At 45.0% G+C, this 288,358-nt stretch overlaps 2 protein-coding genes across 2 annotated transcripts; both read left to right on the top strand.

Annotated features, from left to right (window-relative positions):
* The first annotated feature begins 95,016 nt into the window (after positions 1-95,016).
* Positions 95,017-95,592, top strand: LOC115077690 (olfactory receptor 2T27-like). Its single transcript, XM_029579980.1, has one exon. The coding sequence runs from the start codon at positions 95,017-95,019 to the stop codon at positions 95,590-95,592; it is 576 nt and encodes a 191-aa protein (XP_029435840.1).
* A 3,716-nt stretch (positions 95,593-99,308) lies between these two features.
* Positions 99,309-219,135, top strand: LOC115077688 (vomeronasal type-2 receptor 26-like). Its single transcript, XM_029579979.1, has 6 exons — positions 99,309-99,328; positions 116,245-116,536; positions 151,058-151,876; positions 206,260-206,487; positions 217,335-217,458; positions 218,083-219,135. The coding sequence occupies exons 1-6, from the start codon at positions 99,309-99,311 to the stop codon at positions 218,997-218,999; spliced, it is 2,400 nt and encodes a 799-aa protein (XP_029435839.1). The 3' UTR covers positions 219,000-219,135.
* The last annotated feature ends 69,223 nt before the right edge of the window (positions 219,136-288,358 follow it).

Raw genomic sequence — 288,358 nt, 5'->3', positions numbered from 1 at the left:
GGAACCAGTTTATTCTCAGAATGAAGGAATGCGAATGTAATCAGAATACTCTGCACCTGGATTTTCACAAAGACACATAAAGATGACCAGTAAACAGATAACGAAGTTCCTTAGTGAAACCCTATCCAAAAGGTACAAGCGTCATCTTCCCCCCAAATTATTTTGATGAGATACTTCACGGATGTCCTGGAACTGGCTCATATCCCAGAAAAGAGGGGAATACCAAGTTCTATGTTAGCCTTTAATTGGCATATTTTGTTCTTTTTAAAGGTAATCGGTGATTTCTTCTGCATTAGATTGAAGGCCAATACTTAGTGCAGGGTGAAATAAAATACACCTCATTTAATGGCAATATAGCCAAACAAGTTGACAGATGTTATAGGTCATCAGACATAATTAAATGATAATAGGTAGGTTTTGTGTGTTCTTATCTATACTTTATTTTAAATTCCTCAGAAGAAGACATTATGGGTTCTTCATCTCTATTTTCTTTAATATTCTTAGACATCATGTGCTATTGTTTTTAAAATTTCTGAATTTATTTTATAATTACTTTTTTGTAAACAAATAAAAAGGTTTATATATGTTGTCAATTGTAAGCCTGGCACTGCTCATCTAACCTGCATCAGCAGATGGCAGTCTGGAGCCACAACACTTAGCACATAGATTAAGATAATCATCTTTGTTTTCTTCTGTATCTTTCTGTTTTAAGACTTGAGCATTTACACATATATAATAAATCATATTCTTTTACCAAATATTCTCTTTGATTGATTAGGATTTGCTCTGTCTTTATAAATAATTATTGTTCTCTGTAATACATTATCTATAAGGAGCAATGATGTGTTACACTCATATGATATGGGGTCCTAGGGAGAGAGCATGAACTATAAGGGAACTCCTTTTTAAAGATTTTCTCACTCAGAACTGCCTGACAGAGTATGAACCTGAGACACCTTGAAAACTCAAAATTGAGAAACCATCTTGTTAGTCAGATCCTCTATGTCACCAAACCTTCTATCATGGCCCACCAACTTCATAACAGTGGCTTTAGTACAGGGACATAATTGAGAAGCAGAATGTACCAATATTTTCTTTTATCCTTTCTTACATGTCAGTGTAGGAAACTACTCAGTTGTGTGTGTAATTCAATCAAAGGTTACAAGAAAACCAGGACTGGATCAGAAGTGATTGCTGCTAAAATGTTACAAGTTCTACATCACAAACTATAGAAAAAAGTCATAAAGCACTCTAAAGGGTGAATTTGAAAAGAGATGCACATGCCAAAAATGTGCAGATGTGCACATATCTCTATCAGGTGCGTGTATCTGACCTATTTTATAAACCAATACACAAGTAATGGTGCGTGATCAAATCAGCACTAAAAAGGCGTAGAGCAGAGGCATTTCAGGGTGGGGACAGACGTTATGTGCATAACTTCTGATTTTTCTAATCAACACAAGCAGTGCATTCACATACGGGTCTTATCTGCATACATTTACTTCTGCTATTTATCAGTTTTAAGTCATAATAACATGCTTTATAGCCAATTACTGAGTGGATGAAGGGTCTGGTTAAACTGGGATGAGTGCAGGCTGAATAAATGGGGGGGGGGGGGGGGGGGGAGGTTGATCATATAGGGATTGACTGAGCAAACTGGTGGATTAATTTGTAAAACTAGTTATTTTACCTCCGCGTGTAAAAAACATTTCCTAAATAAAATGCACAATTAGCAGATGCTCATACTAGAGATGTGCTTCGTTCTTCACCTGAATTAGGAAATTGCACGAAATTTCCTAATTCGTTGCGGTTTCGGAAGCCCCGAAACCCGAAATGAAATTTCCCCAAATTTCAGGGAAATTTCGTTTTTCGGGTTTGATACACCACCCCCCCCCCCCCCCCCGGATCCCAATTCCTCCCCAAGACTTACCAACATCCCTGGTGGTCCAGCGGGGTCCCGGGTCCAATTTGCCCTCCGTGCCCGGTGTGCTACTGCAAGCCATGCGCCTCAAAATGGTGCCGAATAGCCTGAACTACCATGTCACAGGGGCTTTCGGCGCCATTGGTCAGCCCCTGTCACATGGCCATCGGCGCCATCTTGTGCTCCTGTCATGTGACAGGAGCTGACCAATGGCGCCGAAAGCCTCTGTGACATAGTATGGGCAAAGGCTATCGGCGCCATTTTGGTTACTGGCAGCCGACAACGAAATCGCTCCCGGACCCCTGCTGCAGCCCCAGGGATTATTGGCAAGCCTTGGGGGGGGGGTCAGGAGGGGGCTCCTTATTCAGTTGGTGCTTCCATATTCACAACAGGGAGATACATTATTTTAGTTCCCTCTTTTCATATATAATGGATGTGCTTATCCAACATAGTCCCACAAGATTAGGATCCAAAATGGATGTTTTTACCAGATTGCAGAATGGCTGTGCTTATGGTGGGAGAGAAAAATAAAACTCAAAATTGCTATATACATAAGTTATTTTCAATTAAAAAAAAAAAAAGCACCACACAATAATCAAGAACAAATCTCTGTGGGTGATTTCTGCTCATGCCAAGTAGCTCATACCTTTGCTTTGAAAATTCTTGCAATAGGGAATGGGAGACTGGTTTCTGGGGCTCATTGACCCTGGGGGATCCTTCCTTCAGTTTCACAGAGCTTTTGCAGTTGAATCTTACAGACACACAAGCAGTTTATTTATTTATTTATTTATTTATTTATTTATTTAAAAACTTTTCTATACCATCGCTAAGTTACCTACCATCACAACGGTTTACAAACAGGCACAAAATAAGGTATGTATAGGTAGGTTATCGTACATTCTAACAGGTGCCAATTAAGTACGGTTACAAACTCATTAATAAAATCGTTGTTTGAGTAGTGATGGTCAAGTCCAGGTGTATTATTGAGTTACTCTTCATAGTTATATTAACATGCATTTTTAAAAACTGTTAAGTTGTTCATTCTCAACTGTGCTTCTCTGACTTGTTTTCTCTCTACCTCTCTACCTCCCGTTTCTTTAGGAAAGGCTTGTTTAAAGAGCCATGTCTTTAAGGTTTTCTTAAAAAATTTGATATCCCTCTGCGATCTGATTTCAGTGGGCATAGTGTTCCATAGGTTGGGCCCTGCCAGTGATAGGGCCCTTTCTCTTACTTGGGTTAGTTTTGCTGATTTTACTGAAGGGATTGTTAGTAGTGCTTTGTTAGCTGAGCGAAGGTTTCTTTGTGGGACATGTACTCGTAAGGCTGTGTTTAGCCAGTCTGCTTCTTTATCATATATTAGTTTGTGTATGGTGCATAAGGCCTTGTATTTTATCCTGTATTCGATTGGCAACCAATGTAAGTCTGCTAAAGTTTCAGTTATATGGTCCCTCCTTTTTTTTCCCGTCAGTATTCTGGCTGCAGTATTTTGAAGTATCTGGAGTGGTCTTATTGATGTGCTGGGGAGTCCTAGTAAGAGTGCATTACAGTAATCAGTGCTGGAAAAAACAAGTGTTTGTAAAACTGTTCTGAAGTGGGCAGATGTGAGTAATGGTTTCAATCTTTTTAGGATCATGTTTTGCATATCCTTCCCTTACTTTTAAGGATATGTGTTGCTTTAGATTAATTTCTGAATCCATTATTACTCCCAGATTTCTTACTTTTTTGGCAAGTTCTATTTTCTGGTTATTTCTTAGAGTTATTGGGGTTTTAATAATTTCAGTATGTTTTCTTTCAAGGTGTAGGAATTCAGTTTTGTCAATGTTAATAACCAGTTCCATTTGGGTTAGTAGTTGTTTTATTATGTCTAGGTACATGTTTGCTAGTCCTAGTGTTTTTTCAATTGTGTCGTCTATTGGCAGAATTAACTGAATGTCGTCTGCGTAGATGTAGTGTATTATCCCTAGGCCTGCCAGCAGATGGCATAGGGGCAGCATGTATATGTTAAAGAGGGTGGCAGACAAAGCTGAACCCTGAGGTACTCCAGTTTCAAGTTGGGCAAATAGATTAGTGGAATGATTTTCCAGGAGCCAAAAAAACAACAAATCTTGTAAATAATTCCCAGTGAATTTAAACTACATGAACTCATAAAATATCATCTAAAACAATGGTTCTCAGCCCAGTCCTCAGGCCACACCCAGCAGGTCTGGTGTTCAGAAATAGCCTCAATGAATATGCATGAGGCAGATTTGCAGGCACTGCCTCCTTTGTATGAGAATATATCTCATGCACATGCATTCTGGATCTCCTAAAAGCCAGACTGGCCAGGAGATCCCTAAGGACTGGGTTCAAAACTGCTGAGCTTAAACTTTATTCTTCTCTTTCCCCTTGATTGTGCTACATCACTTTGCACATTTATAGATTTATTCAGCAGAACAATATTCATTCTGTTTTTACAAATTCCTTCCAAAGATAACAATTCAGAGTTCCTTACTTCATTTCTGCTTTACTGGAACTGTTGCAATTCCTGCATTGGACTCTGGTAACAATCTGCTTTTCAGCTCTCAGTGTTGCATTTGGGCTTTCTGTGTATCGATGTAACTTCTGCTTGGGGCTCTGATAAGATCCCCTCTTCAGCTGTTCTGTATTTATACTTCACGGCACGGCTGAAGAGTGGGTATTCATCAGAGTCATATTCAAGTATTGCATCGATACATTTCAAGCATGAATACAGCACAGACAGCTGAGGAGAGGGATCTTCATTAGAGTCCCCAAGCAGGAGTCGCACTGATTGATGGAAAACATGAACAGAGCACCAACAACAGATCTTCCTCAGAGCATCATGCAAGCATCACAATAATTCATGTATTTTTCAATCATTCCTCATAACGTATGCTGCAAATATATACACAAGTTACACAAAAATTCAAAGCAAAATTATATGTATCAGTCTTATGAAAATTATTTCATCAAATCTACTCCAAACAAGGGATGCCAGAGGACATGATCAAGACAACTATCATAACGGGATTTATAAGAGATTTAAAAAGTTCCTTGAGAAATAATCCATAACTCATTATTAACCAGATAGACTAAAAAACTAATTTCTATTCATGGGTGTGAGATAACGGGAAATAGATCTACTTTATGGGATCTTCTGGGTAATTGTGACTCAAGATTGGCCATTTTTAGAGACAGGATACTGAGCTCGATGGACCTTGGTGTGATCCAGTCTGGCATTTCTTATGTTCTGTCACCTTTACTCAGTCCAGGCAAACGTATATGTAAACATAACAGAATCACATATCAGGCAGGAAATTTTGTAAAAGGCCACTTCTGTTCCTAAAACAGTATTCCACATGCAGAAGACCCTTGGAAAATTACCCCTGGAATGTGCAACTGTCTCACTGTGACCCCAAGATTTGGTTGCTTTATAACTCTGTGACTGTCACTTTCCAAATACCCATCAGACTGCTGGAATTTGTAAACATGTAAGTGAGACTATGCAATGTTATTAGTGAGGAAATGTATAGACATCTTAATATGAAACCATCTCAGATTCAACTGTGTAAGTGAATGGTATTGTGAGTATGCATAAATACTGTATATACACAATTCAAGATTCCACATTTGGAGTACATTCTCTGGAAAGGATCCAGGCATCATTGTGGATAATTTGTGAGTGGCGGTGGCCAACAAAACATATAGAATGCTGGGACTTATTAGGAAAGGAATGGAGAATAAAACAGAGGGTGTCATAATGTCTCTGAATTTCTCCATAATGAGACCTCACCTTGAGTATTGTGTGCAGTTCTGGTCACCGCAACTCAAAAAAGATCCAGAAATATAAGAAAAGGTACAGAGAAGGGTGACCAATATAATAAGGGGATGGAAAGATTCCCCTATGAGGAAAGGGTAAAGAGATTAGGACTCTTCAGCGTGGAGAAGAGATGCCTGAGGGGAGAAAAGGAAGAGGTCTATAAAATAATGAGTGAAATATAAAGGGTAAACTCAAATCTGGTGTTTACTCTTTCAAAAACTAAGGAACACACAGCAAAGATAATAAGTAATAAATTTAAGATATGAGAAAATATTTTTTTACTCAACACATAATTAAACTCAGGAATTCAATGTCAGAGTATGTGGTAAAAGTTGTGAATGTAGCCTGGTTTAATTTTATTATTTTTTTTTAATAATAATGGCTAATGGTATTTTATTGTTTGCTGTAGGTGGTGACCATTTTGAAGTACAGCGATGTGATATTTGTAATTTGTATGGGAACTGAATTGTTTCCTAATAAATTAATTATAGTATGTTGGGGCACCTTTTCTTTATTATTGGACAAGTTCCTGGAAGAAAAGTCCAAAAGCCATTATTAAGGTGGACTTGGAGAAGTCTGGGATTAGCAACATGGAATCTATCAATCTTCTGAGGTTCTGCCCAGTACTTGTATCTTGGATTGGCCACTGCTGGAAACAGGATACTGGGCTTGATGGATCTTTGTCTGCCCAATATGACAAATTTTGTGTTCTTACAATTGTCAAACTCTATGACAGTGGGATCTCAGTTACACAATACACAGGAAGTTTATGTTGAATGGGTAATAATGATCGCAGAAGAAGCCAGAATCTGTTGACTAGTTAATGGACATAATCTTCCACATATTTTGAAGTAATAATGTAGAACCCAAGGAACAAAATAGAAATAAAATACATCTTTCATCATATCAAATGGAGAGGAAACAGAGAGAACAAAAATGTATTGGTCACTATGTCATAATAGCAGGCAATATTATCTGTTACGGCTGTGGCTGCTGTGCAACCGCCTCACCACCAGGGGTCCCTCTAGAGCTGGCTTTCCTGACAGGCCCAGTCCATCTCCTCTGTCCACTCTATGCTCTGGGTGTGCCCTTATAACCCTGCCTGACAGTTGCCTCGGTGCTTCGGCATCGAGCTCGCCTGGGCTCCCTGCTCTAGCCTTCCTTCCTTCCTTGCTTGCTGTGCGTGTGGTCCTTTGACCTTGCCTTGCCTTCGGGCCTTCTGTCTTGCCCTGCCTTGCGTGGCCTTCGGGCCTTCTACCTTGTCTTGCCTTGCCCTGCCTTGCGTGGCCTTCGGGCCTTCTACCTTGTCTTGCCTTGCCCTGCCTTGCGTGGCCTTCGGGCCTTCTACCTTGTCTTGTCTTGCCCTGCCTTGCGTGGCCTTCGGGCCTTCTGTCTTGCCTTGCCTTGCCTTGCGTGGCCTTCGGGCCTTCTGTCTTGCCTTGCCTTGCGTGGCCTTCGGGCCTTCTGTCTTGCCTTGCCTTGTGTGGCCTTCGGGCCTTCTGTCTTGCCTTGCCTTGCCTTGCGTGGCCTTCGGGCCTTCTGTCTTGCCTTGCCTTGCCTTGCCTTGCGTGGCCTTCGGGCCTTCTGTCTTGTCTTGCCTTGCCTTGCGTGGCCTTCGGGCCTTCTGTCTTGTCTTGCCTTGCCTTGCGTGGCCTTCGGGCCTTCTACCTTGTCTTGTCTTGTCTTGCCTTGCGCGGCCTTCGGGCCTTCTGTCTTGTCTTGCCTTGCGCGGCCTTCGACCTTGTGCTGTGTATGGTCTTCGGACCTTCTGCCCTGCCCTGCCTTGCTTACTGTGCGTGCGGTCCTACGGGCCCTCTGCTCTACTGTCTGTGTGTGTTTGGCCTACGGGCTCTCTGCCCTGCTTACTGTGTGTGTGGCCTATGGGCCTTCTGTGTGGGTGTGGCCTACGGGCCTTCTGACCTACCTTGCCCCACTTACGGTGTGTGGCCTACGGGCCTTCTGACCTGCCTTGCCCCGCTTACTGTGTGTGGCCTACTGGCCTTCTGTGTGGGTGTGGCCTACGGGCCTTCTGACCTGCCTTGCCCCGCTTACGGTGTGTGGCCTACGGCCCTTCTGTGTGTGTGTGGCCTACGGGCCTTCTGACCTGCCTTGCCCCGCTTACGGTGTGTGGCCTACGGGCCTTCTGTGTGTGTGTGGCCTACGGGCCTTCTGACCTGCCTTGCCCCGCTTACGGTGTGTGGCCTACGGGCCTTCTGTGTGTGTGTGGCCTACGGGCCTTCTGACCTGCCTTGCTCTGCCGCCTGCCCTGACCCAGCCTGAACCTAGACCCTGCTATCTGCCTCCTGCCCTGACCCAGCCTGGACCCAGACCCTGCTACATGCCGCCTGCCCTGACCCAGCCTAGACCCAGACACTGCTTCTTGCTGTCTGCCCTGACCCAGCCACGGTTTCCAGCCATCCCTGTCTCTTTCCACCTGGAGCCACCCCTTTGGGTGGTGTTCACTACCCCTGAACTCAGCCCAAGCGTAACATTATCCTGGCATTTCTGATTTATTTGTAGATTATTTCTGGGAATATATTATGTTAAATGTTTTTTGTCACAGTGTTACCTAGATTATGTTTGTTTTGCTTTCATTCTATCTCACTCTTATCCTTTTAGCACTCAAGGATCATGAATACAGGAAAATGGGAAATCACACTGGCACAACAGAATTCCTGATTTTGGGATTTTCAGAATTCCCAGAGCTGCAGCTCCCTCTCTTCATTCTCTTCTCACTCCTCTACCTGATGGCCATGGTGGGGAACCTCCTCGTTATCTGCATAGTATGTGCCGATCGACACCTGCACACCCCCATGTATTTCTTCTTGGCCAACTTGTCTGCCATAGATATCTTCTCTTTGACCTTGTTTGTTCCAAAATTGCTGGTAATTCTCCTAACAAACAGCAGTAACACATCTTTTGGGGATTGCATTCTGCAGATGTATTGCTATATGATCTGTGTATGTACAGAATTTATACTTCTTTCTGCCATGGCCTATGATCGTTATGTCGCAATATGCAACCCCCTGCGTTATACCACCATCATGAGTAGGAGAATCTGTGCTCTTTTGGCAGCTGTCTCATGGGTAGCAGGTTTAATAGAGGCATTGATACCAACTATTGTTATATCCCAGTTTTCTTTCTGTGACTCCAATGTAATCAGTCACTTTTTTTGTGAATTCACAGCTTTGCTGGAGCTTTCCTGCACAAAGACTTCTTTCTTTGAACCTATGACTTATGTAGAATCTGTGTTTTCAACCTTCACCCCATTTCTCCTAACCCTGACATCCTATGTGTTTATCATCTCCACCATCCTTAGGATCCGTTCTAGAGAGGGGAAAAGCAAGGCCTTCTCCACCTGCTCCTCCCACCTCTCAGTCATCATTCTTTTGTATGGGACTATAATAGGAGTCTACATGCAGCCCAAGACAGGGGACTCTGTGAATTCAAACAAGCTGCCTATGGCAATCTACATAGTCTCTCTGCCACTGCTGAACCCCCTGATTTATAGCTTGAGAAGCAAGGAGTTAAAAGTGGCTCTGAAAAAAGTGATAGGGAGAAAGCCAACTTTCTGAGGCTCTAAACATTTCGGTAAGATGTCTGCTCTAGCAAAAGGCTTAAGGGTAGATTTAAAAAAATTGCGCAATCGCGTACTTTTGTTCGCGCACCAGGCGCAAACAAAAGTACGCTGGATTTTATAAGATACGTGCGTAGCCATGCGTATCTTATAAAATCAGGGGTCGGCGCCCGCAAGGGGGTGCACATTTGTGCAACCTGCGTGCGCCGAGCCCAGTGCGCGCTGCCTGTTCCCTCCAAGGCCGCTCCGATTTCGGAGCGGCCGGAGCAGCCTCAGAGGGAACTTTCCTTCACCCTCCCCCCACCTTCCCCTCCCTTCCCCTCCCTAACCCACCCCCCCGGCCCTATCTAAACCCCCCCTTACCTTTATTCCACGATTTACGCCTGCGGGGGTGGATTTTAAAAGCCCTGCGTGCGTAAATCCTTCTGGACTTACGCACACAGGGCCCTCGCGCGCCTATTTTGCATAGGCCGCCGGTGCGCGCAGAACCCCGGGACGCGCGTAAGTCCCGAACTTTTTTAAAAGGGGTGGGAGGGGCGTGTCGGGGGCGTGGCAGAATGATGCGGCGTTTCGGGGGCGTGATGCGGCGTTTTGGGGGTGGCGACGCGGGCGTGGTTTCAGCCTGGGGGTGTTCCGGGGGCATGGCCGCGGCCTCCGGACCAGCCCCCGGGACTGGAACAAGGAGCGGGCCAGCCGGCCGGCGCGCGCAGATTTACGTCTGCTTTTCGCCGGCGTAAATCGTGAAATAAAGGTAAGGGGGGGTTTAGATAGGGCCGGGGGGGTGGGTTAGGTAGGGGAAGGGAGGGGAGTGGAAGGTGGGGGGAGGGTGAATGAAAGTTCCCTCCGAGGCCGCTCCGAAATCGGAGCGGCCTCGGAGGGAACAGGCAGCGCGCACTGGGCTCGGCGCTCGCAGGTTGCACAAATGTGCACCCCCTTGCACGTGCCGACCCCGGATTTTATAAGATACGCGTGGCTACGTGCATATATTATAAAATCCAGCGTACTTTTGTTTGCGCCTGGTGCAACCGGCGCAAACAAAACACGGGGCAGCTCCGTGTTCCGGTCCCGGAGGCTGGTCCGGAGGCCGCGGCCACGCCCCCCGGAATGCCCCGGGCCGAAACCACGCCCGCGTCGCCACCCCCAAAACGCCGTGTCACGCCCCCAAAATGCAGCGTCATTCTGCCACGCCCCTGACACGCCCCCTCCTGCCCCTTTTAAAAAACCTCGGGACTTACGCGCGTCCCGGGGCTCTGCGTGCACCGGCAGCCTATGCAAAATAGGCGCGCCCACGTGCGAGGGCCCTGCGCGCGTAAATCCGGAAGGATTTACGCGCGCAGGGCTTTTAAAATCCGCCCCTTAGTGAATCTCTTAGATCAGACAGGAACATTTTCCAAGACGTTTGCCCAGGTAAATTGTGCGCATCAATATTTCCCATCCTTCGAGGAAGGCCTTCCTGTTTAGAGGTGTTTAGATTGCATTGTAAAAGAGTCACAAACTTGATATCAATGAAAACTACTCCTGCTTTTCCTGCCTCCCCACTCACACTGAAAGCTGGTACAAAGCTCACTGGCTCTCTTTATCTGCCTCTCTGAAAATCAGCACATGGTGCACATTCTCAAAGCGGCTGAGTACCTTGAAAGCAGTGAGGTTTGTTTGATCATTGCCCTAAATGTGCCTCTGTTTTCTAAAGCTGGCACTGCACGCCTTTCCTATAGGAAACTCATAACCCGGGACATGCTTGAAATATTTTATTTCTGTACTTTTTGAAAAATGAAGTTTTCTGTTCTGCCTTCCCTCCTCTCCACCCCAACACTTGTAATCTCTTGTTTTTCCTCAGTGCTTTTATCAGCCTAGGAAAATTGTGTGCCATAGCAAATAGGGGGCTAACCTTAAATTATTTCACTGCTCTACAGTGCTAATGAGCTATTGAATGCATAAAAATGCCCCCATCTGAGAGCCGCAGGAAATCCAAGCCTACGGGACTGTGAGGATTATTGTCAAACTCAGTAATAAAACATAGAAGAAGGCCGGGATTTTGGTTCATGCATTGGACTTGGGACAGATAGGGAAGGCAGTGGTCAGAAAAGGATTGAGAGGTCAGGGGGACTGGGAGAAGTTGGGGGTCAGTTTCATAATGGGATTTCAGTGGTGGATTTGGATCTTAGATTTAACTTCTCACCTTTCCAAACTTGGGCTCAGGGTTAGTTACAGTCAGGCACAGAAGGTATTTCCCTCCCTCAGAGAGCTTATAATCTAAATTTGTACCTGAGGAAACAGAGGGTAAACAGATTTACCCAAGGTAACAAGCAGTATCAGCTGAAGAGATGGATTTGAACTCTAGCCCAGTGTTTCCCCACTAGGGAGCCTTCAGACCTGATCAGCTGAGCCATGGAGAAGGATCAGATCCAGGCCAGCACCTGGGATTGCTTTCAGCACCTTCCAGCATCAATAGATACAAGCAGTGGCTTTTAAACGTATAGGAGCTCCTTTCTAAGATCCTGCCACGTCTTCCTAGCTACAACAGGAGCCATGGAGTGTGATGACTAACAGACGGATGCAGCCACATTGCACCCAGTGCCTCCTCCTTTCACCCTCTGTATTATCCCCAGGTGGAGTGAGCCAGAGAGCGCAGTGAGCTTTAGATGTGATTCACTGTCAGGCCGATGCAGTATCAGCTCACGTAAATGATTGAGCACCTGCTCTCCTAACGCATGCCCACCATGCAATGCATTATTTAATTGAGGGGTCATGCTAAAAGGAGGCACTAAGGGAAATTTTGCATCCCTAGTGTCTCCTTGGCATTGGGCGCACAGGAGAGGTGGCTGTCAGTGTGGGCTGGGAAAATGGATGCTCAGTATGAGTTTCCCATTTCCCCCACACCAACGGCACAAGATACAAGGCCTGGACCCTCTATTTTTTGAGTCTATATTGGGCGCCCAGAATTTCTTTTTCAAGACTTTTCTTTTTTACTTCAGTCTGCTTTCTTTGGTTCCTCCTACTTAGTATCAGGTCGATACAATGAGGAGGAATCACAGAAAGCAGGGATTTTTCCAGTGAGCCCTTGAGCGCTCCATACCTTTACGTCAGTCCCGGGCTGGCATAAAACTTGCCACCTTGCAATGGGTGCATTGGCCGCATGGGACATTTTTTGACTTGTGGGGATTAGATAATATCCTCATCTACATGGAATTTACATGTGATGCGTGCAATTAGGTATGTTCTCAACCGCACACACTTTGTGAATGAGCTAATCCCAGTATTGCATCGGGGTTTATGGATGCGTGTCTAAAACTGTGCGCTGGCCGCAGCACACGGTATTACATTGGCCTGGGTTAGTGTTGGGATTAGCAGTGGTGAGGGAGCCCTGGCAGCCATATGTAGCAGCGAAGGTACTAACAGAATCAGCTGCCTCTAGCACAACACATCAACTTCCCCCTTATCCTGCACATGGATGTGGAGACAGCTTCATGTGTGTGTGTGTGAGAGAGAGATTCTGCCCCATCTCTCCCTTGTTTTAAAATTTAGGGGAGAGACTGGAGGAGCTTTCAATATTTCCCTGGCTCTTCTTTTCACCATGAGTCCTCTCCGTGTCTGCACTGCCTATTCCATGCTGTGCCACATGACAATTTTACAGTAGATGTGCCTTGAGCTTGTAAAACTTGAGAAACCCTGCTCTAGCCCATTGCTCTAACCACTAAGCTGGTCCTTCTCCCTTCCAGTAATTCCTTTCTGAGTGAGCACTTTGATTTATGCTCTCTGCCCACAGGGAACTCAAAGTGCTTTACATGTGAAAGTAAGAATGCATCTTTTATGAGGCTGCTTTTAAATACTAAACACTTCTATACAATAAAGTGTAGATAAATATTTACAGTTTTGATTAATAAAAGGACCAGGGGGCATTCCATGAAGTTAGCCAGTAGCACATTTAAAACTAATCGAAGGAAATTCTTTTTAACTCAAAGCACAATAAAGCTCTGGAATTTGTTGCCAAAGGATGTGGTTAGTGCAGTTAGTGTAGCTGGGCTCAAAAAAGGTTTGGATAAGTTCTTGGAGAAGTCCATTAATGGCTATTAATCAAGTTTACTTAGGGAATAGCCACTGCTATTAATTGCATCAGTGGCATGGGATCTTCTTAGTGTTTGGGTAATTGCCAGGGTCTTGTGGCCTGGTTTGGCCTCTGTTGAAAATAGGATGCTGGGCTTGATGGACTCTTGGTCTGACCTAGCATGGCAATTTCTTATGTTCTTATGTTCCCACAGATTCTTGTTTTTCCTGACCATATTGTAAGCTCCATGGAGCAAGGACCATCATTTATTTGTATTTGTTAAATGCTGTGTGCATCTAGTAGCACTTTAACAATGATAAGTAGTAGTGGTTGGGAGAGTCTATCTCTTATTGATCTATATTGAGCCTTGGTTCACAGAAGGGAATGATCTATGGATGATGAGGTAAAATAATTTTTTTTGATTGGACAGAATGAATTGACATCAAATATAAGTATTTATTTGTTTTATATACCGTCACTCCATGTGAGAATTATTAGTTCACTATGGTGTACAGGATAGACACTCACAAACTTCTGTATAAATAATGTCCTTTGTATCTATCAGATATGATAGCTCATTATCCACCCAAGTTGTACCTTACATCTTCAAGATGATGTCATTGTCCTATTATCTGTACCATCCCTGAATGAAAACTAGATCATAATAACAAGATCATGTGCCTTCTCTTTTATTATTCCCATAATCTGGAACTCATTGCCTCTTTTATTGCGATCTACTCTTGATATAAAACTGTTTTGCAAGCAACTAAAGGCTCATCTATTTACGGATGCATTTGGTGATTTGATGTCTTAGATAATTTTCCCTATTTGTTGAATTTTTTCTTTTATTTATCTTTGTTGCTTCTATATTTTGTTTTATAATGTCTATATTAGTTAAATTTATTGTTTAATGTTTTACTGTAAACTGCCTAGGAAAAAAATGTTTGATTAGTTGTATAGAAACATTTAATAAATAAATAAATAAGTAATCTGAAGAACTGTCAAGGAGTGAGGCAGGCACAGGATAAGAGCACTTTCAGCAACAGGGAATGAGGAGGTAAAATGAAATGTAAGAGAAGGGTTTATTCAACCAATAACATTGAATGGAACGTATACAAAGGGGGCAATGATCAAGTAAGTCTGTGTGTATTTTATGTTTTGTACTTATATGAATGATTTATTGTAATCTATAGGGATTATTTTACAATTGATGAATACCTGCGTAAAACTATAACTATATATAACTATACTGTTATAACTATATATAACTATACTGTTTCTTGAAAACTCCGCAGAGACCATTCCTCATGGATTATGCACCAGGTTTTAAAGATAAAGTAGGTGCTAGGGGTGTACAGGGGAAAAAATCTTTTGGATTTTTGGTTCATTTTCTGAAGGTTTTTTTCCCATTAATTTTTTCTCGTAGGATGTTTGATTAGTTTCATTCATGGGAAAAAAACGAGTCAAACATAAAAAAAACCCAAACTTCAAAACATTCAAAATAACAAAAATAGGCTCTCCCAAGGCCTCCCACCCACTGCTGAAAACCAGGAGGAGAAATGCCAGGGCAAGGATTCCCCCCGGCCCCCACTTACCCAGTCCAGTGGGAATCCGCTGGCGAGGCCTCTTCCTCCTCATTTCTTGGAAATGCACTTCTTCAGGTTTGGCCCTGGTCTGTGAGGTAGGGCTCCAGGTTGGCAGGGGGATGGATGAGATTTTACTGAAATTTGGGTATAAATGGGGGATTCCAGCATAGGATTTACAGCTTTCCTTTGCAGCTTTCTTTTTTCAACATTTGAAGAGGATGGGGTGGGGTTGGGGTCATTGGGGGCACCCTAACTATATTTAACTGAAGGGGTTCAAGAGGTGGGGAGGGATCCTGGGCAGATAACCAAATCATGAGATCATCACTCTCTCTCTCTCTCACTCTTTTTCTCTCTCTCTCTCTCAAATTCTTTTGAACCAAATGTTATCTGTACTGCACACACTGCAATGGTGCAGTTGCTTCACTGATTTGGTCACTTTTGTCTCAGAGTTCCCTAAGTCATGCATTATGATTCTTTGCATCCTGAACTACTGAATGTATCCCTTACTATGTTTGGACCTCATCATGAGGTAAACAATTGATTAGAATTTAATATTTACATGGCTTTCATTAGTTTAATTAATGGTTAGAACCAGCTATGAACTCCATCTAACAATTGTTAATTATTCAATGACCACAGATGAAAGCATGTGTTCTCATTTGTAATGATACTGACTGCTAGGTGGCCCTCCTACCAGCAGGGGCCCTCACCGGCCCACATGCGAATCTACTCTAGCTTCTGCCTTGAAGGCTACATGATGCAGCAAGGCCAGACATATAAAGGCCTGCCTCACTCTCAGCTCAGTGCCTCATCATCAAGTAACTCTGACTCCTTGCTCTGGCCATTCTTGCATATATCTTGCCTTGTTTTTCCTCTGTTTAGGCCTCTCAGTGGCCTGTGTGTTCCTCACCATGTTCTTGTTCTGCATTAGACTTCCCAGTGGACTTTCTCACCAGTGTGTTCCCATCTTGCTCTTATCCTCCTGTGGGCCTTCCAGTGGTTCTCCTGTCTGTCTTGTTTGTCTGGTTCTATCTTGCTTTTCCTATCCCTGCCTTGCCTTCCCTTGTACCCTGTACTAGATTAGCTTTTCCTTGCACTCTGTCCCTGCCTTGTTCCAGTTCCCATCTTCCTGTCTGCCCTGATTCCTGCCTTGTCTTGCCTCTGATCACAGCCTGCCTTCTTCTCGGCTGGAGCCCTTGTTCCTGGAACACCACCAGTAAAGTCCTACCGACCACCAGAACCTGTGGGCTCAACCAAAGGAGGAGGTGACCAGTCAGGCAGAAGGCTCTGCCCTGCTTTTGCTCCCTGTCCTACTCTGCTCTTGACTGCTGTGCTGCTCCTGTCTGGAGAATTACCTTTAACCAGCCTGCCTGACTGTGGCATTGATCCCATTTCCACTGGATAAGTTGTATTGTTTTCCTAGGATATGTAAACATTCCCATTGGGATAAATAAAACTGTGCAAGCTCTGAAGGAGTTTGGTAACAAAATTAATTTTATGAATCAGGAAAATATAAAATAACATGGTCTTGTCTGTTCAGGGATCATTTCCCAAATGGATTTGCCATCCTATAAATAACAGTCTTACCTCATCAGACTCTTCCTACTAGAGATGCAGGTTCCATTGGCCAAGAAGGTGAGTGCTGGGATCAGATCCTTCTTTACTTTACTCCAGGACCTGCACTAATGCTCTTCACTGTGATGCACGCTTAGTTACAATTCCCAAAAGCTGAATCACAAACGGGCTTCTATTTTATTCTTTGGTAAAATTGTAACCCTGAAGTAAAGATGATCTGTTCAAGCTAAATAATTGTCTTGTGTACTTCATCATCAGGTACAGATAAAAATGTATCTTGTGTCTTCTTCTGAGCTAAAGCAGTGTGAAATTAGTAAAATATTTTCTTCTGTATCATTGGGTAGCTCAGAAGTTAATCTTGCTAAGTAAACATTTAAATCAGATCAGAGAAGGGTTTTTGTACAATGTAAGAATCTGAATGTTTAAAAATCATCCTAGGGTGGCCAATGTTTCTGGTGTGCACACACCCATTTAGGAGCTGCCTTAGGGAAGCTCGGGGCTCTGGGTTTTTCTGATCCAGCTATGCCACCATTATTGAAGGTCTAATAATTACTTTATGAGAATAAGAACACTAATAATGACATTAATTTCTTCCATCAAACAGTTAGGAATCTTCCAAGGGAAATTGAGTTTCAGAGACAAAATTTCCTATTCTTGGGAAGGAAGTTTTGGCTACCGGTGCATTCTTTTTCTAAAATTATCATTGCAAGTACAAACTTGTGTGTATCCAAAATGATATTTTATTTCTGATTTTTTCTGAGAAGTTATCAGCATTGGCTTCAAGAGATTCTTTGCCATTATTAAAGGAACATTTTCTATTGCTTCCCTGGGTTTTGAGGGGTAATTGGCGTTTCTTTTTTCTTAATTCTTTTATTGAGATTGGATCTAACCCAATTTGCTATTAAGTTTAGGATTTTGGCATGTTATGTTTCTGTTTTAATATTTTCAGAGGCTTTGTTAGTTTTGGTTTTCATTTTTGATTATGCAAATGTAACATTTTTTTCTAGGTTGGATTTTGATATAAATTCAGTATTCTATTTTTCCTATTTTATAGATATAAATTGCTTTTACTGATTTGTAACACTGAAATTCTATAAAAAATAAAGTTACAAAATATTATTAGGTAAGATGAGAGGGGCAGGATCTGAAGTGTGATTCGAGATGGCTCATGTATAGGTGTGATGATTGCATTGAGCTCTTATGGAGATCCGCTCTTCTGCTCTCCATGTTGTATTCATTCTTTAGGATATCAGTGTAAGGTTCAGATGAAAGATCCACTCTTCTGCTCTCCATGTTGTATTCATTCTTTAGGATATCAGTGTAAGGTTCAGATGAAAGATCCGCTCTTCTGCTCTCCATGTTGTAGTCATTCTTTAGGATATCAGTGTAAGGTTCAGATGTAAGATCCGCTCTTCTGCTCTCCATGTTGTATTCATTCTTTAGGATATCAGTGTGTAAGGTTCAGATGAAAGATCCGCTCTTCTGCTCTCCATGTTGTAGTCATTCTTTAGGATATCAGTGTAAGGTTCAGATGAAAGATCCGCTCTTCTGCTCTCCATGTTGTATTCATTCTCTAGGATATCAGTGTAAGGTTCAGATGAAAGATCCGCTCTTCTGCTCTCCATGTTGTATTCATTCTTTAGGGTATCAGTGTAAGGTTCAGATGAAAGATCCGCTCTTCTGCTCTCCATGTTGTAGTCATTCTTTAGGATATCAGTGTAAGGTTCAGATGAAAGATCCGCTCTTCTGCTCTCCATGTTGTATTCATTCTCTAGGATATCAGTGTAAGGTTCAGATGAAAGATCCGCTCTTCTGCTCTCCATGTTGTATTCATTCTTTAGGGTATCAGTGCAAGGTTCAGATGAAAGATCTGCTTCTCTGCTGACCCTGCTCCATTCATCCTTTAAATGGAGTAATGCAGTGCATGCTTAAGAGCTCTAATGGGATCTGCACAGGGCTCCCTCCAATTCACTTAGAAGGACAATGGTGGGAGAAGGTTGGTACAAGGTTGTTTCAAAAACATTCAGAAGACAATGTTAAAGCCATTTCCCAAGAAATGGGATTTAAAAAAAAAAAAAAAATGTCCACCCTATGAATGGTAAAAGCTATCCTCATAGTGCCTGTGCATTCATAGCTTTACCTTCATTTTGAAGAGGCGCTCCTGAGGATGGGATTTTGTATCATGCATGCACATAGATTTGTGGGATAATTTTCAAATGACCTTGTGTAAGTTTGCTTTAGATACTGATGTAAAGTCAGAGTTAAAAATTACCCCCATATTTTACAGCAATGGGGCAATTTTGAAATTAACGCCTCACTTTAAATATTGCCTCAGGAATGAAACAAATTAAAACACAAAAGGAAGGATCCTAGCGACTTAATATAATTGCCAGCAGAATTAATCTATTTGCTTATTTTGTTTTAATTTGATTGCATATTTAAAATAGGAAAGTAGTTTAAGCTACAACTTTAGATTTTGCTTTAAAAGTTCACTTCATAAAAAAATGAAAAAACAAGATTTATACATGTGAAGACAACACAATTATATATGTGTGAGTGTGTAACACAGAGATTGTGTCACCATAGTGTACATTTTCAAAGGGGTGTTGTGTGTAAGTAGCTTGTACCCATGTGTAAGCTATTTGAAAAGCATTGAGAGTAGATGTGCATTTTACATTTTGCATATACATTTTAGGGGTGTTCCAGGGCTGGGTTCCGAAGAATGCATGGATGTTTCTATTTTATATACATTATTCCCGTGGTTCCCACCTTTTTGCTTTCACGGCTTCCCTGGCCCAAGGATCACTTTGTTGAAGCAGCCCAAGCATTTCCCCTCTCTACCTCTTCTATACAATTGGCATCAGCATCAACTTCCCTCTCTCCCTACCCTTGGCACCATCACCTTCTCTTCCCTTCTGTCTTCCTCCTACCCCCTGGCATCACTTTCTCTAGCCCTCCTCCTTTCCCCTCCACCCTCTGCTATTATCATCACTACCACCTTCCCTCTCCCATATTATCATCTCCTTCCCTTTCCTTCTACCTCTCTCACCCACGTCCTGGCATCATCATCTCCTTTTTCTCTCGCCCTCCATCTCTTCTACTTATCACCAGCATCATCAGCCTGAAGTCCCCCATTTCCCTCTCACCCCCACCCAGTCATTTTTTCACTTTTAAGATGATGACCAGGTGTAAATATATGCAAGTGAAAGACTTCTGCATGTCCGTCTGGCATGATGCAAAATAGTTACTTACCTGTATAAATGTTGGCCACTTCCACAAGCCGCCCTTGGCCTACCTCTTCTTTGCATTTTCAAATTTACTTGCAGACTCTGATTTGCATGTGTATGCTTTTTTCTAAATAGCATATACTCCATAAATGCTATGTTATTAGTGGACGTGCTATTTTTTATGAGTGTGCAACTTTTGAAAAGTCACCTTATAATGTTTATGCCCTTTCAGGTGTATTTTAGCACTGAAAATATATTTAATGGTGTCGGCGCACATGTCTACTAAAATCACCCACTTACACGGTAGAAGGACATTTGCTTGCATAGGCTCACATCTGCTTAAAATTGCACGCACATATGTACAAGCTCAGGTTATTTTATAACATGCACTCATATACACGTTTGTTATAAAATGGCTGCATCCCTGGGTGCGAGCTGATAAAACTGCAGAAACTCTACAGGAGTTACATGAACAATATTAATCTTAAGATTCAGAAAACAAAAAACATGCTCTCTGTGTCCAGGGATCATATCCCAAATGTGCCTTAAACACTCCTGGCTCATCAGGTTATTTAGTTATTATTTGTTTTCTTAAAAGGCTTTTATTCTGCATCTTTCTAATCTGTGTTCAGTGGAGATTACAATGCACATTGATAAAAGAACATGATACATAAAACTATACTACAATGTAAAATTACAATATCATGTCAGAGATGAAGAAATCATTCTCAAGACGTTATGTGGTAGAATCAGATCTTTCATTATCATAAACTAGAATCTCTCTTTAGTTGAATGCATCTTCATTTACCAGTTATTCTTTGATGTTACTGTAAGCCTGAAGAAAGGATCATCTATTCTAACGATATAATTTCTTGATTAATTCAGCACTGGAACCAGATATCAAAGTGGCCCCCTTATGATTCACCCAGGACAAAATAAATAAAACATTTCCTGCTTTTCTGTCATCTGCTAATTTGATCATCTCACTCATCAGTCCCCTTTCAAGATCATTTATATGTTACAGGACCGGGTCATGTCCCGGTCCCTTCCTCTACCTTGGGGCCAGCCTGGCCCGCGTGAGTCTGCCCCCGGCCTCCCAGGCCCGTTTCGCAGGAGACGCCGCCGACTTCCTGTTGCTGGCCCTGCCCCCTAGGCGCACGCACGCAGGGGCTCTCGTCTTAAAGGGGCCAGTGTGGGAAATCTGGGACAGCTCCTAGATCAGCGGTTCTCAACCTATGGGTCGCGACCCCGGCGGGGGGTCGAACGCCCAAAACGCAGGGGTCGCGCGCTCCCGGTCTCTCCCGCTGCCGTTGCCGCCGGGCTGTCAGCACGTTCAAGCCCAGCGGGAACGGCAGCGGCGCTAGAAGAAGCTCTGCACCCGCGGCTGGGCCTTTTCTTCTTCCCGCGCACCCCCCCCCCCCGTGACCCGGAACAGGAAGTGAGATGCGGTGCGCGGGAAGGAGAAAGAGCCGGCCCGTGCCGCGTGATAAAGCAGCAGCGACAGCAGCTGCTTTATCGGGCCCCGGGCAATCGAAGCAGCCGGAAATCAAGAAAGGAGAGAGAGAGCAGCAGGAGCCTCCCGCGGCCGATGGGATCTACTTTCTTGGCCTGCGGGGGCTGGAGGAGGAGGAGGCTGCAGTTTCCATTTGTGCTCCGGGGGGGGGAGGGGGAAGGAAGTGAGTGAGAAAAAGAAGCAGCCAGCGAGCCTGTGTGTGAGTGAGAGAAACTGGTCAGAGAGCTGATGTGTGTGTGTATGTGAGAGACAATGAAAGTGACATGTGTATGTGAGAGTGTGAGACATTAGTCAGGGAGGTGACTGATGTGTGTGTGTGAGAGAGAAAAAGCATGGAAGGGAGAAGTCTGGGTATGTGAGAAAGCATGGGCGTAAGAAGCCTGGTGTTGTGGGGGTGAAAGAAAGCATGGGAGTGAGAAACCAGGGTGAGTGTGCATGCATGAGAGAGAGAGACTGCTTGGTAAGGTGATGGTGTGTGTGAGAGAAAAAGACTGGTGTATGTGTGTGTGAATGTGAGAGAATGTGATTCAGGGAATGAGAAGCCTGTGCACGTGGAGAGTGAGCATGGAAATGAGAGAGACTGGTGTGTGTGTAACAGAGAGAAAGTGATTATGGGAATGAGAAGCCTGTGCATGTGGAGAGAACAAGCATGGGAGTGAGAGACTGGTGAGTGAGTGAGTGTGTGTGTGTGAGAGAGAGAGAGAGACAGAGAAAGTGATTATGAGAGTGAGAAGCCCATATATGTAAGTAGAACACGGGAGTGGGAAGCCTGTGTGTGTGTGTGTGTGTGTGTGTGTATGGCATGAGAGAAACTGTTCAGGAAGGTGACTGGTGTGTGTGTGTGTGTGAGAAAGTGATTATGAGAGTGAGAAGCCCGTATATGTAAGTAGAACACGGGAGTGGGAAGCCTGTGTGTGTGTGTGTGTGTGTGTGTATGGCATGAGAGAAACTGTTCAGGAAGGTGACTGGTGTGTGTGTGTGTGAGAAAGTGATTATGAGAGTGAGAAGCCCGTATATGTAAGTAGAACACGGGAGTGGGAAGCCTGTGTGTGTGTGTGTGTGTGTGTGTATGGCATGAGAGAAACTGTTCAGGAAGGTGACTGGTGTGTGTGTGCCAAAGACTGTTTGGGAGATGATTGGTGTGTGAGAGACAGAAACTGGCCATGGGGGCATGACTGGTATGGTGTGTGTGAGTCATGGGCACTAAGGAAGAGGACCATAAGTATAGAGCTTAGCTTCTACTGCTGCTTCTGGTGAGTGCCACGGCCTGCAGGGAAGGGGAGTAGGAGAGCTGCTGGAGAGGGTAAGTAAAGGTGGCTTTTTAAGTTTATTTTTCTTGACTGCCATTTTAATTGTGTGATGTCTGCTTTTTTGAAATATTTTATTGGTGTTTGGAGAATGTTTAATAGTTTTTATGCGTTTTTAATTGTTGGATGTTCATAGCTGTTTTGAAACATTTATTCTGCTTATTAGTATAGTTTTACAATTATTTCTGTGTGGGGATCTATAGCTGCTTGCTAGTTCTGTTTTCCTAATAAGAGGTGTATTGGTTTTTAGGACCTGATTTAATATTTGTAGTGTTGCCTTTTCATAGATAGGGTTGCTCCTGTTTGAGTGTATTCCATAATACAGGTGTAACTGTGTGCGGATTAGTTTATGTGCATTACTACAGATCCTGGGAGTATGTTAGGTCGGTTCTGTGTCTGTTACCGAGATGAGATATTTTGCTAGCATGTAAGCGTTTGTATCGGTCTTATTTGTTGTGTTTTCTCAGAGGACATGCATTGGTGGTAAACTGCTGTTTTTTCATAAGTAGGGCTATTGAGCCTGGAAATAGAAGGAGTTTGAGTTGCTGTTACTGAGATGTCACTAGAACCAGAATATATTTTTTGTAGGGTGAGTTGTATGGGGAATGTCATAATTCTGCTTTACATCCATTATTGTGGGTCAGGGGGGTTCCTGTGGATACAAACTGTACTTTTACATCTAGCCCCGTGACGATCATGGGTCAGTGTGCCATGCATGTGAGAACCTATGGTGAATTGAGTCACATTCACATTATAAATGTCATAATTAAATGATAAGTGTGCACTAAAATCCAACCCCATCCATAACCCCACCCCCATATGACCAAAGCCCCGCCCTCACCCCACCCTCACGGGGCGAGGGCGGGGCGAGGGGTCACCGCAACATGAGGAACTGTATTGCGGGGTCACGGCATTAGAAAGGTTGAGAACCACTGTCCTAGATGATGTCAGATGCTGCAGGGTATATTGCCCTGCAGCTGGGACTGGATCCTCGCCTTGCAACGAGGTTCCTCAGGTATCCTGGTTTGCTGCTGTCTTCGACCCGGCTTGCTTCCTGACCTGTCTCCTGCCTCCGTCCCTTGGTTTTGGTATCATCATCTGACTTCTGGCTTCCGACCCGAACCGGCTCCGTCCCATGACTTCTCCTTCGGCTTCTGTTCCTGGCTTGGCATTTGTCTTCTGATCTTCTGGCTTCCGACCCGGCTCCATCCCCGACTCTGTCTTCTGCATCGTCCCTGGCTCTGGTGTGGATCTCGGTCTCCTGGCTCCTGACCTGGCTTCGCTCCTGGACTCTGACTTTGGCCTCTTCCTCATCTCAGGCATCTGGTACTTACTAGCCCAGAGGCTTCTCCTAAGTCCCAGCGGTTCGGGCTCTCACGGGCTCCTCCCGGGGGAGCCTTAGGCTTCCGAGGGTGAAGACTTCATCTGCCTGGGTCCAGTCCTCATCCACCTCTTCAGCCACGGCCTGGGTCCTTGGTTGCATAGGACTCCACCTAAGTCCAAGAGGTCCGGATCCCTACGGGCTCCTCCTGGGGGGTCCTCGGACTTCCAGTGGTGAAGCCTCTTCTGAGTCTCCTCCGAGCCACTGGGAAGCTTGCTGTGGTCTTCCATAGCATACCACCCATTGTCCCAACTGGCCCAAGGGTCCACGAAAGTAACAGCTTGCAAGGCCATGGACCCGGCGGATCTTGCCGGCCTGAAAGCCATTCCAGGTATAGCCCAGAGGTTGCAACAACAACAGACCTGCCTCGACATCCTTACAGCGACTGTACAGGGGTTAGCCGAGCGTGTCGGTGGAGCCACCGCTGCCAGCTCCACGGTACCATGGGGCCACTTCTGCAGCTACAGCACCCATCCAGATGCTGGTGCCTTTGTGGTATTCAGGGGATGCGAAACTATGCCGAGGATTCCTGAACCAGTGCTATATTCGCTTAAACCTGCTTCCACTTCAGTTTCCTACTGACCGGGTCAAGACAAGTTTCATTATTTCTCTGCTGGACGGGAGACGGGAGGCATGGGCTTCCAACCTTTGGGAGCGTCAGGATCCTTGTCTGGATAACCTGGTGCACCTCATCTAGGCCTTTAGGCGGGTCTTCGACGAGGCCTCCCGCAAACCTACTGCTGCCTCAGAGTTGCTCCAGCTGCGTCAGGGGGTAATCGGTCTCTGGCGGATCACGCCGTGGATTTCCAGACTCTCGGTTTACCCGTTGTCCCTTCTGGAGACGCAAGCCATGTCGGCATACATTCGGGAGAACCTGGACCGAGGGTTCATTCGACCATCCCAGTCCCAGGCTGGAGCGGGCTTCTTCTTCGTAGCGAAGAAAGATGGGTCCCTCCAACCCTGTATAGATTACCGTGGCCTGAACAGCATTACCCGATGGGATTGGTATCCTTCGCCTTTGATTCCGGAGCTCCTGGACCGACTACAAGGGGCCAAGGTATTCACCAAGCTAGACCTCCATGGGGCGTATAACCTGGTATGGATTTGTCCCAGCGACGAGTGGAAAACCACGTTTAACACATGGGATGGCCATTATGAATACTTAGTCATGCCCTTCGGCCTTTGCAATGCCCCGGCGGTTTTTCAAAACCTCATGAATGAGGTTCTCAGGGACATGCTCCACTCTTCGGTCATTGTTTACCTCGATGATGTACTCATTTACTCCAAAGACTTGGAGACGCACCGCCAGGATGTCCGGCGAGTCCTACAGAAGCTGAGGGACCACCAATCATTTGCCAGGTTCTTATGGCCTGGATTGGCCACTGTTAGAAACAGGATGCTGGGCTTGATGGACCCTTGGTCTGACCCAGTATGGCATATTCTTATGTTCTTAAGTATGAAAAATGCATCTTCGAGCAGGATTCGTTACCCTTCCTAGGGTATATTGTATCCTTCGCAGGCTTCCTTATGGACCCTGAAAAGGTCACTGCAATCAGGGACTGGCCACAACTGCAGGGGGTGAAGGCGCGCCAACGATTCCTGGGATTCGCTAACTTTTACCGGCAGTTTATCCCCCACTATTCCCAGAAGGTAGCTCCGCTGATGGCCCTTACCAAAAAGGGGGCCGACGTCAAGCACTGGCCGCAGACTGCTGTACGAGCCTTCCAGGATTTAAAGGAGGCGTTCCTCCAAGATACCTGCCTGTGGAACCCCAACCCTCAACTCCCGTTCATTATGGAGGTCGACGCCTCCGATGTAGTGGTTGGGGCCATTTTAATCCAGTTGTCCAAAGGAGGGAAACTCTTGCCATGTTCCTTTTACTCCCGCAAGTTCTCTCCCACCGAGAAGAATTACAGCATAGGGGATAAAGATTTACTGGCCATTAAACTTGCCTTTGAAGAATGGCGCCAGTGGCAGGAGGGGGCCCAACACTCGATAACTGTCTACACAGATCACAAAAATCTGGAGTATCTGTGTCGCACCCAGCGCCTTAATCCATGGCAGGCGCCACGGTCACTTTTCTTCAGCTGCTTCAACTTTACCCTCCGTTACTGACCCGCCTCCAAGAATGTTATAGCGGATGCGCTCTCTCGCACAACCGAGACTGAGGACATACCCAATCCGCCTCAGTACATCTTGGACCCTGCCAAGGTCCTGTTGGCAGCATCTGAGGTGGCTCCTGCAGGTAAGATGGTGGTGCCCTCTCATTCCTGCAAGAAGGTCTTAGCCTGGGCCTATGATTCCCTGACTGCCGGGCACCCAGGAGTCGCCAGGACGCTAGAACTTCTGACCGAGTTCTATTGGTGGCCACAGGTCAAGAAGGATGTTCAACTTTATGTCTAGTCGTGTCCTACCTGCGCCCAACAGAAACCTCTGCATGGATGTCCCTGGGGGCTCCTACAGCCTACTACCCATTCCCACGGAGCCCTGGACTCACTTGTCCACAGACTTTATTGTGGATTTGCCAGTTTCTGATGGGAAGACCGTGATCTGGGTCACGGTCGACTGTTTTTCGAAAATGGCCCATTTCGTGCCTCTCGCCAAGCTACCTTCAGCGCCAGAACTGGCTAATCTCTTCATACAGCATATCTTCCGATTACATGGTCTCCCTTCGCATATTACCTCTGACCGTGGCCCCCAGTTTACAGCGAAGTATTGGAGGTCCCTCTGTATGAAGTTAGGGGTGCGGTTACCTCACAACAGCCTTCCACCCTTAGACCAATGGTCAGGTCGAACGGACTAACCGAACTCTGAAGACCTTCCTCCGAGCTTTCGTTGGGGATCTACAAGATGACTGGGTCACCCTGTTTCCATGGGCTGAGTTCTCATAAATCCACCACAAACACTCTGCAACTGACCGGTCCCCGTTTCAGCTCGTTTATGGAAAGAACCCTAGACCTCCATTGCCTTTGCCTCTGGCAGTATCCTTGCCGGCGGTTCAACTTACTGCACAGCAGTTGCACACCTTGTGGACTTCTACTCAAGAGAAGCTCCAAACAGCCTCCGCCAAGGCAAAGAAGTACGCCGATAGATTACGGCGGCCAGCTCCGGTCCTCCTTCCAGGGAGCAAGGTCTGGTTGAGCACCAGGAATATCCATCTACAGGGCCCTTCTATGCACCTGGCTCCCAAGTATAGTGGTCCATTTACTGCGGCAGAGCGAGTTGGGGCGGTGTCTTACCACCTGCGATTACCATCCACCCTACGGATCCACAACGTATTCCACGTGTCCTTGCTTAAGCCTGTGGTGCTCTCTTCCTTTCATGACAAACCTCTGGAATCCACTACTGCTGTAGCTGAGACCGAGGGCACCTATATGGTGAAGGAGGTTCTGGACATTCGTTTCCATCATTTCCATCGTCGCCGGTGGGAGTACCTCTTCTTGTGGAAAGGATACGGTCCAGAGGAGAACTCCTGGGAACCATCCTCCAATATCCTGGATAAAAGCCTCCTTCGTCAGTTCCATCTCGATCACCCAGGTAAACCCAGGGCTCCAGAGAGGGGAAATAGGAGGGGGGGTACTGTTACGGGATCGGGTCGTGTCCCGGTCCCTTCCCCTACCTTGGGGCCGGCCTGGCCCGCGCGAGTCTGCCCCTGATCTCCCAGGCCCATTTTGCAGCCTGCTGCTGCGTCTCCACTGCGAGGGAGACGCCGCCGACTTCTCGTCACTGGCCCCACCCCCTAGGCACGCGCAGGGGCTCTCGTCTTAAAGGGGCCAGTGCGGGAAACCTGGGACATCTCCTAGATGATGTCAGACACTGCAGGGTATATTACCCTGCAGCTGGGACTGGATCCTCGCCTTGCAACGAGGTTCCTCAAGTATCCTGACTTGCTAGTTGCTGCGTTCACATTGGTTTGCTGCTGTCTTCGACCCGGCTTGCTTCCAGACCTGTCTCCTGCCTCCGACCCTTGGTTTTGGTATCATCATCTGACTTCTGGCTTCCGACGGCTCCGTTCCACGACTTCTCCTTCGGCTTCTGTTCCTGGCTTGGCAGTTGTCTTCTGACCTTCTGGCTTACGACCCGGCTCCATCCCCGACTCTGTCTTCTGCGTCGTCCCTGGCTCTGGTGTGGATCTCAGACTCCTGGCTCCTGACTCGGCTTCGCTCCTGGACTCTGACTTCGGCCTCTTCTTTGTCTCAGGCATCCAGTACTTACTGGCTCAGAGGCTTCTCCTAAGTCCCAGCGGTTCGGGCTCTCACGGGCTCCTCCCAGGGAAGCCTCGGGCTTCCGAAGGTGAAGACTCTTCATCTACCCGGGTTCAGTCCTCGTCCACCTCTTCAGCCGTGGCCTGGGTCCATGGTCGCATAGGACTCCATCTAAGTCCAAGAGGTACGGGTGCCTACGGGCTCCTCCTGGGGGGTCCTTGGACTTCCAGTGGTGAAGCCTCTTCTGAGTCTCCTTCGAGCCGCCTCCCGGCTGGGACACTTGCTATGGTCTTCCATAGCATACCACGTCCCAACCGGCCCAACGGTCCACGAACGTAACATTCTAAATATATTAAAAAGCTCCGGTCCCAGTAAAGATCCCTGAGGCATGCCACTGTTTAGATATCTTCACTGACCAAATAATCCTACTCTCTGTTAACTAATTTTTAAACAGTTTGTGAGCCACAAAATAACATTTTCTCCTATACCATGACTTTAATTTTCATAGGAGTCTCTCACATGGGACTTTGTCAAATGCCTTCTGAAAACCTAAAGACACTATGTGGTAGATTTTTAAAGACTTGAACGCAGACATGGATGCACCAATTTCATAACATGCGTGCGCCATTAAACCTTGTTTATCAATATGTTCTGTGATTTTGTTCTTTAGAATAGTTTCCTTGATTTTTCCTGACACTAAATTCATGTTCAGTGGTCTATAGTTCCCAGATCACCCCTGGAACACTTTTTAAATATCATGGTTACATTGGCCTGCTCCAATCTTCAGGTACAATGAACAATTTTAAAGATAGATTACAAATTACTAGTAATAGATCTGAAATTTCATTTTTTAGTTCTTTCAGAACCCTGGGGTATATACCATCTGATCCAGGTGATTTGTTACTCTTCAGTTTGTCAATCTGCCCTACTACATTTTCCAGGTTTACAGTTCTGAAAATTGTCCCCGCTGAGAGTAATTTTATAAAAGTGTACGTAGAATCAAAGTCTGTGGATAAAAATTGCTCACAGACTATAGTCAAAGGGTAGTTACAAATGCAAGTCTGCTTTGAAAATTAGGACTATATACAGAAACCCTGCCAGATCTGGGTGCACATATTTTTCAGTTCCTCTGGAGCAGGTGCAATGTGTGTGCATACATTTAAGTGGGTGCTTCTGAAAATCCACTGTAAACCCATAATTAAATGATTTTTCTACCCCCATCCTTCGGAAAGCATTCATTTGGGATTGTAAAAGTAAGCACTTAAATGACTTAGAGGGTAATTTTCAAAATGGATCGCACGAGAAAGCTAAAGTGGGGTGGGTTCTGTGCGGCGTCCGCACCGGAAAGGGAGGAGTCGGGGTGGCACCGGGGCAGATGCCGTGAAGACACTGCTGACGGTGAAAAGGTAAGGACCCTTTTCGCCACCAGTTTCACGCCCAGTAGCACCATCTTCGCCACCCGGCCCCCCATTACCACTGGATTTTCTATGGTCTGCGACCTTAGAAAATACAGGCCTTAAGCTCCTACTTTTATTCACCGCCCCCGCCTGGCAATTTTTTAAAGCATGCATTCATAGATAAAACTGGGAATTACACTTCTTAATCCTTTTGAAAATCAGACCCAATTTGTTTCAATTAGAAGTTATGATTTTTTGTAGAAACAGATCTGTAATTTATATGCTCATTATTGTGATATGTGAACTTCAATATATTACAAACACTGGGAATGACTAGGCTATCCCTTCTTAAATGTTCCTGATTGTTAATAGAGCAGAACATTTTCAAAATACACCAGGGTAAATTTAAATTTTGCCAGATAGATAGGCTGCCTGAAAGCTGCCCACTGCTAACCCTGCTAAACTATGTTTGGGTTTCCACCCAACTCCCGTTAGTGCACGCTAACTCCCTGATAATGTGCACTAACTCTGCCATGTTAGTGCGAATTATCAGGAGTTAGAGCGCACTGGCTCCCCGGAAAAAAAAACCCGAACCACGGAAAAAATTAAATTCCCAAGGGGGGCCCCCAAAATGAAGCCTGACAGTAAATTTAAACCCAAAACACATCTCTAATACCTGTCTCTTGACCCAATAGCTCAGATTTTTCAATTTATCTTAAAACATATTTTTACCAAGATATATTCATTTATAAATGCCCTTTCTTTTTAATTTAATCACCTCATTTAATAAAACCATGAAACTCCCTTTATATATTTAAATAATGGGTGACTATTCAGTTGACCCAGTTGAAGTACTGTTTGCTACAATGTGGTGATAACCCCTGGGATAACCCCTGCAAGCTCATTGGGTGTCACAATACGTGGTAGGGGGGTCACATGACTAGGAGGGACCCAGGAACCAAATTACAGTGGCAGAGAGATGGAAGACCTGCCAGGATAGGACAGAAGGGGCATTGCACAACTGTAACAATACAACATAAGAACATAAGAAATTGCCATGCTGGGTCAGACCAAGGGTCCATCAAGCCCAGCATCCTGTTTCCAACAGAGGCCAATCCAGGCCACAAGAACCTGGCAATTATCCAAATGCTCCACTTGTCAGAGATAACATCAATACAACTTAAAACTGAAACTTCTCAACCTCTACTTTCTCCTCAACTCTTTTGGGGATAGTGGACATTCTCCCTGCAGGTGTGCATGAAAGGTTCCTATGGTCACTTAATATATTTATATATTAATCCCTGCTCTAATCCAAAGAAGGCATTGCCTTAGTTTTATGCACCCCTGCTTGTGTGTGGATTATTTTAATATGTGCCGGCCTAAAGGAATGAGGATCTCATGAGGGATGTTGGTTTGACTGATTAGAGTGAGGAATAAGTCTATGATTGGAGGCTTCCTAGAAACATCTGCCAGAGTGAAGAGTGGCACCTACTGATCTAGTGATGACAACTTTCTATTTGCTTCCAGTTCCCAGCTGTGGTGTCTTACCTGTAAGATAGCAGAAAAAGTCCCTATCATGTGTGAAAGATCATCAGGATATGGAAAGTTTGGGTGCTCGAGCAGTGGTACACATCTGGGATCATGGAACTAATCCATGTGTGTTGCATAGATATCTAGATAAGCCTCCTATTGAGCTAATATTTTGTGTTAGAGAAAAGCCTTGAGAACACCCAGTGAAAGCAGAAAATTCCAGTAGATTTACCCTGAGTCTGCATAGACCTCCAGGGCTGTGACAGGGAACAATGCTAGAATAATGACAAAGTTTCTAGACATATCCAAATAGTACTTCTTATGGAGTATGTGGGATAGCACAAGTGCTCTGTAACTTCCCAGAGGACAGAGACACTCTGGACTTTGGTCTTCTTACATGAAACTTTATTCTTCATAAGACAGTAGATCAATATAAACAGTTTATTTTCATCAACATCCACATTCAGCATTTGCATTCTGGACAGAGATGTGTCAGAAGCTGCCTTCTCATGGAGATGTGGGGAATGTCTGTTCCCTTCTAGGCTCAGACTCTTATTCCTGCTAGCAGGGATCTCACCCACAGTGCTACCTAAAGGCCTAAGATTTAAGGCGGACCAGGCCAGATGCCTTGACCAGTAAGGAGAGATTTTAAGGACACTCCTTCTCATACCCTCCTTCTCAGCTTGGACCTGTCAGGTCGAGAATCTTTACCCAGCATGAATTCCTTCCAGAGATGTGACTTATCTCTCTCATTGTGAGACCAAAACACAGTCAGCCCTTCGGTGTCTGACATTACCTTCAGTTTTATATGGAATTCTCCAAATCTTTTGCCCAATAAACTCAAGGTAAAGGTTACCAGCTCTCTGCATTCCCTTCCCTCTAGGGGTACCCTTAAATGTGCCTCATTATTCACCACTATCCACTGTGCCCTTCCCCCAGTGTTCCCAATCTTTATTTTTTATGAGTTCAACAGAAGTTCCAAGTTCCAGTTCTCCTTCTTGAGGCAGATTATATCTGGGACTCCTTCTAAGGTGACTTCCTTACACTCCTTGGGGAATTATGCAAGGCCAGGGAGTCTCAGTCCTTCCTCATGACTCCTAGTTGTATTTTGTCTCGTTCTTGCTCCCTTACATGTATCTCTTCATTTTTTACTGTTATGGCTTTGACTTTTCTTCTGATCTTTAAGAACATAAGAACATGCCATACTGGGTCAGACCAAGGGTCCATCAAGCCCAGCATCCTGTTTTCAACATTTGCCAATCCAGGCCAAAAGAACCTGGCAAGTACCCAAAAACTAAGTCTATTCCATGTTACCATTGCTAATGGCAGTGGCTATTCTCTAAGTCAACTTAATTAATAGCAGGTAATGGACTTCTCCTCCAAGAACTTATCCAATCCTTTTTTAAACATAGCTATACTAACTGCACTAACCACATCCTCTGGCAAAAAATTCCAAAATTAATTGTGCATTGAGTGAAAAAGAACTTTCTCCGATTAGTTTTAAATGTGCCTAATGCTAACTTCATGGAGTGCCCCCTAGTCTTTCTATTATCTGAAAGAGTAAATAACTGATTCACATCTACCCGTTCTAGACCTCTCATGATTTTAAACACCTCTATCATATCCCCCCTCAGCCGTCTCTTCTCCAAGCTGAAAAGTCTTAACCCCTTTAATATTTCCTCATAGGGGAGCTGTTCCATTCCCCGTATCATTTTGGTAGCCCTTCTCTGTACCCTCTCCATCGCAATTATAACTTTTTTGAGATGCGGCGACCAGAATTGTACACAGTATTCAAAGTGCGGTCTCACCATGGAGTGATATAGGGGCATTATGACATATTCCATTTAATTCACCATTCTCTTTCTAATAATTCCCAACATTTTGTTTGCTTTTTTGACTGCCGCAGCACACTGAACTGACAATTTCAATGTGTTATCCACTAGGGATGTGAATTGTGTGCCCAATCGTTTTAACGATCAGGTTCGGCTGGGAGGGGGGGCTGGGAATCTGATCGTTAGAGATGTGAATTGGGATCGGTTCCGATTCCAATTCACATCACTAATTTTTTTTTAGTGAGGCCCCGCACCGATAAAAAAAAAAAACCAACCCAACCCTTTAAAATTACCCCCTTAGCCTCCCCCATTCTCCCGACCCCCCCAAAAAAAACGTTTCACACATACCTGGTGGTCCAGTGGGGCCGCGGGCAGCGAGCTCCCATTCCCAGGCCATCAACTGTGCTAAAAAAAATGGCACCGATGGCCCTTTGCCCTTACCACGGGACAGGGTAAGGGCAAAGGGCAAAGGTAGCGCAGGCGCCATTTTGAAAATTGGCAATATGGCCTGAGTGCAGGAGTTCGCTCCCGGACCCCCGCTGGACTTTTGGCAAGTCTTGTGGGGGTCAGGAGGCCCCCACAAGCTGGCCAAAAGTCCCTGGGGGTCCAGTGGGGGTCCGGGAATGATCTCCTGCACTTGGGCCGTATTGCCAATATTCAAAATGGCGCTGGCGCTACCTTTGCCCTGTCACATGGTAAGGGCAAAGGGCCATTGGAGCCATTTTTTTTAGCGCAGCTGATGACCTGGGAACGGGAGATCACTGCCTGCGGCCCCCCTGGACCACCAGGTATGTGTAAAACGTTTTTTTGGGGGTGTCCGGGAGAGTGGAGGAGGCTAAGGGGGTAATTTTAAAGGGTCGGGTGGGGGTTTTTTTTATCGGGCCATCGGCGCCATTTATGTTAGTGGCAGCCAAAATTGCGCCTATGGCTCAAGAGCAGAAGATCACGCCGGGACCCCCACTGGACCACCAGGTAATTTAAAACATTTTGGGGGGGATCGGGAGGGTGGGGGATTTGTTTTAAAGGGTCGGGGTGGGTTTAGGGCTTGTTTTGGTGTGCCGGTTTTCCCGCCCTCCCCCGATTTACGATTTTTCACGATAAATCTGGGGAATTTCTATTGTATCGCGACTCTAACGATGTTTGACGATTTAAAAAATATCGGACGGTTTTTTTAAATCGTCAAAAAATGATTCACATCCCTATTATCCACTATGATTCCTAGATCTCTTTCTTGGGTGGTAGCACCTAATATGGAACCCAACATTGTGTAATTATAGCATGGGTTATATTTCCCTATATGCATCACCTTGCACTTATCCACATTAAATTTCATCTGCCATTTGGATGCCCAATTTTCCAGTCTCACAAGGTCTTCCTGCAATTTATCACAATCTGCATGTGATTTAACTATTCTGAACAATTTTGTGTCATCTGCAAATTTGATTATCTCACTCGTCATATTTCTTTCCAGATCATTTATAAATATATTAAAAATTAAGGGTCCCAATACAGATCCCTGAGGCACTCCACTGCCCACTCCCTTCTACTGAGAAAATTGTCCATTTAATCCTATTCTCTGTTTCCCGTCTTTTAGCCAGTTTGCAATCCATGAAAGGACATTGCCACCTATCTCATGACTTCTTACTTTTCCTAGAAGCCTCTCATGAGGAACTTTGTCAAACGCCTTCTGAAAATCCAAGTATACTACATCTACCGGTTCACCTTTATCCACATGTTTATTAACTCCTTCAAAAAAGTTAAGCAGATTTGTGAGGCATAACTTGCCTTTGTTAAAGCCATGCTGACTTTGTTCCATTAAACCATGTCTTTCTATATGTTCTGTGATTTTGATGTTAAGAACATGTTCCATTATTTTTCCTGGCACTGAAGTCAGGCTAACCGGTCTGTAGTTTCCCAGATCGCCCCTGGAGCCCTTTTTAAATATTAGGGTTACATTTGCTATCTTCCAGTCTTCAGGTACAATGGATGATTTTAATGATAGGTTACAAATTTTTACTAATAGGTCTGAAATTTCATTTTTTATTTCCTTCAGAACTCTGGGGTGTATACTATCTGGTTCAGGTGATTTACTACTCTTCAGTTTGTCAATCAGATCTACCACATCTTCTAGGTTCATCGTGATTTGATTCAGTCTATCTGAATCATTACCCATGAAAACCTTCTCCATTGCGGGTACCTCCCCAACATCCTCTTCAGTAAACACCGAAGCAAAGAAATCATTTAATCTTTCCTTGATAGCCTTATCTTCTCTAAGTGCCCCTTTAACCCCTCGATCATCTAACGGTCCAACAGACTCCCTCACAGTCTTTCTGCTTCGGATATATTTAAAAATGTTTTTACTGTGAGTTTTTGCCTCTACGGCCAACTTCTTTGCAAATTCTCTCTTAGCCTGTCTTATCAATGTCTTACATTTAACTTGCCAACGTTTATGCTTTATCCTATTTTCTTCTGTTGGATCTTTCTTCCAATTTTTGAATGAAGATCTTTTGGCTAAAATAGCTTCTTTCACATCCCCCTTTAACTATGCCGGTAATCGTTTTGCCTTCGTTCCACCTTTCTTAATGTGTGGAATACATCTGGACTGTGCTTCTAGAATGGTATTTTTTAACAATGACCATGCGTCTTGGACATTTTTTTTTCAATTCTTTATTCATTTTAATATCTAAACAAACATCAAATTTGCTTATAAAGAAATGCTCTGGATACATTAATTTTCACAAGCACTTTTTCTTCCTTTACATTTGCCCCCAGTTCCACCTGCTAATTTAAACAACAGGGAAACAATCCACTTAAAATATATAAACCTGGCGGGCAAATTTTAATCACTTTTTTAACATTAATCAATTATTAAGACCCACTCCCAGCAGAATACTTGATGGGGGGAGATTAAGAAATATTTTAACGAAGAGAAAGAAGGAGAATCATTCATAAACTTTTCATAGTGCACGTAACAACAGTCCTATATTTAATTTTACTGGGTTAGTATGTTAACTTTCCTGGCTTCTATAAACTCTTTTAGTTGATCAGCAGTAAAAAATACAAAACGTTCATTTCCTTTTATAAGGAAACGTTTACAAGGAAACATAATTTTTACAACATAACCCAGCCTAACAACCTCTTGTCTGAGGTTTAAAAAACCCCGACGCCTGGCCTGTGTGGCTGGAGCTAAATTAGGAAAAATGTTTACTGCAGCATCGTGAAAATTAACTGGATATTTCTTAAAGTATGATTTTATCACTAAGCCGATATCTTTAACTGTAATAAATGATACCAAAAGTGTTCCTCTACTTATTACATCCAGGGTAAAATCTAAGAAATCTGTCAGGTTCCCTGCAAAAGGAGCATTTACAGGATTTCCTGAACGTCTCCACATAGGAAGAAAAAAGCAAGAGTTAATGGATGGAAGGTTTGATTCAATTATTTCAAGCTTTCAAAGGATAAATTTCTTCAAGGTAGTATAGGGAATTTCCCCTACTACCTTGGGAAAGTTAGTAAAATGTAGATTTAAATGCCTAGATTTATTTTCAATGAATTCCATACATCGAGATAGTACTTGACTATCTTTAATTGCTGGAATCTTGTACTGTTGAAACTGTTTCCTAGGGATGTGCATCCGTTTTCCACGGATTTGTAATCCGCAACTTATTTTTTGCTATCTGTTAAATATGTGGGGAGGCGAAACGCATCGCGACACCCCACGTATTAAACAGATTTCTGTTTTATTCGGCCTAAATAAAAATGTAAACCCCCCACCCTCCTGACCCCCCCAAGACTTACCAAAACTCCCTGATGGTCCAGCGGTGGGGTCCGGGAACTCACTCACACCCTCGGTGCTAGTTTCATTATGGCGCCGATAGCCTTTGTCACAGGGGCTACCGGTGCCATTGGTCAGCCCCTGTCACATGGCCATTGGCGCCATATTGTGCTCCTACCATGTGACAGGGGCTGAAAAATGGCACTGGTAGCCCCTGTGACATAGTATGGACAAAGGCTATCAGCGCCATTTTGAGTCCTGGCATCGGACTGCAGGTCGCTCCGGGACCCCCGTTGGACCAACAGGGCCTTTTGGCCAGCTTGGGGGGGCCTCCTGACCCCCACAAGACTTGCCAAAATTCCAGCGGGGGTCCGGGAGCGACCTCCTTGCATGCCGGCCGTCTGATACCAATACTCAAAATGGCGCCGATCGCCTTTGCCCTCACTATGACACACCTAGTGAGGGCAAAGGCGATCGGCGCCATTTTGAGTATTGGCATCGGACGGCGATTTTGAGTCTCAAAATGGCGCCGATCGACGTCATAGTGAAGTCAAAGGCGATCGGTGCCATTTTGAGTATTGGCATCGGACGGCGATTTTGAGTCTCAAAATGGCGCCGATCATCTTTGCCCTCACTATGTCTGTCATAGTGAGGGCAAAGGCGATCGGCACCATTTTGAGTATTGGCATCGGACGGCCGGCATTCAAGGAGGTCGCTCCCGGACCCCCGCTGGACTTTTGGCAAGTCTTGTGGGGGTCAGGAGGCCCCCCCAAGCTGGCCAAAAGTCCCTGTGGGTCCAACGGGGGTCCCGGAGCGACCTGCCGTCCGATGCCAGGACTCAAAATGGCGCCGATAGCCTTTGCCCATACTATGTCACAGGGGCTACCGGTGCCATTGGTCAGCCCCTGTCACATGGTAGGAGCACAAGATGGCGCCGATGACCATGTGACAGGGGCTGACCAATGGCACCGGTAGCCCCTGTGACAAAGGCTATCGGCACCATGATGAAACTAGCACCGAGGGTGTGAGTGAGTTCCCAGACCCCACCGCTGGACCACCAGGGAGTTTTGGTAAGTCTTGGGGGGTCAGGAGGGTGGGGGGTAGTAGTTAATTTTAATTTTAGCTGGGACACTAATTTAACTCGCCGTAGTAATGTATTTACAGATCGACAACTTATGGAATTCTCCATACTTCCGCATGAAACGGAATTGACCCCCCCCCCCCCCCCCCCACGAATACGTATCACGTACACAACAAAAACTTTTTGGCTGCACATCCCTACAGTTTACCCTCCTCTTCCAAACCCTTTACTTTCTCTTTTAATCCATCGACTTGAATTTGTATGGCAGCAGATTTTTGAACGCTTTGTAAATTAGAAATTTTCATTTTCTCATTCATAGAGTTTATAGCCGAAGCCATCCCAGCCATAAAACCCCAGAGGGAGTCTAAAGTCACCTGTGTAGGCCGCGGTGGAATGGCAATTAGCTCCTTCCTGGTGGTATTCTCTGGGAACATACCTCCTTCCAGTATTATACCAGTTTCGGTTAGCCCCACAGCTCTCTGTTCTTCCACTGGACTCGATGTAGGGGGTCCCGATGCTATACCATCAGGGGTCAATGAGGAGTCCTCTGGAATCGGGCCGGTTTGAAACACTGCCGAACCACCGCTCCTCGTCTCCTCAGCTGATCTCTGTGCAGGCGACTCCCTCTGCTCCACACTTAGAGACACCTCCGCTGCCGGCGAAGGTGGCTCTTCCACGCCGTCCCGCACATCAGTTTCTTCGGTTCTCCAGTGTGGAACTGTTGGATACATAAAGCCTGTAATCTCTGTCTGATTACGTGTGGATGGGATTGGCTCGGATGGGTGAGTCCGAATTTTTCCCTTCCTCTTAGCAGGCATTTTTCAGCGATATTGCAAAAAAAGACAGAGAGCTCCTGTTTAGATCTCAATATGTGCAACCATCTTGACTGCTCCCCGACCAGCCCAGTCTTAGACATTTTTTACTTTTGTAGCTGCTCCTTTCAGTTTTTTTCTAACAATTTTTCTCATTTTATCAAAGTTTCCCTTTTGAAAGTTTAGCACGAGAGCCTTGGATTTGCACACTGTTCCTCTTCCAGTCATTAAATCAAATGTGATCATATTATGATCACTATTGCCAAGCAGCCCCACCACCGTTACCTCTCTCACCAAGTCCTGTGCTCCACTGAGAATTAGATCTAAAATTGTTCCCTCTCTTGTCGATTCCTGAACCAATTGCTCCATAAAGCTATCATTTATTCCATCCAGGAACGTTATCTCTCTAGCGTGACCCGATGATACATTTACCCAGTCAATATTGGGGTAATTGAAGTCTCCCATTATTACTGCACTACCAATTTGGTTAGCTTCCCTAATTTCTCTTAGCGTTTCACTGTCCTTCTCACCATCTTGACCAGGTGGACGGTAGTATACTCCTATCACTATAGTCTTCCCCAACACACAAGGGATTTCTACCCATAGAAATTCAATTTTGTATTTAGTCTCATACAGGATGTTATCCTGTTGGACTCTATGCCATCCCGGACATAAAGCGCCACACCTCCTCCCGAGTGCTCCTCTCTGTCATTGTGATATAATTTGTACCCCGGTATAGCACTGTCCCATTGGTTGTCCTCCTTCCACCATGTCTCTGAGATGCCAATTAAGTCTATGTCATCATTCACTGCTATACATTCTAATTCTCCCATCTTACTTCTTAGACTTCTGGCATTAGCATACAAACATTTCAAAGTTTGTTTTTTGTTTGTATTTACATTCTGCTTTTTAATTGATAGGGATAAGTTAGAATATTTTAGCTCAGGTGAGTTTTTAGTTACAGACACTTGGATTACTTTTCTTATTATTGGAATCTCACTGTCAGGATGCCTTAATTCTAATGCATCATTAGTATCCTTTGAAGATACCTCTCTCCGAACCATGCGCTGCTGAGCGACTGTCGGCTTTCCCCTTTGTTCTAGTTTAAAAGCTGCTCTATCTCCTTTTTAAAGGTTAGCGCCAGCAGTCTGGTTCCACCCTGGTTAAGGTGGAGCCCATCCCTTCAGAAGAGACTCCCCCTTCCCCAAAAGGTTCCCCAGTTCCTAACAAAACTGAATCCATCTTCCTTGCACCATCGTCTCATCCACCCATTGAGACTCCGGAGCTCTGCCTGCCTCCGGTAACCTATCCTATTCAGGCCTCTTTGTTCTGGCTCTGTTAGGCCTCCCTGCAGCCATGATTTCAGCCTCTTCGCTTTGCGGTTGCCCTTCTTCAGAGCTGGTTTGCCCCCCCATTTCTAATGAGGCCCATTCCCCATTTCAGGTTTCCTTCCACCTGAGCCACAGTCTCTACAGGTTTAATCATCTGCCTTCCTCATGCTTTTCATGAGGAAGGCTGTGCCTGTTCTTGCAGCTCTGGCTTTACTTCTGCCACTGTCAGTTCCTATTACCAAAATGGGCCCTTTTCAAAAGCAAAGGATCCAGGTACCAGTTCCTCCAGGAGAACAGATAATGGTTATGGACTACGTCCAAATTAAAGTAATTTAAAAGAAAAATTCCACATCAGAACACAACTTCCCTTTTCTTGTTTTTTTGTGACAGATAGAAGAGAACCACTAAAGCTGTTCTGAATCTCCAAATACTTACAATAAGTTATATAAATCAGACATTTCATTGAATACATATCAAAGTAAATTAACATGTTGCAATGTCCTTGTGTATTTTCTTGATCATATTCTAATGTTCATTTGCTAAACCCACTAACCAGTGTTGGGTCCAGTCTATCTTTCCCAACCCAATCACTTAATTCCCCATTTACCTACAGATTAATACTAAGACAACACCCATATTCCTCCATTTTAGATCTTGTCAGCCATCTTATGTTTTAAGGCAATGTGTAGGTAGGCTCTCTATTTTGAAAGCCATCTCATGCTGGGTATCTGCAGCAATACTAATGTAATACCTAGTGATGTTTTTCATTATAGGAAACAGTAAACACTGCAATATTCACTGTGACTAAGGGTTCAATGAAAAATCAAAATAACTGTATTTTTTTAATTTCAATACAATTTCACTATAATATGATAAGACTTTATCAGTTTATAGTAAACAGCCTACTTGCTAAGCTTTGAAAAATACATTTTCCAAAGTATCATTCTCTATATAGCTGATCTCCAAATGTAGACCTCAAGATCTACAATATAAGGATCTTAGGGTCTTTTTACATTAATTCAACACCACCTGTTCTGCTGGTGTGGTCACTTGATCCACTGGCTCCTCACCAGATCTTTCTGTAGCACTGTCCATAGGCCTCTCCCTGGCCCCAGCACCTTTGCTATCATTATCTTCTTCTTGTATCTCTGAACTTTAATCTCTCTGGAGGGTAAAGCACTAGTCAGGTAGTTCATAAGACTGTTACACTTCCTCTGCTTCCAGGTGCTCTGAGCCTTTCACTGGCCTTACTAATGACAGGCTGGCGTATGAAATACAAACCTTTCTTCTCACTGTCCTTCAATCTCTTTTTACTTCTGGCAGGCTGGCAGTATGAAATACAAACCTTTCTTCCCATAGTCCTTCCATCTCTTCTTTTTTTTAACCTCATCTATTGAAATTCCCTTTTCACTGGTCTCTCTACATATACAGTTCATCCATTACAAATTATACAAAACTCTGCAGCCTGTCTGTTAACAGGTATATCCATATGTGAACATATCTCTCCTGTCCTACAAATACTCAGTTGCCAGTGTTATACCATGTACAATATAAACTTGTCAGTACCATCCATACCCTTCAAACAATATCCCATCACTATGGATTGCAGCCACTTTAAAAATCTGTCCTCCTATCAGACGTTTACAATCATTTAACCATGGATTGCTGGACATCCCTCCCCACCCCCCGGTGTACTCGAAGGAAACCAGAGAGCATGGTTTATGAACTGCTGGATCTATTGTATGGAACTCTCTTCCACAGAGATAAGAACGATCTCCGAGCCAAAATTGTTTAGAAAAGTTCTTAAAAGATATTTGTTTATTTCCTCTTAATAGTATCTGATAGATAATGATATCTGAGTCCTCCAGGACCTCTGATGCAGCTTTTGTCAATTTGATTTGATTCTGTTTAATTTGAATACATTTTCCATTTTAACTTTATTATGTAGGTTGTTTTGCACCCCTCACTAAACTTAGGAAGGGTGGATAACAACTATTTGAAAATAAATAAATACATAAACAGATACATTCTTTCCAGGCACACACCCAGGAAATCTGGCTCCTTCTGGCAGACCATAGAAGTTACCTCTGTCCTTCCAAGAGGATTTGAAGAACAGCTTGCATTTTGGCTTAATTGTTCTCTAGTACAAGGCTGGCTTCTAGAGGGCCATGCCCTGCTCAAATGTCCCTTCTTTTATTTGAACAGGAGGAAGGGAAAGAAAGAAAGAAATAGCCCTGCTACTTAATTGCTAACTCACGGTACAAATCCTTTCTAACCAAGTGGGGCTCCCCCTTGCCTGCATTAATAATTTTAAACAGCTTTTTTTTTTTTTGTTGACAGGCCCAAACACGCTTCTCTGGATTAAAAAAAAAATCCAGCTGCATTTCTTCTGTGATCTCCCTGAGCCACACATTTTTACTCTTCTCAGTGCTCTGTATAAACATTTAGCAGCAAACTGCCTCTTTGAGCAGGAGTCACGCAACAAACTTTTATTCTCTTCTCTAGTTTCTTTTCCTCTTTGGATTCTTGGGTTTCTGCCTGTGCAGTCACTCAGTGCAGAAATCACCAAACTGACACCATATGTGGGATAGCACAAGTGAACTTTAGCTTCCAAGAGGAGAGAGACACACAGGACTCTTGGTCTTCTTACATGAAATGTTATACTTCAAACATCAATAGTTTATCATAAACAGCTTACTTTCTGGAACATTCACATTCACTAATTATCTTCCGGACAGAGATGTGTCAGGAGCTGACTTCTCCTGAGCATGGGGACTGTCAGTTCACCTTTGGACCCTGATTCTTATTCCTACTTTCAGGAGATCCACCCACAGTGCTCCCTGCGTACCTAACTATTACGGTGAACCAGGGCTAGTTCAATACTGTTGAAGAAGGGATTTTAGGGACACTGCTTCACAGAGCTGTACTTTTGAAGCTGTTTACTTACGTAAAAAGCTATTTAACTGGGTAAAAATACTGTCTGGAAATTCTTGAGTAAAAAGCATGTATGAAAATCCATGGCAAACATGCATTTAGTCGGGATATGGGTAGATGGTCCCTATTTCAAAAACAAAAAATTCACTTTTTTTTTAATATTGAAAAGAAGGTGGTAGAGGGGAAGCTCAGTAGGATGCATAAGTGATGCTTGCACAACTCATTTCTTTTGTCTTTATTTATTCTCCAGCATCCCTCAGAAGACCAGATATGAGAGCTCTCCACTCTGCTTGATGTACATTTACCTGTTAATTAGCTTTTCTGTGACTGCCTAACCTCTCACACATCCTTCCCAAGATGGTAATTTTCAGAGGTGTGACTACATCTACACCATATTTTCAACCCTCTGATCTTGCTATAGATGACTTGGTGAGAGGGAGGTGGTGAAAAATGGATGATAAATGATGTATAACCAGTATCAGCTGCTTCTCATGAGTTTGAGAAGAATTGAATGACTGAGTGTTTTTCAACATTGATATCCATAGGCATGATTGGGGCTACCTTTATATTATTGTTTTCAATATTCATTGAACTGCAATGTTTTAATCTCTTTCTTTCTGTCTTAACAGATCATGGGCACTGAAGCAATGGAGATGGAAAATAAGACAGGGACAACAGGATTTATTATTCTGGGCTTTAATAAATATTCTCATGAGGAAACCTTAATTTATGTAATAGTTTTACCAGCCTTCTTTATCTCTGTGCTGGGAAACCTTGGGTTTCTAACATTAATGTGCTCTGACCATCATCTCCACAAACCAATGTACTTCTTCCTCAGTAACCTGTCCTTCATCGATATCTGTAACACCACAGTCACTCTCTCAACATTGCTGCAAAGTCTCTTTAAAGGAAAAATATTAATTTCCTTCTCTCTATGTATGACACAGCTTTACTGTTTCCTAAGTTTAACAAGTACTGAAATCCTCCTTCTCACTGCCATGGCCTATGACCGCTATGTGGCAATCTGCAACCCCTTAAGATATCCACTCATGATGAGTAAAAGGATCTGTATTTTATTAGTGGCTGCTTCATGGATAGCTGGCTCTCTGGATGAAGTTCCTATTGAAATTTTCATATCCCAGTTCTCCTATTGTGGCTCCAATGAGATTAACCACTTCTTCTGTGATCCCAATGCACTGTTAAAGTTATCCTGTAGTGATATTCACAACTTTGAAATACTTGCACTTTCTGAAGGAGCATTTGTGGCTTTCATTCCATTTCTTCTAACTCTATCTTCCTACATCCTTATCATAGAAGCTATCCTGAAAATCCATCATTCTGATGGGCGAAGCAAGGCATTTTCCACTTGTTCCTCCCACCTAACAGTTGTTTTTCTATTTTATGGGACAGTTTTGTTTGTATACATGAGGCCAAGCTCAATGCAATCACCAGAGCAAGATAAAATGTTTGCCCTCCTGTACACAGTATTCACCCCCATGCTAAACCCCATGATTTATAGTCTGAGAAATCAAGAAGTGAAAAATGCCCTCAGAAAAATGATCATTAGAAAATAATATGAAAGGAAAAAAATTCTCTCTGCATTCCATGTGAAATGCCATCAGGAATAAACACTCATCTGACCCATGTTTGTACTGCCACTTATGGAGTGAATGTGAAACCGTGAAAAACTGTTGAATTTATTTCTTTTGTTGTTTTTTTTTAAATAATGGATCATGAAGAAGGCGGCCATTACTCCATCTGACTTGGTAATAGTGATCACAACATGATCAATGTATTTTATTTACTGGAGGGAGGACACTAAAGAAATCTACTGTAAATGCATTTAACTTTCAGAAGGGTGATTGAGATAAAAATGAGGAAAATGGTTAGGAAAACATAAAAGAGCAACTGCAAAATTTAACAGGCAAACTTTAAAAGCTCCGTTCATGCCAAAACCAGGTGATACACACACAAGCTGGGCTGGCTGTCACCGAGGATTTTAAAACCTGCCTGAGGATGTGCATATCTCCCTCAGTGTGCACAAGTAAGAAGTTTAGAGAAATGGGGTAGAGCATGGGCATAGTCTGGGTGGGGCATGGGTGATTTGGGGCCTGGCCAAGAAACATTTTCATAAATACTTATACATTCTTGTGTGTGCTGGGGTTTCCTGCCATGTAAATTTGCTTCTGATATGGATGGTGTGTAAGTAGTAAACAAAAAAATATAGGTAAGTCAGTGTGATTTTAAGGGTGGGGGATAACAGGGGGTAAACCTTATTGGTTGCTGTTTGAGTCCAATTCCCGTTACCTCTTGCCATTGAAGCAGAGAGCTATATTGGAGTTGCATCAAAATTATCAGGCTTATTAGTTAAGGGTAGTAACAGCCGCATCAGCAAGTTATCCTCATGCTTATTTGTTTTCCCAGATCGTAAAATTCAATGTCATTGTTGGTTGCTGTCTGAATCTAATTCCCCTTTTCCTCTTTCGCCCCTGCCACTGAAGCAGAGAACATTGATGTAGTTGTATCAACAGTATGAAGGCTTATTGGGTAAGGGTAGTAACCACCACACCAGCAAGTTACCCCCATGCGCTCTTTACTTCATTCCCATCCCGTGGCCTGTAGGGAACCACAGTATTTATCCCAAGCCCCTTAAAAAAACAGTAAAAGATTCAAAGGGGCATGGGATAAACACTGTGGATCCCTGAAGACTAGTGGATGGAAATAAATAAAGTGTATCGGGGTAACTTGCTGGTGTGGTGGTTATTACCTTAACCAATAAGCCTTCATACTGTTGATGCAGCTGTATATATACATAGATACATAGCTATAAAAATATAAATTAAATTCTTCAGAGAACTGGACCAAAAATATGTGTTTGTCAAATTGGTCACTCAATCATAAGTCACCAGATAAAGTTCTTCTTGTTGGATCAGACCATTAATTAAACTCAAGTAGACAATGTGGATATTGACATTGAATTAGAATGAGGTCTTTAAATATTAAGGAATTAATTCAGAAGATCTTGATGCGGAGAATCTGGATGTTAAAGGCCAGATTTTGAAAGACAAGTTCACATAAAATCCGGGGTTTATGCAAGTGGCCGGGCCTTGTACTCGACGCGTGAATTTTTAAAAGGGCCTGGCCACGTGTGTAAACCCCGGTACGTGCACAAGTGCTGGGCCTCTTCAAAGTGGTGGGTTAGGGAGCGGGGAGGGTGGGGAGGGGCAGGGCAGGGCAGGACAGAGGCCTTTCTGGGGAAGCATGCGCTGGCATCCGGCTGGTGCGCATAAAAAAACAGGTGAGGTAGGTTAGCTTTAGGGGGTGAGGGGGAGAGGGGTAGAGAAAGAAAGGTTAGGTAAGGGGTTAGGGTAGTTCCCTCCCAGTCTGCTCTAATTGGAGTGGACTGGGAGGGAACTGGGGAGGCCCGATTGCATCGCTGCATGGATTTTTCATAAATTCACCCCCTTTGCATGTGCCACTCGCACATGCACATGCAGATTTTAAAATCCGGCGTGCATGTGCACATGGCCACCTGAATTTATGACATGCATGCGCCGGCACGCATGTTAAAAAATTGGCCCATCCATGTGTGTGCGCTGGGAACCACGCACACAAGGACACGTGCACGCATGTTATAAATTCCACTCCTTAGGGATCTCAGAAGGAGTTTATGAATGACTGAATCCTAGGACCATCTCTCTCGTTCCCTCTGTCTCTTATTCTCTGTCATTATTACTATTAAGACTGAAATGGTATCTTAGCTTCTTTCCAGAAGGCTTCTCAGGGAATGATTCCTACTTATTAGACACCACACAATAATCATTACATGGTGTCACCTATAAACTACACAGAAAATATATCCAATTATTATAAAAAAGAATTATCTTAGATTTTCTTAAAACTGTAGAAACTCTATAGGAGTTACAGGATGTGTACAATAATAATCAAACGATTTAGAAATAAGAAAAACACTGTAAGTTTCCAGGGATCATGTCCCAAATGCCCCTACCAGCTAATTTATATAGTCCTAGCTTACCACGCTAGCTATACAAGAGATGAAGAAATCATTGATGAAAAGGTAAATGATGAAGTCAAACCTTTATTAAATTTAGATTAGAACCTTTTTTTATTCCTCCAATGTGCGGCATCCTCAGATATAATTTTAGAAATCTCTTAAGGTGAGTGTGCTTGTCATGTTATTCTTAAGTACAATTGAAAGCCTGAAATAAGGATGACTGTTTTTAATTAGGTAATTTCTGGACTGATTAGTAATTGGTTTCTGATATAAATGTATCCTCATCTGGAGTGTCCCTAATAGCCTTTGTGTTAGGTATCAGGAAGGCATGAGGAGTCTGATAGGTGAAGGTTTTTCTCCCCAGATTAATGCGTATGCACACACCAGGAACATGTGCTCATGTGCCTAAAAGTAGGGTCCATGAGTTCTGGGTGAGCTTCTTGTTAATAACGTCTATGGGACAGATATTGACTCCACAATCCCAATTAGCACTAGAATTAGGTCAGCGTTAGAATATCAGGATCTGAACTGTGATTCAAGAGGACTCAAAACCAACTTGATGAACCCTCAACTGAACTTTAAGACACATCAGCAGCTTACGGATAAAGAGGGAAATATGGCTGAATCGGTGATATCTCAGCATGAATTAACTATTTTATTGTAAACCTAAAGCAATGGTACTGACCAACTCTATATTGTCTGATTTAAAGAAGATCATGAGATAGGATTGTCCATTCCCTCCCTTCCTTCCCTTTACTCTCCCAATCATAATCCTTTGACTGTTCAACTGCTGTGAAGGTATCATTGTCAATAAGAAAATTCTTAAGATAATGCAATTTGCTGATGAACTATTATTGTCCAATAAAAATAAATATAATACCACACTACATTAAGATTAATTAATTTGTATTTTGGATAATATTGGGGCTTAATTCATTTCAATAAATCAATGCCATATCCTCACATCCTGAAGTTATGAAAAAAAGGAAGGAGTTGTGTGCCGATATTCAGTGCAATCTAGATAAAGTTATGTAGGTAAGACTGGCCATGTCAGAGGATTGTCCAAAGGTTATCTGAATAACTTTAGTCAAGTATCTTCCTCTTTAGCTTGTTATATTTGACAAAAAAAATAATTGGTTATATTTTGCTAAATATGTGAGTAAAGTTATATAGAAGTATTTATCTGGAAATGTTCCTGCAATGGCATTTACTGACTATGGACCTCTAATTGTTTAGCTATCAAAGTACTAAATAATGTGTTTGTTTTATGACTTACTTAATCGATTAGTACTTGACAAAATAACTTCAAAGATGTGACAGATACAGTTAATATTTTTATCCTTTTTGTGAAGAAATTCCTGTGTAGGTAACAGAGAGTGAAATTAAAGGAGTGAAAAGGACTATTATGGAATTCCTGTGGAAAGCAAAGGAAAATAGATTTAGTCTTTCTGCACAGTGGATATCTATTCTGTTTATAAAATCTGTATCCCCATATATCCAAGGTTTCTGGTTGGGAACCAATATAACATACATATAAAACCTATTAACATATCAAATCAAAACCATTAACATGGGTAACGTACATAAAAAAAAGAGGGTGGTATTAAACTTCCCAGATACGGGAGCCAATGCAATATAACTTGTGCAAAACCAATATTAGTTTCTGGATCACCTAAAACCTATTAATGGGCATTTTAAAAAAGGCACATAAAGTGCAATGCAAAAGATTTTAGTGTGCTTACGATAAATAATGTCAGAATTTCCATGCTCATACTGTTCCCATGCATGGAAACCTGAAAATGCATTGTCTAAATAGTGTGAAATATGCTACTTACCGAGAGTGAGCATACATAACATACATATTAGCATGCTGGGTTCATTTCTGTTCTTGACTTTTCCTGCTGGCTTCCAAGGGGTTTACAACTAGGAGACTGATGTTCTATGCAATGGTGAACCTTGCTAAATTGAGTTATGCTTTAAAATCAATTTTAGTGTGATGATTCATGCTATGTACCATTTCAACATTCCTCATTTTACTTTTGTTCCACAAAAAAGAAGTTTTAATGTTTACTTTCTCTTTTACTAGTTTTCATACAAAATTGATATTAATGAGTGATGCCAATTTTAGGGGGCATTCCTGGCATGTTTTTAGGACAATGTTGGAAACCTATGCATGTTGCCTTCCAGTAAAAATCTGCTGCCTTCAGAAAATGCAGGTGCAAAGACTGTACCTAATTTTTATCTTGGTGCCCAGTAGATGTTTTTCATTCGGGGGCCTTATCCCAGGGAAAAATTAGCTACAAGGCCCCAGGGGTAAAAAAAAAATAAAAAAATACTGATAGACTGTGCAGCTGGGTGAAATGTGTCCTTGGAACATTAGGGAAGATTTGGACAGGAACAAACCCCTATCATTGTATCTGTGTGATATCTGCATACGGTTCTGATGAAGAGCCTCGCTTCAGTTTGTGTTTTTATTACATTTATGTTATTTTTTCTAAAATATATTTATTTGGATGTAGCTCAAAGTGAGTTAATGTTGGACGAGTTCTTTCTTATGCTATATTTCAGTTCAATGTTCTGTACCCTCCTGAAGCCTCTAAATGGATAGACAGTTTATAAATTGAAGCAATAACTAAAGGGGTTTAAGAATGTAAGAATAGAAAGATCTCCATGCTGTGTCAGACCAAAGGTCCATCAAGCCCATCATCCTATCTCCAACAGTGATCTCGATATGGATGCTCCATAAAACAATTCAGAAGCAATATTTCATTTACAGTTTTGATCTCCATCCCATTCAGAATAATTCCTAGCAGTCTAATGCTTTTCTAACCTCTGCCCCACACTGAGCTGAGGATTTCTATCAGTTTTGTCCACAATAGACCTTACGATGTTCCTCATTAGGTCCTGCTTTCAATCTTTAAGGATGACTCTTTGGTTTTAATTGCCTCTTTCACAGCATCATTTAGTCAATATGGGAGGTGCTTGTTCTTCTTATGACATTTCTTGATTTATGGAATGCATTTTATGTGAGCTTCCAGGATAGTAATTGTAAGCAGTCCATATGCCCCATGCAGATTTTTAATAGAGATGAGCAATGTTTTTATTTTTTCATTTCGGGCTTTGTTTTCAGGCTCCCATGGAAAACATAATTTTTCCCGCGGTTCGGGGTTTTTTTTTTTGTGGGCCCCCAATTTTTGGGTTAGCACACGCTAATGTTTTAAAGTGCAGACTAACCCGAAATACAATTTTTTCCAAAATTTTGGAAAAATTATTTTCAGTTTTCATTGCCCCCGAACCATGCTGATTTAGACAATTTCATTGAAATTGTGTAATTTGGGGAAAACTAATGCACATCTCTAGTGTATACTGTTATTTTCCTTCATTTCTATTTTATTACCTGCACTTCTGTTTCTGTTTCAGGTGGCTTTGGACTTTAACAATAGAGAAGGGAATGTGCATTTGTTCAAAAAAGTAGTGAGTGAGGCCAATTTCAGTTTCTTCCAAATGTTCCTGCTCTGAAAATACCCCACAGATTGAGCATATTTTCATATTTGTGGCCATGATTTGAAACCTGGGGTTGGGGGCAGGGCCAGAATCAGGTCCAGGATCAGGGCTGGGGCCAGGCTTGTTCAGAGCAGGCCCCAGTGCTGGGTCAGCCTTGGCTCTAGGCTGATTCTGGGCAGCCCTGACACCAGTTTTACTGGTTTTTAGATGGAGAGTGAGGCTCAAAGGAGCCTGGTGAGGCCAATTTTTATTGTATTCAGTTCAGGATTTGTTTGACTTTATGGATTTATTTTTTGTGTTTGTTTTATTTGCCAAATCCCCCCACCACCACCACCACCACATCCCCCAAAAAACAATTAACCAATGAAAAATTGAAAAATATCTGAATCCACTTAGCATGACAGAGTGCTCATAAGCAGAATCTAAAAGTTTTAAATAAATAAATAAATAAATAAATAAATAAATGAATGAATGAATGAATGAATGAATGAATGAATGAATAGATAAAACAAAAAAATGAGGGCTGCCCATCCCTAATTTGGATTAGTTAAATAAAAATTAAAAGAAAATAGAAAGGAGCCACATCCTTTTCCCCAATCTCTGAGGTAATAGACTAGAAATGGAGAATGTTCTAGAAGTAAAATGTAGTATCTGTAAGTCAGGCAGATAAAGGATCAATTACCCTGATGTCATTCACTAGGCACTATGGTAGAATAATAGATAATTTATACAGGGAAGGAACATTTCAAAGCAGCTCGCAGGTGCACATTTGCACCTATATGTCAGCTTGCGCCTAGGGATGTGGCCATTTTATAACTTACGCATGCTTATACACGCAGGATATAAAATAATCTGACCACACACATATTTGCACCAAAGGTTAAGTGGGCATGTGCATGTGCATGCAAATCCAAATTCTACTGCATAAGTTGGGGGATTTTAAAAGTGGTGTGTGCTGACACCATTGCCAGATAAATCAGTTTGTCCCCAGTTCACCCAGTTAAGAGACAGGTCTTCCAAACCCTCCTGGTTTAATAGCCTTCATTCTCCCCAATTAGCTCCAATCCTTAAAACCTCACAGATTTGCCTATTTTTTAATTGTATAATTACATCTCTTCCATAGTGGAAGTAAATTTACACAGCAGGGGATCCAGACACATAAGTATTTGAACACACATTTCTGGTTAATGCCCTGAAATACCCATGGGAGATACCTGCTTATCCAGGCAGCATTTAAAATATTCTCAGCGTACTCAAACCTGACTTATTCGTGAATCCCCTAATTAATGTGCACGCCGGGCTTTTATAATTCACCTTTAACTTTGCCCTGGCTATTCTGTTTGTGGGAATGCTTTGTGATACATTTTTTGGTATCAGAGTTGCTATTTTCTATTTGCTATTCTTAATTATGTCTCTACTTCTTCCTTTCACAGGAAAATGGGAAATCTCATCAGTGTGACATAATTTCTGCTTCTAGGGTTCTCAGAAACCTCAGAGCTCTCTCTCTCTCTTCACCCTCTTCTCATTCCTCTTAGCTGATGACTGTGCTGGGGAACCTCCTCATTATGGGGCAGGTTTTAAAAGCCATGCGCGTGTAAATCCAGCCATATTTACACACGCAGGGGACTTGTGCGCCTATGTTGCATAGGCCGCCGGCACGCGCAAAGCCCTGGGACGCGTGTAAGTCCTGGGGCTTTGCTTGGGAGGGCGTGTCAGTGGCATGTCAGGGGCATGTCAAGGGCATGTCAGGGGCGTGTCAGGGGCATGTCAGGGGCATGTCAGGGGCATGTCAGGGGCGTGTCAGGGGCGTGTCAGGGGCATGTCAGGGGCGGCGCTGCATTTGGGGTCATTCCGGGGATGGGGCTGTGGGCATGGTGCTGGCCCAGGGGAGTTCTGGGGGCATGGCTGAGGCCTCCGAACCAGCCCCTGGGCCGAGGAATGGTGCACAAAGTTAGGGGGGGATTTAGTTAGGGCTGGGGGGTGGGTTAGATAGGGGAAGGGAGGGGAAGTTGTGGGGGGCCAGAAAAAAAGTTCCCTCCGAGGCTGCTTCAATTTCTGAGCGGCCTCGGAGGGAACGGAGGCAGCTACTTAGCTCGGCACCCGCAAGTTGCACAATTGTGCAACCCCCTGCACTTGCTGACCCTGGATTTTATAACATGCGCATGGCAGCGCGCGCATGTTATAAAATCGTGCATAGATTTGTTCACACAGGGTTGCACGAACAAATCTACGCCCGTGCATAATTTTAAAAATCTACCCCTATCTGTACAATATGAGATGATCAACATCTTCACATCCCCATTGATTTATTCTTGACCAACTTGTCCATCATAGATATTTGCTCTTTCACCATTTTTATACCACAAATTAATGCATTCCTTCTAACAAAAATGATTAAAATATATTTTGTGCAATGTATTCTGCAGATATACTACTTTGTGGCTTGTGCAGATTCAGAATGTGCACTTCTTAGTGCGATATGTGATCATTACATTGCAATTTGCAATCTCTTACATTGCCCATCATCATGAATAAGAAGGTCTGTGCTCGTCTGGCAGGATTCTCATGGATAGCAGGTTTTCTTGAGGCACTGCCACACTCTATCATTATAGTCCAGATTTCTTTTTATCTTTTTATTACTCCAATATATTCAATCTCACAACACTGATGAATCTTTCCTACATAGACATCTCAATATTTTTGGAGCTATGACTTTTTTTAAAATTCTTTATTTATAACTTATTACTGATTATAATACAAAATGTATCATACTGAAATATTTATCATCATATTATCTAGTATTACATTTACTCCAGAATTACTTTTTCAATCAGTATATAGAAAAACGTCATAAGAAATTACAAGACATTGAATCCCATTATTAAGCGAGTGTTACAGGAAAAAAGATAAAGAAATACATGCAACAGTTTATACTAATTAATCTCCCACATTAACTGCCTTTTACAGGGTGTGATTTTAGAAATGCCTGCAACGCTGTGACTTCATAGAAAAGGAATTCTTTGTCTTCATGCCATATTTCGCACTTACACGGATATCGAAGATAATACTTTATCCCCCTTAACAAGCACTCACTTTTTAAAGCAAGAAATTCTTTCCGCCTTAACTGTGTTGCTCTTGATAAATCGGGGTATACCCAAATTTGCTGACCATGAAATTTCTGATCTCTATTGCGTAAAAATAACCTGAGTATTATATCCCTTTCTGGAGGAAATATGAAGGAGACAAATAAAGTTTCTCTCTCTAATATCTCTGTCTCAGATGACATTTCTATAATACCTGACAGATTAATGGATTGTTCTGGCTTACTATCCCTCTTTGATTTTTTACTGGGAATATAGTAAATTTTACCAATGGCAGGCATAGCCTGTTCTGGTATCTTTAGTATTTGCTATAGATATTCGTTGAACATTTCTTTAGGGGCTATAACTCTTTGAAAGGGAAAATTTAATATTCTCAGGTTTGAATACCTTAAATTATTTTCCATATATTCATACCGTTTTTCATTCAAACTCTCTGATTTAATTAAATTTTTTTGAATTTCTTCAATCTTAGATATTCTTCCTTCTTGTTTTTCCATTTTTTCTTTATTAATATTCACTAATTTTCCCATCTCTATAGCGTTTTGCTGACTATCCTCATATGTTGCTGTTAATTTAATTATCGCTTTCTCTAAAGATTTAATAGCAGCCCAGATAACATCCATTGTTACTTCAGAGACAGAGGAAGATATAATCACATCTGTTTTGGGCTTAACCTCCTCACTCCCTTTTGCAGTTATGTCCTTTATCTCCACTCCCAGGTTTATAATATCAATTGGCTCAAGGGCCAAAGAGGCATCCTTCCCTTTCGATGAAACAGGTGGAGTGGGTATACTCGGAGCCCCGGGGCTCAACGAGATGGCTTCGGCCGGAGAGACTGATTCTCACTCCAGATCTGTCTCTCCAATGGCCCTGTCCTCCAGGTTAAATCCTGTTGCTGACATAAAAAACATATATATTTGTGGCTGGGACTGACCCTGCATAGGAGACGAGGCTACCGCCTCCCTTATGCGGGCCTTCCGCTTGGTATGAGGCATACTTGTGAAATACTTGCCAACTTTTATGTCACAGTTGCCTGATTCAATGTCTTAAATGGAGGTTTGAAGGGAAAAATATTAAATTGTACTTACAATTGTACTTACAATCTTACAATTGTACTTACAATAGGAATATTTCATAATACCATGTATTCTAGACATTGTTTTTTGGTCATTTATTTCTTCTTTTAAATGCTATTTAAAAAGCTCTATTTAAAACATCAAGATTTTTAGACATATAAGGCTTTGTTTTTTGTCATGTATATTTTTTTCTCATATGTTTAACTGTTATTCAAAAAGTTCTTCAAAATGTTATTCAAAAAGTTCTTTGTTATATGTAATTGCCCCCAAGCAAGTTTATTCAACTGTTCTCTGTAAACCGATTTGATTTGCATATAATGTAAGAAGATTGGTATATAAAAACCATAAATAAATAAATAAATAAATAAATAAATAAATAAATAAATAAATCATATTTGCTGAGGTTCGAAGAAGAAAAGACAAAGCTCAAAAACTTCATTCCTGACAAAGCCGCGTGCCCCTTTGGCACGCACGGCTTCAGCAGCGTGCCGATGTCGACAGCGCGCAGTGGGGGGTTCCAGTTTTGACCCTTACCAGCCCCTCCTCCAATGACGTTAGCGGCAGATGGTAAGAATCGCTGGTAAAGTTTTCAAAATGAAGCTCCCAAAGGTAAATTGTTAGAGGAAATCTTCACAGGGCAAATAATTCTCACCCATGTCTCTTTCGCTTGCAAACCTCCAAAGCTATGACTTTTTTAGTATCAGTATTTTCAGTATTTAATCCATTTCTCTAAATATTCACATCCTACATGTTTATCATCCTCCACCATAGTCAGGATCCATTCCAAAGATGGGGAAAAACAAGGCCTTCTCTAGCTGCTCCTCCCACCTTACAGTCATCATTCTGTTATATGGGACCATAATAGGAATTCATATGCTGCTCAGCACAGAGGACTCTATGAATTCAAAGAAAACTGATAACTACAATGTATAAGGTCCTTCTGCCAATGTAAATCCCCTTATTTATAGCTTGAGAAGCAAAGAGTTGAAAGAGGACCTAAAAAAAATCCTTAAGCAAGGAAGTCAACATTGCCACTCAATAAACACTGCAGGAAGTCTGGCTCAAGGAAGTCCCTTAGGAATCCCCTTAACATGCCACTGTCCAAAAGAACACTCCTGGGGATGAAAGCAAACAAATATTTTAACAGAGCAGTTGATTGTAGGAGAGGTAGAGAAATTAGTAAGACAAGAAACAGAACCATGTCTTCTTTTCTACAATGCACAGCATTCCCCACAGGGCCATGGGGGAAGCCTTAGAAATATATTTTATATTTCTGAGTCAGAGGGGAAAGCTAGAAGGAAGAGCGAGAGGAGCACAAAGAAACAGAAGTCTTTTGCCAAGTCTTAGCAAAAGAGGAAAGAGTAGAGCAGCAGCCTAGCTGGTGATCTCTAGGCACAGTAAGAGCAGGCTTATATCTAATTAGTAAGGCATAGCTGGCTAGATTTATACTGGTTTTCATCTGAAACTTACCCTGTTCAGCATCAGTGTTAAAATTGATCCCATGAAAAATAACAAACTGGTTTTATATATATTTTATTCTCTCTGTTCTGATTTTTATTTGTTTGTGGAAAGAGTGTGTGATGTATATATTTTTTGGTCTCAGTATTTATTTTTCTTCCTAGTTCCTTATTGTCCCTTATTTAGTCTCCCCTTCCTCCTTTCAGTACTCCAAAAAGCATGATGACAATGAAAACAGGAAATCACAGCGGAGTGACAGAATTCCTGCTTCTGGGGTTCTCAGAATTCCCAGAGATGCAGCTCCCTCTCTTCACTCTCTTCACTGTCCTCTACCTGATGGCCATGCTGGGGAACCTCCTCATTTTCTGCATAGTATGCGCCGATCGACAACTGCACACTCCCATGTATTTCTTCTTGGTCAACTTGTCTGCCTTAGATATTTGCTCTTTGACTTCCATTGTTCCAAAACTGCTTTCAATGCTCCTAACAAACATCTATAACATATCTTTTGGAGAATGTATTCTGCAGATGTATCTCTATATGATGAGTGTACTTACAGAATTTCTGCTTCTCACTGCCATGGCATATGATCGTTATATTGCAATATGCAATCCCCTACGTTATAGCATGATCATGAATAAGAGGGTCTGTGCTCTTCTGGCAGCTGTCTCATGGGTAACAGGATCATTGGAGTCATTGCCACACATTGTTGTTATATCCCAGTTTTCTTTCTGTGACTCCAATGTAATTAATCACTTCTTCTGTGAAGTCTCAGCACTGCTGGAACCTGCCTGCTCAGACACCTCTATCGTTGAAATGATGAATTATGCAGAAGCAGTTTTTACAGCTTTCACCCCATTTCTCCTAACCCTGACATCCTACATCTTCATCATCTCCAGCATCTGTAAAATCCGTTCTACAGAGGGGAAACGCAAAGCCTTCTCCACCTGTTCCTCCCACCTTACAGTCCTCATTCTGTCATATGGGACTATAATAGGAATTTATATGCAGCCCAAGTCCGAGGATTCTCTTAAATCAAACAAGCTCCCTACTGCACTGTACATAGTCACTCTCCCACTGCTGAACCCCCTGATTTATAGCTTGAGAAGCAAAGAGATAAAAGTGGCTCTCAAAAAAGCCATAAGCAGGAAGTCAGCATTCCTGACCCACTAAACACTCAAAGGTGAATTTTCAAAACCTAATACACACCAAAATTATGAGATGTGCAAATATGTTGGGCTGATGCATGCTGGGCAGATTTTAAAAGCTGCCAGATATGAGTGTACTTGATGTTTGGAACCAAGGACATAGGCATGGACATTCCTGGTTCAAACTTGAAATTTGCACATAAATGCTTACATGCCCTGGTATGCACTGAGGTCCCTTGCTGTGTACATTGGATGATGAAAAAGATATAAAACAAAAAAATTCTAGTCAGAAAAATGGGGCTAACAGGGAAGGAGGGAAGCTATTAAACTAAGAGGAGTTAGAAGTCCTATACCTTACCTTGATGAACTAAGAATGATCTGGGAAAGTGTCCTACTTTGCTTTCCTTGTGTATATTTTCCTAAATTATCTAATGTCAAGTATGTTTTATTTAAGCCCTCCCAACTGAGGTTTCCCAACTGAGGTTTTTCATTGATTTAAGGAAATCTATTATGTTGTTATTTATTTTGTCTGTTTAGTTTATTTCATTTCATTAAAATGTATTAATCGCTTAACATAGGGGCTTAAGTGATATACAGTAGAAACACTCATATAAAATAAAAAATATAAAACAAAGACAAACTTGTCAAAAAATATTGCCAAACATACAATCAATTACATAAATGCAAAAATGCAAACAAAATATTATCTCTGACATTCACTAAAATCAATTCAGCCATTTACTTTATAAAGTTTGCTGGTACAGAGTCAGCTGTAGGCTTGCTACAAGAGAATTTTTTTTAAAGAAAACCTAAAATATTTAATGCAATGGCTTAATCTTAGTTCAAATGAAGAGAAAGCCGATTCCCTTGTATATGAAAGATGAGTATGTCGAACAGAGGGCACACCTAACAAGCCACATTGCGAGGAGCACAGTTGGTGTGAGGCTTTATAAAGTTTTTAATGTGCATTAGCCCATGGACATGTATTGGTGTTTATTAGTTAAAGATTGTCCTGCCTATTTTATAGGCAATTTGTTATTCTTTTGGAAGCCATTGTAACTCAGTAAGTACTGCAGTAATGTAAGAACATAAGAACATGCCATACTGGGTCAGACCAAGAGTCCATCAAGCCCAGCATCCTGTTTCCAACAGGGGCCAATCCAGGCCATAAGAACCTGGCAAGTACCCAAACACTAAGTCTATTCCATGTAACCATTGCTAGTAATAGCAGTGGCTATTTTCTCAGTCAACTTAATTAATAGCAGGTAATGGACTTCTCCTCCAAGAACTTATCCAATCCATTTTTAAACACAGCTATACTAACTGCACTAACAACATTCTCTGGCAACAAATTCCAGAGTTTAATTGTGCATTGAGTAAAAAAGAATTTTCTCCGATTAGATTTAAATGTGCCACATGCTAACTTCATGGAGTGCCCCCTAGTCTTTCTATTATCCGAAAGAGTAAATAACAGATTCACATCTACCCGTTCTAGACCTCTCATGATTTCAAACACCTCTATCATATCCCCCCTCAGCCGTCTCTTCTCCAAGCTGAAAAGTCGTAACCCCTTTAATATTTCCTCATAGGGGAGCTGTTCCATTCCCCTTATCATTTTGGTAGCCCTTCTCTGTACCTTCTCCATTGCAATTATATCTTTTTTGAGATGCGGCGACCAGAATTGTACAGAGTATTCAAGGTGCGGTTTCACCATGGAGCGATACAGAGGCATTATGACATTTTCCGTTTTATTCACCATTCCCTTTCTAATAATTCCCTACATTCTGTTTGCTTTTTTGACTGCTGCAGCACACTGAACCGACAATTTCAATGTGTTATCCATTATGACGCCTAGATCTCTTTCTTGGGTTGTAACACCTAATATGGAACCTAACATTGTGTAACTATAGCATGGATTATTTTCCCTATATGCATCACCTTGCACTTATCCACATTAAATTTAATCTGCCATTTTGATGCCCAATTTTCCAGTCTTACAAGGTCTTCCTGCAATTTATCACAATCTGCTTGTGATTTAACTACTCTGAACAATTTTGTATCATCTGCAAATTTGATTATCTCACTCTTCATATTTCTTTCCAGATCATTTATAAATATATTGAAAAGTAAGGGTCCCAATACAGATCCCTGAGGTATTCCACTGCCCACTCCCTTCCACTGAGAAAATTGTCCATTTAATCCTACTCTCTGTTTCCTGTCTTTTAGCCAGTTTCCAATCCATGAAAGGACATCACCACCTATCCCTTGACTTTTTACTTTTCCTAGAAACCTTTCATGAGAAACTTTGTCAAACACCTTCTGAAAATCCAAGTATACTACATCTACTGATTCGCTTTTATCCACATGTTTATTAACTCCTTCAAAAAAGTGAAGCAGATTTGTGAGGCAAGACTTGCCTTGGGTAAAGCCATGCTGACTTTGCTCCATTAAACCATGTCTTTCTATATGTTCTGTGATTTTGATGTTTAGAACACTTTCCACTATTTTTCCTGGCTCTGAAGTCAAACTAACCGGTCTGCAGCTTTTCTGGATCACCCCTGTAGCCCCTTTTTAAATATTGAGATTAGTTTAGCTATCCTCCAGTCTTCAGGTACAATGGATGATTTTAATGATAGGTTACAAATTTTTACTTATAGGTCTGACATTTCATTTTTTAGCTCCTTCAGAGCTCTGGGGTGTATACCGGTCCAGATGATTTACTACATTTACCCAGTCAATATTATTACCACACTACCAATTTGGTTAGCTTCCCTAATTTCTCTTAGCCTTTCACTGTCCATCTCACCATCTTGACCAGGTGGATGATAGTATACCCCTATCACTATAGTCTTCCCCAACACACAAGGGATTTCTACCCATAAAGATTCAACTTTGCATTTAGTCTCATGCAGGATGTTTATCCTGTTGGATTCTATGCCATCCCAGACATAAAGCACACACCGCCTCCCGGGTGCTCCTCTCTGTCATTGCGATATAATTTGTACCCTGGTATAGCACTGTCCCATTGGTTATCCTCCTTCCAGCATGTCTCTGAGGTGCCAATTAAGTCTATGTCATCATTCACTGCTATACATTCTAATTCTCCCATCATACTTCTTAGACTTCTGGGATTAGCATACAAATATTTCAAAGTTTGTTTTTTGTTTGTATTTTCATTCTGCTTTTTAATTGATAGGGATAAGTTAGAATTTTTTAGCTAAGGTGAGTTTTTAATTACAGGCACTTGGACTACTTTTCTTATTATTGGAACCTCACTGTCGGGATGCCCTAATTCTAATGCATCATTAGTATCCTTTGAAGATACCTCTCTCCGAACCATGTGCTGCTGAGTGTCAGCTTTCCCCTTTGTTCTAGTTTAAAAGCTGCTCTATCTCCTTTTTAAAGGTTAGCACCCTCCCAGCCCTACTCTAACAGCCCCAAAATCTTTTTTTACCTTTTGCACCTGCCTGGAGACAGGCACAGGTTATGCGTGCAGGCACCCTGCCGGCATGCGATCCTCTGACAAAGCAGCAAATGGCTGCTGTGTCAGAGGCCTCTAGCCCCGCCCCCACCATGCCCCTAGATGGCCCCAGACTTCCCATGCCCTGCTCCCCTCCCCACCACTTTTTGCAAGCCCCGGGACTTACACATATCCCGTGGCTTTATGCGCGTCACTGCGCCTTTTTCAATCAGGCCCAGTGCGCGTAACCATTTTAAAATCCAACCCTTAATCTTTTATGCTTTTTTATAGGTATATGTGAACTGATAATGAAAGATTAGAATGGTAGGAAATGCCTATCAGAACAAAATTTGAAGTGAGGTAAATCTTGGGTATGTGTGGTAGTTTCTGAGATATTTGTCTTATATGAAAAGAATATATATGACAGTATTAGATGGTAAGTATTTGATCATATTTTCAGGGAACAATATGGAAGCCAATCCAAAGTTGTATAGTAGCAACCAGCTTTCATCAAACTATCACATGCAATAAGAAGAGAGAGAGAGAAGAGAAGAGAAGAGAGAGAGGGAGACTAGCTATAAGACTCTCATAGTAGTTAGGTATTTATACCTCTATAGGAATCCCACCTAGTTACTCAAGATGAGGTATAGGTATTAGTGTAGTGGTGAGGGGCCACTTTGACATTCAGAGTGAGACATACAAACAAAACAGTACACTCTTGTGAAGATTTGATGTCCTTCAGAGTGAGGAAACTCATACAAAGATTAGATTTGTACAATGATCTTTCAACCTAGCTTGATGTTACCCAGGTAGAGAGTCCATCTTAACTTAACCAAATCACTGTGAACCTGAGAGATGTAGTAGGCCAGATAGACAAACTAAAGAGCAGCAAATCACCTGGACTGGATGGTATGCATCCTAGGGTTCTGAAGAAAACAAAAAATGAAAATTCAGGTCTATTAGTTACAATCTGTAACCTATCTTTAAAATCATCCATTGTACCTGAGGTCTGGAGGGAGGCCAATGTAACCCCGATATATAGAAAGGGCTCAGGAGCGATCCGGGAAAATATAGACCAGTAAGCCTGACTTCAGTGCAGGAAAAATTATGAAAACTATTCTAAAGATCAAAATCACAGATCATATAGAAAGACATGATTTAATGGAACACAGTTCCCATGGATTTACCCAAGGAAAGTCTTGCCTCACAAAGCTGCTTCATTCTTTTGAAGGGGTTAATAAACATGTGGATAAAGGTGAACCGGTAGATGTAGTGTATTTGGATTTTCAGAAGGTGACTGACAAAGTCCCTCAAGAGAAGCTTCTAAGAAAACTATAAAGACATGGGATAGGAGGCGATGTCCTTTCGTAGATTACAAACTGGTTAAAAGACAGGAAAAAAAGAGTAAGATTAAACGGTCAATTTTCTCAGTGAAAAAGGGTATACAGTAGAGTACCTCAGGGATCTGTACTTGGACTGGTGCTTTTCAATACATTTATAAATGATCTGGAAAGTTATACCATGAGTGATGTTATCAAATTTGCAGATGATACAAAATTATTCAGAGTAGTTATTCAGACTGTGATACATTGCAGGAGGACCTTACGAGACTGGAAGATTGGGCATCCAAATGAAAGATGAAACTTAATGCGGACAAGTGCAAGGTGCTGAATAAAGGGAAAAATAACCCTTGTTGTAGTTACACGATGTTAGGTTCATATTAGGAGCTACCTCCCAGGAAAAAGATCTAGGCATCATAGTGGATAATACTTTGAAATTGTTGGCTCGGTATACTGCAGCAGTCAATAAAGTAAACAAAAGATTAGGAATTATTAAGAAGGAAATGGTTAACAAAATGGAAAATGTCATAATGCCTCTATATCGCTCCATTCTGAGACTGCATCATGAATACTGTATACAATTCTGGTCGCCACATCTCAAAAAAGATATAGTTGTGATGGAGAAGGTACAGAGGGGTGACCAAAATAATAAAATGGGATAGAGCAGCAACCCTATGAGGAAAGGCTGAAGAGGCTAGGGCTGTAGGAGCACAAGATTTTGCCGGCCATTTTACACGGGCTGACCAATGGCACCGGTAGCCCCTGTGACATAGTAGGCCAAAGGCTATCGGCGCCATTTTGATCGAGGCAGGCAGGACAGCCCGACAGCATGGAGGGAGAAATCCCTCACGGGACCCTGCTGGACCACCAGGGATGTTAGTAAATCTTGGGGAGGGATTGGGATGATGGGTGGGGGTTGTATTTAATGTATTATAGTAAATTTTAATGCTTGGGGTAGGTTTTTTTGAGCTTCGTTTTCTCGCATCATTTTTTGGGCCAGTTTCGTTTTTCCCCGTTTCGTTTTTATTCGTTTTTCCAAAAAACTAACCGAGGAAAAACAAACTTTACCCCGAAGCGTCTGACTCAAAAAATGACCCGGTAGAAAAAAATAAAGCTCATCTCTACAGAGGATACGCTTGAAATATTTTATTTCTGTAATTTTTGAAAAATGAAACTTTCTGTTCTGCCTTCCCTCCTCTTCACCCCAATACTTGTAATCTCTTGTTTTTCCTCAGTGCTTTTATCAGCCTAGGAAAATTGTGTGCCATAGCAAACAGGGGGCTAACCTTAAATTATTTCACTGCTCTACAGTGCTAATGAGCTATTGAATGCATAAAGATGCCCCCATCTGAGAGTAGCAGGAACTCCAAGACTACAGGACTGTGAGGATTATTGTCAAACTCAGTAATAAAACATAGAAGAAGGATCAGAACCAGGCCAGCACCTGGGATTGCTTTCAGCACCTTGCAGCATCAAGAGATACAAGCAGTGGCTTTAAACATGTAGGAGCTCCTTTCTAAGAACCTGTCACGTCTTCCTAGCTACAACATGAGCCATGGAGTGTGATGACTAACAAAAGGATGCAGCCACATTGTACCCAGTGCCTCCTCCTTTCACCCTCTGTATTATCTCCAGGTGGAGTGAGACGGAGAGTGCAGTGAGCTTTAGATGTGATTCACTGTCAGGCCGATGCAGTATCATCTTGTATAAAACGGGCGCTCATGATTGAGCACCTGCTTTCCTAACGCTTGCCCAGCCACTTCTCCTGGGCACACGATGCATTATCTTGATAAAAAACTGTTTTGCAATCAACTATAGGCCCATCTGTTTGCAGACGTATTTGGAGATTTGATGTTTTAAGTAATTTTCCCTAATGTAATTGTTTAATTTTTTTCTTTTATATGTTGTTTTATAATGTCTACATTTGTTAAATTTATTGTTTAATGTTTTACTATAAACTATCTAGGAAAAAATGTTTGATTAAGCAGTAAAGAAAATTTTTAAAAATAAATAAGTGAATCAAAAAATCTGTAATCTGAAGAACTGTCAAGGAGTGAGGCAGGCACAGGATAGAGCACTTTCAGCAACAGGGAATGAGGAGGAGTAATAAAATGTAAGAGAAGGGGTTTATTCAACCAATAACATTGAATGGAACGTATACAAAGGGGGCAATGATCAAGTAAGTCTGTGTGTATTTTATGTTATGTACTTATATGAATGATTTATTGTAATCTATAGGGGTTATTCTAGAATTGATGAATAGGTTTGAAAAATAAACAAATACATAGATAAATACATTGATATAACTATACTGTTTCTTGAAAATTACGCAGAGACCATTCCTCATGGATTATGCACCAGTTTTTAAAGATAAAGTAGGAGCTATGGGTGTACAGGGGAAAAACATCTTTTGGCTTTTCGGTTCATTTTCAGAAGGTTTTTTTCCCATGAAAAAAAACGAGTCAAACTTAAAAAAAAAAATAAAACAAAACTTCAAAACATTCAAAATAACAAGAATGGGCTCTCAGGACCTCCCACCCACTGCTGAAAACCAGGAGGAGAAATGCCAGGGCAAGGATTCCCCCCGGCCCTCACTTACCCAGTCCAGTGGGAATCCGCTGGCGAGGCCTCTTCCTCTTCCTCTTCATTTCTTGGAAATGCACTTCTTCAGGTTTGGCACTGGTCTGTGATGTAGGACTCCAGGTTGGCAGGGAGATGGATGAGATTTTACTGAAATTTGGGTATAAATGGGGGATTCCAGCATAGGATTTACAGCTTTCCTTTGCAGCTTTCTTTTTTCAACATTTGAAGAGGATGGGTGGATTTGGGGTCATTGAGGGCACCCTAAATATATTTAACTGAAGGGGTTCAAGAGATGGGGAGGGATCCTGGGCAGATAACCAAATCATGGGGTCATCACTATCTCTCTCTCTCTCTCTTTCTCTCTCTGCTTCACTCAAATTATTTTGAACGAAATATTATCTATACTGCACACACTGCAATGGTGCAGTTGCTTTACTGATTTGGTCACTTTTGTCTCAAAGGGTTCCCTAAGTAATGTATTATGATTCTTTGCATCCTGAACTACTGAATGTACCCCTTACTATCTTTGGACCTCATAATGAGGTAAACAATTGACTAGAATTTAATATATGTATGGCTTTCATGAGTTTAATTAATGGTTGGAACCATCTAGCAATTGTTAATTATTCAATGACCAAAGTTGAAAGCATGTGTTCTCATTTGTAATGATACTGGCTGCTAGGTGGCCCTCCTACCAGCAGGGGCCCTCACCGGCCCACATGCGAATCTACTCTAGCTTCTGCCTTGAAGGCTACATGATGCAGCAAGGCCAGACATATAAAGGCCTGCCTCACTCTCAGCTCAGTGCCTCATCATCAAGTAACTCTGACTCCTTGCTCTGGCCATTCTTGCATATATCTTGCCTTGTTTTTCCTCTGTTTAGGCCTCTCAGTGGCCTGTGTGTTCCTCACCATGTTCTTGTTCTGCATTAGACTTCCCAGTGGACTTTCTCACCAGTGTGTTCCCATCTTGCTCTTATCTTCCTGTGGGTCTTCCAGGGTCTTCCTGTCTGCTATCTGTCCTTGTTTGTCTGGTTCTATCTTGCCTGTCCTATCCCTTCCTTGCCTTGCAACCTGTTCCAGATTTTCCTTCCCTTGCACCCTGTTCTAGATTAGCTTTTCCTTGCACTGTATCTCTGCCTTGTTCCAGTTCCCATCTCCCTGTCTGCCCTGATTCCTGCCTTGCCCTGCCTCTGATCATAGCCTGCCTTCTTCTTGGCTAGAGCCCTTGTTCCTGAAACACCACCAGAAAAGTCCTGCCAGTCACCAGTACCTGTGGGCTCAACCCAAGGAGGAGGTGGCCAGTCAGGCAGAAGGCTCTGCCCTGCTCTGCTCCCTGTCCTACTCTGCTCTTGACCGCTGTGCTGCTTCTGTCTGGGGAATTACCTTTAACCAGCCTGCCTGACGGTGGCATTGTTCCGATTTCCATTGGATAAGTTGTATTGTTTTCCCAGGATATGTAAACATAATCCAAGGGCTAGGAAACTGAGCACAGAAAACTGAACAATAAATTATTGTCCTTGAAAAGCTGATATTGGCCTAAGAAATGCACATTTAGGGGTCAATATTTGAAGGAATTTGTTTGGCTAATTTAGGGGGTTATTTTCTAAAGGTTTATCGCGTGTGTTAGGGCCTTTTCATGTGTGATAGGATGTAAATGACAGGGAGGGGAGGAGTCAGGGCAGGGAGAGGGAGGAGTCGCTGGCAGTAGTGCGGCGAATAGCATCACCTTTTACAGTGGCGCTATTCGCATGAAAGGCTGCAGGCGGCAGCACACCAGCGAAATCGCATCACCGAGGTGCAAATGGCTGCAGACTTTCTCAGGCCCGCCCCCAACCCTTTTTTCATGGGATTTATCATTCTGTGAGGAATGATGAATCCTGCCCTTAGAGACTTACGGGGTCATTTTCTAAGCCGGGGTCGGAGTCGGGGCAGGGAGGGGTGGAGTAGGGTTGGTGAGGAGGCGGACGTGTCAGTATCTTTGCTGGCGGCGATAAGGTAAGCACCGTTAGCGTCGCCAGTAGCGCGCCCAATAGCATAACCTTTCACCTTCGCCCCCCCCCCCCCCACCACCCCGTTACCGTTAATTATTTATATTATGAAACAATGTATTTACTCCCTTTCTATCTACTGTAAACCGATTTGATAATCACAGGCCCGCCCCCCGTTAGCGCTGGATTCACCATTCTGTGTGAGAATGGAGAATCCGGGCCTTAGCCATATAAACTCCATGTTTAAAATTGCATTATCCCTAAAGGGCATCGCAGAAAATGATAGTCCTCTAAAATAGCAGTCAATTAATATTATATGGAGCTTTGTGAAAAGAATGGAAACATTGTATCAAAGTATTTCATGAGTGGATACCATTGATAAACATAAAACTGTGCAAGCTCTGAAGGAGTTTGGTTAATTAATTAATTTTAAGAATAAGATAAATATAAAATAACATGGTCTTGTCTGTTCAGGGATCATTTCCCAAATGGATTTGCTATCCCATAAATAAGTCTTAGCTCATCAGACTCTTCCTACTAGAGATGCAGGTTCCATTGGCCAAGAAGGTTGTTACCAGCTTACCTACCGGCAGGCTTCTTCCCCGCGGCCAGCGCGATTCCGCCTCTGCTGCCCCCGCGCCCGCGACGCCAGCGGCGTCCCTGCCTCGCTCACGGGCTCGGTGCTCCCCCTGGACGTCGGCAAGCAACTCTGACGCTGCAGACAACTCTCGCGCAAAATCGCGCCGAGGCCACGCCCCCTGACGTCAGACGCCGATCAGCTGCGATTTGCGCGGGAGGTGAGGGGGATTTAAGGGCAGCTTCCTTCCAGCTCCTCGCTTCGGCCACAGTGCGTTTAGTGAGTGTATTGTTGCTCTTCCTGCCTGTTGCTCTGCTCCTGACCTGGACTGCCACCGGATTACCCTGCCTGCTACCTGCCTACCGGATCTGTTTGCCTTGGTTCGTTGTTCGCTGCCTGCCCTGACCTGGACTGCCTTACCGGATTACTCTGCCTGCTCCCTGCCTACCGGATCTGTTTGCCTTGGTTCGTTGTTCGCTGCCTGCCCTGACCTGGACTGCCTTACCGGATTACTCTGCCTGCTACCTGCCTACCGGATCTGTTTGCCTTGGGGCGGTGTTTGCTGCCAGTCCTGACCAGGACTGTCCTCTGGACATCCTACTGATCCCGTTACCACGTCAACTGCCGCAGAGGGTCCGTTCCTGAGCGTCCCGGCGTCAAGGTAAGCGGTCTCGACCCTGGTTCCACTTTCCCCAGTAACAGTTGGCCGAAGCCATGGAACCAGTCGATTTGGCCGCACTGCAGGCAATTCCCGGAATGGCCAATCGCATTCAACAGCAGCAGGGGGTCCTGGATCAAGTCACCGGAGTGTTGGATCGCCTAGTTGCCCGAATGGATGCGTTAGCCCAAACCCCAGCAATCCCCATAACCACTACTACAGCGAGTCCTGCTCCTATCAGGATCCCTCCTCCGCCTCGATTTAATGGAACTGCCACACTTTGTAGAGGATTCATCAATCAGTGTCGTATGCACTTCTCCCTACAACCGGCTTCCTTTCCCAATGATAAAACCAAGACAACTTTTATCCTTTCTCTATTGGAAGGACCTGCCCTGGCTTGGGCTTCTCCCCTTTGGGAGAGAGAGGATTCGCTTCTCTCTAATCTGGAGCGATTTTTAAAGGAATTTCGCTTAATTTTTGACGAACCTGGACGTTCGAATTCTGCAGCAAACGCTTTACTTAACATCAAACAAGGATCTCGATCCGTGGGGGAGTACGTCGTCCAGTTCCGGACCTTAGCCTCTGAACTCGCTTGGGGAGAGGATACGTTGGTGGCAATTTTTCGGCAAGGCCTTGCCGAGAACATTAAGGATGAGCTCGCTGGCAGGGACCCCCCAGAGACCTTGGAGGGTTTAATCCGTCTATCTGTTAGGCTGGATTTACGGTTCCAGGAGAGAGCACGAGAGCGCGCTGCTTCCCGAAGGACTTTTCGTCTAGCTCCCACCTTTCAGCAGCCCCTTTCTCTTCCATCCACGGCAGAACCTTCAGGTGCTACTGACGAACCCATGCAGATTGACAGGCTTCGCTTAACGCCAGAGGAACGTCACAGAAGGAGAACCAAAAATCTCTGTTTATATTGTGCTGGTGCAGGGCATTTCGTCAATAAATGCCCCAACAAAGCGGGAAACTCTCGGACCTAGGACGGGTAGGAGAGGCCTCCCTGGGTCCTACGATCCCCTCTCCACAAATGCTACTTCCAGTTACCCTTTGGATTCGAGAGCAAGCACATTCTTTCGAGGCCTTCCTTGATTCCGGAGCAGCCGGCAATTTCATTCAGGAAAGGCTGGTTAACTTATATCAAATTCCGGTCCAGCCCTTAGACGTTTCTCTTTCAGTCACTTCCGTCTCCGGACATCCTGTAGGAATGCGGATCTGTTACGTCACCGAACCCATCCTTCTATCCACAGGGATACTGCACCAAGAACGCATTCAACTGTACGTACTACCCTCCTCTGTCAATCATATCATTTTAGGCCTACCCTGGTTACGGATTCATCAACCCCGGTTGGACTGGGGATCCTTGCAACTCACCTCTTGGAGTCCTTTCTGCTTTCAGAACTGTTTAGCCTCTCTTCACAAAACCGCCATCCAGACCATACAACTCTCATCTGATATTCCTGCTCCCTACCAGGACTTTAAAGATGTTTTCAGTAAACAGCAAGCTGAGACTTTACCGCCTCACAGACCATATGATTGCGCTATTGATCTTCTTCCGGAGACGATTCCACCCAGAGGGAGGATCTATGCGCTGTCCGAGCCGGAGTCCGACGCCTTACGGCAATACATCAAGGACAACTTAGCGAATGGCTTTATTCGACCATCTACATCTCCTGCAGGTGCAGGGTTCTTTTTTGTCAAAAAAAAGGACGGGTCGTTGAGACCTTGCATCGACTACCGAGGTCTCAACAGCATCACTCGGAAGAATAAGTACCCCATTCCGCTTATTTCTGAATTATTTGATCGCATTAAAGGAGCCCAAATTTTTTCCAAACTGGACTTACGTGGGGCTTACAACCTGATTAGAATTCGCAAAGGGGATGAATGGAAGACGGCGTTTAACACCCATGATGGCCACTACGAATACAGAGTCATGCCGTTTGGTTTATGCAACGCTCCTGCTGTTTTTCAGGATATGATCAATGACATTTTCCGTGATATATTGTACTCTCATGTCATTGTCTACTTAGATGACATTCTCATTTTTTCTGATACCTTGCAGCAACACATACTCCATGTTCGCCAGGTGCTTCAGCGTCTTCGGGAGAACAACTTATTTGCCAAATTGGAGAAATGTGTTTTTCATGTGTCCCAGATATCCTTTCTCGGATATATTATCTCCCATCACGGTCTCTCTATGGATCCGGACAAACTGAAGGCCATCCTGGCTTGGCCCCAACCGGTGGGGTTGAAAGCTTTACAACGTTTTTTGGGTTTTTCTAATTACTACCGGCAATTTATCCCTAACTTCTCTTCCGTAGTGGCTCCCCTCACGCTGCTCACCAGGAAGGGTGCTCCAACACACGCTTGGCCCGAGGAGGCGGTTCAGGCCTTTCTTCACCTGAAGCGGGAATTCACCAAGGATTTATGTCTTCAGCGTCCTGACTCTACCAGACCGTTCGTGTTGGAGGTCGATGCTTTCCGCCGTAGGGGTTGGGGCGGTTCTTCTTCAGGAAACCCACGATGGTCGCCTGGTGACCTGTGCGTTCTTTTCCAAGAAATTTTCCCCTCCTGAGAAGAACTACACCATCGGAGATCGCGAGCTTCTAGCCATTAAATTAGCCCTGGAGGAATGGCGGCATCTCCTGGAAGGCGCCCGACACACGGTTACGATCTACACAGATCATAAAAATTTGGAATATCTGGCTACTGCCCAACGCCTGAATCCTCGTCAGGCCCGATGGGCTCTGTTTTTTAGCCGATTCGACTTTGTCCTCCATTTTCGACCGGCCCACAAGAACGTTCGGGCCGACGCTCTCTCCCGCAGTTTTGATCTGGACGACACTCCGGACTCTCCTCGTTACATCATAGATCCAGCTCGTATTCAGCTAGCAGCCACTTTTACGGTTCCCTTGGGACGGACCGTTGTTCCCCAACGATTACGTTTACGAGTCCTCCGCTGGGCCCATGATGCGCGCTTAGCCGGGCATCCCGGTGTTTCCCGGACCCAGGATCTCCTCTCCAGACACTATTGGTGGCCACGTTGGATGAGTGACGTCAAACGTTATGTGGATTCCTGTCCCGTTTGTGCTGCTCAGAAGACTCCTCGACGAAAACCCTTTGGGTTGTTACAGCCGCTGCCCATTCCCGATGCCCCGTGGACTCATCTTGCCACGGATTTCATTACAGACCTACCAGTCTCTGACGGCAATACTGTTATTTGGGTAGTAGTTGACCGCTTCTCCCGCATGGCACATTTTGTTCCTCTACCGGGGTTGCCCTCTGCCTCCCGGTTAGCCCACCTCTTTCTGCAGCACATCTTCCGTTTTCACGGGTTACCTGTCAGTATTGTTTCCGACAAGGGAGTTCAGTTTACTGCCTCATTCTGGACTAACTTATGCAAACTCCTTCAGATCAAACTTGCCTTTTCCTCAGCTTATCATCCCCAGTCCAATGGACTCACTGAACGGACGAATCAATCTTTGAAAACCTTCTTGCGAGCCTACGTCAACCAACGACAGGATGATTGGGCATCTCTTCTGGTGTGGGCAGAGATGTGTCATAACAACCTTCAGACTCAAGCCACCGGGAAGTCTCCTTTTTTTGTGGTGTTTGGTAGACATCCTCGTCTTCCTTTACCTATTACTGAGTCTTCCAGCTGTCCCGCAGCCACCGCCACTGTGACGTCCATGTCCAGTCTTTGGTCAGAGACTCGGGCTCTATTGCTCAAGAACGCAGACAAGATGAGGACTCAAGCGGATAAAGGCCGCTGCCTTGCTCCCCAACTTCGCTGTGGCGATCCAGTCTGGTTAAGTACCCGCAATCTGCGACTTCGTTTACCATCTGCAAAGTTTGCTCCTCGTTTCATTGGACCGTTCTCCATTTTGAGGCGGATAAACCCCGTCACTTACAGACTGTGTTTGCCGCCCTCCTTGCGAATCCACAATGCCTTCCATGTCTCCTTATTGAAACCTGCCATCATGACTTGGCCGCATAGGAAGCGCAAATCTAATTCTCACTTGGTTCGGAATGATGATCAGTTTGAGGTACAGGAGATTCTGGATTCTAGAAAAATTAGGGGGCGGCTGCAATATTTAATCTCTTGGAAACACTTTGGTCCTGATGAAAACACGTGGGAACCTGCGGACCATGTGCTTGCCCCCCGTTTGCTTCAGCGGTTTCACCTTCGCTTTCCCCTCAAGCCCGGACCCCAGAAGCGGGGAGGGGGTCCTTGCAGGGGGGGTACTGTTACCAGCTTACCTACCGGCAGGCTTCTTCCCCGCGGCCAGCGCGATTCCGCCTCTGCTGCCCCCGCGCCCGCGACGCCAGCGGCGTCCCTGCCTCGCTCACGGGCTCGGTGCTCCCCCTGGACGTCGGCAAGCAACTCTGACGCTGCAGACAACTCTCGCGCAAAATCGCGCCGAGGCCACGCCCCCTGACGTCAGACGCCGATCAGCTGCGATTTGCACGGGAGGTGAGGGGGATTTAAGGGCAGCTTCCTTCCAGCTCCTCGCTTCGGCCACAGTGCGTTTAGTGAGTGTATTGTTGCTCTTCCTGCCTGTTGCTCTGCTCCTGACCTGGACTGCCACCGGATTACCCTGCCTGCTACCTGCCTACCGGATCTGTTTGCCTTGGTTCGTTGTTCGCTGCCTGCCCTGACCTGGACTGCCTTACCGTATTACTCTGCCTGCTCCCTGCCTACCGGATCTGTTTGCCTTGGTTCGTTGTTCGCTGCCTGCCCTGACCTGGACTGCCTTACCGGATTACTCTGCCTGCTACCTGCCTACCGGATCTGTTTGCCTTGGTTCGTTGTTCGCTGCCTGCCCTGACCTGGACTGCCTTACTGGAATACTCTGTCTGCTACCTGCCTACTGGATCTGTTTGCCTTGGGGCGGTGTTTGCTGCCAGTCCTGACCAGGACTGTCCTCTGGACATCCTACTGATCCCGTTACCACGTCAACTGCCGCAGAGGGTCCGTTCCTGAGCGTCCCGGCGTCAAGGTAAGCGGTCTCGACCCTGGTTCCACTTTCCCCAGTAACAAAGGTGAGTGCTGGGATCAGATCCTTCTTTACTTTACACCAGGACCTGCACTAATGCTCTTCACTGTGATGCACGCTCAGTTACAATTCCCAAAAGCTGAATCACAAACGGGCTTCTATTTTATTCTTTGGTAAAATTGTAATCCTGAAGTAAGGATGATCTGTTCAAGCTAAATAATTGTCTTGTGTACTTCATCATCCGATACAGATAAAAATGTATCCTGTGTCTTCTTCTGATCTTAAGCAGTGTGAAATTAGTAAAATATTTTCTTCTGTATCATTGGGGATAGCTCAGAAGTTAATCTCATTGCTAAGTAAACATTTGAATCAGATCAAAGAAGGTTTTTACATTGACAATCTGTTACAGTGTAAGAATCTGGAGTTATTAAAATCATCCTAGGGTGGCCAATGTTTCTGGTGCACACACACCCTTTTAGGAGCTGCCTTAGGGAAGCTCGGGGCTCCGGGTTTTTTTTATCTAGCTATTTATTTATTTATTTATTTAACGTTTCTTTTATACCGATGACCGTTCGCACATCGCAGGTCTAAGAATTACTTTATGAGAATAAGAACACTAATAATGACATTAATTTTTTCAATTAGTTAGAAATCTTCCAAGGGAAATTCAGCTTCAGAGACAAAATGTCCTATTCTTTGGAAGGAAGTTTTGGCTACAGGTGCATCATTGCAAGTACAAACTTGTGTGCATCCAGAATATTTACTTCTTTTACATAGCAGATATTTTATTTCTGATTTTTTCTGAGAAGCTATCAGCATTGGCTTCAAGAGATTCTTTGCTATTATTAAAGGAACATTTTCTATTGCTTCCCTAGGTTTTGAGGGGTAATTGGTGTTTCTTTTTTCTTAATTCTGTTATTGAGATTGGACCTAACCCAATTTGCTATTAAGTTTAGGATTTTGGCAGGTTATGTTTCTGTTTATATATTATCAGAGTCTTTGTTAGTTTTGCTTTTCATTTTTTATTATGCAAATGTAACATTTTTTCCAGGTTGGATTTTAATATAAATTCAGTATTCTATGTTTCCTATTTTATAGATATAAATTGCTTTTACTGATTTATAACACTGAAATTCTATAAAATAAAATAAAGTTGCAAAACATTATTAGGTAAGATGAGAGTGGCAGGATCTGAAGTGTGATTCGAGATGGCTCATGTATAGGTGTGATGATTGCATTGAGCCCTTATGGAGATCCACTCTTCTGCTCCCCATGTTGTATTCATTCTTTAGGGTATCAGTGTAAGGTTCAGATGAAAGATCCGCTCTTCTGCTCTCTATGATGTATTCATTCTTTAGGGTATCAGTGTAAGGTTCAGATGAAAGATCCGCTCTTCTGCTCTCCATGTTGTATTCATTCTTTAGGGTATCAGTGTAAGGTTCAGATGAAAGATCCGCTCTTCTGCTCTCCATGTTGTATTCATTCTTTAGGGTATCAGTGTAAGGTTCAGATGAAAGATCCGCTCTTCTGCTCTCCATGTTGTATTCATTCTTTAGGGTATCAGTGTAAGGTTCAGATGAAAGATCCGCTCTTCTGCTCTCCATGTTGTATTCATTCTTTAGGGTATCAGTGTAAGGTTCAGATGAAAGATCCACTCTTCTGCTCTCCTTCTTGTATTCAGTCTTTAGGGTATCAGTGTAAGGTTCAGATGAAAGATCCACTCTTCTGCTCTCCATGTTGTATTCATTCTTTAGGGTATCAGTGTAAGGTTCAGATGAAAGATCCGCTCTGCTGCTCTCCATGTTGTATTCATTCTTTAGGGTATCAGAGTAAGGTTCAGATGAAAGATCCGCTCTTCTGCTCTCCATGTTGTATTCATTCTTTAGGGTATCAGTGTAAGGTTCAGATGAAAGATCCGCTCTTCTGTTCTCCATGTTGTATTCATTCTTTAGGGTATCAGTGTAAGGTTCAGATGAAAGATCCGCTCTTCTGCTCTCCATGTTGTATTCATTCTTTAGGGTATCAGTGTAAGGTTCAGAAGAAAGATCCGCTCTTCTGCTCTCCATGTTGTATTCATTCTTTAGGATATCAGTGTAAGGTTCAGATGAAAGATCCGCTCTTCTGCTCTCCATGTTGTATTCATTCTTTAGGGTATCAGTGTAAGGTTCAGATGAAAGATCCGCTCTTCTGTTCTCCATGTTGTATTCATTCTTTAGGATATCAGTGTAAGGTTCAGATGAAAGATCCGCTCTTCTGCTCGCCCTGTTGTATTCATTCTTTACGGTATCAGTGTAAGGTTCAGATGAAAGATCCGCTCTTCTGCTCTCCATGTTGTATTCATTCTTTAGGGTATCAGTGTAAGATTCAAATGAAAGATCTGCTTTTCTGCTGATCCTGCTCCATTCATCCTTTATATGGACTAATACAATGCATGCTTCAGAGCTCTAATGGTCTCCCTACAATTCACTTGGAAAGACAATGGTGGGAGAAGGTTGGTACAAGGTTGGTTCAAAAACATTCAGAGGACAATGTTAAAGCCATTTCCCAAGAAATGGGATTAAAAAAAAAAAAAGTCCACCCTCTGAATGGCAAAAGCTATCCTCATAGTGCCTGTGCATTCATAGCTTTAACTTCATTTTGAAGAGGCGCTCCTGAGGATGGGATTTTGTATCATGCATGCCACATAGATTTGTGGGATAATTTTCAAATGACCTTGTGTAAGTTTGCTTTAGATACTGATGTAAAGTGAGAGTTAAAAAATTACCCCCATATTTTAAAGCAATGGGGCAATTTTGAAATTAACCCCTCACTTTAAATATTGCCTCAGGAATGAAATAGAAATTAAAACACAAAAGGAAGGATCCTAGCGACTTAATATAATTGCCAGCAGAATTAATCTATTTGTTTATTTTGTTTTAATTTGCATATTTATAATAGGAAAGTGTTTTAAGCTACAACTTTAGATTTTGCTTTAAAAGTTCACTTCATAAAAAAATGAAAAAACAAGATGTATACATGTGAAGACAACACAATTGTAAATGTGTGAGTGTGTAACACAGAGATTGTGTCACCATAGTGTACATTTTCAAAGGGGTGTTGTGAGTAAGTAGCTTGTACTCATGTGTATGCTATTTGAAAAGCATTGAGAGTAGATGTGCATTTTACATTTTGCATATACGTTTTAGGGGTGTTCCAGGGCTGGGTTCAGAAGAATGCATGGTTGTTTCTATTTTATATACATTATTCCCGTGGTTCCCACCTTTTTGCTTTCACGGCATCCCTGGCCCAAGGATCACTTTGTTGAAGCCCCCAAGCATTTCCACTCTCTACCTCCTCTATACAATTGGCTAGAGATGTGAATTGTGTGATCGATCGTCTTAACGATCGATTTCGGCTGGGAGGGGGAGGGAATCGGATCGTCGCCGTTTGGGTTTTTAAAATATCGTGAAAATCGTGAAAATCATGAAAATCGAAAACCGGCATACTAAAACATCCCTAAAACCCACTCAACCCTTTAAAATAAATCTCCCACCCTCCCGAACCCCCCCAAAATGCCTTAAATTACCTGGGGTCCAGTGGGGGGGAGGGCGGGAAAACAGGCACACTAAAACAACCCTAAAACCCACCCCGACCCTTTAAAATAAATCCCCCACCCTCCCGAACCCCCCCAAAATGCCTTAAATTACCTGGGGTCCAGAGGAAGGGTCCCGGTGTGATCTTTTACTCTCGGACCTCCGGTGCTTGTAGAAATGGCGCCTGCGCTACCTTTGCCTTGTCATATGACAGGTCAAAGGTAGCGCCGGCACCATTTTGTTTTTTTGTCCCCCGAGGTCAGGAGCGTAGGAGATCGCTCCCGGACCCCCGCTGGACCCCCAGGGACTTTTGGCCAGCTTGGGGGGGCCTCCTGACCCCCACAAGACTTGCCAAAAGTCCAGCGGGGGTCTGGAACGACCTCCTGCAGTCGAATCGTGTTGTCTATGGCCGGCGCCATTTTGCGCAAAATGACGCCGGCTGTAGACAACACGACTTCCTGCATGCGAATCGTTTTTCCGCCATTTTGCGCCGCCATTTTGCGCAAAATGGCGCCGGCCGTAGACAACACGATTCAACTGCAGGAGGTCGTTCCGGACCCCTGCTGGACTTTTGGCAAGTCTTGTGGGGGTCAGGAGGCCCCCCAAGCTGGCCAAAAGTCCCTGGGGGTCCAGCGGGGGTCCGGGAGCGATCTCCTGCCGCGAATCGTTTTTCCGTACGGAAAAACCAAAGGTAGAGCCGGCGCCATTTCTACAAGCACCGGAGGTCTGAGAGTGGAAGATCACCTCGGGACCCTTCCTCTGGACCCCAGGTAATTTAAGGCATTTTGGGGAGGTTCGGGAGGGTGGGGGATTTATTTTAAAGGGTTGGGGTGGGTTTTAGGGTTTTTTTAGTGTGCCAGTTTTCCCGCCCTCCCCCTTCCCCCAATTTACAATTTTTTGACGATAAATCGGGGGAATTGTTATTGTATCGCGGCTCTAACGATTTTTGACGATTTAAAATATATCGGACGATATTTTAAATCGTCAAAAAACGATTCACATCCATACAATTGGCATTAGGGATGTGAATCGTTTTCCATATCGTCTTAACGATAGAAATCGTGTGGCAGGGCAAGAAAATCGTCTTAGGCACGATTTTTTAGTTAAAAAATCGTTAAAAATCGTTTTTTCCGATTAGTGCGCACTAACTCCCAGTTAGTGCGCACTAACGGGAGTTAGTGCGCACTAACTGGGAGTTAGTGCGCACTAACTGAAAATGATACAATTTGACACTTTTCAGGTCAGTTAAGGTCAGTTTAGGAATGAATATGTATTCCTATTGGCTGCCCTCTTATTTATTCATGTTACCAAGTTTCCTACTGACAGTATATGGGGGATGGGAAATGGAAACAGTTGGTAGCTTGACAAAACAAGTAATGTGATCAGTCAATGTGACTAGAACTTGTGCCCTAACCCTGATACCAGGGGTATTGTGATCTTCCTGCACACAGTGCCCTATCCCTATTAATACCAGGAGTGTTGTGATCTTCCTGCACACAGTGCCCTATCCCTAATACCAGGGGTGTTGTGATCTTCCTGCACACAGTGCCCTATTCCTGATACTGGGGGTGTTGTGATCTTCCTGCACACAGTGCCCTATTCCTGATACCGGGGGTGTTGTGATCTTCTTGCACACATCCCGGTATCAGGGATAGGGCACTGCATGCAGGAAGATCACAACACTCCTGGTATTAATAGGGATAGGGCACTGCATGCAGGAAGATCACAACACCCCTGGTATCAGGGATAGGGCACTGTGTGCAGGAAGATCACAATACCCCGGAGGAGTGAGGGTCAGGCAGCTCCCCCCTGTCTGTGAAGCCAGCCTCTCACTAGTAATGCAGGGAGGGAGCTGTCTCAGACTTCACCATCCTCCCCCCCCCCCCTCACCCACACACCATTCACTAGCTGGGACATGGGGGAAGTCAGGAGTGAGGGTCAGGCAGCTCCCCCCTGTCTGTGAAGCCAGCCTCTCACTAGTAATGCAGGGAGGGAGCTGTCTCAGACTTCACCATCCTCCCCCCCCCTCACCCACACACCATTCACTAGCTGGGACATGGGGGAAGTCAGGAGTGAGGGTCAGGCAGCTCCCCCCTGTCTGTGAAGCCAGCCTCTCACTAGTAATGCAGGGAGGGAGCTGTCTCAGACTTCACCATCCTCCCCCCCCCCCCTCACCCACACACCATTCACTAGCTGGGACATGGGGGAAGTCAGGAGTGAGGGTCAGGCAGCTCCCCCCTGTCTGTGAAGCCAGCCTCTCACTAGTAATGCAGGGAGGGAGCTGTCTCAGACTTCACCATCCACCCCCCCCCCCCTCACCCACACACCATTCACTAGCTGGGACATGGGGGAAGTCAGGAGTGAGGGTCAGGCAGCTCCCCCCTGTCTGTGAAGCCAGCCTCTCACTAGTAATGCAGGGAGGGAGCTGTCTCAGACTTCACCATCCTCCCCCCCCCCCTCACCCACACACCATTCACTAGCTGGGACATGGGGGAAGTCAGGAGTGAGGGTCAGGCAGCTCCCCCCTGTCTGTGAAACCAGCCTCTCACTAGTAATGCAGGGAGGGAGCTGTCTCAGACTTCACCATCCTCCCCCCCCCCCCTCACCCACACACCATTCACTAGCTGGGACATGGGGGAAGTCAGGAGTGAGGGTCAGGCAGCTCCCCCCTGTCTGTGAAGCCAGCCTCTCACTAGTAATGCAGGGAGGGAGCTGTCTCAGACTTCACCATCCACCCCCCCCCCTCACCCACACACCATTCACTAGCTGGGACATGGGGAAGTCAGGAGTGAGGGTCAGGCAGCTCCCCCCTGTCTGTGAAGCCAGCCTCTCACTAGTAATGCAGGGAGGGAGCTGTCTCAGACTTCACCATCCACCCCCCCCCCTCACCCACACACCATTCACTAGCTGGGACATGGGGGAAGTCAGGAGTGAGGGTCAGGCAGCTCCCCCCTGTCTGTGAAGCCAGCCTCTCACTAGTAATGCAGGGAGGGAGCTGTCTCAGACTTCACCATCCTCCCCCCCCCCCCCCTCACCCACACACCATTCACTAGCTGGGACATGGGGGAAGTCAGGAGTGAGGGTCAGGCAGCTCCCCCCTGTCTGTGAAGCCAGCCTCTCAATAGTAATGCAGGGAGGGTGCTGTCTCAGACTTCACCATCCTCCCCCCCCCCCCTCACCCACACACCATTCACTAGCTGGGACATGGGGGAAGTCAGGAGTGAGGGTCAGGCAGCTCCCCCCTGTCTGTGAAGCCAGCCTCTCACTAGTAATGCAGGGAGGGAGCTGTCTCAGACTTCACCATCCACCCCCCCCCCCTCACCCACACACCATTCACTAGCTGGGACATGGGGGAAGTCAGGAGTGAGGATCAGGCAGCTCCCCCCCTGTCTGTGAAGCCAGCCTCTCACTAGTAATGCAGGGAGGGAGCTGTCTCAGACTTCACCATCCTCCCCCCCCCCCTCACCCACACACCATTCACTAGCTGGGACATGGGGGAAGTCAGGAGTGAGGGTCAGGCAGCTCCCCCCTGTCTGTGAAGCCAGCCTCTCACTAGTAATGCAGGGAGGGAGCTGTCTCAGACTGGTATCAGGGTTAGGGCACTGTGTGCAGGAAGATCACAACACTCCTGGTATTAATAGGGATAGGGCACTGTAAGAGATGACTGTAGTAGATTGAATAAAGATCTGATGTTTCTGCTCTCCTCACACCAAACAAAAACAACACACAAGCAGAGAAGCCCTTCTTACAAAGCTGAGCTAGTGAGTTAAGTAGGAGGAAAAGTAAACATACTGGTGCCAGTGTGGCTACTTAAAAAATACACTTACCAACAATCAATTACATATATTTGAACTGTGTATAGTTCCAGCAGGACCACCTTTCTAAAATGCACAGTGATTGGCAAATTCAACATGCACTAGCATTTCAGGTGCCTGCTAACAAAATAATAAACAAACAAGTTCTAGTCAGGTGAGTGCTGATCATTACATTACTTTTTTTGTCAAGCTTCCAACTGTTTCCATTTCACATCCCCCCAACCATATTGGTAACATCAATAGATAAGAGCACAGCCAGCCAATAGGAATACATACATACATATTCATTCCTAAGTGACCTTTACTGACCTGGGAAGTGTGAACACTTTGTTTCATTTTCTGTTGGTGTTCGTTAGTTTCCAGTTCCATTTCCCATCCCCCCAACCATCACCTCAGTGGTAACCTTGGTAACATCAATAGATAAGAGGGCAGCCAGCCAATAGGAACACATATTCATTCCTAACTGACCTTCAGTGACCTGGAAAGTGTTTATTTGTATCATTTTCAGTTAGTGCGCACTAAATCGAGTTAGTGCGCACTAACGGGGAGTTAGTGCGCACTAACACGATTTAACGATTTTTAACGATAAATCGTTAGAATTTCTATTGTATCGTGTTCTATAACGATTTAAGACGATATAAACATTATCGGACGATAATTTTAATCGTTGAAAAACGATTCACATCCCTAATTGGCATCCACATCATCTTCCCTCTCTCCCTACCCTTGGCACCATCACCTTCTCTTCCCTTCTCTCTTCCTCCTACCCCCTGGCATCATGACTTTCTCTAGCCCTCCTCCTTTCCCCTCCACCCTCTGCTATCATCATCATCACCACCTTCCCTCTCCCACATTATCATCTCCTTCCCTTTCCTTCTACCCCTCTCCCCCATGCCCTGGCATCATCATCTCCTTTTCTCTCTCCCTCCATCTCTTCTACTCATCACCAGCATCATCAGCCTGAAGTCCCCCATTTCCCTCTCACCCCCACCCAGTCATTTTTTTCACTTTTAACATGATGACCAGGTGCAAATATATGCAAGTGAAAGACTTCTGCATGTCCCTCTGGCATGTTGTAAAATAGTAACTTACCTGTATAAATATATGCAAGTGAAAGACTTCTGCATGTCCCTCTGGCATGTTGTAAAATAGTAACTTACCTGTATAAATGTTGGCCATTTCCAAAATCGCCCCTGGCCTATCTCTTCTTTCCACTTTCAAATTAATTTGCAGACCCTGATTTGCATGTGTATGCTTTTTTCTAAATAGCAAATACTCCATAAATGCTATTTTATGAGTGGACGTGCTATTTGTTTGAGTGTGCAACTTTTGAAAAGTCACCTTATAATGTTTATGCCCTTTCAGGTATATTTTAGCGCTGAAAATATATTTAATGGCGTCAGCGCACGTCTATTAAAGTCCCCTCGCTTACACGGTAGAAGGGCATTTGCTTGCATAGGCTCACATCTGCTTAAAATTGCACGCACATATGCGCAAGTTCAGGTTATTTTATAACATGCACTCATATACGCACGTTTGTTATAAAATGGCTGCATCCCTGGGTGCAAGCTGATGAACATGCACACATATGCTCTCAGGCACCTGTTTAAAAGTTACCGTCATATTGAATTATTTAATGGATGGAATTTAATAAAACTGCAGAAACTCTACAGGAGTTACATGAACAATATTAATCTTAAAATTCAGAAAACAAAAAACATGCTCTCTGTGTCCAGGGATCATATCCCAAATGTGCCTTAAACACTCTTGGCTCATCAGGTTATTTAGTTATTATTTGTTTTCTTAAAAGGCTTTTATTCTGCATCTTCCTAATCTGTGTTCAGTGCAGATTACAATGCACGCTGATAAAAGAAGATGATACATAAAACTATACTACAATGTGAAATTACAATATCATGAAGGAAATGAAGAAATCATTGGTCAAGACGTTAAGTGGTAGAATCAGATCTTTCATTATCATAAACTCTATGCTAATGCTCTTTAACACGATACGTCCACAGATACAATTTGTAAACGCTCTTTAGCTGAGCGCACTCTTCATTTACCAGTTATTCTTTGATGTTACCGTAAGCCTGAAGAAAGGATCATCTATTCTAACTAGATAATTTCTTGATTAATTCAGCACTGGAACCAGATATCAAAGTGTCCCCCTTATCATTCACCCAGGACAAAATAAATAAAAAATTTCCTGCTTTTCTGTCATCTGCTAATTTGATCATCTCCCTCATCAGTCCCCTTTCAAGATCATTTATAAATATATTAAAAAGCACCGGTCCCAGTACAGATCCCTGAGGCAGGCCACTGTTTACATTTCTTCACCGACCAAATAATCCTACTCTCTGCTAACTAATTTTTAAACAGTTTGTGATCCTCAAAATGACATTTTCTCCTATATCATGACTTTAAAGTTTTCATAGGAGTCTCTCACATGGGACTTTGTCAAATGCCTTCTGAAAACCTAAAGACACTAAGTGCTAGATTTTTAAAGACTTGCGTGCAGACATGGATGCACCAATTTTATAACATGCGTGCGCCATTAAACCTTGTTTATCAATATGTTCTGTGATTTTGTTCTTTAGAATAGTTTCCTTGATTTTTCCTGGCACTAAATTCATGTTCAGTGGTCTATAGTTCCCAGTTCATCCATGGAACACTTTTTAAATATCATGGTTACATTGGCCTGCTCCAATCTTCAGGTACAATGAACTTTTAATGATAGGTTACAAATTACTAGAAATAGATCTGAAATTTTATTTTTTAGTTCTTTCAGAGTCCTGGGGTATATACCATCTGGTCCAGGCAATTTGTTACTCTTCAGTTTGTCAATCTGCCCTTCTACATTTTCCAGGTTCACAGTTCTGAAAATTGTCCCCGCTGAGAGTAATTTTATAAAAGTGCACGTAGAGTCAAAGTCTGTCGATAAAAATTGCTCACAGACTATAGTCAAAGGGGAGTTACAAAGGCAAGTCTGCTTTGAAAATTAGGACTATGTACAGAAACCCTGCCAGACCTGTACTCACACATTTTTCAGTTCCTCTGGAGCAGGTGCAAATGTGTGTGAATACATTTAAGTGTGTGCTTCTGAAAATCCATTGTAAACCCCATCCTTCAGAAAGCATTCATTTGAGATTGTAAAAGTAAGCACTTAAATGACTTAGAACTCATTTTCAAAATGGATCGCATGCGAAAAGGGACTTTTCACATGCGAAAAGTCCCTTTCAGCATGCGATAGCTAAATCGGGGTGGGCTCTGTGCGGCGTCCGCACCAGAAGGGGAGGAGTCGGGGTGGCACTGGGGCAGATGCCGTGAAGACACTGCTGACAGTGAAAAGGTAAGGACCCTTTTTGCTGCCAGTTTCACGCCCATTAGCACCACCTTTTACGATGGTGCTATTGAGTGCGAAAGCCAGCAGCAATTGCACCAAGGAGATGCGATCACTGCCGGCTTTCGCAGGCCTGTCCCCTGCTTTGCCACCCCGCCCCCCATTACCGCTGGATTTTCTAAGGTCTGCGACCTTAGAAAATCCAGGCCTTAAGCTCCTACTTTTATTCACAGCCCCCCCCCCTCCCCCCCCCGGCCTGGCAATTTTTTAAAGCATGCATTCGTAGATAAAACTGGGATTTACACTTCTTAATCCTTTTGAAAATCAGACCCAATTTGTTTCAATTAGAAGTTATGATTTTTTGTAGAAACAGATCTGTAATTTATATGCTCATTATTGTGATATGTGAACTTCGATATATTACAAACACTGGGAATGCCTAGGCTATCCCTTCTTAAATGTTCCTGATTGTTAATAGAGCAGGATATTTTCAAAATACACCAGCGTAAATTTAAATTTTGCCAGATAGATAGGCCGCCTGAAAGCTGCCCACTGCTAACCCTGCTAAACTATGTTTGGGTTTCCACCCAACTCCCATTAGTGCACGCTAACTACCTGATAATGCGCACAAATTCTGCCACGTTAGTGTGAATTATCAGGAGTTAGAGCGCACTGGCTCCCCGAAAAAAAAAACCCTAACCACGGAAACAATTAAATTCCCAAATGAAGCATGACATTAAATTTAAACTGAATCACATCTCTAATCCCTGTCTCTTGACCCAATAGCTCAGATTTTTCAATTTGTCTAAAACTTATTTTTACCAAGATAGATTCCATTTATAAATGCCCTTTCTTTTTAATTTAATCACCTCATTTAATAAAACCATGAAACTCCCTTTATATATTTAAATAATGGGTGACTATTGAGTTGATCCAGTTGAAGTACTGTTTGCTACAATGTGGTGATATCCCCCTGGGATAATCCCTGCAAACTCATTGGGGGTCACAATATGTGGTAGGGGGAGTCACATGACTGGGAGGGACCCAGGAACCAAATTACAGTGGCAGAGAGATAGAAGACCTGCCAGGACAGGACAGAACGGGCATTGCACAACTGTAACAAGACAACATATGCTCCACTTGTCAGAGATAACATCAATACAACTTAAAACTGAAACTTGTCAACATCTACTTTCTCCTCTTAACTCTTTTGGGGATAGTGGACATTCTCCCTGCAGGTGTGCATGAAAGGATCCTAGGATCACTTAATATATTTATATATTAATCCTTGCTCTAATCCAAAGAAGGTTTTGCCTTAGTTTTATGGACCCCTGTTTGTGTGTGGATTATTTTAATATGTAAACAATAAATCACAATGTATGGTTAAGACTGGTATTTCGTTCATTCAATCATATTCAAGCCATCAACTTCAAAAGAATATATATATACATTTTGTAGGACCCTTACTCATAGAGTCAATTAAATGTACCAGACGCTTCTTGTGGTATCGGGTCCTTTTACTTTGTTATATCATTTTTATCAATTTTCTGTTTTTACTTTTTTTTATATAAAGTCCCAAATTTGAAAATGATGAAAACTCCAAAGTTTTTCAAAACATGATGAACTTAACAGTTCTTTTATCCAGCTAAACTGGTAAACACAGTCACAGTACAAGCAATAATGATGTCACTCATTCAATTGCAGTCACAAAATTATAATAGTGAGTAACTAAGGTTACTGGAATACACGGATTATGTTTGAGGGCTTTTTTGTGTGATTTATTTTAATATGTGCCAGCCAAAAGGAATGAGGATCTCATGAGGGATGTTGGCTTGACTGATTAGAGTGAGGAATAAGCCTATGATTGGAGGCTTCCTGTAAACATCTGCCAGAGTGAAGAGTGGCACCTACTGATCCAGTGATGACAACTTTCCTTTTGCTTCCAGTTCCCAGCTGTGGTGTCTTACCTGTAAGACAGCAGAAAAAGTCCCTATCATGTGTGAAAGATCATCAGGATATTGGATGTTTGGGTGCTCCAGCAGTGGTGCACATCTGGGATCATGGAACTCATCCATGTCTGATGCATAGGTATCTAGATAAGCCTCCTATTGAGCTAATATCTTGTGTTAGAGAAAAGCGTTGCGTACACCCAGTGAAAGCAGAAAATTCCAGTAGATTTACCCTGAGTCTGCATAGACCTCCAGGGCTGCGACAGGAAACAATGTACGAATAATGATAAAGTTTCTAGTCATATCCAAATAGTACTTCTTATGGAGTATGTGGGATAGCACAAGTGCTCTGTAACTTCCCAGAGGACAGACACACTCTAGACTTTTGTCTTCTTACATGAAACTTTATTCTTCGCAAAGCAGTAGATCAACATAAACAGTTTATTTTCATTAACATCCACATTCAGCATTTACCTTCTGGACAGAGATGTGTCAGAAGCTGCCTGGAGATGTGGGAAATGTCTGTTCCCTTCTAGGCTCAGACTCTTATTCCTGCTAGCAGGGATCTCACCCACAGTGCTACCTGCGTGCCTAACTTTTAAGGTGGACCAGGCCAGATGCCTGGTCCATTATTCTTTAAGGAGAGATTTTAAGGACACTACATCTCATACCCTCCTTCTCAGCTTGGACCTGTCAGGTTGAGCATCTTTACCCAGCATGAATTCCTTCCAGAGATGTGACTTATCTCTCTCATTGTGAGACCAAAACAAAGTCAGCCCTTCAGTGTCTGACATTACCTTCAGTTTTATATTTTTTCTATGGAATTCTCCAAAACTTTTGCCCAATAAACTCAGGGTAAAGGTTACCAGCTCTCTGCATTCCCTTCCCACTAGGGGTACCCTTAAATGTGCCTCATTATTCACCACTACTCACTGTGCACTTCCCCCAGTGTCCCTATTCTTTATTTTTCCTGAGCAACAGAAGTTCCAAGTTCCAGTTCTCCTTCCCGAGGCAGATTATATGTGGGACTCCTAAGATGACTTCTTTATACTCCTTGGGGAATTACTGCAGTGCCAGGGAAAGTCTCAGTCCTTCCTCATGACTCCTAGGTTATATTGTGTCTTGTTCTTGCTCCCTTACGTGTTTCTCTTCATGTATTACTGTCATGGGTTCCACTTTTCTTCCGATCTTTATCAGATCCTTTTCAGGCCTCTTTGTTCTGGCTCTGTTAGGCCTCCCTGCAGCCATGATTTCAGCCTCTTCACTTTGGGGTTGCCCTTCTTCAGAGCTGGGTTCCCCCCCCCCCCCCCTTTCTAATGAGTCCCATTCCCCATTGCAGGTTTCCTTCCACCTGAGCCACAGTCTCTGCAGGTTTATCTGCCTTCCATATGCTTTTCATGTTCTCAGCTGTGCCTGTTCTTGCAGCTCTGGCTTTACTTCTGCCACTGTCAGTTCCTGTTACCAAAATGGGCCTTTTTCAAAAGCAAGGACTCCAGGTACCAGTTCCTCCAGGAGAACAGATAATGGTTATGGACTATGTCCAAATTAAAGTAATTTAAAAGAACAATTTCACATCAGAAAACAACTTCCCTTTTCTTGTTTTTTTGTGACATATAGAAGAGAACCACTAAAGCTGTTCTGAATCTCGTTACAGTTAAATAAATCAGACATTTCATTGATTACATATCAAAGTAAATTAACATTTTGCAATGTCCTTACATATTTTCCTGATCATATTTATTTATTTATTTATTTAAGTTCTTTTAATATACCGATGCTCAAGACTAGGTCTTATCATACCGGTTTACAATAAACAAGAGGGAAAACCAGTTAACATAGGAAGCGAAAAGTTACATTAAAACAGGTAAATCGAACGTGGCTGTTTAAAGAAAAGGGATAGATTAACAATTTCTACTCTAAACGTATAGAAGAGTCGATCAGCAAGGAGCGGTTGCTTCTCTGTTAAACTTAAAAAACATATTTACATAATGGAGATTAATTGGAATGTTAATATACAAGAGCAGTTCTAGAATAGCGGATACTTAATGCAGCTGGGAGAGGACATTAACCGTGGGGGTGGAGGTCCTTGCGGGTACCATGGGTTTCTTCAGCGATATGCTTGGGCGAAGAGCCAGGTTTTCAGTTTCTTTCTAAATGTGAGATGACAATGTTCCTGGCGTATGTCTGGTGGGAGAGAGTTCCAGTGATGTGGTCCCGCGGTGGAAAGCGCTCGTTTTTCGATGGAGTTATGCTTAGTGGAACTGCTGGGAGTAGTTAGGGGTATAGCAAATATTCATTTGCTATAACCCTAACCAATTATGGGTCCGGTCTATCTTTCCCAACCCAATCACTTAATTCCCAATTTACCTACAAACTAATATTAAAGCAGCACCCATATTCTTCCATATTAGATCTTGTCAGCCATTTTATTTATATATTTATTTATTTAACTTTTTTCTATACCGTCGTTCAGTGGATACCGTCACAACGGTTTACAGTAAGGCACATAAAAATGATGCTAAAATATATCAAGTTACACAGGTGCCATTAAGGTTCGGTAACATAGTTTATAAACAATATTAATTGGTAAGTGTAATACATTATGTCCATTTCTCATTATATCATTTTTGGATATGAGATTAGCTTTATCATTGTATTTTTATCCTTTATTGATGAAAGAAAAAAAATGATGCTTAAACTAAAAGAACAAATACAAATTAAACACATAGTGATTTTGGTTATGTGTATGGTTGTTCAATTGATTGTACCTTCCATTCCCCTGGGTACTTATTTATTTATTTATTTATTTATTTTAAATCTTTTCTATACCATCACAACGGTTTACAGTAAGGCACAAAAAGTAATTTTATTATGTTTTAAGGCAATGTGTCCTTAGGCTCTCTGAGAGCCATCTCATGCTGGGTGTCTGTAGCAATACTAATGCAATACCTAGTGATGTTTTTAATTATAGCAAACAGTAAACACTGCAATATTCACTGTGACTAAAGGTCCAGTGAAAATTCAAAATAAATGTATTTCTTTAATTTCAATACAATTCACAATAATATGATAAGACTTTAGCAGTTTATAGTAAACAGCCTACTTGCTAAGTTTTGAAAAATACATGTTCCAAAGTATCATTCTCTGTACAGCTGATCTACAAATGTAGATCTCAGGACCTACAAAATAAGGGGCAGGTTTTCAAAGGGATATGAGCGTAAGATACGTGAATAACCCTCAAAAAGCTGCCCCTTCCACCCCCTGCATGTGCCGAGCCTATCTTGCACAGGCTTGGTGGCGCGCCCAAGACCCAGGATGTGCGTAAGAACTGGGGCTTTCCTGGGGGGGGGCATGTCGGGGCATGTTGGGGGGGCATGCTGCGGCCTGCGCGTTATTGGGACATTCTGGGGGTGGGGCCACGGGCGTGGTTCCGGCCAAGGGGTGTTCCGGGGGTGTGGCCACAGCCTCCGGACCAGCCCCTGGAGTGGAACATGGTGCGCCGGCAGCCGCCTGGCACGAGCAAGTTACGCCTGCCTCGGGCAGGCGTAACTTGTAAAATAAAGGTAGGGGGGGAATTAGTTAGGGCTGGGGGTGGGTTAGATAGGGGAATGGAGGGGAATGTGGGGGGGCCAGAAGGTAAGTTCCCTCTGAGGCCGTTCTGATTTCGGAGCAACCTTGGAGGGAATGGAGGATGGCTGCGAGGCTCGGCGTGCACACGCTGCCAATTTTGTGCAGCCCTGCACGCGCCGACCCTGTATTTTATAACATTCGCATAGAAGTATGCGCATGTTATAAAATCTACTCCTATTCGCACCTTTTAAAATCTACCCCTAAGGGTCTTAGGGTCTTTTTACGCTAATTCCAAATCACCTGTTCCACTGGTGTGATCACTGGATCCACTGGATCCTCACCAGATCTTTCTATAGCACTGTCCACAGGCCTCTCCCTAGCCCCAGCACCTTTGCTATCATTATCTTCTTCCTGTCTCTATGAACTTTAATCTCTCTGGAGGGTAAAGCACCAGTCAGGTAGTTCATAAGACTGTTATACTTCCTCTGCTTCCAGGTGCATTGAGCTTTTCCCTGGCCTTACTTCTGGCAGGCTGGCAGTATGAAATACAAACCTTTCTTCTCACAGTCCTTCAATATCTTCTTTTTTTTAGCCTCGACTATTGAAATTCCCTTTTCACTGGACTCCCTGCCTATACAGTTCATCCATTACAAATTATACAAAACTATGCAGCCCGTCTGTTATATCCATACGTGAACATATCCCTCCTGTCCTTAAAATACTGCATCGGTTGCCAGTTTTATACCGTGTACAATATAAACTTGTCAGTACCATCCATACCCTTCAAACAATATCCCATCACTATGGATTGCAGCCACTTTAAAAATCTGTCCTCCTATCAGAAGTTTACAATCATTTAAACATGGATTGCAGGACATCCCCTCTGGTGTACTCAAAGGAAACCAGAGAGCGTGGTTTCTGAACTGCAGGATCTATTGTATGGAACTCTCTTCCACAGAGGTAAGAACGATCTCAGAGCCCAAATTGTTTAGAAAAGTCCTTAAAATATATTTCTTTCAAATGCCACATTCCTCTTAATAGTATCTGAAAGATCAGGATACCTGAGTTCCCCAGTACCTCTGATGCAGTTTTTGTCAATTTGATTTGATTCTGTTTAATTTGAATAAATGTTTCATTTTAACTTATTATGTATGTTGTTTTGCACCCCACACTAAACTTAGGAAGGGGGGATAACAACTATTTGAAAATAAATAAATACATAAACAGATAAATTCTTTCCAGGCACACATCCAGGAAATCTGGCTCCTTCTGGCAGACCATAGAAGTTACCTCTGTCCTTCCAAGAGGATTTGAAGAACAGCTTGCGTTTTGGCTTAATTGTTCTCTAGTGCAAAGCAGGCTGGCTGGTTTCTTGGGGGCCATGCCCTGCTCAAACGTCCCTTCTTTTATTTGAACAGGAGGAAGGGAAAGAAAGAAAGAAATAACCCAGCTTTTTTAATTGCTAACTTACTGTACAAATCCTTTCTAACCAAGTGGGGCTATCCCTTGCCTGCATTAATATTTTAAACAGCTTTTTTTGTAGACAGGTTCCTTGGATTTAAAAAACAAATCCGGGGCGTTCCAAGATGGCCGACGGGTCCGGGCGTGAGTAACCAGGGCTCCGAAGAGTAACGAAAGATTTTGTGGGAAAAATGCCTCATACCGGCAGGAAAAGACACGCTAAAGAAAAAGAAAACGAACATTTTGAGGGCCGGACTCAAGGACCCATGGATGCTCACGTAATATGGGAGCAGAAGCCGGAGGATAGCTCGCAGCGAGGAGAGCGGGTGGAAGAGGAAACCGCCTCCTCACAAGAGCTCCATATCACCTTATCCCCGGTACCACGGATGCCCCCAGGAAACCCTGCAGCTCTGCGAGGAGCGAACGGGGATGATTCCAACCGCGGAAGTGAAAATGAAACCGCCAGAGAATCGTGGCTGAGCGATGAAGGCGGAAGGGTGGAACAACAGAGGCCACAACCCGCGGAAGTGATCGGCCTGGGAGACGCTGCAGGCAGTACGACACAGCCTCCAACAGAAAGGAAAGTATCTTTGATATTACCTAAAAAGAAAGAACTAATAAAACCAGAAGCTTTTTCCTTAGAAAAGATATGGGAAGCAATTCAAACGGTTAATGATAATCTCTTTAACCAGATAAATCCTTTGGCTTCTGTTTTAAATACTACTGTGGAAAGATTGGGGAAATTAGAGGAAGACATGAATAAACAGATGGAAAGATGTGGAAAGGTTGAGAATGAAGTAAAAGAAATGAGAAATATTCAAAACAACATTATAAAAGGAAATTCCATGTTAATGAACCGTTTAGAAAATATGGAGAATCAAATCAAAGGGAGAAACTTGCGTTTAATAAACTTTCCTAGAGATCCCATGGTGACTCCACGAGATATGTGGAGGCAATATTTGACTCAGATATTAAAGATATCAGAAGATTTAATACCACCAACATCGAAGTTATATTATATACCAGCTTTCAAAATAATAGAGAAGGAAGGAGAAAAAGATTTTCAATTGTTAACACCACTGAATACATCTGAAATTCCAGCATTGGATGTAACAAATATGCTTGAGACGACACAGAGAGAACAAGTGAAGCCGACTACTCTCATAGTGACTTTTTTGCTTGAATCAGACCGTGAATGGATTCTGAGATTATATTTTCGTAACAGGACTGAGTCTTTTCTTGGTCTAAAAGTTGGAATATTCCCAGATTTGGCAAGAAGCACCCAGTTAAGAAGAAAATTATTTCTAAAATTAAGACCTCAAGTACAAAAATTGGGTGCTATGTGCATTCTCAAATATCCATGTAAATGTTACATAAAATACAAAAATGTTTCCTATATATTTTTCCAACCTGAGCAGTTGGAGAATTTTCTAAAAAAGTATTCTTTAGATATAATAACGTCCTCTCCTGTTTTGGAAGGCTAAGTACTATTGGTCTGTAGCTGGATCCGTAATTATTATAAGCTCCCGTGTAGGGCCTGTATTTTCTTTAATGTTAAATTTATTCCTGAGGTAGAGTAATGGATCACCCCCAGGTAACGAGGACTTTAAAGCAGACGGAAAAGGGAAAGATATTATTGTGATAGGTGTATATATTGTTTTGTGGATACTGCTTATTACACAAGATTGTTTTCTTGATGTATTTTTGAAAATGAAAAAATAAAATTAAAAAAAAAAAAAAAAAAAATCCAGCTGCTTTTCTTCTGTGATCTCCCTGAGCCACACTTTTTTACTCTTCTCAGTGCTCAGTATTAACATTTAGCAGCAAATTGCTTCCTTGGGCAGGAGTCACGCAACAAACTTTTATTCTCTTCTCTAGTTTCTTTTCCTCTTTGGATTCTTGGGTTTCTGCCTGTGCAGTCACTCAGTGCAGAAATCACCAAACTGACACCATATGTGGGATAGCACAAGCAAACTTTAGCTTCCAAGAGGAGACACACAGGACTCTTGGTCTTCTTACATTACATGTTATACTACAAACATCAATAGTTTAACATAAACAGCTTACTTTCTGGAACATTCACATTCACTAATTATTTTCCGGACAGAGATGTGTCAGGAGCTGACTTCTCCTGAGCATGGGGCCTGTCAGTTCCCCTTTGGGCCCAAATTCTTATTCCTACTTTCAGAAGATCCACCCACAGTGCTCTCTGCATACCTTACTGTTACGGTGAACCAGGTCTAGTTCAATACTGTTGAAGAAGGGATTTTAGGGACACTCCTTCACAGAGCTGTACGTTTGAAGCTGTTTACTTACTTAGGGGCCGATGCAATAATTTTCGCAGAAAGCAGGCGCTGATATTTCAGCACCCGCTTTCTTTACGCATGCATGGCACCCACAAGGGGGGCACCATGTAATAACCAAATTAGCTGGTCATGCTAGGAAGGAGGCGCTAGGGTCACTTATGTGACTTTTGTGCCTCCTTTCTAACAAGACCCCATAGCGGCTGCCGGTTATGAAGACTGACGCCGGTAAACTTGGCATAGGTTTTCATAATGTGCCATCTGCCAGTAATGAATACAGACACTGATAAACTCGGCATCCATTTTCATTCCTGGCAGACGGATGGTTATGAAAACTGATGTCGAGTTTTCCGGTGTCGGTCTTCATAACTCGGCGGTCTGCAGAGGTTTTTTTTTGTTGTTGTTTTTTTTACTGAAGAAGTACAGAAAAGCAGTTTTATCAGCTTTTCTGTACTTCTTTTACATGCGCTCAGCTATTAACACCTGCTCCAGGCAGGCATTAATATCTGAGCAATAAATGTGCATCTGAGACACACATTTATTTTATTGCATGCGGAGTGAATGAGTAATAGCCTCATTCACATGTATTTGCATGTGATGAGTGCTATTACATTCACTCCGCATCCAACGTGGGTTAAATAGGTGCTAATCCTGGTATTGCATTAGGGGATGGATCAGTGCCTATTTATCTTGCGTCCAATTGCGGGTTATACAGTGCGCTCGGCTGAGCGCACCGTATTGTATCGGCCCCTTAAAATGCTATTTAACTAGGTAAAAATACTGTCTGGAAATTCTTGAGTAAAAAGCACGTATGAAAATCCATGGCAAACATACATTTAGTCAGGATATGGGTAGATGTTCCCTATTTCAAAAACAAAAAATTCACATTTTTTTTTTATATTGAAAAGGAGATGGTAGAGGGGAAGCTCAGTAGATGCATAAGTGATGCTTGCATGCCTCATTTCTTTTGTCTTTATTTATTCTCCAGCATCCCTCAGAAGATCAGAAGTGAGAGCTCTCCACTCTGCTTGCTGTACATTTACCTGCTAATTAGCTTCTCTGTGACTGCCTAACCTCTCACACATCCTTCCCAAGCTGGTAATGTTCAGAAGTGTGACTACATCTACACCATAATTTCACCCCTCTGATCTTGCTATAGATGACTTGGTGACAGGAAGGATGTGAAAACGGATAGGATAATGGATGATAAATGATTTATAACCAGTATCAGCTGCTACTTCTGACTTTGAGAAGAATTAAATGACTGAGTGGCAGATTTTAAAAGCCTATGCATGCCAGGCCTATTTTCAAAAGGTCCAGCAGTGCATGTAAAGCCCCAGGACGTGCGAATGTCCTGGGGCTTGAAAAAAGGGGCGGGGCAGGTGCAGGGTGGGCCGAAGCCTCCGGCACAGCAGAAAAGCCAGGAGATCGCGCGCCAGCAGCCGGCCAGCATGTGCAAGGTACAAAATAACGTGGGGGGATTTAGGTAGGGCTGGGGGCAGGCTAGATAGGGGAAGGGAGGGGAAGGTTGGGGGGGGAGAAGGAAAGTTCCATTCAAGGCTGCCCGATATCGGAGCGGCCTCGGAGGGAACAGGGAAAGCCATCGGGGCTCCCCTAGGGCTCGGCGTGCGCAAGGTGCACTAGTGTGCACCCTTTTGCGAGTACCAATCCTGGATTTTATAACATGTGCGTGGCTGCGTATGCATGTTATAAAATTGGGCGTACATTTGTGTGCACAAATGTACCCCGCACACGTAGGTATTAAAATCCGTCCCTGAGTGTTTTTCAACACTGATAGTTATAGGCATGATTGGGGCTACCTTTATATTATTGTTTTCAATTATTCAATTGCAATGTTTTAATCTCTTTTTTCTCTCTTAACAGATTATGGGCACTGAAACAAAGTTGATGGAGAATAAGACAGGGACAACAGGATTTATTATTCTGGGCTTTAATAAACATTCTCATGAGGAAACCTTAATTTATGTAATAGTTTTACCAGCCTTCTTTATCTCTATTCTGGGAAACCTTGGGTTTCTAACATTAATGTGGTCTGACCATCATCTCCACAAACCCATGTACTTCTTCCTCAGTAACCTGTCCTTCATCGATATCTGTAACACCACAATCACTCTCTCAACATTGCTGCAAAGTCTCTTTAAAGGGAAAACATTAATTTCCTTCTCTCTATGTATGACACAGCTTTGCTGTTTCCTAAGTTTAACAAGTACTGAATTCTACCTTCTCACCGCCATGGCCTATGATCGCTATGTGGCAATATGCAACCCCTTACGATATCCACTCTTGTTGAGTAAAAGGATCTGTATTTTATTGGTGGCTGCTTCATGGCTAGGTGGCTGTCTGGATGAAGTTCCTTTTGAAATTTTCATATCTCAATTCTCCTATTGTGGCTCCAATGAGATTAACCACTTCTTTTGTGACCCCAATGCACTGCTAAAATTATCCTGCAGCGATACTCGCAACTTTGAAATACTTGTACTTTCTGAAGCAACAGTTATATCTCTCATCCCATTTCTTCTAACTCTATCATCCTACATCTTTATAATTAGAACTGTCCTGAAAATCCATCGTTCTGATGGGCGAAGCAAGGCCTTCTCCACCTGCTCCTCCCATCTCACAGTTGTTCTTCTATTTTATGGGACAATTGTGTTTGTATACTTGAGGCCAAGCTCAATGCAATCACCAGAGCAAGATAAAATGTTTGCCCTCCTGTACACGGTACTCACCCCCATGCTAAACCCCATGATTTATAGTCTGAGAAATCAAGAAGTTAAAAATGCTCTCAGAAAAGTCATCATTAGAAAATAATATGAAAGGAAAAAAACTCTCTGCATTCCATGTGAAATGCCATCAGGAATAAACACTCATCTGACCCATGTTTGTACTGCCAGTTATGGAGTGAATGTGAAACCATGAAAAACTGCTGAATTTATTTCTTTTGTTGTTTTTTTTTAATAATGGATCATGAGGAAGGAGGCCACTACTCCATCTGACTTGGCAATAGTGATCACAACATGATCAATTTGTTTGTAATTACTGGAGGGAGGACACTAAAGAAATCTACTGTAAATGCATTTAACTTTCAGAAGGGTGATTAAGATAAAAATGATGAAAATGGTTAGGAAAAACATAAAAGAGCAACTGCAAAATGTAAAGGCAAACTTTAAAAACTCTGTGCATGCCAAAACCAAGAGATACAAACACACACAAGCTGGGCTGGCTGTCACCGAGAGGATTTTAAAACCTGCCTGAGGATGTGCATATCTCCCTCAGTGCGCACAAGTAAGAAGTTTAGAGAAATGGGGTAGAGCATGGGCGTAGTCTGGATGGGGCATGGGTGTATTGGGGCCTGGCCAAGAAACGTTTGCATAAATACTTATGAATTCTTGCGTGTGCTGGGGTTTCCTGCCATGTAAATTTGCTTCTGATATGGATGGTGTGGAAGTAGTAAAGCAAAAAAGAATATAGGTAAGTCAGCGAGATTTTAAAGGTGGGAGCTAACAGGGGGTAAACCTTGTTGGTTGCTGTTTGAGTCCAATTCCCTGTTACCTCTTGCCACTGAAGCAGAGAGCTATATTGGAGTTGCATCAAAATTATCAGGCTTATTAGTTAAGGGTAGTAACAGCCGCATCAGCAAATTATTCCCTTGCTCATTTTTTTTCCCAGATCGTAAAATTCAATGTCATTGTTGGTTGCTGTCTGAATCTAATTCCCCTTTTCCTCTTTCCCCTGCCATTGAAGCAGAGAGCATTGATGTAGTTGTATCAACAGTATGAAGGCTTATGGGTAAGGGTAGTAACCACCACACCAGCAAGTTACCCCCATGCGCTCTTTTCTTCATTCCCATCCTGTGTCCTTTAGGGAACCACAGTGTTTATCCCAAGCCCCCTAAAAAAAACAGTAAAATATTTCAAAGGGGCATGGGATAGGGATGTGCAGACCAAAAGTTTATGTTCATAAGTCCATAAGTCGAAAGGGGGGGTCATTTGCGGTCAATATGGACATATGGAGAATTCCATAAGTTGAGTCTATGTCCATATGTGCAAATAAAAATTTAAACCCCTCACCCTCCTTAATCCCCCCCCCCCCCCAAGACTTACCAAAACTCCCTGGTGGTCCAGCGGGGTCAGGACGCCATTTCTGAACTCCTTTGCAAGGAGCACATGACGTTGGCGTCACTCCGACGTGGCGCCGACGTCACGTGATTCCCCGCGGGTTCGCTCCGGGACCCTCGTTCGACCCAAAAGGAACTTTTGGCCAGCTTGGGGGGGGGCCTCCTGACACCCCCAAGCTGGCCAAAAGTTCCTTTTGGGTGAAACGAGGGTCCCGGAGCGAACCCACAGGGAATCACGTGACGTTGGCGCCACGTCGGAGTGACGCGGCGTCATGTGATTCCCCGCGGGTTCACTCCGGGACCCTCGTTCGACCCAAAAGGAACTTTTGGCCAGCTTGGGGCGGCCTCCTGACACCCCCAAGCTGGCCAAAATTTCCTTTTGGGTCGAACGAGGGTCCCGGAGCGAACCCGCGGGGAATCACGTGACGTCGGCGCCACGTCGGAGTGACGCGGCGTCACGTGATTCCCCGTGGGTTCGCTCCGGGACCCTCGTTCGACCCAAAAGGAACTTTTGGCCAGCTTGGGGGGGCCTCCTGACTCCCCCAAGCTGGCCAAAAGTTCCAACATATAGCTATGTTGAATAAGTTGGAAATCCGATCGTTTTCGCCTCATCACTTTTTTAAGTTTAAAAAAAAAAAAAGTAGCGTTTTACATTTAAGTTCAAAACGAATGCACACCACTAGCATGGGATAAACCCTGTGGATCCCTAAAGACTAGTGGATGGAAATGAATAAAGTGCATGGGGGTAACTTGCTGGTGTGGCGGTTATTACCTTAACCAATAAACCTTCATACTGTTGATGCAGCTGTATATATACATAGATACATAGCTATAAAAATATACATTACATTCTACAGAGAATTGGATTGAAAATATGTGTTTGTCAAATTGGTCACTCAATCATAAGTCACTAGATAAAGTTCTTCTTGTTGGATCAGACCATTAAACTCAAGTAGACAATGTATATATTGACATTGAATTAGAATGAGATCTTTAAATATTAAGGAATTAATTCAGAAGATCTTGATGCGGAGAATCTGGATGTTAAAGGCCAGATTTTGAAAGACAAGTGCACATAAAATCCGGGGTTTATGCAAGTGGCCGGGCCTTGCACACGGCACATGAATTTTTAAAAGGGCCTGGCCACGTGTGTAAACCCTGGTACACGCACAAGTGCTGGACCTCTTCAAAGGGGTGGGCTAGGGAACGGGGAAGGTGGGGAGGGGCAGGACAGGGCAGGACAGAGGCCTTTCTGGGGAAGCATGCGCTGGCATCCAGCCGGTGCGCATAAATAAACAGGTGAGGTAGGTTAGCTTTAGGGGGTGAGGAGGAGAGGGGTAGGGAAAGGAAGGTTAGGTAAGGGGTTAGGGTAGTTCCCTCCCTGTCTGCTCTTTAATTGGAGTGGACTGGGAGGGAACTGGGGAAGGCCCAATTGCATCGCTGCATGGATTTTTCTTAAATTCACCCCCTTTGCATGTGCCACTCGCACATGCGCATGCAGATTTTAAAATCCGGCGTGCATGTGTACGTGGCCACCTGATTTTATGACATGCATGCACCGGCACGCACACGGACACGTGCACGCATGTTATAAAATCTACCCCTTAGGGATCTCAGAAGGAGTTTATGAATGACTAACTGAATCCTAGGACCATCTCTCTCGTTCCCTCTGTCTCTTATTCTCTGTCATTATTAATATTAACACCGAAATGGTCTCTTAGCTCCTTTCCAGAAGGCTTCTCAGGGAATGATACCTACTTATTAGACATCACACAATAATTCTTACATGGTGTCACCTATAAACTACACAGAAAATATATCCAATTATTTTAAAAAATAATGTGTAAACTCTATAGGAGTTACAGGATGTGTACAATAATAATCAAAAGATTTAGAAATAAGAAAAACACTGTAAGTTTCCAGGGATCATATCCCAAATGCCCCTACCAGCTAATTTATATAGTCCTAGCTTATCAAGCTAACCATACCAGAGAGGAAGAAACCATTGATGAAAAGGTAAATGATGAAGTCAAACCTTTATTACATTTAGATTAGAACCTTTTTTATTCCTCCAATGTGCGGCATCCTCAGATATAATTTTACAAATCTCTTATGGTGTTGCGATCCCCCCTGCTGCTGCGCTACAGGAGGTCTCTTACCTTCCTCCAGAGGCCGCTCCGAAGCCTGGGCCTCGTCTGTGCTTCACCCGGGCCTTGCTCCAGGGCCTGAGAGGCCTAGCTGTGCCTGTGGCTTGCATGCCTCATCTATTGTGGGATGGGGAGGGAGGCGGGAGCGGCCGAAGGCCGCCCCGCCCCCTCAAAGAAACAGGGAGAAACAGACAACGAAAGAAAGGGAAGGAGAATCCAGTGCACCCCAGCGCCCCCTTGCGAGGGCGCCGGAGACTACTAGCATGGGACAAAGGAAGGGAAGGTAGGAGGAGCGACAAAACAAGAGGCCACTAGGACACACGTGGCCGAAAAAGCAAGCAGTAGCCGGAACCAGCAGGCAGCAGCAGGGCCCAGGAGCAGCAGCAGGGCTGGAGGCCCTGGAGACTCAAAGTCACAGGGCTGGAGGCCCAAGAGAGACAGCACTACAGGGCTGGAGGCCCAAGTAAGACAGCACTACAGGGCGGGAGGCCAAGCAGACTTGCTCCAGGGCCTGAGAGGCCTAGCTGTGCCTGTGGCTTGCATGCCTCAGTGTTTGGACTTCCTGTTGGGCGACGCCCGTTTCCCTAGGGGCTGACCCGCAGCTCTCTACCTGACTTATAGGACCAGCGGTGGGCGGTACTGGCAAGCTCCTCCTAGGGAGTTGCCTTCTACCTCCAGTATATAAGGACTCTCTCGTCAATTGCAACTTGCCTTCGGATTGGGTTACACAGTTGTCTGTGGCCTCTCCCGATCCTCCGTGACTCCGACTCCTGCTTGTCGTCAGCCTGCCTTGACTCCGGTCCATGACTCCGACTCCTGCTTGTCTTCAGCCTGCCTTGACTCCGGTCCGTGACTCCGACTCCTGCTTGTCTTCAGCCTGCCTTGACTCCGGTCCGTGACTCCGACTCCTGCTTGTCTTCAGCCTGCCTTGACTCCGGTCCGTGACTCCGACTCCTGCTTGTCGTCAGCCTGCCTTGACTCCGGTCCGTGACTCCGACTCCTGCTTGTCTTCAGCCTGCCTTGACTCCGGTCCGTGACTCCGACTCCTGCTTGTCTTCAGCCTGCCTTGACTCCGGTCCGTGACTCCGACTCCTGCTTGTCTTCAGCCTGCCTTGACTCCGGTCCGTGACCCGACTCCTGCTTGTCTTTGGCCTGCGGATCAGGCCTTACAGTTGGCTGTAACCGTGCTGATCCAGGTCTTCCATGGTTCCTTGTCCAGTGTCTTTGCCTGATGTCTGCTCCTGTGCCTGCCAACCGAAGGGGCTTTGGATGTGAGTATCCCAGCATCGGAGTTCCTGTTCGCCTGGAGTTTCCCTGCACCCTCCTTCTCAAAAGTCTTGTGTCAGGAGGCCCCCCCCAAGCTGGCCAAAAGTTCCGGCGCCTCGCTGAACGACCTCCTGCAGTCGATCTCCTGCCGGTGCCATTTTCCGTACGAAAACGATTCGCGGCGGGAAATCGCACCCTGACCCCCGCTGGACCTCCAGGAACTTTTGGCCAGCTTGGGGGGGGCCTCCTGACCCCCACAAGACTTGCCAAAAGTCCAGCGGGGGTCCGGAAGGACCTCCTGCCGTCCAATCGTGTTCGTCTATGGCCGCCGCCATTTTTCGGCGCCATTTTGGAAAATGGCTCCGGCTGAAGACAACAAGATTCAGTAGCAGGAGCCCGTTCCGGACCGCTGCCGTTCCGGACCGCCGCTGGAACCGCAGGTTATTTAAGTCATTTGGGGGGGGTTCGGGAGGGTGGGGGATTTAATTTAAAGGGTCGGGGGTGGGTTTTAGGGGGTTTTAGTGTGCCGGCTCACGATTCTAACGATTTATAACGATAAATCGTTAGAATCTCTATTGTATTGTGTTCCATAACGGTTTAAGACGATATTAAAATTATCGGACGATAATTTTAATCGTCCTAAAACGATTCACATCCCTAGAAAATACTCTACTTGATACTGACTTCATTGGTCAAAATCCATCTGTGTCAGAGCACATCTATACTACACATTCAACTTCTCCAGTGCACAGCTTTTGGGGTCAGTGATTACATATGGGCATTCTGATTAGAGCCGGTGAGTTTCACACGTATAATGATCCTTTTAGCTATATAACAATTGTCTCTTTTTCTTTTTCTGGAAGTAATAGATCATATTGAAATGTTGGTTCTGCTGGAAATTAAGGCATCAAGGTCCCTAAACATTATGGGATGAATGCAGCAGTTTATTATACAAATGAATAAAATGATTAGGGATCTCACAAGGACATACATGATGATGAAATTCTGAGGCAACTTTGCTTCTCTTTCTCTCTGTCTTTCATTGCAATGGTCTCTCACCATCTTCTCGGGGGTGGGGGGGGGGAGCAGGATCTAATTTACAGCAACTCTATGGGCATTATCTCTTAAATATTAGTCTAAAGTTTTAGAACATATAATTAATAACATCAGTGAGTCCTGGAATCACATTCCAAATGGACATATCAAGCAATTTAAACACTCCTGGCTCATCAGGAAATTCATGCCAGAAATAAAGATGCTATTGGTAAAGGGAAACAGAGGACATCAACAAACAAGGCTCTGCAATCAGTAATCAATAGAAATCTCCTCCAAACCACATACAAGACCTACCTCATCAAAACAAACTCCTCACACACCCTCAAAGGAGGAGGGACAGGATGTGAGCTTTTATCCATTGATACAATATCTTGGGATGCGATAAAGTTTCTAGATTTTTTCGCAAAATGTGATGACGTTTTCGCAGAGCGCAATGATGTTTCGTGAACTGCGAAGAGGCTTCACGAAATGCGATACCATCGCTGTCTGCGAAACTTACCTTTGAGAAGCAGTAACTGCTTCATTTAAATGGGAACGCCCCTTTTCCTAACGCTAGTGTTATCTCTGTGATAAATGATGAATCTAGGCCTAAGTTAGAAATTAGCTGGAAAAAACCTGATGTTTGAATTTCCTTCCCCTCAAAATAAGTAATTTTCAGCCATGTAAAATATTACCTGAATAAAACTTAGCAGATAATTGAGAGGTAGTGGGAGCCATTCTTGGGTGGGGTTTTAGGTTAGCTATTTATCTGGTTCTGATGGAGTGCAGGTAATAAATCCGGGTAAACTTGCTCATAAAATTAAAGTTATCTGCGTATATTCAGTGGGAAACATTTCCTGCAAAAGTTTCCAGGTAACCTGCTGCCCCTCTAAGTATTATCCTCAATGCTTCCAATCTGCCCTCACCCACCCTTCACCTGAGACAAACTCGTTTCTATGTTGCCAGAAGGACTGACTGATTGACTGATTAACACGCTATGAAAATACATTTACAGGCAGGAAAACCCCCACCTACTCAGATATGGGTGAGTTAGGAATGTTAGAATTCAATTTACATCTGAAAAATGTACCTAAGCCTAGGTCAATGTAACCCAGAAACTGAGGCATGCAAATGTGAACGTATGAGGTGTGACTGAACGAGCGTGGATGAAGGAATGGAGGTAAAGATGGCATTTCAAAGAAGAAACTGATTTATTTTGTCCCTTAAGCCTACCCTCTAAAGTAACTGCATGATACAGATCTGTAAAATCTGCCATTCTGAGGTGACAGCTCACAGTCCTCTCCTGCAGTGTCAAGGTCACAAACAGAATCGGAGGAATGCAGGATTCAAAACAGGCTTTAGAGCAAAACATGTTTTGAAGTTCAATTTTGGAAAATAATAATAATTATATTATTTTATCTAACTAATAATTTTACCTCCAATACACAAGAGATGTGAACAAATGTGTCATCACAGCTGAGTACCTTAATTGCATCTGCCCTGCAATTATAGTGCAGCATGGACTAAGGCTACATATAGCAACTGCCTGAATACACATCCATTCAGATGAAGAACAAATCCCCAGTTTCACAGGAGCTGGAAGATAGCAAATCTTTTTTTTTAATGTCTTCAAATATCTTCTGCTCACTCTACAGTCAACTTGTGTTTAATTCAAGACAAAGGTAGGCTGGACTGGAGCCAGAACAGAAAAGCTGTTAAAGAGGAAATGGATCCAGAACCATTCAATATATTTATAACTGATCTGGAAGGAAATACGACGAGTGAGGTAATCAAATTTGCAGATGATACAAAATTGTTCAGAGTAGTTAAATCACAAGCAGATTGTGATAAATTGCAGGAAGACCTTGTGAGGCTGGAAAATTGGGCATCAAAATGGCAGATGAAATTTAATGTGGACAAGTGCAAGGTGATGCATATAGGGAAAAATAACCCATGCTATAGTTACACAATGTTGGGTTCCATATTAGGTGCTACAACCCAAGAAAGAAATCTAGGTGTCATAGTGGATAACACTTTGAAATCGTCGGTTCAGTGTGCTGCGGCAGTCAAAAAAGCAAACAGAATGTTGGGAATTATTAGAAAGGGAATGGTGAATAAAACGGAAAATGTCATAATGCCTCTGTATCGCTCCATGGTGAGATCGCACCTTGAATACTGTGTACAATTCTGGTCGCCGACTCTCAAAAAAGATATAGTTGCATTGGAGATGGTATAGAGAAGGGCTACCAAAATGATAAAGGGAATGGAACAGCTCCCCTATGAGGAAAGACTAAAGAGGTTAGGGCTTTTCAGCTTGGAGAAGAGACGGCTGAGGGGGATATGATAGAGGTGTTTAAAATCATGAGAGGTCTAGAACGGGTAGATGTGAATCAGTTTTTTACTCTTTCGGATAATAGAAGGACTAGGGGGCACTCCATGAAGTTAGCATGTGGCACATTTAAAACTAATCAGAGAAAGTTCTTTTTCACTCAACGCACAATTAAACTCTGGAATTTTTTGCCAGAGGATGTAGTTAGTGCAGTTAGTGTAGCTGAGCTTAAAAAAGGATTGGATAAGTTCTTGGAGGAGAAGTCCATTACTTGCTATGAATTAAGTTGACTTAGATAATAACCACCGCTATTACTAGCAATAGTAACATGGAATAGGCTTAGTGTTTGGGTACTTGCCAGGTTCTTATGGCCTGGATTGGCCTCTGTTGGAAACAGGATGTGGGGCTTGATGGACCCTTGGTCTGACCCAGTATGGCATGTTCTTATGTTCTTATGTTAACCCCCGTTTCAGGTACTGAGTATGTCTGTGGAGATGTTCACTCCAGCTGTTAATCAAAACAAAGGCCCCGGACCTCTCTGTATCCCATTTGGTAATATAGCCGAGACTTACTACAGTGGTGGAGACCTGATCGTAGGTGGAATAATTCAGATGTCTGATTTCGCCAAAATACCTCTGCAGTCTTTTAGAACAGCCCCTGTTCTTCATTCATGCAATGTGTAAGTAGTTTTCTGACTATTTGTGTCTTACTGGGTAGCATTTTATTTTTAATTAGAAAAAATGTAGGTTGTTTCTCATCTTAATGTGACCTGAAAGGGTGAGTGACAGCAATATCTAAGGTGCACAATGTTTGCTTTCTAAGAAGGTATTTCATAGGATTCATGTGACCAAATCATTCTCTCTCTCACATGTGGCATTTACCCCATAGCACACCCAGAAGTGAAAGTCTGCAGGACCAGCATTTAAGATATTCTCCATTCATTGCTTTGGTTCTGCCATTGTCTTAGTGAATAACAAGGATAGCGAGTGATGCAGGAGAATTCTCAGGAGCCTGCTTAGATGCAAAGATCTTAGGCACTTTTGTTCCCATGGATCTAATTTTCACAGGTTAATTACATTACGGGGTTTTTTTTTAATAAGAAATCATCCATGGACCTTTACCTGTAAAATCTTTGTGTAGAATAAATAAAATCTCTGTGCATTGTTTCCCTGCCCTGCTCTCTTCTCGCCCCTCTGAATGCCTCCTCTTAATTAAAGTTAAATTGTGCTTCTTGTGAAAAAGGTGCATTCCTCTCTGTGCATTAAGAAGGACGGTTTTAGACAAGGGCTATTTACCTGGCTGGGTACTTTCACAAATCCCTCCAAAGCGTGTGCCGCATGTTTCCTGGTGAATTTACCTTGCTTCTGTTACAGCGCTCAGGTGAACTGTAGAGGGGGAGAAATGTAAAATTATTCAATGTGAGTCAAGATAGATCAGCAGTCAGACCTGAGCTTCAATAACTAACAGAGACCGGAATCCATATGTGCACACCACGTAATACAAAATATTGATTCCTGCACAACACACTGCACTGTGAACAGGAGGAATGGACCTCAGAACAGATTTTTAATCTCAAGGGATTTTATCCCACAGAGTCCTGTATGCTTATTTAAACATTGGTCCACATAATCTCCATCTTCTCTATTATATTTGTTTTTAATTTAATTTAAATTGTATTCTATTTTTATCCTAATTTTTTATTATTTTATACCTAAAATGAAAAATGAAAATGAAGCATATCCAAAATGATAACTAACCTCCAATCTTTACAAATAGTACTGATAGCTTCTTTCAATTCAATCCAATAGTCCATAATTTATTATATCGTTCATATTAAACCTCTTCTCTTTATCCCGCAGTCTGTTGTTCAAAAACAGCCACACCGGTTGTACTTAGATTTTAATGTTGTTCCTTTCTTGTGAAATCAAATCACTTGGTTGTAATATTCTGTTTCAAACCCTACTTTCAATTCAAGAGAGTGGTTTCAGCCTAATAAGTTAATTATGAACATTAAAAAGACCAGACTGAATAAAACCTCTGCTGACTTTCGTTATATACAATTGGATGACCAGGTTTATTCTATTTCAAATAACATTTGTAATCGGGATTTTATGTTGGATTCTGACTTTGCATTACACACCTAGTTAAATGCAATGCAGAAATCCTCATTTTCTTAACTTTTAAAATACCAAATATGTCATTATGAAGGAGGAGCCTCAAACTATAGTTCATGCAGTGGGTTTGAACCAATTGGTCTACTGCAATTCACTTCATGTTGGACTAACAAAAGGATAGTTGCATGCTTTATAGAACATGCAAAATGATGTAGCTGTATTAATTATTGGTTGTCAGTGCAGAGAGTATAACTCCCCTTCATTGTTAGAGCCACATTTGCTCCCAGAAAGTTTTCAAATACATTTTAAAATATAAAGAATAGTTAAAAATCATTATACAAGAAAATGTTGTAACTCGAGGAGATGTTGAAGGAAATAAAATCCCCCTCTTGCCTTTATGTCCTGCAGATAAGTCATAGCTAGCCTAGCGGTCCTCTCCACAAGAAAATGACGATTGCAAACAACTCACACCCGAGCGTTCTCATTGGCAGGACTCGCAGTCTGGAATAAGCCCCAGTTAGGAATGAAGGCAGATCCATTCCAATTTGGTGTTAGACCTCATTATCATTATAGTACTGAGCTACGCTTGAAATCAAGCATAGATGTCATCAGGGGAGGTTTTGACAATGGTACTAACTACATGCTTGTATTATCTTAATGATGATACATAAGGCCTTACATAATATCGCTCCACTCAATTTAACATTTCAAATTCAGCTACACACATCAGTGAAACCAACTAGAAGCGCATATCAGTACAGACTAACCACACAACAGGCGAAATCCTCCCTGAGGAAACGTGCTCTATCCACTGCGGGCCCTTCTCTCTGGAACTCGCTCCCTCCGGACCTTCGCCTTGAACCGTGCCACACTACATTTAAAAAGAAACTTAAGACTTGGTTGTTCGAACAAGCATTCCCATAGAGCTAATGAGCAAGAAAAAAGGCATTTCATATCCTCCGTATCTTCCCCAGCTTACATCTTTCTGAAGAAATTAACACGAAACTGTACCTAAACATATGCAACACTATATTTTATCCTGTTACCAGATTCTACCAAGTTCAATGTTATTTACTTACTTATTTACTTATTAACCTGCTTTTTAGTTATTAACTGGTTAACCATTTTATATACTTCTCTCAAATTAACTATTTATGTTCATTTATGTTTATTTATGTTTCATTATTTATTATTATTATTATTATTTATTATTTCACTGTTATTGTTATTGTTCAAAATGTAAACCGAATTGATCAGTAATTCTGTTATTGGAAAGTCGGTATAGAAAAGTTCTAAATAAATAAATAAATTATGTTTTCTCAAATTAACTATGTTCAATGTAAACCGCTAAATGTTCAATGTAAACCGCTAAATGATCGTTTCCTTAGCGATAGTTATGGTTCCTTGTAAACCGGGGTGATATGTATACTATACAGGAACCCCGGTATATAAATTCTTTAAATAAATAAATAAATAAATGTCAGTAATGTTTGATACCTTGGCCATTATGTAGCTGTAATTTGTAGGGGTGTGCATCTGTTTTCGACGTATTGGCGATCCGCAACATATTCTGTCCTAACCGTTAAATATGTGGGGAGGTGAAACGCATCGCGACTCCCCACATATTTAACTTATTATCTGTTTAATTCGGTGCGCCCAGCAGCGCGCGCTTTTCTTCGCCCCCATTAGCTACTAGCTACCTATGATTTGCACAAAATGGCAGCGCCCCTGCCCTGCATTCCGGTATCCATGCCGATCTGTCTGACCCTTTCCTGTGAGTCACAGTGACTCACAGGAAAGGGTTGGACAGGTCAGCATGGATACCGGAATGCAGCGTATCCATGCTGACATTTTCTGACATGCACTGAATGCAGCCAATAGCAATGAGCCAGCCCTATATAAACATCAGCACAAGGAGCCACGCACTTATTTCCAGCGATGCTGTGGGGAGGTGGGCTGGGTGGAAGAGGGAGGAGGCTGAACTAAAAGAAATAGGCTAGTTAAGCTAGTAAAGGAAAGAAAAAGCTAATTATTCTTTGTTTTGCTGCAGTGCCAGGGTCAGCTACAGCTAGTCCTGTTTCTTTCAAGCTGTTTATTTTGGTCATCTCTGACTGAGAAGAGAAGCTGTGCTAGGTCAGCTAGCACTGACCACCATTTAGGGTGTAGGGCTGGCTTGGAGAGATATATTATTTTCAATTTCATCCATTTTTCTGGAGTGACAAAATTCCTGCTTTTTTAAACAGATTTTTTTTAATTCCAATTACTTAGTCTCTCAGTGCACTGGGCTTCACTGGGCAGTTTAACAGGCTGGGTCTGTGCAGTCAAGTGCCCAGGGAGTCTGCCTCTTTTGTGCTTACAAGCAAGCAGCTTCTGTGGGCATGCCACACACATTAGTGCACAGCCAGGCACTGTGACAGTGGGTACTTTTAACAGACTGATCCTAACTATTTGGTTGGGTCTGTGCAGTCAAGTGCCCAGGGAGTGTGCCTCTTTTGTGCTTACAAGCAAGCAGCTTCTGTGGGCATGCCACACACATTAGTGCACAGCCAGGCACCTTGATAGTGGACAGTGGGCATTTTTAACAGACTGAACCTTATTATTGAGTGGGTCTGTGCAGTCAAGTGCCCAGGGAGACTGCCTCTTTTGTGCTTACAAGCAAGCAGCTTCTGTGTGCACACCACACACATTAGTGCACAGCCAGGCACAATGATAGTGGACAGTGGGCATTTTTAACAGACTGACATTATTATTGAGTGGGTCTGTGCAGTCAAGTGCCCGGGGAGTCTGCCTCTTTTGGGCTTACAAGCAAGCAGCTTCTGTGTGCACACCACACACATTAGTGCACAGCCAGGCACCGTGATAGTGGACAGTGGGCATTTTTAACAGACTGAACCTTATTATTGAGTGGGTCTGTGCAGTCAAGTGCCCAGGGAGTGTGCCTCTTTTGAGCTTACAAGCAAGCAGTGTCTCTGTGTACACACCACACACATTAGTGCACAGCCAGGCACCTTGATAGTGGACCATGGGCAATTTTAACAGACTGAACCTTATTATTGAGTGGGTCTGTGCAGTCAAGTGCCCAGGGAGTGTGCTTCTTTTGTGCTTACAAGCAAGCGGCTTCTGTGTGCATGCCACACACATTAGTGCACAGCCAGGCACCGTGACAGTGGGCAGTGTTACTACTCAGTGACATTAAATCCATAATGTCAGGGAAAGAGAGATGTAGTCGAGTGATTGGGACTGGCAGAGGAGGTACCAAAAAAGACACTAGTGCAACACCACCAGTAGAGCTAAAAAGTCAACTGTCGCACTCTAAACTCTTTGTAGGGGATGGCAGTTCCATGCCAAAAAAAATGAAATCTGACCATGATACATCGCCATTGCCACCACTTGTTTCTGGCCCTGTAGTTTTGGAGGTGAGGGAAGGGGAGGCAGAGTCATGCCAGACAAAATGTAGACACCCAAAAGCAGCAGGGGGACAGAAGTCTCGACTAACACTTAGCGTTGACAAGGTAGCGCAGTCACTGTTTGCTTCTGATTCAGATGAAGAATCTTCTTGTGTAGGATTCTCATCAGAAATGGAAGAAGTAATAGCTGACGAATCTTCGGTAGAATCAGTTAGTCCTCTCTTAGCCAACACAAATGTGCAGCAGGGGAGAGATGAAAGTGATAACAAGGAGGAGGAAGAGCAGTCAGCACAGGCACAGAGGGTGACTGAGGCCGCCTCTGGCATTGCTTCTCAGGGTGCACCCACTACCTCAGCTCCAGTGCCAGCATCCACCCCCAAGGTGTTAGAGAGGGGAGGATCACGAAAGACATCTCCGATCTGGAGACACTTTAAAGTGATGGAAGACTCGCGTTATTCTCGGTGTAATTACTGTGCCAGGGATATTAGCAGAGGCAAGCAAATGGGACATCTATCTAATTTTGGCATTAACCATCATATGAAGAAGCAACACCCAACAAGATTACTGCCATCTGGGGATGGTGGCAGTACCAGTGGGGGGACCCCCTTCCAACCAGTGTGCAGTGGTAGGAAAGCAGCAGAGTCAGCCCATGCCCTCATCCCCTTCTAGCAGTCAGGTCGCAGGCCAGCAACCCCCTGACATGTGGCAGAAGCGACAATCCACCATGGAGGAAATGGGGTGGAGTGCGGTAACGCTATCCCGGGGTAGGAGGCAGGCAGCCTCAAAAGTTGTAACCAGGACCATTGGGGAAATGATTGCCCTTGATGACCAGCCCTTGCAGTTAGTGGAGAATGTGGGTTTCAAGCGTTTTTTGAAGGTCGTACTTCCAAATTACAAAATCCCCTGCAGAACCACATTTAGTAGAAAGGTCATCCCCAGCCTGTACAAGCAGTGTCGCAGTCGCATGCAAGCACTGCTAGCTAAGGCAGAGGGAAGAGTGCATTTCACCTGCGATATCTGGACTGCCATGAATGCTGCACACTCTTACCTCTCTCTGACAGCACACTGGTGGGACATGGCTGAAGCAGGGGCAGCCAGCAACTCTATTACTGAAGAAGTATCAGGGTGAAGGTGGGCTTTACTGCACACCCACCTGACGGACCAGGCCCATAGCAAGCCAATATTCTAGCATGCATCAGACAGATGCTGGAGGGCTGGCAACTACACCAGCGAGACAGGAAAACGCAGGCAGGGTTCTTTGTCACAGACAATTGTGCAAACATGGTTAAGGCAATAACCGATGAGCGCTTTTAGAACATCCGATGTTTTGCACACGCTCTGCACCTGGTAGTGAAGTCAGCTCTGGGCTTGGAGTCCAATGACAAAGACAATGAATACCTGCATAGGTTAATACAGAAGTGCAGGAATATAGCAGCACACTTCCACAGAAGTGTCAAGGCGGGGCAGGTTCTCCGACAAAAGCAGACTGATTTGGATATGCCTCACAAGCGTCTCATTCAAGACATTGCCACCCGGTGGAATTCCACCTTTATGATGCTGGAGAGGTTACTGGAGCTGCAGACACCCCTTCATGAACTTTCTGGTACAATGGACATAGGTGTGCAGAATCCCCTAGGGCATCACGATTGGTTAGTCATGAGTCGGCTGGTAAATATCCTGTAGCCCTTCAAGGATGTCACAGAGGAGCTGAGTTCCAGAAGTGACACATTGGCTGACATCATCCCTATAGTTAATTTCCTGGATGAACATTTGGAGGTCTTTAAACAGGAAGAGGGAATGACAGCTGAGGTACTGCAGTGTCTGGACGTTTTGAAGCAGCAGGTGAAAGACAGATTAAGGCCTTTAACAGACGACCGCACGTACATGCTCGCCTCAGTCTGTGATCCCCGTGTGAAAGGGAAACTCGCCCTACAGTCCAATTGTCTGTCATTTGTGAAGGAGCTGCTGTTAGCAAAAGTCAGTGAAGAGGAGCACCATAGGCGGAGACAGATTAGGCTTGAAGCACAGGTGGAAATAGCAGGTACGTCAGAGAGTTGTGCTGCTAGCCCAAGCAGGAGCAGCACTGTGTCAGCGACAGATAGTACTTCCTCCTCCACGTCAGAATGCCCAAGGCATGTTGCCCATAAAGATTCATCAGTTGTGCAACGGGCGAGAGAGAAAGCAGCTGGCATGATTGACTCTGAGCCCGCCCAAGCAAAGGAGACACCAGCACAGCTGTCAGTGACATGGTATCTCTGAGAGCCAATAGAAAAAATGCAGACAGATCCGCTGGCATATTGGGCACAGAAGTCCACTGTCTGGCCACACCTAGCCAAAGTGGCTCAGCGATATCTGTCATGTCCACCAATCAGTGTGCCCAGTGAACGTGTTTTTTCAATGACAGGGGATATCGTGAGCCCTCACCGCTCAAGGCTGGCACCAGAGTTGATGGAAATGCTAGTGTTTTTGAAAGTAAACCTGCCTTTGCTTGGGTTTCCAAATTTTCCCTGTGAATGGCAAGATGAATAAAAGCAATTCAAAGCCTTGCAGCAGCTCCAATTGCCTCCTATGCTCCAGATAATATAAGCACTGCAGCACATGTACCTGACATGAAACGCTGTGCCTGACCATCCACTGCCTTGTCTGTACGTCCCTACAAGGGCCTGACCTCAAACGCTGTGCCTGACCTTCAACTGTCCAGGCCTTATGTTCCTACAAGTGTTTGACCTCGATTGCTTTGCCTGTCAGTCCAGGCCTTGTGTTCCTACAAGTGTTTGACCTCAATTGCTTTGCTTGCCAGTCCAGGCCTTGTGTTCTTACAAGTGTTTGACCTCGATTGCTTTGCCTGTCAGTCCAGGCCTTGTGTCCCTAGGTGGGATTGACCTCAGTCCTCAACTGCTTTGCCTGTCAGTCCAGGCCTTGTGTCCCTAGGTGGGATTGACCTCTGTCCTCGACTGCTTTGGCTGTCAGTCCATGCCTTGTGTTCCTACAAGTGTTTGACCTCGATTACTTTGCCTGTTCATCCAGGCCTTATGTCCCTAGGTGGGATTGACTTCAGTCCTCGACTGCTTTGCCTGTCAGTCCAGGCCTTGTGTTCCTACAAGTGTTTGACCTCGATTTCCCTGCCTGTCCGTCCAGGCCTTATGTCGAGTCCTAATGGCTGAACACTCGTTGCAATGGGAAACCTCATTCTCTGGCAATTAAAACTAGTACTCCTTCACAGCATTTATCCTTAAATAAAACAAAGAGTTTTCTTTAGTTTCAGGGCAGAGAAGAGAACTTCCTTCATCTTGCTTATGAAGTCATGATCTGTTTGCAAATGATTTAATCCGAACAATTTGTACCATTATATACTCTAGTGGCCAATCCATTCCAAGTGAGTCCTTTCCTGATCTTGGGAAAGGGAACTCTCCCCGGTGTTGCAGCCTATCTCTTAGGACCTGTTGACCCATGTTGAACCGCTGTTCACATGGCACCCTGCTCCCTGTCTCCATGCTTTGAAGGCTCATGCTCCACTCTAGGGGCCAACCCATTCCAAGGAAGTCCTTTCCTGCTCTTGGGAAAGGGAACTCTCCCCGGTGTTGCAGCCTATCTCTTAGGACCTGTTGACCCATGTTGAACCGCTGTTTAGGGGTGAACCCATTCTAGGGAGCCTTTTCCTACACAAAGGAAAGGAAACTCTCCCCTGGTGTATCCTGCCTGTATCTGCCCTCTGTCCCATGTTGAACTGCTGTTCAGGGGCGAACCCATTCTAGGGAGCCTTTTCCTACGCAAAGGAAAGGGAACTCTCACCGGGTGCAGCCTGCCTGTTTCTACCCTCTGACCCATGTTGAACCGCTGTTCCATTTTTTAAATCAGCCTCTTTCTATGCCAAGCTGTACTCTGACTGCTTTTTGGTCTAGCTGTCTTTTGTCAAGGATATTCTCACACTACAGTCCCTGGGAATCCCGGGTGCAGCCAGCCTGATTTTAAAAGACCAGCGAGAGCCCACTGGACCCCAATGGAAACCCCCCACTTTAGGGTCAAACCCATTCTAGGGAGCCCTTTCCTGCTCATTGGAAAGGGAATTCTCCCCAGGGCTCTTGTTTGAATATTTGCTACTACCACCAAAATTGGCACCGGTAGATGCTCCACTCCACCCAGGCATAATTCATCATGTTTCAGGTCCTAGGACTCGAGTTAGACTCCCTGGTCCCTGTTTCAAGACGGGTCGGGTGCACAGTACGCCCAGTTGACAGTCCCACCACATGCTGAGCCTCATCTTGTCTTGCCTCCTTGTCTTTCCCTTATCAAACCACAGGGACCTGACTACCTCGGCTCTGCCATCCTGTCTTGCCCCTATCAACTTTCTGCCACTCTGCCTTGCTGCCAATCACCAGATGTCTCACTCAACTCCTTGTGGTGTTCTTGCCACTCTCATGGTTCCTCAGTGTGTTGGTGCATGTCTTTCTGCTTGCTATGTTCCCCTTCATTCTGCTGTAGGATGTCAGTTCCACTTGTCGTGCTGCTTTGCCTGTCGTGCTGCCTTCGAGGGTTTTTGCATCTGTTATCGGTGCTCTCTATTGAAGCTGTGGTGTTTTTGACACTCTCGCTGCACTCTTGCCACTTCTGGTACCCCTTTGCACCTTTACAGTGCCTTAGGCTATTCATGCCACTTTAGTGCCACTTTGCCACAGTCTAAGTACCTTGGAGCTCTTTTGTTGTTGTGATGATTGCTCCCCAGAAGTTTCATCAAAATTGATAATAAAACCCCAGTTCTGCAGCCAAAAATAGACTGGAAATCCTTTCCCCATTGACTTTAATGGGAACCGAAAACGTATTCACATATCAACGTATCGGATTATCCATACGTCCGAATGCAGCGGAAATGACCCCCGACGAATATGTATCATGAATGCAATGGAAATTTTTTGGCTGCACATCCCTAGTAATTTGGGCTATCTTTCCCTAACTGCAAAGTGATGCACCCCATTTATTTACTTATTTACTTATTTATTTATTATATTAACATTTAGATCCTATCTATAGTGAAGCATTAAATGTCATTTGTCATTTGCCATTTGCATGTCCACTCTCCCAGTTTTGCAAGGTCAGGTTGCAATTCCTCACAATCCTCTTATGTAAGCTTACATTCAAGCTTATGCTTCCAGTGCTGCCTCTGTCAGAGCAGCGCTGGAGGTCCCTGGAGTGGGGCAGAGGTTCTCTCACTCTTGGCTGCAACATTAAGGGATCCTGGGGGGATGGGAAGGGTCAGGGGAAAGCAGGAAGGGGACCTGTGCAATTTGTCATCTTTATGGGAGGTTAGGTGGATGGAACTGAAGGGAGAGGGGAGAAGGATCAGCCGATCCTACAGTTTATCAAAAAGAGGAACACAGGGTCTGGGTAAAAAACCGGGGATTGTTAAAGAAATAAAATGGGTCTGGAGGTGATGATAGCACGGCCCGACGGGGCCTTTGTATAATTTTTTGGGCAGAGGGAGGGGATTAGCCTTCTTGCCCTATTATTTCTTTTTATTGGATTCGTTACTAACAGTGCTTCTTAGCCGGATATATTTTAAAGCTCTCTGGTTAAGAAGTATATTATCCTGCACACAAGTCTGGATAGCTAAAAAACCTACCTTGCTATATATTCACATGTACCCGGTTACATGTAGCCAGATAACTATGAAGTAGTACATGGAGTGAGACGTTCAGCTCGCAGAATATAAAGGACAAGTAATATAGATAACTTTAGCTGGATAACTTGTCCACTAAATGACCTTCAGAAAATGATGCCCCACCGAATGCAGAGAAAAAAGCTTCTGCATATGGGCCCAGCATGGACAAATCAACTGCACATTGATATTCATTGATATTCATAAAGAAGGCATCATTGAGACTTTTAGAAAACATCTATAAACCCTCTTATTTTGAGAGACCTCTAATGTGTAACCGCATTTCATGAGCTTATAATTTTTAACAAGAAAATTGACTTTCTTGTTCCATGCATGACAGTTATTGATTTTAATTGAATTAATTGAATTAACTTTGTTTTTTTAGTAGTTTGTGCTATTGTACTTATTCTATTATATACATTTTTAACTGTAAGCTGCTTTTACTCAAAGATATAGTGGCATAGAAATCTGAGACATAAATAAGATGCTGACAGCAAATATTTTAAGAACAAATTGAAGACCTGTTTAGACAGGTTTTTAAAAACACTTTATTAATGGTTCTCAAGTGATGATTTAATCAGTTTTCTGATTTTATTTTCAATGATCATTGTGTGTCTGTCTGAATAATGTGTACTGATGCAACGTTTTGTGTGTAAATTATTATTATGTAGATATTAATCTGTGATCTACTTAGAGCAGTGATGCTGAATTAGGTGGAACTTAAAAGTTTTAAATTAATAAATAAACAATACTGTTCTGACATCAATCTTCAAAAACAGTTGGTGTAAAACGTCCTGCATGTAGTTTATTTGATTTGCTATGCTTAACATTTTGGTCACTTTGGATTAGCAGTCTAAAAAGACAAACAGGGTTGGATAGGATTGGATTGGATTGGGATGCCAATGAAAAAAACACTGAGTGATTTCAAGTCCTTCATTAAGATTATCAGGCAGGAGTGACCTGTAGGTCAGGATTGAATCCATGTGTGTTTTAGGGTTTCAGTAATGGAATAAAAAGGGGAGAGTGTTATTAAGCCAAGTTCATGTTTTATGTAAACCGATGTGATACTCAAAGTGTATGTGAGTATATAAAAATCTTTAAATAAATGAATTAAATAAATAAGATGTAAGTTGGGATTGAAATGAATGAGCAATTATGGGGACTGGAGGGAAGGCATCTCAATACATAGGAAGCACAATGTGTTGCAGGACTGGGTTGAGAAACACTTGTAGACTTTGGTGGTGAGCTTCTATAGTGGCATAGGAGAAGGTACTGCAGCTCAAGATTATGGTGCACTTGCATAGATATCTATGGCTTATGCTTTTTCTCAGTTAGAATATATATGAATCATTAAATTATTGAATAACTATTAAAGATATGTTTACTTGCCCTCAGATGGAGCCTACGTTATTTTCGGCATCTCTTCGCCTTTTATTTTGCCATTCAGGAGATTAACCAAAATTTGGAGATATTACCCAACATCACCCTGGGCTTCCATATTTCTGACTCTTGCACTGATGCAGGTTTTTCACTATGTGGAACTCTGATGATCTTGTCAGGGATAATGAACCCTGTTCCTGGCTTTAGCTGTCACCAGCAAGGCCAGTTGGCTGGTTTAATTGGAAGCTTCTCTTCAGTAACATCACATGCAATTGCAAGAGTTACAGGCATCTATAGGTACTCACAGGTAAATCAAGAACTTGTCTCTCTGTATAATTGCTTGGATCTGCTGCATCCTTAACTGCTTTGTCTTGTCCTTGTTTTCGCAGCCTGGTTTAATGCAGGTGATTTCTGGGTATGATAGCTTGCTAAAGATGTACAACTGATGCAGTAATTTGCCACCTAGATTTAGAACTATTATTAATCATGGTAGAGCCAAGCCATCACAGCAAATTTATTTTGGTGAACACCAAAGAAAAACATGCTTAAGATTACACAAAACATGTCACCACAATTGGGGCTTGACTTGGTTGAACAAGTTCACATCAATGCAGCAAGATTAGACTTTATCAGTCAAAATAGAGATGTAAGGACTTATTAAAAATATTTTTCTCTCATAGATACGTAGTGGGTGAAAAGTCTTAGAAAAACAGGCCCTAACCCCTAGATTCATCAAAATGCTATAATATTGCATGCATAACACCCATGGTAAGAGAAAGAGGCATGTTTAGAATTACCACACCAGTAATATCACATACTGTGGTATAGTTTTTGCACCCCACAATACCTCTATTTCTTGAGAGACAGAGAGAGAGACTATTTATAAGGTACTCATGGTAGTCAACTATTTATATCTCTACAAGAGGGCCAGCTAATAGCTCGAGATGAAGTGTCAGTGGTGGTTTAGGGTTTAGCGGCCAATTTTACATGCAGAGTGAGATATACGAACCACACAGTACACCTTAGTGAAGTGCGGAAAGTCTCACAAAGATGAGATTTCTACTATGATATCTCAGTCTGTCTTGATGATACCCTGTTATAGAGTCCATCAAGCTAGGGTTAGAGAACATTTTACCTCAAGCTATTAGCTGGCCCATAGTCAGGGCCAGCTAATAGCTTGAGGTGAAATGTCAGTGGTGGTTTAGGGTTTAGGGGTCAGTTTTACATACAGAGTGAGACGTGCAAACAGCACAGTACACCTCAGTGAAGATTTGATGTCATTTGGATGAGGAAAGTCTCACAAAGATGAGATTTCTAAAATGTTCTCTAACCTAGCTTGATGGACTCTATAACAGGGTATCATCAAGACAGACTGAGATATCATAGTAGAAATCTCATCTTTGTGAGACTTTCCGCACTTCACTAAGGTGTACTGTGTGGTTCGTATATCTCACTCTGCATGTAAAATTGGCCGCTAAACCACCACTGACACTTCATCTCGAGCTATTAGCTGGCCCTCTTGTAGAGATATAAATAGTTGACTACCATGAGTACCTTATAAATAGTCTCTCTCTCTGTCTCTCATGAAATAGAGGTATTGTGGGGTGCAAAAACTATACCACAATATGTGATATTACTGGTGTGGTAATTCTAAACATGCCTCTTTCTCTTACCATGGGTGTTATGCATGCAATATTATAGCATTTTGATGAATCTAGGGGTAAAGGTTTCCCCAGAGGCTCTCTCTCTCTCTTTTATTCCTCTTAACACCCCCCCCCCCCCCGAAGTCCAGAAAGGGCCAAAATTCAATTTGCAAAATGATTTGTTTTGGGTCGTTATCTGTCAAATTTCATTATTATAAGAATTTGGGAGGTATTAATTTTGTGTTCAATCATTTCGGAGTTAGTGCACACTAATGGGGCTTAGTACGTAATAACTTCATGTTAGGGCGTACTAAGTCCCGTTAGTGCACATTAACCAGTTTTTCTAATTTTGGGCTTAATGCGCAATATTGGGACATTGGTGCGCACTAATTAGATGTTCGTGCGCATTAAGCCATATTAATGTGCACTACCTAGTTTTCTAATTTCGGAATTAGTGCATCCTAATAGGACATAGGAAGCACTAACTGGTTGTTATCATGCACTAACTAAAGGCAGTGAACACTAACAAAAAATGTTACCAATAAGTTAAAAAGTGTCACTTGGGGAGGAGTTCATTAGTCAGAGTTATGGTTCTGCATTTCCTTTGGCTGTCTCCTTCTAAATAGACAGTAAGGAATCAGTCAGTGGGAATTCAGAACCTACCTCTAGCTAACAAACAGCTCCATGATTTAAACTTTTAAACTTATTGTTACGATTCAATGAATCGGTGAACCTTTGGGCTGCAATAACCAGGTAGAAACGCTTACCGTGGTTCCTCGTCAGCGGGAGATGAACCTCAGGGCTGGCAGCCGGAGTTACCAGCAGGGCAGTGGTATTGACAGTCTGGAGATGAGTCAGACAGCAAAGAGACAAAATCCAATATCCAAAGCAGGGTCAGAGGCAGGCGGCAGGTAAGGCAGAGTTAGTTTTTGGGTACTTGCCAGGTTCTTATGGCCTGGATTGGCCACTGTTAGAAACAGGATGCTGGGCTTGATGGACCCTTAGTCTGACCCATCTTGGCATGTTCTTATGTTCTTTTTTTTTGTTTGTTTGAATAATGTTTATTGAGAGGCATAACAATCACTAATACAATAATGGCATAGTCATCTACAGATCAATATAATAAGCATTACATAAATACATGATAAGAAACCAAAAACCCCTCACGGTATTATATAAGAGAAAATAGAGAATAGAAAAAAGAGAAAAGTTAAGGAAAGAAGGAAAGTGTAGAGAAGAGAGAAGAAACCAAAAAATGAAAAGATAAGTAAGACAGATACCTAAGACACCCGCTTAGAGGTTAGCAGTACATAATGCCCCATAATACGTATTAGCATGATTCGGATGAAGAGCTACCCAAATATTAAGTGAATGATAAAGTGTATTCGTCAAGCGGCTTCCACACCTGCGCCCAGGTAGCAAGTCTTCTAAACTTAATCGCCATTGCTTTCTCATATTTACTGTACATACAGACAGAGTTCCACCACATGTGTTTAGAGAAAAGAGTACTCTGTTTCCAGTTAGCTAGAACATTATGTAATGCAATGAGCATTAAAAAATCTAACAATTTACCTTGAGCAGTGCTAAACTCCAGGGTTGGATCTCTACTACGCAGGATAACCATGTTGTAGGTAATGGGGCCTGATAGAGGCAATATGCGAGAGATGATTATCCCGATCTGAGCCCAAAACTGTTTAACGTACGTACAGTAAAATAGCATGTGGGAAAGAGTGCTATTGGGGTTAGCGCAAGACCAACAAGTATGAACCTGAGATAACCCCGCTCTGTGGATTCTCCACGGTGTCCATATAGCCCTATGCAGTACAAAATAAGAAGTTTGGGTTAAACTCGAGGAAAGGGATATACGTACAGATTTTTGCCATAATTCCTGCCATTGTTTGTTGTCTAAATTAACGTTCAAAGTTGACATCCAGTGGGATTGTATTCCCCGAAGGGAATTGAGAGGCATTTTAGACTTGAGAAATTTATAAATTCGAGAGGCAAGATGTCCTTTCCCCTCGTAAAGGGCATAAAAAGAGGTCAAAAATGGGTCAGAGCCAGATAATACAGTAGGAATATTCACCTCTTTAAGAGCGTGGTGTAACTGTACCCAGGCATAAAACTGAGAAGTCGGTAACTGAAATAGATCTTTTAAATGATTGAAAGGGAATAATTGACCATTATCTAGGATACTAGAGAGGAACCATATCCCACATTTCTGCCAATGAGGCCAATTAAGACGATTACCACCCACTTTAATTCGCTGATTATGCCACAGTGGAGCAAATTTAGAAAGCGCCCAAGGAGGGGTAGTATTGGGTCGTAGTTTATCGAACTCTGAGAATGCTAGATGTAGGGACCTCAAGATAGGGTTAGTGTTAGCAGTACGGGATAATGGAACACCATGGAAATATTCCACAGGAGCAGGGGGCAATAAGGACAATTCAATGGAAAGCCACCTAGGGGAAGTGGAAGAGGATGTCTCCTTTAGAAAATAATGAGAGCCTTGTTGTAGAATATAGGCCTGATGGTATACATAAAAATCTGGAAAGTTGACCCCACCATATCTAGTAGTGCGTTTTAACTTAGTTAAAGCAATCCGAGGAGTTTTGTTATTCCACAAAAACTTAGTAAGAACCTGATCTACACGAGTATAAAAGGATTTAGAAAAAAAAATTGGGAGCATGGAGAGGACATATGTAATTCTCGGAGCCAAGACCATTTTAATGGAATCCAAGCGACCCCACCAGCTCAGGTGTAGAGGGGACCAAGTTACATTCGCCTCTTTAAGCTGCCGAAGAAGCAACTCTTCACAATTGGAGATCGTAAGATCAATATCTGCATGGAAAAGAATACCCAAGTATTTGAGTCCACTTTTTACTTTGTGAATTGGAATATCATCTATATTCACCAAGGAGCCGAGAAAATTTAAGGGAAGCATCTCAGTTTTATGCCAATTAATTTTGTATCCAGAAACCACCGAATAGGCAGAGATGAGAGTGAACAATGAGGGGAGAGAAAAATCAGGATTTGCGAGAAAAAGAAGAACATCATCGGCATATGCCGACAGTTTATATGTTTGATCGCCAATACTTAGTCCTTCTATGTTCACTGATTGCCGTATGGCTAGTAATAAAGGTTCCAGAGCCAGGTTAAATAATAATGGGGATAAAGGACAGCCTTGGCGGGTACCTCTATGTAATTGAAATGGGGAGGAGGAATGATTATTAATAAATAAAAAAGATGTGGGAGAGGAATATAAGGCTTGGACCCAGTTTAGAAAAATCGGTCCAATACCAAACCATTCCAGGGAGGCCCATAAAAAAGGCCACTCAACACGATCAAATGCCTTCTCCGCATCTAATGAAACTGCTACTGCAGGAGAAGACAATGAAGGTGCCTGTGTCAAAATATGAAGGAACATACGAGAATTATTAGCAATTAATCTATTCTTGAGAAAGCCAGATTGATCAGGATGAATAATAGCACCCAACACGGAGGACAAACGTGTCGCCAATATTTTAGCGAAAATTTTATAGTCAGTATTTAGTAAGGAAATTGGTCTATAGTTAGAAACAGAGGCGGGGTCACGACCTGGCTTTGGGAGAACTACCATACAGGCTTCATTGAAGTTAGATGGACCAGAGGAAAGGGGAGATATAGATACAAAATAAGTATGCAAATGTGGAACAAGCGATTTTTTAAAAGCGTGATAAAAGTCTGTAGAAAGACCATCAGGTCCAGGTGCCTTGCCCAAAGAAAGCGCAGTGATAGCCGAGGTGACCTCTTCTTGGGTGAAAGGAGCATCCAACCTGGAGGCTTGGTCTCCAGTGAGAGTCGGGTGATTGATATTGTCTAAATAATGATGTATGCCAGCCTTGGAAGGATCCGCTTCAGTTTGATATAAGGAGTCGTAAAAGGAACGAAATTCCCGAAGAATCTCCACATCAGTGGTCAAGGGTGTATTTTTGGAAGACAAAATCATATCAATTCGTTTTCTTTCTTGACGTTTTTTAAGATAGGAAGCTAACAAATGACCACATTTGTTATTTTCAGCGTAATAAATCGCCTTCTGACTGTTAAGACTAAGCTGAACTTGAGAGCTTAGATGTTGGTTGTAGCGATATCTCGCTTTCAACAAGCTGGTGAGAGAGGGTAGTGTGGGAGTAGCGATGTGCAGTTGCTCAAGTTCTTCCACTTCTTTCTGAAGATCAGCTAGGATAGCACGGTATGCCTTCTTGCATCGTATAGAATAGCTTATGATGGATCCTCGAATCGTCGCTTTGAATGCTTGCCATATGTTATCCGGAGAGACCTCAGTCGCTGCGTTAAACCGGAAATACTCCTCAATGTGTTCACGGGTTGTAGAGAGAAACTGTGGGTCAGCTAAGTACGATGAATTAAATCTCCACCTATGTTCAGCAGAGATTGTAGAGAGAAGCTTTAAAGAGATTTGTATAGCAGCGTGGTCAGAGATCAAAATGGATTGTATAGATGCTGCATTAATATGCTGTACCAGATGTTTAGAAACCAGAAGTAGATCGATCTTGGAGTAGGTGTTGTGAGGAGTGGAGAAGAAAGTATAGTCTTTGGTTGTAGGATGAAGTAAACGCCAAGGATCCGATAGCCCATGTGACCGCATGAGCGCCTGCAAGGTTTTACAAGATTTGGTGATATGCGGGTGTAATTTAGTTGTTTTATCAAGAAAAGGGTCCAAGACCTGATTAAAGTCACCACCAATAATTAATGGAAGTGATGGAAAAGCAAGTAGTTTAGCAAACAAGTCCTGAAAGAAGATTGGGTTATCCACATTTGGAGCATATAGATTTAAGATAAGATAAACTTGCTGTGCAATCTGAATTTGAGCCAAGGACCATCTACCATCCTCATCAGCCGATGAATGTAGAATTTTAGCTTCCAGCCTTTTATGTATCAAAATGGCAGTGCCTCTTTTCTTTTTGAATGCAGGGCTAAACAGCACTTGGCCCACCCATTGTTGTTTCAGTTTAAGGGCCTCATTAGAAGAAAGGTGGGTCTCATGTAAAAGCGCAATGTCGGTATGAAGCGTTTGAAGATAGGTTAACACCTTTTTTCGCTTAATCTGGTGTGTGAAGCCGTTGACATTTAAGGAGGTGATCTTGATATCAGTAATCTGTGAAGCCATGATTGCAGAATATGATTGTAGATTGGGTAGCCATCAAACCATTCAAAAAAACTTAACCTCTCGGGTGAGAAAAAAGACACAGAAAAAGGTAAAATTCCCAGCTCAGAAAAAAGCAGTAGCATAATAAGAAGAGAAAAAAAGAGGAAGATGTAAAAAGCCATAAAAAAAGAAACAATAGAAGCCAAACAGGCTACTTCGTGAAAACGAGCCTCTTGTAGTGCCAGATGACTCGAGTAACCAACTTCTCTCACGCCAGACCATAATGTAGAATTTTAGAGTCCCCTTCTTGAAACCAAAGGAAAAACAAACGATTCCTGATAGGAAATGCAGAGGCTAAAGTCCAATAACTGACCAGAATCAGTACGTCCAAAAACAAAAATAAATGTGATCCTAATAGAGGATCAATGAATCGCTAGCCACACGATTGAAGATCAAAAGCAAAAAGTTCCGTTCCTGGAGTCTAAAAGTAAAAATCAGACATTAAAATACAAAGTCATGTCGGTATGGAACACTGAAGTAAAATCTAAAAACATGGAAAAATATATAAACGCAGCAATATCGTAAAGTATAGGCCATTGAGGGCCGATAATAGGCCACGTACCCTTAATTGAGGACCAGCTAGAAAAAAAAGGAAAAAATCAGGTTACCATTTCGGATGAACGGTCAAGGGAACTTAGAAATTCTTCCAACGCTGTCGGGTTGGTGAAAGTTTGTGTGCGATTGAGATAAGTAATCCGCATTTGAGCTGGATACAGAAGACCATATTGTGCCCCCAAAGATTTGAGTCGTGGGCGTAAGGCTAAAAATTGTTTCCGTTTGCCCCCAGACAAGGGACAAACAGAATAGGGTTGCCCTGGTGAGTAATAGGAGCTTGAGTTTTCGCCGCCGTCAAAATGAGCTGTGTTTGTGGGTATCGGAGGACCTTAAAAATGATAGGTCGCGGGTACCTCGAATCTCGGATAGGCCTCGCCGGGATCCGATGCGCCCTCTCTATTTCAAGAGGTTTATCAAAAGTTATCTTTAAAGTAGAAGGAATAAGTTGTAGACAAAAGCAACAGCGTCCGTACCTTCCATGCCCTCAGGAATACCAAGTATTCGAAGATTGTTTCGCCTATTTCTGTTTGAAAGATCTTCAATTTCAGCCTGCATGAGAGTGATCTCCTGGCGAATGGTGGGAATAGATGACGCAGTTATCAATACTGAAGCGGTCTGGGCCTCCACATCGTCCAACCTGGACTGAAAATGCGCCATTTGTTGAGCTACTGTCTTCAGCTCAAATCCGATCGCAGTCGTGGCGTCAGTGTTTTTCTGTAGCATGTCTTTTAGTTGCTTGAGCTCAATAAGAACTAAATCCGCAGACGCCATTGTTTTGCTAGCCGCCAATTTTTCAGGCGTAGGGGGGTCAGGCTTAGCTCGTTTCGACCCAGAAACCGCCGCAAAAGCTGCATCTATTTTCCCAGATTTAACAGCAGACATTCTGAAGGAAGAATAAACCGTTCCCAGTCAGGTAGCGTGAAAAATAAACGGGGATAATCAAAGATTAAAAGCGAGGTCTGGCGGAGCTCCGTGGTTAGTCGGCCATCTTGGTCGCTGCTCAAGAGCGCCCCCCCTATGTTCTTATGTTCTTATCTGAATGTAATCCACTATGAAGTGCTGGAAAAGCGTGAAAAGTGGAATATATATAAATTTTAAAAAAAATTGCTTTACCTGTTCATCCAGGCCTTATGTCCCTAGGTGGGAGTCACCTCTGTCCTCGATTGCTGTGCCTGTCTGTCCAGACATTATGTCCCTACAAGGGTTGGATCTTGATTGCTTTGCCTGTTCGTCCAGGCCTTGTGTACCTAGGTGGACTTGACCTCTGTCCTCGACTGCCATGCCTGTTCGTTCAGGCCTTATGTCCCTAGGAGGGATTCACCTCTATCCTCGATTGCTGTGCCTGTCCGTCCAGACATTATGTCCCTAGGTGGGATTGCCCTCTGTCCTCGACTGCTATGCCTGTCCATTCAGGTCTTATGTCCCTACAAGGGTTGGACCTCGATTGCTTTGCCTGTTTGTCCAGGCCTTATATCCCTAGGTGGGATTCACCTCTGTCCTCAACTGCTGTGCCTGTTCGTCCAGGCCTTATGTCCCTACGTGGGCTTGACCTCTGTCCTCAACTGCTGTACCTGTTCATCCAGGTTTTATGTCCCTAGGTAGGAATTGCCCTCTGTCCTTGACTGCTGTGCCTGTCCACCCAGGCCTTATATCCCTACAAGGGTTGAATCTCAATGCTTTGCCTGTTCGTCCAGGCCTTATGTCCCTAGGTTGGCTTGACCTCTGTCCATGACTGCTGTGCCTGTTCATCCAGGCCTTATGTCCTTAGGTGGGAATGCCCTCTGTCCTTGACTGCTGTGCCTGTCCGTCCAGGCCTTATGTCCCTATAAGGGTTGGACCTCAATTGCTTTGCCTGTACGTCCAGGCCTTATGTCCCTAGGTGGGATTCACCTCTGTCCTCAATTGCTGTGCCTGACCGTAGGTTGCGAGTGCTAAGCAAAACCTTTTCTCCAACCTTAAGGTGAGGTGCTGGCCACTGATGCTTGTCTATAGTATTCTTTGTTCTCTGGGCCTTGTCTGTAGTATTCTTTGATCATGGTTTCAATCTGAGTCCATAGCGCATGGAGATCCTATGCTGTCATCTGAGCAGCTGGGGACAGCACAGATAACGGTATTGGAAGGGGAGGGAGTGGTTGTCTCCTATAGACACAGAGAAAGGGGAAGATACCATAACTGCGTTGGCATGACTGTTATGGGAGAATTCTGCCCATGGGAGAATGTCGGCCCAATCATCCTGTTGTTCATTCACAAAAGCTCTTAAAAAAGGTTTTAAGGTCTGGTTAGTTTGTTCGATTTGTCCATTGGCTTGGGGGTGGTAGGCTGTAGTAAAATCCAGTTTAACCCCAAATTTGTTGCACAAAGACCGCCAATATTTGGCCGTGAACTGGGTTCCACAATCAGACAAGATATGGTGAGGTAGTCCATGTAATCGAAAAATGTGTTTTGTAAATAATTTGGCCAATTCTGGAGCAGAAGGTAGTGTTGGGAGAGCAATAAAGTGGGCCATTTTACAAAAATGGTCAATGACCACTATGCCCGACCCAAGGACCCGACCCGAGGCCTGTGCCCAATCTGAGGACCCAACCCGAGGCCTGTGCCTGACCTGAGGAACTGACCCAAGGCCTGTGCCCTGACCTGAGGACCCGACCCGAGACCTGCACCCTGACCTGAGGACCCAACCCGAGGCCTGCGCCTGATGCCGGATCTGACCCGTTGACCCGACCCGAGGACCCGACCCGAGGCCTGACCCGAGGACCTGACCCGAGGCCTGTGCCCAACCTGAGGACCCGACCCAAGTCCTGCGCCCTGACCTGAAGACCCAACCCGAGGCCTGCACCCGACATCGGATCCGACCCCCCAGACAAGGTACCAGTGGCTCACGTGATCAGCGTGACCCATCTGGGTAAGGGCCCTACCTCTAGCTAGGCCTCACCAGGCCCTGATCACTGCCCATTGATGCCACTCCACCCTCCTCACCATAGGAGGCGGAGGACAGCACATGCCACTAAGCCTCCTGCAGACCCAAGGTATGCCCTTTCGATCCTTGCGACCACCACGACTGGACTCGCTTCGCGATCGCCTCCACCAGACCCGATCCCTGCCTTTGCCTCAAGATCAGCCAGAGGCCCTACTCTGCCTCTGGACCCGACCCTGAGGTTTCTGGTCCTGACCCGAGGCCTATGCCCGACATGAGGACCCGACCCGAGGACCTGACCCGAGGCCTGCGCCCTGACCTGAGGACCCAACTTGAGGCCTGCGCCCGATGCCGGATCCGACTCCCCGGATGAGGTACCAGCGGTTCACGCAATCAATGTGCACCCATCGGGGTAAGGGCCCTACCTCTAGCTAGGCCTCACCAGGCCCTGATCACTGTCCATCAACGCCGCTCCGCCCTCCTCATCATAGGAAGCGGTGGACAGCACAGGCCACTAAGCCTCCTGCAGACCCAAGGCGCCACGCGCCGAAGGAGTGTGACCAAGGGGCCTGCCCCTTGGTGCGCCCCTTGCTCCCCCCTTACCATTCCGTCCACCCCTGTCATCCCTCCTTCCTACCTGCCATCTCCCCTCCAGCCCTCCACCCCACCCATCCAACCTCATTATGCTGAAACTAATCTTATGCCACTCTGTACCTCCGACAGTAATTCCTCCTGAAAGTTACATTGCAGAACGTGCTTCATATTATCTTAAGTTTGCCTCTGTGACTCTCACACTGCCTACTCAATCTGCGGCCTATATGGTCCAACATATCTGTCTTTACAGCATCACCCCTTCCCAGTACTGCAATTAATATCTTCTACACTGCAATCATCCTGTAATGGCAGCCTACCCTATCCCCTGCATATACCACCCAACCTCCAGACCTACTTTCCCCCACCTCCACAAAGCCCCCCCATTCATAAGTCCCTTATCCCCATCCTCATCTCCCCCCTGACTCAACTACTAGGTCTCACTACCCTCTCCATAGTCCTTTTCAACGCCCAATCCCTCTCCAAATAAATCCCTATCCTCAATGACCTCCTAATTAACTGCAAGCCTGATATCTGTGCAGTCACAGAAACATGGCTTAAAGACTCTGATATTGTTCTTCTTAACAAACTCCCTAAACCCACATATGAGATCCTCTCCATCCCGAGACCCAAAAAAAGAGGTGGAGGCCTTCTCCTGGCAGCCAAAAAGTCTTTAAATCTCAAATATTTTAATGTAGGCACACGCCCTAAACTTGAACTTGGCTTGTTCAAATTCCCGGAACTTCAACTCTGCCTAGTCTACTCCCCCCCTTCCTTCCTTGAATCCAACCCTTCCCTGCTCATTGAATTTATCGCAGATAATATCAATATTGAAATCCCTGCCATCATACTTGGAGATTTTAATCCCCATGTAGACTCCTTCCCACTCTCTTCATCCTGTAAAACTTTCCTCAACTCCCTCCATGCTATTGGATTTAAACAACTCATCTCATCCCCTACTCACAAAGCTGGGCACACCCTAGACCTTATCTTTATCAACTCCTGCATCCACTCCCCTAATACCCCTTCTTGTACTCTCGTCCCCTGGTCCAACCATTTCATCATTGAATCACTCCTATCTATTAGCACCCTGAGCACCAAAAACCCTGCCCAAAATACCACCATAGTGTTTAGAAAATCTTGCTCCAGTGATGACCTTACTTCTTCATTATCCACTTCCCTGCCCAAACTTGACTGCACCAACCCTGAAGCCACCCTAGCCTTGTGGAGCAACCTCACCTTGGGCATCGCTAATAAACTCTGTCCCATCACTAGACGTGATTTATCCCCATCCTCAAAAACCATGAAACCATGGTACACCCCTGAGTTAAAATTAATGAAAAATAAACTCAGGCAGAAAGAGAGAATATGGCATAAGGATCCGACCCCTCAACACACCTCTAGTTACAAATCTGCCCTTCACTGCTACAGACTCTCCACCCTCAAGTCCAAACGGGACTTTTATGCCTTAAAAATACATGAGTATATGTACAACCCCAAGGCCCTGTTCTCCTATGTTGCGTGCCTCACCAAATCTGCTCCGCCCACCATTCCTGACTCTGAAGCCTCTACCAAATGTGAAGAATTGGCACTCTTCTTCCACAACAAAATACTGAACATTCTCCTCAGATTCCCCAACATTCCTTATTCCATGCCCCCTGGTACTGACCCACCCACCGCCACCCTTGACTCCCTTGAGCTCACCTCCACTAAGGAAATTGAGTCCATTCTCAAAATGATTAAGCCTGCTTCCCATCCTACTGACACCATCCCCACCAAAGCACTCCTGTCCATCCCCAATGCCATTGCCAAACCCTTAGCTGACATTATTAATTGCTCACTCTCCTCCGGCATTGTCCCAGACACACTCAAGCAGGCAGTGGTCAAACCCCTACTCAAAAAAACCTTCACTGGACCCTAATGATCCATCCAATTTCTGCCCCATCTCAAACCTCCCATTTATCACCAAAATTATGGAGAAAGCAGTCAATACACAACTCATGGATTACCTCAAAAGCAACAATATTTTTCACCCTTCACAATTTGGCTTTCATAAGCACCTTAACACAGAAACCATCCTACTCACCCTATCTGACCATCTTCTCAGAGGAATGGACCATGGCCACTGCTACCTCCTCGCCCTCCTTGATATCTCATCTGCTTTCGACACCATAAGCCACAATCACCTCCTCTCCCGCCTTGATAACATCGGCATCTCAGGTTTATCCCTCCTTTGGTTCAAATCCTACCTGTCTAACAGAAAAATTTCTGTCAAAATTGGTAATACTGAATCCACCCTCTACCCCCTCTCACAAGGGGTCCCACAAGGCTCCTCCCTATCTTCCACCCTATTTAATATCTACCTCACACTCCTCTGCCAGCTCCTCTCGGATCTTGGACTAAAGTTTTATTTATATGCCGATGATGTATAAATTATCATACCTGTTCACCACTCTATCTCCAATTCCTTAAAATTATGGGAATCATGCCTTTTCTCCATCAACAACCTACTCTCTAATCTCTACCTTGCACTAAACACCAACAAAACGGAACTCCTGTTCATCTCCCAACACTAAAACCCCAAACCTGCCCTGGCAAATGATCAAACATTCACCTCCATCTCTGCTCAACCATTTGTAAGAAACCTAGGGTTTTCCTTAGACCAGCAATTGAATTTCAAGAAATATGTTAGTACTATCCATAAGGAGGATTTCTTCAAGCTCAATGTACTAAAAAAATTAAAACCATTACTCCATACCCAGGACTTCTGCTCTGTGATCCAAGCCACTCTTTCCTCTAAATTGGATTACTGCAACTCCCTCCTCCTTGGGCTCCCCTATTCCACCATAAAGCCACTCCAAATGCTCCAGAATGTGGTAGCAAGGACCATCATTAATACCCGTAAATTAGACCATATTACACCCATCTTTAAGGACCTCCACTGGCTCCCCATCCCCTCTCATATCCTATATAAAACCCTCACCCTCACCCTCACCATCATCCATAAATCTTTTTACAATCACAATTCTAACTGGCTCGATGCTCCCCTCAGCCTTACACACTCCAATCGCCCCACCAGAACAAACAATAAAGGAACCTGCTGAGTGCCCTCCCTTGAAAAGGCACCCTTCTCCTCTACGAGGGATCATGCTATCTCCATTGCAGGTCCCTCATGATGGAACTCACTGTCCACAAACCTCTGTCTCGAACGATGCACAACCAAATTTAAAAAGAAATTAAAGACGTGGCTATTTAAGCAGGCTTACCCGGATTAGTTTTCTCACTCTTATCCTCCTTAAGCATCATTAGCATCTGACCTGAACCCATATATATAGCTTAGTATTTTGTAATTTTATTATCTCTTATTTTCTTATTTAAATTGTTATCATTTACAGTTCCTGTCACCTGTATTTCTATCTCTTGCCTAGTGCGCTATCTTTCCGCCTTCACTCACTCGCCTTCCCACCTCCTAGCCCTGTTTTATGTAGGGATGTGAATCGTTTTTTGACGATTTAAAAAAATCGTCAGATATTTTTTAAATTGTCAAAAATCTTTAGAGTCGCGATACAATAGAAATTCCCCCGATTTATTGTGAAAAATCGTAAAACGGGGGAGGGGAGGGCGGGAAAACCGGCACACCAAAACAACCCCTAAACCCACCTCGACACTTTAAAACAAATCCCCCACCCTCCTGAAACCCCCAAAATGTTTTAAATTACCTGGTGGTCCAGTGGGGGGGTCCCGGCGCGATCTCCCGCTCTCGGGCCATCGGCGCCATTTTGGCTGCCACTAATATAAATGGCGCCGATGGCCCGATAAAAGAAAACCCACCCGACCCTTTAAAATGACCCCCTTAGCCCCCCCCCCCTCCTGCCCCCCCCCCCCCCAAACCTTTTAAAATTACCTGGTGCTCCAGCGGGAGCGCGGGGAGCGATCTCCCGCTCTCAGGCCATCAGCACCATTCCTTTGCCCTTACCATGTGACAGGGCAAAGGTAGCGCCGGTGCCATTTTGAATACTGGCAATACGGCCCGAGTGCAGGAGATCGCTCCCGGACCCCCGCTGGACTTTTGGCAAGTCTTGTGGGGGTCAGGAGGCCCCCCCCAAGCTGGCCAAAAGTCCCTAGGGGTCCAGCGGGGGTCCGGGAGCGATCTCCTGCACTCAGGCCGTATTGCCAATATTCAAAATGGCACCAGCACTACCTTTGCCCTGTCACATGGTAAGGGCAAAGGGCCATCGGCACCATTTTTATTAATGCAGCCGATGGCCTGAGAGCGGGAGATCGCTTCCCGCGTTCCCGCTGGACCACCAGGTAATTTTAAAAACTTTTTGAGGGGTTAGGGAGGGTGGGGGAGGGTTTTTTTTATTATCGGACCGGGCGCAGCCGATAATCAGAACACAAATCGGGCTGGGCGATAAAAATTTTAAGATTTGGATCGGAACCGGAACCGATCAGATTCCGGTTCCGATTCACATCTCTAGTTTTATGTACTTTTCAACTTTTGTTCAGATGTGAACCGGTATGATGTACCTACTAATGCTGGTATAAAAAACTTTTAAATAAATAAAATAAATAAATAAATTACTCAATTAACATTGGAAGCAGGTAATTCCACCACAAAATCCATGGCAATATGAGTCCAAAGCTCCTTGGGTGCCGACAGAGATTGTAAGAAGCCCCAAGGATGTCCAACTGGAGTTTTCTGCCAGGCATAGGTTGGGCACGAGTCTACATAGGCTTTCACATCCTGGTACATCTGTGGCCACCAATAATATCTTCTGAGGAGTGAGAAAATTTGAGCTCTGCCTGGATGTCCTGCTACTTTAGAATCATGGTCCCATTTCAACAAGCGTTGTCGTAACCGGGTTGGAACAACAGTCTTCCCTGGGGGAACTACATGGGTAGTGGCCATTAGGATTCGTGCTGGGTCGATAATGAACCTCGGTGGGTCTGGAAGATCTTTGGCCTTGGAAGCGCGAGTCATTTTTGGTGGCTGGCCTGTATTTCACCAGGAAATCAAAACGGTTAAAAAATAAGGACCAGCGTGCTTGGAGGAGAAGTCCATTAATGGCTATTAATCAATTTTACTTAGGGAATAGCCACTGCTATTAATTGCATCAGTAGCATGGGATCTTCTTAGTGTTTGGGTAATTGCCAGGTTCTTGTGGCCTGGTTTTGGCCTCTGTTGGAAACAGGATGCTAGGCTTGATGGACCCTTGGTCTGACCCAGCATGGCAATTTCTTATGTTCTTTTGTTCTTAGAGGTAGATCTTAAAAAAGTAGCCACGCGTATCGTATAAAATCCATGGTCGGCGTGCAAGGCTGCGCAAAATCGGCAGCCTGCACACGCCGAGCCACGCAGCCTGCCTCAGTTCCCGCCGAGGCCGCTCTGAAATTGGAGGAACCTCGGAGGGAACTTTCCTTCCGCGTCCCCCAACCTTCCCCTCCCTTCCCCTATCTAACCCACCCCCCAGCCCTACCTAAATCTCCCCCTACCTTTGTTGTGCAAGTTACACCTGCATGAGGCAGGCGTAACTTGTGCGTGCCGCCGCGGCATCCCCCGGCACAGGCTGCAGTGCCGGGGGACTCGGGACTGCCCTCCCGGCACACCCCCGAACCGTTGCCATGCCCCCAGACCCACCCTGGACTGCCCCTGATCCTGGACACGCCCCCAGACACACCCTGGCCTGCCTACACAGCCCCGGACACGCCCCCTCCCACCCCTTTTATGAAGCCCCTGGACTTGCGCACATCCCGGGGCTTTGTACTCGCTGGTGGCCTATGCAAAACAGGCGCGCCGGCACGCGAGTGCCCTGCGCGCATAAATCTGGCAGGATTTACGCACGCAGGGCTTTTAAAATCTACCCCTTACTGTGCACTAACTTTAATGTGTGCTAACCATATTTTAGTGTGCACTAATATGAAATACGAAATTCCACTAAATATTGCCAATTTTTTTTCATTTTGGAGTGCTCCTGAAACATGATGAAATAGACAATTTAATTGCCATTGTCTATTTCATTTAAAACAAATGCACATCCCTACATACTGCTGTGATGCAGCCAGCTGCACAGTTTTGCCATTCACCCCTTTTTTCCCCATGGGCAATCATTCTGCTATATTTATAGTGAAAAGAAAATCTAGGACAATGATAACAAATAATAAATTACTTGTACCATCAACAGATTATTATGTTATTAGAATATTAGTGCATTACTGGGTAAAAAAAATATACAATGCAATATACTGGGCACAGAAAAATATACAATGCAACTACATCTCATTATCTGGCAAAAATTTTGCTGGATAAAAATGGGAACACTGAGTGGGCATTACCGAGAGGAGTTAAGTTAGCTAGACAAGTTATCTAACTCTTATATTCAGAATTAGTCAGGTAACATACAGCTAACACTGGTCATGCCAAAGAGCTATCCTAAAGTTAAGATCATATGATTTGCTATTAGGGATGTGAATCGTTTTTTCACGATTTAAAATATGGTCCGATATTTTTTAAATCATCAAAAATCGTTAAAGAGTGTGATACAATAGAAATTCCCCCGATTTATCATGAAACATCGTTAATCGGGTTTGTGTCCACTAACGGGAGTTATTTGGGGGGAGGGCGGGAAAACCAGCACACCAAAACAACCCCTAAACCGACCCCGACCCTTTAAAATGAATCCCATACCTTCCCCCACCCTCCCAAACCCCCCCAAAACATTTTAAAATCACCTGGTAGTCAAGTGGAAGCCCCTGGATCGATCGCCCGCTCTCGGGACGTCGGCTGCCACTAATAAAAATGGCGCCGATGGCCCGATAAAAAAAAACCCCACCCCGACCCTTTAAACCTGACTCCTTAGCCTCCCCCACCCCCCAAAACCCCCCCCCCCCCAAAAAAAAAAACTTTTTAAAATCACCTGGTGGTCCAGTGGAAGCCCCGGGACCAATCGCCCGCTCTCGGGCTGTTGGCTGCCACTAATAAAAACGGCGCCGATGGCCTGATAAAAAAAACCCACCCTGACCCTTTAAACCTGACCCCTTAGCCTCCCCCACCCTTCCAAACACCTCCAAAACGTTTTAAAATCACCTGGTGGTCCAGTGGGGGCGCCAGGAGCGATCTCCCGTTCTCGGGCCGTCGGCTGCCACTAATAAAAATGGCGCCGATGGCCCTTTGCCCTTACCATGTGACAGGGTATCCGTGCCATTGGCCGGCCCTTGTCACATGGTAGGAGCACTGGACAGCCCGCACCATTTTTAAAGATGGCACCGGCCGTCCACTGGATGGACCGCACCATTTTTAAAGATGGTGCCGGCCATCCAGTGTTCCTACCATGTACATTAGGAGAGCAGGAAGTAAGAGGATTATGGATGTGAGTTCGGTTGAGAGCTGGGATGATCAGACATCTGAGAGTTAGAATAGAATTTGCGGAAAAAAATATGTTAAACACACGGCGTGCCACACACTTTTTTGGCAGGGATGGTCTGGGGAGGTGGTCGCACTCAGAGCTAGTGTTAGTGTCTCAAATCTGTATTCAATTTCTCGCTACTTTGATAGATTTTTCAATTGAAAAAGATATTTGTTCGATTTGGCTGCAGTGCTGTCACCAGCTAGCCATACTTTTTTTGACCGCACTTTTTTTTTTTATTAATCTGAGACGATCTCTCTGTTTGTGCTACTGAGAGAAGCTGCTAGCAGTGGCATTTTTCTGCTTAGTTTACCCATTGGAGTAGGTTGCAAGCAGGATTTAGGTGTTGTGGGTAGGAAATATATTAAATTTCTAGCTACTTTGATAGAATTTTCCATTGAAAAAGATATTTCTTTGTTTTTGCTGCTGTGCCAAGCAAGCCATCCTTTTTATTTAACTGCAGTTTTTTTAATTGAACTCAGGCTGTCTCTTTGTGCTCTTTTAAGCCAAGAAGACAGTGCACTCACTGGTCATCAATAGGCACTGGGTAGTTTTGCAGACTCACATATATTTATTGAACTCAGGCTGTCTCTTTGTGCTCTTCTAAGCCAAGAAGACAGTGCACTCACTGGGCAGTTTTGCAGACTCACAAATATATTATTGGGACAGCAGTGGTCCATGAAGCCAAATCCCCAGTGGACCTCTTTTGTAGATACAAGCTTGGTGTGTGCACCCTCATCCACAACTTCCTTTCTCAAAGCTAAGAAATCCCTTCTGCGTAATTGAGTAGATCTAATCAGATCTGGAAATATCCAAATCTTTTGCCCATAAAAAGTACTTAATATATTAAGGGAAAAATACTTCAGTATATTATCCTTATCCATTATAAAAGCAAATTGTATAAACAGTGTACCTCTTTTTTTAATTTCTAACTCTTCTTGTGATTTCTCAAGTAAATCAGAAATATTTAAAAAATCTTGAATTTTATCTTTCTCCTCCTGTTGTTTCTTTTTTTCCCCTACATAAAAAGCTCTAACTATAGATGGGTAAGATTGTTCTGGAAATTTAAGAACGTTCAAGACATAAGATTTAAACAATTCAACCTGCCCTAGATATTCTAAAATAGGAAAATTAGGCACTCTTATATTTAAAGATCTAACAGTATTTTCAAGATTTTCTAGCCTTTTTTGAACTTCAGATTCAATTTTAATCTGTTGACATTGTACCTTTTCAACTTGTACCACCCTAGTTTCTATCTTATTTATCTTTTTATCTTGAAACTCTAATTTCTGGCTATTTTCCTTTACTGAATTATTAGTTTCTTTATCTTCCTCAGTTAGTTTTACTATAGATCTATCTAATTTAACCATATAATCACATAAGGTCTCCAATGTTATATTACCAGATTTCAAATTAACAGATTTGGTCATTTCTTTTTTACTGAATCCAATCAATTTAGGAGTACTTTCAGCTCTAGCATTGACTGTAATATTTCCATTTCTTGTAACTTATAATATTTTAAAAGGTACTTCTAATTCTGGTTCCATGGTAATTATTCCCTTATGATCTTCCAAGATTTCTCCTGTTAAATCCAGTTCTTTAGAAATTCCTAGGTTATTTCCAGGCATACCTAAGGGAGAAAACCCTTCCATTCCTGGTGGTGATATTGTTTCCGGAGCCCCCAGACTCAAAAGAATTTCATTGACTATAAGGGAAGGGTTTTGCTCTAACCCCTCCCCTAAAGCAGTCTGTCTCACAGGGGTTGTTAAAGGGGGTCCAATCCACTCAGAAACAGACCTTTGCTTGGAATCAAGATCAGCCATACTCGAGGATGGCCTTAATTTGGCCTTTCTCTTTGTATGGAGCATAACAATTAAAATGCAATAGCAATATCTTCTTAGCAATCGACTCCTGCCTCAATGGATGCAGCACTTATTTATACAGGTGAAGTCTCTTATGAAAGGAAGCAGCAAAATGAATAAATATGAAAAAAATTGAATTAACTTTACATACCAAAGGAAACAGCAAGATCAAAGAGTCAACTTCAGTCAAATTCTAGGCAAAGCCAGGCTAAGCCAGCCTTTACAACACGCCCCTTAGGCGCACATGGCTTTAGTGGCATGCCGGCGTCGGCTATGCACAAGCGCAAGCCGGTTTTTATCAAGCTTCCTTGGCTCGGCCTCTTTCGTGGGCGTCACCAGACTACCTTTCCCGTTGGGGCTGGAGGACTTTTCTACCCCCGTAGGCTCAACTTGACAGGAAATTTTCAAAACGAAAGTCTATAGAGCAAACTCACAGGCTGCTTCCCAGTTTTAGTGTACATCCAGGCACAGCCTCGTGGGCCTGGGGGCACTTTTGCACTCTCACCTATATTGGGACAGTGGTGTTCTCTGAAGCCAAATTCCCAGTGGGCCTCTTTTGGAAATAATTATTTTAATTGAAATCCCTAGTAGGCACTAGGCAGTGACATTAAATCCATAATGTCAGGGAAAGATAAACATGGTCGAGTGATTGGGACTGGCAGAGGAGGCACTTCAAAAGGCACTAGTGCCAGTCCCCCATTAAAGTTAAAAAGGGACCTGTTCCAATCTAAAATCTCTTGAGGGGCAGGCAGTTCCATCCAGAAAAAAATGAAATTTAAAGATGATGCATCGCCACCACCTGTTTCTGACCCTGTAGTTTTGGAGGTTAGGAAAGGAGAGGCTGAGTCGTGCCAGACAAAATGGTGACACCCAAAAGCAGCAGTGCAACAGCAGATTCGACTTAGCATTGACAATGTAGCACACACACTGTTTGCTTCTGGTTCCGATGAAGAATCATCTTGTGTGGGATTCTCATCATCAGAAATGGAAGAAGTAATCGCTGAAGAAGGTTTAGGAGGATTAGTTAGTTCTGTCTTAGCCTTCACTTCAGTGCTGCAGGGGAAAGATGAAACTGATGATGATGAGGAGGCGGAAGAACAGTCAGCTCAGGTACAGAGTGTGACTGATGCCCCTGGCATTGTTTCTCAGGGTGCACCCACTACTTCAGCTCCAGTACCAGCATCCACACCAAAGGCTTTAGAGAAGGGATCATGAAATAAATCTGCAATCTGAAGCCACTTTCAAGTGACGGAGGACCCGCATTTTGCTCAGTGTAATTACTGTGCCAGGGCTATTAGCAGAGGCAAGCAAATGGGACATCTATCTAATTTTGGTATGACGCATCATATGGAGAGGCAACAGCCAACAGCAGTACTGCTATCTGAGGATGGTGGCAGTACCAGTCAGGGGACCTCTTTTTCCAGGCAGCGTTAAGTGGTTGAAAAGGAGCAGAGTCATCCCTCAGCCCCTTCTAGTAGTCAGGTGGAAGGCCAGCAGCCCCCTGCCATATGGCAGAAGTGACAACCCACCATGGAGGAAATGGGATGGTGTGTGGTAACGCTATCCCGGGGTAGGAGGCAGGCAGCCTCAAAAGTTGTAACCAGGAGCATTGGCAAAATGTTTGCCCTTGATGACCAGCTCTTGCAGATAGTGGAGAAAGTGGGTTTCAAGCATTTGTTGAAGGTCTTAGTTCCAAATTACAAAGTCCCCTCCAGAACCACATTAGCAGAAAGGTCATCCCCTCCCCAGCCTGTACAACCAGTGTCGCAGTCACATCCAAGCACTTCAAGCTAAGGCACAGGGGAGTGTGCATTTCATCTGCAATATCTGGACCACCATCAATACTGCACACTCTTCTCTCCCTGACAGCACACTGGTGGGACCTGGCTGAGGCAGGGGCAGGCAGCAGCTCTATTAGTGAACAATAGAGGTGGAGATGGGCTTTACTGCACACCCACCTGATGGACGAGGCCCATACCTCAGCCAATATTCTTGCTGGTGGGCCGGCAACTAAACCAATGAGACAGGAATCCTAAGATAGGGTTCTTTGTCACAGACAATAGTGCAAACATGATTATGGAAATAAACGATGGCGCTTTAAGAACATCCGATGTTTTGCACACACTCTGCACCTGGTATTGAAGTAAGCTCTGGGGTTGGAGTCCAGTCACCAAGAGAATGAATACCTGCATATGTTATTACACAAGTACAGGAATATAGCAGTGCATTTCCACAGAAATGTGAAGGCAGGGCAGGTTCTCTGACAAAAGCAGACTGATTTGGAAATGCCTCACAAGCGTCTCATTCAAGACATTGCCACCCAGTGGAATTCCACCTTTATGAAGCTGCAGAGGTTAGTGGAACTGCAGACTCCCCTTCATGAACTTTCTGGTTCAATGGACATACTGCAGCCCTTCAAGGATGTCATGGAGGAGCTGAGTTCCAGAAGTGCCACCTTGGCTGACATCATCTCTATAGTTAATTTCCTGGATGACCATTTGGAGGCCTTTAAACAGGAAGAGGGAATGACAGCTGAGGTGCTGCATTGTCTGGAATTTTTGCAGCAGCAGGTGCAAGAGAGACTAAGGCCTTTAACAGAAGAGCACACATACATGCTCGCCACAGTCTGTGATCCCCATGTATTGCAGTCCCGGGACATGCCCCGGTCCCTCTACCTAGCTCGGGGATGGTCCAGGCCGCTGCGGTGTCTTTGCGACCTGTACAGGCCTGCCTGGCTCCTACCCCTGGTGCTCCCTCCTCGAGGGAGACGCCACTGATGTCTGGCCCTGCCTCAGGGACTCAACATTTAAAGGGGCCAGCGCGGGAAAGAACAGCACAGCATGGGGTGATATCAGATGCTCTCAGGGTATTTAACCCTGCAACTAGATCTACTCCTTGCCTTGCAATGAGGTTCACTCTTCCAGAGTTGCTAGTTGCTGTCCTTGGCTTCTGACTTCAGCTCGTCCACTGGCTTCTGACTTCGGCTCATCCTCTGGTATCCTGTCCTGCACCATTCAGGGGGCTTCGCCTAAGTCCAAACAGCTCGGGTCCTCACGGGCTCCTCCCGGGGAGATTGCGGTCTTCCAGTCTTGAAGTTCCAGTTGGCCTCCTGTCTCCAGCTTCTCATCTCTTCAATACTCTGGAACCCCTCTTCAGACGCCTGCCCACAAGAGACCACATGTAAGTCCAAGTGGCTTGAGTCCTCATGGGCTCCTCCTGGGGGGACCTCTGGCTTCCAGTGATGAAGATTCCACTGGTCTCCTTCCCTGTGCCGCCTCCTGGCTCCGACATCCACTGTGGGCCTTCCCATGTGCATCATCATCTGTTTCAGCCGGCTCAAGGGTCCATGAATACAACAGTTTGCAAGGCCATGGACCCGGCAGACCTGGCTGGCCTTCATGCCATCCCCGAAATCGCCCAACAGCTGCAACAACAGCAACACTGCCTAGATGTCCTTATGGCGACTGTAGTGAGGCTAGCTAACCGTTTGGAAGCCATGTCTTCGGCAGCACCTCCAGCACTGGCTTCTATGTCCAGTCCTGCTCATAAGACCTCTACCCAATGCCAGTGCCGCCCAGATTCTCTGGGGAAGTAAAGCAGTGTCACGGATTCCTCAACCAGTGCTACATACGCTTCACCCTGCTGTCTTCTCAGTTTCCGATTGATCTAGTAAAGACTAGGGATGTGAAGCAGGGACGGATACGTTCCATTGGTCGGCCCCTGTCACATGGTAGGAGCACAAGATGGTGCCGGCTGTCCATTGTTCCTACCATGTGACAGGGGCCGACCAATGGCACCGGTAGCTCCTGTGACATAGTAAGTGCAAAGGCTATCGGCACCATTTTGAATACCGGCAGCCGACGGCCCGAGTGCAAGAGATCACTCCAGGACCCCCACTAGACCACCAGGGACATTTGGCAAGTCCTGGGGGGGTTAGGAGGGTGGGTGTTTTATTTGTTAATGATACATTGCATTTGTGGGGGTTTGCCATACATTTCAGAACCCCACAAATGCAATGAATAGTGACCTATATGTTGCGGATTGCGTATTCGTTCAAAACAAATGCACATCCCTAGTAAAGACCAGCTATATTGTGTCCTTGCTAGATGGGAAACCCCAGGCCTGGACCTCCCCATTATGGGAAAGTAAAGATCCCATTCTTGAAACCTGGAACAGTTTGTTTCTGCCTTTCGACATATTTTCGACAAGCTTGCCCGGAGACCCACAGCGGTTGCCGAGTTACTCCAGTTACGCCAAGGTACCCATTCCCTTGCCGAGTACACGGTTGAATTCCACACGCTAGCCGCCAAAGTAGACTGGAGGGATGACAGTCTTCACGGTATATTCCTGGAAGGAATGTCTTCACGTCTCAAGGACGAGTTAGCAGCAGGGGACCTCCCGGATGACCTGGATTTCTTGATTGACCTGGCAGGATGGGTTGACCATCGAATCCAACATCGATTCCGTGAAGGGAAGTCTGGTCGTAGACCTGGTAACTCAGGGTCTACATTTCCTCGACCTGTGCCTTCCTCCTCTGCTTCTACCAGTGCCCAAGGGGCAGAACCCATGCAATTAGGATGAGGCCTGATCTCGCAAGAGGAGAGAAGACGTCGCCGCGCCCAGGACCTGTGCCTCTACTGCTTCAACAAGGGGCACTTCCTTGCTCAATGTGGTGAGCAGCTGGGAAACGCCAGAACCTAGGGATAATCGGGGAGCTGACCCTAGATAATACAAATTCTGCCTCCCCATGCACCATACCAGTTACCATTGTCTACCCCGGAGGTACTTTTGATACGCTGGCTTTGGTCGACTCTGGAGCAGGAGGTAATTTCATCCTCGTGGATCTCATCCGGCAGTTGCAACTTGAGGTCCAACCCCAACTTCCTCCACTCCGAGTATATTCAATCCATGGTACTCCTCTGCCAGGGAGCATTTATACCTGCACCAAGCCCTTGATTCTACGTACCGGTCGCCTACACACTGAGGAGATCTCGTTCCTCATACTATAGAGGTCCATTCACCCTATCATCTTGGGCTTACCCTGGCTTCAGAAGCATTCCCAGTCATCCACTGGGATACACTCCAGATTGCATCTTGGAGTCCGTCTTGTTCAACTCCTGCCTGGCGACTATTCCTCTGTCCAGCGTGCCACTTCTGACCACGTCGGTGGCAGTTCCACTTCAATATCTGGATTACCAGGATGTCTTCTTGAAGGAGAAGGCTGAACTTCTCCTCAAACATTGGCCCTTTGACTGTGCCATAAACTTGATCCCCGGCACTACACCACCCAAGGGGTAGGTATACCCTTTGTCGCTTCCAGAAACCAGGACCATGTCGTCCTACATCCAGGAGAATTTAGAAAGGGGCTTCATTCGGCCCTCCACTACCCCTGCCAAAGCCGGATTCTTCTTTGTTGCGAAGAAGGACGGGTCACTCTGACCCTGTATAGACTACCATGGTCTCAATGCCATTACATGACGTGGCAGATATCCTTTGCCATTGATTCCCAAGCTGCTAGATTGACTACAAGGAGCCAAGGTCTTTACCAAGCTGGGTCTTGGGGGGGCATACAACCTGGTAAGGATACGACCAGACGACAGGTGGAAGACCGTGTTCAACATGAGAGACGGGCATTATGAATACCTGGTCATGCCCTTCAGCCTCTGCAATGCCCCTGCTGTGTTCCAGAACCTAATGAACGAGGTGTTAAGGGATATGTTGCACACCTCTGTCATAGTATAGATTGATGATGCAATGATATATTCTAAGGACCTGGCCACGCACCGCATACATGTTAGACAAGTGCTACAGAAGTTTCGAGACAATCGTCTCTTCGCCAAGATGGAGAAGTGCCAGTTTGAGTAAGTCTTTGCCCTTCCTCGGATATATTATCTCTTCCACGGGCTTCCACATGGACTCACAGAAAGTAGTATCCATCAAGGATTGGCCTCAACCAGTGGGGGTTAAGGTGCTACAACGCTTCCTTGGGTTCGCCAACTTTTTCCTCCAGTTCATACCCCATTATTCCCGGATGGTGGCCCCACATTACTGCCCTTACCAGGAAGGGAGCTGATGCAAAATACTGTTCCCCGGCAGCACCAAGGGCCTTCCAGGAACTGAAAAGAATGTTTCTTGTAGACATCTGTCTCCATTATCCTGATCCCCAGCGTCAATTTATTGTGGAGGTAGATGTGTCCGACCTTGTGGTAGGAGCCGTCATGAGCCAAATATCCACCAATGGCAAATCCTTGCCTTATTCTTACTTCTCCCAGTTGTTTTCGCCTGCTGAAAGGAATTACGGTATAGGGGACAAGGAGCTTCTGGCCATAAAACTGGCGTTTGAAAAATGGTGCCAGTGGCTGGAGGGGGCCCAACATCCCGTGATTGTTTATACTGAACATAAGAATCTGGAATTCCTGTGTCGAGTCCAACGCATCAACCCCCTACAAGCTCGATGGTCCCTATTCTTTAGCCGGTTCAACTTTCTCCTCCAATATAGACCAGCTTCTAAGAACATCCAGGCAGATGCCCTTTCTCACACTACAGAGACAGAGGATAACCCTAACCTGCCTCAATATATCCTTGATCCAGCCAAGGTCCTTCTTGCTGCTTCAGACGTGGTTCCTACGGGCAAGACGGTAGTACCGGTCCATCTGCACAAGAAGGTTTTGTCATGGGCTCATGACTCTTGGACAGTGGGTCATTCGGGAATCACTTGGACCTTGGACTTGTTGACTGAATTCTATTGGTGGCCACAAGTCAAGAAGGATGTCCATCTTTACATCAGTTCCTTCCCTATCTGCGCTTGACATAAACCTTTGACCGGCCCCTCCTGGGGGCTTCTACAACCATTACCCATTCCCAACGAGCCATGGATCCATCTGTCCACAGATTGTGGATCTACCTCCCTCAGAAGAGAAGACTTTGATATGGGTCACGGTCGATAGATTCTCAAAAATGGCCCAATTCGTGCCCCTCTTTAAGTTACCAACAGTGCCCAAACCTGCAAATCTCTTCACTCAACACATCTTCTGCTTACACGGGGTCCCTCTCCATATTGCCTCAGACTGAGGCCCGCAGTTCACGGCTAAATATTGGACAGCTCTCTGCAGGAAATTTGGGGTCCAATTAGACTTAACGATGGCTTTTCATCCCCAAGGCAATGATCAAGCAGAGCACACAAATCAGACCGTAAAGGCTTCCTCCGTGCTTTTGTGGGACACCTCCAAGATGACTGGGTGGCTTTATTGCTGTGGGCAGAATTCTCCTACAACCAACATAAGCATTCTGCTACCAATATGTCTCCCTTCCAGGTGGTCTATGGGAAATGGCTTAGACCTCCCTTGCCCTTGCCTCTGATGGTTCTGTCCCCTGCAGTGCAACTTACAGCATGACAGTTACATGACCTTTGTAGATCCACTCAGGAGAAGCTTCGACAGACTGTCGCTACAGTGAAGAAATATGCAGACAGGCTACGACACCCTGCTTCTGTCTTTCAACCGGGGGATAAGGTGTGGTTGAGCACCAAGAACATCCGATTGTGGATTCCCTCTATGTGCTTGGCTCCCAGGGATATAGGGCCGTTCGCCGTAGCGGAGCGACTGTGTACGTTTTCCTACTGCCTACACCTTCCATCCACCCTGAAGATCCACAACGTCTTCCATGTATCTCTTCTCAAGCCTTTGATCCTATCTGTTTTCCATGACAAGCCTCCTGAGCCCACCAACTCAGCAGCTGAACAAGACGTCATCTATCAGATGAAGGATGTGTTGGCTGTGCGGTTCCACCATTATAGATGGGAGTACCTCCTCTCCTGGAAGGGGTAAGGCCCTGAGGAGAATACGTTGGAGCCGGCTTCTAACATCCGAGACAAGTCCCTTCTTCACCAATTCAACTTGGATCACCCTGCGAAGCCCAAGCCCACAGAGAGGGGGCATAGGAGAGAGGGTACTGTTGCAGTCCCGGGTCATGCCCTGGGCCCTCACCTACCTCGGGGATGGTCTGGGCTGCAGCAGTGTCTTTGCGGGCTGTACAGGCCTGCCTGGCTCCTGCCCGCAGCGCTCCCTCCTCGAGGGAGATGCCGCTGATGCTCCGTGGCTGGCCCCGCCCCCTAGAAGTGTGCGTGCATGCAGGGGCTCAACATTTAAAGGGGCCAGCACAAGAATGAACTGCACAGCCTGGGGTGACATCAGATGCTCTCAAGGTATTTAAGCCCTGCAACTAGATCTACTCCTTGCTTTGCAACGAGGTTCACTCTTCCAGAGTTGCTAGTTGCTGTCCTTGGCTTCTGACTTCGGCTTGTCCACTGGCTTCTGACTTCGGCTCATCCACTGGCTTCTGACTTCGGCTTCTGACTTTGTCTCGTCCACTGGCCTCTGACTTCGGCTCGTCTACTGGCTTCTGATTTCGGCTTCTGACTTTGGCTCATCCACTGGCTTCTGACTTTGGCTCATCCTCTGGTATCCTGCCCTGCACTGTTCAGGGGGCCTTGCCTAAGTCCAAACAGCTCGAGTCCTCATGGGCTCCTCCCGGGGAGATCGTGGGCTTCCAGTAGTGAGGTTCTGGTTGGCCTTCTGGCTCCAGCTTCTCATCTCTTCAATACTCTGGATCCCCTCTTCAGACACCTGCCCACAGGAGACCACATGTAAGTCCAAGCGGCCCGGGTCCTCTCGGGCTCCTCCTGGGAGGACCTAGGTCTTCTGGTGATGAATATACTGCTGGTCTCCTGCCGTGTGCTGCTTCCCGGCTCCGACATCCACTGTGGGCCTTCCCACGGTGCGTCATCATCTGTCTCAGCTGGCTCAAGGGTCCACAAATCCAACACCATTTGAAAGGGAAACTCGCCATACAGTCCAGTTGTCTCTCATTTGTAAAGGACCTGCTGTTACTAAAAGTCCATGAACAGGAGTTCCATAAGCAGAGATAGATTAGGCATGAAGAAGAGGAGGAAACAGCAGGCACTTCAGAGAGCTGTGCTAGCCAGAGCAGGAGTAGCACTCTGTCAGCGACAGCTAGTACCTCCTCCTCCTCCACTTCAGAACACCAAAGGCATGTTGCCCATAAAGATTCATCTTTTGTGATACGGGCTAGAGAGAAAGCAGCTGGCATGAGTGATTCTCATCCCTCCCAAGCAAAGGAGACTCCAGCACAACTGTCAGTGACACGGTATCTCTCAGAGCCCACAGAGGACATGCATACAGATCCACTGGCATATTGGGCACACAAGTCCACTGTCTGGCCACAACTAGCCAAAGTGGCTCAGTGATATCTGTCATGTCCACCAACCAGTGTGCGTAGTGAACGTGTATTTTCATTGACAGGGGATATCATGAGCCCTCACCGCTCAAGGCTGGCACCAGAGTTGATGGAAATGCTAGTGTTTTTGAAAATAAACCTGCCTTTGCTTGGGTTTCCACATTTTCCCTGTGAATGGCAAGATGAATAAAAGCAATTGAAAGCCTTGCAGTGGCTCCAACTGCCTCCTATGCTCCAGATATTATCAGCACATGTACCTGACCTGAAATGCTGAGCCTGTCCGTCCACTGTCTAGTCCGTACTTTTCTACAAAGGCCTGACCTCAAATGCTGTGCCTGTATGAGTTTAATTCTAGTATTTCTAATTTCAGTTTCATGTATTTGTGCATCACTTCTTTGCAGAATATTATTTTCCTGTTGTGCAACATTTGGAATGTAAGAACATAAAAAGCTGACTTAAGATGTTTGAAGCGTGCATAGTTCATATGCTCAATAGTTTTCATGACCTTTATAATATGGGCCATTTTCCCTAAATCTTTCTTAGGTGTCAACATTAATGTTTCTAGTACTATAGAAAACTGGTGGTAGTTGCACTCTAGTTCATCCTCTGTGTTCCCATAAGAACATAAGAAATTGCCATGCTGGGTCAGACCAAGGGTCCATCAAGCCCAGCATCCTGTTTCCAACAGAGGCCAAACCAGGCCACAAGAACCTGGCAATTACCCAAACACTAAGAAGAACTCATGCTACTGATGCAATTAATAGCAGTGGCCATTCCCTAAGTATAATTGATTAATAGCCATTAATGGACTTCTCCTCCAAGAACTTATCCAAACCTTTTTTGAACCCAGCTACACTAACTGCACTAACCACATCCCCTGACAACAAATTCCAGAGCTTTATTGTGCGTTGAGTGAAAAAGAATTTTCTCAGATTAGTCTTAAATGTGCTATTTGCTAACTTCATGTGCTATTTGCTAACTTCATTTACAGAGGCACTATATAAACTACAAAGCCAACATAGGTTGATATTGTAGATTTGGAGTTGAGTAGCGGTTTTCTTATTTCTGAGAACTCTTCATGTTTCTTTGTCATCAGCTGAAATACATAAGTACAGTTAATAGCTTCTGGGTATTTACAAAGGCTTGACCTCTAATGCTATCCCTGTCCATCCAGGCCTTATGTCCCTACGGAGCTTGACCTTAATGCTGTGCCTGTCCATCCAGGCCTTAAGTCCCTATGAGGGCTTGACCTCTAACGCTGTGTCTGTCCGTCCAGGCCTTAAGTCCCTATGAGGGCTTGACCTCTATCCTCGAATGCTGTACCTGTCCATCCACACTTACGTCTCTACAAGGGCTTTACCTCCATCTCAAATGCTGTGCCTGACTGTCCAGGCTTTACATCTCTAAATGGGCTTGACCTCTAATGCTGTGCCTGTCCGTCCAGGCCTTAAGTCCCTATGAGGGCTTGACCAATAATTCTGTGGCTGTCCATCCAGGCCATATGTCCCTAAAAGGGTTTGATCTTGAATGCTGTGCCTGTCTGTCTAGGCCTTAAGTCCCTACAAGGGCTTGACCTCTATCCTCGAATGCTATGGCAGTGTATCCTCGAATGCTGTGCCTGTCTGTCCAGGCCTTACATCCCTACAAGGGCTTGACCTCTATCCTCTAATGCTGTGCCTACCTATACGTCCAGGCTTTATGTCCCTACAAGGGCTTGACCTCTATCCTCGATTGCTGTGCCTGCCTGTATGTCCAGGCTTTACTTCCCTACGAGGGCTTGACATCTATCCTCGAATGCTGTGCCTGCCTGTCTGTCCAGGCTTTACGTTCCTACGAGGGCTTGACCTCTATCCTCAAATGCTGTGCCTGCCTGTCCATCTAGGCTTTATGTCCCTATGAGGGCTTGATCTCTATCCTCAAATGCTGTGCCTGTCCATCCAGGCTTTATGTCCCTACAAGGGCTTGACCTCTAGTGCTGTGCCTGTCCGTCCAGGCCTTATGTCCCTATGAGGGCTTGAACTCTATCTTCTAATGCTGTGCCTGCCTGTCCGTCTAGGCCTTATGTCCCTATGAGGTCTTGACCTCTGTCCTATAATGCTGTGCCTGCCTGTTCGTCCAGGCTTTATGCTCCTAAAAGGGCTTGACCTCTAACCCCAAATGCTGTGCTGTCCATTCAGAAGCCCTTTCCTGCTCAAAGGAAAGGAAACTCTCCCGGGGGTAGCCAGCCTATCTTTTAGTACCTATTGACCCATGTTGAACCGCTGTTCACATGGCACCCTGCTCCACATCACCATGCTTTGAAGGCTCGTGCTCCACTCTAGGGGCCAACCCATTCCAAGGAATTGTTTTCCTGCTCAAAGGAAAGGGAAGTCTCCCCGGTGTTGCAGTCTATCTCTTAGTACCTGTTGACCCATGTTGAACCGCTGTTCTCATGGGACCCTGCTCCACATTGCCACACTTTGAAGGCTTGTGCTCCACTCTAGGGGCCAACCCATTCCGGGGAGCCCTTTCCTGCTGAAAGGAAAGGGAACTCTTCCCGGGGTAGCTGGCCAACCTATCTAATAGTACCTGTTGACCCATGTTGAACCACTGTTCACATTGCACTCTCCTTCACCTCGGCCTTGAAAATTCTCGTTTGTATATCTTCTAACTCCACCAGATTTTAAAAGACCAATGAGAGCTCACTAGACGCCAATGAATACACCTCACTCTTGGGCCGAACCCATTCTAGGGAGCCCTTTCCTGATCAAAGGAAAGGGAACTCTCCCTGGGGCCAGCCTGTCTTGCCCCTATCAAAACCTCAGGGACCTGAGTATCTCAGCTCTGCCAGCCTGTCTTTCCCCTATCAGCTTTCTGCCACTCTGCCTTGCTGCCATATACCAGATGACTCAATCAACTCCTTGTGGTGTTCTTGCCACTATCATGGTTCCTCAGTGTGTTGGTGCTAGTCTTTCTGCTTGCTATGTTCCCCCTTTATTGAGCTTTAGGATGTTGATGCCACTTGTCTTGCCACTTTGCCTGTCGTGCTGCCTTCGAGGGTTCATGCATCTGTTATCGGTGCTCTCTTTTGAAGCTGTGGTATGTTTTTTTTTTACACTCTCACTGCTGTTTTGCACCTCTGTTAAAGCACTCTTGCCACTCCTGGTACCCCTTTGCCCCTTTAAAGTGCCTTAGGTTATTCATGCCACTTTGGTGCCAGTTTGCCACAGTCTAAGTACCTTGGAGCTCTTTTCTCGTTCTGATGACTGCTCCCCAGAAGTTTCATCAGAATTGATAAGAAAACTCCAATTCTGCAGCCAAAAATATGTTGTAAATACTTCTTCCATTGACTTTAATGGGAAATCGGAAAACAAATACAACTAATCAACAAATTGTTTTTCCCGCCTATGAAATGAATGCAACGAATTTGGATCCCGATGAAACAGAAACCGAATTGAAACAAATGTTTTCCTTCTGCACATCCCTACAATCCAGGTCACAAGTACCTGACAGCATAGTTCCCTCTAAGCTGAGTACATGAACAAATTGCTCATATATTTTAGAACATCACTCACATTGTTATTCACATACATTTTTCTTTGTGCTATATATGCAGAAATGCAGCACTAAAACTAGCACTCAAAAATTGTTGTTTTTAAAAGCCAATCCTCACAGTAAAATAATTTGCACACAGCTAGTTATTCCTTGGAGGGAGCATTGCCAATGCCTAGTAGGGTCCCAAAAGATCAATGGATTCCATGCTGCCCATCCCAGGAATTAGTAGTGGATTTTAATAAGTCCATCTTAATATCTTTAAGATAGTGGCCTTATTCAATTGTGTCGCTGCACTCCTGAATATCCCTCCAAAGTTTAAGTTTATCAGATTAACTTTGCAATCCAGCCAGTGACTGAATATTATACCCTGATTGTTTTGATTTTTGCTCAGAAAATATCTTAGCAATATTCTGGAACAACTTATTATTGTTTCAAATGTGAATCTACAATTACACAGAACTTATGAAGCATAAAAATGTATTATCAATATTTTTGTGAGGCATCAAACTTCATTTCTTCATTTTTCTTCATTTATAAAATTTATTAATCGCTTAACACTGTTAGGTCTAAGCGATATACAGAATTCACATACATAATAAAAACAACACATATAGAGACAACTACATATAAATAAATTCATAAAGACTAACTTATGAAAAATTGTCTGATAGTCATTGCATTATGCACTAACTTATTCAAGTACATTGTTAACAGTTGTACACACGATTCAGCAAATATTCCTTGAAAACAGCTTTGAATTTTTTGACATCCTCGATAGATCGTAAATCGAAAGGAATCATGTTCCAGCAGTTAGGTGCCGCTATGGAGAAAGAAGTTTCTCTTGTTCTTGCCACTATCATGGTTCCTCAGTGTGTTGGTGCTAGTCTTTCTGCTTGCTATGTTCCCCCTTTATTGAGCTTTCGGATGTTGATGCCACTTGTCTTGCCACTTTGCCTGTCGTGCTGCCTTCGAGGGTTCATGCATCTGTTATCGGTGCTCTCTTTTGAAGCTGTGGTGTTTTTTTTTTTACACTCTCACTGCTGTTTTGCACCTCTGTTAAAGCACTCTTGCCACTCCTGGTACCCCTTTGCCCCTTTAAAGTGCCTTAGGTTATTCATGCCACTTTGGTGCCACTTTGCCACAGTCTAAGTACCTTGGAGCTCTTTTCTCGTTCTGATGACTGCTCCCCAGAAGTTTCATCAGAATTGATAAGAAAACTCCAATTCTGCAGCCAAAAATATGTTGTAAATACTTCTTCCATTGACTTTAATGGGAAATCGGAAAACAAATACAACTAATCAACAAATTTGGAAACTTGGAAATTTATCAATTGATTTTTTCTGGTGAAATTCCCCACCCAATGTCATCATATGCCAATCTTTTATAAATTTGCCATTAAGTGATAAACAATTCCATTTTCAAAGATGTGACTCAAAACCTCAAAACTCGGTATCATGGAATAGCTAAAGCCATGGTTACTAGCTGTTTCCTTATAATTTAGGGCAGGCTGAGGCAGTCCTTGTTTTATCCTATTTCATGCATGGATACCTTTCCATTGGACTATCTTAATATAGCTTTGAGTAGCTTTGGGTAATTGGCCTCCTTATGGTATAAGCATTGTCATTTCTTGGTTTTACCACTTTGGGCTTCCAAATTCTCTAATAGTAAAATGAAGCAAAGCAAAAGTCCCAGTGGATTCCTTGTACTTATATGTGTGACTGGTTTAATTAGTGTGTCTGCGTGTTTCAAGCACAGAATTCTGTGCAGTATAGAAATTGATTGAGGTAAGCGTTAAACAAGAGAAGAAACAAAGATTCACACTTCTGTTTGACCTTGGTTCATATTTTTTGTTGTTTTAATCACAGATCAGTTATGGATCTATGGATGTTCTCTTCAATGACCGGGTTGACTTCCCATTCCTTTATCGCACGGTCCCACAGGATCAATCTCAGTACCAGGGCCTGATTCAGCTCCTGGACCTCTTCCGATGGACCTGGGTGGGGATTCTCACGTCAGATGATGACAGTGATCAGAAGGGCAGTGAGGAACTGAAGGGGGAGATTATCAGGAGCGGCAGCTGTGTGGCTTTTCTGGAAAAGATACAATTTTCATTTGATGTTAAGTTTGAGCAGTATGCAAAATATAAAAAGATTACTGACATGATCGACAAGTCATTAGCAAAGGTTATTATCCTCTACAGTGCTAACAGTAACATGGTGGTACAGTTCTGCTTGCCATGGTGGAAAATGACTGATAACAAAGTGTGGATCATCTCTGCTGCCTCTGCTAACATAGTTTTCCCACCCAGTAACCTCGCCTCATCATGTACCACATTCAATGGCTCTCTAACATTTGCCATTCCTAAAGGAAAGATTCCAGGATTCAAGGATTTCCTCTATAATCTCCATCCAGCCTCATTTCCAGACCTCTCTTTTTTGCGACCTCTGTGGAGAGCTGCATTCTTTTGTGAACTTCCAAATGGTAGTGAACATTCACGTTTTCACAACTGCACAGGGCAGGAGAATCTGTCTAACCTTCCATCTCAGCTATTTGATGTGAATAATTTTCAGTTCACTTATAGTCTTTACACTGCAGTCTATGCACTGGCTCATGCTTTGCACAACATGTACACAACCAAGTCTCAACATGGGGGGAATCTGAATCTGGAATTTCAGCCATGGAAGGTAAACCCTCCTGATTGATTCTTTTAAGTAGAATGCATTTGTTCCTTTACTGTAATATTCATTTTGTGCAATGTAGTTAAATGAGGGAGGTATAAATTGGTAAAGAAGAAAGAGCAAAATAGATCCTTAGACAGACAAATGGCCCTTTCTTTCCAGCACGGGTGTCCAGCAGTTGTCAGTAAACAGGATTATAGACAGTGCTGGGGAGGAGCCAGCTGTCGTGGTAGATGTGGGCACAAACATAGGAAAATGTGAGAGAGGTTCTGGAAGCCAAATTTAGGATTTTAGGTCGAAAGCTGAAATCCACAACCTCTTGGGTGGCATTCTCTGAAATGCTTCCTGTTCTACGTGCAAATCCCCAGAGGCAGGCAGTGCTCCTGTATCTCAATGTGTGGATGACACAATGGTGCAAGAAAGAGGGCTTCAGTTTTGTAAGGAACTGGGGAAAGTTTTAAGGAAGGGGGAGACTTTTCCTGAAAGGATGGGCTCCACCTTAATGAGAGTGGAATCGAGCTGCTGGCACTTTTTAAAAAAGAGTTAGAGCAGACAGTCACTCAGCAGTGCATGGTTCGGAAGAATGTATCCTGGAAGAATACTAATAAAACAGGAGAGTTAGGGCATCCCAACAGAGAGGTTCCATTAAAAGCAAATGTAGTCCATGTGCCTATATTTAAAAAATCACCTGAGCTAAAGATTTCCAAATTATCCCTATCAACTGAAAAGCAGGTTGTTAAAACAAATAAAAAACACTCTTTAAAATGTCTGTATGCCAATGCCAGAAGTCTAAGAAGTAAGATGGGAGAGTTAGAGTGTATAGCAGTAAATGATGAGATTGATATATCTGGCATCACAGAGACCTGGTGGAAGGAGGATAACCAATGGGACAGTGCTATATCAGGGTACAAATTATATCGCAATCATAGGGAGGATCAGCTTGCTGGGGGTGTGGCACTTTATGTACAGGAGGTTATAAAATCCAATAGGAATCAGATCATACAAGAGACTAAATGCTCGAGTCGAATTTATATGGGTAGAAATCCCATGTGTGTTGGGTAAGAGTATAGTGATAGGAGTATACTGCCATCCATCTGAACAAAATGGTCAGACAGATGATGAAATGCTAAGAGAAATCATGTAAGCTACCCAATTTGGTAGAGCAGTAATAATGGGAGATTTCAATTACCAATAACAAAACGTGTCTCTTTATCCAAGAACAACAATCTGAGTAACATCAAGAAAAAACGTATCTCAATTTATTGTTTTTTAGGTGCTATAAATTTCTTTGCCTTCTTAAACTTAATATTTACACACATATCATTTGTGAATTTGGGACCTTCATAACACCCATGGTGCTGCAAGTATGCACTTGTGTTTCACAAGAGGTTAATAAACATATGGATAAAGCTGAACCAGAAGACGTAGTGTATTTAAATTTTCAGAAGGCATTTGACAAAGCCCCTCATGAGAGGCTTCTAATAAAACTAAAAAGTCATGGGATAGGAGGTGATGTCCTTTTATGTGTTACAAACTGGCTAAAAGACTGGAAACAGAGAGTAGGATTAAATGGTCAATTTTCTCAGTGGAAAAGGATAAACAGTGGAGTGCCTCAGGGATCTGTACTTGGACTGGTGCTTTTCAATATATATATAAATGATCTGGAAAGGAATACAACGAGTGAGGTTATCACATTTGCAGGAGAATAAAAAGTATTCAGAGTAGTTAAATCACAAGCAGATTGTGATACATTACAGGAGGACCTTGCGAGACTGGAAGATTGGGCATCCAAATGGCAGATGAAATTTAATGTGGATAAGTGCAAAGTGTTGCCTATAGGGAAAAATAACTCTTGCAATATTTACACCATCTTAGGTTCCATATTAGGAGCTACCACCCAGGATAAATATCTAGGCATCATAGTGGATAACACATTGAAATCGTGGGCTCAGTGAGCTGTGGCAGTCAAAAAAGCAAACAGAATGTTGATAATTATTAGAAAGGGAATGGTGAATAAAACGGAAAATGTCATAATGCCTCTGTATCGCTCCATGGTGAGACCTCACCTTGAATACTGTGTACAATTCTGGTAATCACATCTCAAGAAAGATATAGTTGCAATGGAGAAGGTACAGAGAAGGGCAACCAAAATGATAAAGGGGATGGAACAACTCCCCTATGAGGAAAGACTAAAGAGGTCAGGGTTGTTCAGCTTGGAGAAGAGAAGGCTGAGGGGGGATATGATAGAGGTGTTTAAGATCATGAGAGGTCTTGAATGAGCAGATGTGAATCAGTTATTTATACTTTCAGATAATAGAAGACCTGGGGGGGTGGGGGGGGGGATTCCATGAAATTAACAAGTAACACATTTAAGATTAATCGGAGAAAGTTCTTTTTCACTCAGTGCAAAATTAAGCTCTGGAATTTGTTGCCAGAGGATGTGGTTAGTGCAGTTATTGTAATTGGGTTTAAAATAAGTTTGGATACGTTCTTGGAGGAAAAGCACCTTAACTGCTATTAATCAAGTTGACTTAAGGAATAGCCACTGCTATTAATTGCATCAGTAGCATGGGATCTTCTTAGTGTTTGGGTAATTGCCAGGTTCTTGTGGCCTGGTTTGGCCTCTGTTGGAAACAGTTTGCTGAGCTTGATGACCCATCATGGCAATTTCTTATGTTCTTAGTAATGGGACACATGTACTGAGTTCCCTCCTGCCTTTCAAGCCCCACAGTATCACTTACCAATCAGGAGTGGGGAAGTTTACAATGCAATTTTGTGACTTCTGGCTATGTGGAGGTCCATTCCAGTTCCCCTCTCCACAGCCACCTTGATTCCATTGCATGGTGGCCAGAACTGCATGACCATGCAATGATATTTGGATCTGGTTTCTAACATGTTATGTGGCTTGCAATACAGCATTAGCAATCAACCTCATTGGCTGGCCACTGGAATGCTGGGGGAAGGGCAGGTGAGATTTAATGGGAGATAGAAGCTACTCTCTCATTCCATTCAATCACTGTTCGTCTCTTGAGCAAACAGCCCACATCATCCTCTACCTCACTGCTCTCTTTGGTTGTTTTCCCCTTAAAGTGAGTGAATCATGATAAAAAAAAACCCACATCCATTTACCTGTTCCTATGGATAGAGGTTCTCTCTCTCTCCTCTCTCTCTCAATATATCTCTGACTAATATATCTCTTAATATCTCTCTCTCTCTTAATATATAAAGCAATGTCTGTTTCTTAAATAACAGGCGTACAATCTAATAGGGGTGTGCATTCGTTTTCACCGTATTGGCGATCCACAACGTATATTGCACTATTCGTAGTATTCGTGGGGGAAGCGAAACGTATCGCGATTCCCCACGAATACAAGAATCTTCGCCGAATTATACGGCCACCTAAATAAAAATTTAAACAAACCCCCCACCTTCCTGACCCCCCCCCCAAGATTTACCAAAACTCCCTGGTGGTCCAGCGGGGGGGTCTGGGAGCCATCCCCTGCACTCACACCCTCGGTGCCGGTTTCATCATGGCACCAATAGCCTTTGTTACAGGGGCTACCGGTGACATTGGTCAGCCCCTATCACATGGCCATCGGTGCCATCTTGTGCTCCTACCATGTGACAAGGGCTGACCAATGGCACTGGTATCCCCTGTGACATAATATGGGCAAAGGCTATCGGCGCCATTTTGAGTACTGGCATCGGACATCCGGAGTGCAGGAGGTCACTCCGGGACCCCCGTTGGACCCCCAGGGACTTTTGGCCAGCTTGGGGGGGTCTCCTGACCCCCATAAGACTTGACAAAAGTCCAGCGGGGGTCCGAGAGCGACCTCCTTCCAGTTTGGCCGTCCGATGCCAGGTACATGAACCTGTTACTGTAGACCAGCTCCCTCTATATACAAGTGCTGGAGAAGAGAGAAGTCAGTGTGATGCAGAGAAAATGGGTCCAGCTACCTGTGCCCTGCATATTGATAATTATAATTACTACTCTGGACAAAATACTACTAATCATGCTGTAGGTAGAAAGAAGAGGCAAGCATGCAAGATTACACATATTCTCAAAAAGGAGCTCCTACAATTTTAAGAGCCACCTTTGTATGTCTTGTTGCAAGAAGGTGCTGAGAGCAGAGTCCAAGTGCTGACCTATGTATGAACATCAGGCAGTAGTGACTTTTCCATGGCAGACCTGATTGGATCTGAAGGCAGAACGACTGGGAAAAACTGTACTATACAAAACATTTTAGGAGGGATAGAATCATTAATCAAGTGATCTTCAGGAGAGGACAGGTTATGGAATAACCTGTGTTTGCTCTGTACTTGATTTGGGATCAAATCTAGCATGGAAAAAAAAAATCATTTGAGGAAATGGCCTCATCAGGATTGGGCCCACTATCCTGCCCAAATGGAGTTCTTTGATGATGTGTGCATGAAGCAAGTGACTGATCGTGCATTTGTGGTGTCTGTCCGGCAAAAGAGAACACTGTATGGGAACTCAGTCAGCAGTATTGTGGCTATTAACCTATCTGGCTATACTGCCAGTCATGACTCAAATTTCTTCCAGCTTTCCTCTTCTGTACTTTAATCATATTGTCTTCCAGCTCCTCTTCAATTCTTGGAGCAACTGGCTGCAGATTGCATGGCTGAGCACTTGGAGAAAACATGCTGGAGTCATAAATCTTTCTCTTCTGAATTCCTAACACATATGGATGGAGTGGGTCCAGTCTGCCTCTGTGCGATCTTTTTTACCAACACTCTAAAAGGGGCAGTTTGCTGATTTTGTTTAATGTGACTTAGTGTAATTGGCCTGCTTTGCCTTGAGTTGTCCACACATTCATGTCCTGTCCATGCCATGAAATGATTTAATTTCCTGCTATTTCTTTCTAAATGCCTCATTACATTTAAGACAGGAAGACACCAGAATGAAGTCCAGGTATGTTTATACAAATATGTTCAAGGAAGGATCCACCCTGCTCAGTTCCATGGCCTCATCCAGTTCACCATTTATCTCTGAGAAGGCTGATTTGTCTTCTCCTCATGCTTCCTTTCTCACCCACCATGACCATTCATTTTCCACTTTTTATGCAGAAAGAAAATATCAATATAATGATGCAATATTCCCCTGCATTGTAGTGACCAAAGCACTGCCTACCACAGTTTGGGGTAATCCATTAGAGCAAGTGTTCCCATGTTAGGGAAGCTTCTCAGGGCCACTGAACTTGATTAGCTGCTTCAGCTGCCACTGGAGTTGACTTCAAAGGGCACCCTCTTCTCCATTATTTTGCATGCCTTGGACCAGTGGCATGCTGGTATAGTTTGTGGCAGCCAGGACGCCAGCTCATTCCCCACTGGTAGCATACTCACCATTATGTGACCTTGACAGTGACTCACACTTTCTTCCCTATGGCTAAATATTTATAACATGTTCTTTGGATTCTTGGGTTTTGTGCTACTGCAAAATCATCTTGAAGACTGTGTTGTGCATATGTCTGTCAAGGAAGAAGAGTAAGAAAAACTGTACAAGGTTCACTTGGGCTACCACCATTGTTATTCTAAACTGGGTCTCTTTTATGTTGTCTAGGCTTATGGCCAGAATAGTCCTTATGTTCATTGTAGGAATAAGTAACAGATTAAATTAGAAAAGGCTCACTTGGGACTCTGGGTTCAATTGCATATATTTCCTAGATGTGGGAGAGGGGTCTATCTGAATGATCACCTATGTTGCTATCTGTCTTCATGCCAATCTCCTCCTTTCTAGGATGTGGGACCCTGAACTATCCTATGCTCCAGCTTTTGGATAACCCAATAGCTGGGACACAAGAACCTTCAAGCAACTCAGATTCTCTTTCATGCTATTAGTCCACTCAGGTGGGAAAGTTCATTTGCCAGAAAACTAAGTCCTGCTTCCTTTTGACCAGGGCTGGATCCAGGGAAACAGAGTCATATTTTAGCACCATTCATTAATTCATGCCTTACTTTCCTTACCCCTATCTCTCTGTTTTTCCTTTGATTCCACTGAGTTGTCTTGTGTCCTCCTTGCTTTACATCACCATTGTCCTGACTGGGTCTATTCACTATTCCCGATCTATAGCACCCACATGTTAGGAATCCTGGCCGCAGCAACCCGCGACTGGGCCCCCTTGCATGAGCTTCCAGGCATTTGGCCAGGGCTCTTTCTCCAGTGGTCCGGTGTGGCCTGGCCCCGAATTCCACAGCGGCATCTCACTCATATGGCTCATTACGCCGCTGACTCCATCCCAGCGTGCGGTCCACTAGGTGCGTGTGCACACATCTCACTGCTTCTTAAACGGGCCGCGGCAGGAAACCTTGGCCCAGCCCCTGAAGATGACATCACAGCACTTCCCTATTTAAGCTCAGCTCAGTTTCCTGCACTTTGCCTTGGCAACAGATCTTACTCGCTCTGAGTGCATTGTTGCTGCATTCCTAATTCTGAGTTCCAGCTTGCGTTCCTGATCCTGTGTTCCTGCTTATGTTCCTGATCCTGGTTCCAGCTTGCCTTCATGCCTCCTGGTCTCATCTTCCTGTTCCCGTGCTCTGGCCCCAGTTCCTCTCCTGCTCCTCGAACTAACTTCCTTGTTTTTACCCCGGCTTGGCTTCCTGTCTTTGCTCCTCTACTGCCTTTCCTGACCTCTGGCCTGTCTCACCGTACTGCCTATTCTCTGCCTGCCCTGACTCCCGGTATGCCCTTGGCTTCTTCTGTCTTCTGCCAGCCTCAACCCAGACCTCCTGATGCCGCCTCACCATCTACTTGGATTCCTCAATGTGAGAAGACCCACACCTATGTCATGCCAACCCCTGCACCCAAGAGCTTAACCTGAGGGGATTGTGAGCTGGTAAAGGTGAAGCTCTAGTTGAGTCTTCTCCACCAGTACCACCTCCTGGTGACAAGGACCTCTGGGGCCATCCCTCTTTGGTGGTTCCAAGCCTCGTCCTGGTTCAAGGTCCACATACACATGCCAAGGCCATGGACTCGGTGGACCTGAGCGGCCTCCAAGCCATTCTTGGATTGGCTCAGTGACTCCAGCAACAGCAACAATGCCTGGATATCGTGGCAGCCATGGTAGAGCATCTGGCCAACAGACTGGACTCTGCATCAATGCCTGTTATCTCTCTGCCAGTGCCCACAGTAGCACCGGCTCCTGCTGTTTCTCTCCACTTTCTGGCACCTCCCATCAATGCTAGAGACCCGAAGCAGTGCCGTTGTTTCCTGAACCATTGCTTTATGCTCTTTTCCTTGCAAACAGCCCAGTTTACCAGTGACCAGGTCAAGACCACTTTCAACTTGTTGTTGCTCGATGGCAAGGCCCTGGCTTGGGCCTTTCCCATATGGGAACATGGGGACTCCTTACTTGCAGACCTTCCCTGCTTCATTCAGACCATTAAACATGTCTTTGATGAACCCAGCCGGCATTCTAAGACCACCTCAGACCTCCTCCACCTCCGTCAGGGGTCCCGCTCCTTGGTGGACTATTCTGTGGAGTTCTGCACCTTGGCGTCAGAGCTAGGCTGGTGCGAGGACAGCCTTCTTAGCATTTTCCTAGAGGGCCTGGCTTCCAGAATCAAGGATGAATTAGCCGCCTGGGAACTGCAGGAGGACCTGGAGGCCCTCATTGACCTGACTTTGCAAATCGACTGCCATCTACAACAGCTCCTCTGGGAACTGAAGCCAGGGCGCAGGACCGTACCCCTGGCACCATCATTCTCTCAACCCATGGCTCAACCATTGTCCCCTGAACTAGCACCCACTCGAGGAGAGGACCCCATGCAGGTTGGCTGCAGTCATCTCACGTTGGAAGAAAGGCAAAAGCACAGGACCCTAGGGCTCTGTCTCTATTGTGCCGGTAAGGGCCACATGCCGGCCCAGTATCCCGAGAGGCCAGGAAACTCCAGAACCTAGGTGTCACGGAAGAGATGATCCTTAGCTGTGTAAACCCTTCTCCCCAATGCACCGCTCCAGTAACTATCATTTACACCGATGGCTCTTTTCCTATGCTGGCCTTCATTGACTCTGGGTCTGGAGGGAACTTTATCCTGTCAGATGTTGTCAAGCAACTAAAGCTCCCCACCATTCCCAGGACACCACTGCTGGTGATTTCTTCTATTCAAGGATACCTGCTACCAGGTCGGGTCACCTACATCACCACCCCGGTGAGGATCCGCACCTGGATTTTCCAAGAAGAAGAGATATTGTTCTTTGTATTGGAAAATGACATTAATCCGGTGGTACTGGAGACACTCTCCCTGTATTGATTGAGAGACACTACAGATCGCTTCCTGGGGGCCCAATTGCTACACTATCTGTCTCCGCGGCTTACCCTGACCTAGATTCCTGCTTAAACAAATTAAAATAAGATGTTTGTTGTGGAAAGAAGTCTTTTATTAATATAAAAACATAGAAACATAGAAATAATGGCAGAAGAAGACCAAACAGCCCATCTAGTCTGCCCAGCAAGCTTTCACACATTTATTTCCCTCATATTTATCTGTTACTCTTGGCCCCCATCAGCAACCCCCTGGTTCCAGTTTCCCTCCACCCCCACCATCGATGTAGAGAGCAGCTCTGGAACTGTATCCAAGCGAAGCATCCAGCTCAATTGGTCAGGGGTAGCAACTGCTACAATAAGCAAGTTACTCCCATGATTATTTGTTTCCCCAGTCTTTGCCATTCAGTCCTTGTTAGTTGTTGACTGACTATAATTCCTCTTTTCTTTATTCCCACTGCCGTTGAAGCAGTGTGTTGCACTGGATATGTATTCCCAGTGAAGTATCAGGCTTAATTGATTCAGGGTAGTAACCACCATAACAAGCAAGCTACTCCCATAATTATTTGTTTGTCCAGACTATGTAATTCATTCCTTGTTGGTTGTTGCCTGAATATAAATCCTCTTTTCCTCTTTCCCCCCTGCCATTGAAGCAGAGAGCTATGCTGGACTTATTTGGTTTGGGGTAGTAACCGCCACAGCAAGCTACTCCCTGTTTTTGTGTGAATGTAAATCCTTTTTTTCCACATTTCCTCTTGCCGTTGAAGCATAGAGCAATGCTAGAGTTGCATTGACAGTGAGTATGTTTATTGAATAAGGGTATTAATCTCCAGGTAGTAGCCGTAATTCCCGCAAACTACCCCCATGCCTCTTCTCTTCATTCACATCCTTTAGATTTTATGGATCCACAGAATTTATCCCAAGCCCCTTTGAAGTCCTTCACAGTTTTGGTCACCAGGCATCCACCACCCTCTCCGTGAAGAAATACTTCCTGACATTGGTTCTGAGTCTTCCTCCCTGGAGTTTCAAATCGTGACCCCTGGTTCTGCTGATTTTTTTCCAATGGAAAAGATTTGTCATTGTCTTTAGATCATTAAAACCTTTCAAGTATCTGAAAGTCTGTATCATATCACCTCTGCTCCTCTTTTCCTCCAGGGTGTACATATTTAGATTCTTCAATCTCTCCTCGTAAGTCATTCAATGAAGACCCTCCACGTTTTTGGTCGCCCTGCTCTGGACCGCTTCCATCCTATCTCTGTCCCTTTGGAGATACGGTCTCCAGAACTGAGCACAGTACTCCAGGTGAGGCCTCACCAAGGACCTTTTCTTGCTCGATATTCCTCTCTCTATGCATCCCAACATCCTTCTGGCTTTAGCTATTGCCTTGTCACATTGTTTCGCCGACTTCATATCATTAGACAATATCACCCCAAGGTCTCTCTCTTGCTCCGTGCACACCAGCCCTCCACCCCCCCCCCCCCCCCCCCCCCCCCATCTAATATTGTTCTTTCAGATTTCCATACCCCATAGGCATGACTCTGCACTTCTTGGCATTGAATTTCAGCTGCCATATCTTCGACCACTCTTCCAGCTTCCTTAAATCTCATCTCATTCTCTCCACTCCTTCCGGCATGTCCACTCTGTTGCAGATCTTAGTGTCATCCGCAAAAAGACAAATCTTACCTTCTATCCCGTCCACAATGTCACTCACAAAGATATTGAACAAGACCAGTCCCACCACCGATCCTTGTGGAACTCCACTTAACACTCTTCAGAGTAAGTTCCATTTACCATCACACATTGTCTTCTGTCCATCAACCAGTTTGCTATACAGGCCACCACCTTGGCAGTCACTCCTAAGCTTCTCATTTTATTCATCAGCCTCCTGTACGGGACCGTATCAAAAGCTTTGCTAAAATCCAAGTAGATGACATCAAGCACTCTTCCTTGATCCAGTTCCTTAGTCACCCAATCAAAAAAGTTGATCAGATTTGTCTGACAGGACCTTCCCTTGGTGAAACCATGCTGCTTCTGGTCCATCAATTCTGCTGCTTGTAGAAAGTTCACAATTCTTTCCTTCAGCAGTGACTCCAATATCTTTCCCACCACCAAGGTGAGGCTAACCAGCCTGTAGTTTCCAGCCTCTTGTCTGCTCCAACTCTTGTGAAGCGGGACCACCATTGCTCTTCTCCAGGCCTTTTTAAAATAGGCCTGGAGCGCGTAAGGCCATTTATGTGGCTAACTTTTTTAAAATCCAGCCCATAATGAAAAAGCTGGACTGGTACAAATCCCTACAGAGAAAATACACAAGAGCAGAACACAGGCTGACCCTTATCTAATAGAGAAATAGCAACTGCAAATTAGAAATCAAAACATGCACACAAAACCAAAACAGAAAGCCTGAGAAATAAGATTGAACAATGGAACTCTAAAGAAACAGCAAAAAAATCATTTTTTTTAACCTTTGTCTGACATTTTCATTTTTCTAATCTGTTGGTCCTGGTCTCTTTTTTTAACTTTCCCCTTGCCAGTCTTGTCATAATTCTATCTCCAGGGTCACTCTTCTCTATTTCTTCTCTCTCCTCCTTACTTCTTCCCTCACACACTCCCTCTCTCTCACTCACTCACTCACTCTCACATGCTCTGTCTTATCTCACAAACAGGCTCCCACTCTCCTAATAATTCCTAACATTCTGTTTGCTTTTTTGGCTAATGCCACACACTGAACAGAGCATTTGAAAATATTTTCCACTATGATGTCCAAGTCCTTTTCATGGATGGTAGCTCCTAATATGGAATCTAACATCTCTCGCTCTCATACAAACACACAGGCTCTTCCTCTCACACACCTTTCCTGACACACACACACACACACACACACACACACACACATGTTCTTACTCTCAGATTCCCACACCCACCCACCTATGCACTCATATACACACATGCACACACACACGAGAAATGTCTCAGTCATTCTCTCACTGTCTACCTTGTTCTTGCTCCTTCCCTCTCACTCATACCTTCCCTTTCCCTCTTCCCTCTCAATCACTCCTTCCCTTTCCCTCTTCCTTCTCACTCACTCCTTCCCTTCCTCTTCCCTCACTCACTCCTCCCCTCTTCCCTCTTTCATTCCTTACCTTCCCTTTTCCCTCTTCCCTCTTTCCTCTCACTCATCCACCCCTTTCCTTCCCTCCTACTCATTCACCCCTCCTACAATTTATTTCCTCCCTTCTCATCCTCTTCTCTCTCTCCTCCTCCATTTCTTTTCATTCCCTCTCACTAATCCCCTTTCCAATCCTCCTTCCCTCTCACTCACTCCCTCCCCCTTGTTCACCATTTTCTTTCTTCTCTCTACTCCTCCCTTTCCTTCCCACTTTCCTTCATACTCATTCCTCCTTCCTTTAAATTCCTTCTCTCCCCTCTCTCCCCTTTCCTCTCTGTCACTCTTCTTCCATTCCCTTTCCTTTCCTTCTCTCTCACTCACACCTTCCCTCAATCACAACCCTCTCCCTTCCCTTTTACTTTTATTATAAGGGTTTTGGGTGGATCCCTGGACCTGTGGCAGATGACCATGCCCATGAGGAGAAGTCCCATAAGGGGCTACAGGTCAGGCTCAGCTTAGAAGACAAACACACTAGTTCTTTTATTATACAGGATTGGTGAACCATCAGAAGTGGCAGTAGTGAGCTGGAAAGTAGCTGGGTTGGGCTTGTAGTCCCTCAGGCTTCGGAACAGCGATCCCACAGTGGTTGTGCTGTAATGGAGAGAACTGATATAGTGAGTAGCAGCAATGTATGCAGAGTTCAGGAATAGAGACTCGTTGGTAATGTACTCACTCAGCGGTCTCTCAGTGTGGAGCACAGTAGCACAGGAGCTGGAGTAATGTCAGGCCCTCAAGGAGCGAGTACCTGGTTCCAGGAAATAGCTCTGAGAGATAGAGATGCAGAAGTGAAGTCCAAGTAGGAAGTCCAGGAACATGGGACTTCAAGGAGTGAGTACCGGTTCCAGACAGCAACCTGAAAGATAAGAAAGAGAGCAAGGCCCCCCGAGAATGGGTACCCCAATAGAATAGGTCCAAAGGAGGCAGAGTTGCAAGGTACGGAGAGCGAATCCCATCCGTAGGAAACCTTTGCTAACTCGATGGCTAGCAATCGCGTAGGCCTTTTGTATCCTGGATGCATGATGTCATCACAGGGGGACGACCCGAGGTACGCACTACTGAAGATACTTGAAGCAGGGCCGCATGGCACGTGCACCCTTAAGGCAGCTGAACAGCATGGCGGGAGGCAGCGCCCAAGCCGGTCCGGGGACGCCGGACAGGATGGCAGGCAGACACCGCGGCAGCCAATTGTCCGTCAACCACAGGAGTCGCCAAAGAGGTAAGAAGGGTGGAGTGGAGACGTCGGACAGTGACAGTCATAACAGTACCCACCTTCAAAGGGCAGTCTCCTCTTCGGGTACCAATCTTTGGTTTAGAAGGTTGCGCAAGGTAAAATTGATGGAGCATCTGTTTATCAAGGATGTTGGCCTGAGGCTCCCAAGAATTTTCTTCGGGGCTGAAACCTTCCCATGATAGAAGGTATGCAAGTGCTTTGCCTCATCTTCGGACATCAAGAATCTCCTCCTTGTATTCTAGGTCATCTTCTGTGTTGATAACAGGTGTTTCCTGAGTCTTGGTAGTAAATTCGCTGAGAATGAGCGGTTTTAAGAGTGAAACTTGGAATGCGTTATGGATGTTGAGTCCAGGTGGTAGCTTCAGACTATAGGTGATGTTGCCAAGACGTCAGAGGATTGGAAATGGTCCAACGTAGCAAACTGAATGGAGTGTAGCTTCACTCTGAGGTGTTTGGTAGATAATCAGACTTTATCTCCAGGCTTGAAGACTAGTGCTTGAGAATGGTGAGCATCAAAGTACTTCTTAGCACAGTCACTCGCTTTATTCAGCATGTCCTTTGCCTGAACCCACAAGTTATGGATTTCATCAGCAGTAGCTTGAGCTGCTGGGGACGTCACTGAGAGCTTCAGTGGAAGTGGCGGTGTTGGAGAGAGTGCATATACCACTTCAAAAGGTGTTGATCCAATTGATGTTGCTGGATGAGAGTTGATGGTGATTTCAGCCCATGGTAATAGTTCAGCCCAGTTATTCTGCCAGGAACTGACATAAGCATGAATGAACTGCTTCAAGGTTCTATTCATCCGTTCTGTTTGGCCATTTGATTGCGGATGGTAGGCTGAAGTGTAGTCTAGAGAGATGTCAAATAACTTGCACAAGGCCCTCCAGAATCGTGCCGTGAATTGTGATCCGTGGTCAGAGACAATGTGACTAGGTAGACTGTGAAGGCGAAATATGTCCTTCTTCCCCACAAAGAAAAAGCCTGTGCTGGCTGGAGACTTTGATAAGAACATAAGAACATAAGAAAATGCCATACTGGGTCAGACCAAGGGTCCATCAAGCCCAGCATCCTGTTTCCAACAGTGGCCAATCCAGGCCATAAGAACCTGGCAAGTACCCCAAAACTAAGTCTAATCCATGTTACCGTTGCTAATGGCAGTGGCTATTCTCTAGGTGAACTTAATAGCAGGTAATGGACTTCTCCTCCAAGAACTTATCCAATCCTTTTTTAAACACAGCTATACTAACTGCACCAACCACATCCTCTGGCAACAAATTCCAGAGTTGAATTGTGCATTGAGTAAAAAAGAACTTTCTCTGATTAGTTTTAAATGTGCCCCATGCTAACTTCATGGAGTGCCCCCTAGTCTTTCTAGTATCCTAAACAGTAAATAACCTATTCACATCTACCCGTTCTAGACTTCTCATGATTTTAAACACCTCTATCATATCCCCCTCAGCCATCTCTTCTCCAAGCTGAAAAGTCCTAACCTCTTTAGTCTTTCCTCATATGGGAGATGTTCCATTCCCCTTATCATTTTGGTAGCTCTTCTCTGTACCTTCTCCATCACAATTATATATTTTTTGAGATGCGGCAACCAGAATTGTACACAGTATTCAAGTTGTGGTCTCACCATGGAGCGATACAGAGGCATTATGACATTTTCCGTTTTGTTCAACATTCCCTTTCTAATAATTCCCAACATTCTGTTTGCTTTTTTGACTGCCGCAACACACTGAACCGATGATTTCAATGTGTTATCCACTATGACGCCTAGATCTCTTTCTTGGGTTGTAGCACCTAATATGGAACCCAACATTGTGTAATTATAGCACGGGTTATTTTTCCCTATATGCATCACCTTGCACTTATCCACATTAAATTTCATCTGCCATTTGGATGCCCAATTTTCCAGTCTCACAAGATCTTCCTGCAATTTATCACAATCTGCTTGTGATTTAACTACTCTGAACAATTTTGTGTCATCTGCAAATTTGATTATCTCACTTGTCGTATTTCTTTCCAGATCATTTATAAATATATTAAAAAGTAAGGGTCCCAATACAGATCCCTGAGGCACTCCACTGACCACTCCCTTCCACTGAGAAAATTGTCCATTTAATCCTACTCTCTGTTTCCTGTCTTTTAACCAGTTTGCAATCCACGAAAGGACATCGCCACCTATCCCACGACTTTTTACTTTTCCTAGAAGCCTCTCATGAGGAACTTTGTCAAACGCCTTCTGAAAATCCAAGTATACTACATCTACCGGTTCACCTTTATCCATACGTTTATTAACTCCTTCAAAAAAGTGAAGCAGATTTGTGAGGCAAGACTTGCCTTGGGTAAAGCCATGCTGACTTTGTTCCAATAAACCATGTCTTTACATATGTTCTGTGATTTTGATGTTTAAGACACTTTCCATTATTTTTCCTGGCACTGAAGTCAGGCTAACCGGTCTGTAGTTTCCCGAATCGCCCCTGGAGCCCTTTTTAGATATTGGGGTTACATTTGCTATCCTTCAGTCTTCAGGTAGAATGGATGATTTTAATGATAGGTTACACATTTTTACTAATAGGTCTGAGATTTCATTTTTTAATTCCTTCAGAACTCTGGTGTGTACACCATCCAGTCCCGGTGATTTACTACTCTTCAGTTTGTCAGTCAGGTCTACCACATCTTCTAGGTTCACCGTGATTTGATTCAGTCCATCTGAATCATTACCCATGAAAACCTTCTCCATCACGGGTACCTCCCTAACATCCTCTTCAGTAAACACTGAAGCAAAGAAATCATTTAATCTTTCCGCGATGGCCTTAAGCAAGCAGCTGATGTTCTTCCTCCACGCAGAGAGTTTGATTTTACCATCAATCTGAAGCCAAACTCAGAACCTCCCAAAGGAAGAGTCTACCCTCTTTCTGTAGCTGAAACCAAAGCTATGTCTACATATATACAGAAAAATCTACAAAAGGGCTTTATCAGACCTTCCAAATCCCCTGCTTGTGCAGGTTTCTTTTTTGTAGGGAAAAAAGATGGCACCTTATGCCCCTACATTGACTACAGGGGTCTGAACTAAATTACCATGAAGGACAGGTACCCCTGCCCTTAATATCTGAACTGTTTGATAGATTCCAAGGGGCCCAAATATTTTCCAAATTGGACCTAAATGGAGCATACAATTTGGTGTGTATTCGAGAAGGAGACAAATGGAAAAACTGCTTTTAACACCCGAGATGGTCACTTTGAATACCTCGTCATGCCCTTCGGTTTAAGCAATGCACCTACAGTCTTTCAAATTTATGATGAACAACATCTTATGGGACTTACTGTATCAATGCGTAGTAGTATACCTTGATGATATACTGATCTTTCTCAGGATCTGCAAAGTCATCAGGAGGATGTCAAGAAAGTCCTAAGATACCTACGTGAGTACCACCTTTACGCTAAGCTTGAGAAATGTGAATTCCACAAAGAAGCTGAACCCTTCCTGGGATATATCGTCTCGAATAATGGGTTTCAAATTGACCCTCGAGAGCATCTGGGACTGGTTTCTATCCACAGGCCTGAAGGCATTATATTGTTTCTTAGGATTTACAACTACTACCAATCCCTCATTAAAAACTAGTCTTCATTGACAGTCCCTCTAACTTCTATGACTAAAAAGTGAGCCAACCCTGCCAATCGGTCTCCTGAAGTCATCTCAGCCTTCATGACGCTCAAAGAGGCTTTTCAGAAAAAGCTGTGTCTCCACCATCCTGACCCACACCGTACTTTTATAGTGCAGGTCAACGCATCCGACGTAGGTGTGGGGGCAGTCTTAAGCCAATACAGTGAATCCAACATTTTCCATCCGTGCTCCTTCTTTTCTAGGTGAATCTCGCCTGCTGAGAGAAACTACGGGATAAGAAACAAGGAGCTTCTTGTGATAAAACTGGCTTTTGAAGAGTGGCACCCCTGGCTAGAAGGCGCTCAGCATCAAATAGTAGTATACACCGACACAAGAATCTATAATACCTGCGACATGCTCAACGACTCACCCATCATCAGGGAAGATGGTTCCTGATTTTTAACAGGTTTAACATCTTTCTAAAATATCACCGTGGAGAAAAGAATACTCGGTCTGATGCCCTATCATGCTCCTTCTCACCACAGGACATGCCAGACTAACCCCATCACATAATCGATCCCACAAGAGTGGTTCTCACAGCTACCCTCACAGTACCTATCGGGAAGATGGTGGTGGTCAAAAGCTTAAGGAAGAGACTGTTGAAATGGGCACATGATTCTCAACTGGCAGGATATCCTGGACAGAGTTGCACCTTGGCAATGTTGCAAAGATACCATTGGTGGCCCACCATGAAGAAGGATGTGCAAGCGTACGTGGGTTCCTGTGCTGTCTGTGCCAAGCAAAAATCATTACCAGGGTGACCTTGGGGGTTATTACAACCTCTACCATCACCAAAAGAACCCTGGACCCATATTGCTACTGATTTTGTAGTGGATCTGCCATCATCCAGCAGCAACAACACCATATGGGTTACAGTCTTCCGGTTCTCTAAAATGGCACACTTTGTAGCACTACCAGGACTACCCTCTGCTACTGATTTAGCTAAGCTCTTCATCAGACATATTTTTCATCTTCATGGGATGCCCAAACACATCTTATCCAACAGAGGTGTGCAATTTACTGCAAAGGTTTGGAGAGCATTATATCAGAAGTTTGACATTGCATTAGATCTAACCTCTGCCTACCATCCTCAGTCTAACGGTCAAAAAGAGAGGATGAATAGGACGCTGAAATTATTCCTGCGATCCTATGTCAACACTAGACAGAATGACTGGGCTGAACTACTGCCTTGGGCGGAATTTGCCATCAATTCTCATCCTGCTTCATCAACGGGGTTTTCCCCTTTTCAAATTGTCAATGGGAGACAACCTCTACCTCCACTACCTATTCCACTAACAGTAGCTTCTCCTGCTTCCCAGGCTACCGCAGCAGAATTATCCCAGTTCTGGAGACAGATGAAGGAACTCCTTATGAAAGCAGGACAAAAGGCAAAAGGACCTATGATGCCCATCATCAAAAGGCACCCCAGTTGGGAGAAAGAGGAGAGAGACCGGAGAGATTGGCAACCCACCCGCTTTTGAGAGAGTCCCCGGGACATTCATTTTGGGACTTTTAATTGAATATCTACAGCCCTGAGGTTTCTGCCAGGGCGTTCCTCAAAGTGACATCATCGGGCCGCGTCTGCCGCTATTTAAACAAGCATCAGATGGCGCGTTGTGCAGTCAGCGCGCTGCCTAAGCCGCGCGCTCCGTAAGGGGCACGCGGCTTTGACCGGCTTAGGCCATCGAAGGCGAGGAGGCGAGAATCCCTGGTCCATCTTCTATCCACGGAGGTATTTACTACCAATACTCTTCGGTTCTCTCTTCATATAATTTGATTTAAATAAGGGTGTAGAATACCTTGCTGTAAAGATTTGTGATCTTTTTTTTTTTTTCTCCGTTGTGAGTGGCTTCCTAATAGTGGGATGCCACACACTAAATGGAAGGGGAAGGTAAGGCAGGATGCCTCGACCCCAGCCCGACCCACACCCATTCAAACCACTTTGCCAGGATTCTATCTTAAAGCAGGAAAAGAAACCCCGGAGAGTCCCGTTATAATTGAGAGTGAAGAGCAAGCACTCACATTATTGGGAGGCGTGAGCCTAAGTCCCGGGGCTCCCAAGACACCTACCACACCAAAGAACACTGTGTCGGCCAGCGAACCAGGCTTATTTCAAAGACGGATGGCGTCGTTGGAATCAAGCCCGATCGAGGAGGTAAAAGGCATAGAGACGACATTGCCAGAAAAGGTAGGAGGAGATGATCCTCTTGCCATTGGAAGGGGCCTCTGTTCATTTAGTAACAGAGAGATAACCAGCGAAAGAACTGCTCCGGTTAATGGACTGGAAAGCTCTTCCTCTCTAGTTGGCATAGATTCCTTTGGGATCTCTAATGTTCAGCTTTTACAAAATGAAGGGGATCCATTTAGAGGGGATACCAATAATGTTACTTTGGAAATGATATGGAAGGCAGTGAATGTAATTCATAAGGATATTGGGAAGTTAAACTTAAATGTAAGTGATATGCAAAAAGTAATATCAAATTTAAATCCTTTGGTTGCAAATAATGAGTTAGCAATAAAAAAGGTGGAAGAGGAAATAACACAGCTGAAACAAATTCAGACAACTATCATACAGGGTGAAACAATGCTCTCTAGAAAAGTAGAGATGTTAGAGAATAACATTAGACAAGCAAATTTGAGGATGGTCAATTTCCCTAAGTGTAGATTGACCTCCCCAAAAGAACAGTTGAAAAACTATTTCCAGGAGATTTTACTATTATCTCCTGAGAAAATACCAAAAATAGTAAGTGCTTATTTTATAAATTGGAAAAATGCCGAGGAAGTATTAGATCAGCAAGAAACAACATTGAATGTAACAGCTTTGATAGAGACATCTTTTAGTGCACAAGTTGAAAGGAGGGGTACATTGTTGGTAAAATTTTCCCTTTCATCTGAAAGGGAAAAAATATTGAAAATGTTTTTGGAGAAAAGGTCCTCCTTATATCTTGGCCAAAAGATATGGGTATACCCTGATGTTGCTAGGGAAACTCAGCTAAGAAGAAAAAAGTTTTTAGTATTAGCTAACCAAGCGAGAACATTTGGAATTAACATTGCTGTTAGATTTCCATGTAAAATAGTAATGTATGTTGATGGTAGGAAATATATATATTATGAGCCAGAATATCTTGAGAAATTCCTGGAGGAATATCGTAGTCAAAAGAGAGAAGATCAAACCTAATCCAAGATACATTGGGTATACAGTTAATCCTGCATAACCCTTATATTTAGTTTTTTAGGGAAGTTTTCAATTTTTTGTCTTATAACTTGCTTAATCATTCTCCCTAAGTATCTAGTCTAGTACTTTGGAAATAAGGAAGATAGAAAATTAATAAATTGAATTTAATAAGATGTATGTAACAAAATATCTTGTTTCCTTTGTGAAAGTTCAATTGTATTATTGAATTATGTAATTTGAAATTCAGAAATAAATAATTAAAAAAAAAAAAAAAGGCACCCCAGTTACCAGCAGGTGACAAGGTCTGGTTGAGCACAAAATACCTCAAACTCAAGCTTCTATCTGCAAGATTTGCTTCTCGCTTTGTCGGACTTTTTGCCATCCTCCGGCGATTAGGAAATTTAACTTACAGTCTCAAACTGCCTCCATCTATGAAGATACACAATGCATTTCATGTATCTTTACTGAAGCTAGTGATACTTTGAGTTCTCCAAGAAGGAACCTGAGCCCACCAACATAGACACAGAGGACAACATAGAATATGCTGTAGACAACATCCTTGATGTACATAAAAGAGGCAAGACTTGGGAGTACCTCAACTCTTGGGAGAACTATGGCACAGAAGAGAACTCCTGGGAACCACTGGCCAATATTACAGATAAGGAGATGCTCCGCCAACTCCATTTGGCACACCCTCGCAAGCCCAGACCACCTGGAAGAGGTCTTGGAGGGGGCCCTTTGAAGGGGGATACTGTTGCATCCATCGGTCGCAGACGGCTGCGACCGCTCTGCCTTACCTCTTTTTGTCCCCTTTCTCTATCTCTGGGCAAGATGGCTGTCTCCGGTGCTGAGTGTCACAAGCACTCGGCGTTCTCTGATGAACATGCACATCCCCATCTGCCATGCTCACTCCCATGGCCTCCTACGGTGCGAGCGCACACAGCTCAGATTTTCAAGTACATATAATGGCAGGGACCTCGGGGGTGGCCCTAACGCATTACATCTGTACTTCTGGGTATAACAAGCCTCTGCTTCTGCTACACCAACGAGCCTATACACCTACCTCTCGCTAAGAGTCTCGATTATCCAGAAGCTCTAGATACCCACCCCTTGGGGGTCTTCCGCTTCTACATCCCTTCGGGGCTTCACCTCCTAGACAACCGCTCCTTGGGGGTCTAGTCTCTCTCTCTCTCATTTCAGGATCAGACTACGGGTACTCGCTCCTCAAGGGCCCTCGCTTTTGATCCTGCACCTCAGACGTTTGGTCCCACCATTCTACATCGGGAAGATGCATACTCTCCGTGAATATTCTGCGAACCAGAGCTCCAACTCCACCCACCAGCCGCGGAATTCCCCGCTCAGTGGACGTTTGCCTATTGTGTCCATCTGGGTGAGACCACCCTACTGAGCCTGTTGAGCGTATTGGCACCTTGTGGAACGGTGCATTACCTTCCTACATTACCATCTCTATGGCAGTATAATAAAAGACTGTTCTAATCTGTGTCTGCTAACTGCTCTGCCAATCACAATGGTTCCTCACGGGAGTCCTCCCCGTAGGTGGAGTCATCACCACTGTGACCAAGGGTCCACTATGTCTCAAACACAACAGTTAGAGAGGGATAATTAGGGGGAGCATCCATTTCTTGTCAACCCCTCCCTTTGAGGGTGCTGTAATGGATATCCCTTGCAGGACGTTTTATTGCAGAGCTCTGCAAAAGCCTCCGGGGCAGTCTTACTTAATTCTTTGAGAGGAAGGTTTGAGATTTTCCTGAGTTGTATTTCTGGCCCACCTGGTGCCTTAGAAGCCCTCCGAAATCTTCCAATTCTTGTCAGGACTTCACTGCTGTTCCTTCCAGCTGAGTGAAGAGTGGTTGTCCAGGGACTATTTTGGATCTCTGGACAATTGCTTGGTCAGAGCCTTGCTGAACACCTGGACCATTCCAGGACTCAGGGAGTGGGGAAACCTGTGCTCAGTACAGCTAGGGATATGGAAGACCTGCCACTGAACTGGGAAACTGGAAAACAAAAGAACTGGAAGGAAGCATATTTTCTGTCCCTCTTCCTACCCACCCGTAGACCTATGAGATCTGCACTTCTATCCAGGATCCCTCTCATCAGGGATTCTCATCAAGACAAAGGACATCTAACTGTGGGTAAGAATTCATCTATCAGAGAGGACACCCATCCGGAGTCTTTACAATCCCTGGAGAGAGAGAGAGAGAGAGAGAGAATCACTCTCTATGCAAGACAGTGTTTGCCACTGGGAAAGGGTTTGGCTGTCCACAAAAAGAAGCCCTGACCAAAAGGATGATGCCCATTTTACCTAAGCCAGGAGGGTGGCCAGATTCCCAGCCTAAAGAAAAGACTATTGCACAGATAGAGGATAAGATTTGTAGTAAAGAGAGAAAGAACTGTAGTGCTGGACATTCAAATGTATTGTTCCATCAATCCATTATTGTCTACAGTAAAGTTATTATTTTGGATACTAATTCAGTGGTCCCTGTGACTTCTTTGGGAACACAGCGCAAAGTGTATGAAAATTCACCTCACCCAGAGGATTCAAGGAAAGTCACCCTGCAGTGGGACCTAAAAGGACCCCCATGTTGAGTAAAGGGAAACATAAGAGTCCCTGCCCCAAAAAGCCTATAAATACTTTTATGGCCCCATTGGGTAGCAGCTCACACCCAGGGATGTGGTTACACATGCACGATTGGACAGGATCAGTCACTGTTTAGATGATTTGTTTCTAGGGTTTTTTTTTTATAATTTATATTTTTATTCAGATTTTAAAACAAATTTATAACATTTGCAAAAAAATCAAGAAATTCACTTCAGTACAGAAAAACATAGGAAAATGAAACACAACATATTCAGTACTTCATAGAAAAAGTCCCCATAATGGGAGGATAATTCAGGATAATTATAAACAAATTATAATTAAGGAAAATGTATATTAAATATACTAAATGAGACTTTTATCTTTTATTTTACAGTTACTCAACCTTGCTCTTTATCCGTCAAAAATACCTCTAGATGGGTAGGGTCTGAAAATATAAATTTATTTTTCTGAAGAACAATTAGGCATTTGCATGGGAATTTCAAATAAAAAGATGCTCCCAACGCTAGAACCCTAGATTTTAATAGCAGAAATTGTTTTCGCAGTAACTGGGTGCTCCGTGAGACATCAGGAAATATTTGGACTTTACGTCCACAAAAAAGAAAATCTTTATTTCTAAAGAATTTTTGTAAGATTATACTCTTATCCTGTTCTCTACACAGAGATACTACCAGTGTGGCTCTACATGGGATATCATCAATTGATGCCTCAAGAAATGAAGTCAAATTGGGTGATTCCTGTTGCATAGTGTCTAATTCTTCTACCCCTTCTTGAGGTTGAATTTTAGATTTAGGAATATAGTATAACTGAAATACTTCTTTCATCAATATTTGTAATTGACAAAATTTCATTCAAATATTTTTTCAGCAACTCAAATGCTGATAACAGTCTAGACATTGGGAAATTGAGGAATCTTAGGTTTCTTGCTCTATTTTCATTCTCTAGCAGTTCTGACGATGAATAATCAAACTGTCTTTAACAAACGCATTATTAGCTCCTTGTATAGATGTTATCTGGGTGTTAAGCACCCCAATATTTTCTTCATTCGTATTCATTCTAATTACCTGCTGTTCTATCTTATTATTAATCACGACTATATCATCTTTAAATTGCTTAGTAGATTTATCCAAAGTTTTCTTAACTTCCATTAGAACTTTCCAAATATCACTTAAAGTAATATTTTGAGGTTCTAATATTTCAATATCGATATTTCCCCCAGGTATCTCTTCCTGGGATATCAAGATTTCCTGACTATCCTGCATACCAGCATTCACTATTAAGCTATTTTCTTCCATATTCACTGAGGCTCCAGTCCCTGCTACCAATCTTTGTTGGTCAGAGTCTGGAGTCTCACTTGGCTTTAAGGTTGTCTGTAATATGGCTGGACTCTCTGGTGACCCTGAAGAAAAGGAAATTTCTGGAATAGAATGTCTCTCAAACTGTCCCATTCTCCTTACCACATGGGAGTCCATCGGACCACTAGTTGTTGGGGCTCCTGGAGATGAGGTAACAAACTTTGTCTTTCTCTTCTTACCCATAAAGGATAGAAAGATAGGCAAGTAAAAACTTCAGGAGGGGCGCGCCCCTTTGGCGCGCGGCTTCGGCAGCGCGCCGGCGGCTGCGTGCCGCAGCCCTTCCGGTTTTGTAGGGAGTCCCGTCGCCGCTGGATGACGTCAGCGGGGGTCGGCTCGAGGCGAGATGTTCTCTGCACTCCCAGGGCTCCCTGAATTTCTACAGGGTTCCCTTTGCAGTCCTTCGTGCCTCCTCTCTCGCAAGAGGTTAGTCTCTCCAACTCCTCCGAAAACGCCACAGCCCTTCCGGTTTTGTAGGGAGTCCCGTCGCCGCTGGATGACGTCAGCGGGGGTCGGCTCGAGGCGAGATGTTCTCTGCACTCCCAGGGCTCCCTGAATTTCTACAGGGTTCCCTTTGCAGTCCTTCGTGCCTCCTCTCTCGCCAGAGGTTAGTCTCTCCAACTCCTCCCTTGTTTCTAGGTTTTGATGGGACAATGGCTTAATTAAATCTAACTTTATATACTTATATGCTGCCAATCCATAGTCCCAGATGCTTAAAAATCTAAAGCATTTATATTTACAATAAGAGCAAACACATTTAAAGCAATTTAAAAAAGAATTCCTCTGCCGGAAGATTCACACCCTTACTACACTAATTCCTAAAACTTGATTTGAGTTTAAAGATAGCAAATCACATCTGAATCAGGCACCAGCTACTGCAGGTTAAATGCTTCACGGAAGAGTAAAGTTGTTTCATGTGTTTTGTTTTTTTTTTTGTTTTGTTTTTTTTAAGATATAAAATTTGGTTCCTGCTGCAAACATTCTGGTAATGAATTCTGTAACATCTGTTACAGAAAATATGCCCTAGCCAATCTGATGATTTTCCCAGTGAGACATTACCAGTTGATCTAAATCTCTTTTTGGCCTATATTCTTAACAAAGAGCTCATAGGAAGAGGTCTATCACTACTGAGAGCCCTCTGAATCACTGGCAAGATCTTAAATTTTATTTCCACTGCATAGCAGGCCAGTATAGTTATCTTAGAATAGGAATCATTTGTTCTTTTCTAGAAGAACTCATTACTATTCCCTCAGTTGTGTTCAGCACCATTTGTAAAGCTTTCAAAGCTGAACTCCAACTCCAAGACTGATAGATTTGCAATAATCCAATTTTGTCAATACTAATGCCTGCAATTCTCTTCTAAACTCCGCTAAAGAGATGAATGGTTTTAATCTACACAATTGTTGAAGCTTGAAATATGCAGCTCTAATAGAAGATTTACAGGGTCATTCATCAAATCATGTTAGGGCCTCAATGAATGATACAAAAAAAAAAGGGGGAGAGCGTAAGGACAAGAGTGGACGGAGACTCCCTTTCTGTAAGAGCCAACTGAAGGACTCCGGGGTTCGTGGAGGCTTGCTTTCCCCGATTCCGACGGCACCCAACAGCTGAGATCCCGCTGACATCATGAGGCGGGACCAGAAAGCGGAAGCAGGAAGCCCCATAAAATCCGGCAAAGAGCAGCGCGCAGCAGACGCTGGCGTGCTGCCTAAGCCGTGCGCGCACAAGGGGCGTGCGCATGTTAGGCTTTGCCTGGCTTCGCCTGGATTCGCATGGTTTCGCTGGAAGAACTGGACTGAGCGAGGTCTCAAGGTATATAAAATTTTAATTTTTTCCTTGCCCTCAGCTCATCCTTACGGGTAACACTTAGCGGAATAATTTGGCTATACAGTTAGAATTCATCTGACTCCTTGTGGCTTTATTTGTTTAATTATGCCTCCCAAAAGGAAGGGAAAGGTGAGGGTTTTTCCCTCCCTCCCATTACCTTCACCTATACAAGCTGAAATCAGTCGGTATATGATCTCGCCTGCGTTCAATAAGGCAGGTTACGAGGAATCTGGTGTGCCAATCAGTCAGGGAGGACTGATTGTGCCTGCAGAGGAGACCTCTCTTAGTCCTAATACAGGACTACCACCTGCGCAGAGAGAAGGAAATGGAACGATTGGAGAAGCTGATGAGGAGATTAGTTTGTCCAGTTTGGAAGTGGGTAAGGATGAAACCCGCTTTTTAAGGACAGATATCCCAATCAGCTGTGGGAGTTGATGGAGCAGAAGGAGGAATAGAATTGTTGCCTCCCCCAAAGGGGTTGGAGACACAACTGACCAACAGGACACCCCCTATCTCATTTCCCCGCCCAGCGGTGGTTACACTGGACACTTTATGGGAGATGATGGCCGGGATGTTAGAAAATATTAAAGGTTTGGAAATAAAGTGGACTCACTAAGTATGGGACATCAACAGGAAATTCTCCAAATCCAGAAACAAATTAAAGATTCATCTGATAAGATCAAAGTACTTGAATTTAATGATAAAAAGCATCAAGATTTCCATATAGCGGTGGTTAAGGATAGAGAAAATATAGTTAAGAGAATTGGGCCATTGAAAACAACACCAAGCGTTTAAACAAGATTTTTGAACTTCCCTAGAATAATTGGGGAAGCTCCTTTAATTTCCTTAAAGAAGTTTCTAATTGAGAACCTTGGTTTTGTAATTGATGAGTCTCCTATCGTATTAAATTGTTATTTTCTACCCAAACCTAGGAATATAGTAATGCAAGAAAATAATCAAATGTTTCAAGGAAATTTGACAAATTTTCTGGAGGATTCTCAGGCACAAGTGATAGATAGGGGGACATTGTTGGCAACTTTTTCCTCTATTAATGACATAAATTCACTTATGAAAAGGTATTTTGCCAAATACCCCATCAATCATTTTGGCCAATCTATAAAATTTTTCCAAGACTTAGCTGCTTCTACGCAGATAAGATGGAAAGCCTTTTTAGGCTATCGACAAGAAATAATTGCTTTGGGATACTCATTTAACTTGAGATTTCCATGTAAATGTCTCATAACAAAGCAAGATGAAGTTTTTATTTTTTCCATGCCTGACCATCTTAAAATTTTCTTAGATCAATGGAAGATAACAACTTCATCCCCTGTGTCCATTGTTAATTAAATAGTTAGAAATGCAGGTTTCTGTAATAGCCCTGGTCTATATTTTTGGACATTATGTGTTTTAATACTCCCTTAATTATTGTTTCCGCTTTCCTGTCAAGATTGAATTGAATTTCAAAAATGGTTTTGATTTATGTAAAAAAAATATTTCTTGAAATGTAAGCTAAAGAAGGAAATTTCTAATTATGAAACCATTTATTTTTTTGTGTGTTTCTATTGTAAATCATTTATTGTGATTTATTGTGATTTATTAGAAAATCAATAAATAAAGAATTAAAAAAAAAGGGTCTAACGCATGATATCCATGCAATCTTAATCCTGCCAAACATTTGCATGCAAATTTTATAGTAAGTATGCAAAAGCTAACCTTTTATGCAAATGACTGACTCTTACTTTGTGTCATGAAAATTGAATGCACAATAATTGTTACCGAACGCGAGGAGCGCGGTCACTTCATAGCAGGTGGTGAGCCCTTAGGCCACGGCAAGACTCAAAGAGGAGCCCCAAGCCACACCGTGGGAGGTGAGCCGGTGCAGGCATGGTGAGCCAGGCGAGTACAGACGCAGTGGGTAAGGAGCGGAGTCTGACCCTCAGCCGGACCTGCACGCCTATGGCAACCAACACTGGGATGTTGATTGATGAACAGTCCTCCGACTGTTCCAAGCCCTTTTGGACCTGCCGCTGGGTACGGCATAGGGCAGCAGGCCGGACAGAGGCGAGGGCAGACAGAGTCCTTAACACACTGAAGACATCAGTGTGTGGCTGAAGCAAGACATCCAAGATGGGGCTGAAGCAAGACATCAAAGGCAAGGGCTGAAGCAAGACACAGGCACTGTCTCTCAGGGCGCCCTACACAGCCAGCACGGCTGGACTGGTCACGGACCCCCCTGTCCTACAAACACGGGAGCGGACAAGCGCAGGGAAGAGGAAGCGGTGGGTTGCTGCACTCCTGGCAGCCTAAAGCAGGTTTGCTGCACTCCTGGCAGCCTAAAGCAGGTAGGAACATCAGGGACTGGATCAGGAACAGGAACAGACATCAGGAACATCCGGAACAAACATCAAGGCAACAGGCAGAGACAGGACCGGGAGCCGTCAAGACAAGCGAGACCACGGAGGACCTGGATCGAGGAAGAGGTACAGACAACTGTAAAGCTCAATCCAAAGGCCAACTGGAACTGAAGAGGAAGTCCTTTTATACAGCTGATGTGGGCAACTCCCTGGGAGGAGATCACCTGGACAGCCCCTCGCTGGCCCTATAACTGAGGTGGAGAGCTGCGGGCCGGCCCCTAGGGAAAAGGGCGTGGCCAACCAGGAAGTCCAAACCCAGCCAGCAAGCCACAGGCAGGCCTCAGGAACAGCTAGGCCTCCCAGGTCCTGGAGCAAATCCTGGATGGTCCAAGAAAGCAAAGAGGTAGGCGATCTATGATAGCCATCAGGATAAACACAAAAAATAGATGCCTGGATCTTTTTCAATTGTTTATTCAGAGACGTGTTAACAATTCGCCCGACTCAGGCCGAGTTTCGCGGCTCAAAAGTCGCTGCCTCAGGGGCTACAAACAAATCAAATATAAATTAACATCAATATCTAAAACTACCTGTTGGATTCGTGGACCCTTGGGCCGATCGGAACCGAAGGAGAGGTTGCTGTAGATGGTGGCAGCAGTGGCCCCGACCGGGAGGCGGCAAAGACAGGCTCGGAACTGGTCGAAGGAGAAACTCTGGAAGCCCTATGCAACCAAGGGCTTTGGCGAGGAAGGTGGAGACGGCAGAGCTGGTCCAGTAGTAAGAGGATCTTTGCCCTGGAAGCCGATCCTCCCCCGAGAGGAGCTTGTAGGAGTTCGGCCGCTGGGACTTAGGAGATTCACCCTGGAAGCCGAAGTCCCCCCAGGAGGAGCCTGTAGGGACCCGGCCGCTGGGACTTAGGCGGGCCCGCGAGGGCCAAGTCGGAAGAAGTCAAAGGTCAATTGCCGATGGGTCGTCGCTCGCCAGTCCAGAGTCAGGAACCAAGGGATCACCGTAAGCCAGTCCGAGGTCAGGAGCTGAAGCGTCAACGTAAGCCGGTCCGAGGTCAGAAGCCAGAGGATCACCGTAAGCCGAACCGGGGTCAGAAGCCAGGGAAACGTCGTAAGCCAGTCCAAAGGTCAAGAGCCAGGAAACACCGTCAGCCGAACCAGGATCAAGGATCAGGAAGAGCAGGGAACTCAGGAAGCAGCAACTAGAGACAGGGGAACCTGGGAACCTCGTTGCAAGGCGACGTTCAGGTCCGGCTGCAGGGCTTAAGTACCCTGGGGGCGTCTGACGTCATCCGGGGGCGTCCCCAAGGTTTCCCGCGCTGGCCCCTTTAAAAAATAGAGAGAGACGCGCACGTGCGTCTAGGGGGCGGGGCTTAGCGCCGCGAGGCGCCGGCTGCTCCGGCGAGGCAGGGAAGTGGCAGCAGAAGCAGCTGCAGGCCCGGGCGAGCTGGGGGAACGCCGGGCCTGCGGTCGCCGGCGTCCCCGGGGCCCTGGGGAGCGCGGAACCTGCGCCAACCAGCGAGCCGGTGAGTGGCGATTCTGGGGGCGGCCCGGAATCGCAACAGTACCCCCCCTCCTACGCCCCCTCCCGGGGGGCCGTGGTTTATCCGGATGGGCCAAATGAAATTGATGAAGGAGCGCTTTGTCGAGTATGTGGGCGGAGGGTTCCCACGAGTTCTCTTCAGGGCCATAACCCTCCCAGGACAGGAGGTATTCCCAGCGATGACGGTGGAACCGGACATCCAGCACCTCTTTAACCGTATATGTGACCTCAGGATCCGCAGTGACAGCCGTAGGTCGCGGCGGCAAAGGATAAAAGCGGGAGAGGACCACCGGCTTCAGGAGGGAGACATGGAAGACGTCATGTATGCGAAGAGTGGAGGGGAGGCGTAGGCGGTAGGAAACCGCGCCAACACGTTCAGCCACTTGAAAGGGCCCAATGTAACGAGGCGCAAGCCTCATGGACGGGAGCCGGAGCTGGATATTCCTAGTACTGAGCCAAACTCTGGAACCAGGCAGAAACACGGGAGCGGGTCGCCGAGATTTGTCCGCGTACGCCTTGAAGCGTGCGGCGGTGTGACGAAGTTTCTCTTGCGTGGAGCGTCAAAGCTGGTGAATTTGGCTGGCCGTCAGTTGCACTGCTGGCGAGGGGGTAGGAACAGACAGCGGGAGAGGTGGCTTTGGGACCCTCCCATATACCATCTTGAAGGGAGACTGTTGCGTGGCGGAGTGTCGATGACGGTTGTACGAGAAATCCGCCCACGGAAGAAGAGTAGCCCAATTGTCCTGCTGTTCCCTTACGAAGGCTCGAAGGAACGTCTTCAAGGTATGGTTCGTGCGCTCCACTTGGCCGTTGCCCTGGGGGTGAAACGCCGTGGTCAAGTCTAATTGAACCCCAAATTTTTGACAAAGTGCCCACCAGTATTTCGCCGTAAATTGGGGCCCCCGGTCAGAAGCGATGTGCTGCGGTAAGCCATGCAGGCGGAAGATATGTCGGACGAACAACTCCGCCAACTCCGGGGCTGTAGGCAACTTGACTAGGGGCACGAAATGGGCCATCTTCGAGAAGCGGTCAATGGTGACCAAACCACCGTTTTCCCCTGGGACGGCGGCAGCTCTACCACAAAGTCCGTGGAAATATGCGTCCAGGGTTCCCTGGGTATCGGGAGCGGTTGGAGGAGACCCCATGGACGTCCTGGTAACGGTTTCTGCTGTGCGCACGTGGGACACGACTGAACATACAGGCGGACGTCCTCCTTTACTCGTGGCCACCAATAGAACTCGGTTAGAAGCTCCAGAGTCCGAGAGATCCCAGGGTGGCCCGCTGTCAGCGAGTCGTGCGCCCAAGCTAGCACCTTCACCCTCGAGCGGAGAGTAACCACCATCCTACCACCGGGTACTAGTTCGGTGGCTGCCAACTGGACCTTAGCCGGATCCAAGAAGTACTGAGGAGGTTCAGAAGAATCTTCTATTTCCGTAGTGCGTGAGAGAGCGTCCGCCTTGATATTCTTTGCCGCCGGTCGGTACCGGAGAGAGAAGTTGAACCGGCTAAAAAAGAGGGACCAGCGCGCCTGCCTGGGATTGAGCCTCTGTGCTTGGGATAGATACGCCAGGTTCTTGTGATCAGTATATACCACGATGGGGTGTTGAGCCCCCTCCAACCACTGGCGCCATTCCTCGAAGGCCAGCTTAATGGCCAGTAGCTCCTTGTCCCCGATACCATAGTTCCTTTCGGCAGGCGAGAATTTCCGGGAGAAATAGGAACATGGCCGGGCTTTACCCTCTCTAGAGATCTGGGACAGGACGGCCCCTAAGGCCACACTAGAGGCATCCACCTCTACGACGAACGGGCGTGCGGGATCCGGGTGTCGGAGGCAAGTGTCCTGAAGGAAGGCTTCCTTTAGGGCCTGAAAGGCCTGTATGGCAGCTGGAGACCAATTTCGAGCATCAGCGCCCTTGCGTGTGAGGGCCGTAAGGGGGGCCACCAAGCTGGAATACTGCGGGATGAAGTGGCGGTAAAAGTTGGCAAAACCCAAGAAGCGCTGGAGTGCTTTTACTCCCATGGGTTGGGGCCACTTCCGGATAGCTGCGACCTTCTCGGGGTCCATACGGAAACCAGTCGAGGAAATGATGTATCCTAGGAAGGGCAAGGATTCCTTTTCGAACTGGCATTTCTCCAGCTTGGCATACAGCCGGTTCTCTCGTAACTTCAGCAGCACCTGGCGTACGTGTTGGCGATGTTCCTCCAGGTTCTGTGAAAAGATTAGGACGTCGTCCAGGTAGACAATTACTGAGGTATATAGTAGATCGCGCAACACCTCATTCATTAAATTCTGAAACACGGCCGGGGCGTTGCAGAGACCAAACGGCATGACGAGGTACTCATAATGACCATCCCTGGTGTTGAAGGCGGTCTTCCACTCGTCTCCCGGTCGAATACGTACGAGGTTGTACGCCCCTCTAAGGTCCAATTTGGAGAAGATGCGGGACCCCTGCAAACGATCCAGGAGTTCTGGAATGAGGGGTAACGGATAGCGGTCTTGTCGGGTGATCTGATTCAGGCCCCGGTAGTCTATACAGGGCCGAAGAGACCCATCCTTCTTGGCTACAAAGAAGAAGCCGGCCCCTGCCGGAGATTTCGACGGTCGTATGAATCCTCGGTCTAGATTCTCCTTGATGTAGGCCGACATGGCCTTGGTCTCGGGCAAGGACAGAGGGTAAACTCTACCCCGAGGAGGTGTGGTATCCGGCAGCAAATCAATCGCACAGTCGAACGGGCGATGTTCCAGTAGCAACTCAGCCTTTTCTTTAGAGAAGACATCTTTGAAGGCCTGGTACGGAGGTGGTACGGCCAGCGGAGCGGTAAGAAGTGGAAGCGTCTGAAGCGGACAAGCAGGAAGGCAACTGTGGAAGCAAGCTGGTCCCCAAGACGTAATCTGAAGCGAGTGCCAGTCTATTACTGGCGAGTGTTTTCTTAGCCAGGGCAGTCCGAGGATGAGGGGGTGAATAGATCTCTCCAAGATGAGAAAAGAGATCTCCTCCTTATGAAGGAGCCCGACCTGCAGCTGCAGAGGACTCGTACGAGTAGTGATGGAGCCAGGAAGAGGAACCCCTTTGGATGGATGATACTCGCAACGGGGGCTCTTGAGGCACGACTTTGAGGTGTAATTGTTGTACCAGGTCCCGGAGGATAAAATTCCCCCCAGAACCCGAGTCGATTAAGGCCTGGGTGTCGAAACCTCCTCCCGGGAGCGAGAGTTTAGCTGGAACCGTGCATGGGGAGTCTGGAGAGATACTGCCTAGAGTCAACTCCCCCCTCGACTCTAGGTTCTGGCGTTTCCCGGACGCTCGGTGCAGCGTGCCAGGAAATGCCCGTTACCACAGTAAAGACATAACCCCTGGGAACGTCGACGCCTTCTTTCCTCGGCCGAGAGGGGGCCCCGACCCAGCTGCATGGGTTCTTCAGACGGAGAGGCAGCTGCCGCGGTCGGTGAGGCTCGACCCCGGGGTGGCGTGGTTCGACGGGCGGACAGCCCCTGGGTGGATCTTCGCTCTCGGAACCGACGCTGGATACGCCGATCCACACGTCCAGCCAGCTCTATGAGCTCCTGTAAATTGTCCGGAAGGTCCCGGGCTGCCAATTCATCCTGGAGGCGAGGGGACAGGCCCTCTAGAAAAATCCCATGTAAACTATCTTCGCCCCAGGCCAGTTCAGTGGCCAAAGTCTGGAATTCCATCGCAAATTCCTCCAGGGGGCGATTACCTTGCTTCAACTGGAGTAGCTCTGAGGCGGCGGTAGAGGCTCGGGATGGTTCATCAAAGATCCTCCGGAATGCCTTGACAAATTGCACAAGATTATTTAAGCGAGAATCTTGGCGCTCCCAGAGAGAGGAAGCCCAAGTCAACGGTCTCCCATCCAGGAGGGAAATGATGTAGGTCGTCTTTGCTCGGTCCATGGTGAATTGCGCGGGCAGGAGGTCGAAACGAATGTAACAATGATTAAGGAATCCCCGACATGCCTTGGGGTTTCCCGAGTACCTGGGAGGTGCTGGCATCTGTACCGGGACAGGAGAACCATGGCTGACCTGAGACGTGGAGGCTGTGGAGTGAGCCGCAGAGGACCCATCTACGCGATCCGCCAGGCGTTGTACGGCAGTCATCAACGTATCAAGACAGGACTGCTGTTGCTGTAGCTTCTGGGCAATACCCGGAATGGCTTTTAGGCCGGCGAGGTCCACCGGGTCCATGGCCTTGCAATCTGTTGGATTCGTGGACCCTTGGGCCGATCGGAACCGAAGGAGAAGTTGCTGTAGATGGTGGCAGCAGTGGCCCCGACCGGAAGGCGGCAAAGACAGGCTCGGAACTGGTCGAAGGAGAAACTCTGGAAGCCCTATGCGACCAAGGGCTTTGGCGAGGAAGGTGGAGACGGCGGAGCTGGTCCAGTAGTAAGAGGATCTTTGCCCTGGAAGCCGATCCTTCCCCGAGAGGAGCTTGTAGGAGTTCGGCCGCTGGGACTTAGGAGATTCACCCTGGAAGCCGAAGTCCCCCCAGGAGGAGCCTGTAGGGACCCGGCCGCTGGGACTTAGGCAGGCCCGCGAGGGCCAAGTCGGAAGAAGTTCAAGGTCAATTGCCGATGGGTCGTCGCTCGCCAGTCCAGAGTCAGGAACCAAGGGATCACCGTAAGCCAGTCCGAGGTCAGGAGCCGAAGCGTCAACGTAAGCCGGTCTGAGGTCAGAAGCCAGAGGATCACCGTAAGCCTGAACCGGGGTCAGAAGCCAGGGAAACGTCGTAAGCCAGTCCAAAGGTCAAGAGCCAGGAAACACCGTCAGCCGAACCAGGATCAAGGATCAGGAAGAGCAGGGAACTCAGGAAGCAGCAACTAGAGACAGGGGAACCTGGGAACCTCGTTGCAAGGCGACGTTCAGGTCCGGCTGCAGGGCTTAAGTACCCTGGGGGCGTCTGACATCATCCGGGGGCGTCCCCAAGGTTTCCCGCGCTGGCCCCTTTAAAAAATAGAGAGAGACGCGCGCGTGCGTCTAGGGGGCGGGGCTTAGCGCCGCGAGGCGCCGGCTGCTCCGGCGAGTCAGGGAAGCGGCAGCAGAAGCAGCTGCAGGCCCGGGCGAGCTGGGGGAACGCCGGGCCTGCGGTCGCCGGCGTCCCCGGGGCCCTGGGGAGCGTGGAACCCGCGCCAACCCGCGAGCCGGTGAGTGGCGATTCCGGGGGCGGCCCGGAATCGCAACACTACCAAACCAATTACCAACATCATTAAGATCTTATAAATATTAAAAAGTCATTATTAAAAAATAATAAAAACTTTTTTTTAATCCTTCACTAAGATCTCAGATATTGAAATATTAAAATGGTGACAAAATTTTTTGTTATTAATAACAAACATACCCAGACATATACCTATCAAAAAAATTTTTGTCAAATAAATTATTAATAACAAACATACCCAAACATATACCTATCTAAAGAATTTTGTCAAATAAATTATCCATTCCTGCTTAAGAACCTAATATTTAACACTATATATATTTCTTGGTAGGTACAAAAATAAATTTACCTTAAAAAATCCACAGTCGTAATCAGAACTCAGTGGTTAGATTCTCATCCAATATAAAATCAATGATTGTCAGCAAATGCCAGAGTCAACTGGAAAAAGTGTATACGACAACTTAAAAAATTAAATATCATCTTAATGCATGCCAGTCATTCTTATTGCATTCCTGATTCTTTTGTAAATTGTCAAATGGCAACGAAACAACACTGAATAAAATTAAAAACACATAGAATTCTCTAGTCATGCTAACCCACATTTTAAGATTTCAAAAACCCAAATTTCAATTTGTTAAAAGATTATAAAAATAAATAAACAAGCCATTGAAAATGTTACAATCACATTGTTTCACCCTTTTGAGCCGCGAAACTCGGCCTGAGTCGGGCGAATTGTTAACACATCTCTGTTTGAATAAACAATTGAAAAAGATCCATGCATCTATTTTTTGTGCAAATCCTGGATGGTACACAGGCGAGGCCCTGGCTTCGAAGTGGCCTCCAGTGGAAGGTGAGATACCTCCTGTAGCGCAGCAACAGGGGGGATCGTAACAGTAATGTGGGATGTAATGTTGGAAATAACACCTTTTTTTGGTTCAGTAATGGGGGAGAAAGTTTTTATCAAGGGATAGCTTCCTTAATAACATAAGAAATTGCCATGCTGGGTCAGACCAAGGGTCCATCAAGCCCAGCATCCTGTTTCCAACAGAGGCCAAACCAGGCCACAAGAACCTGGCAATTACACAAACACCAAAAATACACAAAAATACACAAATACACAAAAATACACAAATACACAAAAAAAAAGAAAAAAATTTCCAGTATCCCTCTAATTGTATAACTGTTATATAATCTGTTACAAATTGGGATATAAGTGCTGTGGGATCCTTTTACTAGCTAAAGGACAAGTAAACTTTCAGAAAGTGTCTTGCCCTACCCAGCTTGACCTAGGTATAAACTGTTTAACTCCCTCCCACCCTACCCCTCTGCGCACCCACCCCTAGGTTTGTATTTCTAATGTAGTCATCCTAACTTCATAATAGGCAACCAGATAAATTAGTAAATTGATTATTCCTTAGGTGCACCAATCAAATAACTTACCTAAATGAGTACTATTCAATGCAACTGCTGTGGAGCCTTTATATTGAGGGTAATCATATGGAAACTTAAGGCTTGCCCCTTTTGTTCAAAACTCTCTACCTTGGAAAAGGAGCTGGATGACTTTAAAGCTGAATTAGCTTCAATAAAGAGAGTCTCAGCCACGGTACATTATTCAGGAAATAATTTCCACTTACCACTGAATAACCAAAACTCAAGAAAAAAGAGATTTACCGTGGGCTCAGGTAGGATAAGACCTGTAACCCACAGACACCCATTATTGAAAGCTGTGCAACCCACAACTCTATCCCACCACTCACACAGGCCATTAAGGAACTTTAAAAGTATTTCAGTGGGCTCTGGTAGAATAAGACCTGTGTTCCGTAGACACACACTGTATCAAGTGCAACAAGTACAAAATGCCTTCTCTGTATTAAATTCTGAAGAAGTCCTTGAGAAAAAGATTGAAATGTTATCGGAAAAGAGAGAAAAAACCCAATGCATACAGAAATTCCAAATCAGAAACCAAAGGAAAAAGCTCACAGTGATGGATGATTCTGTCATCAGAGGCATTAATATCTTCCCTTGCACAAATGCAAAGAGAAAAGTGGATAACAAACCTCAACTAAATAGGTCACAAAAGGAGTCCAGGAACAGCAGTAACCTGAGCAAAGAAAGCTGGAAAGCTATGAGCACAAATGCTCGTAGTTTGGGTAATAAAATCCCAGAGCTGCAAGCCCTAATGGTGGAGGCGGACTTGGACATTGTTGCTGTCACGGAAACATGGTTTACAGAATATCATGACTGGGATACGGCAATACCAGGCTATAACTTGTTAAGGAAGGACAGAGAGGATAGGAATGGGGGAGGAGTGGCTCTATATGTCAGAAACAATATCCAAGCATCTGAGCTGCAAGGAAGATGGGGCAAAGAAGAAGCACTATGGGCAGACTTAAAAAAAGATGGGGCATCCATTTTTATTGGAGTGGTTTACAGGCCTCCAAACCAAAAGGAAGAGCTGGACAGAGATCTGATTGAAGACATCCAAAGGATAGCAAAGAAAGGAGAAGTGGTGATCGTTGGAGACTTTAATATGCCAGATGTAGACTGGAGAATCCCATCTGCAGAATCTAAAAATAGTAGAGAAATAGTAGATGCCCTGCAAGTAGCTTTATTCAAACAAATGGTAATGGAACCCACGAGAGAAGGAGCTATACTCGACTTAGTGCTCACTAATGGAGATAATGTCTCAGACGTCCAGGTGGGTGCCCACCTCAGCACCAGTGATCATCAAACGGTATGGTTTAATATCACAAAAAGGACACTGAAAAGAAGCACAAAAACCCAAGTTTTGATGTTCAAAAACACAGACTTTGATGAAATGGGGAAGTACCTGGAGGAAGAACTAAAAGGCTGGGAAAACGAGAGAGATGTGGATCAACAGTGGACCAATCTAAAAGGAGCAATCACCAAGGCAACTAATCTATATGTTAGAAAAGTAAAGAAAAGCAAAAGAAAAATGAAACCTATCTGGTTCTCAAAGGAGGTGGCTGACAAAATAAAGGCTAAAAGAACAGCATTCAAGAAATATAAAAGATCCCAAAAGGAGGAACACAAAGAAGAATATCTGGTAGAACTGAGGGAGACGAAGAAATTAATCAAGATGGCAAAAAGTCAAGCGGAAGAGAGGATTGCCAAAGAGGTAAAGAGTGGTAACAAAACATTTTTCAGATATATCAGTGAAAAGAGAAAAGTTCAAAATGGTATAGTGAAATTGAAAGGTGGAAAGGATCAATGCGTGGAGAGAGACGAAGAAATGGCAGAAATATTAAATGAATACTTCAGTTCTGTGTTCACTAAAGAGGACCCTGGAGAAGGACCGACACTAGTTAACAAGAAACTGGAGGGGAATGGAGTAGATGTAACTCCATTTACAGTAGAAAATGTATGGGAAGAGCTGGTGAAACTGAAAGTGGACAAAGCCATGGGGCCTGATGAAGTTCATCCCAGAATACTGAGGGAGCTCAGAGATGTGCTGGCAGGTCCGCTGTGTGACCTATTCAATAGATCCCTAGAAACGGGAGTGGTGCCGAATGATTGGAGGAGAGCGGTGGTGGTCCCGCTTCACAAGAGTGGGAACAGAGAAGAGGCTGGTAACTACAGACCGGTTAGCCTCACTTCAGTGGTGGGAAAAGTAATGGAGTCACTGTTGAAAGAGAGAATAGTGAACTATCTACAGTCGGGAGAATTGCTGGACCAGAGGCAGCATGGATTCACCATTGGAAGATCCTGTCAGACAAATCTGACTTTTTTGACTGGGTAACCAAGGAATTGGATCGAGGAAGAGCACTCGATGTCATCTACTTGGATTTCAGCAAAGCTTTTGACACTGTCCCGCACAGGAGACTGGTGAATAAAATGAGAAGCTTAGGAGTGAGTGCCGAGGTGGTGGCCTGGATTGCAAACTGGTTGACGGACAGAAGACAATGTGTGATGGTAAATGGAACTCTCTCTGAAGAGAGAGCGGTTTTTAAGCGGTGTACCGCAGGGATCGGTGTTGGGACCGGTCCTTTTCAATATCTTTGTGAGCGACATTGCGGAAGGGATAGAAGGTAAGGTATGTCTTTTTTGCGGATGACACTAAGATCTGCAACAGAGTGGACACGCCGGAAGGAGTGGAGAGAATGAGACGGGATTTAAGGAAGATGGAAGAGTGGTCGAAGACATGGCAGCTGACATTCAATGCCAAGAAGTGCAAAGTCATGCATATGGGGAGTGGAAATCCGAATGAACTGTATTCGATGGGGGGAGAAAGGCTGATGTGCACGGAGCAGGAGAGAGACCTTGGGGTGATGGTGTCTAATGATCTGAAGTCGGCGAAACAATGTGACAAGGCGATAGCTAAAGCCAGAAGAATGCTGGGCTGCATAGAGAGAGGAATATCGAGTAAGAAAGGGAAGTGATTATCCCCTTGTACAGGTCCTTGGTGAGACCTCACCTGGAGTATTGTGTTCAGTTCTGGAGACCGTATCTCCGAAGAGACAGAGACAAGATGGAGGCGGTCCAGAGAAGGGTGACCAAAAAGGTGGAAGGTCTTCATCAAATGACTTATGAGGAGAGATTGAAGAATCTAAATATGTACACCCTGGAGGAAAGGAGGAGCAGAGGTGATATGATACAGACTTTCAGATACTTGAAAGGTTTTAATGATCCAATGACAACGACAAACCTTTTCCATAGGAAAAAAATCAGCAGAACCAGGGGTCACGATTTGAAGCTCCAGGGAGGAAGATTCAGAACCAATGTCAGGAAGTATTTCTTCACGGAGAGGGTGGTGGATGCCTGGAATGCCCTTCCGAAGGAAGTGGTGAAGACCAGAACTGTGAAGGACTTCAAAGGGGCGTGGGATAAACACTGTGGATCCATAAAATCAAGAGGCCGTCAATAAAGAGTGGGTGGCTCGCCAGAATGACGGCTACTGCCTGGAGATAATACCCTTATTCAATAAACATACACATGGTTACTGTGACTCCAACATCACTCTAAGCTACAACAGCAAGAGGAAATGTGGAAAAAAGGATTCACACTCACAAAGTGGGGAGTAGCTGGCTTGTTAAGGCGGTTACTACCCCAAACCAAATAAGCCTGATACTTCACTTTCAATGCATATCCAGCATAGCTCTCTGCTTCAACGGCAGGGGAGAAGAAAAACTGATACTTCACGCATATCCAGCATAGCTCTCTGCTTCAACGGCAGGGGAGAAGAAAAAAGGATTCGCACTCACAAAGCGGGGAGTAGCTGGCTTGTTACGGCGGTTACTACCCCAAACCAAATAAGCCTGATACTTCACTTTCAATGCATATCCTGCTTCAACCGCAGGGGAGAAGAAAAACTGATACTTCACGCATATCCAGCATAGCTCTCTGCTTCAACGGCAGGGGAGAAGAAAAACAACCAATAAGGGCTGAATAACACAGTCTGGGTAAAACAAATAAACATGGGTGTAGCTTGCTTATTGCGGCGGTTACTACCCCTACTACCCCTAACTAATCAAGCTTGATATTTCACTTGGTTGCAGCTCCATCACTGCTCTCTACATTAATGGTGGGGGTGGAAGAGAAATAGAACCAAAGAGCTAAAAGAAACAGATAAGTATGAGAGAAAAATGTGAAGCTTGCTGGGCAGACTGGATGGGCCGTTTGGTCTTCTTCTGCCGTCATTTCTATGTTTCTATGTTTCTATGTAAGATCCCATGCTACTGATGCAATTAATAGCAGTTGCTATTCTCTAAGTAAACTTGATTAATAGCCGTTAATGGACTTCTCTTCCAATAACTTATCCAAACCTTTTTTGAACCCAGCTACCCTAACTGCACTAACCACATCCTTTGGCAACAAATTCCAGAGCTTTATTGTGCGTTGAGTGAAAAAGAATTTTCTCCGATTAGTCTTAAATGTGCTACTTGCTAACTTCATGGAATGCCCCCTAGTCCTTCTATTATTTGAAAGTGTAAATAACCAAGTCACATCTACTCATTCAAGACCTCTCATGATCTTAAAGACCTCTATCATATCCCCCTTCAGTTGTCTCTTCTTCAAGGTGAACAGCCCTAACCTCTTCAGCCTTTCTTCATACGGGAGCTGTTCCATCCCCTTTATCAATTTGGTTGCCCTTCTCTATATCTTCTCCATCGCAACTATATCTTTTTTGAGATGTGGCGACCAGAACTATAAACAGTATCCAAGGTGCAGTCTCACCATGGAGCGATATAGAGGCATTATGACATTTTCCGTTCTATTAACCATTCCCTTCCTAATAATTCCTAACATTCTGTTTACTTTTTTGACTGCTGTAGCACACTGAGCCGACGATTTTAAAGTATTATCCACTATGATGCCTAGATCTTTTTCCTGGGTGGTAGCTCCTAATATGGAACCTAACATTGTGTAACTACAGCAAGGGTTATTTTTCCCTATATGCAATGCCTTGCACTTGTCCACATTAAATTTCATCTGCCATTTGGATGCCCAATCTTCCAGTCTTGCAAGGTCCTCCTGTAATGTATCACAGTCTGCTTGTGATTTAACTACTCTGAATAATTTTGTATCATCCGCAAATTTGATAACCTCACTCGTCGTATTCCTTTCCAGATTATTTATATATATATATTGAAAAGCACCGGTCCAAGTACATATCCCTGAGGTATTCCACTGTTTACCCTTTTCCACTGAGAAAATTAACCATTTTATCCTACTCTCCGTTTCCTGTCTTTTAACCAGTTTGTAATCCACGAAAGGACATCGCCTCTTATCATGGGTCATGGTTATGATGATGGCTAATATCGTGATCGTGAACATGAGGGCTTTTCTCACACATACCTACTCAGCCCTGCTAGGCCAAATAAAATACCTTTTCTTACCTGCCCTTTCTTCCAAAATATTCTATGTTAGGGGAAAGTGGGATACTGGTTGCTTTAATGGCCCAGTTATGTGATGGAATCTGGATTTGCATGCATATTGTAAGGAGAAGAGCAACAAGCTCCTATCCCCGCAGGACAGTAAGCGGGTCCAAACTAAACTATACCAAGGGGAAACAGCAGGAGGCCTATTTCAGTCCAAAAGCGAAATAGACCTGGGGGGAAGGCAAGGTGGCCGTCCCCCCGTCAAAACAAAGAAAGACCAACAAGTGCGCCCCTGCATCCCGCAGGGTATGCGAAAAAGGACTGAAAATAACGTCACAAAGGTGTAATCGTGACCAGCTGCGAAGGGGTCAGAGCTCATAAGCTCTCGAGAGGAAGGACGGAAGGGGAGGGGTGGGATGGGAGTACCATAACCCAGGCTGAACCGTGTCCAGCTGTAAGGGTGCAGGCCCATGAGCCTTGAGCAGGAGGAGGATAGGAGGGAGAGGCACCACTGCGTCGCCTGCGTAATGGGCCAGTCAGCTGCAAAGCCCGGGAGGGAGGAACGGAAGGGAAGAGTGGGAGGGGATGCCGTAACCCAGGCGGGGGGGGCTGTGGGGTTGCTCCCAGTTGCCCACATGGGACCCCAAGGCTCATGACAATAACTAGGGCGGGAACGCCTCACACTTCCTGTGCACGCGCTCCCGAAGGAGGGCGTGCGCCACTGCCCCAAAAGAAAAGCCCCTAACGGCCTACAGATGGAGCTCTAAGGAAGGCTGAGGCCCAGGGGTGACCGTGCACAGGGCGTCCTCACACGCCCACTTCCAGATAAATTCCGGGACTCTGTCTGCCGTTACGGCCGAGCTGAATTCCATCTGCAGGCGAGTCCTCACAATGCCGCAGAAAGCAGTCCAACAGGCTGACGGTGTACCGCCGTCCAGTGCCACCAGCCTAGACTGATGGACGACTTGTTTGGCGGTGGCGAGGAGGAAATTAACAAGATGGTCCCTCGCTTTCAGCCTGGGATTGCGTGCGGTAATGTGCCCATAGATGAGCAGGTGTGGGCTGAAGTGGATCCAAAACTTGAGGAGGAGGGATTTGAGGTCCGCGAGGAAGGGCACCAATCGTGGACACCAGAGGAAGATATGTCCCAGTGTGTCCTCCTCCTCGCAGAACTCGCACCCCCCTCCCGAGCCTCGGATCCGCTCCAGCAGGCCCCCAACAGCAATAGCCCCGTGGGCAATGCGCCAACTGATGTCCCCGGTGGGTTTTGGAATCAGCTCAGAATAGAACTGTTCCCACCGGGGCTTTTGCGCACCGCCCAGCACCCTTTGCCAAGGTGTATCGAGGCGGCCGCGGAGGGTGTTCTGGTGCACCAGATGGTGGACCAGCAACTGGACAGTCGCCCTTGGGGCGTCCTGGAAGTGCACCTGCTGGAGCTCTGCCAGCCGACATAGGCTGCGGGAAGGGGGACAGGGAGGTCGAGGGGGTCCTTGTAGAGTCGGGGGGCCAATTACCAGGTCCGGGAGAACAGGGGTAGGGATGGGCAGGGGTGGGGACTCCCGGCCTGAAGGACCCCCTCGGACGGGCTGGAGGGGCCGGGGGGTAAAAAGGCCCCGTATCTCCCTGAGCAGGTGACCGGCTACGTACGGGTGCCCCATGCCCATACGCTGGGCCAGCACTTCTGGGGACACCCAACATCGCCGGTCAGTGCTCAGGAGATCTCCGACCCGTGTGGTTCCGGACGCTATGAGCCATCGGCGCACCTGAGGGGACTCCAGGGCATTCACAACCAGAGCGGGGTTGTGAATAAGGGGCTCTGCTGGAGTATCCAAACTCAGGGGCGCCGAGGGGTCTCGTGTTCCGGAGACCACACTCCAGGCTTTGAAAAGTGTCATGGTAGAAGAATGGCAGCGCAGGGAAGTCGCGTGCGTACACTTCCCTGTCGATTATTAAGAGCTGCCAGTCGTACCGCAACCCGCCCACTTGCTGGAGGAAAAAGGCCCCCAGCGGGCGCCACTGCGGAGGCGGGTCTGCGTAGAGGAACCTCCGCAAGGCCTGGAGCCGCAGGGTGTGGACCTTGCATTTTATGTCCACCACCCCCAGCCCTCCCTCCCCGAGGGGGAGCCCCAGGACAACTGCGGAGACCCAGTGCTTCCTCCCGGCCCAGAAGAAGTCCAGCAACTTCCTCTGGGTCCGGGAGATGAACTCAGAGGGCGGCCTCAGGGCGGCCAGCCGGTGCCACAGCATGCTGGACACCAGCTGGTTCACCACCAAGGCCCTCCCTCGGAAGGACATGAGCTTTACGAGACCCTTCCACGCCCCCAGACGAACTGCGATCTTCTCCTCCAACTCCTTCCAGTTCGCCGGGGCCGCAGACTTCGCAGCGGAGAGGTGGACACCCAGATATTTCAGGGTCCCCCTGCCCCATGAAAAATTAGCAATCTGGCTAGGGGGAGGGTCCACCCGTTGCGGCCCTACCCAAAGTCCGGAGCTTTTGACCCAGTTGATTCGGGCCGAGGATGCGGATGAATAAACCCGCTGGCAGGCTCGCACCCTCTCCAAATCAAGTGGGTCTTGGACCACGAGGAGCACGTCGTCAGCATATGCCGACAGGGTGATCCGCATCTCTGGCGCCCGCAGCACCAAGCCAACGAGCCGCCTGCGCAGAAGACACAGAAACGGCTCGATGGCCAGGGCGTAGAGCTGACCGGAGAGCGGGCACCCCTGACGTACTCCTCGACCGAATGCCAGAGGTGCCGTCAAGGACCAGTTGACCTTAACAAGGCACTCTGCGGAAGAGTACAGGACACGGAGAAGACCTACGAAACGGGGGCCGAATCCGAATGCCTGGAGGGTTCCCATGAGGTACGTGTGATCCACCCTGTCGAAGGCCTTCTCCTGGTCAAGGGACAAAAAGCCTACCGACAGACCGGCCCTACGGCAAAAATGAAGAAGGTCCCGGACCAAAAAGATGTTGTCAAAGATGGTCCGGCCCGGGATGGTGTAGGACTGATCGGGGTGGATCACACTCGCCAGCACAGACCCCAGCCGCTGCGACATCGCTTTGGCCAAGATCTTGTAGTCCGTGCAGAGCAGGGAGAACGGACGCCAATTCCGAATGTCGCGCGGGTCCCCACTCTTGGGCAAGAGGGTCAGCACCGCGCGACGGCTGGAGAGGGGAAGGGCGCCGTTCTCCCAGGCTTCCTCTAGGACCCGCAGGAGGTGAGGTCCTAGGAGGTCAAAAAAATGGACAAAGAACTCAACGCTCAGGCCGTCGATGCCCGGTGTTTTATTGTGGGGCATCTGACCCAGCGCGGCAGAGAGGTCGGCCAGAGTGAAGGGCTTCTCCAGCCTCTCCCGGTCGCGCTGACTGAGCGCGGGAAGCCCATCCCATAAGTCCCTACAGGCATTCGGGTCGACAGGGTCCGGAGAGAAGAGGGCAGAGTAAAAGTCCCGTGCCCTCGCCCTGATCTTCTCTGGCTCCGTGAAGGGGGTTCCGTCGGCGGAGAGTAAACACGTCATCCGCCCCTTCTTCCCCCTCCTCTTCTCAAGTGCGTAGAAGAAGCGCGAGCTGCAGTCCATTTCACGGAGGAACTGGACTCGCGAGCGCACAAAAGCCCCTCGGCCTCGCCACTCCTCGAGGGCCCGAAGGGTGCGCTTCTTCTCCTCATACTCCGCCTGCAGCTGGTGCTCGGCGTCAGGGAGCTCCGCCTCGAGAGCGAGCAGCTCCCCCTTGAGCCGCTCCGTCTCGCGACGCCGCTCCCCGTTAACGTCTCTAGCATATTGCAGACAGAGAAGCCCGAGACGGATCTTCCCCACGTCCCACCAGTCGGCGAGCGAGGGGAAGTCCGCCTCGAGCTCGCGCCAGTCTCCCCAAATCTCCCGGACCGCCGTCACGAGCCGTTTCTCCTCTAAAAGCGAGTTGTTAAAGTGCCAATAGGCAGCACGAGGCCCGACTGGGTCGAACCTCACCTTCACGGTCACCGCGTGGTGGTCCGTGAAGGCCGCCACCTCATTGGCACTAGAAAGGGCTCGTGACATCAACCCGAAGGAGAAATAAAAATGGTCGATCCGAGAGCGAGACACCCGTCCGAGCTGCACCCTGATAAAGGTGTGGCCGTCGGATGCCCCGGGGTGTTGCGTTCGCCAGACGTCAGCCAGGGACAGGCGGTGGACCACCTCCCTGAGGACGGCCGACGAGGCGGGGTGCCGATCGCTCCCCGTACGGTCGCCGCGCTCGAGGGTGCAATTAAAGTCACCCCCGAGCACGACCTCCTCGCCGGCATCCAGGGTGTCCACGTAGGCCAACATCTGGCGAAAGAATGCTTCACGTTCGGGTCCGGCGGTCGGGGCATACACGTTAACCAGGTTAATCGTGCAGCCCTCGATCCGGGCCCGGAGGTGAAGCATGCGACCGGCCACGACAGGTCGGACATCCAGCACTTCGGCCTGCAGGGATTCCGCCAGCAGGATGGCCACCCCGCCGGATTGCCCAACGGAGTGGTTGAGCTCCACCCTGCCGCGCCACCCCAGGAGCCAAGCCGCCTCGGTCTCCGGGGTGGATAGGGTCTCCTGAAGGAAGGACACAGAGTACCCTCCCGCCTCAAGGAAGGAGAGCACCCAGTGCCTCCGGAGACCCCTCCTGCAGCCGCAGACGTTCAAAGTGCCGAATGTCAGAGCCATTCTCTGTCAACAATGGAAACGGTCACATGGGGTGGCAACTTACAAAGGGTCACCAGCCCCATGTCGGTCCATATTCTCCAGCCCGTCATGCTGGCCGAGCACCTCCTCAGATGACAGGAGGAGGGTCGGCTCAGCCGAGGGAATGAGGGGTCCCGGGAGGCCAAGGGATACGGCAGCAGCCGTAGGCCCTCCCTCAGGGGATCGGCCCTCATTCTCTGCTTCCCTGGTAAGGGGATCGGACCTCCCCCTGGGTGACGGGGGGGTGAAGTTGCGGCTCGACAGCAGGAGGAGCACACGTCGATGAAGGCCCTGCGTCCCCCCCACCAAGAGAGCCTCCCGCAGTACTAACGGGAGCTGCAGAACAGTGAGGAGGGGATGCCGCACCATCATCCGCGTGCTCCTCGGCCCGTCGAGACGCAGATGGAGCAACAGAGCACCGTGTGCCCCCAGCATCCCCTGGCGCAGGCTCGGGAGGCCTTCCCCTTCCCTCCTCAACAGCACCACCAGAGGGAGGAACCACCTGCAGTGGGATGGAGGGGGTGGAAGGTTCCGCTCCTAAGTCAGTTGTGTCCTCACCAGGGAGCGGGCTAAACAAGGGGAGGTCCAGGGCGGTGGTAAACGGGAAGGGGGAGACTAAGGGTCCTCCGCAAACCAACTCCAGGAAACTGTCAGCGTCCCAGCTCTGGGCCGGCAGGCCCGAGGCATCAAGGACAGGAAGGCCTGGAATAGGCGGTGGGGCCTTCTTTTTCGGGCTGGACGGGTGCGCCTCAGAAGTCAGGGACCACCCTAACCCAGGTGTAGAAGCCCCCTGACCCAATTCGCAGCCTTGAAGTCTCCTCTTCCTGGAGGGAATGGTTTGCGGAGGAGGGTCCGGCGTGGGTGTGACATCATCGGTAGTGGCCAATGCTGGTTGGTTAGGAATGTGTCCTACACTCACCGTGTGGTCAGACGTCGCCTCCCCTTCCCCCACTGCCGAAGTAGCCCTCAAAGAACTGGGGGGACAGGACGGGGCCTTGCCTGCACTGTCGCCGACCCGAGCGCTCTGTTGCTGAACAGGGACCCCGCTACCCTTTTTCGGAGGAGGCTCGGTCACCTCCGTGCTACTACTGGACGAGGGGGGAGAAATGTCCACTCCTGGGGCGGCTCAGGCTTTCTCCCTTTTCCGGTGACAGTCTTAGTGACTGCCACCTCTAGGCTCGTGGGTACGGACTGGACGCCCACGTTCTCCATCGAAGGGTCGTGACCCTCCGAGGCTTGCTGAGGTGCGGCAGCTGCAGCAAGCTTCTTCTGCTTTGGAGGCTTAGCACGTGGAGCCGGTGGAACTTGTGGGGTTGACACCTCTCCCAGGGGCGGAGGTGGGGGGGTCCTGGCGTCCAGGGTGCCGTTCACGAGCTCAGCGGCTCTCGGAGGACCGGCTTCGGGGGCGACCTCGTGCCCTTTCGTTAGATGTCCTTTCCGCAAAGGACACTCCTTCCTTTCGTGGCCTACCTCTCTACATAGGTAGCACCGGTCCCCCATCGTGCTGTAGAATATTTTGTACGAACGGCCCCCATCCCACACAGGGAACCACCCCTCGATGCTCTCCGTGCCCCTGGGGAGTACAATCCACGCCTGGCGGCGATGCGACTCCACGTGCTTCATCGCCTTTTGTTTGAAGCCTAGGGGAAGGACAGAGAGGGCGGTTTTAACCTCCCCTAGGGAAGCAAGCTTGCGCAGCAGCCCCTCCTCGGTCAAAAACGGTGGCACATTGGACAGTATAATGCGCACCCCCTGGGCGTCTAGCGGCTCAAGGATGTGAAAGACATCGTCCACCACAATCCCGGTAACTAGGGCCGCACGAGCTGCAGCCAGGGTTCGAAGGTAGATCACTGCCTTTCCGCTTTCCCGGCTCGCGGAGTGCACATATTCCGCTCCCACTACCGCAGCCGCAGCCAGCGCATAGTCGCGAACGCTTTTCGCGGTCAGCATGCTGCACCGGACTGCATGCTTACGGCTCAGGCCGCACCTGCCCCCCACGATGACCGGCGAGGGGGCGGAAATTTGCCTATACCTAGGGTACCCGGCAGAATGGGCGGCGCTGGTGCCGGCCACAGCGGCTGCGTACGAGAGGCCTAATGGTGGAGGCGTGGCTTGGGTGGGGGCCTCTCGCACAGTCTTGTCTTTCCCCTTTCTCCCAGCCGGGGCAATAGCGACGAGACCTGGAGCGCTCGGGTCGCTGGGGCCCGGGGGAGGGGAGGTGGGCGGGACGGGCCAGCCCTTCGAAGTGGTAGTAGCCTGTACGGCGCTAGCTCCCGGTGGGGCGGGAAGGACGGGAGGCTCCGCAGTGGCCTGGGAGCTACCCACAGGGTCCTCAGCAGCTCCGGCTCAAGGAGGAACACCCGTGGGCTCGACCTTAGCGCTCTCACGCCGGGTAGGCTCGATATGGTCACCCTGGGGGTCAGTAGGGCTCGGCATCGGAGCGGTCTTCTTCTTCTTTCCGGAGCGCTCCGCAGCCCCAGGTGAGGGACGGGGCTCCTCCACGGTGGATACCTCGGGGGGAGCTCCCTTTGCCTCTGGTTGGTCACGGACAAGGGTCCACTGTACCCGCTGCAGTAGCTGAGGAACGGGGACATCATCCGGGTGGTGAAACACTTGAGAGGTCCCCTCTCCCGGACTCTCCGGTCCCTCATCTGAGCAGGGCGCTGCCGGTGGCCCCTGCTGGCTCCTTAACCCTACGGAGCTTGATAGAGGCTACAGAGTCCTTCTTCCTCCATCTCGCAGGCCCCTTCCTGGGCATGATGGCCTTGAACGTGGACCCTAGCCACTGGCGATGTAGGCGAATGCGCCCAGGGAAGGGATCACTGAGCCGTGCAGGGTTTCTGTAGGACGCAGTCCGTAAGTCCTTCCTAGGACCCTCAGCCCTCCTGGATTTCAGCTTGCCTCTCGGTGTGAACGAACAAACACGGAAGGGAGGGGAGGGGGAGGGGAAGGGGGAAGCAGGGTGGAGTACACCAAGCAGGGGAGGGGGGGGGGGGGGGGAGAAACTGCTCAAAACCCAGGAACTGCAGAGGAACCGTACGGAAGTGAAGAAGGTAGGCTGTGCACAGGCCACCGAGCACTGTGCACTGTGGAATAGCCTCTGGGGGAAGGGAGAAATAAAATGGAGGAAGGCAAAATGGGGGAAGGGGATTAAAGAAAACTGGGAACTAAAGAACAGAAAAGGGGACAAACACAAGCCAACACAGAACTCCAAAAAGGACAGACAACACCACAAACACACAGAACCACAAAGGGACAGACAATACTCAAATAACCCCCTCAAACAAGGAACCAACCACAGAGAAACAAATCACAAACTATAACCTATGCAAAAGCACAAGTGGAACTAACCACTAACCAAAGAAACTCAAAAGGAACTCTAAAGAAATACAACAAAGGGAAACCAAAGCAAAACTGGGGGAAGGGGAGAGGGACAAGCCCCAGCTACCCCTACCCCACCCTAGGTGCCTTGCTGGGCAAGTTCCCCAGCAGAAGTTTGAAAACTGGCTTACCGTGGGTGAGGCAGTGGTCGCAGCAACAAGTCCAAGTCCCAGGGGAAGGAAGGAAAGAGATTCTCCCCTGCTCTGGGGAGAAGAACCAGGGGAAAAGGCCCCTGAAAGCGAGCAAAAAAGGTTCCCCTGAAGGAGAGCAAAAAAGCTAGGTGCTCTCTCCTCGGAGAGAGCTCTGGAACGCACAGGAGGCGTTTGAGACAACCTGTACGGACTACAATAGCCAGAGTTCCAGAGCGGCAGTGGAAGGCTCGTGAGCAGAAGGAGGCTGAGGTGGCTGCTGAAGGTGATCTGGGGGAATTAGATTCAGCTGAGTCCATGCTGTGGGAAGGAGAGGGTGTGTCCCTGAGTGAGGAGGAAACGGAAGAGAGCGGTTGCTCTGAGGAGGAGGAGGAGGAGATGGACTGGGAGCTGCCTACAGAGGACTCTTCTTTATCCAGCATGGAGACAGAGTAAGTGGAGAAGTAATGTGACAGAACTGAGAGAGAACCTGTTGGGGGAAATTGTTTGTCTCACCTGTTTCTCCAAAAAGGCACTAACTAAAGAAGGTGCTGACTGAGTGGTAGAGGTAAAACATTACTTATAGCACAGCTGTAGGGGAGAAGGGGTGAGTTGTGCTGGATCCCAAACAAATAAAAGGCTGTTAGGGCCAGGATTAAAGCCCGACAGCAGACATTGGGATAAAGAGGTTCCAGGTTGCAGTTTTTATGTCACCGGACTATAGAAGAAGGATTACTGCACAACACTGAGAGAGAGGAATAAGCTGGAACTAATACTAAACTATTCTTTGTTGTTTTGTTTTGTTTGTTAACTCATGCCCTGTGGGGGAGGGGGAAAACTGTTATTCCCCCACTTGTGTGGACCTTGAAAAGGGCACTGGCTAGAGTGACTAGCCCTGTTAAGGATTCGGGCCTGTTTTGAAAGGCTTGCAAATAACCACATTGGAGGGTTGTCAGAGCCACTAGGATTACAGCAGACACCAGCAGTTGCAGCCGTGCTATCGGGATTGGAGGGCCTGCAAAGCTTGGGAGGAAGAAAATAAGCCCCGCCGGGGAGCCAGCTGGAGGAGCCCACGACAATATATGCACATATTTCAAATAGGGCACACATGTGGTGCTTTCAGGCTATTGACTACCAAGCACACATATATGTGCCTTGGTTATAAGGGTTGAAGCCATTTCATTACATGCACATACGTGTGTGCTCTATTTGATATGTTCATGCAGCTGTGTGTGCGAATCCTACTTCTGCCATGTAAGTTGGAGGATTTTACGCATGAGATAAGAATCCACTGTGAATTTGTTCTGGGCTGCAAGCTGGGGAGAGTAAACAAGAAGGTGAAAATGGTGATTTTTTTTTTTTTTTGCTTTGGAGTGCATAAGACAGAATGCACTCTGAAGGTTTGTGTATTTGGTTACTTGGATTAATAAAGCATTTTATACTAAAAGGAACATGCGATCACATTATTACCAGTTTCACCGGTTTGTTCCCAGTTCACCTAAACTAGGGATAGGACTTCCAAAGCTCCCTAAAGTATTTGTCTTTTTTCCCCCATTAGCCCCTAGCCATAAGAGCCTGCTGTCGAGTCTACATTTTTTTCCATCCATAGAAGTTGTAAAGTTATGAGACAGGGGACCCTGGCACATGCCTGTGCGCTTAAAGTTTAAATGCACACATCTATTGGCCTCCCCAAACACGCCAATACCCCATCCATTTTACGCTACTTTTCACGTGTGCACACTCAGAGATACGCGCATATTCTGCGATTCAATCCAATTTGTGCGCGTATCTCCCAGTTTGTGCACGGGCTGCACTAATTCATCTCACATCGTGATAAGTCATTCCATGACACAAATATTTATCACAGATTATGATTTTTAGCTACTCAATGTGGCATCTCAAAAATGTGCACATCCACATCCCCTTTTTATGGCACAATATTCGCACGATAAATATAGCAATCTGATGAACATAGGTCTTAATTTCTGGATGGAAGACAGAAAAGTAATTATAATAAACTCAGGGATTCTTACTTGGTTAAACACTATAATATTGCAGTTATCAAAGTGAGTAGCTCTTGCAGAAGCTCCCCTAGCTGGTGCACAGTTCTTTGCCATGGAATAAATCCCATAGAATCAGAAACAGAAAAATTATGGCAGAAAAGGTCCAAATAAGGTGCCTTTGGGGGGGAGGGAGTGGTATTTTACTTGTGAACAAAAAATGTCCTAACTGTGTACTGAGGCTGAAAAGGGAAAAAAAGTTGCATAAGTTTTACCCATTTGACTTGGGGCAAGGGCTCTTTGTAGATTTGATTGGTCTAGAGACCAGCACTGGGGAGCAGACATTAGCCAGTGTTTGCAGTTCTTTATGTGAGAGGGAGCTAGAAGGTATCTGAAAGAAAAAAAAGTGTCCTGCAGATAAATCTCAACTGTTCAGTTCCCTCCCTCCCCCTCTTCCCACCCACCCCTGGATTTACTTGACTTAAATAATCTTCCCTGGATTCCTAGTGATTAGAGCAGTGGGCTACAATCTAGAGACACCAGGGTTCACGTTTCACTGTCACTTCTTGTAACCTTGGCCAAGTCACTTTATGTTGCACTGTGATGGAAGGGAGTGCTAGGGGGCGCTCCCCAGCGTGGGTCAAGGTGTGTGTGTGCCCTTGTGGAGAGACGGTTCTTGTCTGGGAATTAGAGAACCTGGGACCTCCACTGGACCTGCATGCTTCCGTGAGGCCACTAACGCAATAGTGGTCTCTGAGTGGTCCTCCGACCACTCCAAGCCCTTTCTGACCTGCTGCTGGGTAACTGCAAGAAGTGTCAGGCCGGACAGAGGTTATGGGTGGATGGAGACATCTGGCACGGGATGAAGACTCAGGTGTTGAGGAAAACGAAGATTCATGCAAGGCAAGGCATGGTCAGGCAAGGCATGTCAAGACAAGGCAAGGTTAAAATCAAGTGGTTAAAAGTCCAAAACCTCCAGGCAAGCAATATCCCTCCGGCATCCTACAAAAACCCAGCTGGGCTGGTCGCAGACCACACAAGAAGGCATCAGAACCAAGGAAATCTAAGGACAAGATGGAACAGACAAGCAACCAAAGTCCCTCAGGCACCCTACACAGCCCAGTTGGGCTGGTCGCAGACCAGACTGAAGGACAGGGCCTGCCTAGGGAAGGGCAGACATCAGGCGTACGGACATCAAGGCAAGGCAAATATCAGGCTTACAGACATCAAGGCAAGGCAAATATCAGGCGTACGGACATCAAGGCAAGGCAAATATCAGGCTTACAGACATCAAGGCAAGGCAGACATCGGACACGGAAGATATCAGGAACAAGGCAGGTCTGACGAGGGACGAGAAGACTCCTTGGCGCCATCAGATGGAAAGACCCACCAGCGCCCTACACACCTCAGCGGGGGTGGTCGCAGACCACTGGGCCGCTACATGCCATACTTAGCCTAACTGGGCTGGTCGCGGACCACGAGGGGTGGGTCAGAGTGGTGCTGAGGACATCTGGAACATGGACGAAGACATCAGGGCTGGAATATAACATCAAGATACTGAAGACGTCAAGGCTAGACCGGAACATCAGGACACTGATGACATCAAGACGGAGACGAGGGATCCCATATGGAACATAGTGCCTTGGAGAAGCTGGGAGATGTAGAGTCCTAAGGAGGACTTGCTCCTTGTGAAGGCAAGTTGGAAGTGAAGACTGAGCTCTTTTGTAGGGCTCTGCAGGAAACACCCAGGGAGGAGCTTGCAGGTGGGGCCAGAGGGATCACTTCTCCTGGCCCTTTAACTCTGAAGAGGAGATACGGGCCTGCCACTAGTATGGCAGGAAGAGAAATCTGCAGGACTGGACAGTGGCCCTGCAGATGCTGAAGCAGGGAAGAGCCGGAGCTGGGCCATGCAGGCCCCAATGTGGAAGGTGGCTCTCCTGCTGCCCTAGGAGGACTGAGAGTGGCTCCCTGCCATAGAGGACACCGAGGACTGTGGCCTCTGGGCCGTGAAGAGGATGGCTAGCTCGCAGCAGCTCCTGCTACGTGAAGAACCCCAGCACAGCTCTTGCCATGCCGGCAAGATGGCAGCCACTGGCCATGGAGGTGAACCCTGGCGTGGCTCCTGCCATGCCGGTACAATGGTGGCCTGGGCCACAGCAACCAGAGCATCCATGGCTCCTGCCACAATAGGTAAGAGGTCTCCCGTGGTTCTGGCCACGGGAGGAATCGCAACCTCCATTGCCTCAGGTACAAGAAAGAAAATGTCAGGAAGAAGAAAGGATTGCTAAAGAGGTAAAGTGAGTTGACAAGACATTTTTTTCAGATACATCAGAGAAAGGAGAAATGTCCGAGGTAGTATAGTAAAATTGAAAGCTGACAAAGATCCATGTGTGGAGAGAGATGAAGAAATGGATGAAATATTGAACAAATATTTCAGTTCAGTGTTCACTAAAGAAGACCCTAGGATAAGTACTGTCACTAGTTAACAAGACTGTGGATGGGGGTGGAGTAGACAAAACTCTGTTTATAGAAGAGAAGGAATGGGAAGAGCCAGGTTCCATTTACCATTACTCGCTGTCTCCTGTCAGTCAACCAATTTGCAATCCACGCTATTACTTTGGTACCCACTCCCAAGCTTCTCATTTTGTTCAATAGTCTCCTCTATGATGTTAGATCTTTAGGTAATACAAACTGTACTATGGTGTTTATCACTACACTTAATCATTCTGAAATGCATGTTCTCTTACTGTAATACCTCGATGTGGTATCACATCTGTTCACAATTTTTAGGCTCATAAAAATGTGGGCTTACATTGGGTATATGATAATAGACATACAAAGGGTAGAAATGTGCAAAAGTTTGAATCAAGTGTGCAGTAGCACCATTTGCAATGGTTTCAGGTCTAGTCTGAGACAGAATTTTCTAACCTTTTATTTTCATTTGTAGCTCAACCAATACATTAAGGAGGTTCACTTTAAAACCCCTGATGGAGATGAGATCTTCTTTGATGAGAAAGGGAATGTGCCAGCTCACTATGACATCACAAACTGGTATCTGTTCCCCGATGGCTCATTCAGCATCAGCAGTGTTGGAAAATTTAATTTATCAGCATCAAGTGGCCAGCAGCTCTTTGTGAACCAAAGTGCCATCTTGTGGAATCCGTACTTTACTGAGGTTTAGCATTTTCTATTCTGTTCTCATTAGACTATGTATTACATTCTGTTTAAATAATCATATCATATTAAGATACCAGCTTTAAGTCAAATCATCATTCATGCTTTTCCAACAAGAGCCCAAAGCATGTTACAGGTTCTATAGCAGATATTTAAAATCCAATATGCAAAAACCAGAATAATTTAGTGCAGTAGAGGTTCAGATCAGAGTGCAGGTGATTGTCCAGAAGTATATCAGATATATCAGATTCTGTTTATGAAAACAGCAAGTTTAGTAGAGTGGGCCTAGGGTTTATATATCCATATATATTTATGGAGATTAGATTATACAGGATTAATGTTATACAGTGCTTCAGCCAATATGATATACCCATGAATGTCGGTATAAAAAAGTTGTTAAATAAACAAATAAATAAATACATAACTTTATGTTTTTACTAGAGACGTGCTTCGGGTAAAAATTTCAGTGTCAGGCTTCGTTTCTGGGCCCCCCTGCTGGAATTTCATCTTTCTCGTGGTTCAAGGTTTTTTTTTCAGGGGCCCAGATTTTCGGGTTAGTGCGTACTATCAGGAATTAACACGCGCTAACTCCCATTAGTGCGCACTAACGCAAAAATGAATTACTGTATTGGCCCGTGAATTAGGCAATTTCATTGACATTGCCTAATTCGGGAAAAACGATTGCACATCCCTAGTTTTTACCAGTTTTCAGAAGGATGGGAGATCTGGGATGAGTCTGTTTGGTGCTAGGGTATTTTATGTGGCTGGGGCTGATTCTTTTTCCGGTACTAGACTTGAGGTTTGTGCTCTGAGGGTCTTTTAGGGTACTGGATCAGGTAAGGGATTTGAGATGGGATTGTAGGTGGGAGGGGAGAGGGGAGAGGGAGAGGATTAGAAATTGACCATGTGTTTTCATTTTTCTGAATTTGAAGAGAGGATGAGTGGGTGGGGACACTCTTGGACTCTTTTGAGGGATGGAGGGGAGATTCGGCACTATGCCTGCCATTAATGTCAGTGATTTAGCAGGGTGGGTGTTGGGGAATGGGACTGGAAGCCCATAAGGATTTACAAAAATGTTATTTGCATCTTATCTTGCTGTTAGTTTGTCTGCAATTCAGAAAACAGTATAGGAAGATTTTATAGTTTATCCAAAAAAAAAAGGATTACCAAAATGGTGTTGAGTCTACACCAAAAGCCCTATGAGATATGATGTAGAGATCTAAAGATGTGCACCCTAGCATATAAATGAGAAAACATAGCATGCATCTTATTCATTTATTTAATGCTCATTAAAAGAAGGAACCAATCCCCATTTAGAACTAGTGACTCAGTCTCAGTTCAGAAATAGGGAGTTTTTCCTTCTATGAAAATAAAATGCATATATTAATAAGAAGTAGCTGTAGACTATGGGGTAGATATTAAAAACTACGCGCACGGCCTACATTTGTGCGCACTAGCTGGCATGCACAAATGTGCGCCCAGCCACGTGCATTTTATAAAATCCGGGGTCGGTGCGCACAAGGGGGTGCACACTAGTGCACCTTGCACGCGCCGAGCCCTAGGGGAGCCCCAAAGGCTTTCCCCGTTCCCTCCAGAGGGAACTTTCCTTCACCCCCCCCCCACCTTCCCCCCTTATCTTTATTGCCTGCCTCTGGCAGGCATAACTTGTGTGCGCCAGTCGGCTACTGGCGAGCGATCCCCCGGCACAGCAGCAAATGGCCACTGTGCCAGAGGCCTTGTTCCTGCCCCTGCCCCAGCCCCATCCCGCCCCTTTCACAAAGCCCCGGGACATACGCGTGTGCTGGGGCTTTGCGTGCATCGCCGGGCCTATACAAAATTGGCTCGGCGTGCACAAGAGTGGTTACGCATGTAAATCCTGAGGATTTACTCGCGTAACTCTTTTAATATTCATCCCATGCCTCCTACTGGCAGCAGTAGAAATGCAGCAGTGGAGCAGGGATGAGGTAAGGTCATACCTCCTTATGCTGGAGGAGCAGAGGATCTTTCCTAGTAGGCTGTTGAGAAGTGGTAGTTATGCTGGGAGAATCAATGGAGGTGATGACAGCAATATTTATTGCTCCATCATGTATTTTGACAAGGATATAAATCTCCAGTAGCTTTTATATCTATTGGACTGCTTGCTAATGGTGGGAGGGAAATTGGAGCTTTTGGAGAATGGAGCAATTGCCATATTGATTCCCTCTATTTAGCACGGTGTTTCTTCATGAAAAATTGTCAGATAATTGTAATTTTGGACAAATATGATTTAAAGTCAAGTTTAGTGCAGATGCACCATTGCAAATTATACACTACTTTTGCCCTATGAGTACAGACTGATAGAGACATGGATGACCAGCAATTGAAAACAGCTGGAACAAGTGAATCATGCCTAAAAATGAAGATATGGGGTAGATTTTCCACATGTACGTGTTGCGTCCATGTGCATGTGCTTCTCAGCACACACATGGATGAGCTGACTTTCTACCATGCGTGCATGGTGGAAAATCCGTGGGGTGTGCGCACATATGCACTGGAATTTAGAGATGTGAATCGGAACCTGAATCGGTTCAGATTCTGGTTCCGATTCACATCGTGTTTTTTTTTTTCGTCCGGCCTGATCACAGTTTTGTTTATTGGCTGCGCCTGAGCCAATAAACAAAAAACCCACCCGACCCTTTAAAACTAATCCCTTAGTTTCCCCCACCTTCCTGACCCCCCAAAAAACACTTTACAGGTACCTGGTGGTCCAGTGGGGGTCCCAGGAGCAATCTCCCACTCTCGGGCCATCGGCTGCCACTAATAAAAATGGCGCCAATGGCCTTTGCCCTTACCATGTGACAGGGTATCCGTGCCATTGGCCGGCCCCTGTCACATGGAGGGAGCACTGGATGGCCGGCACCATCTTTAAAAATGGCATGGGCCATCCAGTGGGTCGGGGTGGGTTTAGGGGTTATTTTTGTGTGCCATTTTTCCCGCCCTCCCCCAAAGCGATAAGAGAACCCCCAAGAACAATATCGTGGGGTTTTCCTATCGTTTTGGGGGAGCCCCCGATTTCTGATGATTTTGAAAATATTGACGATATTTTCAATTGTCCAAAGCCTGATTCACATCCCTACTGGATTTTATAATCCATGCATATATGTGCTGGCAGCATGCACAAGGAGGGGTTTGCAATTCCCGCGCAGCGACCCATTCAGGCCTTCCCCAGTTCTCTCCCAGTCTGCTCCACTTAAGGAGCAGACTGGGAGGGAATTCCCTATCCCCCTACCCATACTCCCTCCCTGTTCCCCTCATCTCCCCACCCCTTAAACTCTACCTTGTTTCCCTTTGTTTGACAACTTACTTCAGCTGTCGAGCACTGGCACCTGGCCGGCATGCGAGTCTTCGGGACAGCCATCAATAGTGCTGTCCCGGCCCACCTCTCCATCCAGAACATGCCACCCATTCCAGGAAGTCCGGCACTTGTGCACATACAGGCCTTTATGTGCCTGGCTAGGCCTCTTGGAAAATTCGCCCGGTATGCACGTGGTCCGGCCACATGCATAAAACCCGGATTTTATGAACGAGGGCAGTTTAAAATCCACCCTATATAGCATTAAACAAAATATCTTACCCTCTTGTAAAAAATTCATAGGGTAAAATAAACCTTTTTCCTAGTGTCTTCATTGACTCTCTTTGATAAAGCAGACATTAGGGACCTATGCTCTTTTACATGAATGTGCCTACTGAATAAATTGAGGCCTTTCTTTTTTCATTAAATCTAAAATAAAATATGCTTCCACCCCCTCTTCCTCAAATTTTTGCCTTTTTCATTTCAGCAAATAGCATATACTATTTTCAGAAAAAAAATCATGCCTTGAATAACTGTCAAAGTTTTGCATTGGATGTGCCATTTAACAGGCAACCATTTCAGTTGATAAAGTATTGGTGATATTTGATCATAAGGCCTTATGTTGGAAAGACATTGTGCTGCTGAGTTTTGTAGAAGCTGAAGTGGTCAAATAGTAGATTGAGGGAAACCTTGATATAGCGAGTTAAAATAATCTAATCCAGAAAGAATTACTGACTGAAGTATTGTGCGGAAGTGGTTCGGGTCAAGAAAAGGTTGTATATGTCTGAGAAGGTGACGTTTGTAGAAAGATGTTTTAAGTAATGTTTTGGTGTATGCGGTTAAATCTAACTTTGGATCAAGTATGATGCTGTGATTATGGACCTGTTTCGTGATATTGAATCAGAGTTACCTAGGAGAATGGACTCAGCGATATTGTTGAATTGGGGGTTTCCTAAAACCAGTTTTTCAGTTTTTGATAGGTTCAAACTGACAAGGTCATTTATCAAATTGCTTTATGGCATTTTCACATGTGTTAAGGCTTCCCCCATTCCCTACCCCATAGCCTGACCTTCCCACCTCTTCCCCTAGCCTTTCTGCCTCCTGACCCTAATCTAACCCCCCAAAAAAATTATTTCATCTTTTGGCCCTGCCCCCACCCTGCACAACCCTGCCCCGGACCACCCCTTTTGTAAAGCCCCATGACTTAGATGCATCCCGGGGCTTTATGCATGTTGTTGGGCCTTTATAAAATAGGCCCAGCATGCATAACCCCCTACAGGCCTACATTCTCTGGATTTACGCACATAGGGCTTTTCAAATCCGGCCCTATATTTTACACCTAAGATGGACAATAGCTGACAGATGAGTGTGAGGTATTTGTTGACTAGAGCGGCTGATAAAGCAGATCCTTGTGGAACACCTGTGTTTAGAGCGAAAGAAATGGAACAAGTTTGATTTATAAATATTTGCTGGGTATCTGTTTTTTTAAGTATGATTGAAACCAAGTATGCACTGTTCCGGATATTCCTAAGTTTTATAGACGAGTAGTAGAATTTGATGGTTTATGGTATCGAAGGCAGCAGAAAGATCTAGGAAAATGGAAATGTGTGAAGTTCCTATGTCAAAACCACGATGGATAATGTCAGTACTGGAGATTAAGAACATTTCTGTACTATAGTTGGGTCTGAAGCCAAATTGATATTGATCTAAGAGTGAGTGTTTGTCAAGAAAAGCTGTAAGTTTTAGAACAACTGATTCAGTTATTTTTGCAAGGAATGGTAATGAAGAGATAGGGCGGGAATCAGAAAAAATCAAGATTATTAGTTTTTGGGGGGGCGAACAGGAGTGACAGCAGTGATTTTTAAGCAATCTGGTAACGTACCTGTGACAAGAGATGAATTCACAATGTTGGAAATGGGTAGGGCAATGCCTTCTTTGATTGCTTTAAGAAGATTGAAGGAACATGATGAGTGAGGATGGGATTTAGATTTCATTTTGGAAATTATGGGGCAGATTTTCAAAGGGATACACGCGTAAGATACGCGTGTATCCCCTGAAAACCTGCCCCAAGCTCCCCCTACATGCGCCGAGCCTATGTTGCATAGATTGCCGGCACACACAAAGCCCCGGGATGCGCCATAACTCCAGAGGCCTTCCTGGGGGGGCATGTCGGGGGCGTGTCGCGGCCGTTGCGTCATCGGGGGGGGGTGTTGGGGCATTTTGCGGCCGGCACGTCATCGGGGGCATTCCAGGGGCATGGCCGCGGGCTCTGGACCAGACCATGGCGCGCCTGCAGACTGCCTGGCACGCGCAAGTTACGCCTGCCTCAGGCAAGCATAACATTCGCGATAAAGATAGGGGGGAATTAGTTAGGGCCGGGGGGCAGATTAGTTAGGGGAAGGGAGGGGAAGGTGCGGAGGGGGGGGGGGTGGAAGGAAAGTTCCCTCCGAGGCCGATCCAATTTCGGAGCGACCTTGGAGGAAACGAAGGCAGGCTGCGTGGTTCTGCGTGCGCAGGCTGCCGATTTATTCACAGCCTTGCACGTGCCGACCCCAGATTTTAAAAGATATGCGCGGCTACGCGCGTATCTATTAAAATTTGGCGTACTTTTGTTTGCGCCTGGTGTGCGAACAAAAGTATGTGCGGGCGTACTTTTATAAAATCTACCCCTATTTGTAAAATGTTGGTGCTGTCCACTGTTTCAAAGGATCCCAGGACTGTTGGTTAATGAAATTGGGAGAGATGTAGGAAAAGTTGAAACTATTTTATGGATTTTTGATTCAAAGAACTTTCCAAACGAGTTGCACAAATCAAAAGGAGAGCCTATTTTAGGATATATATGGTTTTTGATATTGTGGTTTGTAATAGACTTCATGATATTGAATAGGGTTTTTGGGTTATTATTAAATAATATAATATGTCTAGAGAAATAGGTTTTTTTGGCATTATTAATTGAAGTGGATAGTTTCCCATTCATTTCTATAGCCCTTTGAAGTTTTTGAACCATAAGAATCAATGCATGCAAAGTTAAGTAACTATAGCAATAAGCCCTTCCCTGTGAGTCATATATGATCTCACTAGCAGGACATGAAGTCAAGAAGACCATATATAAGACATATCACAGCAAAGCATTTTTCCAAGTAAGACAATTGGTGCAATCTGCATCAAGTGACACTAAGCCTATAGACTGAAAATATGCAAGAAGCACTGCACATTTCTTCTAAGGATGTTGCTGTGAAAGACACAATTTCAGCTCTCACAGAGTTTAATTTTCAATTCAAAAACATCTTTTTTTCTGCTGCTAGTCTGTGCTGCACTTATTTCACTCATCCCACTCTGATAGTGAGCAGAAAGAGGCAGTCAGCGCCAGCTAGGAGTAGCTCTCAGTTAATGATTTTTCTCTCTCCTTAGGGAGGGGTGGAAGCAGGATCTGGGTTTGGGAGGGAGAGAGTGGGAGGGTTGCTGCATTACTTTTTTCTCAATCTGGGCAGTGGGCGTCTGGACAGCAGGCACCAGTCCAGTAAGGTGAGCACCATACAGAGACTGTGTTGCACTGGAAGTGGACACTTGGCCTGGTGCAGGTTTGGTACGGCCCTCTGGTCGGACCCAGAGAGCGCCTGCCACCAGGAGGTGGAGCACAGGAGGCTAGCTGGAGCTTTGCCAATAGCAACCCAGGGTTTCCGCAGGTTAAGCCCTTGGGTACCTGGGCCACCTGGTCTTAGATGGGCCTCACAGGGTCTCCTGAAGAGGAAGTGCAGGGGAGTGCCCACCACGAACAAGGGTGCGCAGTCAATGTCGAAACAGGATGGTCCGGAGGTCACGGAAGGCCGAAAGAGAGTGTCCGAGTGGATAGCAAGGACCAAGGCCAGAGTATCAGTCCAGAAAGGTCAGCCGAAGCAAGGGTCAGTACTAGTGATCAGTCCAGGCGTAGTCAAGTCAGTCAAAGGGCAGGTTCCAGGCAGTGATCAGACGTGGTCATTGGACAGGCAGAGGCCAGATGTGGTCAATGGACAGGCAGAGGTTGGTTCCAGGCAGCGGTCAGACATGGTCAGAAGCAAGCAATGGTCAGTACAGTGAGATCAGTCCGGAGGGTACTACCAGGGACCGAAGAGACACTGGAACAGGAGACGCTGGAACAAGAGACACTGGAACAAGGCAAACTAATACACCGAAATGTTGACCCGATTGCCAAGGTGAGGGACAGGAAGCAGGGACTCGCCTTAAGTATCCGGCTTAGGTGACATCATCGGGAGGTGCCCCCGTGGGTTTTCCCGCCTTTGGCCCTTTAAAGGGCTGTACATCGGCCGCGCAAGCACCTAGGGGTGGGGCCGAGGACACTGATGATGCGGGGAGCCGGGGACGCCGTGAACTGGCTGTGGTCACGGAGGAGGAGTGCCTGGAACTGGTAGAAGGAGTAGCGAGGTGAGCAAGGCCGATCGCAGTATGAACGCGGCTGAGGTGCACAACAGACTGAGGAATATAGGCTCCTGCTTTTTAATTAAACTGGAGCGGTTTGTCCCTCAATCAGAATGAAGAAATACAGGCAGAACTGAAACATGCAGATGACTATTTTCATGTTCTGAATGTGGTAATTATTTCAGAAGGCAGAGAGAATGAAAGTTGCACATGAAAATCAACCTCACAACTTACCAAGAAAACCACAATGAGGGGGAAAACCATTCTGAATGTGACTAAAGTTCCAATCAGAAAATCAATTTCACAAGGAACCCAGAATTCCCACCAATAGCAAAATCAAGCTCAAGTAGAGAATAGGGATGTGAATAGTTTATCTGACGATTGAAAATATCAGATGATATTTTCAATCTCATCAGATATCGGGGGGGTGGGGGGTCCCTGATAGCAATAGGAAACCCCACGATTAATTTTGTGGGTTCTCTTATCATTATGGGGTGGGCGGGAAGAAAGGGCACTTACAAAAACACAGCCCAACCCTTTAAAATTAGTTCTTTAGTATCCCCCCACCCTCTGGACCCCTCCAACCCCCCAAAATGTTTTTTTAAGTACCTGGTGGTCCAGTGGGTGTCCCGGGAGCGATCTCCCACTCTCGGGCCATCGGCTGCCAGTAAACAAAATGATTCCGATGGCCCTGTGCCCTTACCATGTGACAGGGTATCCGTGCCATTGGCCGGCCCCTGTCACATGGTAGGAGAACTGGATGGCCAGCGCCATTTTTAAAGCAATTTTCTTAACTGGCAGCCGACAACCCGAGAGTGGGAGATCGCTCCCAGGACACCCACTGGACCACCAGGTACTTAAAAAAAAAATTGGGGGGTTGGGGGGGTTGGAGGGGTCCGGACAGTAGGGGGATAATAAAGAACTGATTTTAAAGGGCCGGGCTGTGTGTTTGGGTTATCGGCTCGGCACAGCCAATAAAAAAAAAACCAATGATTGGACTGCGGGAAAAATAATTTCCCGATACTCCACAAATCTGAAACCGGAATTTTGTATCATCCGAAAATTTGATAACTTCACTCTTCGTATTCCTTTCCAAATCATTTATATATATATATATATATATATATATATATATATATATATATATATATTTATATTTATATTGAAAAGAACCGGTCCAAGTACAGATCCCTGAGGCACTCCACTGTTTACCCTTTTTCATGAGAAAACTGACCATTTAATCCTACTCTCCATTTCCTGTCTCTTAACCAGTTTGTAATCCACGAAAGGACATTGCCTCCTATCCCATGACTTTTTAGTTTTCTTAGAAGCCTCTCATGAGGGACTTTGTCAAATGCCTTCTGAAAATCCAAATACACTACATCTACCGGTTCACCTTTATCCACATGTTTATTAACCCCTTCAAAATAATGAAGCAGATTTGTTAGGCAAGACTTCCCTTGGGTAAATCCATGTTGACTGTGTTCCATTAAACCATGTCTTTCTATATGCTCTACGATTTTGATCTTGAGAATAGTTTCCACTATTTTTCCCATCACTGAAGTCAGGCTCACTGGTCTATAGTTACCCGCATCACCCCTGGAGCCTTTTTTAAATATTGGGGTTACATTGGCCACCCTCCAATCTTCAGGTACAATGGATGATTTTAATGATAGGTTACAAATTTTAACTAATAGATTCGAAATTTCATTTCTGAGTTCCTTCAGTACCCTAGGATGCATACCATCTGGTCCAGGTAATTTGATACTCTTTAGTTTGTCAATCTGGCCTACTACATCTTCCAGGTTCACAGTGATTTTGTTCAGTTCGACTGACTGATCACCCGTGAAAACCATCTCCGGAACTAGTATCTCCCCAACATCCTCATAAGTAAACATGGAGCAAAGAATAAATTTAGTCTTTCTGTAATGGCCTTATCTTCCCTAAGAGCCCCTTTAACCACTCAGTCATCTAATGGTCCAACCGACACCCTCACAGGTTTCTTGCTGCAGCAGTCAAAAAAGCAAACAGAATGATAGGAATTAATAGGAAGGGAATGGTGAATAAAACAGAAAATGTCAAAAGGCCTCTGTATCGCTCCATGATGAGACTGCACTTTGAGAACTGTGTACAGTTAAGGTCACCACATCTCAAAGATATAGTTGCACTGGAAAAGGTAAAGGCAACCAAAATTATAAACGGGATAGAACAGCTCCCCTATGAGGAAAGTTAAAAGGTTAGGGCTGTTCAGCTTGGAGAAGAAATGGCTGAAGTGTGAAATGATAAAGGTCTTTATAATGATGAGAGTTCAAGAACACATAAATGTGAATTGGTTATTTACACTTTTGGATAATAGAAGGACTAGGATGTACTCCATAAAGTTAGAAAGCTGCACATTTAAGACTAATCAGAGAAAATTATTTTTCATTCAGTGCACAGTTAAGCTCTGGAATTTGTTGCCAGAAGATTAGGTTAGTACATTTAGTGTAGCTGGGATTAAAAAAGGTTTGGATAAATTCTTGGATGAGAATTGAATTAATTTCTATTAATCAAGTTGACTTAGGGAATGGCCTCTGCTATTACTGGCATCAGTAGCAAGGGATCTTCTTAGTGTTTGGATACTTGCCAGGTTCTTGTAGCGTCATTTGGCCTCTGTTGGAAACAGGATGCTAGGTTTGATTGTCCCTTGGTCTGACACAGCATGGCAATTTCTTATATTTTTATGTTTTTATGATCTGATGTGCATACATTATAATTGAAAATGTGCCCCTACTCCAACCTTTAATGCCTGTCCGTAGTTTGCATAATAGAACACACAACACTGTGTTGAATGTGAATATTTATATTTACTGAGCTGGATAATTTTTACATTTATACATACACAAAACTGTTTTTGTTTTTTCTTCATAAATGGCTTTGAATATCAGTTCCCAAATAGGAATAAGAAAATAAGAATTCAGGGCTTCATTTACTAAGATATTTTGCCATAGACTCAAACTGGGAAAAGAATCCTCATTAAATCTGGCCCTTAGTCACTCAGAAAAAGAGGCAAAAGCTAAAGATGGAATATGAATATATTTCTCTCCCTTTTATGTCCTCAGACTCCACACTCTGTGTGCTCTGAGAGTTGTGTTCCTGGATACAGAAAAGTTCTTCAGAGACTGAAGCCGGTCTGCTGCTTTGACTGCATCCCTTGCTCTGAAGGAGAATTTTCCAACACAACAGGTAGACAAAATACGGTCTATCATATCATGCCTATATATGGAATAACCCCACCCAATCTAAACAAATACAGATGTGCACTTCAAATATACGAGCAAACAACATATACTAGATACATCCACGGATTTCTAGTTAAAATACAGACTATCATCATGCGTAAATATGGAATAACTCCACTCAATACACACAAATACAGATGTGCACCTACTACAAATATATACATACAAACTCAATAGCAAGCAACATATACTAGTAGATACATCCATGGATTTCTAGTTAAAATAGGGTGATTGTTTATTATCATATTTTTTCTTAAGTGTAATGTAATGTTTCTGAATTAGGAAAACTTCAATTTGCAAAGCATAATATATGGGAAATTACTTAAAGCATAACTATATCAAAAAACAGGATATGTTTTGCAATGAAAGCACAAATAAATAAATAAACAGAGAGACTGATGGAAAGAATTTGATAGCAGATCTATAAAATATATTCTTCATGTTTCAGTATTTCTTTAATTTCCATTTGGACATAATGTTGAAAATCCTTGCTCATGTTTCCCTTTTCTTAAAAACTCTGAATTTCTGGAACAACATGTATAAAAATAAAAAATATTGTTTTCTATAGATGCAGAGAACTGCATGAAGTGCCCTGATAATCAATGGCCCAATGAGTGGAAGGATGGGTGCATCCCAAGAGTTGTGATCTTCCTGTCCTATGAGGAGCCCTTAGGTGCAGCTTTGGCTTCCATTGCTATTCTCTTCTCCATCATCACTGATGTAATACTGGCAATCTTTATTATATACAAGGACTCACCCGTAGTGAAAGCCAATAACCGGGATCTCAGCTACAGCCTCCTGATCTCCCTCATGCTGTCCTTCCTCTGTTCCTTGGTATTCATTGGCCGTCCTGGAAGAGTGACCTGTCTGCTCCGGCAAGTTGCTTTTGGGATCATTTTTACAATTGCAGTTTCTTCTGTTCTAGCAAAAACCATCACTGTTGTCATTGCCTTCAATGCCACCAAGCCCAGCAGCAAGCTAAGGAAGTGGGCAGGGACAAGAATCTCCATCTCTCTAATCCTTCTATGCTGCTTGGTTCAAGTTGTGATATGCATTGCATGGCTGCTCATCTCTCCACCATTACCAGACTATGACATACAGTCTGAACCTGGGAAGATGATCCTACAGTGTAACGAGGGGTCCACCACTGCATTTTATAGTGTGATTGGGTACATTGGCTTCTTGGCTCTGTTAAGCTTCATTGTGGCTTTTCTGGCAAGGAAGTTGCCTGACACTTTCAATGAGGCCCAGTTTATCTCATTCAGCATGCTGGTGTTCTGCAGTGTTTGGGTCTCCTTCATCCCAGCGTACCTGAGCACCAAAGGCAAATACATGGTGGCAGTGGAGATCTTTGCCATCCTGACTTCCAGTGCTGGACTGCTGGGCTGTATCTTCTTCCCCAAGTGCTACATTATTCTGCTCAGGCCTGACCTAAATACAAGGGAGCATTTAATTGGAAAACAATATTCTAAGAAACCTAAATGACAAAGGATTTCTTCTAAATGACTTTTGTGTTTATATCCCCTCAAAATATGAGAAGTACTTTCTAATTTAATCAAAGTAATTTTACTTTACAGTTAATATATCTTTGATTTTCCACAGGAGGAAAGTACTTGTGCTATTTGAATCCCTTTTTCACTCAACTCACAAACTCTGGAATTTGTTGCCAGGGGATGTGGTTAGCGAAGTTAGTGTAGCTGAGTTTAAAAAAGGTTTCGATAAGTTCTTGGAGGAGAAGTCCATTACCTGCTATTAATCAAGATAATTTAGAAATTGTAGCGGCCTGGGAGGGAATGGGGAAGGCCGCGGGCATCGGAACGCGCAAGTTGCACTAATGTGCACCCCCTTTCACGCGCCAACACCCAATTTTATAACATGTGTACACTGGTGCACACATGTTATAAAATTGGGCATCCATGTGTGCGTGCCGGGTAGCGCATGCACATGGATGCCCGCGTGTGCCTTTTAAAATCTACCCCTATGTGAGCAGTGTTGTGTCAACTAGTCAAAAAAATCCACTTGCGCCTTGACACCAAACACGAGAATGTAATAGACTGAGTAAGGCAATTAGTTTCCACAGTCGGAAAGATGATAGCACTGGTCAATAACTTGATGGAGGGAATGGAAATGTCTCTCATTCAAACTACTCAGTGCTTGGAAATTTTGGAATAGGCCCATAAATTCACTTGCAAGAAGTCTGATGGCATCGAAAATCTGAAGTGTAACAACAATTTGCACATCGTAGAAATGCCAGAACATGCTGAAGAGAGTGACTCCGCTGGGTTCCAGCAAAATGGATTCCTTTTGCACTCAAAATGAAATATAGGAATGGGCAGTTAAAAATTGTTTGGACCCATATGGCCCTGGTGCCAGCCTCAAAAGAAAATGACTATCCCACAACCTTCATACTGAGGCTTCATAACTACAGTGACAAGAGCCGCATCCTGTAAGCTAGCCGCAGGCTTAAGGAGATCATTTATCAAGGCTGAAGGATCTATTTTTTTCCAGGATTTCTTGATGGATTTTCAGATAAAATCTCAAAGCTTTGCAAAGAAGGATCTGCAGAAGAGAGGTTTAATGTGCACATTGTTATATCTGGCAAGGCTTGGGTTCTATCAGAATAGCATGAATTTGATATTCAATGACACAAAAGCAGTCATGCAATTTGTGCAGCAGCTTGAGATGCAGGAATCTGGAGCCCAATGAGCTGTCCCAATTCTCTATGTCCTTTTCTCTTATCATGCTCTCTTTATACTGTATACTGTATGAATGGAGGGGTTTAGTTATGTGCTCAGTCATTAGCATTGGAGAGGGGGAGGGGGGGGGGGGGAGGCTGCCACAATCTAAGACACAAGGCTCAGTAGTTAAAAACTGTGGAGGGCTGAGAGAGGGTGGGTCGGATTTCTCTGGCCATTCATTTTCTCTCTCACACCACTTCAGGGATTAAGCTGCAACTCACTTGGGGTCATGGACATTTGGCTTAGCGAGAGGGGAGATGTGTTAGAGATATGAGTTTTATAGTGTGTGGGGGGGGGGGGGGGGGGGGGGAGAGAGAGCAGAGGAATCCAATTTGCAATGGGGAATTGTTCTTGGGGCTTCTTTGTAGGTTTTCAAGTGGATGGTGCAGGGTCACAGGGATTCATTCACCCAAAAGCATGAGTGGGGAGGGGTGGAGGGCTGGGGAAAGGAAGGTGATGTGGGAGGTGCAGGGCAGGGGAAAGTGATGAGATGGCTATGGATAGTCCCCTGCCCTTCCTTTAGGCTGAAGAAGATGCACACAGTGTTGACCTTTTATTATTTTGGGGTGGTTTGGGGTTAAATAGGTGCAAACTTAAGATGGCACATCACTACATGATGGAGGTCCACATGGTGTTTGTGAATAAAAATGGATACTGGGGCAGCTAACGATCCTTCCTTAAATGTAAGGGGATTCAGAACCTTATTTAAAGGGAAAATAATTGTGAATTTTTAGAAAACAAAATGAGAAAAGATCACAATATTACAGGAAACTCAATGCAAACAAAGCATGTGGAACTCCTCTGTAAATGTGTGGGGCCGGTTTATTCCTCCTTCTGTAACTTTGAGTAGAGAAGAATGTGTCCTAGTTTATGAGGCCTTTCCTCTCCATCTGACCAACATAAGACCATAAGAACATAAGACATTTCCATACATTGTCAGACCAAGTGTCATCAAGCCCAGCATCCTATTTCCAACAGTGGCCAATCCAGGCTACAAGTTCCTGGCAAGTAGCCAAACATTAAGTTGATCCTATTGTACTGATGCCAGCAATAGCAGTGGCTATTCTCTAAGTCATCTTAATTAATAGCAGTTAATGGACTTTTCCTCCAAGAACTTATCCAAACCCAATTACACTAAGGGGCAGATTTTCAAAGGGGTACGCGTGTAAGATACGCACGTATCCCCGAAAACCTGCCCCAAGCTCCCCCTGCGTGCACCGAGCCTATGTTGAATAGGCTCGACGGTGTGCACAAGCCCCGGGACGCGCGTAAGTCCCGGGGCTTCGCTTGGGGGAATGTCGTGGGCAGCGCGGCATTCAGGTGCATGTTGGGGGCGTGACGGGGGAGTGGTGCTGGCCCAGGGGCGTTTCAGGGGCGTTTCGGGGGCATGGCCGATGCCTCTGAAACTGCTCCCGGGCCAGGGAATGGCGCGCCGGCAGCTGGCCGACGCAGGCGAGTTACGCCTGCATCGGACAGGCGTAACTTTTATAATAAAGGTAGGGGGGTTTAGATAGGGCTGGGGGGTGGGTTAGGTAGGGGAAGGGAGGGGAAGGTGGGGGGAGGCGGAAGGAAAGTTCCCTCCGAGGCCGCTCTGATTTCAGAGGGAACGGGCAGCGCTTCTATTAGGATCTGCCCCTTACTGCACTAACCACATCCTCTGGCAACAAATTCTAGAGCTTAATTGAGCACTGAGTGAAAAATAATTTTCTATGACTAGTTTTAAATGAGCTACTTGCTAACTTCATGGAGTGCCCCATAGTCCTTCTATTATCCGAAAGAGGTAATAACCAATTCACATTTCCCGTTCTATGCCTCTCATGACCAAATCTTTAACAGACCCAGTAGGAAGATTTGTTGCCTTAGAGTGTGCTATTTATGACTTGAATTTTTTTTAATTTTATTTTTCATAAATTTCCAAATTATAACAAGCATACATCTTGCTAGGGTAATATAGTACATCCAAAAGTAAAGTCATTTATAAAGAAATGTTGTTACAATATTGTGTACAAAAATAAAGGAAATAAAGGAGAGGACAAGAAAACAGAGCGATTAATTAAAGAAAACAATACTTATAGTAATTCAGGTTGCCATGTATACAAAAACCTTATCTATTAGCAGACCACAATTATGTTATATCTGGGTATGAGTTTCCAAAAAAGTTTTCAGATGTTCAATTTCAAAGAAAACATAATTAGAATTATTATAAATAACACATTTGCAGGGATAATGTAAATTGAACTTCGCTCCGAGTTTTATAACATCTGGCTTAACTCAAGAAATTGTTTTCGCATTATTTGTGTGGAGCTTATCAGATCTGGATATATCCAGACCTTGTGGCCATAAAATAACGACTGCCTATTGTGAAAAAACATTCTTAATATGTTATTACGTTCAGATGCGAATGCAAATGTCACCAATACTGGTCTTCTTTGAGCAATATTAGTCTCAATAGATGATTCAAGAATAGCTGAAATATCTAACGAAGATGACTGAGATGGATGATCCCTCTCTTCCTGTTCTCTTACATTTTCTTTTGAAACTTGTGGAAGATAATAAATCTTAGTAATAACAGGAAATGCTGATTCAGGAATAGCAATATTTTTAACATATAGCTTTTAAAGAGATCAAGTAGAGAGATCATTCTTATTTGAGGAAAATTTAATACTCTTGTGTTGCAGATCATAGAGGCATTCTCCAGACTTTCCAATCTTCTATTAACTATCCTTTCCAATTTTATCAAATTCTGAGTTATTTTTTCAGATTCAACAAGCCTTTTATCAATATCCTCTATTTTTTGATTATATGAAGACAACAATGTTGTGTTAATCATAACTTGATTTTTAGTGTCCATAGTAGTTTGTGAAAGTGTAGCTAGAGAAGACTCAATAGACTTTAATGCCCCACAAATGCCTTCCATAGTAAAAGGTGAAGTCATATATTTTGGCAATTCAGTCTCCACAACCATTGGAATCTCTTCACCCATACTCATAATTGCGCCCTTTCCCCTATCTTGCTGTGATGTTCCAGGGGTATCCAGTCCTAATTCCACTCAAGGATTTTGTTCACTTTCAAATTTTTTTCCTTCTCCTGTATCCAAAGGCTTCCAGAACCCCTTCTCCACTCCCAAGGGATCTCAATGTTGCAGTGCTTCTAAACTTCCCTGAACTTCCACAGGGTTTGGCGCTGGCTCTGGCATGGAACTCAACGGTAGCTGGCCTGGGGGAACAGGTCTGTCCGGCGCTCCGGGGCTAAGAGTGGTATCCAGGGTCAAAAGGTTAGTCTCGCGCTCCTCGAGTCTTCCTTCCGCAACCGCACTTCCCGGTGTCTGATTGGCATCCACGGTGAAAAAAACCTCTATGCGCGGCTGAAGATGGTTGCTTGAGGGTGAGCTTGTCATTACCCCTCTAAGCTTTGCCTTGCACTTCATATTGGGCATAGTAGTTGTGGAAAAATAAGAAATTTAGAAAAGCGCAGCAGAAGGCTTTCCACAGCGTCTTACATGGCGGCCATCTTGAGTCCTCATGACCTGAATTTTGTACTAGTTAATGTATACATTCACAATAATGTACAGCAAATGAATTATAAGATGCAGACTGCCACTATAGGGGGTTCTTGTCTCACCCTTTTCTCATGGGAAGAGACTGGAATTTCTGTATGGATCTTTCTGTGGATCATTCTTGCCCCTTCAAAATCGTATAGACAATAGCTGCCAGGCTTACACTACTTGACACAACACCTGGAGAGCCCAAAATCCATCTGTAAGAGACTGCACTTATTTTTTCCCAGACACAATACCTACAGTTGTATTGACTATTTTTATGTGCTGCTTCATTGGTTAAATTGATGGGCCAATGAATATCTTGACTTGTATTTCTGATCATCATCCTGTGCTCCTCTCACTGCAGGTTTCTCTGACAGTAGCTTCAACAAGCAGTGGCATCTCAACTCCTCCCTATTGGGAAATGATCAGGATCGGGAAATGACCCAGGCAATACAAGATTTTAAAGGAGTTCATGAAGAAGCTGTACAATCTAATATTGTACTTTGGGAGATGCTTAAAGCTATATTGTGAGGGCAAATTATTAGTTTTGTTTGTCACCTTAATAAATCTAAGAAGAAAAAAGAACAATCCTTGGAAAGAGCAATTTGGCTACTGGAGGCTAAACATAGAGTTACTTGCTCTCCCAGAGATTATGCGTTGTTATAAAAGTGCAAGTAGGAATTGCAACATCTCCAAATCTCTGGAATAGATCAATCCATTAAATTTTCCAGACAAAGGTTCATGTGGACAAAACAGGAGCCCTACTGGCTAGTGTCTTACGGAAGCACGCTATGCAAGTGCTAGGGATGTGCAGCAGGGCGGATATGTTTGATTCAGTATTCATATCCGTCAAGACCCAAATCCATTGCATCCATTTTTGGGGGACCCCGATTCGTTCACTAGTTACATATGTTATTTGTTTCCCATTAAAATAAAAAAAAACCCAATCCCAACCCTTTAAATTTAATTAGCTACAACCCCCACCCTCCTGACCCCCCCCCCCCCCCCAAGACTTGCCAAAAGTCCCTGGTTGTCCAGCGGGGGTCCTGGAGCATTCTCCTGCCCTTGGGCTGTCGGCTGCCAGTATTCAAAATGGCGCTGGTAGCCTTTGCCCTTACTATGTCACAGGGGCTACCGGTGCCATTGGTCGACCGTGTCACATGGTAGGAGCAATGGACGGCCGGCTCATCTTGTGCTAAAATAGCATCTTTCCCTTTAACTGTACCAGTAATGAGAAGATCTTGAAATGTTACCGGGACTTCTGGGACAAGCTGTGTGGATAATTGATTAACAAAGAGATGTGCTTCCGGTTAGGAATTCATGTCAGGCTTCGATTCGGGGCCCCATGGGAATTTCATTTTTCACATGGTTTGGGTTTTTTTTTCTGGGGGCCCCAATTTTTGGGTTAGTGCAAACTAATGTGCCATCTTGAAGAAATTAATCAAGACGGCAAAAAGTCAAGTGGAAGAGAGGATTGCCAAGGAGGTAAAGAGAGGTGACAAAACATTTTTCAGATACATCAGTGAAAAGAGAAAAGTTCAACATGGTATAGTGAAATTGAAAGGTGGAAAGGATCAATGTGTGGAGAGAGACGAAAAAATGGCAGAAATATTAAACGAATACTTATTTATTTATTAACTTTTATTTACCGACATTCGTGAAGCACATCATGCCGGTTTACAGTGAACTTAAAGGAGGAAAATTACAAAAAACAATAAAAACAATAAAACAATAAAAACAATAATACAGGAAAACAGGGGGGGGAGGGGGAGAAGAAGAAGGGGAGTGGGAGAGGGAGGGGACAGGGATGGGATCGGAGAGGCAGTAAAGATTGAGAAAAATAGATGAACTATACAATTGAAAATATGTACAATTATAATCAACTTATGTATTACTAAGATGGTGCTCTAAAAGACCAGCAATGTTTTGTCTGTTCTGTGTTCACTAAGGAGGACCCTGGAGAAGGATTGTCCATAGTTAACAAAAAACTGGAGGGGAGTGGAGTAGATGTAACTCCATTTACAGTAGAAAATGTATGGGAAGAGCTGGAGAAACTGAAAGTGGACAAAGCCATGGGGCCTGATGAGGTTCATCCCAGGATACTGAGGGAGCTCAGAGATGTGCTGGCAGGTCCACTGTGTGACCTGTTCAATAGATCGCTAGAAACGGGAGTGGTGCCAAGTGATTGGAGAAGAGCGGTGGTGGTCCCGCTTCACAAGAGTGGGAACAGAGAAGTCTGGTAACTACAGACCGGTTAGCCTCACTTTGGAGGAGGGAAAAGTAATGGAGTCACTGTTGAAAGAGAGAATAGTGAACTATCTACCAGTCGGGAGAATTGATGGACCAGAGGCAGTATGGATTCACCAGGGGAAGATCCTGTCAGACAAATCTGATTGACTTTTTTGACTGGGTAACCAAGGAATTGGATTAAGGAAGAGCACTCAATGTCATCTACTTGGATTTCAGCAAAGCTTTTGATACGGTCCCGCACAGGAGACTGGTGAATAATATGAGAAGCTTAGGAGTGAGTGCCGAGGTCGTGGCCTGGATTGCAAATTGGTTGACGGACAGGAGACAATGTGTGATGGTAAATGGAACTCTCTCTGAAGAGAGAGCGGTTTTAAGCGGTGTACCGCAAGGATCGGTGTTGGGACCGGGCCTGTTCAATATCTTTGTGAGCGACATTGCGGACAGTATAGAAGGTAAGGTTTGTCTTTTTGCAGATGACACTAAGATCTGCAACAGTGTAGACACGCCGGAAGGAGTGGAGAGAATGAGATGGGATTTAAGGAAACTGGAAGAGTGGTCGAAGATATGACAGCTGAGATTGAATGCCAAGACGTGCAGAGTCATGCATATGGGGAGTGGAAATCCAAATGAACTGTATTCGATGGGGGGAGAAGGGCTGATGTGCACGGAGCAGGAGAGAGACCTTGGGGTGATAGTGTCTAATGATCTGAAGTCGGCGAAACAATGTGACAAGGTGATAGCTAAAGCCAGAAGAATGCTGGGCTGCATAGAGAGAGGAATATCGAGTAAGAAAAGGGAAGTGATTATCCCCTTGTACAGGTCCTTGGTGAGGCCTCACCTGGAATACTGTGTTCAGTTCTGGAGACCGTATCTCCGAAGGGACAGAGACAAGATGGAGGCAGTCCAGAGAAGGGCGACCAAAAAGGTGGAAGGTCTTCATCGAATGACTTATGAGGAGAGATTGAAGAATCTAAATATGTACACCCTGGAGGAAAGGAGGAGCAGAGGTGATATGATACAGACTTTCAGATACTTGAAAGGTTTTAATGATACAAAGACAACGACAAACCTTTTCCGTCGGAAAAAAATCAGCAGAACAAGGGGTCACGATTTGAAGCTCCAAGGAGGAAGACTCAGAACCAATGTCAGGAAGTATTTCTTCTCGGAGAGGGTGGTGGATGCCTGGAATGCCCTTCCGGAGGAAGTGGTGAAGTCCAGAAGTGTGAAAGACTTCAAAGGGGCGTGGGATAAACACTGTGGATCCATAAAGTCTAGAGGACGTGAATAAATGTGGAAAAAAAAGATTTGCATTCACAAAAAAAGCGGGGAGTAGCTTGCTTTTTACGGCAGTTACTACCCCAAACCAAATAAGCCTGATACTTCACTTTCAATGCATATCCAGCATAGCTCTCTGCTTCAACGGCAGGGGAGAAATACTGATACTTCACGCATATCCAACATAGCTGTCTGCTTCAACGGCAGGGGAGAAAGTCTGATACTTCACGCATATCCAGGATAGCTCTCTGCTTCAACGGCAGGGGAGAAAGACTGATACTTTACTTTCAATGCATATCCAGCATAACTCTCTGCTTCAATGGCAGGGGGAATGAAGAAAAGAGGATCTATATACAGACAACCAACAAGGACTGAATTACATATTCTGAGTAAACAAATAAGCATGGGTGTAGTTTGCTTATTGCGGCGGTTACTACCCCTAACTAATTAAGCTTGATATTTCACTTAGATGCAGCTCCAACACTGCTCTCTACATTAATGGTGGGGGTGGAAGGGAAATAGAACCAAAAGGTTACTAAGAGCCAAGAGTAACAGATAAGTATGAGAAAAAAAAGTGCAAAACTTGCTGGGCAGACTGGATGGGCCGTTTGGTCTTCTTCTGCCGTCATTTCTATGAGTTTGTGTGTGCTATTGGGAGTTAGCGTTCACTAACGGGTGGTAGCATGGACTAACTCCCGTTAATGTGCACTAACCTGAAAATTATTTTTTTCTGAAATTTCATAAAAAATATGATCATTTTTCGGTTCTCCCGAACCATTCAGAATTAGGCAATTTCTTTGAAATTGTCTAATTCGTGAAAAATGATTGCACATCCCTGTTATACAATGAGTAAATGAAAGTCATTCATATAGTTTGTCATGCCTTGCACCTCCTTCCTTTTTTATTGCAGGGCATTTCTCTTCTTTTCCATGCTGACTTGTATGAGCAATTCCTGCTTATTTTTGTAACCACACTGCCTTCTCTGTATGCGATGTGTTCTTTAAAAAATGTTTTAAAAAAAGCATAACTGTTCCCTTGAAGACTCATTAAAAATGTGCATTGAAATTTCAAGAAAAAATAGGCACTGAGCATGAGGGCCAACTTCTCAAAGAAAATTTTCCTCCTGAGTATTATAGCTCATACAACATCTGGGATCATCATTATCTTTTGACCCACAAATAAAAAAGAATATATCTGAAATTAAAATATAACTGCAAGATCAAAATTTTGACCATCATGGACCACAGAGAGACAACCAGCTTTGAATTAGTAGAAACCACATCCTTTGAAGATTCCAAAAATGCTGACACTTTCACTGTCCATAGTAAGAATGGTATCCAATGCCCCTCCACATTCTTACTACATAATCTAGATGGAATGGATATTCTTATTGTATGCACATTTGAAGAACTTCCCTCAAATATTTACTAAATGTTCTTGAGAGAATATCAACCTAGAGTTAGTGAGATTAAGAAAACTCAAGTTTTATTTATTTATTTATATTTATATATTGACATTCAAACTGAGATATCACATTGGTTTACAAAAAGTAAATGCGGTTGCTTACAATGGTTTTACAGTATTTATTGGCATAAAACTTAATGATACTAACTTGACAAAATTTCACAGAATAGAGCTTAATAATGTTACAGCTGCGGCGGTCCGCGACCGGGACCAGCCACTCACCCGCGGCGTCAGGCCCTTCCTGGGACAGCTGCAGGAACCAGCAGCCATCACTGAGATTTCCTCGCGGCATGCTGAACCCAAGATGGCCGCCGTTCAGCTGACTCCGCCCCCGCCGGGCTGCTGATGTGATTTAAAGGAGCCATGACAGGAAATGGTCATGGCTCCTCTTCGGGACTGTTTCCTGGTACCCTGTATTTAAGGCAAGGTCTGCTCCTCAGACCTTGCCTTGGTATCTTGACTCTTGGTCCTGTGCCTTGAGTTCTCAGTCCATAGCCTGCTCGTATGGTTCCTGTTCGTCTTGGTCCTTGTTCCTGGTTTCCCCTTGTTGGACGGATTTCTTCTGGCTTTGACTCCTGGACCGGCTTCTGACCATTCTCTGGCTCTGACCCCTGGACCGGCTTCCGATCATTCTCTGTCTCCGACCGCAGGACTGGCTTCCGACCATTCTCTGGCTCTGACCCCTGGACTGGCTTCTGATCATTCTCTGGCTACGACCCCTGGACCAGCTTCCGATCATTTTCTGGCTCTGACCCCTGGACTGGCTTCCGACCATTCTTCTGGCTTCGACCCCTGGACCAACTTCCGACCAGTCTTCTGGCTTAGTCCCTCGGACCGACTTCAAACCCTTCTCCGAAGAGCTACACGAATCTACTTCAACCTGCTGGAGGCACCAGCCATCTGGAGTACACAACCTGCAGGAGGTGCCTGCATCCAGATCTTCTTCGGTATCCCGGGAGTCTCCCAAGTCCCAGCGGCCTGGTTCCTATGGGCTCCTCCTGGGGGAATCATAAGCTTCCAGGGTGAAGTCTTCATTTCCACGTCTATATCACCAGGCCTCACCTTCTGACGGTAGGGACATAGAGAGTTTACTCTTCTAGGTAGCGCTGACTCTACCTCGGACCAAGGGTTCACTGCCAGATCCATAACAGAATACCAAGGCCATGGACCCGGTAGAGGCCTCTGATCTGCAAGTCCGTCCAGGTCTCATCCAAAGGATGTTGGAGCAACAGCGGATATTGGAGTCCTTGGCATTTTCCATCAGTCAACTCCACGCTCGCCTGGATGCAGTAGTCACATCTCAAACCAGTCCTCCACCAACACCAACAGGATCTGTAATATCGACGTACCCCCATCCGGTAATTCCTTTACCGGCACCGCCACGTTACTCTGGTGAACCTCGTTTGTGTCTGGGGTTTCTCGACCAATGCAACATGCACTTCTGTCTTCAAGCTACTCTCTTTCCAGATGATTTGACGAAGATGACTTACATCTTGTCCCTGTTGGAAGGCAAGGCATTGGCGTGGGCCTCTCTGCTGTGGCATCATTCAGATCCAGTTCTACAGGATTTTCCTCAGTTTTTGGAGTTATTCAAAACTGTGTTTGAGGAACCCGGTAAAGAGGCAGCCGCGGGGGTCGAGCTGCTTCATATCCGTCAAGGAGGATGTACGCTCACTGACTATACAATTGAATTCAGAACTTTAACCTCTGAACTTCATTGGGAGGAATGCGTTCTTCGGACCATCTTTCTTGAAGGACTATCCGCTAAAATTAAGGATGAGCTGGCAGCTCGGGAACTCCCTTCTTCATTGAACGCCCTCATTGAACTGGGAACTAAGATTAACCACCGTCTGCAAGAAAGGGTTTGTGAGACTCTGGATTTGAGCGGGCATAGGACAGCCCCTTGTTCTCCACACGCTTCTTCTTCTCCAGTTCCCCATACTTCACCCTTCTCTGAAGGAACTACGGAAAAACCTAGGCGGTTAGGATGTGGTCCTTTCTCCCCCAAAGAGCGACAAAGGTGTCGCAAGGCCGGCCCTTGCCTATACTGTGGAGGTTCGAGTCATTTCATTGCTGGCTGTTCTTTACGTCCCGGGAAATTACAAACTCTAGGGACCTCTGGGGGAATAACCCTAGGCATCACTTCACCAGCCCTTCCACTTTCATTGCCGGTTACCTTTTGCCTCGGAGGTCAGAAATTCACCACGCTGGCTCTGGTAGATTCTGGAGCCGGAGGAAATTTCATCTTGCAAGATATTGTGAAACAATTGCTTATTCCTATCCATCCATGCCCAAGACCGCTGACCATCTCTTCTATCCACGGAGACCCCTTACCAGGAAGAATTACACACTAAATGGTTCCCCTGGATTGCTTCATTGCACCTAACCACACGGAACAAATCTCTCTATATGTCATCCAGAAAGCTATCCACCCAGTCGTTCTTGGTATCCTCTGGCTGCAACGCCATAACCCACAAATCGACTGGACATCTTTGAAAGTAACTCATTGGGGTGCCAAATGCCAAGGAACCTGCCTTAAAGAAACAACCTCTGCCTGTAGCTATTTGTGCACCTCTAACCTGAAGGGACTGCCAGCGCACTACAATCAGTTTGCGGATGTATTTTCCAAGAAAGCCGCGGACATTTTGCCTCTGCATTGAGAATTTGACTGTGCCATTAATTTAGTCCCTGGAACCACTCCGCCTCGTGGAAGAGTTTATCCCTTATCTGTCCCAGAGACACAGGCTATGGCTGAATATATTCAGGACAATCTCAAGAAAGGATTTATCAGACAATAAAAATCCCCAGCCGGGGCTGGCTTTTTCTTTGTTGGGAAAAAGGACGGGACTTTGCGACCCTGTATCGATTTTCGGGGGCTTAATGCTATTACTATTAAGGACGGCTATTCATTGCCATAAATAGCCGAACTCTTTGACCGCTTACAGGGAGCCAGGGTGTTCTCAAAATTGGACCTACGAGGTGCTCAGACAGCTAGACAATATAATAACTTCAGTGGCTGTCAAGCATCATGATGTTGATGCAAAGGCTTTCCGAAAAAGCCATGGCTTTAGATTTTTTTTGAATGTTTGTATCATAGATTCCATCCTTAGTTCTGTTGGATGGTTGTTCCATAGGGCTGGACCTGCCAATGATAATGCACGCTCCCTGATTGTATTTAGGTGAGTTAGTTTTGGAGAGGGGATTGGGAGGAGCCCAGTATTTGTAGAACATAGGTTCCTTTGAGGAATATGAAAGTGTAATGCAGTATTCAACCAGTCTATTTTATTATTGAAGTGTTTTATGGATGAGGGTTAAGGCTTTGTATTGAATTCTGTGTGAAGTAGGTAACCAATGTAGCTCTTTAAGAATTGGCGTAATATGATCCGTTCTTTTACTGTTTGTGAGTGTCCTTGCTGCTGTGTTCTATAGTAGCTGCATTGGTCTTATAGCGGACACTGGGAGGCCCAGGAGAACAGCATTGCAGTGATCTAGTTTTGAGAAGAGTAGTGCCTGGAGTACTGTTTGGTAGTCTTGAGTATATAAGAGTGGTTTGAGATTTTTTTTAAATCTGAAGTTTATGATTTTTTTATTAGGGTGTTAATGTGCTTTTTACAATTTAGTTCACTATCTAGGAGGATTCCTAGATCTTTTACTGTGAAAACAATTTTGTTCTTTGTCTGGCATGCTTTGAGATCAGGGTTGAGTGCTGATGTGAGTTTGTTACATATGTATACTCTTTCAGTTTTGTTCTGATTAAGTGAAAGAGACATTTGAGATAATAGTTGCCTTATTGCTGATAGGTAGATGTCCCAATATTTTAAAGTATCCTCAGGGGTGGGGAGCAAATTTTAGACATTGTCGGCATAGACGTAATGAGATAAACCTAGTCCAATCAAGAGTTTGCAAAGAGGCAACATATAGATGTTGAAGAGTGTGATGATAAAGATGAGCCTTGCAGAACACCATACAGAAGGGGTATCTGTTTAGATTCTGTATGATTTAGTCTTACCTTGTATAACATGTCTGATAAGTATGAGGTGAACCAGTTAATCATGATGTCACATAATCTAATGTCCCTTAATCTATTTAGGAGAATTTTATGGTTGATGGTGTTGAACGCCGCAGAGATATCAAGTAGAATCAGTAGATAAGATTGACCACTATCCAGGCCTCTGAGGATTGTATCTGAAAGAGAGAGCAGTAATGTTTCTATGCTGAAGAACTTCCTGAATCCGTGTTGTGCTGGAAATAATATGTTGTGGGTTTCTAGATGCTCAGTCAGTTGTTGATTAACAATTTTTTCTAGAATTTTGGCTATAACATGCGGCGCAGCCGCGTGCATGTTATAAAATCCGGAGTCAGTGCACGCAAGGGGGTGCACACTTGGCTTTCCCTGTTCCCTCCGAGGCCGCTCCGAAATCGGAGCGGCCTCGGAGGGAAAATTCCTTCCGCCCCCTCACCTTCCTCTCCCTTCCCCTATCTAACCTGCCCCCCAGCCCTACCTAAACCCCCTTCCTAACCTTTGTTTTTCAAGTTGCGCCTGTCTCTGGGCAGGCAAAGGTTGCACACGCCGGCCAACTGTCTGCACGCAATCCCCCGGCCTAGAGGCCCTACAGAGGCCTCTGGCTATGCCCCCTCCCCACCTTTTTTTTCAAGCACCAGTACATACGTGTATTCCGGGGCTTGCGTGCATCACTGGGCCTATGCAAAATAGGCTTGGCGTGTGTAATCCCCCTACGCACGTAAATTCAGCTGGATTTACGCACTTAGGGCTTTTAAAATCTGCCCCATTCAGTTTTGCTAGTCTGAAAGAATCCCTGTCCACCATCTTTTTGGCAGTGGTACAATGCCATACATAAAATAATGATGATGGAATCCTTAGATTCACACCCCTCCTTTCATAGTAGAATGAAATTTCTTACAATCTGGGATCCTTACATACAGAATCTTCCCAGTAAAGTGTGCAGCTATATTTTGCACAGTTTGTAATCATTAATGACTAGAAGAGCTCTTTATTCTTTAAATCTTGTGTTGCCAGCCCATTTGCTCCTAATTCTTCATTCTTTATTCTCTTCATTTCCTGCCCAATGGTAGTGTGGGGAGTGGGGTAGAGTTTACTTAGAGAGGAGGGGGGAGGACTGGACCTTCATAACGCTTCATAATGCTTGGAATTTTGGGAGTTTGGTGCACCAGAGTATGGCGCCGGACTTGTGTTTTGTAAAGGTTGGGGGGACAACTTGGGGGTAGGGGGGGGATAGGGGACATATTCAGATATTCAAATATTGTAATCTTGAAATATTGAGATTTGAAATTTGAAAATGGAAATTGAACGTATGCATTTGTGGTTGCTGTTTTCCAGTTTAATAAACATATTTTACATAAAATCAAAACCCTTGTTACCTGTTCAGAAAAGAAAAGCTTTGCCAGTAAATTCAGCACAGTATAAGAGAAAGGAACCAGTTTATTCTCAGAAAGAAGGAATGCGAATCCAATCAGAATACCCGGCACTTAGAATTGCACAAAGACACATAAAGATGAGCAGTAAACAGATAATGGAGTTCCTTAGTGAAACCCTATCAAAAGGTACAAGCGTCATCTTCCCCCCAAATTATTTTGATGAGAGACTTCACGGATGTCCTGGAACTGGCTCATATCCCAGAAAAGAGGGGAATACCAAGTTCTATGTTAGCCTTTAATTGGCATATTTTGTTCTTTTTAAAGGTAATCAGTGATTTCTTCTGCATTAGATTGAAGGCCAATACTTAGTGCTAGGTGAAATAAAATATAGCTCATTTAATGGCAATATAGCCAAACAGGTAGACAGATGTTATAAGTCATCACACATAAATAAATGATATTAGGTAGGCTTTATGTGTTCTTATCTATACTTTATTTTAAATTCCTCAGAAGTAGACATTATGGGTTCCTTATCTGTATTTTTTTAATATTCTTAGACATCATGTGCTACTGTTTTTTTAAATTTCTGAAATTATTTTATACTTTTTAGTAAACAAATAAGAAGGTTTATATATGTTGTCAATTGTAAGCTAGGCACTGCTCATCTAACCTGCATCAGCAGATGGCAGTCTGGAGCCACAACACTTAACACATAGATTAAGATAATCATCTTTGTTTTCTTCTGTATCTTTCTATTTTAAGACTTGAGCATTTACTCATGTATAATAAATCATATTCTTTTACCGAATATTCTCTTTGACTGATTATGATTTGCTCTATCTTTATAAATAATTATTGTTCTCTGTAATACATTATAAGGAGCAATGATGTGTTACTCTCATATGATATGGGGTCCTAGGGAGAGAGTGTGACCTATAAGGGAACTCCTTATTAAAGATTTTCTCACTCAGAACTGCCTGACAGAGTATGAACCTGAGACACCTTGAAAAGACGAGACGACTGAGGGGGGATATGATAGAGGTGTTTAAAATCATGAGAGGTCTAGAACGGGTAGATGTGAATCGGTTATTTACTCTTTCGGATAGTAGAAAGACTAGGGGACACTCCATGAAGTTAGCATGGGGCACATTTAAAACTAATCGGAGAAAGTTCTTTTTTACTCAACGCACAATTAAACTCTGGAATTTGTTGCCAGAGAATGTGGTTCGTGCAGTTAGTATAGCTGTGTTTAAAAAAGGATTGGATACGTTCTTGGAGGAGAAGTCCATTACCTGCTATTAAGTTCACTTAGAGAATAGCCACTGCCATTAGCAATGGTTACATGGAATAGACTTAGTTTTTGGGTACTTGCCAGGTTCTTATGGCCTGGATTGGCCACTGTTGGAAACAGGATGCTGGGCTTGATGGACCCTTGGTCTGACCCAGTATGGCATTTTCTTATGTTCTTAAAACTCAAAATTGAGAAACCATCTCGTTAGTCAGATCTTCTATGTCACTAAACCTTCTATTATGGCCCACCAACTTCATAACAGTGGCTTTAGTACAGGGACCTAATTGAGAAGCAGAATGTACCAATATTTTCTTTTATCCTTTCTAACATGTCAGTGTAGGAAACTACTCAGTTGTGTGTGAGTAATTCAATCACAGGTTACAAGAAAACCAGGACTGGATTAGAAGTGATTGCTGCTAAAATGTTACAAGTTCTACATCACAAACTATAGAAAAAAGGCATAATGCCCTCTAAAGGGTGAATTTTAAAAGAGATGCACATGCCAAAAATGTGAAGATGTGCGCATATCTCTATCACGTGCGTGTATCTGACCTATTTTATAAACCAATGCACAGGTAATGGTGCATGATCAAATCAGCACAAAAAAGACAGAGAGCAGAGGCATTTCAGGGTGGGGCTGGAAGTTATGTGCATAACTTCTGATTTTTCTAACCAACACAAGCAGCGCACACTAGGGATGTGAATCGTTTTAGGACGATTAAAATTATCGTCCGATAATTTTAATATCGTCTTAAACCGTTATGGAACACAATACAATAGAGATTCTAACGATTTATCGTTATAAATCGTTAGAATCGTGAGCCGGCACACTAAAACCCCCTAAAACCCACCCCCGACCCTTTAAATTAAATCCCCCACCCTCCCGAACCCCCCCCCCAAATGACTTAAATAACCTGCGGGTCCAGCGGCAGTCTGGAACGGCAGCGGTCCGGAACGGGCTCCTGCTACTGAATCTTGTTGTCTTCAGCCGGCGCCATTTTCCAAAATGGCGCCGAAAAATGGCGGCGGCCATAGACGAACACGATTGGACGGCAGGAGGTCCTTCCGGACCCCCGCTGGACTTTTGGCAAGTCTTGTGGGGGTCAGGAGGCCCCCCCCCAAGCTGGCCAAAAGTTCCTGGAGGTCCAGCGGGGGTCAGGGAGCGATTTCCCGCCGCGAATCGTTTTCGTACGGAAAATGGCGCCGGCAGGAGATCGACTGCAGGAGGTTGTTCAGCGAGGGTTCCGGCGCCTCGCTGAACGACCTCCTGCAGTCGATCTCCTGCCGGCGCCATTTTCCGTACGAAAACGAATCGAGGACACGATTCACATCTCTAGCGCACACACATTCGGGTCTTAGCTGCATGCATTTACTTCTGCTATTTATCAGTTTTAAGTCACAATAACATGCTTTATAGCCAATTACTGAGTGGGTGAAGGGTCTGGTTAAACTGGGATGAGTGCAGGCTGAATAAATGGGGGTGGGGGAGGTTGATCACATAGGGATTGACTGAGCAAACTGGTGGATTAATTTGTAAAACTAGTTATTTTACTTCTGCGTGTAAAAACTGTTTCCTAAACAAAATGCACAATTAGCAGATGATCATACAAGTGCTTAAAATTAGGAGCACACATGTGTATGCTGGATGTATTGTATAAGATGTGCATACACTTCCATGGATGATACAAAATGCTTGTGCATGTACGCTTGCACCTACATATGTATACATGTGGGCACACGTACGCTCGTTTTAAAATTTATCATCCATTTATACTATTGGGAGGAAAGAAGGTATGGGAGAATAAGAGAAATTTAAATATTTATCTGATTTAAATAATATATAGGTAATTTAAAATTTTTATAGGAAATGGGATTTAAACATGTTTAGAATATACACAAAGATAAGGATAGTAGGGGTTATCAGAAGATAGGAAAGGCTGATTTGAATATTTGTTCAGTCATAACAGAAGTTTAGGGGGCAAAAGAGATAATAATATGTCATTCATGAAAGAGTTGTGGTACAGTAGCATCAGGCTTTCAAGAATGTGGAAAGTAGTTTTTCATAAAGCAGAAATGGTTACAGCCCTAAAATCAGCATTATGGCTACATTAGGCTTCAAAATACAGTGGGGTAAACCTGCATGGAGCAGCCATGTTTACAGCCCTAACCTGTAATTTCTCCTTTAACTGAAAAATCACAGAATGTGTTAGGGTCAGAGAGTGTTAGGTCAACATTGCTCTGTGCTTCAGAATTTGGCTTCTGGGATTTCTATTATCCCTGTTTCTATTAAATATTGAACTAAACAATTATATAAAATTATTGAGGCAGCAGGATTCTACAATTATTTTTTCACAGATGATGCAGAGATTTACTTTCCATTAAGCAAGGACTGTGATAATATCAATAAAACTGAAGTCCTATAGATTGGAAATTCAAATATCCATTCTGATTTTAAGATCCAAATTCTTGCATCTGAGGACCCTTGGGTGGGGGGCTACATTGGCTCTACCCACAGGGAGAAAACTTGCAGGATCTCACTGCCAGTAAGTGGACCTAGGCGAAGCAAAGACCAGTCTAGATCTTCCCCTATACCAGCCCTTATACCCCTCATGTTGAGCCTTTGGGTATTGGGGCCAGCAGGACTTAAGTGAAGGTCTCTGGACATGGCTAGCGTCATGGCCCAGGGGCAGGCAGCAGTCAGAGGCAGGCAGCACTCAGGCATAGCAAGAGTCCAAGCAAGAGTCAAAACCAGGTATCCATCTGAGAGAGATGAAAAGGGATGGATAGGGCTCAGGCAGGTTGGGCATGCAGGACTAGAGATGTGCTTCGTGTTTAGGAATCTGATCGGGCTTCGGTCGACCGATTCGTTTAAAAGTTTAGTTTTTCGCGTGTGATTTGGTTTTTTTTACGAACAGAGTTAGTGCGCACTAACGGGGTTAGTGCGCCCAAAGTTCCCATTAGTGCGCACTAACTAATGCTAGTGCGCACTACCAAAAATTGCAACTTTTAAGTAAAACGTATCAATTTTTAAGGAGTTCGTTAGCTAAATGTACGGTTCTGGGCTCCCACTGGTTCGCACCACCTGGAAAACAGCCAATGGGAATGTAGAATCAGTATTTTAACTCATCCGTAGTTAGTGCGCACTACCGCTGGTTAGTGCGCACTACCGCTGGTTAGTGCGCACTACCGCTGGTTAGTGCGCACAAACGCGGATTAGTGCGCGCTCCCTTGAGCATGCTCTGTGAGGTCCCCAGAGGCCATTTTGCTGCACGCACTAATAATTATTTTCTTACTACGTGTTGTCTGAGTCAGGCAGAGCAGCAGCAGTGCCGTTTGTTCTGACTGAGAAGCAAGCTGAGCCTCAGCCTGATAGTGTTTCTTTGAGCTATCATCAACAACTTTACCACTGTAAGTGTATAATATAATAAATATATAAGATTTTGTTTTAGTTTATACAGTATTACTTTACTATTAGTTACTTAGTAGGTTAAGTTAAATAGTTAATGCACTTTTTTTTCGGTGAAATAGCATAAAATAATATAAAAATAATATTAAATGAAGTTACTTACATTAGGGGAAATTAAAAGTTTAACACACAAAAGTACTTCATTTAATTTTATGCTAATTTAGTGAAAAAAAAGTTTAACAGAGATTGTCAGTGTCACACAGACAGCTCCCTCCCTGCCTGCATTACGTAGTGAGAGGCTGGCTGGCTTCACAGACAGGGGGGGGGAGCTCAGCTGCCTGACCCTCACTCCTCCCCTCCCCCCATGTCCCTGCCACTGAACTGAATAGTGTACTGTCACTGTGAGGGTGAGGGCCGAGACAGCTCCCTCCCTGCCTGCATTACGTAGTGAGAGGCTGGCTGGCTTCACAGACAGGGGGGGGGAGCTCAGCTGCCTGACCCTCACTCCTCCCCTCCCCCCATGTCCCTGCCACTGAACTGAATAGTGTACTGTCACTGTGAGGGTGAGGGCCGAGACAGCTCCCTCCCTGCCTGCATTACGTAGTGAGAGGCTGGCTGGCTTCACAGACAGGGGGGGGGGAGCTCAGCTGCCTGACCCTCACTCCTCCCCTCCCCCCATGTCCCTGCCACTGAACTGAATAGTGTACTGTCACTGTGAGGGTGAGGGCCGAGACAGCTCCCTCCCTGCCTGCATTACGTAGTGAGAGGCTGGCTGGCTTCACAGACAGGGGGGGGGGGAGCTCAGCTGCCTGACCCTCACTCCTCCCCTCCCCCCATGTCCCTGCCACTGAACTGAATAGTGTACTGTCACTGTGAGGGTGAGGGCCGAGACAGCTCCCTCCCTGCCTGCATTACGTAGTGAGAGGCTGGCTGGCTTCACAGACAGGGGGGGGGGAGCTCAGCTGCCTGACCCTCACTCCTCCCCTCCCCCCATGTCCCTGCCACTGAACTGAATAGCGTACTGTCTGTCACTGTGAGGGTGAGGGCCGAGACAGCTCCCTCCCTGCCTGCATTACGTAGTGAGAGGCTGGCTGGCTTCACAGACAGGGGGGGGGGGAGCTCAGCTGCCTGACCCTCACTCCTCCCCTCCCCCCATGTCCCTGCCACTGAACTGAATAGTGTACTGTCACTGTGAGGGTGAGGGCCGAGACAGCTCCCTCCCTGCCTGCATTACGTAGTGAGAGGCTGGCTGGCTTCACAGACAGGGGGGGGGGAGCTCAGCTGCCTGACCCTCACTCCTCCCCTCCCCCCATGTCCCTGCCACTGAACTGAATAGCGTACTGTCTGTCACTGTGAGGGTGAGGGCCGAGACAGCTCCCTCCCTGCCTGCATTACGTAGTGAGAGGCTGGCTGGCTTCACAGACAGGGGGGGGGGGGGAGCTCAGCTGCCTGACCCTCACTCCTCCCCTCCCCCCATGTCCCTGCCACTGAACTGAATAGTGTACTGTCACTGTGAGGGTGAGGGCTGAGGGCTGGCTTCACAGACAGGGGGGAGCTGCCTAGCCCCTCCCTGCATTAGTGTGTGAGCTTCTGAACAAACAGCTGTCCTATAGCACATACTTTTTTCATCTTCTTTTTTATTTTCTCATGGTAGGATGGAACGTGAAAGGGAGTCCGGTGAGGACAGGGGGAGGGAGTCTGACTCCTCCCCACCGTCCTCCTCCAAGGTGGCAGCAAGGTCCAGGAAGCCCCGCTTTACCCAGGGCGACGTGGACCTCCTGGCCCGGCTCATGCTCCTGGATGAGAGGAACCTGTACACCCCCTCAGGCAGCAGGCCTAACCTGCAAAGGGAGACTGCTGCCTGGGCCTCTCTCCAGGAGGAGTTTTGCCGGCGGGCCTCCTACCCTCGTGAGGTGGAAGACCTCAAAAAGAAAGGTGAGAAATAATAATGTTGATCATATTATTCAATTATAAATTATGTATATTATTTTGTCATTGAAAATTGAGTATGATAGTAATACTAGCTACAGTAGCAGCTACTAGTAGCATACAGTGAGTTATATAATTATAATGTAATAATTAACTACTATAAGTAATAAAAGTTATAATGTTAAGTAAATATATTTTAAAAAAACAGAAATACTAGTAGCTAGCTACTAGCTAGCTAGCTACTAGTGTACCACCCTTACCCTATACCATACTAGTATTAATACTTAATAACTAGACTACAAAGGAAATAAAATTATCTGTGGTATATTATTGATATTTATATTTATCTTTTTGAAATGGTGGTATTTGGGATTTTTTTGAAAGCCACATTGAAATATAAATAAAATAGTATTTATGTATAACTAACTTTTGTATGTTGCATAAAAAATAATCTAGTAGGTCAAGGCAAAACATGGGCATGTTGTAAAAATTAATCAATGTTATTCTTTTCCTGTATATTCCTCTAATTTTCAGGTCGCCATCTGCGATTACACGAGGGTAGGTGGCTCGAGGAGGTCCGCCAAACCTTGCCCCGTTCCGTGCCTGGTAAGTTGTTTTCAGAATACTACACAAGAACAACACACATTACACAACTATTCAATTAATTGTAATGGAATTTGTGTTAAAAATGTTTCTTTACTATAACAGTGAATGAATCATTGTGTCTGATCTCATTCTTGTTTTTAAAATTCTAACTGTTATTCTCTGAATTTTGATTTGTCTTGTACAGAACAACACCCAGGTAGGGACGAGGCGGGGCTTCCTGGGCCTAGTGGGAGGCAGAGCTGTCACCAGAGGAGGACGGAGGCAGCAACAACAAGTGGTCTAGGTAGGAAATAATATATCTTGGCACAGCCAGTACAGTAGTATATATTATCTGAGGCTGAAAAACAAAATCTTTTTTTTTTTATATCAGTCAGTTATAGTGGCTGGGGATTGGGAATGGGGGGATGTGTGTATTTATTTATTTGTATATATTAAATGACACTGAGTGGCTATGATAGTAAACTAAAGAATTGAAGGTGAAAAAAAAGAAGAGGTTTGTAGTGTATCTCCTACCATCATATTCTGTGTAACCTGAGATTGACTATTATTTCTCCTTCCAATCCTTCAAATTATGTATTCTCTCTAATCTATGTTGATAGATTTGATATCCCTCCACTCTCCCCCTCACTCCTTCTCCCCTGCAATGGACTCCTCATTTTTCTATAATCCTCAAGGTCAATAAACTAAACAAGGGGTAGATTATTTTATAAACTTGCTCGCACGCATCCAGTATTTGCTTTTTTATTTGTCATATCTGACTATGTGTAATGTATGTATAATGTATAGTTCTGTGTCTCATGTTGAATTATTATTTTTTTTTAATTTCTTTACAGGCCAAGATAAAGCTGCCACCAGCCAGCGGCCCACCACTTCCACCAGCACCACCACCAGCGCCAGCGCCAGTGCCAGCACCAGCACCAGCACTGCCGTACTTCTTCCAGGATCTCCTCCAACCTGTAAGTGCTGTTGTGCACAATATTCAAAGTTGGAGGAGATCCTGCAGGAAGTACGGCAGTTCAAGGCGAAATATGATGCCGACTTCATGATGTTGCAGCAGAGGGTCGGAGAGGTACAGGCCAGTGTCTGTAATGTGGAGAGGAGGTTGTTAGCCCTGGAGGAGGCCCCTCAGGAGCAGAGGGAAATGGCTTCTCCTCCTCATGAGATGCCTCATGAGGAGGAGGTGCCAGTTCCCTCTGCTTCAGAGCAGGTTTCTCCAGTGGCGGCACCCTCCTCTCCACATGAGCCTGACCCTGCTGCAACATCATGAAGTCAAGGCATCATATTTCGCCTTGACCTGGGCTGCTGGGCTGGTTTTTTTTTATTTTAATTTTTTATTTTTGACAAAAATGTTTGTCTATTGAATGTTAATGCTAATAGTTAAATATGTTAAAAAAAATAAATGTTTTAACATTGTGCAAAATGTTTGTTTGTTCTTTTTTATATATTATTTTATTAGTCATTTAACTAATAATAATTATTCAAAAATAATATAGTATGGTACTACTAAATTACAAAGAGCAGACATGTACGGATGTATGTCTATTATAATCCAACATATTTCATTGTTTTAGTAGTAACTAAGTTAGTCATACACTTCCATACAACATTCAGTCTGGCTGAATTAGCACAAGTTGTATACTTGTGAGCAGTAGCGCCAACGTCAAGGCTTCAACCGTGGCTACTGACCATTCACACATCTTTCAACCTGGCCAATACAATATTGTGCACTGTGTGCAGTGTGTGCAGCACTCAAGCTACTGCAATGACTCACACGTCAATGCCAAAAATTGCTCCATGACCAAGACAGCCATTTGAAGCAAAAACTTTAATGCTTGTGATACTAAAGTAGCCGTAAGGACTAGGAGAAAGCAGACTCATGAACAAAAAATCCTTCAGAAATGTACAACTTCTGGGTGCTCAGTTTTCTCTTTTTATTACACTCAAGGGTGTTTGTATATATTTGGTTAATCAATATATTGTTACAGTAGTGGATATAACAGTAACAGTTTATATCCAACTAGTAGCTAGTAGTAGTAGCTACTAGTTGGATATAAACTGGATATCCAAGTAGTAGCTAGTAGTAGTAGCTAGCTAGTAGCTAGCTACTACTAGTACAACCACTAGCTACTTAGTTAGAGTATCAACCTCTCTGTGCACTGTAAGTGCAATTTTATATTGTATTGGCCTGAAATTCTTTCATACTTCATTCACACAATCATGCTGTCGGAGATGGACGCTGAGGCAGAAGAACCCAGCGAGGACTTGCCTGCCTCAGAGGTGGACACTGGGGGAAAGGAGCCTGGGAGTGAGAAGCCTGTGTTGGAGACGCAGCAGGACAGAGTGTTCATGTCTTGTGACTCCCAGACTGGCTTCTCCTGTGGGCCACAAGAGGCAGCAGCGGCAGTGTTGTGGCCGCTGCTGCCTCTTGTGGCCGGGCACCCCAGCAAGCGATGCGGGGAGCACAGCTGCATAGAGCCAAGCCTCTCTTCCACCCCTTGACCTTGGATCTCGGCCCTCGACAAGAGGCTCACTCCTCCCAGTCACAGGGAAAGTTCGGATACCCAAGCTGTGGAAAGTTCGTTTTGATAAAAACCAATTGCTCGACTAAGTCTGGAGACAAACGTGCACGGTGTGGACTCACTATGTTCCCTGTCATTGAAAATACTCTTTCACTTTGCACACTTGTTGGCGGGCAGGAAAGAAAGTGCTGTGCTAGTATTGCAAGATCAGGCCACATTGAAGCTTTCTGTGCCCAATATCTCAAGGGATCTGAGTCCATGCTCTGAATTGGCTCAGACAGAAAACTCTTAACATGCAGTTCTGAAACATTCTCCTGCAGGTAGGACTCAGTAGTAGTAACTCTTCTGCCAACAGCTGATGCGATTGCTTGTGACATGGCAGGCAGTTCATTAAATGTGGAATGACTCATATTTTGATGTGTTATGGAAGGGGTAGGGGAGCAGCTGATCATACTAGTACTTGAGCAGGATGGAGTTGGAGACTGAGAGGATAATACTAATTCTTTTTCATCGTTACCAGTGGAACAGACCCTGTTAGACATTATGTTTTCAACCATTTTAATCAACTTTTTTTTCCAATGTGTAAGAGCATTGTTCTTGAGAGCAATACTGCCTTTCACACGTGGGTCACACATCGTGGCTAACATATAGCAATCCCTTTGCATGAGAGGTTTCAATCTTTTTTCAACTTGCTCTTTTAAGCATTTAACAAGCATTAACACTTCCTTAGAGAAATCTGGATGATGCAGAAATTCCTGTAATACCTCCTCCAGATAGTTTATTACAGGGATGACACCACCCAAAGTGGCATTAGCTGAACTCAATGCATCAGTATATACTTTGAAAGGCTTGAGGACATGCACCATGTGTGCAATGTTTGTCCAGTCCTGACATCCAAGAGGATTTTCCAATCCAATTTCAGTTGCCATTGCCAAATCATGAAGAGGTGTCTGCTGTTCAGACAACCTCTCCAACATAAGATAGGTGGAATTCCATCTGGTAGGCACATCCTGAAGAAGGTTGTGCAAAGGTGCGCCAACTGCTATTTGCCTCTTTCTGAGTTGCTTCCCACTTTTTACACTACGATTGAAATGCCCAGCTATTTTGCGACACTTTTCAATCAACCGCTTCAGGAGTTGACTACTACAACTAGTAGTAGTACCACCTTCCTTGCCACTAAGCCCCAAGCATCCCTCACTATCAGATGCAGGGTATGTGCAAAGCATCGGATGCCGCTGAATCTGCCATCAGCCAGAGCCTTAATAATATTGGAACCATTGTCAGTAATGAAAAATCCATTTAAGCATTCCATATCACTGCTTCTAAGGAGCCCATTCCATTTTTCCATCATCCCCTGAATTGCGTGTAAGATATTTTCTGAAGTATGTCTCTTGTCTAGCACTTGAGCATGCAGTAAAGCCCAATGGTATCCTGGCGAAACCTTTTTGGAGCTGCTGCCACTGCCACTGCCAATGCTGCTAGTGCTTACAGGTATTAATGCCTCATCCAGCTGCCACCAATGTGCTGTTAGAGACAATATGCATGCATTGCATTCATACTAGTCCAAACATCAGTGGTGAGATGGATGCTCCTCCCCTTTGCCCTTGCCATCATAATCTGCATTTCAGCACGACATTTTCTGTATAGGGAAGGAAGCACCTGACGGCTAAATGTACTTCTTGAAGGAAGTTTGTAGTAAGGGGCGAAATAATGGAGCATCCGCTTAAAATCCCTCATTTTCTACAATCTGCAGTGGCTGATCATCCAAAGCAATCATTAGAGCAATATGTCGTGTACCCACTTTAGACATTGCCTGCTTCCTGCTCTGTGACATTGCAGAAGAACACCACCCATCTGCTCCATGGTAGCTTGCCGCTGCTGCTGGGGATGAGGAAGAGGAGACTGCTGCTTCTGCAGATGCACACAATCTGTATCTTCTTTAGTACTACTACTTTCCTTCTGTGGCTGCTTCCCTGTTGCTTTACTTGAAGCCTGGGCAAGCACGGTGGGACCAGCTTCTTCTGCAAGCAACAGTGCTCTATGTTCTCTTTCAAGGTGATATTTCATGTTGCTGTTAGTAAGATGTCCAATAATTCTTCCACGGCTCACCATCTTTTTACAATGGATACATTGTCCAAATCTGGTCAGCCACAACATGATAATGATTCCAAATCTTTGATGTCCTTGTACTGTTCCTTACTCTAGGCTGGATACTTGTCATTTTCATACTAGTAGTAGAAATAGTAGTAGTAGTAGTAGTAGTCACACGTGGATGTTCAAATGGTGTAGGGGACAGGGTACCAGCAATACTGCTGGCACTGGCAGTAGTTGTTTGTTTTGCAATCTGACTAACATTGTCATTGCTTCTGTTCTCCTCCTCCTCCTTCTCCTCTGAATGTTTACTAGCCAAAAACTCCTGATCATCCTCCTCCTCCTCCTCCTCCTCCTCCTCCTCAATATCTGATTCTTCATCATCATCAAATATTTTCTGTATCACCATTCTTTCATCTAATCTTTTCACCTTTCCCTCAAATTTTGCTCGTTCCTTCCCTTGCAACAAGTTTCCTTGCACTTCTACATCCTCTTTCTTCTCAAAAAATCGCAGTTTTTTCCTAGGGACTGGCAGACAGCTCTTTCCAGTAGCACTATCACTAGCAACACGTTTTTTTCCAGAGGGTACTGGTAGGGGCATTATGATCCTGTGGTCAAAGAAATATATAATAAATATAGTACATTAAACAAGTTAATAAATTAGTTTGGTATTCATATTTAAAACTTTATTGAGCTAATAGCATTAGCTAGCTAGCTAGCTATTGCTTGCTAAGGCTACCCCCAGACCACAGGACAAAGAAGGATATAGTGATTATTTTTTATTAGTCAGTGAGTGACACTGACAATTGATAATTTGATATAGTATACTTACTAATATATTATATTGCAATTTATACCATGCATTGGCCAGAGCATCAAACTGCAGCAGACTGAGACTGAAACTAGGCTGCAATACTTCAGTTCACTCATTACATTAGCCTCCTGGCAGGACTGGCTAGGCTTTTCTGTTAATACTACATGCAAGCCAAGCATTGAGGTTAGAGAAGTCCTATTCTTATTTTTTCATATCCTTTTCAGGCCTATTCTGTTCTTTGGACTAAAATAACTTCTCCCTCCCACTTCAAGTCTTACCCACAAATCTCACACACAGGAGCAGAAGCCTTAAGCCAAGCACAAGAAACATAATATAGGATATTGGACAGACTATTGGCCAATTATAGGTTTAGTAGTAGAATTGATTTGATAGTAGTGACTCACTGGCTTTAATAGCTAGCCATAGCCAGTGACACTAGGCTAATAGCCAAGCTAGCTATTAGCCTAGTGTCACTGGCTATGGCTAGCTAGCTATAACACTATTAGTGATAAATCTAGTAGATTACACATACATCTATATAATATTGATAAATATAATATTATATAATTTTATATATTTATAAATCTATTAAAACTCTACTGCTACAATGTTCAGAAAGCAGTCAAAGCACCTACCTTGTCCTTTATAAGCAAGCACTGCTGCTGGACTGGAGTGCTGGTGCCTGCCTATGCCTAGGCTAGGAATGCTGCGAACGAAGAGCTCACTCAAGAAACAGAAAAAAAGAGTAGAGCTCAGCTCAGCTCACTGGTTGTGGCTATTGGCTATTTTGGCTAGTGGTACTTGGCTGCTAGCAGTAGCTATATGCTACTGTGGCTAGTGGCAATGGCTACTGGCTGGCTGGCTGGCTGGCTAGTATCATAGGCTGATACTAGTATCAGCTAGCAGCTACCCCTTATTAATAACAATAAAGGCTGTATAATATTAGCTATCAATCAACAGCTGCAGCTAGCTATAATGACTGATTGACTGATGTTTTCTCCTCAAACCCACAAAACAAAAGCAACACATAAGCAGAGCACCCCTTATTATATAGCTATTATAGCTACCTATTGACTAAAAGTAGGAGGGAAAATAAACCTATTAATTTAAGTGGCCAATTCAAAAATGATGCAAATGAATATTATGCATAATATATCAAACAAATTCTAGTCACATGATTGATGACCTAATCACAATATCCACAGACACACTACTACAGTAGGATTAGAACTTCAAGCTAATAGCTCTATCCCCCATTCCCATTCCCCATCCCCCATATAAAACAATCTGTAAAAAACAGCACCTTGGCTGTTGGTAACCTTGGTAATGAATAAAAAACAAGAAGACACCCAATAGGAATACATATTCAACCTTCAATTTAAAAAAAAGTGTCAATTTAGTATCAATTTACGTTAGTGCGCACTAACATATATCACCGCGCACTGCCATGTACCGAGTGCGCACTAATAATCCGTTAGTGCGCAGTATGGTGAGGCGCCATGTACTGCGCACTACGTCCAGCGACTGCGCGCTAACGGATAGTCCATGCGCACTAACATCCGTTAGTGCGCAGTAATAAAAAACCGACTTTAACCCGAAAATTCGTGGAATTTTGATTCTTTTTCCCAACTTCCCCAACAATGACGATTTAGACAATGTCGTTGGCATTGACTAAATCGTGAAAAACGATTGCACATCTCTATGCAGGACAGGAGCAGGCTGGGCAGACGAAGGTTGGAACAGGCTGAGCAGATGAAGACAGGAAGCAATGCGCACCACAGGATGTAGCTGGACCTGTTGCTAATGCAGGGTGCATCAGGGAAGCTGCCTTTAAATAAGGCGAAGACAGTGATTTTGTAACCGTTCGTAAGGAGGCAGTAAAGAGGTCCAGACAACTGATCCGCAAAGATAAACTTTTTATTGCCAGCAAGATGCAGCTAAGACAAAGGCTTAGAACAACTGCATGCCACTCCCCTTAAGGAGCAGGCTTTTATACATTCTTTTTAAGTAGGCGTAACTTACAATCAGACCATTGCATATGTCATTTGACAGACATAATATGATGGACATTTTATAGCAGCGAGTTCATTATTACAGTACAAAAATGTAATTATAAAATGGTAGTGCGTTCCACTGCGTGTCAATATGTCAGTACGTAGTGCATTCCATTGCGTGTCAGATATTAGTGCATTCAATATGGCTGTGCGTTTCAATGCTGGCGTTGTTAATCAGAAGTTTTCAGTTTTCTCACATTTAACGATTGTTCATAGGAATCTGAGCTCCTGTTCATAGGAATCTGAGCTCCTACAATTTCATCAACAGGGTCTGTGGGGCCTTTCCCTGTTGTGGTCTCTTTAAGAGGGCCGGCGTCTGGCATGCATGTGCCTAAGGAGCTCCAGGGGAGCTCTCGATGCTAGTAGTGTCCTTCCACATGGCAGTCGTTGGCCTCCTGCTGCAGGAAGAGTCATCGGCATCCTACCACGCCAAGGACAGCAGTGACCAGACAGAGCTGGCTGGCTGCGGAGGTGAGAGCAAGGGCTGATGGAGCAGTCTGTGAGATATCAAATGCATCACAAATACAGTGAATGGCTCTATTTTACTACTGGAGCAGAAAATTAAGAATCCTGGGGTCTGGTTTGCTCAAAACTGTCAATTAATATGCAGATATCTTATGCAATTTGCTCTATAGTTTTTCCCATCAGATTTGACCTTCAGGATCCAGGTCCCAGTTTTGACATGATTAGTTTACTGCTTTGAAACTTACAATTGTCTGTATCAAAAAATCTCTGAAAAGACTACAGATTTTGCAAAATACAGCTAAAAGGCATCTTGATTGTTTAAGGTTCAGAAACCATGTTTCCCCCTCTTATAAAAATCTACACTAGGTACTTACAGAATGCTGTGTCAGATTCAAGATTGTGTTCCTTACTTTTTACATAGCAACATAGTAATAGAGTGAATGATGACAGATAATGACCAAAATTGCCTAACCGGTCTGTCCATTTGAATTTTTGTGCATATTGTTGTGGTTCTGGCCGCGAGCACAGTGGCCAGACCCTTACCTCCAGGCTCCCGGACCTGCTCCAGTTCCCTGAGGCCTAGTTTGCGGCCTGGATGGTGGCGTTCCCACTGGGGCTGCGCCGCTGCGAGCTCTTCCATAGACGCCCTGTGCTTAGGCGCGCGTGCGCCACTTGGGCGTTTTTCTAGGCCGTTTCCCGTCAGTGGTGACTCCGCCCACATCCTGACGTCAGCCTTGATAAGCCAGCCGCGGTCATCCAGTCTTTGCCTTGCAATGGGTTAGCCTCACGGTTTCCTGTTGCGCTGTGCCCCGGAGTGACTCGCTTGGCTTCGTCGCTCCGTTCCTGCTACAGTACCTGCCTGGTTCCTGCTTGATTGTTACAGTACCTGCCTGGTTCCTGCCTGCTTGCTACAGTACCTGCCTGGTTCCAGTATCCATATCCTGCGACAGTTCCTGCCTGGTTCCAGTACCCATATCCTGCTACAGTTCCTGCCTGGTTCCAGAACCTGAGCCCAGTTACAGTATTGCTACTGTCTTAGTCTGGTTCCAGTTACCTGTCCTGATCTACAACTCGCCTAAGTCCCAGTGGCCGGGTCCCTCCGGGCTCCTCCCGGGGGGGCTTTGGCTTCCAAGGGTGAAGCCACCTAAGTCCCAGCGGTTGGGCTCCTACGGGCTCCTCCCGGGGGAGTGCCAGCTTCCAGGGTGAAGAGCATCTACATCCTGCCCGAACATCTGCCTCCCAGCCTGATTTGCAACAGAGACATTGTCCACCTTTCCAAGTCTCCAGCAGGTCGGCCCAAGGGTCCACTAAACAGAGACTCCCATAACACATATGGATAGAAATGCTTATAAGTTCCCACATGAAACTCAACACAAATAATCTCTCCCCACATTTTTTAATCAACCTCCCCACGTTTTTCCTTCCTCTCCATATCTTCTCAAACATGCCCAGAAGTGATGACCTCCACCATTTCTGCTATTAAGCCCATTCCATGTTAAAATGTGTCGTCCTGATGCTCATGTGAGTTTAAAATGGGCTCATGACTCACCCTTGGCAGGACATCCTGGAATCGCTTGCACCCGTAAACTCCTCTTATGTCACTACTGGTGGCCACAAGTAAGGAATGATTTGGAAAATGATGTAAAACCCTGTCCTGCTTGTGCACAGCAATAGACTTCTCTTGCCTGGCCTTGGGGGATATTATAGCTGTTGCCAGGCTTTGATTTCATCACAGACCTCCCTTCCTCTCACAGCTCCACGATGATAGGCATAGCAGTGGATAGATTCTCTAAATTGGCACATTTCATTCCACTCCCAGCTTACCCTCCACTCTGAATCAGCTTGTTTCTTCATGAAGGAACTAAAAAATGAAATTTCTGATCTATTAGTTAAAATGTGTAACCTATCATTAAAATCATCCATTGTACCTCAAGACTGGAGGGTGGCCAATGTAACCCCAATATTTAAAAAAGGCTCCAGGGGCGATCCGGGTAACTATAGACCAGTAAGCCTGACTTCAGTGCTGGGAAAAATAGTGGAAACTATTCTCAAGATCAAAATCGTAGAGCATATAGAAAGTCATGATTTAATGGAACACAATCAACATGGATTTACCCAAGGGAAGTCTTGCCTAACAAATCTGCTTCATTTTTTGAAAGGATTAATAAACATGTGGATAAAGGTGAACCGGTAGATGTAGTGTATTTGGATTTTCAGAAGGCGTTTAACAAAGTCCCTCATGAGAGGCTTCTAAGAAAACTAAAAAGTCATGGGATAGGAGGCGATAGCCTTTCGTGGATTACAAACTGGTTAAAAGACAGGAAACAGAGAGTAGGATTAAATGGTCAATTTTCTCAGTGGAAAAAGGTAAACAGTGGAGTGCCTCAGGGTTCTGTACTTGGACCTGTGCTTTTCAATATATTTATAAATGATCTGGAAAGGAATACGATGAGTGAGGTTATCAAATTTGCGGATGATAGAAAATTATTCAGAGTAGTTAAATCACAAGCAGATTGTGATACAATTCAGGAGGACCTTGCAAGACTAGAAGATTGGGCATCCAAATGGCAGATGAAATTTAATGTGGACAAGTGCAAGGTGTTGCATATAGGGAGAAATAACCCATGCTGTAGTTACAGATGTTAGGTTCCATATTAGAAGCTACCACCCAGGAAAAAGATCTAGGCATCATAGTGGATAATACTTTAAAATTGTCGGCTCAGTATGCTGCAGCAGTCAAAAAAGCAAACAGAATGTTAGGAATTATTAGGAAGAGAATGGTTAATAAAACGGAAAATGTCATAATGCCTCTATATCGCGCCATGGTGAGACCGCACCTTGAATACTGTGTACAATTCTGGTCGCCACATCTCAAAAAAGATATAGTTGCGATGGAGAAAGTACAGAGAAGGGCAACCAAAATGATAAAGGGGATGGAACAGCTCCCCTATGAGGAAAGGCTGAAGAGGTTAGGGCTGTTCAACTTGGAGAAGAGACGGCTGAGGGGGGATATGATAGAGATCTGTAAGATCATGAGAGTTCTTTAACTAGTAGATGTGAATCTGTTATTTACACTTTCGAATAATAGAAGGACTAGGGGGCATTCCATGAAGGTAGCATGTAGCACATTTAAGACTAATCGGAGAAAATTCTTTTTCACTCAATGCACAATAAAGCTGTAGAATTTGTTGCCAGAGGATGTGGTTAGTGCAGTTAGTGTAGCTGGGTTCAAAACAAGTTTGGATAAGTTCTTGGAGGAGATGTCCATTAACGGCTATTAATCAAGTTTACTTAGGGAATAGCCACTGCTATTAATTGCATCAGTAGCATGGGATCTTCTTAGTGTTTGGGTAATTGCCAGGTTCTTGTTTGGCCTATGTTGAAACAGGATGCTGGGCTTGATGGACCCTTGGCTGACCCAGCAATGCAAGTTCTTATGTTCCGCCTACATGGGCTACCATCAGTCTAGAAACATAAAATATGATAATCATGAGGGCTGTTCATCATGGAGAATAGATGGCTGAGGGAGGATATGACAGAGATGTTTAAAATCATGAAAGGTCTTGAATGAGTAGATGTGAATCAGTTATTTACTCTTTCTGATTATAGAAGGACTAGGGGGAACTCCATGGTTAGCAAATAGCACATTTATGACTAATCAGAAAAAAATATTTTTCACTCAATGCACAATTAAGTTCTTAAATTTGTTGCCAGAGGATGTGGTTAGTGCAGTTAGTGTAGCTGGGTTTAAAAAAGGTTTGGATGAGTTCTTGGAGAAGTCCATTAACTGCTATTAAACAAGTTCCCTTAGGAATGGTCTTTGCTATCACTGGCATTGCATCAACAAAAACAAAAAACAATAATCATTAAAATGCATCAACATAAAAATACATAAAGTCATACCTTAAGATAACAAAGCAAATAAGAGAAAATTAAGACAATTGCCCCAAAGGAAATAAAAATCTCATGGGTTAAAATAACCAAGTTTCTATTTTCTTTCTAAATGCTAAATAATTAATTTCAAATCTTTTTTCTTGTGTTACTGAGTTCCACAGTTCTGGCCCCTGTATTGCAAGTATCCTTCTTCAGTGAACCATCTTTCTCACTCCACTTCCAGGGGGAGACATGCAGAAAATTTAATTCTGAGAACGCAGATTATGGATTGGAGTATAACGCCTGTCCACCTTTTGTAAATACTTAGCCTCAATCCCTTAAACATCAGAGACAGTATTTTAAATTGAGCTTGCTTTTCTATTTACAAACAATGTAATTGCTGTAACAATGGTGTAGCGCTCATTCTTCTGGGGTAATGATAAATCAACTGAGCAGCCATATTTTGGATTACTTGTGTTATGGATTAGAATGTGGACCTGTTCCAAGGTAGAGTCAGCGCTACCTAAAAGGAGATGATCCCCTTAGGTCTCTACCGTCGAAGGGCGAGGCCAAATACTGTAGTTGTTGCACAAGGACTTCACCCTGGAAGCTCAAGATACCCCCAGGAGGAGCCCATAGGTATCTGACTGCTGGGACTCAGGAGACTCCCTTGAAGACTGAAGAAAAGTCTGGATGTAGGTGCCTCCTGTGGGTCGTGGTCTCCAGATGGCTGGCGCCTCCAGCAGGTTGTAGTAGTCTAGGGGATGGAGTCACAGAGTAGTCCAAAGGCAGTCCAAGGATTCGGTACACAAGAAGGGTCAAAGTCCAGTCCAAGATCACAACAGGAGAAGGGTCCGAAGCCATACCAGAGTCAAGCCAGGAAGACACAAATGCCGGTCCAGAGGTCAGAATCCAAGAGTCAATCCATGGAGCAGGGAAGCAGAGCGGGACGAAGAACCAGGAACACAAGCTCAGAACCAAATCCAGCCAGGAATCTTGATACCAAGGCAAGGTCTGAGAGTCAGACTTTGCCTAAAATACAGGATTTCCAGGAAGCAGTCTCAGGGGGAGCCATGCCAATTTCCTGTCATGGCTCCTTTAAGAACTCTCATCAGCCGCATGTGCGGCTCTAGTAGAGGCAAAAGGGGGAGCAGTCAGCCCAGCTGAGAGGAGCCATGCCTCCGGGCCTGGCAGCTGTAGCGGCCGCAGGAAGGAACTCAGAGGGCTGCCTGTCACCACAGGAGCCATCAACGAGCCCGACGCCTCAGGTACTTATTTTAATCGCAGCCACCTGCCCAACCCTGACTGTGTCCCGCCGCCGCCAGCGGCCATGACACCTGGCCACGGTCGCGGCTTGCCGCAGCCAGCGGTGTTAACAATACCCCCTCCTTTAGGCCTCCCCCTAGAAGGCTTAGGTGTACCAGGATGTTTGGCATGAAAATCTTTGAGAAGAGACTTATCTAGTATATTCTTAGCAGGCTCCCAGGAATTCTCCTCAGGTCCGAATCACACCCACGCTAGGAGGTATTCCCAGGTGGTACCCCTTCTCCAGACATCCAGAACGTCATGGACTTGATATATGGTTTTGTCTACTGCTCTATGTTGTACCATTTCTGGAGGTTTCCAGGTAGGCCAAGTGAGGACCAACGGATTCAAAAGGGACACATGGAAGGAGTTGTGGATTCTCAATGTGGCGGGCAGTCGAAGTTGGTAGGTCACAGGACTTAATTGTCGCAGCACCAGAAAAGGTCCAATGTAACGAAGAGCCAATCACATAGATGGAATTCTCAAACAGATGTGCTGCGTGCTGAGCCACACCTTTTCTCCTGGCTGAAACTGGGGAGCCCGTCGTCGATGTTGGTCGGCAAATCTCTTAGCGGAATGAGCTGCTTTATGTAACATCTCTTGCATATGGACCCAAAGCTGTTTCAGCTGTGCTGCATTTAGCTGAGCCGCAGGCGAAGGAACAGGCAGCGGTACAGGCAAGGGTGGCCTGGGCTGATGACCAAAGACAATCTGAAAAGGAGGTGCCAGCATGAGAATTGTGGGAGAAATCAGCCCAGGAGAGAAGTGATGCCCAATCATCCTGTCGAGAGTTGACATAAAGCCATAGAAATTGTTTTAACATTTGATTTGTATGTTCTGCCTGACCATTAGCCTGAGGATGGAACGCTGTGGTAAAGTCTAGAGAAATAAAAAACTTCTTGCAGAGGTTGAGCCAGTATCGAGCCGTGAACTGAGGACCACGGTCTGAGGTGATATGCTGAGGCAGTCCGTGAAGATGGAAAATGTGATGCATAAATAACTGAGCAAGCCGAGGAGCAGATTTATTTATTTATTTATTTATTTATTTAACAGCTTTTAATATACCGGTGTTCGTGTGAGCACATCACGCCGGTTTACAATAAACTTGCGAAAGGAGGAAATTACAAAAAACAGGGAATGGGAGATGGAGCAGGTTCGAGAAAAAAGGGGGGGGGGGGAGAGGGGGAAAGTGAAGGAGGAAGAAGATAGCAGCTGAGAAATTAAAAGGAACGTAACATTATTTACAAGAGAGGCAATAAATGAGGGATAAACATTGTCACAAAGTTACAGCGGATAATGAAGGAAATATGGAATGTATGGGGTGTACATATGGAGGCTTAATTACGGTAGTTATGGCAAGTTATGAGAAACAAATAAATATGCTTATTTACAGCAATTATGGCAGGTGAAGAAAGACAATTAATTTTAACTTTTAACATGCAGATTGTACAGGTTGAAGGTAGAAGGGGTGCGGTAAGGTGTAAGGTGGGGGGGTATAAGGTGGGTGGGTGGTGGGCGGTATTGTGACTAGGGGGGGTTTCAGGGGGGTTGGCTACGAGGGGTTGGGTTCGGGGTAGGCCTGTCTGAAGAGCCAGGTCTTAATGCCTTTTTTGAAGTTGGGTAGTGAGGGTTCAAGACGGAGGTGTGTGGGGAGGGAGTTCCAGAGGGTGGGGCCTGCAATGGTGAAGGCTCTTTCTCTGGTGGTGGAGAGGCGTGCTGTTTTGAGGGGGGGGGTGTGGAGGGTGCCTGTAGATGTGGATCTTGTCTGGCGGGTTGAGAGGTGGAAGTGGGGCATTTCCTTAAGCCAGGGGGAGTTGTTTTTGTAGAGGGTGTTGTGTAGAATAGTTAGGGTCTTATATTGGGCGCGGAATTGGATGGGCAGCCAGTGCAGGTCTACTAGGATAGGTGTAATATGCTCTCTTCTACGTGGGAGGGAGAGCAGCGGGATGCAGTGGGCCATTTTAGAAAAGCGATCTACCACTAACCATATCATAGTGTTGCCTTCAGATGGTGGAAGTTCCATAATGAAGTCTGTGGAAATATGTGTCCATGGTTTTGTGGGGACTGGCAATGGTTGTAGAAGGCCCCAAGTTTTCCCTGTAGGAATTTTATGTTGGGCACAAGTTGGGCATGAGTCTACATAAGCTCGTTTATCCTTACTCATCTCAGGCTACCAGTAGTAGTGTTGAAGGAGTGTTTGAGTATGAGCTCTTCCGGGATGTCCGGCTAACTGGGAATCGTGACCCCAAACCAATACTTTATTACTGAGTCTTTTAGGCACCACTGTTTTACCTGGTGGAACCGTGAAAGTAGCGGAGAGAATAATGTGCGCCGGGTCAATGATATATTGTACGGGCTCTTCAATATCGTCAGTGGAGAAGGATCGTGATAAGGCGTCAGCCTTAATATTCTTATCAGCTGGACGGTAGCGTAGTTCAAAATTAAAACGTGTGAAAAAGAGAGCCCAGCGAGCCTGACGGGGGTTTAAATGTTGAGCTTGTTGAAGATAAGTCACGTTTTTATGGTCCGTGAAGACTGTTATGCAGTGCTGTGCTCCCTCCAACCACTACCACCACTCCTCAAATGCCAGTTTAATGGCGAAAAGCTCCTTATCCCCGATGGAGTAATTGCGTTCTGCCATAGAAAATTTCTTGGAGAAGTACGGACAAGGATGAGATGTTCCCGATGTGTTGGTCTGACTTAAGATGGCTCCAGCTCCCTCTGCAGATGCATCTACTTCTACAATGAATGGAAGTCTGGGATCGGGATGTTGAAGACATGGTTGTTGCAGGAAGGAGTTCTTGAGTGCCTGGAAAGCTTCTTCAGCCTCTAAGGGTCAAGCCTTGATATTTGCTCCCTTACGAGTCAGGGCAGTGAGAGGTGCAGCTAGTTTAGAATAGTTCTGAATAAAACTGCGATAGTAGTTCGCAAAGCCAAGAAAGTGTTGAAGTGCACATAATCCATTAGGCTGAGGCCATTCTTGTATACATTTCAACTTGGAAGGATCCATCTGAAAACCATGTTTAGAGATAATATACCCCAGGAAGGGTAGTGATTCTCGTTCAAAAATGCATTTTTTAAGTTTGGCATACAGCCGTTTTTCTCTTAGGCGTTGCAAAACCTGAATGATGTGTTGCCGGTGAGACTGTAGATTAGAAGAAAATATTAGAATGTTGTCTAGATAGACCACTACGCAGACATACAGTAGGTCTCGAAATATTTCATTAATGAGATGTTGAAAAACTGCAGGAGTATTGGTTAATCTAAACGGCATGACTAAATATTCATAATGACCTTCTCTGGTATTAAAAACCGTTTTCCATTCATCACCATCACGAATCCTGATCAGGTTGTATGCTCCATGGAGATCTAATTTAGAAAATACCCGGGCTCCTTGTAAACGATCAAAGAGTTCAGTAATTAAAGATAATGGGTTGCAGTCTTTTATGGTGATGGCGTTGAGTCCACGGAAATCGATACATGGACGCAGAGTCCCATCTTTTTTACCCACAAAAAAAAAACCGGCTCTGGCTGGAGATGTAGATCATCGAATGAACCCCTTCTGAAGATTCTCCTGAATGTATTTGGTCATGGCCTGGGTCTCTGAGGCGGATAATGGGGTAGATTTTTAAAAAGTACGCTGGATTTTAGCAGATACGCGTGTAGCAGCGCGTATCTGCTAAAATCCAGGATCGGCGCGCGCAAGGCTGCCGATTTTGGGCAGCCGGCGCGCGCCGAGCCGCGCAGCCTGCCTCTGTTCCCTCCGAGGCCGCTCCGAAATCGGAGCGGCCTCGGAGGGAACTCTCTTTCGCCCTCCCCTCACCTTCCCCTCCCTTCCTCTACCTAACCCACCCCCCCGGCCCTATCTAAACCCCCCCCCTACCTTTGTCTGGAGATTTACGCCTCCCGGAGGGAGAAGTAAATCCCCGCACGCCAGCGTGCCGCTGGCGTGCCGAGACGCAACCCGGGGGCGGTTCCGGAGGGCGCGGCCACGCCCCCGGACCGCCCTGGGCCGAAACCACCCCCCGGGCCCGCCCCCGAAACGCCGCGTCCCGCCCCAAAATGCTGCGATCGGCCCCGCCCCCGACACGCCCCCGACAAAAAACCCCGGGACTTACGCGAGTCCCGGGGCTCTGCGCACACCGGCAGGCCTATGGAAAATAGGCGCGCAGGCACGCAAGGCCCTGCTCGCGTAAATCCGGGCGGATTTACGCGAGCAGGGCTTTTAAAATCCGCCCCAATGGGTAGACCCTATCCCGAGGTGGAGTCACCCCGGGACTAGATTAATTGCACAATCAAGCTCCCATTGTGGAGGCAAGATAGCAGCTGTTTTGGAGAACACATCAACAAACTGGCCATACTGAGGTGGCAAACCCTCAAGAATAGCTGTACAGATATAACTGTCAGCGGCAGTGGTCCCTTTAAGGCTGGTTTCTTGGCATGCTGAACCCCAGTGAAGAAGCTTTAAAGACATCCAGTCGAACTGAGGGTTATGACATTGTAACAAGGGGATGCCCAAAACCATTGGGATGTATGGCTCTCTGAATGACGTAAAATGAGATCTGTTCCAAATGATTGGGTGCAATGTGACATACCAGTGGAACAGTTTGATGAGTTATTCTCCCTGGCAGGGGATCTCCGTGGATGGAAGATATTATCAATGGCTTTGGGCAAAGACGAAGAGGAATGTGTAGTTGTTCCACTATATACTGGAGGATGAAGCTCCCTCCTGCCCCCGAATCCACTAAAGCCAATGTATAAAATCAGAGACCTTCAAGAACCAAGGAGACCTGTAGAGTGAGTGGGGGAGCCAGGGAAGTGTTGCCTAGGGTTACTCCCCCACATGAGCCTAGGCTTGGAAGTTTCCTGGACGTGTTGGGCAACAAGCTATAAGATGCCCCGTTCCTCCACAATACAGAGACCTGCCCGGCAACGTCTTTGCCGTTCCTCCGGAGAGAGAGGGCCACGTCCTAATTGCATAGGTTCTTCAACAGTCCCTTCATTAGTGGATGTAGTTCGCGAAATTTAGGTAACCGGGCGAGAGGGGGTAGGAACTGCCAGGAACCTTCTTGTGTTAGATCCCTCACGTGCTCTTTCTTGTAGTCGGCGATCGATCTGAGTTACCAAGTCTACAATAGAGTCCAATGATCGGGGTAACTCTCGGGCTGCCATCTCGTCTTTTATTCTGGATGACAAGCCTTCCAAATATATAGATTGTAGGCACTTCTCCTCCCAGTGGCGTTCAGATGCCAGCGTTCTGAATTCAATGGTGTAGTCTGCCAATGGTCGACTTCCTTGCCGAAGTTGTAGAAGCTTGAAGCCAGCGACCACCTGTTTCCATGGGTCATGAAATACTGCTTGAAACAGTTCTAAAAACTTTGGAAGATCCTGTAAGACTGGATCCGACCGTCGCCAAAAAGGAGAAGTCCAAGCCAGGGCTTTACCCTCTAACAGAGACAGGATATATGTGGTCTTTGTAAGATCATCTGGGAACAGAGAGGCTTGAAGATGAAAGTGCATGCTGCACTGATCGAGGAATCCTTGGCATAGGCAAGGATCACCTGCATACCGTGGAGGAATAGGTAACGGAATCAAAGTCCGGGTATTACTCGGCATGACCACTGGTACTGGTGGGAGAACTGCCTGAGCAGCCGCCATTGAATCAAGACATGCATTAAGTCATTCCAATGAAGCTGCCATGGATTCCAGTATATGTTGCAACTCCATGACCTTCTGGGCTAGTCCTGGAATGGCTTGTCGAGTTGAGGCCTGTGCCGGGTGCATGGCCTTGGTATTCTGTTATGGATTAGAATGTGGACCCCTGTTCCGAGGTAGCGCTACCTAAAAGGAGATGATCCCCTTAGGTCTCTACCGTCGAATGGTGAGGCCAAATACTGTAGCTGTTGAACAAGGACTTCACCCTGGAAGCTCGAGATGCCCCCAGGAGGAGCCTGTAGGGATCCTGCTACTGGGACTTAGGAGACTCCCTTGAAGACTGAAGAAAAGTCTGGATGCAGGTGCCTCCTGCGGGTCATGGTCTCCAGATGGCTGGTGCCTCCAGCAGTTCGTAGTAGACTAGGGGACGGAGTCACAGAGTAGTCCAAAGCCGGTCTGAGGATTCGGTACACAAGAAGGGTCAAAGTCCAGTCCAAGATCACAACAGGAGAAGGGTCCGAAGCCAGTCCAAGGTCACAACAGGAGAAGGGTCCGAAGCCATACCAGAGTCAAGCCAGGAAGACACGAATGCCGGTCCAGAGGTCAGAATCCAAGAGTCAATCCACGGAGCAGGGAAGCATAGCAGGACAAAGAACCAGGAACACAAGCTCAGAACCAAATCCAGCCAGGAAGGCAAGGTCTGAGAGTCAGACTTTGCCTTAAATACAGGAAGTCCAGGAAGCAGTCTCAGGGGGAGCCATGACAATTTCCTGTCATGGCTCCTTTAAGAACTCTCATCAGCTGTGTGCGCGGCTCTAGTAGAGGCAAAAGGGAGAGGAATCAGCCTGGCCGAGAGGAGCCATGTGTCCGGGCCTGGCAGCGCCTCAGGTACTTATTTTAATCGCGACCGCCGGCCCAACCCTAACTGTGTCCCGCCGCGGCCGGCGGCCATGACACCCGGCCCCGGTCGCGGCTTGCTGTGGCCGGCGGTGCTAACAACTTGCAATTGATGAATCCTCTTCTTAGGAAGCCCTACCAATAAGATGTTACAGTAATCAAATCATAGGCATATCAAAGCCTAGAGAATCACCATATTAGCTGAAAAATCAAGAAATGATCTGAACCTGCTAAGCTGTCTTGGTCTAAAAAATAAAAACTCTCCGAGAAATAGAAGATAAATGCAAGTCCATGGGAACCCCAACTTGGCGTATGATATGAAATGCTGTTTTGTTTTGTTTTTACACAGAAGTTACCCTCTCTTGAGCATCTATACTTCAACATTTAAATGACTCCATAAAGGTTCACAACTGCCCCATCCCACAACCCCAGTACCAGGAAAGGAGCATTGTTGTACATAAATTTTGCCTAAGGTATAACATTTCCACCAGCTAAAAGCTCTAAATAGGAATTTAACAGAAGTAAATCTAAGTGCAGGTGGCTGATTGCAGGATTCCTGGAAGGGATTGATGAGGAACACAGAAGGAGGAACTGTCCCCAGTCCATTTACAAGCACATAGAAAAACCCAGGAGGCCTGAAGGCAGTTTCAACATTAATCTAAAGATTCAGAAGACATAACACTGCTAATGACTTTGTGTCATGGGGTCTTCCTGTCCCAAATGGGTTCAGCAGACAACTTAAACCCTCCTACTTATCATCACTGACTTCATTCCAGTGATGTAGCAGCCACTCACCAAGAAAGTAAGTGAAGAGTCTGCACACATGTGCTCATCAATTAAGTTGTAAATGTGATTCTTTAGAATGATTGTAAACCTGAAGTGTGAATGAACACCTGTAACTAGTCATTCTGTATCTCCGCTCCCCTCCTCTCACCTTCTCCTCATGTCAAGATCAGAAAGTGGTTCTGGCTGATTTAAAGTTGTTTGTGTAATATTCTAAATGGATTCTGATGCTGCATTGTCTGGATTTTGCTTGTCTCTTCTATTGCCATTAAGAAATTTATGCTATAGCCTGTGTCCTATATACTATACAGGAGACAGGTTTCAGTGACAAAGAGAGAACCTTTTATTTATTCTTTCTCAATCAATCCAGTTGGTGCTTCCATATTCACAGCAGTGTGATAAATTATTTTAGTTCCCTCTTTTCATATATAATGGATACGCTTATCCAAGCCATCTTCCAAAGCAACATAGTCCCACAAGATTAGGATCCAAAATGGATGTTTTTACCAGATTGCAGAATGGCTGTGAATATGGTGGGAGAGAAAAATAAAACTCAAAATTGCTATGTACATAAGTTATTTTCAATTAAAAAAAAAAAAAAGCACCATACAATAATCAAGAACAAATGTCTGTGGGTGATTTCTGCTCATTCCAAGTAGTTCATACCTTTTGCTTTGAAAATTCTTGCAATAGGGTATGGGAGACTGGTTTCTGGGGCTCATTGACCCTGGGGGATCCTGCCTTCAGTTTCACAGAGCTTTCGCAGTTGACTCCTACAGACACACAAGCAGTTGGGCAAATAGATTTACAACAAATCTTGTAAATAATTCCCAGTGAATTTAAACTACATGAACTCATAAAATATCATCTAAAACAGTGGTTCTCAGCCCAGTCCTCAGGCCACACCCAGCAGGTCTGGTGTTCAGAAATAGCCTCAGGCAGATTTGCAGGCACTGCCTCCTTTGTATGAGAATAAATCTCATGCACATGCATTCTGGATCACCTAAAAGCCAGACTGGCAGGAGATCCCTAAGGACTGGATTCAAAACTGCTGAGCTTAAACTTTATTCTTCTCTTTCCCCTTGATTGTGCTACATCACTTTGCACATTTATAGATTTATTCAGCAGAACAATATTCATTCTATTTTTACAAATTCCTTCCAAAGATAACACTTCAGAGGTCCTTACTTCATTTCTGCTTTACTGGAACTGTTGCAATTCCTGCATTGGACTCTGGTCACAATCTGCTTTTCAGCTGTCAGTGTTGCATTTGGGCTTTCTGTGTATCGATGTAACTTCTGCTTGGGGCTCTGATAAGATCCCCTCTTCAGCTGTTCTGTATTTATACTTCATGGCACAGCTGAAGAGTGGGTATTCATCAGAGCCATATTCAAGTATTGCATTGATACATTTCAAGCATGAATACAGCACAAAGAGCTGAGGAGAGGGATCTTCATTAGAGTCCCCAAGCAGGAGTCACACTGATGGATGGAAAACATGAACAGAGCACCAACAGCAGATCTTCCTCAGAGCATCATGCAGGAATCACACTAATACATGTATTTTTCAATCATTCCTCTTAACGTATGCTGCAAATATATACACGAGTTACACAAACATTCAAAGCAAAATTATATGTATCAGTCCTATGAAAATTATTTCATCAAATCTACTCCATACAAGGGATGCCAGAGGACATGATCAAGACAACTATCATAACGGGATTTATAAGAGATTTAAAAAGTTCCTTGAGAAATAATCCATAACTCATTATTAACCAGATAGACTAAAAAACTAATTTCTATTAATGGATGCGAGATAACGGGAAATAGCTTTACTTTATGGGATCTTCTGGGTAATTGTGACTCAGATTGGCCATTTTCAGAGACAGGATACTGAGCTCGATGGACCTTGGTCTGATCCAGTCTGGCATTTCTTATGTTCTGTCACCTTTATTCAGTCCAGGCAAACGTATATGTAAACATAACAGAATCACATATCAGGCAGGAAATTTTGTAAAAGGCCACTTCTGTTCCTAAAACAGTATTCCACATGCAGAAGACACTTGGAAAATTTGGTTGCTCTATAACTCTGTGACTGCCACTTTCCAAATACCCATCAGACTGTTGGAATTTGTAAACATGTAAGTGAGACTATGCAATGTTATTAGTGAGGAAATGTATAGACATCTTAATATGAAACCATCTCAGATACAACTGTATAACTGAAAGACAATTTGATATTGTGAGTATGCATTTACAGGACATAAATACTGTATATACTCAATCCAAGATTCCACATTTGGAATACATTCTCTGGAAAGGATCTAGGCATCATTGTGGATAATATGTGTGTGGCGGTGGCCAACAAAACAAATAGAATGCTAGGACTTATTAGGAAAGGAATGGAGAATAAAACAGAGGATGTCATAATGTCTCTGAATTTCTCCATAATGAGTCTTACCTTGAATATTGTGTGCAGTTCTGGTCACCGCAACTCAAAAAAGATCCAGTAATATAAGAAAAAGTACCGAGAAGGGTGACCAAAATAATAAGGGGATGGAAAGATTCCCCTATGAGGAAAGGATAAAGAGATTAGGACTCTTCAGCTTGGAGAAGAGATGCTTGTGGGGAGAAAAGGAAGAGGTCTATAAACTCAAATCAGGTGTTTACTCTTTCAAAAACTAAGGAACACACAGCGAAGATAATAAGTAATACATTTAAGATTTGAGAAAATATTTTTTTACTCAACACATAATTAAAATCTGGAATTCAATGTCAGAGTATGTGGTAAAAGTTGTGAATGTAGCCTGGTTTATTTATTTATTTTTTTTAATAATGACGGCTAATGGTATTTTATTGTTTGTTGTAGGCGGTGACCATTTTGAAGTACAGCAATGTGATATTTGTAATTTGTATGGCAACTGAATTGTATCCTAATAAATTAATTATAGTATGTTGGGGCACCTTTTCTTTATTATTGGACAAGTTCCTGGAAGAAAAGTCCAAAAGCCATTATTAAGGTGGACTTTGAGAAGTCTGGGATTAGCAACATGGAATCTATCAATCTTCTATGATTCTGCCCAGTACTTGTGTCTTGGATTGGCCACTGCTGGAAACAGGATACTGGGCTTGATGGATCTTTGTCTGCCCAATATGGCAATTTTTTGTTCTTACAATTGTCGAACTCTATGACAGTGGGATCTCAGTTACACAGGAAGTTTATGTTGAATGGGTAATAATGATCTCAGAAGAAGCCAGAATCTGTTTACTAGTTAATGGACATAATCTTCCCACATAAATTGAAGTAATAATGTAGAACCCATGGAACAAAATAGAAATAAAATACATCTTTCATCATATCAAATGGAGAGGAAACAGAGAGAACAAAAATGTATTGGTCACTATGTCATAATAGCAGGCAATATTATCCTGGCATTTCTGATTTATTTGTAGAGTATTTCTGGGAATATATTATGTTAAATGTTTTTTGTCACAGTGTTAACTAGATTATATTTGTTTTGCTTTCATTCTATCTCACTCTTATCCTTTTAGCACTCAAGGATCACAAATACAGGAAAATGGGAAATCACACTAGCACAACAGAATTCCTGATTTTGGGATTTTCAGAATTCCCAGAGCTGCAGCTCCCTCTCTTCATTCTCTTCTCACTCCTCTACCTGATGGCCATGGTGGGGAACCTCCTCGTTATCTGCATAGTATGTGCCGATCGACACCTGCACACCCCCATGTATTTCTTCTTGGCCAACCTGTCTGCCATAGATATCTTCTCTTTGACCTTGGTTGTTCCAAAATTGCTGGTAATTCTCCTAACAAACAGCAGTAACACATCTTTTGGCGAATGCATTCTGCAGATGTATTGCTATATGATCTGTGTTTGTACAGAATTTATACTTCTTTCTGCCATGGCGTATGATCGTTATGTCGCAATATGCAACCCCCTGCGTTATACCACCATCATGAGTAGGAGAATCTGTGCTTCTTTGGCAGCTGTCTCATGGGTAGCAGGTTTAATAGAGGCATTGATACCAACTATTGTTATATCCCAGTTTTCTTTCTGTGACTCCAATGTAATCAGTCACTTTTTTTGTGAATTCACAGCCCTGCTGGAGCTTTCCTGCACAAAGACTTCTTTCTTTGAACCTATGACTTATGTAGAATCTGTGTTTTCAACCTTCACCCCATTTCTCCTAACCCTGACATCCTATGTGTTTATCATCTCCACCATCCTTAGGATCTGTTCTAGAGAGGGGAAAAGCAAGGCCTTCTCCACCTGCTCCTCCCACCTCTCAGTCATCATTCTTTTGTATGGGACTATAATAGGAGTGTACATGCAGCCCAAGACAGGGGACTCTGTGAATTCAAACAAGCTGCCTATGGCAATCTACATAGTCTCTCTGCCACTGCTGAACCCCCTGATTTATAGCTTGAGAAGCAAGGAGTTAAAAGTGGCTCTGAAAAAAGTGATAGGAAGAAAGCCAACTTTCTGAGGCTCTAAACATTTCGGTAAGATGTCTGCTCTAGCAAAAGGCTTAAGGGTAGATTTTAAAAAATTGCGCGATCGCATACTTTTGTTCGCACACCAGGCGCAAACAAAAGTATGAAGGATTTTATAAGATACGCGCGTAGCCATGCGTGTCTTATAAAATCTGGGGTCGGCGTGCGCAAGGGGGTGCACATTTGTGCAACCTGCGCACGCCGAGCCCAGCACGCGCTGCCTGTTCCCTCCGAGGCCGCTCCGATTTCAGAGCGGTCGGAGCGGCCTCGGAGGGAACTTTCCTATCTAAACCTCCCCCTTACCTTTATTCCACGATTTACGCCTGCTGGGGGCGGATTTTAAAAGCCCTGCGCGCGTAAATCCTTTTGGACTTAAGCGTGCAGGGCCCTCGCGCGCCGGCGCGACTATTTTGCATAGGCCGCCGGCGTGCGCAGAGCCCCGGGACGCACGTAAGTCCCGGGGTTTTTTAAAAGGGGCGGGAGGGGGCGTGTCGGGGGCATGGCAGAATGACGCGGCATTTCGGGGGCGTGATGCCGCGTTTTGGGGGGTGGCGACGCGGGCGTGGTTTCAGCCCGGGGGCGTACCGGGGGCGTGGCCGAGGCCTCCGGACCAGCCCCTGGGACCGGAACAAGGAGCGGGCCAGCCGGCCGGCGCATGCAGATTTACGTCTGCTTTTCGCAGGCGTAAATCGTGGAATAAAGGTAGGGGGGGTTTAGACAGGGCCAGGAGGGTGGGTTAGGTAGGGGAAGGGAGGGGAAGGTGGGGGGAGGGCAAAGGAAAGTTCCCTCCGAGGCCGCAAGGAACAGGCAGCGCGCACTGGGCTCGGTGCTCACAGGTTGCACAAATGTGCACCCCCTTGCGAGCGCCGACCCCGGATTTTATAAGATACGCGCGTATCTTATAAAATCCAGCGTACTTTTGTTTGCGCCTGGTGCGTGAACAAAAGTACGCGATCACGCAATTTTTTAAAATCTACCCTGCGAAAAGCAGACGTAAATCTGCGTGCGCCGGCCAGCTGCCCCGCTCCGTGTTCCGGTCCCGGGGGCTGGTCCGGAGGCCGCGGCCACGCCCCTGGAATGCCCCTGGGCCGAAACCACGCCCCGCGTCGCCGCCCCCAAACGCCGCATCATTCTGCCACGCCCCTGCCACGCCCCCTCCTGCCCCTTTAAAAAAAACCCGGGACTTATGCGCATCCCGGGGCTCTGTGCGCGCTGGCGGCCTATGCAAAATAGGCGCGCCCGTGTGCGAGGGCCCTGCGCGTGTAAATCCAGAAGGATTTACTCGCGCAGGGCTTTTAAAATCCGCCCCTTAGTGAATCTCTTAGACCAGACAGGAACATTTTCCAAGACGTTTGCCCAGGTAAATTGTGCTCATCAATATTTCCCATCCTTCGAGGAAGTCCTTCCTGTTTAGAGGTGTTTAGATTGCATTGTAAAAGAGTCACAAACTTGATATTAATGAAAACTACTCCTGCTTTTCCTGCTTCTCCCACTCACACAGAAAGCTGGTACAAAGCTTTATCTGCCTCTCTGAAAATCAGCACATGGTGCACATTCTCAAAGCGGCTGAGTACCTTGAAAGCAGTGAGGTTTGTTTGATCATTGCCCTAAATGTGCCTCTGTTTCCTAAAGCTGGCACTGCACGCCTTTCTTATAGGAAACTCATAACCTGGAACACGCTTGAAATATTTTATTTCTGTACTTTTTGAAAAATGAAGTTTTCTTTTCTGCCTTCCCTCCTCTCCACCCCAACACTTGTAATCTCTTGTTTTTTCTCAGTGCTTTTATCAGCCTAGGAAAATTGTGTGCCATAGCAAACAGGGGGCTAACCTTAAATTATTTCACTGCTCTGCATTGCTAATGTGCAATTGAATGCATAAAGATGATCGCATCTGAGAGCCGCAGGAACTCCAAGCCTACGGGACTGTGAGGATTATTATCAAACCCAGTAATAAAACATAGAAGAAGGCCGGGAATTTGGTTCATGTATTGGACTTGGGACAGATAGGGAAGGCAGTGGTCAGAAAAGGATTGAGAGGTCAGGGGGGCTGGGAGAAGTTGGGGGTCAGTTTCATAATGGGATTTCAATGGTGGATTTGGATCTTAGATTTAACTTCTCACCTTTTCAAACTTGGGCTCAAGGTAAGATACAGTCAGGTACAGAAGGTATTTCCCTCCCTCAGAGAGCTTATAATCTAAATTTGAACCTGAGGAAACAGAGGGTAAACAGATTTACCCAAGGTAACAAGCAGTATCAGCTGAAGAGATGGATTTGAACTCTAGCCCAGTGTTTCCCCACTAGGGAGCCTTCAGACCTGATCAGCTGAGCCATGGAAAAGTATCAGATCCAGGCCAGCACCTGGGCTTGCTTTCAGTACCTTCCAGCATCAAGAGATACAAGCAGTGGCTTTTAAACGTGTAGGAGCTCCTTTCTAAGAACTTGCCACGTCTTCCTAGCTACAACAGGAGCCATGGAGTGTGATGACTAACAGACGGAGGCAGCCACATTGCAGACAGCGTCTCCTCATTTCACCCTCTGTATTATCCCCAGGTGGAGTGAGACGGAGAGTGCAGTGAGCATTGGATGTGATTCACTGTCAGGAGATGCAGTATCAGCTCGCGTAAAACGGGTGCTCATGATTGAGGGCCTGCTCTCCTAACGCATGCCCACCATGCAATACATTATTTAATTGAGGGGTCACGCTAAAAGCAGGCACTAAGGGAAATTTTGCATCCCTGGTGTCTCCTTGGCATTGGGGGCACAGGAGAGGTGGCTGTCAGTGTGGGCTGGGAAAACGGACGCTCAATATGAGTTTCCCATTTCCCCCACACCAACGGCACAAGATACAAGGCCTTGGACCCCCTATTTTGTGAGTCTATATTGGGCACACAGAATTTTTTTTCAAGACTTTTCTTTTTTACTTCAGTCTGCTTTCTTTGGTTCCTCCTGCTTAGTATCAGGTCGATACAATGAGGAGGAATCACAGAAAGCAGGGATTTTTCCAGTGAGCCCTTGAGCGCTCCATACCTTTATGTCAGTCCCGGGCTGGCATAAAACTTGCCACCTTGCAATGGGCGCATCGGCCGCATGGGACATTTTTTGACTTGTGGGGATTAGATAATATCCTCATCTACATGGAATTTACATGTGATGCGTGCAATTAGGTATGTTCTCAACCGCACACACTTTGTGGATGAGCTAATCCCAGTATTGCATTGGGGTCTATGGGCGCGTGTCTAAAACATGTATCCAATCGCATGTTAAGCTCTGCGCTGGCCGCAGCACATGGCCTGGGTTAGTGTTGGGATTAGCAGTAGTGAGGGAGCCCTGGCAGCCATATGTAGCAGCCAAGGTACTAAGAGAATCAGCTGCCCCTAGCACACACCACCTTCCCCCTTATCCTGCTCATGGATGTGGAGACAGCTTCATGTCTGTGTGTGTGAGAGAGAGATTCTGCCCCATCTCTCCCTTGTTTTAAAATTTAGGGGAGAGAATGGAGGAGCTTCCAATATTTCCCTGGCTCCTCTTTCCACCATGAGTCCTCTCCGTGTCTGCAGTAGATGTGCCTTGAGCTTGTAAAACTTGAGAAACCCTGCTCTAGCCCATTGCTCTAACCACTAAGCTGGTCCTTCTCCCTCCCAGTAATTCCTTTCTGAGTGAGCACTTTGATTTATGCTCTCTGCCCACAAGGAACTCAAAGTGCTTTACATGTGAAAGTAAGAATGCATCTTTTATGAGGCCGCTTTTAAATACTAAACACTTCTATACAATAAAGTGTAGATAAATATTTACAGTTTTGAATAATAAAAGGACCAGGGGGCATTCCATGAAGTTAGCCAGTAGCACATTTAAAACTAATCGAAGAAAATTCTTTTTCACTCAACGCACAATAAAGCTCTGGAATTTGTTGCCAGAGGATGTGGTTAGTGCAGTTAGTGTAGCTGGCCCCAAAAAAGGTTTGGATAAGTTCTTGGAGAAGTCCATTAATGGCTATTAATCAAGTTTACTTAGGGAATAGCCACTGCTATTAATTGCATCAGCGGCATGGGATCTTCTTAGTGTTTGGGTAATTGCCAGGTTCTTGTGGCCTGGTTTGGCCTCTGTTGAAAATAGGATGCTGGGCTTGATGGACTCTTGGTCTGACCTAGCATGGCAATTTCTTATGTTCCCACAGATTCTTGTTTTTCCTGACCATATTGTAAGCTCCATGGAGCAAGGACCATCATTTATTTGTATTTGTTAAATGCTGTGTGCATCTAGTAGCACTTTAACAATGATAAGTAGTAGTGGTTGGGAGAGTCTATCTCTTATTGATCTATATTGAGCCTTGGTTCACAGAAGGGAATGATCTATGGATGATGAGGTAAAATCAAATATAAGTATTCATTTGTTTTATATACCGTCACTCCATGTGAGAATTATTAGTTCACTATGGTGTACAGGATAGACACTCACAAACTTCTGTATAAATAATGTCCTTTGTATCCATCAGATATGATAGCTCATTATCCACCCAAGTTGTACCTTACATCTTCAAGATGATGTCCTATTATCTGTACCATCCCTGAATGAAAACTGGATCATAATAACAAGATCATGTGCCTTCTCTTTTATTATTCCCATAATCTGGAACTCATTGCCTCTTTTATTGCGATCTACTCTTGATATAAAACTGTTTTGCAAGCAACTAAAGGATCATCTATTTACGGATGCATTTGGTGATTTGATGTCTTAGATAATTTTCCCTATTTGTTGAATTTTTTCTTTTATTTATCTTTGTTTCTTCTATATTTTGTTTTATAATGTCTACATTAGTTAAATTTATTGTTTAATGTTTTACTGTAAACTGCCTAGGAAAAAAATGTTTGATTAGCAGTATAGAAACATTTAATAAATAAATTAATAAGTAATCTGAAGAACTGTCAAGGAGTGAGGCACAAGATAGCGCACTTTCAGCAACAGAGAATGAGGAGGTGTAATGAAATGTAAGAGAAAGGGTTTATTCAACCAATAACATTGAATGGAACATATACAAAGGGGGCAAGGATCAAGTAAGGTTGTGTGTATTTTATGTTATGTACTTATATGAATGATTTATTGTAATCTATAGGGATTATTTTACAATTGATGAATACCTGCGTAAAATAAATAAATACATATATAAATTAATTAATATAACTATACTGTTTCTTGAAAACTCCGCAGAGACCATTCCTCATGGATTATGCACCAGGTTTTAAAGATAAAGTAGGTGCTAGGGGTGTACAGGGGAAAAAATCTTTTGGATTTTTGGTTCATTTTCTGAAGGTTTTTTTCCCATTAATTTTTTCTCGTAGGATGTTTGATTAGTTTCATTCATGGGAAAAAAACGAGTCAAACATAAAAAAAACCCAAACTTCAAAACATTCAAAATAACAAAAATAGGCTCTCCCAAGGCCTCCCACCCACTGCTGAAAACCAGGAGGAGAAATGCCAGGGCAAGGATTCCCCCCGGCCCCCACTTACCCAGTCCAGTGGGAATCTGCTGGTGAGGCCTCTTCCTCCTCATTTCTTGGAAATGCACTTCTTCAGGTTTGGCACTGGTCTGTGAGGTAGGGCTCCAGGTTGGCAGGGAGATGGATGAGAATTTACTGAAATGTGGGTATAAATGGGGGATTCCAGCACAGGATTTACAGCTTTCCTTTGCAGCTTTCTTTTTTCAACATTTGAAGAGGATGGGGTGGGGTTGGGGTCATTGGGGGCACCCTAAATATATTTATTTTATTTTTATTTATTTAACTTTTTTATATACCAACATTCAAGACGGTGGTCCCATCATGCTGGTTCACAAGAAACAGGGGTGCAATTATAATATATATTTAATATATATTATAATATATATTAATATATATTAATATATATTAATTATATTATATATTAATATATATTATATTATATATATATATATATATATATATATATATATATAATATATATATATAATATTATATATATATATTATATTTATATATATATATATATATTATATATATTTATATATATATATATATATATATATATATAAATATATATTTAACTGAAGGGGTTCAAGAGGTTGGGAGGGATCTTGGGCAGACGACTAAATCATGAGATCATCACTCTCTCTCTCTCTCTCTCTCAAATTCTTTTGAACCAAATATTATCTATTCTGCACACACTGCGATGGTGCAGTTCCTTCACTGATTTGGTCATTTTTGTCTCAAAGTAATGCATTATGATTCTTTGCATCCTGAACTACTGAATGTATCCCTTACTATGTTTGGACCTCATCAAGAGGTAAACAATTGACTAGAATTTAATATTTACATGGCTTTCATTAGTTTAATTAATGGTTAGAACCAGCTATGAACTCCAAAGTTGAACGCGTGTGTTCTCATTTGTAATGATACTGACTGCTAGGAGGCCTTCCTACCAGCAGGGGCCCTCACCGGCCCACACTCAGATCTACTGTAGCTTCTGCTTTAAAGGCTACATGATGCAGCAAGGCCAGACATATAAAGGCCTGCCTCACTCTCAGCTCAGTGCCTCATCATCAAGTAACTCTGACTTCTTGCTCTGGCCATTCTTGCATATATCTTGCCTTGTTTTTCCTCTGTTTAGGCCTCTCAGTGGCCTGTGTGTTCCTCACCATGTTCTTGTTCTGCATTAGACTTCCCAGTGGACTTTATCACCAGTGTGTTCCCATCTTGCTCTTATCCTCCTGTGGGCCTTCCAGTGGTTCTCCTGTCTGTCTTGTTTGTCTGGTTCTATCTTGCTTTTCCTATCCCTGCCTTGCCTTCCCTTGTACCCTGTTCTAGATTAGCTTTGCCTTGCACTCTGTCCCTGCCTTGTTCCAGTTCCCATCTCCCTGTCTGCCCTGATTCCTGCCTTGTCTTGCCTCTGATCACAGCCTGCCTTCTTCTCGGCTGGAGCCCTTGTTCCTGGAACACCACCAGAAAAGTCCTGCTGGCCACCAGAACCTGTGGGCTCAACCAAAGGAGGAGGTGACCAGTCAGGCAGAAGGCTCTGCCCTGCTTTTGCTCCCTGTCCTACTCTGCTCTTGACTGCTGTGCTGCTCCTGTCTGGAGAATTACCTTTAACCAGCCTGCCTGACTGTGGCATTGATCCCATTTCCATTGGATAAGTTGTATTGTTTTCCTAGGATATGTAAACATTCCCATTGGGATACATAAAACTGTGCAAGCTCTGAAGGAGTTCGGTTACAAAATTAATTTTATGAATCAGGAAAATATAAAATAACATGGTCTGTCTGTTCAGGGATCATTTCCCAAATGGACTTGCCATCCTATAAATAACAGTCTTACCTCATCAGACTCTTCCTACTAGAGATGCAGGTTCCATTGGCCAAGAAGGTGAGTGCTGGGATCAGATCCTTCTTTACTTTACTCCAGGACCTGCACTAATGCTCTTCACTGTGATGCACGCTTAGTTACAATTTCCAAAAGCTGAATCACAAATGTGCTTCTATTTTATTCTTTGGTAAAATTGTAACCCTGAAGTAAGGATGATCTATTCAAGCTAAATAATTGTCTTGTGTACTTCATCATCCGATACAGATAAAAATGTATCTTGTGTCTTCTTCTGAGCTAAAGCAGTATGAAATTAGTAAAATATTTTCTTCTGTATCATTGGGTAGCTCAGAAGTTAATCTTGCTAAGTAAACATTGGAATCAGATCAAAGAAGAGTTTTTGTATTGACAATTTGTTACAATGTAAGAATCTGAATGTTTAAAAATCATCCTAGGGTGGCCAATGTTTCTGGTGCACACACACCCTTTTAGGAGCTGCCTTAGGGAAGCTCGGGGCTCTGGGTTTTTCTGATCCAGCTATGCCAAATTTATTGAAGGTCTAATAATTACTTTATGAGAATAAGAACACTAATAATGACATTAATTTCTTCCATCAAACAGTTAGGAATCTTCCAAGGGAAATTGAGTTTCAGAGACAAAATTTCCTATTCTTGGGAAGGAAGTTTTGGCTACCGGTGCAGTCTTTTTCTAAAATTATCATTCCAAGTACAAACTTGTGTGTATCCAAAATGATATTTTATTTCTGATTTTTTCTGAGAAGCTATCAGCATTGGCTTCAAGAGATTCTTTGCCATTATTAAAGGAACATTTTTTATTGCTTCCCTGGGTTTTGAGGGGTAATTGGCATTTCTTTTTTCTTAATTCTTTTATTGAGATTGGATCTAACCCAATTTGCTATTAAGTTCAGGATTTTGGCATGTTATGTTTCTGTTTTAATATTTTCAGAGGCTTTGTTAGTTTTGGTTTTCATTTTTGATTATGTAAATGTAACATTTTTTCTAGGTTGGATTTTGATATAAATTCAGTATTCTGTTTTTCCTATTTTATAGATATAAATTGCTTTTACTGATTTGTAACACTGAAATTCTATAAAAAATAAAGTTACAAAATATTATTAGGTAAGATGAGAGGGGCAGGATCTGAAATGTGATTCGAGATGGCTCATGTATAGGTGTGATGATTGCATTGAGCTCTTATGGAGATCCGCTCTTCTGCTCTCTATGTTGTATTCATTCTTTAGGGTATCAGTGTAAGGTTCAGATGAAAGATCCGCTCTTCTGCTCTCCATGTTGTATTCATTCTTTAGGGTATCAGTGTAAGGTTCAGATGAAAGATCCGCTCTTCTGCTCTCCATGTTGTATTCATTCTTTAGGGTATCAGTGTAAGGTTCAGATGAAAGATCCGCTCTTCTGCTCTCCATGTTGTATTCATTCTTTAGGGTATCAGTGTAAGGTTCAGATGAAAGATCCGCTCTTCTGCTCTCCATGTTGTATTCATTCTTTAGGATATCAGTGTAAGGTTCAGATGAAAGATCCGCTCTTCTGCTCTCCATGTTGTATTCATTCTTTAGGGTATCAGTGTAAGGTTCAGATGAAAGATCCGCTCTTCTGCTCTCCATGTTGTATTCATTCTTTAGGGTATCAGTGTAAGGTTCAGATGAAAGATCCGCTCTTCTGCTCTCCATGTTGTATTCATTCTTTAGGATATCAGTGTAAGGTTCAGATGAAAGATCCGCTCTTCTGCTCTCCATGTTGTATTCATTCTTTAGGGTATCAGAGTAAGGTTCTCTTGAAAGATCCGCTCTTCTGCTCTCCATGTTGTATTCATTCTTTAGGGTATCAGTGTAAGGTTCAGATGAAAGATCCACTCTTCTGCTCTTCATGTTGTATTCATTCTTTAGGGTATCAGTGCAAGGTTCAGATGAAAGATCTGCTTCTCTGCTGACCCTGCTCCATTCATCCTTTAAATGGAGTAATGCAGTGCATGCTTAAGAGCTCTAATGGAGATCAGCACAGGGCACCCTCCAATTCACTTAGAAGGACAATGGTGGGAGAAGGTTGGTACAAGGTTGTTTCAAAAACATTCAGAAGACAATGTTAAAGCCATTTCCCAAGAAATGGGATTTAAAAAAAAAAAAAAAGTCCACCCTATGAATGGCAAAAGCTATCCTCATAGTCCTGTGCATTTATACCTTTACCTTCATTTTGAAGAGACGCTCCTGAGGATGGGATTTTGTATCAGGCATGCCACATAGATTTGTGGGATAATTTTCAAATGACCTTGTGTAAGTTTGCTTTAGATACTGATGTAAAGTCAGAGTTAAAAATTACCCCCATATTTTACAGCAATGGGGCAATTTTGAAATTAACCCCTCACTTTAAATATTGCCTCAGGAATGAAACAGAAATAAAAACACAAAAGGAAGGATCCTAGCGACTTAATCTAACTGCCAGCAGAATTAATCTATTTGCTTATTTTGTTTTAATTTGATTGCATATTTAAAATAGGAAAGTAGTTTAAGCTACAACTTTAGATTTTGCTTTAAAAGTTCACTTCATAAAAAAATGAAAAAACAAGATTTATACATGTGAAGACAACACAATTATAAATGTGTGAGTGTGTAACACAGACATTGTGTCACCGTAGTGTACATTTTCAAAGGGGTGCTGTGAGTACGTAGCTTGTACTCATGTGTATGCTATTTGAAAAGCATTGAGAGTAGATGTGCATTTTACATTTTGTATATACATTTTAGGGGTGTTCCAGGGCTGGGTTCCGAAGAATGCATGGATGTTTCTATTTTGTATACATTATTCCCGTGGTTCCCACCTTTTTGCTTTCACGGCTTCCCTGGCCCAAGGATCACTTTGTTGAAGCACCCCAAGCATTTCCCCTCTCTACCTCTCCTATACAATTGGCATCAGCATCAACTTCCCTCTCTCCCTACCCTTGGCACCATCACCTTCTCTTCCCTTCTCTCTTCCTCCTACCCCCTGGCATCATAATCACCCCTCTTCCCTGACATCATCTTCTTCATCCTTTCCCTCTCCTCCATCCGCTGGCATCATCACTTTCTCTAGCCCTCCTCCTTTCCCCTCCACCCTCTGCTATCATCATCACTACCACCTTCCCTCTCCCACATTATCATCTCCTTCCCTTTCCTTCTTCCTCTCTCACCCACGCCCTGGCATCATCATCTCCTTTTTCTCTCGCCCTCCATCTCTTCTACTTATCACCAGCATCATCAGCCTGAAGTCCCCCATTTCCCTCTCACCCCCACCCAGTCATTTTTTCACTTTTAAGATAATGACCAGGTGTAAATATATGCAAGTGAAAGACTTCTGCATGTCCCTCGGGCATGTTGTAAAATAGTAACTTACCTGTATAAATATATGCAAGTGAAAGACTTCTGCATGTCCCTCTGGCATGTTGTAAAATAGTAACTTACCTGTATAAATCTATGCAAGTGAAAGACTTCTGCATGTCCGTCTGGCATGATGCAAAATAGTAACTTACCTGTATAAATGTTGGCCACTTCCACAAGCCGCCCCTGGCCTACCTCTTCTTTGCATTTTCAAATTTACTTGCAGACTCTGATTTGCATGTGTATGCTTTTTTCTAAATAGCAAATACTCCATAAATGCTATTTTATGAGTGGACGTGCTATTTTTTTATGAGTGTGCAACTTTTGAAAAGTCACCTTATAATGTTTATGCCCTTTCAGGTGTATTTTAGCACTGAAAATATATTTAATGGTGTCAGCGCACGTCTATTAAAGTCCCCTCGCTTACACGGTAGAAGGGCATTTGCTTGCATAGGCTCACATCTGCTTAAAATTGCACGCACATATGTGCAAGCTCAGGTTATTTTATAACATGCACTCATATACACGTTTGTTATAAAATGGCTGCATCCCTGGGTGCGAGCTGATAAAACTGCAGAAACTCTACAGGAGTTACATGAACAATATTAATCTTAAGATTCAGAAAACAAAAAACATGCTCTCTGTGTCCAGGGATCATATCCCAAATGTGCCTTAAACACTCCTGGCTCATCAGGTTATTTAGTTATTATTTGTTTTCTTAAAAGGCTTTTATTCTGCATCTTTCTAATCTGTGTTCAGTGGAGATTACAATGCACATTGATAAAAGAACATGATACATAAAACTATACTACAATGTAAAATTACAATATCATGTCAGAGATGAAGAAATCATTGGTCAAGAAGTTATGTGGTAGAATCAGATCTTTCATTATCATAAACTAGAATCTCTCTTTAGTTGAATGCATCTTCATTTAGTAGTTATTCTTTCATGTTACTGTAAGCCTGAAGAAAGGATCATCTATTCTAATGATATAATTTCTTGATTAATTCAGCACTGGAACCAGATATCAAAGTGGCCCCCTTATGATTCACCCAGGACAAAATAAATAAAACATTTCCTGCTATTCTGTCATCTGCTAATTTGATCATCTCACTCATCAGTCCCCTTTCAAGATCATTTATATGTTACAGGACCGGGTCATGTCCCGGTCCCTTCCTCTACCTTGGGGCCAGCCTGGCCCGCGTGAGTCTGCCCCCGGCCTCCCAGGCCCGTTTCGCAGGAGACGCCGCCAACTTCTTGTTGCTGGCCCTGCCCCCTAGGCGCACGCGCGCAGGGGCTCTCCTCTTAAAGGGGCCAGTGTGGGAAATCTGGGACAGCTCCTAGATGACGTCAGATGCTGCAGGGTATATTGCCCTGCAGCTGGGACTGGATCCTAGCCTTGCAACGAGGTTCCTCAGGTATGCTGGTTTGCTGCTGTCTTCGACCCGGCTTGCTTCCTGACCTGTCTCCTGCCTCCGTCCCTTGGTTTTGGTATCATCATCTGACTTCTGGCTTCCGACCCGAACCGGCTCCGTCCCATGACTTCTCCTTCGGCTTCTGTTCCTGGCTTGGCATTTGTGTTCTGATCTTCTGGCTTCCGACCCGGCTCCATCCCCAACTCTGTCTTCTGCATCGTCCCTGGCTCTGGTGTGGATCTCGGACTCCTGGCTCCTGACCTGGCTTCGCTCCTGGACTCTGACTTTGGCCTCTTCCTCGTCTCAGGCATCTGGTACTTACTGGCCCAGAGGCTTCTCCTAAGTCCCAGCAGTTCGGGCTCTCACGGGCTCCTCCCGGGGGAGCCTTAGGCTTCCGAGGGTGAAGACTTCATCTACCTGGGTCCAGTCCTCATCCACCTCTTCAGCCGCGGCCTGGGTCCTTGGTCGCATAGGACTCTACCTAAGTCCAAGAGGTCCGGATCCCTACGGGCTCCTCCTGGGGGGTCCTCGGACTTCCAGTAGTGAAGCCTCTTCTGAGTCTCCTCCGAGCCGCCTCCCGGCTGGGAAGCTTGCTGTAGTCTTCCATAGCATACCACCCATTGTCCCAACTGGCCCAAGGGTCCATGAAAGTAACAGCTTGCAAGGCCGTGGACCCGGCGGATCTTGCCGGCCTGAAAGCCATTCCAGGTATAGCCCAGAGGTTGCAACAACAACAGACCTGCCTCAACGTCCTTACAGCGACTGTACAGGGGTTAGCCGAGCGTGTTGGTGGAGCCACCGCTGCCAGCTTCACGGTACCAGGAACTGGGGCCACTTCTGCAGCTACAGCACCCATCCAGATGCTGGTGCCTTTGTGGTATTCAGGGGATACGAAACTATGCCGAGGATTCCTGAACCAGTGCTATATTCGCTTAAACCTGCTTCCGCTTCAGTTTCCTACTGACCGGGTCAAGACAAGTTTCATTATTTCTCTGCTGGACGGGAGACGGGAGGCATGGGCTTTCAACCTTTGGGAGCGTCAGGATCCTTGTCTGGATAACCTGGTGCACCTCGTCTAGGCCTTTAGGCGGGTCTTCGACGAGGCCTCCCGCAAACCTACTGCTGCCTCAGAGTTGCTCCAGCTGCATCATGGGGTAATCGGTCTCTGGCGGATCACACCGTGGATTTCCAGACTCTCGCCTCCAAACTAAAGTGGGGTAGTGACAGTCTGCATGGCATCTTCTTGAAAAGTCTCTCCGCCAAACTGCAGGATGAACTGGCGGCCCGAGACCTCCCTGATGACCTGGATGCTCTTATTGATCTTGCAGGCTGCGTGGACCACCGCATCCAGCGCCGGTTTCGAGAAAAGAGGCCGGTTCATAGGCCTGGGACCTTTGGATCAACTCCTTCCAGCAGCGGGAGTTCTCCGGCCGTTTCTTCAGGGACCCAAGATGTCGAGCCCATGTAGGTGGGTCGGGGACCCATCTTCCAAGAAGAAAGAAGGAGACGCCGGTCGCTGGGCCTATGCCTGTACTGCGGTGGCAAGCTCCATTTTCTGGCACGTTGTAGTGAACGTACGGGAAACACTTTGACCTAGGGACAGTCGGGGAGCTAACCCTAGGTCACACCGCTTCCAACTCCCCAGCTTTGTGCTGGTGACCTTACTCCTCCTGGAGGGAGAGTTCGAGACAGAAGCCCCGATCGACTCTGGAGCAGGGGGTAACTTCATACTTCAGGATCTGGTTCAGGAACTCCAGATTGCAGTTCAACCCCAAAGACCCCCCCTCTCCGCGTGTCCTCCATTCAGGGGAGGATCCTTCCTGGCGCCATCAATACCCGCACCGAGCCGCTCGTTCTACGCACGGGCATTCTGCATCAAGAGGAGATCTCCTTCTTCATCCTAGAGAAGTCCATGCATCCGGTCATCCTGAGCCAACCTTGGCTTCAGAAGCACTCGCCTGTAATCGCTTGGGATTCCCTTCAGGTGACATCCTGGGGACCATCGTGTTTTGATTCCTGCCTGGCCACGGTCGCTTGACCACCGATTCCTGACATGGACCCTGGGTCTGCCACCTCACTATCAGGACTACCTTGATGTGTTTTCCAAGGAGAAGGCCGAGATCCTCCCAGAGCACCGTCCCTTCGACTGTGCGATTAACTTGCTCCCGGGTACCACGCCGCCATGAGAACGGGTTTACCCGTTGTCCCTTCTGGAGATGCAAGCCATGTCAGCATACATTCGGGAGAACCTGGACCGAGGGTTCATTCGACCATCCCAGTCCCAGGCTGGTGCGGGCTTCTTCTTCGTAGCGAAGAAAGATGGGTCCCTCCAACCCTGAATAGATTACTGTGGCCTGAACAGCATTACCCGATGGGATTGGTATCCTTTGCCTTTGATTCCGGAGCTCCTGGACCGACTACAAGGGGCCAAGGTATTCACCAAGCTAGACCTCCATGGGGCGTATAACCTGGTATGGATTTGTCCCAGCGACGAGTGGAAAACCACGTTTAACACATGGGATGGCCATTATGAATACTTCGTCATGCCCTTCGGCCTTTGCAATGCCCCGGCGGTTTTTCAAACCTCATGAATGAGGTTCTCAGGGACATGCTCCACTCTTCGGTCATTGTTTACCTCGATGATGTACTCATTTACTCCAAAGACTTGGAGACGCACCGCCAGGATGTCCGGCGAGTCCTACAGAAGCTGAGGGACCACCAACTATTTGCCAGGTTCTTATGGCCTGGATTGGCCACTGTTAGAAACAGGATGCTGGGCTTGATGGACCCTTGGTCTGACCCAGTATGGCATATTCTTATGTTCTTAAGTATGAAAAATGCATCTTCGAGCAGGATTCGTTACCCTTCCTAGGGTATATTGTATCCTTCGCAGGCTTCCTTATGGACCCTGAAAAGGTCACTGCATCAGGGACTGGCCACAACTGCAGGGGGTGAAGGCGCGCCAACGATTCCTGGGATTCGCTAACTTTTACCGGCAGTTTATCCCCCACTATTCCCAGAAGGTAGCTCCGCTGATGGCCCTTACCAAAAAGGGGGCCGACGCCAAGCACTGGCAGCAGACTGCCGTATGAGCCTTCCAGGATTTAAAGGAGGCGTTCCTCCAAGATACCTGCCTCTGGAACCCCAGCCCTCAACTCCCGTTCATTATGGAGGTCGACGCCTCCGATGTAGTGGTTGGGGCCATTTTAATCCAGTTGTCCAAAGGAGGGAAACTCTTGCCATGTTCCTTTTACTCCCGCAAGTTCTCTCCCACCAAGAAGAATTACAGCATAGGGGATAAAGATTTACTGGCCATTAAACTTGCCTTTGAAGAATGGCGCCAGTGGCTGGAGGGGGCCCAACACTCGATAACTGTCTACACAGATCACAAAAACCTGGAGTATCTGTGTCGCGCCCAGCGCCTTAATCCACGGCAGGCGCGATGGTCACTTTTCTTCAGCTGCTTCAACTTTACCCTCCGTTACTGACCCGCCTCCAAGAATGTTATAGCGGACGCGCTCTCTCGCACAACCGAGACTGAGGACACACCCAATCCGCCTCAGTACATCTTGGACCCTGCCAAGGTCCTGTTGGCAGCATCTGAGGTGGCTCCTGCAGGTAAGATGGTGGTGCCCTCTCATTCCTGCAAGAAGGTCTTAGCCTGGGCCTATGATTCCCTGACTGCCGGGCACCCAGGAGTCGCCAGGACGCTAGTGTCACGAATGGGCTCCGGTCAGGAGTCGAGCACACCTCTAACAGGGGTGTCTCCGGGTGGAGAGAGGCAGGGTTGCAGAAGAGTCCAGATGCTGGCTGGTGCAGGCAGGAATGAATGAACCCTATGGGCAAGTGGGAAGGTGGAATAGGCAAATACTGACTGGGGATACCTAATATCAGATGCATGTAGGTAAGGGTGAACTTGAGTACTGGTACTGCATGGAGGTATGTGTGAATGTGAATGCAGGTACAGGTGTACAGGAAACTGGAACTGGGTGCTGGTAAGGATGAATTCAGGAAGCGTGCAGGTAAGAGTGATAATGGCTGGAGGTATAAGTGACTGAGATGAGAAAACAAGACTGACAGAGAACGGTACAGACAAACCAGGACAGCACTGACAATGAACATGAAACACATAGGCCCGAAGGCAGCAGAGCGGGGCAGAGGGCTCGTAGGCCACACACACACAGAAGCAAGGCGAGTCAGGTCAGAAGGCCCGTAGGCCAAACACCGCAAGCACGGGAGGCTAGAGCAGGGAGCCCAGGCGAGCTCGATGCTGAAGCGCCGATGGAACTGCTAGACAGGGTTATAAAGACAAGACTGGTGTATAGAGTAGACAGGAAGGAAGGAGTGGGCCAACCAGAAGGACATGCTCGTGGAGGACCTCTGGTGGTGAGGCGGTTACATAGCAGGCATAGCCGTAACAGTACCCTCCCTTCAAGGCCTCCTCCCCCTCCGGGGTCCCAACTTTGCAGGGAACACCGCAGGATGGCAGATCCAAAGTCCTCCTGAGGCAATGCAATAACCCCAAACTCCTCCTTGAACCGTGAAAAAGTCTCAAAGCCCTCCAGGGGTGGTAAGGTAGTCCATAACCCCAGTCGAGGCAGCAAGGCGGCAGATACAGGCCCCTCCGGAGATGGTGCAACCAGTCCAGACCCTTCCTGTGGCAGGTGTGCAGGTCCAAACCCCTTCCAAGGCAACACGGCAGGTACAAAGCTCTCTAGGGGCGGGAGGGTAGGGTTAAATGTCTCCTCGGGTAGAGAAACAGTCTCGAACCCCCCCTGGGGCTCAGTTGTAAGTCCATACCCCTCCTGGGGGAACACGGCAAGGCCAAGCCCTTCCAGGGACAGCAGCAGGGCGGCAGGCACAGGCCCCCCCAGGGACGGCAGCAGGGCGGCAGGCACAGGCCCCCCCAGGGACGGCAGCAGGGTGGCAGGCACAGGCCCCTCCTGAGATGGTGAAACCAGTCCAGGCCCTTCCTGTGGCACTGGTGCAGGCTCAAACCCCTCCCGAGGCAGCATGGCAGGTACAAACCTCTCTTGGAGCGGGAGGGCAGGGTCAAACCTCTCCTGAGGTAGAGAAACAGTCTCGAGCCCCACCTGGGGCACAGTGGTAATTCCAAACCCCTCCTGGGGTACAGTGGTGAGTCCAAACCCCTCCTGGGGTACAGTGGTGAGGCCAAACCCCTCCTGGGGTACAGTGGTGAGTCCAAACCCCTCCTGGGGTACAGTGGTGAGGCCAAACCCTTCTTGGGGTGGTGGAGCGGGTTCCAGCACCTCCGGGGGCAGCAGAGCAGACTTAACCCCTTTTTGATGCACAGCGGTGAGTCCAAACCCCATATCATGGTTCCCTGAATCTGTGGTGGAAACTTGCAGTTTTGTGAAGACACAGGCAGGTTTGGGCCGTCTTGGGAAGGTGCTTGTTAGCCGTGACTGATGAGCAGCTGTGGGAAGCAGAGTTATATTACGCTTAATTAGTTCCTCCTGCTTCTGAAGCTCTAGCGTGGAAGACAAAGACATCTTTTTTATCAGGTGAGTTTTTGGTTTTTCTGAAAAATGACTCGCCTTTTGGTTATAAGTTTTATGAAGTAATGTGTTGGAAACCTGAGTTTGCAAGTTGCCAATAGTGGAAACCTTGTTAGTTGGGCCAGAAGTAGAACATAGTGTAAACGAGCTGGCTGAGGTATGGAGAGAAACGGATGGCCCATTAGCTGTGCAGCGGGGGCAGGGTTTGCCTGGAGGCAACAAACACGGAAGGCAAGGGCAAGTCCACCATCCTGGTGTAGGAGCAGAGCAATTTAAGCATTGCTGGTAGACGGAAACATTTCTTTTCAAACAATTACTGCAAACCCAATGTTCCTGGTCAGAAAGCTGACAAGCTAAGCAGTTCTGGTAATATGGATAATTTAAGGTTTGACAGAGGGTGCAGGTAAAAAACCGTGGAGACTCACCGTCTGCATACAGAGTCCTTTCTCTCTCACCAGAAATGGATGGCTTCAGCATACTGTCACGAATGGGCTCCGGTCAGGAGTCGAGCACACCACTAACAGGGGTGTCTCCGGGTGGAGAGAGGCAGGGTTGCAGAAGAGTCCAGATGCTGGCTGGTGCAGGCAGGAATGAATGAACCCTATGGGCAAGTGGGAAGGTGGAATAGGCAAATGGAGTTTCACACTGACTGGGGATACCTAATATCAGATGCATGTAGCTAAGGGTGAACTTGAGTACTGGTACTGCATGGAGGTATGTGTGAATGTGAATGCAGGTACAGGTGTACAGGAAACTGGAACTGGGTGCTGGTAAGGATGAATTCAGGAAGCGTGCAGGTAAGAGTGATAATGGCTGGAGGTATAAGTGACTGAGATGAGAAAACAAGACTGACAGAGAACGGTACAGACAAACCAGGACAGCACTGACAATGAACATGAAACACATAGGCCCGAAGGCAGCAGAGCGGGGCAGAGGGCCTGTAGGCCACACACACACGGTAGGCAGAGGGCCCGTAGGCCACACACACACAGAAGGCAGAGGGCCCGTAGGCCACACACACACAGAAGGCAGAGGTCCCGTAGGCCACACACACACACAGAAGGCAGAGGCCCCTTAGGCCACACACACACAGAAGGCAGAGGGCAAGTAGGCCACACACACACAGAAGGCAGAGTTCCCGTAGGCCACACACACACAGAAGGCAAAGGCCCCGTAGGCCACACACACACACAGAAGGCAGAGGGCCCATAGGCCACACACACACAGAAGCAGAGGGCTCGTAGGCCACACACACACAGAAGCAAGGCGAGTCAGGTCAGAAGGCCCGTAGGCCAAACATAGCAAGCAAGGCAATACAGAACAGGACAGAAGGCCCGAAGGCCAAACACCGCAAGCAAGGCAAAACAGAACAGGACAGAAGGCCCATAGGCCAAACACCGCAAGCAAGGCAATACAGAACAGGACAGAAGGCCAGTAGGCCAAACACAGCAAGCACGGGAGGCTAGAGCAGGGAGCCCAGGCGAGCTCGATGCTGAAGCGCCGATGGTACTGCTAGACAGGGTTATAAAGACAAGATTGGTGTATAGAGTAGACAGGAAGGAAGGTGTGGGCCAGCCAGAAGGACATGCTCGTGGAGGACCTCTGGTGGTGAGGCGGCTACATAGCAGGCATAGCCGTAACAGCTAGAACTTCTGACCAAGTTCTATTGGTGGCCGCAGGTCAAGAAGGTTGTTCAACTTTATGTCTAGTCGTGTCCTACCTGCGCCCAACAGAAACCTCTGCATGGATGTCCCTGGGGGCTCCTATAGCCTACTACCCATTCCCACGGAGCCCTGGACTCACTTGTCCACAGACTTTATTGTGGATTTGCCGGTTTCTGATGGGAAGACCGTGATCTGGGTCACGGTCGACTGTTTTTCGAAAATGGCCCATTTCGTGCCTCTCGCCAAGCTACCTTCAGCGCCAGAACTGGCTAATCTCTTCATACAGCATATCTTCCGATTACATGGTCTCCCTTCGCACATTACCTCTGACCGTGGCCCCCAGTTTACAGCGAAGTATTGGAGGTCCCTCTGTATGAAGTTAGGGGTGTGGTTACCTCACAACAGCCTTCCACTCTCAGACCAATGGTCAGGTCGAACGGACTAACCGAACTCTGAAGACCTTCCTCCGAGCTTTCGTTGGGGATCTACAAGATGACTGGGTCACCCTGTTTCCATGGGCTGAGTTCTCATACAACCACCACAAACACTCTGCAACTGACCGGTCCCCGTTTCAGCTCGTTTATGGAAAGAACCCTAGACCTCCATTGCCTTTGCCTCTGGCAGTATCCTTGCCGGCGGTTCAACTTACTGCACAGCAGTTGCACACCTTGTGGACTTCTACTCAAGAGAAGCTCCAAACAGCCTCCGCCAAGGCAAAGAAGTACGCCGATAGATTGCGGCGGCCAGCTCCGGTCCTCCTTCCAGGGAGCAAGGTCTGGTTGAGCACCAGGAATATCCATCTACAGGGCCCTTCTACGCACCTGGCTCCCAAGTATATTGGTCCATTTACTGTGGCAGAGCGAGTTGGGGCGGTGTCTTACTGCCTGCGATTACCATCCACCCTACGGATCCACAACGTATTCCACGTGTCCTTGCTTAAGCCTGTGGTGCTCTCTTCTAGAGATGTGAATCGTGTCCTCGATCGTCTTAACGATCGATTTCGGCTGGGAGGGGGAGGGAATCGTATTGTTGCCGTTTGGGTGTTTAAAGTATCGTGAAAATCATGAAAATTGTGAGCCGGCACACTAAAACCCCCTAAAACCCACCCCCGACCCTTTAAATTAAATCCTCCACCCTCCCGAACCCCCCCCCCCCCCAAATGCCTTAAATTACCTGGGGGTCCAGCGGCAGTCCGGAACGGCAGCGGTCCGGAACGACCTCCTGCCGCGAATCGTGTTGTCTTCAGCCGGCGCCATTTTTCAAAATGGCGGCGAAAAATGGCGGCGGCCATAGACCAACACGATTCGACTGCAGGAGGTCGTTCCGGACCCCTGCTGGACGTTTGGCAAGTCTTGTGGGGGTCAGGAGGCCCCCCCAAGCTGGCCAAAAGTCCCTGGGGGTCCAGCGGGGGTCCGGAAAACGATCTCCTGCCGCGAATCGTTTTCCGTACGGAAAATGGCGCCGGCAGGAGATCGACTGCAGGAGGTCGTTCAGCGGGGGGTTCTATCAATATTAATTGATATAGTTATGTTTATATTTATTCTTTCCTTCCTTTTCTTCCCCTCTCCTTTTGTTTATGTTACTGAACTTTACCGAATTATGCTGCTCTGTGTACTGATGAGCAGTTCAGATGCACCAAAGGCTTTCTGCTAAGTTGTGTCTACGGGAAAAGTGTTTAGCACATAGGCCTCTGTTAATGTGAGTCCAGAACAGACTCATGCACAGTAATCAAGCTTCGCCACTCGAGAAGGACATAAAAATAAGCTTCTACTTATCTCGACCATAACTAAAAGAGGAAGAGAGGGGATGTCTGAGGGTGTTATTGCAACCTTAGATGCTACCTAGATAGAAATATTTCTATGGATATATATATTCTTATGGAGTTTAAAGAAAATGCATATCTTCCCAATCCAGGGAAGTCCAGTCTCCTGCTGAGGAAGGAACATCTAACCATGGCAACCACCACCCACAGCAGCATCAACGTGGAAAAATGGGTCTGGTGAGAGCGCTTAAGGCCGAAGCTCCACTTACAAAGATGTTGGCTAAAGTTACCCAGACAACTGTAGCCGAATATTCAGAAGGAGAAGCCTCTCACTTAATACATTCAGCTAAAGGTACCCGACAGTCTTATCCATGCCACCTTGCCACTCACCAGCTCACTAAATATAGCAAAAAAAGGAAGAAACCAAAACCAAAAGGGAGCCAACAGCAGCTGATTCCCTCCCTAATAAATAAATAAACTGTACGCTGACCATCACTTGCTCTCTCCTGCCCAGTCCTGAACAGGTATTGGTGGGTTCAGTGACAGCTGCCAGTAAAAAGCAACCCCTCCTGTCTGTTCAGGGGCAGTGGAGTGAGACCGTACAGGCATTCAGTGTTCAGTCAAGTGGAAGGATGTAGGGGAGGTTTCTCCTCCTGCTGTGCCTTTTGGCCATTTTTAGTGGTTTTGGATGGGGTGGGGGTGGGACTGGGAAAACATTTGAAAATTGTAATGTTTTAAGATATGAGAGGAATCTGCCAGTGCCGTGCATTCGGGATGCTACCTTTAAAAAATATCATTTTAACTATTGTTTGGGGGCCATTTGCGTCCCCCACTGGATCTTTTTTTTAATTATTTTCTTTAACAAAAAATAATAATGCCACAAACCTTCCCCTTTATTA

The sequence above is a fragment of the Rhinatrema bivittatum genome, chromosome 16, assembly GCF_901001135.1.
Source record: "Rhinatrema bivittatum chromosome 16, aRhiBiv1.1, whole genome shotgun sequence".
NCBI classification, from domain to species: Eukaryota; Metazoa; Chordata; class Amphibia; order Gymnophiona; family Rhinatrematidae; genus Rhinatrema; species Rhinatrema bivittatum.
Note: the sequence above shows the minus strand (reverse complement) of the source record. Positions and strands in the feature narration are given on the sequence as shown.

Bases quoted from the DNA above. Each gene is read 5' to 3' on its own strand.
- LOC115077690 (XM_029579980.1), top strand. From the start codon at position 95,017: ATGGCCTATGATCGCTATGTGGCAATATGCAACCCCTTACGATATCCA.
- LOC115077688 (XM_029579979.1), top strand. From the start codon at position 99,309: ATGGGACAAAGGAAGGGAAG. The intron at 99,329-116,244 runs GTAGGAGGAGCG...ACTTGCCCTCAG, and splicing joins ATGGGACAAAGGAAGGGAAG to ATGGAGCCTACGTTATTTTC. The intron at 151,877-206,259 runs GTAAACCCTCCT...TTTCATTTGTAG, and splicing joins TGGAATTTCAGCCATGGAAG to CTCAACCAATACATTAAGGA.